This window comes from Temnothorax longispinosus, unplaced genomic scaffold (assembly GCF_030848805.1).
Source record: "Temnothorax longispinosus isolate EJ_2023e unplaced genomic scaffold, Tlon_JGU_v1 HiC_scaffold_25, whole genome shotgun sequence".
In the NCBI taxonomy this organism is placed as follows: Eukaryota; Metazoa; Arthropoda; class Insecta; order Hymenoptera; family Formicidae; genus Temnothorax; species Temnothorax longispinosus.
This window is the reverse complement of record NW_027270069.1, coordinates 45817-334174: the sequence shown is the minus strand read 5'-3', so window position 1 is coordinate 334174 and position 288358 is coordinate 45817. Positions and strand designations below refer to the sequence as shown.

The 288358-nt window shown below is 35.5% G+C and overlaps 14 protein-coding genes, 4 long non-coding RNA genes and 2 pseudogenes across 35 annotated transcripts; 8 read left to right on the top strand and 12 right to left on the bottom strand.

Annotated features, from left to right (window-relative positions):
- Positions 1-25058: 25058 nt before the first annotated feature.
- On the top strand, positions 25059-27172 carry LOC139824053 (cytochrome P450 9e2-like). Its single transcript, XM_071796541.1, has one exon. The coding sequence runs from the start codon at positions 25335-25337 to the stop codon at positions 26820-26822; it is 1488 nt and encodes a 495-aa protein (XP_071652642.1). The 5' UTR covers positions 25059-25334; the 3' UTR covers positions 26823-27172.
- A 9320-nt stretch (positions 27173-36492) lies between these two features.
- On the top strand, positions 36493-52729 carry LOC139824063 (anaphase-promoting complex subunit 1-like; annotated as a pseudogene).
- Positions 52730-53706: 977 nt separating this feature from the next.
- On the top strand, positions 53707-58237 carry LOC139824057 (elongation factor Tu, mitochondrial). Of its 2 annotated transcripts, XM_071796543.1 has the most exons (7): positions 53707-53745; positions 55460-55597; positions 55814-55866; positions 56215-56380; positions 56470-56777; positions 56858-57519; positions 57607-58237. In XM_071796543.1, the coding sequence occupies exons 2-7, from the start codon at positions 55561-55563 to the stop codon at positions 57797-57799; spliced, it is 1419 nt and encodes a 472-aa protein (XP_071652644.1). In that variant the 5' UTR covers positions 53707-53745; positions 55460-55560; the 3' UTR covers positions 57800-58237. The 2 variants fall into 2 exon arrangements, with proteins under 2 accessions (XP_071652644.1, XP_071652643.1); XM_071796542.1 differs by lacking the exons at positions 53707-53745; positions 55460-55597 and adding an exon at positions 55623-55755.
- On the bottom strand, positions 54267-55309 carry LOC139824061 (uncharacterized). Of its 3 annotated transcripts, none has more exons than XR_011734992.1 (3): positions 55112-55309; positions 54577-54722; positions 54267-54463 (listed from the first exon to the last, which is right to left on the bottom strand). It is a non-coding gene; the product is annotated as an uncharacterized lncRNA (long non-coding RNA). The 3 variants fall into 3 exon arrangements; XR_011734991.1 differs by lacking the exon at positions 55112-55309 and adding an exon at positions 54805-55004; XR_011734990.1 differs by lacking the exon at positions 55112-55309 and adding an exon at positions 54800-55002.
- Positions 58238-58284: 47 nt separating the features above from the next.
- Positions 58285-61597, bottom strand: Ran (RAN, member RAS oncogene family). Of its 3 annotated transcripts, none has more exons than XM_071796547.1 (3): positions 61457-61597; positions 60326-60807; positions 58285-60098 (listed from the first exon to the last, which is right to left on the bottom strand). In XM_071796547.1, exons 2-3 carry the CDS (start codon positions 60755-60757, stop codon positions 59883-59885), a joined length of 648 nt encoding a protein of 215 aa, XP_071652648.1. In that variant the 5' UTR covers positions 60758-60807; positions 61457-61597; the 3' UTR covers positions 58285-59882. The 3 variants fall into 3 exon arrangements, with proteins under 3 accessions (XP_071652648.1, XP_071652647.1, XP_071652649.1); XM_071796546.1 differs by having other exon boundaries at positions 61384-61514; XM_071796548.1 differs by lacking the exon at positions 61457-61597 and adding an exon at positions 60953-61232.
- A 2894-nt stretch (positions 61598-64491) lies between these two features.
- LOC139824060 (syntaxin 1A) lies at positions 64492-148424 on the top strand. Of its 6 annotated transcripts, XR_011734987.1 has the most exons (11): positions 64492-64743; positions 74576-74659; positions 84559-84658; positions 129776-129850; positions 129979-130161; positions 130673-130746; positions 130850-130987; positions 133213-133323; positions 138806-141639; positions 142286-142700; positions 143661-148424. XR_011734987.1 is itself a non-coding variant. In XM_071796550.1 (10 exons), exons 1-9 carry the CDS (start codon positions 64711-64713, stop codon positions 142685-142687), a joined length of 879 nt encoding a protein of 292 aa, XP_071652651.1. In that variant the 5' UTR covers positions 64492-64710; the 3' UTR covers positions 142688-142700; positions 143661-148424. The 6 variants fall into 6 exon arrangements, 2 of the variants coding, with proteins under 2 accessions (XP_071652651.1, XP_071652650.1); XR_011734988.1 differs by lacking the exon at positions 133213-133323 and adding an exon at positions 134301-134411 and having other exon boundaries at positions 138806-142700; XR_011734986.1 differs by having other exon boundaries at positions 138806-142700.
- A 4994-nt stretch (positions 148425-153418) lies between these two features.
- LOC139824058 (uncharacterized) lies at positions 153419-156506 on the bottom strand. Its single transcript, XM_071796545.1, has 7 exons — positions 156329-156506; positions 155424-155926; positions 155201-155320; positions 155068-155123; positions 154921-154999; positions 154711-154839; positions 153419-153723 (listed from the first exon to the last, which is right to left on the bottom strand). The coding sequence occupies exons 1-7, from the start codon at positions 156402-156404 to the stop codon at positions 153526-153528; spliced, it is 1161 nt and encodes a 386-aa protein (XP_071652646.1). The 5' UTR covers positions 156405-156506; the 3' UTR covers positions 153419-153525.
- A 992-nt stretch (positions 156507-157498) lies between these two features.
- LOC139824052 (probable ATP-dependent RNA helicase DHX37) lies at positions 157499-159357 on the bottom strand. 5 transcript variants are annotated; one of them, XR_011734983.1, is made up of 6 exons: positions 159135-159357; positions 158950-159071; positions 158671-158878; positions 158360-158560; positions 158183-158280; positions 157499-157617 (listed from the first exon to the last, which is right to left on the bottom strand). XR_011734983.1 is itself a non-coding variant. In XM_071796538.1 (6 exons), the coding sequence occupies exons 4-6, from the start codon at positions 158509-158511 to the stop codon at positions 157553-157555; spliced, it is 315 nt and encodes a 104-aa protein (XP_071652639.1). In that variant the 5' UTR covers positions 158512-158560; positions 158671-158878; positions 158955-159071; positions 159135-159356; the 3' UTR covers positions 157499-157552. The 5 variants fall into 5 exon arrangements, 3 of the variants coding, with proteins under 3 accessions (XP_071652639.1, XP_071652640.1, XP_071652641.1); XR_011734982.1 differs by having other exon boundaries at positions 158960-159071; positions 159135-159356; XM_071796538.1 differs by having other exon boundaries at positions 158955-159071; positions 159135-159356.
- An 11649-nt stretch (positions 159358-171006) lies between these two features.
- LOC139824037 (prothoracicotropic hormone-like) lies at positions 171007-174812 on the bottom strand. The gene is made up of 4 exons (XM_071796526.1): positions 174686-174812; positions 173815-174051; positions 172655-172798; positions 171007-171365 (listed from the first exon to the last, which is right to left on the bottom strand). Exons 1-4 carry the CDS (start codon positions 174764-174766, stop codon positions 171207-171209), a joined length of 621 nt encoding a protein of 206 aa, XP_071652627.1. The 5' UTR covers positions 174767-174812; the 3' UTR covers positions 171007-171206.
- LOC139824040 (uncharacterized) lies at positions 173921-178465 on the top strand. The gene is made up of 3 exons (XR_011734977.1): positions 173921-174059; positions 174653-174824; positions 178127-178465. It is a non-coding gene; the product is annotated as an uncharacterized lncRNA (long non-coding RNA).
- A 1639-nt stretch (positions 178466-180104) lies between these two features.
- LOC139824036 (uncharacterized) lies at positions 180105-197727 on the top strand. 3 transcript variants are annotated; one of them, XM_071796524.1, is made up of 4 exons: positions 180121-180334; positions 188099-188174; positions 193446-193566; positions 196129-197727. In XM_071796524.1, exons 1-4 carry the CDS (start codon positions 180260-180262, stop codon positions 196334-196336), a joined length of 480 nt encoding a protein of 159 aa, XP_071652625.1. In that variant the 5' UTR covers positions 180121-180259; the 3' UTR covers positions 196337-197727. The 3 variants fall into 3 exon arrangements, with proteins under 3 accessions (XP_071652626.1, XP_071652625.1, XP_071652624.1); XM_071796525.1 differs by lacking the exons at positions 193446-193566; positions 196129-197727 and adding an exon at positions 191692-192727 and having other exon boundaries at positions 180105-180334; XM_071796523.1 differs by lacking the exons at positions 180121-180334; positions 188099-188174; positions 193446-193566; positions 196129-197727 and adding exons at positions 188674-190944; positions 191692-192727.
- Positions 197455-201962, bottom strand: LOC139824039 (uncharacterized). The gene is made up of 5 exons (XM_071796527.1): positions 199673-201962; positions 199424-199486; positions 199267-199329; positions 199068-199181; positions 197455-198627 (listed from the first exon to the last, which is right to left on the bottom strand). The coding sequence occupies exons 1-5, from the start codon at positions 199796-199798 to the stop codon at positions 198235-198237; spliced, it is 759 nt and encodes a 252-aa protein (XP_071652628.1). The 5' UTR covers positions 199799-201962; the 3' UTR covers positions 197455-198234.
- A 1895-nt stretch (positions 201963-203857) lies between these two features.
- On the bottom strand, positions 203858-208091 carry LOC139824051 (L-threonine ammonia-lyase-like). The gene is made up of 6 exons (XM_071796537.1): positions 207179-208091; positions 206791-206919; positions 205987-206342; positions 204935-205103; positions 204514-204782; positions 203858-204302 (listed from the first exon to the last, which is right to left on the bottom strand). Exons 1-6 carry the CDS (start codon positions 207269-207271, stop codon positions 204194-204196), a joined length of 1125 nt encoding a protein of 374 aa, XP_071652638.1. The 5' UTR covers positions 207272-208091; the 3' UTR covers positions 203858-204193.
- An 8319-nt stretch (positions 208092-216410) lies between these two features.
- On the top strand, positions 216411-219468 carry Cdk5 (cyclin-dependent kinase 5). The gene is made up of 7 exons (XM_071796530.1): positions 216411-216597; positions 216835-216923; positions 217212-217405; positions 217489-217576; positions 217962-218133; positions 218347-218558; positions 219081-219468. Exons 1-7 carry the CDS (start codon positions 216561-216563, stop codon positions 219186-219188), a joined length of 900 nt encoding a protein of 299 aa, XP_071652631.1. The 5' UTR covers positions 216411-216560; the 3' UTR covers positions 219189-219468.
- Positions 218554-222663, bottom strand: LOC139824041 (T-cell immunomodulatory protein). 2 transcript variants are annotated; one of them, XM_071796528.1, is made up of 3 exons: positions 222515-222663; positions 220192-221746; positions 218554-219935 (listed from the first exon to the last, which is right to left on the bottom strand). In XM_071796528.1, the coding sequence occupies exons 2-3, from the start codon at positions 221725-221727 to the stop codon at positions 219672-219674; spliced, it is 1800 nt and encodes a 599-aa protein (XP_071652629.1). In that variant the 5' UTR covers positions 221728-221746; positions 222515-222663; the 3' UTR covers positions 218554-219671. The 2 variants fall into 2 exon arrangements, with proteins under 2 accessions (XP_071652629.1, XP_071652630.1); XM_071796529.1 differs by having other exon boundaries at positions 222528-222637.
- A 949-nt stretch (positions 222664-223612) lies between these two features.
- Positions 223613-278944, top strand: LOC139824047 (uncharacterized). The gene is made up of 6 exons (XR_011734980.1): positions 223613-224185; positions 224445-224525; positions 226769-227449; positions 227735-227786; positions 278572-278653; positions 278719-278944. It is a non-coding gene; the product is annotated as an uncharacterized lncRNA (long non-coding RNA).
- LOC139824043 (uncharacterized) lies at positions 231165-242299 on the bottom strand. The gene has a single exon (XM_071796531.1). The coding sequence runs from the start codon at positions 242156-242158 to the stop codon at positions 238313-238315; it is 3846 nt and encodes a 1281-aa protein (XP_071652632.1). The 5' UTR covers positions 242159-242299; the 3' UTR covers positions 231165-238312.
- On the bottom strand, positions 244037-245928 carry LOC139824044 (uncharacterized). Its single transcript, XM_071796532.1, has one exon. It carries the CDS (start codon positions 245308-245310, stop codon positions 244186-244188), a length of 1125 nt encoding a protein of 374 aa, XP_071652633.1. The 5' UTR covers positions 245311-245928; the 3' UTR covers positions 244037-244185.
- Positions 255015-259688, bottom strand: LOC139824048 (uncharacterized). Its single transcript, XR_011734981.1, has 2 exons — positions 259558-259688; positions 255015-255128 (listed from the first exon to the last, which is right to left on the bottom strand). It is a non-coding gene; the product is annotated as an uncharacterized lncRNA (long non-coding RNA).
- LOC139824046 (uncharacterized) lies at positions 265429-278131 on the bottom strand (annotated as a pseudogene).
- Positions 278945-288358: the final 9414 nt, after the last annotated feature.

Sequence of the window (288358 nt, the reverse complement as noted above, 5' to 3'; positions counted from 1 at the left end):
CACCTGACCTGATTTCACTTGACGTTAACGACAGAATCGTTTTGCCTGGTTCACTGGAGAAAATGTTAGAGGGCTATAAGCAGTTCTGCGAAGTGACTTTGGAAGGTGGTCATAGGAAAACGGCTCAATATTACTTCAAATACATTCAGTTCATCAACCTATTCCTCCGATTTTCGAGAAGCATTCGTTGCAGTAATTTCGAGCTGTACTTGGACTCCATTTTCGAAATGTGCGATTTGTTCTTCGCATTAAATCAGCCGAATTATGCCAGATGATCTGCCATATATTTGAACAACTTGGTCAATTTAAAGATTGAAGATTCACCTCTAGTTTTGGAATTTCGTCGAAGAGCGTTCGGTGTTAAGCGTACGAAGGCAAGTTTGGCTAGGTTACCAGTGGACTTGACGCTATATAGAGCAGACCATCAATGCCGACACCGGTAACACCTTAACTGGTGTTAGTCACTTTACGAACTCCATATCTGCGCGACAAAGATGGGCCTTTAGTCACAGTATGAGGACTAAAATTTTGTCAGCAATAAAAGAGGACATCGGTTTATCGCACACTTCTCACTCCTTGCAGAAGAATCGAATTGACAAAGACAACAACAAAAATCTGAACAGTATCATTGAAACAATAAAGAACACAGTCAATTCTTTCGATGCAAATATAGATAAAAATGTATTGTTCAACATTTCGACCGGCAAAGCAGCGACTTCAGACGTAGCTGATTTTCTGCTTAACATTGGGTCGTTAGGTAGTGAGCAAAAACTGCGTTCTATTTCGGAATGTGTTGATATCCCTGGAAGATTTGAGAAACCAATAAAACAAAACAAACTCCTGAATTTTGCATCTCAGTGTTTCAAAAAAGCCCAAAAAAGTAAAGACGGGAGCAAGCGGGCCCTTCTCAAAATGGAACAAGACGTATTTGGACGGCTGTTGGCAATCGCTGTCAAAAAAGAAGTTAAGGTAGTTGGGCTAGTACCATATGAGTAAATATAAGGCCTCAATTTTATTTTAAGAAAAACCATTTTTATGGATATATTCTAGACACTTGTACAATTACTGGTTTTATAATGTAACTTTTCATTCGATTATGTATCAATTTATCTACTGATAAATGTAAACAGTTCAAGATTTGACTTCGGTTGACATTCGTACAAGAGAAATGTCGCGACATTGGATTTCTTCGCTGTAGGCGGCTATCATGCCAGTGCCATGTGTTTGAGTGAGGTTATGTATTGTGTTTATGTTGAAAAATAATGGAAGGTAACAAACAATTTCGATAACGAAAGATTTGCTTGCAAAAGAATAGTGCTGTGGAAAGAAAACACTACACGGCGCGGCGTTGCCACATGTTCACGTCGCGTACAGCTGATCGAAAGGCCGACAAGAAACGCGACGATTCATCAACTTTTGATTGAATTTTTGGCCTTTATTACACGTCAACGTCGTTTTTTTTTATACTCAACAAGTGCTAGAAGAATCAAATAATGTTATTTTCAGTTTTTTGAACTTGTTTCTTTACAGACAGTGAGTGAAATTCTCGAAAAATATATGTATGTTTCCGGTACAATTTCCCATAAAACCTATGTTAAAAATACCAACTTTGAGATTTAATATCTCAAAAACTAGACGTCAGATCTTCTCAAAAATGCAAATTTAAGCGTATTTAGGTTTTCTTTATAACATATTTTTAAATTCGGATTTTTTTCTTTGACATGCTTTGATGGCTCAACCACCTTAATATTGAGCACTGCTTGACGTATCTTCTTGCACCCGTGCCTCCTGCTCTTTTCCAGTGTTCAGGTGAAGTGTTCAAGACGGATAAGTCTACTTATTTAGCCAAACAGTTGAAGTCAAACATTAAACTAGCTGATCCTGCACAAGTTGACATCGAAGTAATTGATGGTTTCTACTTTTTGTATCTCGTAGGATCGTCCATGCCCCAAACATTTGGAAAGGTAGCTTAGTCGATTTTGATAAAACTTTGCTCAACAAATGCCCGTGAGGTACATATAATATTTGACAGGCATTTAACGCCTTTTATCAAAGATTGCGAACGTCAGAGTCGACAAGAATTTGATAATCCGTACACGATTCACAGCCCTCTCCAGCTCAGACCCAGCGATTTTTTGGGAGGTCTGAAAAATTACCGTTTCAAAGAAGCTCTGGTAAAATTCTTGGCTGATCACTGGCAGGACAAATCTATTGTTTCAATATTGCACGATAAGAAGGTTTTCATTACAGTCGGGAAGCAGTGCTTTTCGTATCGTTCAGTCGGAAACCGCGTTGTAAAAGCCGAAGAAATAGATTTGGAATGTCAGCATGAATTAAGAAGCTGATACGCGAATAATGTTTCACATAAGCAAAGCGCGTCCAAACTAAAAAATTTTGGTGAAAGCTACCGACACTGACCTAATAATTTTGCTGGGCAATATGCACAAAGTTTCTGAGTTACGGTTGGCTGGTACCACGTCGAAAAGGGGTGATAAAAAAGATCAAAATTGCATAAATTGTACGGAATTGGCGTCGAAATTGGGTCCCACTTTATGCCTCGCTCTGCCGGAATTTCACGCGTTCACAGGTTGTGATTATACAGCCGCATTTTACAACAAAGGAAAAGTCAGACCCTTTAAAATCTTTTTGAAGAACCTGACCTTTCAGAAGGTTTTCGCATCATTAACCGATGTGACAGACGTTTTTGACGAGACAAAAAATTGCTGCTGTCCAAAAGTTTACCGCTCTTATGTATGGCGTCAGAAATTGTAAAAGCGTAAATGGCGCCAGATATGAAATATTCGAGAAAATGTATGCGACGACGAAAAACAACAAACTATTTTTGAAAAAAGTGAAAGGCTTTGACTTGAGCCAGATGCCACCGTGCTGGAAATCGTTGAAGCAGAAAATGTTGCGAACAATTTTTGTAAATTCGATGTGGCAAAATGCTACAGATCCGTGTTGTATTAAATTACGTGCTGAAGATTGCGGTTGGTTATTGGATGGTTTTTGAAACGTGGTTCGTTGGGGACCCAACGCCGTTGAAAGTCGAAAATGTATTGCGCGTGTCGATGAATAAAAGTTCTGAAAACGCGAATAATAATTCTGATGATTTGAAGTATGATGTTGCGAGTTCAGACAAGTCAGAAGACGAATGAGCGGCGGAATTTATTTATAAAGGAATTTTAGAAAACTTGTTTAGAAACTAATATTAAAGAAATTCAAGGAAATTGCTGTGATTATTCCATTGTAACACATTGTAAGATTGAAGAGCTCGCGCAGGCGAGAGCGGGTCATTCAAATGCTGGCAACCACCAGTTGCGGCAGCTTTTACGCAGGCAACTATATTTCATCGTGTAGAAGAAAAATTTAGTTTCAATTTGTGTAAAAATTGTCTCGATACACGATGAACGTTGATAATAATTAACGAAAAAAAACCTTTTTGCATCTGGCTGCCAGGAGGTTGCGGCAGACTGAGAGATGGCAACCTAATTTTTTCAAGTTCTTTAGATTACTCTCTTTCAGATGACGCTTCATTTACTTCGCAAACAAATGAACAAAGTTGTCTAAAAAAATTTAATTAAAACAGCTCTAATTGAGGGTACTTGCGGCAAGATTTTGCTAGGCACACCGGCCGCGATGTATGACCTGATATGTAATCTTCCATTAAAATTACATTTCGATAAAATAACAGATAAATGTATAAATTACGCGGCCGGATCCCGTACAAAAGAAAAATAACAAGTACGATGCGCGTACCAACTTTCTTTTATTACTACTACTGCTATATGCTATTTACATTTATTTTTTATTTACATTTATTTTTATTCAAAAGCTACCATATGCTACTTACATTTATTTTGTTTATTTTTTATTTTTTTTTCTTCAAAAGCGCAGATTACTTATTCTCTTATCTCTATTAAATTGGATACATGTGCGTAATCGGCGAGACCGAGTCGGATCTATCTTAATAGACCTGCCATTTCGTTCATTGAATTTAAAAGTTAAAATTTTATTACATTTTACATCAGGTTTACATTTTACAGGCATTACATTTAATTTCGCAAGGCGGAGCCTGCGTCGTTCGTCCATAGCTATCGTTTCCCATGCTTCAGACACCGTTGAAGCCGACCGGAGAGACCGATTGTCCAACATGCCAAAAATCATGTTGGATATTTCAAAAGGCAGCTGTTTAATGATATCTAATTTCTTTTGTACAAATACATCAAAATATAAAATAATTCTCCTAAAGGCTTCCATTGCTCCTGATCTGTGACCTGTAGCCTTCGAGAGCCTAAAGGATAATGATAGCTCCGCAGTCGATGCTGCTATTTATACTCCTTTCCCTATCCGTCACCTGGCTACCCCAAAAATGGCGCGTTCTAATTGGCTGCCCTCCCCCCACCCTACTCCCCACTCCCCCACCCATGTACATGTGCTGTGTCGTTCATTGAATTTGAACGTTAGAATTTTATTACATTTTACAGGTTTACATTTTATTACATTTTCATTACATTTAATTTCGCGAGACGAAGCCTGCGTCTCCGTTCATCCATAGATATCGTTTCCCATGCTTCAGACACCGTTGAAACCGTCCGGAGAGATCGATTGCCCAACATGCCAAAAATCATGTTAGATATTTCAAAAGGCAGCTGTTTGATGACGTCCAATCTCTTTTGTATAAATATATCAAAATATGAAACAATTCTCCTAAACGCTTCCATTGCTCGTGATCTGTGACCTATAGCCTTCAAGAACCTAAAAGATAATAAATAGCTCCGCCGTCGATACTGCTATTTATACTCCATTCCCTCTCCGTCACGTGACTACCTCGAAAATGGCGCGTTCTGATTAGTTGCCCTCCCCCAACTTTAATGTAAGCTGCCCTCAAATTTTAATAGTAAGTACGTTCTATGAGCAGAGAAAAATAAGAAAAAAATGTTATATAAAAATAGGTCTCAAAATGCTTTATTGGAAAGTTATAGAAAAAGTTCGAATATTGAAAAAATAATAACGGTTTTGCTATAGGTATGTGACACGCCGCGCCGTTCGATTATGTTTATCTTATCTGTTTCTTCTAGTCTGCATGCTTACTATTTGAAATGATTAAAAGTGATCATAAAAACTTGTATGAATATTAGTAACGAGAGCAGTATCTTGTAGAACATTATCCCAAAATGCCGCGAGTTTTTACAAACAAAGAATACACGGATATTTATTTTGTGTATGGTTTATGTGCAGGGAATCCGAGGGCTTCCGTTTATAAATGATTCTCTAACAGAAGAGTACAGTTGAATCAACAATCTTTATCAATGTTTATTTGCAATTACACTTGATGGATTCAAATTCCTAAAATTCAATATTAAATTCAATATTACATAGATGGATGTATAGGTTGTATTGAAATAGGCAATTTGAAATGCAAACTTAAGTGAAATTGTTTCTTATACATTTCGTATTTTTGTTATAAACTAATAAAGCATTTTGGGACCAATATTTATATAACATTTTTTTTTATTTCTGCTCATAGAACATATAATCCGGGAGTCAGGGCTATTAAAAAATGAGAATATTGAAGTTCACGGCGCAAAGCTGGAATTTTTTTTAATCGATTCTTATGATATCCCGTAACAAGCGTGTAAAGTCTCTAGAATCAACTCGGCCCGCTTCGCCTTTTTTTATTGCAAAATATATTTAAAAACGCGTTTCTGTATAGTTTTCTTTAAATAACTCCTTCTGTGTTGGTCAAACGACAAAACTTGAAGAGAGGAAAATTGTTCGGAAGGAAATTTCCTATAAGAATAAGCCTTAAAAAATTTAAAAAATTTTTTTAATTGCAAAATTGCAAAAAATACGCGAAAAAAAGGGCCATTTTTACAGGTTCCCGAAAACTGGGTTAAAAATTATCATATTTAAGCGGACATTCACTCAATGATACCTTTCAGTATGCTGAACAAGTGTGCACAAGGCTCGCCTCCAATTTTTATATGGCTGCCTATTAACAAATTATTTATGCAAATCGGACGCTTGGCTCTCACGTCTGAACGGGTGAACTTATTTTGATGCACTTTATCGGAAATGAAAGGTAACGATGTCTACTTTATGAATTTAAAATAAAAAAAATTTTTTTTTTTAAATTTGACTATTATTTTAAACAATTTAAATTTCGCATATTAAATATCAGCGTTATTTATTGGCGTACAGTAATGCAAATAGCACCATTGGTTTGCGCTTAAAAAATTATGAATTTCAAAAAAAAAAAACGTCCCGATACGACCAATAGAAGCCGAGATAATTGACTTTTACATAATTAATGATTACAGCTAAATTATTTCATATTTTTACTTGAAATTTGGTGTGAAGGTACTGGAGTGAGTGCTTTAACGGTGGAATTTTTTTTGCTGCAATTCGACTGCCAGGTTCGGCGAAAAAAAATGTCGAATACAGCGGTTTTAGAGCGAGAGCGCCGGAGCGGACGCAGCGGCGGGTCGACTGCGTGGCGCGCAGGCGCGCGAGCCGCCGCGGCGCCGCTGCGTCCGCCAAGCTCGCTTAATTAACAATTACTTTTCTCTGCAACAAAAGCACGTATCCAAACGATTTTTTTTTTTAATTTGCTTGAAATTTTCCGAATTTTATGATTATCACATTATAAATGTCATATTCTCAGTATTAACGGAGATAAACAAGATATATTAGGAAAAATACGTATTAATTATTAACAAATTATTTTTGTGATATTTTATACTGTATTGTATATTATATATTGTCAATACAGATAGAAAATAGGTTGTCTATACACTTATTTTATTTCATTTTCGTGAATTTTCCTGATCTTTATGATTATTTCATTAAAAAGAGGATATACTTTCGTAACTAATAGTGATAAACTATTATATATTAAAGAAAAGTCGTTTGAATCTTTCAAAGATTCAAGAAGTTCACCATGCGTTATTCTGTTTTATTTGCAACTAGAAAAACAAATTAAATTATTTTAAGCAAAAAAAGACTCGGAAAAATTCACGTAAAATAAAGTAAAATAAGTGTGTAGAAAACCTATTTTCTATCTGTATTGACAATATATAATATACAATACAGTATAAAATATCACAAAAATAATTTGTTAATAATTAATACGTATTTTTCCTAATATATCTTGTTTATCTCCGTTAATACTGAGAATATGACATTTATAATGTGATAATCATAAAATTCGGAAAATTTCAAGCAAATTAAAAAAAAACGTTTGGATACGTGCTTTTGTTGCAGAGAAAAGTAATTGTTAATTAAGCGAGCTTGGCGGACGCAGCGGCGCCGCGGCGGCTCGCGCGCCTGCGCGCCACGCAGTCGACCCGCCGCTGCGTCCGCTCCGGCGCTCTCGCTCTAAAACCGCTGTATTCGACATTTTTTTTTCGCCGAACCTGGCAGTCGAATTGCAGCAAAAAAAATTCCACCGTTAAAGCACTCACTCCAGTACCTTCACACCAAATTTCAAGTAAAAATATGAAATAATTTAGCTGTAATCATTAATTATGTAAAAGTCAATTATCTCGGCTTCTATTGGTCGTATCGGGACGTTTTTTTTTTTTGAAATTCATAATTTTTTAAGCGCAAACCAATGGTGCTATTTGCATTACTGTACGCCAATAAATAACGCTGATATTTAATATGCGAAATTTAAATTGTTTAAAATAATAGTCAAATTTAAAAAAAAAAAATTTTTTATTTTAAATTCATAAAGTAGACATCGTTACCTTTCATTTCCGATAAAGTGCATCAAAATAAGTTCACCCGTTCAGACGTGAGAGCCAAGCGTCCGATTTGCATAAATAATTTGTTAATAGGCAGCCATATAAAAATTGGAGGCGAGCCTTGTGCACACTTGTTCAGCATACTGAAAGGTATCATTGAGTGAATGTCCGCTTAAATATGATAATTTTTAACCCAGTTTTCGGGAACCTGTAAAAATGGCCCTTTTTTCGCGCTTTTTTTTGCAATTTTGCAATTAAAAAAATTTTTTTAATTTTTTTTAAGGCTTATTCTTATAGGACATTTCCTTCCGAACAATTTTCCTCTTTTTCAAGTTTTGTCGTTTGACCAACACAAAAAGAGTTATTTGAAGAAAACTATACAGAAACGCGTTTTTTAATATATTTTGCAATAAAAAAAGGCGAAGCGGGCCGAGTTGATTCTAGAGACTTTACACGCTTGTTACGGGATATCATACGAATCGATTTTTCGAGAAAAAAAATTTTAGCTTTGCGCCGTGAACTTCAATATCTAATCCCCTGTCTCCCGGATTAATAGGGGAGACCGCTATTCGTGACACATTTTTGTTACAAATTTTTTTCTCGCGTCGTATAAATCTACTCATGCATTATGCTTAGTAAAGTCGAGTGACTGAATACAACTTACCGTTTCGGATCTCTTATTATTTTATTCGGCGAGAAAACAAAAATTTTTGGGATTTGAAAAAATTTACTTTGAGCACTTGAAATCAAACTTTCTGTCACTGAGAGAGAAAAATGGTTGACACGCAAATGCCATTCCGTCGGTACCTAGAGGACACTAAGAAACATCTGTGATTGATATTACAGGTTTCTAGCAGCAAGCATTTTAAAGTTAGGCCCTCGACAAAATTTCAGCAGTGTCACGAATAGCTCCGGTCCCCCTACTGCTAGTACAGAAAAACCTGGAACACTCTGTATATTGCAGAGAGTGTAAAGAAAAGAGAGCAATAATAATTAATCGTGACACTTTATTAGACACTCCTGAGATGAAACGATCGACGTGCGTACTACGGCGCGGGCGCACTTCCACACCGAGCTGACCGAGCTGTTTTCTCCGTTGAACGCAGACAACTTCATACCGACGCCGCGCGGATACCTACAACGCGAGTCGAATCAACGGCCAAATTGAAACGAGTAAAACGTTTAAAAATATACGAGTCAGGCTTGCGATACAGCTCGAGCGCGTAAAATTCCGCGAGATGCGAATGCAATTAAACGGTCGACACATATGTATATCATGCATCACTATTGTATATCGCTTTCTCTTTCTCTCTTATATCTTTTTCTCTTTCTGTTTCACGTACTTTTGCCAAAAATGCGAACCAATCAAAAGTTGCTGCTACGTGTGTCGACTACTCCTACTCCTACGCCTACGCCGCCGCGCCGCGCCGCGCCGTATCGTCTCTTCGACATAGATGCGCACGGTGTCCATCTGTTTGTGTGCGGAACGTAACATTCTACTGTATTTAAGCAGGAATCGTTATCTCCTCCTCCGGCTCTTCCTACGGCATACAATCTAAAACATCATAAAAAATTTAATATCAAAGGGCATAGGGGGATAAGCATGTAAAAATTGCCCCCGCAAGTATGAAGTTGATATTGGCGTCGTAAGTTAGTACCAATGTGACCTTGAACTCCTGCAAATATTGACCTTGAAATTATATTTTTGAAGGAGTTATGGAGGAAGAAAGAAAAAAAAAAAAAAAAATTTCTTTCTCGAAAACGGCTCGGCCAACGGCTCGGCCGATGTTGCTTCGTCAAATGAATATTATAGAAATGTAAATGAAATCATTGTATATATTCAACAGAAGAATACCCATTATTGAATAAACATATTTAAAACATATATAAAATAATTAAAAAATTGTAATTAAAGCCTTAAAAAAATGTAATAAACAAGTAATAAATAATAAGCCAAAGCTTTTCTAACAAAATATGCCATTCAATAACAAAGCGCCTTTATGCCTTGACCGGCGCTACAAGGCGTTACTTTGAGCATCAGGTGACACGATCATGATTTTCATTTTTTTACTTCAAAACTATATTTTTTAAAAATCTAGGAAAATTATATGTTAAAATAGATACTAGTACAATGTTTTTGTAAGAAAAATTAAAGGTGTCACTCTAAAGAAACAAAAGAAGAAAAAAAAATTGTTTGAAAAATTCAAAAATTTTTTTCAGCTCTATTATGTGTTCAAAAATTACAAAATATTTTCTTTTAAACACCATTATTGATACCTACAACATATATTTTTTTCATAAAAATTGGTCGAGCCGTTTTCGAGAAAGAAATTTTTTTTTTTTTCCTCCATAACTCCTTCAAAAATATAATTTCAAGGTCAATATTTGCGGGAGTTCAAGGTCACATGGGTACTAACTTACGACGCCAATATCAACTTCATGCTTGCGGGGGCATTTTTTACATGCTTATCCCCCTATGCCCTTTATTTTAAAAAATTTAATATTTAATAAGATTTAAGGTTAATAAAATAATATTTATACGAAGACACGTACTAAAAAGAAAATTAAAATAATTGAAAACAGATATGACATATATATAAATTTAATAATTTATCTGTAAAAACTTACTTATAAAAATTTTGAAAATACGCACTATTATATCGGATTCGTATAGAGCATCGAATTTTCCATCAAAATTACTTACCGGTAGATTCGTAAGAGTAAAGCTCGATGAAAGAGTAGAAATTTTCGAGAGATCAGAAAAATTACTTTTCACCATTAAAAACGCTTATGTCGCGCTAAAACTCATACCATAACTCAGAATGTCACCAAATTCCGTTGATAATATACTGGCACATAAAGACGCATTTACAGTAGGAAAGGCAAGTTTCTACGATAGATTTAAATTGACAAAAAGCCTAGTGTCAAGTATCCCCGATCTCCCCTATGATTTTAGGTTTTACCGGAGCTAAAAGTATACACTAATCAAATTCACGAATTTTACAACAGCAGCAAAGCAGCTTTCTCTGCTGAACGCAACCATTTTCAATTTCCTTCGATTTTGTACATACATATAATGTTTAAATTATAGCATGCGTTGTTATACCAGAATATTTCGTTTTTATTTAGACATTAACTTTTTTTACACAATCTAATTTAAGCACCAGACAATTTTTACAAAGTAAATTCGTAAGCATAAAAATATAAAAAGTTAACATGAGTTAGAATTTAAGTAAATTAATATGTCCTAAAATAGTAGTAATAAAAAACTATTTGAATTATTAGTAAAAACTATCAAATATTATGAGAATGTATAGACGGATACATGCGGATATCTTTTTTTTCATTGCTTAACTAAGCGATCACTATAATATATTATTACAGTATAAGACTCTTGCAGTTTTGGACATTGTTCTAAAATAACGGAATATTTATCAGGTGTATGAATTTCCGAATTAAAAATATATAACTTTTTCAAGTTTTTAAACTGCGCCAGTAATTTGTGATTACTGAGGATCAGTATAAGACAAACAAAACTTCTTGCAAGTTTTGATAGGAGAAAAGTAATCTAAATAACCTGTCATCAGTATCTGGGTATTCGTGTCTATAACAAAAATCATATAATTAGTACAATATTTTAATAACAAAGAGAAAGTTCATGTAATTTTTTCCAGATGCTTGCAAGAGAAGCAAACACACAAATTTCAATACAATAATATGTATATTATTGTACAATATTAAAGAATACAATACTATAATATGTATTTTAAAAGAAAATGCTGTATACACACTCACAGAAAAAGTTTTACTTTTCGTAAATTTTTACAGTCAACGAGGACATTAATACCCCGAGGTGTAAGCAAACGACGACGTTGTGGCGGTAAATCTATTACTTCCAAGTCACGACACGAATTTCCCAACTCTATTAGGATTGCGTCTAGGTTTATTAAGTCCTGGAAATACGTTTCCAAATGTAACTCACGCATTCGTTGATTTTTTTGCAGTATTTTGCAAAGACGTTGCGTTTCTATATGTGTATCGTGAAGATTTAAATACTCCAAACCATTTAGCCTCTCGAGATACGAAAATTCTTCGTCGTTTACGCGACAATGACTTAAAGCTAATTCTGAGAAAAATATGTATTTTAGTTATATGCAATTTATTCATAACCTTGACAATCATATATACTATATGTACACTCTTAAGCATGTACCGCGTAGTATCTCCAAATTCGAGGTACTAATTTCTAAATGGAAATGACATTTGGAGTTACATGCTGCTAGGAGATACTTTTCCCGGTACAGTAGCACGAGGTACGGAATACACGAGGTACTGATAAAGAAGGAGGTACCGATTGGAGGTACCGCACTTATAAATTCACGGTACAATTTTTTAGGAGATACAGTTTTAGGAGGTACAGTTTTTTAGGGGGCTTCCCGTATGTACCCCGTACATACGTACCTCGTACGTACATATGTACCTCGTACAAATGTGTACCTCCTACATATGTACCTCGTACAAAAGACATTCGCGAAGCACTCGACGCGGACGCGTGCACGGACGTGTCATAGGAGGTACAGTTTTTTAGGGGGCTTTCCGTATATACCTCCTACATACGTACCTCGTATACGTAGCCAACCATGGCATGATCGCGACATTTGTTGAACGAAAGACATTCGCGAATAGCAGCGGGCAATATTATATCATATATCCAATTCGAAACTTTATTACTTTTTTTAAACTGAATTTGTTTCTTAAGATAATTTTTGAAAAATTATATATTTGCGCTGGTATGACATATGTAGACTATATATAACGTTTACTTCAAATTAAGAAGTAGTCGACCACGTAAGGCAGTTGGGCTCACGATGCAGAGGTCCCCCGAGTTCAAATCCCACCAAGGTAAGTGTGTTTTTCAAATACAAAAAAAATATTTATAATCATAGACTGCATCTTAAGAAACAGATTTAGTTAAAAAATAATAATAAAATTTCGAAATAAATAATTTTTTTTGTCGGGTGAATATTCGTTGCCCATAACGTACTTCCTAACTTCGAGGTACCATGTACCTCCAATTTTTGGCGACACATGCTTAAGAGTGACTTATGTCCCTCGTAATTACGTAGGGACAAAATTTTAACATGTACCTCCAATTTTTGGCGACACATGCTTAAGAGTGTATATATGTGCGTATACATACCTTTCAAATTTGTGCATACCCGAGAAAAAATATTCATATCTGATCATATATGATCATATATGAATGGCCATATATGGTCAGATATGGAAATTGGCCAGATCTGAGGATATATGATCAGTTATGATCAGATATTAACATATACAATATATATCTTCAGATCTGGCCAATTTCCATATCTGACCATATCTGGCCATTCATATATGATCATAAGGCCGCAGGGGGAAGTGATCCGCGCAGTTCCTTGGGCTTAACGTACCTACGGCAATACCGAGTTCCCAACACCGCGGACATACACGAACAAATACACAGACATTCATACACTTACACATTTTCGAGTTCGGGTTCGGGATTACACGAGTTCACGAGTTTCATTACGCAGTTAACTTCTGTTTGGGTCGCTTTTATTGAGGCGGCCATGTTAGATTAGTCGAAGTGTCTTGTTTTGATGTGATACAATTTAGATTTCGGTTTTGCTATATGACCACATGGGTACCCCCACGGTCTTTTCTTTATATTGAAAAAAAAAAAAAAAAAAATATATATATATATTGATCATATATGAATATTTTTTCTCGGGATATTTTCAAAAGTTATTTTTTAAGAGTGTGTCACTATTATAAAAGTAGACTCCACGATAATAACTAATACAAAAATTGTGCCGCTCTATAGTGCGAGACAGTGTCGTGTCTTTTGATACCGTTCTTATAACACTGTTTGTCAAATTTTAAATACGAGAAGCAGATCCCATCGAATGCCATCTATCGAATACTTTTTGAGATGCAATATCTGATCTGATCATATATAATCTTATATGACTATATATGTAGGTTCATATATGATTATATATGCTCTATATATGGGTATATAAAACTTATATCTGGTGTTCATATCTTATTTATATACTAGATTTTTCGCCCGCGCTTCGCGCGGGCTCAAAATCTATTTTCCTCTCCCTAAACTCACTCATTACGTAGGAGCACCAATAGAACCCCATAAAACCCAATTTTTAATCCCATAGTAGCCATCTCCATAAAATTAGTAATCTTTTGGTACCAATTTCATCAAAATCATCAACAAAAAATTAGAAAAATTTTGACACCGGTTTCAAGAAAATTGATCCATTAATAAAAAATTAAACTTATCCTCCAAAAATTTAAAAATTTTAGCATTGGTTTCAAAAAAATCGGTCACGTAATACTTATCATTTCTCAAAATTTTAATAATTTCCAAACCGGTTTCTAAAACGTGGTAACAAAAAATTATCCATAAAATTCCATTAAAAAATTATCCATAAAAAAATTCAGCTTGATATCTCAAAGTTTGCGGAAATTGGTGCAATCACGTATATTTTTTTTTTACAGAACGTGTAAACCACTTTACTATTAGCACGTTTTCTAATTCTATTACATTCTTTAGTTTTTTCTACCCCTATCTATATATATAAGTACCTGACGTCTGTATGTTTGTCTGTCTGACGCAAACTACTTGTTATTTTTCGAGAACGTGGAAAAATTTCGTGGTTTCCAAAAACCGGTCTTACGCGCTCGCGACAGTCACGAATTGAAGTAACTGGTTAATTCCCAAAAAATTTAAAAAATTTTTTATATCGGCTTCCAAAAAGATCGGTAACAAAAAATTATACACTTTATAGCACTCCCCGGAAAATTCTACCCCTGTTTCATATATAACTCTTTGAAATTTGGTCAATTATTTCCCGAAAAATTGGAAAAACCGGTTTCTAGAAAATCGGTAACAATTCTACATACAACATATTTCATTTAAAACTAATTGACCTATGAACGATTTAATTCCCAAAAATTATAAAAAAAAAGATTTATTTTTTTTTGCCTTTGCAGCTTCTTCCATTTCATAATTTAGTGCTGCTCTTAGCAATAGATCATCCTGACCGTCTTCTAATGTACATTTTTTTTTTAAAATCACGCAGATTTTTTTAAACAAAAATCGGAAACGTTTCAAGAAAATCAGTACATTAATGAAAAATTAAACTCGCGGTTTCAAAAAAATCAGCATATACTCGTCTTTGAGATTCGGTCAATTAATTCCCGAAAAGTTGGTAAAATTTTGTAACCTGTTTCCAAAAAGATCGGTAACGAAAACGTGTACACTTTATGGCACTCTCTGGGACATATTCTACCCTTACTTCATATACACGTCTTTGAGATTTGGTCAATTAATTCTCGTAAAATTTAAAAAAATTTTGGAACCGGTTTCTAAAAAGATTGGTAACGAAAAATTAACCACATTATTGCATTCCCGGAAAATTCTACCCCTATTTCATATACTTTTGGTAAAAATTTGGTCCACTAACAAATGAGTCCGGTTTCCAAAAAGATTGGTAACGAAAACGTGTACACTTTATGGCACTCTCTGGGACATTCTACCCTTACTTCATATACACGTTTTTAAGATTTGGTCAATTAATTCTCGTAAAATTTGAAAAAATTTCGGAACCAATTTCCAAAAAGATCGGTAACAAAAAAAAAGCCGCGTCATTTTTATCCCCGGAAAATTCTACCCCTATTTCATATACTTTTGGTAAAAATTTGGTCCACTAACGAATGAGTAGTTCGCGTACAGACAAACAGACAGACAGACAGACGTTCCAAAGATCGGCTTCCAAAAAGATCGGTAACGAAAAATTATACACTTTATAGCATTCCCCGGAAAATTCTACCCCTGTTTCATATATAATTCTTTTAAATTCGGTCAATTATTTCCCGAAAAATTAGAAAAATCGGTTTCTAGAAAATCGGTAGCAAAAAATTGGCCGCGACATTTTCATCCCCGGGAAATTCTACCCCTGTTTCATATACTTTTGGTAAAAATTCGGTCCACTAACGAATGAGTAGTTTGCGTACATACAGACAGACAGACAGACAGACAGACAGACAGACGTGACTTATTTATATAGATGTTTATATACTGTCAGATATAAATATTTTTTCCGCGGACATTTTATTCGCCTAAAAGTCCGGGAAAATATTCATATTTAACAGTATATGAACATATATAAATGAGATATGAACAGATATAAGTTTTACATACTCATATATATAGAGCATATATAATCATATATGGTTATCTATCGCCATATATGATCAGATCTTGTGTCATGTATATAATAATGTACGATGTGATCATATATGGCGATAGATAACCATATATGATTATATATGCTCTATACATGGGCATGTAAAACTTATATCTGTTCATATCTCATTTATATATGTTCATATATATATCATATATGTTTATACATATATGTTCATATACTGTCAGATATGAATATTTTTTTTCGGGTATCTCTGAAATTTTAAGTAGAGCATGACTGTCATCAATTAATTTGCACCTACTTAATCTTAAATGCGTTAAATGCCTGCCGCAATTATCAATAAACTTTACGAAATTCTTAACATCAAAGTTGCTTGCAGTAAGATCTAACTGTCGCAAATATTTACATCTAGGTGTAAAATAACAAAATATATCGCGTATATATTTGTCAGGTACAATACGTATGTTGAAAAGTGTATAGAGTCGAGGGTCTCGTATCAAATCATTAAAGCGTCTATTTACATAATTCAAGCGACATAACGTCATTAAATCCAAGTTTTTTAATATTATTAGTAGTATTTTATCCTGTAAAAATAAAATATAAAACTTTAATATACGAGATGACATTGCAATAAATACTATTACAAAAAATATATTTTTTAGGATATTTTACAGGAAGCTCAGACAAACTGCGTGATAGCTCCTTGGATTCATCCGAACAAAGTTTCATACTCTTTACACAATTCAAATGACTTTTTAATCAAATATGAGGTGAGTTTTTCTCTCTATGAGGTTGCTCACAACCAGGAATTACTTCCTGAGATACTTCTTTGTGTTTCAAATTATTCTTATAAGAAGTCTTCCTTTTTATATCACTGCAAATAACATCCAAACAAATTAATTTTTATTATTAAAAAATAAAAAAAATATTGATTATTACTTAATATATCAATGATTATAACACCTTTTACAAATAACGCAATATTCGGGAAAATTCTGTTGCAGATGACTATATCCAAGCAGAGATCTCTTTCTCTCTGATCCAAGTGTGCACTTTTTAAATCTACTGTTAAATTATAAACTTCCTCATGGTGTGAAGAGTACATGCAGTTAATTCTTTTTAACACATTAGTTAAACTCTCGTTAGCACACACAGAAACAGATAGATTCCTGCATATCTGAATTACAGTAGTTTCTCTGTGGGGCCTTGAAAAAGGCCACCAAGGTACTTAACTTTAACTTAAATTTTTACCTAAATCATATAACGTCAGACCCAATAGTCGCTTCAAAAATTGATAAGCTCATTAAACTTCAAAATTATTTCCGAAGGAAATTCCAACATTCTGGATCTGATAAACATAAATATTATCGCAATACTCTTAACAAATCTTATCCAAAGTAAATTAAGTGAAGCAAAGAACAAAAAATGGTCTGAGCGTCTAAAAAAGGCTAAAAATAGCGATAACAGCATGTGGGGGCTGTGGAGGTCCCTACAGAGAAAAAACTCCTGCGCCGCCGTTTGATGTTGGCAATAACACATTTGCTTATAATCCTAAAGATAAGATTGAGTTATTGGGACAAAATTTCCAAAAAATTTACCAGGAAGCAGATAGTCTTGTGTCTCCGCATTTGAACGTGGTAGATAAATTCGTTGAAAGATTAGATAAACCAACTCCGCAATGCGAATTTATCACTCCTCGATTGATCTTTGACATCATCAAATCCTTTCCGAATAACAAAACCCCTGGCTCAGATAAGATAACTACAACAATGCTTAAAAACTCTTCGTATAGAGTCGTGATTCAGATCTACTATATAATCTTAAATTCATTTCGGTTATATTACTTTCCTTCATGTTGGAAGACGGCCAAAGTACTTGCCTTTCCAAAGCCGGGCAAGCCGCATTCTTCACCTGCGAATTATAGACCTATATAAGTCTTTTAAGTCTTTTAAGCTCATTAAGTAAAATATTCGAGAGGGTTATACTTACGCGGATTGATGCCTTTTTGACAGCAAATAATACCATAATTAACGAGCAGTTTGGATTTAGATCACGCCATTCTACTATTCAACAATTAGTGAAAGTCACCGAATCTTTTGCAATGGAGATTAATAAAAAACGTAGTTCAGCCATGGTGTTATTAGATTTATAAAAAGCTTTTGATTCTGTCTGGCACGGGGCTTTACTGTATAAATTAAAATCTCTTGACATGTCTGAGTATATAATCAAAATATTACGTTCATATTTAAAAGATCGCAAGTTTATTGTTAACTTTGAGGGCGAATCCTCATCTATCTGTGAGGCTATTTCTGGAGTTCCTCAGGGCTCAATACTCGGACCAATTCTTTTCAATATATTTATTAACGATATACCAAGAGACTCTAAAACGGAGCTCGCAGTCTATGCTGACGACACTGCCGTATACACATTCTCCTGGAGTCCGGCATTGCTTGTGCATAGACTGCAAAGACATGTTGATGTCATCGTGCAATTCTTCCGGGATTAGACGATGACAATCAACAGTGATAAAACCGAGGCAATTATATCATCACACGCAAAAAATTTCCAAAACCTCCAAACATAATAATGTCAAATTTTAGAGTCCCTTGGGCTAGCAAAGTCAAATATCTTGGCGTAAAAATAGACGCTAGTCTAAAATGGAAGCCTGCAATTGAAGACAGAATTAACAAGTCTCGGGGCGCCCTTAGGAAACTGTATCCTCTTATAAATGATAAAAGCGATCTAAAATTAGACTACAAGATCCTACTGTATAAGACTTGTGCCAGAACGGTATTACTATACGCGGCTCAGGTCTGGGCAGCGGCACACGAATCTCACATCAAGCGCATACAAACTATGCAAAATAAATTCCGCATTATTCTCAACCTTCCAAAAGTGCGCACCACAGAATTACATATCCAAGCACAGATGGAATATATAAACAAGGTCATACATAATATATGATTCTCAAAGTCTATAACCCAGAACATAAAAATCCGCTTAAATAAGCAACACTGGAAATTATAATACGGTGGAGATTCCCATGGCCATCAGATGTAAATTGCCAAAGCATTTTTTAGATTTGGTGTAGAAACACATATCTTCCTTACCCTCTTTCCACCCCCCCCTTTTATAATTAGTTAGTTAGCTTATTTATGTATCATGGGTTTTTTGAAAATTTTTCCCCAATGATTGTACTCGGAAACAAAACCGCTTTTTCCAAAACTTATACATATGTACAATTACTAATTTTTTATGTTTTATGCAGGTTACCTGGGCACTGCAGACAAATATAAAGGATATCAACAAAAAAAACCGTTTAACGCTGGATCCGAACGGCAAGGTAGAGGGAGTTTCTAGGCAAGGTATACTCCTGACGGGCTGTCACTCCGTCGAGGAAGAGAGACAAGCGATACAATTTTATTTATTTTGGTTCTATCAGAACTGGATTCGAACCTAAGATCTTTGGTTTAACAGACCAGTGTGCTGTCTGCTACGCTACGCTTGCTCTCATGATCCCTACTAATTGTGGATATTTCTTATTTCTATTTTATTCAATCGGTAGTTAATTCTTCCACGGAAGTAATGTGCAAGTTTCTAATTTGCACACTTTTAAATTATTTTTTCTAATTCTGTATCGCGTTGTATTTTGGCATTTAAGTAAGGTAATACAATCCTTTTATTTACTCTTATTTTGATAAAAATTTATACATTTTTGTTTTATTTTAAGGAAGTTTTAATTTTTTCACAGTATAAATGCCTGTGAGTTTTCTAATTTCCACAAATTTTGAGATATTGGGCCATTTTTTTTTTGTTAGAAGTGGAAATATATATATATATATATATAGAATAAATTTTATTTCTGTCTGCCAATTGACAAAGCTTTAATTATATTTTAAATCTTAGTATTAATTGAATTTATATAAATGCATGCAATTTTTTACGATACAAATATTTTAAGAATATTGAAAATATTAAAAAATAAATTATTTATTCGTTAATACGTTAATATCTTTATTAAGTAACGATTGAGAGGCCGTGCTAGATTGCGTGATAAAGCAAATATATAAACTTAAAATAATTTATGCTAATTAAAAATTAATTAAAAATGCGGAAAGGAAACTTTATCATGAATGTACTAAAGGTCAATATTTAAAAGATTTTGGTAATAACACAATGACAGAGAGTACAGAGACGGGTGATGCAGAAGCGATTGAAAGTATTTAACGTAGGGGAAACCGGGGCTAAACCGCCAACGGGGTTGAACCGCCAAATCAAATATCTCGGAACCTGTATATTGTGCGAACTCGCTATTAACATTGTAAACGCTGCTTATGGTACCCATGTGACCAACGGAGTTTCGGCAGGTTGCCGTGTTATGATTTTTACGAGGTCAAACGTGTTTTCGTGGTGAAAAGTAAAATTTTCTGCGCGTGGAAATTTTGTAATATCTGCAATAATATTTGCTCTCCAAATCTCGAGGTACGTGATTATAAATGCATGCTGATTATAAAGAGTAATGCATGCTGAACACGAATCCAGTGTAGATGTCTAATATTTCATGGGCGATCAAACCTGAAACTGCATTTATCCCGGGGGGGGGGGTGGCGGTTCAACTCCGGCATTTTTGAGATTTCAATTTTTCCACCGTTGTCGTTTTTGCTCTATACCGGTTAAACAAAGCAACATAGATAAAAATTTCCTATATTTTTGTAGCTAAAGGTTCACTCTTTACAGTGGTATACCACATTTAACTAAAATTATTTATTTTGTCGTTAAAAATCGGCACCGAAAAAAAACTGGCGGTTTAGCCCCGGTCTCCCCTAATCAAAAGCTATATATATACTTTAACATTTAATCTATTAATATCATAAATTATCTTTTTACAATTTTTTAACGGTAATATAATTGGAATTCTAAATATAGTCAATGTTATATATAATGAAAATGCCATAGAAGAATTGAATTATTAAGATACTGACGATGCTTCGTTGTAGTATGAAAAAACGGCTTGCAATGTTGGATTTTCTAATAGTGAGGCATTTCAAGAGAGTCTTTTGACTGATTTAGATGTCATGTATAAACTTATACCTATACTTGTGATTCCCGGGGGCTCCCCAAAAAGCGCCGTGAGGGACATTCGAGGGGCTTTTAGTGGGTTAAAGTCCCACATAACCGCCCTCCCCACCCTGGAGGAGGGGGTATCCATGTGGATTTTCCCCCGTTATAAAAAAAGGTCACCCTTCTGAGTGACCTTCAGAAGATTTTAGCTGGCGGTCATTGTTTATTAAAAAGTTATTAACAAAAAAAGTTTAGAAAATATAGCAGCTATTTTGAGTATTGGAAGGCATAAATAACTAATATACATATATATATATATATATATGTCAAAATAGTTCACGCATACACTTTCCACGCGAAACGAGGTGCCACATGGGTTCGTGACGCGCTTTACAAGCTTGTTTATATATATGATTTTTAAAATATTTGAAAATTACGTACAAAACTTATTTGACTTATATATGTAATTTTTTATTATGTAGTACACTTCTATATACTTATGTAATATACGCAAATGTATTAAGATATATAATATTTAAATAATTTAACGCGAACATCTTGTTGCGGGTCTGTGCCCTTTCGTTATATATATTTGATTTCTAATCAATTTGAGCTTATCACGATTATTAATATTTAAATAATTATCTTTTTCTTGAAATATATTTTTTAAATTAATAAATAATAAAACATTGTAATACTCGATTGAAAAAGAGAAGAAGAAAAAAAGAAAAAGAAGGTGAAAGTAAAAAAGAGAATGTATGTAAGAGAAAATTAAGATTAAAACGATTATAATGTTATATGTACAGAAGTATATTAATATATACATGACATCATTAAATTAATATATTCTAGGACAGTAGAATGTTACAAATTATCATTAAAATAACGATAAAATTGATTAATTAAAAATAGTGATAAAATTAATTAATTAAAATTGCTTTTTTTCTGGCCAAAAAAAAAGAATTTTTGTAAACAACTACACTCTCGTTAAAGTACAAATAAAGTATTTATCAGCGATCCTCTTTTCATTGCATAGATATTTTAATTGTTTTTATTATTTATTACTTTGCACATAAAATTTATTTTGAGATATAATAGAGAAGCATGCAATAGGAATAGTATGTGATAACTGATAATACAAGCATGCGATAATACAATATGACAGTTATTATGCAATATTCTGCATTACTATGCAATACTATGTACCATTATGTAATATTATACGATACAATATGTATCTTATTTTCTTAATTTTATTTCATTACTATTCATACAATTTTTTCGTGTCAATAAATTTTCTAATCCTACCTTTAATTCTAACGTTTCATACATCAAACAAATAGTATGTATTACAATATAAAAGTATAAAATTAGATATATGTTGTTTACAATATAACATAATACAATACAAATTTAAAATGCTATTCAAAGTACACATAACAAATGACATTATTAATAACATAATCCAAAAATTTTAATAATGTGATTATATGCAATCGTCCAAAATACGCATTCTAACACGAATTTTACTAGACCTAGCTGTTGCTCATATACTTATAAATTACGATAAATTAAATCATATTTTTAATTGTTAATTTGCTGTTCAATTTGCAATTTATCAAGTTCTATCCTATGGAAGCAAACATGACCAAAATAGTTAATAAATTTATTTATTATGTTTCTTAATCGTTCAAGTATTGGAGAATTCTATAAAGTTTTCTGCAAAAATGTGCAATGCACGATAAGAAGCTAAGCTTTATATAAGATAAGTCAATAATGAAATTAATAAGATAAACCGCGATAAAAACTGGCCAAAAGAACAAATCGATTGATGATATTCGCAATACTAATTCTCGAAAAAGATGTGAAAAGAGAGTTAACCGTTTTAGAATAGCTATCAGCGAGAAAAGCGGAGCTCTCACACATCTCGAGAAATGTCATTATGTTATTAACAACGCTATGTGTTTTTTAATATAAAAAAGCATATGCTTCTCAGCTTCTTCTAATAAATTCACCAATAAAAAGTTTCAATGAATGTTGTTGCATAATAGTGGTTGACAAAAAAGATAAAGCGTTAAACTCCGATGCACGATTATTTTTCATTTATATATAACGTTTTCGATTTGTTGACTCGGCCCGATTCGGGTCAACTTGGGTCAGATTAAAAGTTCTGAAAAATGATAATGAAATATGATAATATGCCACGATAATGCGAATCAGGTCGAGTCAACAAATTAACGCTATTAGTTAAGTCATATTTGTTAAAGTGACAAATACATGATCAATTTGAACAACTTTATTTGTATTCTCAGATATTAATTTACATATTTGTAATAAGTTGACAATAATGGTAAATTAAACTATTTATGAGAAAAAAAATATATTTTTTAAGTATATATTTTGACACAATTGCTATCAATAAAAACTGATACAAAAATAGAATTGTATAATTATAAAAGTAAGACTATATGTTTATATATAATAATGCCATATTATAAAAAAAAAACATTGACTTATATTATTGCTGTATTTTGACTATATTTTTAGACCTATATATTTGATATATTAATTTTAAGGAACGTTATTATTATTATTATAAGAAATTGTATGGTTGAAAATAAAGAAATCAATTTATAATTTGTAATAAAAATAACAACAACTGCTAATAATCTTATTTGTGCTTGTTAAATTATACTGCTTTTTTGTTTATTAGTCACAATAAATTAAAAAATATACCTACAAAACATAAAGTTATAAAAAAGATATAAAGAACAAAATAAGAAAAATAAAAATAAACTTATAGATCTTTTATCATTTATCTTAAAGCTAAATCTTAAAAAAAAATTAAGCCCATCCTCCAAAAATTAGAATTTTGGAGTCGGATCTCAGCGTTTTAGAACATTCTGAACACATTGTGATATCAAGAAAATCGGTATAAAAAAGAATACATGTATAACTTATACTCTATTTAGGCATAAATTTATTAACAAAACAAGTAGCTTCCTTCGCCAGTAAATAAATTCAAAACAGAAGTCGTTTTTGTTCGACCAGTTGGGTCTTTTGGAGACTTTAAAGATTATTACTCTACGATTATTAGTTTCAAAGATATAAACGTTCTAAGTGTGACATGTTTGTTAAGATAGAAATCGGTAACCCCTTTTTGAGACTCTAGAGACTTTAGAGAAAAAATGGGACTCTATAAGCTATCGAATGGCACCTTATTTATTACTCTACGATTATAATTATTAGTTTCGGAGATATAACAAAAATCGGTAACCTCTTTTGGAGACTTTAGAAACTTTAGAGAGAAAATGGGACTGTATAAGCTATCGAATGACACCTTATTTATTACTCTACGATTATTAGTTTCAGATATAACAAAAATTAGAGCATTTATGGAGATTTGTTAAGATAAAAATCGGTAACCCCTTTTGGAGACTTTATAGACTTTAGAGAGAAAATGGGACTATATATAAGCTATCGAGTGACACCTTATTTGTTACTCTACAATTATTAGTTTCGATCGAAAATATAAACGTTCAAAGTGTGACATGTTTTCGTTGCCTAACAAAAATTAGAGCAATCATGGAGCTTTGCACTGTATCAAAAAGGTAAAAAATGGAAGGTTCGGACTTATTTTATCATAAATGGGACTTCTTAAGCTTTAAAATGAGATGTTAATCATTATTATACGATTAATAGTTTCGAAGATATAAACGTTCAAAGTGTGATATGTTTTCGTTGCATCGTGCACCCGATATTACCCCCTACCCAACGCGGAGAAAGACGTAGTTCTACGTCAAAAGGCTTTAAGTTTATTTAAAAAAGCGACATATTGTGCAAGCTTCGCTATATTGATAAAAAATACGTTTGCGAAGAAGTGCGGTTTTATTTCAAGGAAATAGTCAATGTGACATTATATCTTTCATATCTGCACACTTAGAGTGTTATCAATGTTATATAATTTATCATGGCGTATGTGTGAGAGTCAGTCATAAAATCTCACGCGTAGTGCGTGCATCTCTTCGCCAGATCTATCAAGTTAACCATTTCCAATTAGACAGAAGTTCTAACGACAATTAAGAAAGTTAGTACGATAATATAACTTGCGCTTCTTCTTCTCGTGTCATCAACATTAACGATCAAGTGTGGAAACCGTTTCATCGATCCAAAACGGAAACTGTCGAAAACCAAAACTTAATCATCAAAAACGTCTTTTTATTGTGCAACTAATCTGGAGATTTTTGTCGCAATGGAGTCATCTACCTTGCTTCTGACTACTCTGACAGCGAGTATTTGCTTATATTATTTTGTTCTAAGAAAGCTATCTTACTTCGAGCGACTGAAGATCCCGCATGTAAAACCAATTCCAATATTAGGCAACATGGCACTTTTTCTTTTTCAACGTACATCCCACATGGAGCTGCTACAAAGATTCTACAATCTCTTCTCGAACGCAAAATACTTCGGCCTCTACCATTTTATAATACCGACCTTCGTTATCCGTGATCCAGAACTGATTTCTACGATTACCATCAAACAGTTTGACAACTTTTGTAATCGCAATACCTTCGTGAACGAAAATCTTGATCCGATAGCCGGTAAAAATCTGTCTGACCTGAAAGGGGATCACTGGCGCGAGATGCGAAAGCTTCTTAGTCCTAGTTTCACATCCAGCAAGATGAAGATGATGTTCGAACTTATAAGTCAGTGCGCCGAGAACTTCGTCGATTTTGTGTCAACGCAATCCGGAAAAACCGGCAAAACGTATAATATGAAAGACATACTGAGCAGATACGCCACCGACACAGTGGCCACGTGTGCCTTTGGCATCAGCGTGGATTCTTTTAAGCATCCGAACAACGAGTTCTTCTTGCTTGTCAAGAAAGCACTGGCTTTTGACAAGTGGATGGTCTTCAAGTTCTTCATGCATAGAAACTTCTCGCTACTTGCAAAACTCCTCAATCTCAAAATGTTTGGCCCAGAGATAGAGAAATTTTTCAAAAATATCGTTTTCAATACAGTAAAGGTCAGGGATGAGCAGGGAATTGTTCGTCCGGACATGATTCAGTTGATGATGGAGACTAGAAACAAAGATAGCGGACTTGAGTTCGACATTGACGAAATGACCGCTCAGGCATTCGTTTTCTTTCTCGCTGGATACGAAACTACATCAACAGCCATGTGTTTTATGACGCACGTACTCGCTGTCAATCCCGATATTCAGAGCAAGTTAAGAGAAGAAATTGATGATGTTTTCAGACAGACCAACGGTAAACCTACCTATGAGGCCATCAATCACATGAAGTACTTAGACGCCGTGGTAAACGAAGCTCTCAGATTATATCCGCCAGTATCTTTCTTCGACAGAAAATGTGTCAAGGAGACCGAATTGCCAGCAGCGACTTCAGATGGCGAACCGATTACGATAAAGCCTGGAGACAACATAGGGATCCCCATTTTCTCTCTGCATTGCGATCCAAAGTATTATCCGCAGCCAGAAAAATTCGATCCAGAAAGATTCCTTAAGGGTGATGTGGATAATTTGGTCTTTATCCCATTTGGTATCGGACGAAGAATGTGCATTGGTAATAGATTCGACGTTAAAACCAGAATTCCTATGGTGTTGGCAAAATCAGCTGTCATGATGCCGGACAATGGCTTCTGGTTGAAATTGCGAGCAAGAGAATCGAAAACTCCAGTTACACAATCGAGCGGACAGAGAGTTGAAGGACAGTGATAATGTATATGTACAATTCATCAATCATGGAATTATGTACAAAGTTGCTATTTTAAATAATAGCGGAAGACCAATCTTTCCCTCAATTATGCGTATATGAGAATATAAATTTCAGAAATTTACAAATATCCAGATAATTGTGTCATGTTTTTCTTTTAAATAATCCATATGTAATACTTATAGGTATTGATTTTATGGTAGATTTGCAAATATATAAGCTTTAAATACTTAATTCGCAAAGTCATTATAAGCATTACATTTACTCAAAACAATATTCTGATTTTCAAAGACTTGTGTCAAGATATTTGAAAACTATTGGTAAAAAAATTTTTTTATCGTAAGAAAACTTACTTAAAATAAATAAAATAAAATAAGTAAGTGCTTTCCTTGGCTATAGAATGATTATTTTTATATGTGTACTTTGTATTATATGAATATTAATCTCAATTACTTCCCGCGAAAAATTAAAATTTATAATGTGGATGAAACTAAAAAATTAATGACAAAAAATTTTTTAATATAAAAACCGACCGCGAAAATATGAAGATGCGTAATTGTGCATGTTGTTCATGCGGTACGCATCTTGAAAATGTATCAAATAAGATATACAGAATAAATGACGTGAGATTCAAAAAAAGAAATTTCCCGCAGAATTGGTATTATAATTAATGAATAATCGCGTTGTTATAATTAAATAATATATGCAAATCTTTATAAACTTTTATATCGATATAAATATATCTTGTCATATTTTTCATTTTCTACCAAAATTATTTTTGATATATTCATATATATTACTGCAAAATTGAATATATAATTGTATTATATTGTATCAACTCTAAAATAATTTAAAAAATTTCAGCGTTACTCGACAGAATATTTAGAATCTCACGTCATATATTACTTGACTTTGGTATAAAAACAATTTCTCAATTAAAAATAGATGGATAGGCTACAAAAAATTAGGGTAAAATCGGTGCTTTGTTAAAATAAATTTTAGTAATTAATAACTAATAACTATTATATCGCGTTTTCTATAAAATAAATTGCATAATAAAACCAAAATATTTCTTATCCTTTTTACATACATATATATCTATATATTGCTTCCTTGGATCGATTTTATAATATTTAATCTTGGCTAAGTATATGCAAAGGAATAGAAGGGTATAGATAACACATATCCTAACTAATTCATAATTTTTCCCTATTTACAGAAATTTTTATTTTTTTATTTTATTTTTAAACAATATCTTACACTTTTCTCTTTTGTTAAAAAAAATAATACAAAAATAATTTTATAAAAAATCTAAATAAAAATTTTATATTTTTGAAATCATTACTTTAATTGTGATAGTATTACTTTACTTCTTATTTCTTTGTGTTTTTCAAAAATTTATTACTCTAATTGTAAGTAGAATTGATTTACGTAAAAAATTGTCGAAAATTTAACTTACTGTGTAATTTACTAACTTAAATTCGCGAAATAAAATTCTGATTTGATATAATATTTTATTTGGAATTTAAATTTTATTAAAAAATTTATTATTTATATAGAACGCGAAGATTTGTCAACGTAATTCAACGATAATGAGCTCTTTGCGAGCTCTATGTGCGCGAAGTGTGCGAATATTTCCTTAAGCACAATCGCACAATACATCAATAAACAAGTAACCAAGATGAAATATTTGCCATAATTATATAGTTTTAGCCCATCCATTTTAAAGCAACGTATCTACGAGATGTAATAAGGAGAGGTGTCAATAAGGCCGTTTTTTGGACCACGTCAAAATCGCTCCAAACTGTGGTATTTTCTTCCTACCGATGTAGCTCACAACCTCCTAGAACCGTTTGCTGTCCGAGCAATTAGAGCCTGAGAACGGGCAACTTGAAATCTCAAAAATCAATGGAATTTTTCACATGGTGGTCGTGCTGGTCTCATTTCAGCATGTCGTTGTTGGTAGGGAAGGAGGAAGGGAGGGTGGGGGAGGGAAAGAGGAAGAGCGGGAGATAGAGGGGGAGGAAAGGAGGGAAGGGGGAGGTAGAGGAGAAAGAGGGAGGCAAAAATCGCTCCAAACTGTGGTATTTTCTTCCTACCGATGTAGCTCACAACCTCCTAGAACCGTTTGCTGTCCGAGCAATTAGAGGCTAAGAACGGGCAACTTGAAATCGCAAAAATCAATGGAGTTTTCATATAGTGGTAGTGCCGGTCTCATTTCAGCATGTTATTGTTGGGAGGGAGGGAGAAAAGGAGGGTGGGGGAGGGAAGGGAAGAAAAGAAGAGTGGGGAAGGGAGGGGGGAGAAAAGAAGGGAGGGAGGGAAGGAGGGAGGGAGGGAGGGAGGGAGAGGGAGAAAGAGAGAGAGAGAGAGAGAGAGAGAGAGAGAGATAGAGAGAGAGAGATAGAGGAAAAAGAGAGATAGAGAAAGGGAAGGAAGGGAGGGGAGAGGGAGGCAAAAAGAGATAGAGAAAGGGAGGGAAGGGAGGGAGAGGGAGGCAAAGAGAGATAGAGAAAGGGAGGGAAGGGAGGGAGAGGGAGGCAAAGAGTGGCAGAGGGAGGGAGAGGAAGGCAGACCTGCTCCCTCCCGTCCTGGTTCCCGTCATCTCGCTCTCTCTCTCTCTCTCTCTCTCTCTCTCTCTCTCTCTCTCTCTCTCTCTCTCTCTCTCTCTCTCTCTCTCTCTCTCTCTCTCTCTCTCTCTCTCTCTCTCTCTCTCCTCTCTCTCTCTCTCTCTCTCCCTCTCACTCTCCCATCTCTCTCTCTCTCCTCCTCTCTCCCTTTCCCTCCCCCTTTCCTTTCTCTCTCTGCCCCCCTCTGCCTCCCTCTGCCTCCCTCTGCCCCCTCTGCCTCCCTCTTCCTTTTTCTCTCCTCCCATCCTTCTTCTGTCTCTCTCCCCCTCTACTTCCCTCCCCCCTCTACCTCCCCCCTCCCTCCCTCCCTCTCACCCCCCTCTACCTCCCACCTTCCCTCCCTCCTTCTCTACCAACAATTACATGCTGAAATGAGACCGGCACTACCACCATATGAAAAACTCCATTGATTTTTGAGATTTCAAGTTGCCCGTTCTCAACCTCTAATTGCTCGGACAGCAAACGGTTCTAGGAGTTTGTGAGCTACATCGGTAGGAAGAAAATACCACAGTTTGGAGCGATTTTTGCCTCCTTCTCTCTCCTCTACCTCCCCCCTCCCTCCTTTCCTCCCCCCTCTATCTCCCGCTCTCCCTTTTTCCCTCCCCCACCCTCCCTTCCTCCTTCCCTACCAACAATGACATGCTGAAATGAGACCGGCACTACCACCATGTGAAAAACTCCATTGATTTTTGAGATTTCAAGTTGCCCGTTCTCAGCCTCTAATTGCTCGGACAGCAAACGGTTCTAGGAGATTGTGAGCTACATCGGTAGGAAGAAAATACCACAGTTTGGAGCGATTCTGACGTGGTCCAAAAAACGGCCTTATTGACACCCCTCCTTTATACTATATAATTTATTGTCATAATTTGTCATGCACCGAGATATATTTGCTCTATATTTGATTATAATCGTAGATTCGTTACCTCAGTAAAAAAAAAATTTTTTTGACTCACCAATTAACCCGATGCGCAACAGGCGGAGTTATTCACGTAGTTACGACGACTGTAACATACAAACATAAAATTCAAATTAAAGAAGCGTTCAAATAAATGATCAATATTTCAAAAAATAATTCTTACGCGCCTCTAATTCGTCTTTCAATAAAATACTTAGCAATACTATTATCTATTTACCGAAAAAAATCTTTTACAAGAATAAAATTTTAGATAATTTCTCTTTTTCTAATTATTTTTAACTTATTGAAATAAAACAATCTAAATAAATGGAAAATAATTATTATGCAGATAATATTCACCTCAAGGTTGCTCCGCCGGGGCCCGATGTCTCTCCCAGACCTCCTCCTCCTCTCAGGACGTCAAGCTTCCTCCTCTCACCGCACAGGACACTCGCGAGAAACACTCGCGGATAATAAAGTACAATCGCGCGCGGACTAAATTTCAGTAAAAGTCTTTCTCGCGCGATACTGTACGCCACTCCCGTTCAAAAAAGTCCTTTAGTCCGATTACTTGAATGGCACTCCCGAAGCAAATGCGACGAACCGGCTGCGGTTCGTTCATTCAATTAAATCGGCGGACGAGGGTACGTTATATAGCTTCCCCGTCTTTGGATTTTTATCCAAGTAGAACAAGAGTTTTGCTTGGGTAAAATCCTCCTACTGGGTACTGGGCCTTCCCACCTCGCCAAGGTCGTACCCATGGGAAGTACTTTACTCTGCAGTAATATATATAAAAGCAGGTAACATAGATTTTTCGTGCAAATTTGAAGAAGTCGCGACGGCGCGCGGCGATTGCCCCGATTCGTTCCGCGTTTCATCACTGCGCTGCAGTCGCGTTAATGGCGATGAAATGTTCAAAGATCTTGACGCGAGATACTACGCAAATCACACTGTAAAAAATTTAATGTCAATGAAAGTCCACTCTAAATTTTGTGTTAAAATAACTCATTAATCGTGTTATTTTTTACATTTAGAAATGTTATATCGACTAAAAAATGTCGATATAACATTTCTAAATGTAAAAAATAACACGATGAATGAGTTATTTTAACACAAAATTTAGAGTGGACTTTTATTGACATTAAATTTTTTACTGCAAGTGGACGGTTAGTAAAGACACAGTTGATTAAACAAAACCACAATTAAGATTAAATATCGTACGCACATTACGGTATCGAGCACGTAAAACTCGCGAATGTACTATAATTAACGCATGCTTTGCACAACGAGGAGTCGCGATTACGCGGCACAAAGTACACGAAAATAAGAAATATTCATGAATAACGAGCGTTGTATGTTGTATCACAGCGTGCTATTACTTATAGCGAATTTGGACGCTTGCACTAGTGCATCCCCTCCAAATCGGAGGGTAGGACAAAAAAAACGAAGCAGACGCTTAAGCGACAAGCAGACGAAGAGCTTACTGTCATATTTTTAGATGTGCATTTAGATTAGACGTAATCTAGCTCTCTCCGACGTCGGTTAGACGTCGAATCGACGTCAGCGTTCCGGCTAGGATACTGATGTAAATTTGACGTCATCCGATGACGTCACTTATGCTGTGACAAATAGCCGTCAATATAAGGTCATTTAGACGTCATACTGACCGTCAGTTTGACGTACGTTCTAGCGAATGCGTACGTAAAAAAGACGTCTAATTGACGACGTTGTGCTACCTGGGACATTTTTATATATTGCTATCTTAGCGAGTGCATTATCAAAAAGGTAACTCACAAAGAAATATAAGAATTCTATATTTTTTTATTTAATAATAAAACGTGATTTTATGTGGCGGCCAACAAAGAGCGAAAACATTGGAACGATAGCGCATAATCTGGAGTGGCAACGTTTCCCACGGGATTCTAATCTGCCTATTATAGTAGCACGCGCAAGGCGATACCTTGCAAACTTACCGCAGAAAGGTTCTTTACCTTGTCTTTTCCTTTCTACACTACGGTAAGTACTCATCGTCATCTCGTGACATCTTCCGAATAAATTCTTCAAATCACCCGGATACTAATCCATGTTTTTCGGTTGTTTTCAGATCCTGACGACGACGATCTCATACATATCCGTGCTCGCGGCATTAAATAAAACGAATTTTCATAAATAGAGATGATTTACGAAGTATATTTCAGTTAGTTTTATGTTCGCGACAGTAGCAATATACGACAGTCGTAGTCCTCGATCTGACAAATCAGGATACGCCAAAGCTTGTGCATTACTTTTACGTCCACGTATAGCGGGGAACACAGACTTTTGCATAACGCATAATACGTAAACATAAGAAAACTGATTCGTCTATTTCCTTATGCACATATGTGTATGGACCAATCAATTTTCTTATGCTTACGCAATATGCATTGTGCAGAAGTGTGTGCTCCCCGCTTACAAATGCGAATCACAAACACAAGACTGACAGATAACAGTAAGGCAACTACTCGAGATTGACGAGGGTGCCTAAATGCATAATATCTGTGCAGTGTTTAAAATAATTATTATAATCACTAAATAGATCTTTTTGGTAAAATATATTTGTGTATTTATTGTACTTTTGATAATTCTACAGAATAGGGCCTTTTCCGAATATTTATTTCTTGCGGTTTTCTTGGTAAAAACCTTTGTTGTAACTCCGACAGTGATAATCAATCGGGGAAGCCCGAAAAATATGCACCCTACCTATTTTTTTTACCTATTTTTACTTTATTTTTGATAAATGTCTAGATTAAGGGCGACCTCACCAATTTCAATGACTTTGATATGTTGTCAAGATCATGACCCCGAGTGACCTTCAGAAGGTTTTAGCCGTCGCTCGTTATTCGTTAAAAAGTTATTAACGTATGTAGAATTACCATACTTTTATTTAAAAAAATTGTAAATCTTAAATTTTAATAATTTCAATTTATGTTTTAAGGGGATCCTGCAGTGACTGGCGAACTTCCTCGATGTCGATAATGTCAACCTTTCTAATTTTGTTTTCCCTATATCTGTCTTTGTCTAACGAAATGACATCTGTCCTTTTTTCGATTGCTCGCCATCTTACGCAAGATCCGGCAACTACTGTTGCTGCTCTTCTTGTCATCCTGCATCCGTATTTTCATTACTAAAATAATTATTAGATGGATCTTTTTTTCTTTTTGATCTTGAATCTTACTTCTACTTACACGATATTATTCCTACATGTTTTCCCAAGGATGGATGATAAACATTATGTACGTATAAACTGTAGAATTTTTTTTGTTTTAAGCAAATATTGTCGTCAGGTGACAGCTGTGTATGTGCCCCAATAAGTAATATTTTTAATTTTTTGGTGCTTTTGATATAAAATCGCGTTTTCCACCCTAGATTTTTGTGCAGACTTTATCTAGACTAAAAACTTGCAATTCTGTAGCCAATTAAAAGATCCATCGATTAACGATAATGTCGGTAAATCATACGGCTGCAGGATCCTCTTAACAACCATTTGTATTTTAATATCAAGATATTACTAACGATGTTATTGTAAGTTTTTCTAGTATTTTGCTGAACAATTATTTCAAACAAAGAAATAACACCATTGCCCAAAATATTCAAATTATGAAAAAGAAAAGAAAGATAAAACGGTTCGAAAATAACAAAACTATAAATAAATGTGAATATTTCGTTTTTATTAAACATTAACGTTTAAACCTAATTTATCAGATAATTTTTACAAAGTAAATTTGTAAGTAAACATAAAATGTAAATTGATTTGTCCTAAACTATCAAACAAAAACTATTTCAATTATTTGCAAAATGTATAGACGGACACGTGCGGATATCTTTCCTTCCATTGATTAACAAATTGATGAACCAATTGATTTATATTACAGAAAATGAAAGAAATCTCCTGCAGTTTAGGACATTGTTTCAAAATAACGGAACAATTATCAGGTATATCAAGTTCCACGTTAAAAAGTTGTAACTTTTTTAAGTTTTTGCACTGCGCTAGTAATTCCAACTGGTGATCAGTGAGGACACCACCGAACAAAAGAACTTCTTGCAAGTTTTGATAAGAGGAAAGTAATCTAAATAAGCTCTCATTATCAGCTGGGTATCCGTATCTGTAACAAAAATGATGTAATTAGTACAGTACTTTAATTAATTGCAAAGAAAAAATTCATGTAACTTTTTCAAGATGCTCGCAAAAGAAGCAAACAAATTTCAATAAAGAATACAATAATGTGTGTTTTAAAAGAAAATATAGCACACACTTACAGATCAAATTCCACTTTTTGTAAATTCTTACAGTTAGCGAGAGCATATAGCTCACGAGGAAGAGTCTAAGCGAGGAGAAAAATGTTCAAACTCTAAAGCGCTTGAATAAAACATAAAAAATATCCTCTGCATGTGGATGAGACAGACATATGTTTTCCAAAAAAGTGCCTAGTTCAGAACATGAAGGACTTTTATAAAGACTTTTGAGAATATTCAGACTTACTCGGAGATGTTCAATAATAATGTCTTGGCAGCTAAACAGTCAGAACATCTGACGCGCCCCTTGACGCTGTTTTATGCTATGCAATTATTAAACGATGTCCCAAAAAGCAACGATTTAGTCGTTCATGTTAGGTGCGAATATCGTCGAAGAAACAACGTTGACGGGTTTGTTTCCCTCTTTGTTCACATGCGTAATTTAAGCGACTGATACAAACTAATGCTGTGTTTTATGCCGAAGAAAACGTATCGCGCGCGAAATAACACACACGAACTTAACGTTTAATAGACATGTAACTTCAGACAGGAACGCAAAGAAAATTATTCTAATCGCGACGTGTCTTTACGAAACAAACTCCAAAAGACTGATTAACCAACAATGTCTGCTTATTTTATAATAATTCAAAAATCTAATTGTATATAGAGTCGATAATTGTCCTTACATTTAGTCGAGCATAATGGATTATAAAATTCTGCAAATTCAAGATAACCGAAGCTCCTCTTACACATCTGTTGCTGTTTTACGTCGTTTAACACGGTTGAACATATTAAATAACTTTTAATTTAATTTAACGTGTTTATTTAAAACGCAACAAAATATGTAAAACAACACATCTACTTGTAGAGTCGATTATCTTGCATCGAGCATAGTGGATTTAGGATTGTATTGCGCGCCTCTTCCTCGAGATCATATGGTAGTAGCCCCTACTATGTACCGATGTACCACAGTTTTAAAGTTCTAAAACTTTCCGCTAGGGTTAGCTTCCCGTTCCGTTGGTCATTCTTTTACTTTGTGCCGATTAAGCCACACGCGTGTTTACGAGATTCCGAAGAAAATAGAAGTAAGGAAAGTTAGAGACAGTTCCTCGAGTTCGGAAGACGGCGAGGAGGTACAGAAAGGAAACTATAGCGACGGTGAGGTAGCGTTCGTCGTTCTCATATGTGTACGGTGTCACTTACATATGTCACATATGTGTACGGTGCGAGGTTATGTGCCGAGTGACGACGAACGACGGCTACACGAAACCGGACCGTTGTCGTCGTGACAATGGTTGACGCTGCACTTCCACAGCGTTTCCGTACGTTCGTGGGGAACAGGTGAAGTGAAGGGAAGCGCGTCGTTGTTGCGAGTAATCGCGAGCACCGCGCGCGAGGCATCCTCTCGTCGTCGCCGTCGCCGCTGTGTCGTGATCATCACGACCATTACGGTCGTGCTCGTGGCTCACCGTCGTCATCCTCGGTGCCAAGGAGGCACCTGACGGTTAGACGAAAGTAACCGAGCGAGACGCAGCAGCAAGATATAAAGGTGTCTATATCGACTATATGTCAACGCAGTAATGCGTAAAGGAAGGTTTCAGGTGTTTTGGTCCAACCAATTCACCTTGAGAATGCAAATTGAGAAAACTTCAATTGTGCATAACCTTATTGCGGAATGTCCTACGATAGCCTAACCATCGGGCGGTAGTGACTTCAAAAAGGTAAGACGCATAGGCGAGATTCAGGTGTCTTGGTCCAACCAATTCGCCTTGAGAATGCAAATTGAAAAATTTCAATTGTGCACATAATCTCGCCGCGTAACGTCCTCCCAGCTAGCAAGTTGGGTCGGGGCGGTAGTGATCTTAAAATGGTAAGATGCATAGGCGAGATTCAGGTGTTTTGGTCCAACCAATTCGCCTTGAGAATGCAAATTAAAAATTTTAATTGTGCACATAACCTTGCCACGTAACGTCCTTTCAACCATCAAGCCCGTTCGGAGCGACTTTAAAAATGGGGTAAGATGCATAGGCGAGATTCAGGCGTCTTGGTCCAACCAATTCGACTTGAGAATACAAATTGAATTTTAATTGTGCACAAAACCTCACCGCGTAACGTCCTCTCAGCTATCAAGCCTGTTCGGGACTGTACTGACTGTAGCGACTTTAAAAAAGGGATTTAGTCTTGGTCTAACCAATTCGACTTGAAAAGACAAATTGAGGAACTTCAATTGTGCACATATAATACGCATATGCAAAGCCAGGTGTTTTGGTCCAACCAGTTCACCTTGGAAATGTGTGATTGATAAAATTCAATTGCATACATAACCTTTACTCATAACATCTTGTTTCAGAATATCATCAGAAAGGTAAATAATTTCGACCAGACTGCCAATCGACAACTATTGACTAAGGATGGTATCTAAAATTTTTTAGAAATTATTGCGGAAAATATTATCCGTAAATATATTGGTTCAACCAATATATTAAAAAACAATCCGAGTACAACTCGCCTTGAAACTATTAGAAAGACTATTTTTCCTCGAATACGAATATCCTTACAGGCGATATTATGATGCCAATAGGAAAAGTTGTAGTCGTTATTATTTGGAAGGTCTTTCTTACGACAAGGATTTCTTAAGAACTAGTGCGTATCTGTTTCTTAGTACGTTTAGCAGCGATCCTTAAGATGAGGTTTAAAAAGACGCTTGTAAATCTGCTTAGCGTCGAGACGACGGTAAGAGTCGTGATACGAGGAGTCGCTCTCCTGTTTGATCGTAGATATGTTCAGAGATTGCATTTTGCCTGATAGAATCCTAAAACCAGCGGGTTACAAAGATCTTGTAGTCAGGCGGGAAGACGTCTTTGTAAAAGATCTTCCCTTGGAGGAGCGAAAGGTCCTGCTGAAAAAGTTATTCAGGTGTCTTGGTCCAACTAATTCGCCTTGAAAATGCAAATTAAAAAATTCCTCCGGAAAACTTATGCGGTAATAAATCCACTAAATATAAATTTGGAGGTTAAATCTGTTTTAGACAGCACTATTGTAAGAGGACGAGCGTATGGTTCAAAAACCAAAATTGTGCGGCAATCAATGAAGCACAGAACGACTGCTGCCATTGCTGGAATTGCAAGGGCCTCGAGTTCTAGAAACTCGCGAGGCTGTCTCGCCGAAATCGACAGAGGCCATACGGTCAATCGAAGGCGAGCGAGCAGAGGCAGATGTACAGTCAATAACAGAACTTGTCCTCTCAAAATCACATTACCGGTACGTTACCGGTTGGAAGCCGGAACAAGCGCCTACGAAAAGAAATTAGTTGTAAGTAAGGTTGCCAATAGACTGGCACAGCCTAAATGTCAATGAGACAACTCATATATACGAAAAAACCGCAATAGCCGAGCAGGTAAAGATACAGATTCGTAACAAATAATACAGCTATCGAGAAAGCAGGCCATTCCGAAGTATCAGCCAGTTTCAAATTAATTATTTCAAGAATTATCTTATTCCCAAACCTAATAAATTTTTTACAGGTTAATCCTTAATCTGAAAAAGCTTTATAAGTTATAGCTTAATAAATAAGTTACCAATATGTTGAGCATCTTAAATAAAAGACAGAAAAAAGGTCAAACAAATTCTGGCTAAAGGATAATTCCTGGCGTCGATTGATTTGAAGGACGCATATTAATTAATTCACATTGCTGATTCAAACAATATAAGTACTTGAGAATTTTGTTGAAGGTGCTCTTTATGAGCTAAAGTACCCGTTTTTGTGCAAAACACGGCTTCGTACACTAAAAAAAAAAAAAAAAACTATGAAGCCAATCTCTTACCTAAGAGAATTGGGCTACTTATCCGTTAATTAATTAATTGGATGGCTTTCTTCTTCTAGATGAGACATATACGGTATGTTCGAGAAACATACAAGAAACATGCAGTTTCTGGAATCACTATGATTCATAATGAGTGAGAAAAGAAGAAAAATGAAGCTGGCGACCAGAGATATGGTTCTTGGTTTGATTAGGATACGAGTACCTAAAATTAGTGAACAGCTTATAAATCCGAGGCAATTACACGATATTCCATTCGAGATTTTTGCCAGGTTCATAGGAACCTTAGGTTTATGTTGTGTAGCCTTAAAATTTGGTTGGATACACATGAAGTATTCTGAATAAGAAAAATTGATTGTGTTTCAAAGAAACACGAATTAAAAGAGGTTTTTGACTGGTGTTTCATTAAAAGTTTTTTCTTTTCAAATTTGCCTTAGAAATACATTTGGATGCGTTACCCTCCGGTTGAGGTGTTTTTTACCAAGCTCAGCGGATTCACGGATATCGGAATGCCATATCAACTATCTTGAGTTCTTATCAATGTTTTTGGTCTTAAGTAACTCGCAAAAATTCAGAGGACTGAGGGGGATGCAAAGAGAAGGATCTTTGGATCTTTACATTGTATATACGATTCAAGAAGAGCGTCGAGACATCTTGAACCGGAAACGAAGTTTGTGTTATCAAATACGGGTTCTTTTCGACGATAGTACAGAGGTTTTGTAAACCGAACATCAACTTATTTGCATCTCGAACCAATTCCAAATGTTTGCGTCATATCTCGTGGATAAGCGATTGAGAAGCGTTAGTTATTAACGCGTTTACTTATTTCTGGAAACAATTTCAATTTTTACGCAACTTCTCCGTTCGCGACTATACTAAAAAAAAAAAAAAAAAAAAAAAAGTGAAATTGGAAGGTTTGAGAAATATTGAAGTGGCCCCTAAGTGGCCGGTTCGGGCATGAGGCCCAGTGTACTTAATAATCTTGGATTCTGATTCGTTTTATTTAGAACCGAGTAAATATTTTCTGTGGTTCCTTGACAGGAAGTCATATCCTCTCTGGAAGAGGATTATCCTGATTGTCGGGACGCTGCCAAAGAAGCGTCCGAGCTAAGAGACGACAGACATCATGTTTTCTTTACAGATGGAGCTCTTGATTAAAAGGTTTCAAGAAAGTAAAGCCTCTTATGGACGTGTCTGATAGGACGTGTCTGATAGTTGTACATAATAATCTTGGATAAGTCTTATTATTATAAAATCCAGAGATGGTGGTGATCATAGCACAGAAAGATGTGCGCTGCTCTAATGAGCCAAAGATCTGAGTTCAAGTTTGACCAGAAATCATCGACCTTTATTCGCCACCTCTCAGAAGAACTTATTTAGTGAACAGGTTGCATATATATATAGGTACACCAACAAACGCCTTGGGGGTTAATCTCAAGTTCTGGTCTAAGGTCTATTGCACACAAGATGCGAGAATGAAGATAAGTTAGAAAGCTGCATCCTAGCATGCCACTGGCCAAAATATGATTCTGAGGATCCCAGGATTGTATTGTATTGAATCATGGCGCTGGGGTGATATTAAGTCATAACGGTTGAAAAACTATCTTAATAGTAGTAACGCTGTTTGACAACGTAAGTAGAATTGACACAGATGTGACCAGTGCATATAGCACCCGCCATGCCTCAATTTCGACCGATAAGCGAAGTGACGTCACCATAGACGTTGTTAGAAAGGCGGCAAAGTGGTCGAGAATGTTTTGCAAAGCTTAAAAAAAAAAAAAAAAAAAAAAAACCAATTAGAACCGGGCGCAGTAAATGGTGCGCAGGATAATTTTAATAATAATTGAAATATATATTATATATAATTAAAATATATAAATATATCGCTAAATCTATCCTTAGTTATACAAATTAAGGATTTAATTGTCCTTGTGTTTAAATCCTTTGGTTAAGTGGATATACGCTAAATGCGATTAAAAATTGTAAATGTATAAAATTTTGTTGTCCCTTTCACGGAATCTCAGGCATAATCTATCTGCCGTAATAACTTTAAACAGCTACCATATGATCTCGAGGAAGAGGCGCGCAATACATTATATGATTAAACGAACTTACCTGTAAGTGAAGTTCTATCATAATTGTATGAAGCGCCTCTTCCGAAGAGATCGGTCCCACCCAGTATATACCCAATTCTAATATTATTAGAACCCTAGATATTACGGCAGCACTTTAAATAAATGACCAACGGAACGGGAAGCTAACCCTAGCGGAAAGTTTTAGAACTTTAAAACTGTGGTACATCGGTACATAGTAGGGGCTACTACCATATGATCTCTTCGGAAGAGGCGCTTCATACAATTATGATAGAACTTCACTTACAGGTAAGTTCGTTTAATCATATAATTATAGGTATAACAGGACACATAATATGGATGTAAAATGACCATGCAGAGGTCGAAAATAACAGTTATTTTAAAAATTTTTTGTAAAAAAGTCATTGAGTAAAAATTAATTTTTATTTAAATGGAAGCAAGTTATAATTAAATTTCAAAGAAATTTCTCAAAAAATAAAATGTAAAAAAAATTTAATTTTTAATTGTTCTGACTACGAATAATCATTATGAATGATTAAAATTGTATTTTGGTTACGAATAACAATTATCGATGACGGCAATTGAATTTTGGTTATCAGTAACCAATATAAATGACCGAAATTTAATTTTGGTTATCAGTAACCATTATCGATGACCTGAATTTTATTTTGGTTACCGATAACCATAATCGACAACAAAAAATTTTTTTTGTTACCGATAACCAATATCGACGGCAAAAATTCTTTCTGGTTACATTCAAATTTTCAATTGTTAATTATTAACATTACTAATAATTAGTATTCATTGACGACATAAAGAAAATTAATTAAACTTATACATTATAAAGAAAATTAATAAAACTTATACATTTTATTTTAAGCAAACAAACGGGATGAAAATATATGAAACAAAGAATAGAAAAGAAATATTAGTACAATATTTCTATTAACACTTGTACATATTATACATATATTAATATTTAATATTGAAATTCTGCATTTAATTTTACAAACATAAGTTTTTGCAAATTTTGTGCAGATAATTTGCATCGTCTGTCGTCTAGCATCACTTTAAGAGCTGAAAATGCTCTTTCTACGCTAACTTGCGTGGCAGGTACCGCATGAACAATTGTAGCTAATTTTGCTACATGTGGTATCGCATACTTTTTCTTCTTCCAGTAGATCATTAATTCGGTGTCGATGCCGATACGCTTTTCCTTGTAATTTTCGATTTCATTGTACACCGATTGGAATTCACGAGAATTATCTTCTGATTCATTATTGGAAGAAGAATCTTCTTCCATTTCTCTTATTGATTTTTCTAAGAGAGATAAAGAAGTACTACTTGTGCTTGGAATTGCTATATTATCAGTACAAGTAGCATCCACCTTTATTTCGTTAAAAGGAGAAACTCGATCATTATTTATATTTTTTAGATAATGAGGAAATTTTATTTATTTATTTTTTCTTTTTTAGAGATTCTAGCTGATCTTGCATCTAAGGTTTTTTTAACATCAGACCTTCTTGGACAGAATTACTTGGGCTATTTGATTCCGAATCGTTCGCAACTGTCTTTAGTAAGATTGGAAAAGACTAACAAACAACAACAGATCATTTTCGGGATGGTAACGAACATTGTGGCTAAAAATGCTATCATCAGTTTATCGGTTAGTACATATTGATGCACATACATTACAATTATTACAAAAAAAACATTATATAATTTAGCATATTTCTTATTTATTTTATTTAAAATACAAAAGAAAGCATGAAATTATTTAAAACATAAGATATGTATATGATAATTGAAATAACTTAATAACTTACGTAAAGAATTATTGGCTTCTTCCAGAATTTGCACATGATAGCGATTGTGGATTTGTCAACGTAATAGCGTTATTCACGGGAGTTACATGCGTGGGCAAATTGCACATTCTGGCATGCTTTCGAATTTTTCGGGCAACAATTACTTTTTGTCAAATAGTAATCCTAAGCTTGGATCTCCATTTCCGAGACGAAGTTTCTTGATTTCTCAGAGCTGCACAGCCTCGCACGAAATTAAATTCGAAGAAGCTTTTACATCTACTGAGTCCCGTAGGTGGTAATTGTGCTCGTCCGCCGATACTGTTGGAAAATAATTACTGCGGACACAAACTTTCTCGGTTTTAAAGAAACTGTAGGCAATGAGGTAACCGTAGAATGCGGAAAGAAGCAATATTTCCGTATAACGTTACCTGTTTCCAGTACATCGCCTTTAGGTAAGTACATGAAATCTGAAAAAGATTTTATTGATATATAAGTATAACTAATAAGTTTATTACAAGAATTGCAAATAATTTAAATTAGTTATTTGTACACACGTATTATAATTAGTTTAGATAACATTTTTTTTTACAGTCACTAAATGTTTTACATACGTTACGAAGCGTTCTTCAAAAGATTTAGCAATGCAATTGCTAATTAAATGGTACGGCGCTAGAAATGCTCCAGGCCCACAAGATCACTTTTCGCCGACGCAAGAATGGGATCTCTTTCTAATAGTTCTGTTCACATTATTGGGATATGATGTAGAAAAATTACGTCTGATGCGAAACAACGAAAAGGATCAGTGTACAGAACGTAACAGCCCTATGGTGCTACCCAAAAAGCAAAAGACTAGCAATTGTGGATCTACGGATGATTGGTTGTACATATTAAATTCGAACGAATATAAAAATTCTCGAACTTTTGCCTTGAATGTGCTGAAGGGTCAGAAGATATCAAACTTTCTCCGCACGACGTCTCAAAATGCAGAATCGAGTAACGTGTTGGAAAAATAAATGTATGTACAAGCCGTCCTGTTTCCACATTTTCCACTAATTTTATTTTCTTTTCATCTCTTGTACGAAGAATTGAAATTAAACAGCGTTATATCTCTCTCGGAAAGTCTGCCGTTGCTCAGGTAGTTATTGTATCAATTAAGCATATATATCTGAAATTCGAGATGTACGCTCATCATTACTTCCTTGATTCACCCTCGTTGTCGTATCTAAAAGTCCATGAAGTCTCAAATCAACGATTCAGACCTGCAGAAAATAGCAATACCAAGTTACATACCTCGGAAACCACCAGGCATATTTGAAACGTTAAATATCATGTTAGATGGAGCAGATGTAACTGCATTCCCGTATTTAAGCCATGTTAATCCAAGAACGAGAAATATATAGTGTATCTAATCGCGCTTATAGCAAATGAAAATCGTGTTGATGTAATTGAAATGGAGAAATATATCAAATTAATTGTACCTGCTGGAAATCGTATTGATCTTCAAGAAAGCGGAAACAAAACTGCATGACAAAGAGATACTGAAGAAATTGGAGAAACCCACAACGGATAGGATAATATTATATCACGAGATGGGTATGATCACGCTGCAGCAAGTTATCGAGTATTATGGAAATTATCCCTTTCCCAAAGATATAAAACAATATTTTAATCCTAGGTATGAGAAAAGAAGACCTCGAGACATTGCCACCTGCGGTATCCTTGATGATAAAAGACATTATGCACAGATGTAGAGAAAGTCTACCGTCGAATTGGCCTATCCAGCTAGGTGTACGAACTCATAGATCGCCAAGACCTAGCCGTGTTAGATAGGCATTTAAAACCATCATCGATATTGCAATCTGATGGCGAAACAAGGTATTACGCGATAAAGGATGAACAAGACGACGGCATGGAATTTGATGATATGGTATATCTCATGCATATAATGCTCTGCAATATTATTTGTAATCTATGTTAGACATAGGTACATATACTTTTTACAATGCTTATAACTCGCGCTCTGTTTCATTCGATAGATATTAAAGTTACGATTTAGTACCCTGGTAACACAGTCTGATAGTTCAGATACGTCCCGAAGAAGTGCGTAAGAAAACAGTCAAAAATTGCGACAGAAGTGCATAATATCTGTGTTTAACGAGTGCTTACTGTACTATTGCAGTAGTCTGCTGCAAGAAGCTACTGTGAAATTTTATACTATTTGTTAAAAGTAAACATGCAGCAGAAATGTGAAAACAATATGGAAGTATCTGCCCAACAGAAAAATAACAGCAAATCGCGTTAGACTCTTCACGCACACTTGACTGCTTTTTGCAGCAGAGTTTTGAGTACAGATCCGACCGGCAGAAACGTGAAAAGAACGTGCAAGCATCTGCCCGTGAGAAAAAGAGCAGTCGAGTGTGCTAGACGCTTGAAACATATTTGCAGCAAAATTTCACAAGTGTATGTCACTTAAATTTTTGTTTTTGCCGTACAGATCCGAGTGACAGAAATGCGAAAAAAGCGTGCAAGCATCTGCCCGTCAGAAAAAGAACAGCCGAGCGCGCTAAACTCCCAAACAGCACAAAATATTTATAAAATATTTATAAATATTTATAAAAAGATTTAAATATTTGAAAATATATACGTTGAATATTTTGTAAATATTATAATGTCCGGAAAATAAAGTATCTAAAAGATTATAATAAATATTTTGAAATAAAGTGTAAATAATTATCATCAATATTATTAAAGTTGTTTTTAATATATGTTATATATAATATTTATAGAAATAATTACTGTAAGTTAACTGGAGATTGTGAAACTGTTATAGTTTCGTGCTGTAAGATGTAGGCTATACGCCTATACGGTCCATTTTGGCGTAACGAATTTCGAAAAATGTTTGATTGATAAATCAGATGTACGGTATATATTCTGCCAAAATCATTTGTATTTCTGCTGCTCTACTTCTTACGCAAGCATCTGTCGTAATTCTTGTTGAATTCTGCTGTATGTGCTAGTTTGCAACGATGCCGCTAGGCGGCGCATAATGGTAAAACTAACTCGTAAGTAAATTTCAGTTGGGATCTAATATAAGCAGAAGCAGGCCTCCGGCGAAGCAAAATCATGACATTCGCGACAATATCTTCGCCAGCAATGCAACGTAAGGCTTACCCAACACCACTGCGGTGCTATAAATATAAAAAATATTTTTGTAAATTATTTTAATCTTACTAAAAATATTTTAAAAATAGTTTTTGCTGTATGGGTAGCAGTAGGCGATACTACAAATCTGGCGCGATTATGTTGCACTGCGATTTGCGCAAGCATCTGCCGCATTTCTTGCACTATTCTGTTATATGTAAATACATACACATATCTTCCACAATTCTGTTGCACTACGACGAGCGCAAGTTTCTGCCAACAGAAAAATAGTCAAAGTTGGAAATAGAAAACCCATGATCTGCCCGAAAGTTAATGCACCACTTTTCGTGCAGTCTTACAGCAGAATTGCAATGGAAATGTTACCAGGGTAAGGATCATAAATTGCTGAGGTGCGAAGGTTGCTTAATTCCTCGAAACCAATGAGGATAGCGATAGTTCAAAGATCGAACGTAAGCGATCACGAGTTTATAGAGGAGCAGGAAAGGCACTTGCTCATGTTATGCACGAGAACAATGGCCTGTGGCTATAGAGGCACGTTTACATTGAGAACTTCCACCCCGATGATAATGGAGCAATTACCCATTCCACGATTGTGTTTAACTGGTATGATTACGTATCACGGTTTGAATTAATTTTTTAAATTGTATAATTGTTTTAATCGTTTTCATTAGGCAAAGCACCGCCCCGTGGAACGACCGTTGAGTTAACTCACATAGACGTTCCGCCAAACATGAATCTGTGGCCGCTGTTTCATAACGGCATAGCTGCGGGCCTGTGTATTCATCCGGATTCTGCGAACATGATACTCGACATGGATAGTGTACAATAAACAGCAACAGGATGAATACGGGGTAGAACACTCAGGATTTCTGATGGCTCTCGGTTTAAACGGACATCTGAAGAACTTTAGCTCCTTTAAGTACATACGAGTATCTAGCCGATTGTCACGAAGCTACTAGCGTTGGACTTTTGCTGGGCTTATCAGCGACGCATCGTGGCATGATGAACGTATCTATGACTAAATTATTATCGTTACACGTGGAAACGCTCCTACCACCAACGAGTATCGAATTAAATGTACAACAGAATGTCCATCAAGTAGCGGCGCTAATGGGAGTTAGCCTTGTGTATCAAGGAACTGCGCACAGACATATCTCGCATATGCTTTATTATCTGAGATTGGTAATTGTCTATCGATACACAAGATAAGTATGTATGTGAAGTTAGCCCCGCACTTTTTGAATTTTTAGTTTTTTTTTATTGTGCCGTATTGTGCTACGTTTGTGCTGTATTGTGCCGCAAACCGCAACTCCGTAACTCAAAGCGTATTCGAGAAAATTAAAAAAACAAAATTTTTGATAGCCCCGCACTTTTCGAATTTTCAGTTTTTTTTTATTGTGCCGTATTGTGCTGGATTTGTGCTGACTTGTGCCGCAAACGAGAGATTGATAACTTCGATAACAATTAAGAAAAAAAAATAAAAACAAAATTATACTAGCCCCGCACTTTTATCGAAATAAACCCATTTTTTTTTGGTTGATAGATAATAATTTGTGCCACGTTGTGCCGTTGGAACTAACTCGATATCTCTTTTCGTTGGGCAGATAAAAAATATTAATTTTTAAACAAAATAACAATTAATTACTTTTAAAACGCATTTATCAAACTTCTGTAAACTGTGCTGAATTTCGCTAGATGAGTACAACAAAGAAATGGCCAAAAATGCATAGAAAGTTGCAGGGGTTGAAAATAATGGGCTAAGGGAGGGGGAGAAATAGGGGTGAGAAAAAAAATTTTACAATTTAAAATTTTTTAAAATTGTGCCGGGTTGTGCTCGAAGAGTACAATAACTTTTCTTAATGACAAAATGTCCGCAAGTCGTTAGTTTTCGCAGCACAACCATCTAGAGAAAGCAGTTTTTAGGAATTCCAATTTTTAAATCGCTATAACTTTTGAACCGTGACAGGAAATGAAATTTTGCGAATTGTGCTGAGTTGTGCTGGACGGACACAACAAGAAAACGGCTAAAAAAGAATCGAAAATAGCAGGGGTTGAAAATAATGAGCCAAAGGGCATGGAGGTGAGAAGAAAAATTCGCAATTTCAAATTTTTCTTCTCACCCCCATGCCCTTTGGCTCATTATTTTCAACCCCTGCTATTTTCGATTCTTTTTTAGCCGTTTTCTTGTTGTGCCCGTCCAGCACAACTCAGCACAATTCGCAAAATTTCATTTCCTGTCACGGTTCAAAAGTTACAGCAATTTAAAAATTGGAATTCCTAAAAACTGCTTTCTCTAGATGGTTGTGCTGCGAAAACTAACGACTTGCGGACATTTTGTCATTAAGAAAAGTTATTGTACTCTTCGAGCACAACCCGGCACAATTTTAAAAATTTGAAAATGCGAATTTTTCTTCTCATCCCTATCCCCTTTGGCTCATTATTTTCAACCCCTGCTATTTTCGATTCTTTTTTAGCCGTTTTCTTGTTGTGCCCGTCCAGCACAACTCAGCACAATTCGCAAAATTTCATTTCCTGTCACGGTTCAAAAGTTACAGCAATTTAAAAATTGGAATTCCTAAAAACAGCTATCTCTAGATGGTTGTGCTGCGAAAACTAACGACTTGCGGACATTTTGTCATTAACGGAAGTTATTGTACTCGCCTAGCACAATCCGGCACAATTTTAAAAATTTGAAAATGCGAATTTTTCTTCTCACCCCCATGCCCTTTGGCTCATTATTTTCAACCCCTGCTATTTTCGATTCTTTTTTAGCCGTTTTCTTGTTGTGCCCGTCCAGCATAACTCAGCACAATTCGCAAAATTTCATTTCCTGTCACGGTCAAAAGTTATAGCGATTTAAAAATTGGAATTCCTAAAAACTGCTTTATCTAGATGGTTGTGCTGCGAAAACTAACGACTTGCGGACATTTTGTCATTAACGAAAGTTATTGTACTCGCCTAGCACAATCCGGCACAATTTTAAAAAATTTGAAAATGCGAATTTTTCTTTTCACCCCCATGCCCTTTGGCTCATTATTTTCAACCCCTGCTATTTTCGATTCTTTTTTAGCCGTTTTCTTGTTGTGCCCGTCCAGCACAACTCAGCACAATTCGCAAAATTTCATTTCCTGTCACGGTTCAAAAGTTACAGCAATTTAAAAATTGGAATTCCTAAAAACTGCTTTCTCTAGATGGTTGTGCTGCGAAAACTAACGACTTGCGGACATTTTGTCATTAAGAAAAGTTATTGTACTCTTCGAGCACAACCCGGCACAATTTTAAAAAATTTGAAAATGCGAATTTTTCTTCTCATCCCTATCCCCTTTGGCTCATTATTTTCAACCCCTGCTATTTTTGATTCTTTCTTAGCCGTTTTCTTGTTGTGCCCGTCCAGCACAACTCAGCACAATTCGCAAAATTTCATTTCCTGTCACGCTTCAAAAGTTATAGCGATTTAAAAATTGGAATTCCTAAAAACTGCTTTATCTAGATGGTTGTGCTGCGAAAACTAACGACTTGCGGACATTTTGTCATTAACGAAAGTTATTGTACTCGCCTAGCACAATCCGGCACAATTTTAAAAAATTTGAAAATGCGAATTTTTCTTCTCACCCCTATTCCCTTTGGCTCATTATTTTCAACCCCTGCTATTTTCGATTCTTTTTTAGCCGTTTTCTTGTTGTGCCCGTCCAGCACAACTCAGCACAAGTCGCAAAATTTCATTCCCTGTCACGGTTCAAAAGTTATAGCGATTTAAAATTGGAATTCCTAAAAACTGCTTTATCTAGATGGTTGTGCTGCGAAAACTAACGACTTGCGGACATTTTGTCATTAACGAAAGTTATTGTACTCGCCTAGCACAATCCGGCACAATTTTAAAAAATTTGAAAATGCGAATTTTTCTTCTCACCCCCATGCCCTTTGGCTCATTATTTTCAACCCCTGCTATTTTCGATTCTTTTTTAGCCGTTTTCTTGTTGTGCCCGTCCAGCACAACTCAGCACAATTCGCAAAATTTCATTTCCTGTCACGGTTCAAAAGTTACAGCAATTTAAAATTGGAATTCCTAAAAACTGCTTTCTCTAGATGGTTGTGCTGCGAAAACTAACGACTTGCGGACATTTTGTCATTAAGAAAAGTTATTGTACTCTTCGAGCACAACCCGGCACAATTTTAAAAATTTGAAAATGCGAATTTTTCTTCTCATCCCTATCCCCTTTGGCTCATTATTTTCAACCCCTGCTATTTTCGATTCTTTTTTAGCCGTTTTCCTTGTTGTGCCCGTCCAGCACAACTCAGCACAATTCGCAAAATTTCATTTCCTGTCACGGTTCAAAAGTTATAGCGATTTAAAAATTGGAATTCCTAAAAACGCTTTATCTAGATGGTTGTGCTGCGAAAACTAACGACTTGCGGACATTTTGTCATTAACGAAAGTTATTGTACTCGCCTAGCACAATCTGGCACAATTTTAAAAAATTTGAAAATGCGAATTTTTCTTCTCACCCCCATGCCCTTTGGCTCATTATTTTCAACCCCTGCTATTTTCGATTCTTTTTTAGCCGTTTTCTTGTTGTGCCCGTCCAGCACAACTCAGCACAATTCGCAAAATTTCATTTCCTGTCACGGTTCAAAAGTTATAGCGATTTAAAAATTGGAATTCCTAAAAACTGCTTTCTCTAGATGGTTGTGCTGCGAAAACTAACGACTTGCGGACATTTTGTCATTAAGAAAAGTTATTGTACTCTTCGAGCACAACCCGACACAATTTTAAAAAATTTGAAAATGCGAATTTTTCTTCTCACCCCTATTCCCTTTGGCTTATTATTTTCAACCCCTGCTATTTTCGATTCTTTTTTAGCCGTTTTCTTGTTGTGCCCGTCCAGCACAACTCAGCACAATTCGCAAAATTTCATTTCCTGTCACGGTTCAAAAGTTATAGCTATTTAAAAATTGGAATTCCTAAAAACTGCTTTCTCTAGATGGTTGTGCTGCGAAAACTAACGACTTGCGGACATTTTGTCATTAAGAAAAGTTATTGTACTCTTCGAGCACAACCCGACACAATTTTGAAAAATTTGAAAATGCGAATTTTTCTTCTCACCCCTATTCCCTTTGGCTCATTATTTTCAACCCCTGCTATTTTCGATTCTTTTTTAGCCGTTTTCTTGTTGTGCCCGTCCAGCACAACTCAGCACAAGTCGCAAATTTCATTCCCTGTCACGGTTCAAAAGTTATAGCGATTTGAAAATTAGAATTCCTAAAAACAGCTTTCTCTAGATGGTTGTGCTGCGAAAACTAACGACTTGCGGACATTTTGTCATTAACGAAAGTTATTGTACTCGCCTAGCACAATCCGGCACAATTTTAAAAAATTTGAAAATGCGAATTTTTCTTCTCCCCCCATGCCCTTTGGCTCATTATTTTCAACCCCTGCTATTTTCGATTCTTTTTTAGCCGTTTTCTTGTTGTGCCCGTCCAGCATAACTCAGCACAATTCGCAAAATTTCATTTCCTGTCACCGTTCAAAAGTTATAGCGATTTAAAAATTGGAATTCCTAAAAACTGCTTTATCTAGATGGTTGTGCTGCGAAAACTAACGACTTGCGGACATTTTGTCATTAACGAAAGTTATTGTACTCGCCTAGCACAATCCGGCACAATTTTAAAAAATTTGAAAATGCAAATTTTTCTTCTCACCCCTATCCCCTTTGGCTCATTATTTTCAACCCCTGCTACTTTCGATTTTTTTTTGCCGTTTTCTTGTTGTGCCCGTCCAGCACAACTCAGCACAAGTCGCAAAATTTAATTCCCTGTCACGGTTCAAAAGTTATAGCGATTTGAAAATTGGAATTCCTAAAAACTGCTTTATCTAGATGGTTGTGCTGCGAAAACTAACGACTTGCGGACATTTTGTCATTAAGAAAAGTTATTGTAATCGCCTAGCACAATCCGGCACAATTTTAAAAAATTTTAAATTGTAAAATTTTTTTTCTCATCCCCATTTCTCTCCCTCCCTTAGCCCATTATTTTCAACCCCTGCAACTTTCTATGCATTTTTGGCCATTTCTTTGTTGTACTCATCTAGCGAAACTCAGCACAGTTTACAGAAGTTTGATAAATGCGTTTTAAAAGTAATTAATTGTTATTTTGTTTAAAAATTTAATATTTTTTATCTGCCCAACGAAAAGAGATATCGAGTTAGTTCCAACGGCACAACGTGGCACAAATTATTATCTATCAACCAAAAAAAATGGGTTTATTTCGATAAAAGTGCGGGGCTAGTCTAATTTTGTTTTTATTTTTTTTCTTAATTGTTATCGAAGTTATCAATCTCTCGTTTGCGGCACAAGTCAGCACAAATCCAGCACAATACGGCACAATAAAAAAAACTGAAAATTCGAAAAGTGCGGGGTTATCAAAAATTTTGTTTTTTTTAATTTTCTCGAATACGCTTTGAGTTACGGAGTTGCGGTTTGCGGCACAATACAGCACAAACGTAGCACAATACGGCACAATAAAAAAAAACTAAAAATTCAAAAAGTGCGGGGCTAACTTCACATACATAAGATAAGTTTCATTAATATATGTATGCTGACATATGAATTTATTTATAGGCAGGCCGCCAGGACCTGAAATGAAAAACTGTGTGGACCGCGAGTCATATATTCCTTGGCAGCGAGATTAGCATTAGGTCTAGTAGTACTTGGCTCTGGTGGTGGAGCGGATGTACCGCCTGCAAGCATACCTGATACTTTGCACTATTACATGGTCGGTGGGCACATAAGACCTTTTTCTGGAACACCAGAAAGATAAATACAAGTCTCCCAGGTACACTGAATTTATATATAATAAATAAAAAATTAAAAATTAAAAACATTCTAATTCGAAGAAAATTGTTTCGGAAGATCTAAAATTAAAACCTTTTCTGCAAAAAATATTTGCAATTTTTTTTTCTGCACGTTAAAATAGAATCAGTAATATAGGAAAGTTTTCCTCGCGAACAATTTATAAATCCGTATCTTTGCCCGATACACAGTATCTATTAGAATTTGTGAGGCCAGATTTCCTACTGTTAAGAGTGCTCGCCAAGTCGCTGATCTTGTAGGACGATATCGAGCCAACCAAGCTGTGGGTTTCTAGTCATGTGCCGATGAATATCGTTTATAAATACAGATTGCAAAAGCCTACGTCGGAAGTCACGCAGAACGTGCATGGATTTGGAAACTAGCAAGTAATAATAAGCGATCGTATCTTCTTGAAAAAGCATCTGTGTAGGTATCTCTTACCATAATCTGCATGATGTGGAAATTTATGTAATCGTATGATACAATTTGTAGCCAGGGTATTATTTAATATAAAAATATATATACTATATATATATATATATATATATATATATATATATATATATATATATAATAAAAACGTTGAAAATGGTTGAACAAGATCTTATTATTTTTTGTTTTCGTCAAAGCCATCGTAATCTTTTTATTTATTATAGTTGCAAACTAAGAACATTATTATTGCACATCAATATCTAGCTATGTGAAATAATTTATAATTTTTGCATTGAATATATTTGATAACATTTACATGATAATTAAAGAATAAAAATCTTACGAATAAAGCAATTAAAAAAGACAAATTATTGATAAATAACACATGTACATATAGCATATGTCAATACTTCAGGGATTGAATTTAGGGTCAAAATAAGAAAAAAGAATACATCAATATAGGCTTTATTTTAAATAAACTGTAGGCCATTGCACGTAATAAAGTTTTAGTCATAATCGTAAGGCCGTAAGAAAATAGACCAATCACACTCTATTATTCTTCGAGCTCAAGGAGAATAATCGACTGTGATTGGTCTATTTTCTTACGGCCTTACAATAATGACTAAACTTTGTTACGTGCAATGGCCTTAACAAATTCAAAATAATCATAATATATCTGTATAAAATATTTGTACTTGTACATTAATATATCTATGTATTCATTAATATATCTAATATATGTTATATATTATTATCAATAGATTAAAACTTTGTTACGTGCAATGGCCTTTAGATCGGTTAACGACAAATGACGCGACGTGTTACGCGCACAGTGGAAACTCAGCCTAAGTACATATATATGTGGCGTCGTCCCTTCGGCTTTTGGCTTTCTACGTTTTTTTAGTTCTCGTCTCGTCTCGTCTCTCGTCTCTCGTCATATACCGTAAATTTACGCCACGGTGTCCGGTAGGGATCCTCTAGAGAGGGATCGGACTAACCGTCGCCATTTGTTTCAAAACCGGAAGTGGTATATGCAGCGGCAAAACTCAAACGTGTTTCAATGCAAATGTGTATATTTTATATAATTAGACATGACAGACACGCGCTACGCGCGTGTTATTTAGCTTTAATTATACAATTCCTATTACATTATACTATTAACGAATTAATACACAAACTGTCAAATAAGTAATGATAGATGTTTACGAAAAAAGCAATCAGCATCGCGGAAAAATGTCAACAATGAAACCTTACATGACTTTTTATGAGTGAATTATTCTTATACAATGAGAAAATAAAATATTTCATATTTAAATACCGAAAATGTTGTACAGTAATTCTTACAGTTATAGTTTATTTACAAATAATAAAATATAAACAAATTCTTTCAGTGGTAATTGGTGCGCAAGAGTTCCTTTCGTAAAAAATATTTAATGATTCGTAAAAAATATATATTGATGACAAATTGTAATTTTACATGTATACAAGTTGTAATTTTTTATTCCGTTTATTGGCTGCAATAAGACTCTTTTTCAAAGCTATCCTAGATTTTTCCAATTTGTCATATAATTTTTGTAATCTATTAAATCGTTGTTCAAGTGTTTCTTCGAAAGGCGTTTTTTCCTTCAGTTCTTCAATACTTCCTTCAGTTTCCTGAATTTCTTCTGAATTGTTGTGAACATCACCTGCACATAAATTTTTGAAATAGAAAACTGACACTTGGTCGCAGAAGAAAAATTAAATACTGGTTTCAAAAGAAGTCTTATTAGTCAAATAAATATATTATGTTTGTACTTACTGAACACAATGTCGAACTCACTCCAGGAACCCAGTCTGCACAATACTTTTCTTCTTTTCTCTTCTCGTGGGAATCTACACATTTGGAAGCCTTTGCTCGATCAGTTCGTACAGTAATCTGCACTGCAACCCGTCATATTTCTTTTTCTGTAAATAAAATTTACGTATTTATAAATAATTATATATGTTATGTGGAAAATGACAGGCAGCTTTCTAAATCGTACACCACCGTTCTTTCGTCAGGCGCGTAGATGAGAATAACCTAATAGTCCTTCAGAAACAGAGCAACGTTTCACGTGAAATAATGGGTGCGTTCAGCCGATACTCCGCTAGCCTAGCAATCGTGAGCAGTCGCTCGTTTTCACTCGTTTCCTCTCCTTTGACCCAATGGATTAAAAGGAGAGGAAACGAGCGACTGCTCACGATTGCTAGGCTAGCGGAGTATCGGCTGAACGCAGCCACTCATAGACGAGGCAAGGGCACCGTAAAGTTCCTTAACTAATTTTAACTAATTATCGTTTCGCTGGCGTACTAACCTATACGACTAACTTGTCCTCGTCCTTCTCCGATCGTTGACGCCAAAGGAGAACGCTGCGTCGTAGGTTGACGACGACGACGACGACGACGACGATAACGATGACGACGACGACGACGGCGACGACGACAGGGTATACCGTGACGACGCGGTTTTCTGTTTACTCGCTCTCCTCTCCTCGTTTCGTTGCGATTTACGGTCACGCGCACGCGTGTGTGTATGGCTCTATCTCTCTTACTCGCTCGCTCTTTCTCTCTCTGTTTCCGGTTTTGAAACTAATGGTCGCCGACCAATAGAAAAACGATACCCGCTTAGTCCGATCCCTCTCTTGAGGATCCCTAGTGTCCGGCGACTGCCGGCGACCCCCCGGCGGCTACTTCAGCAGGTTCCAACGTTTTTAGGATCGCTCCGATCGCTCATAAACTTCTGTGGAATCGCTACACGAGAAACATGGCGCTTATTTCCACAAGGGCGATTTTTAGTCCCGGTAAGAACAAAATACCAAACACGAGGACGTGTCCACGCTGACGATAGCGACAGAATTTTAAAGCGAATCTTCGCCGATCGTTCTGTGCATGGCCCTGCTGTCGAAACCTCTCCGACCGATTGTCGAACGTGATCGTGTCGCAGGGAAAATAGGGTTAGGTGCGGATATTTGCAAAGTGCTTCGTTTTCGTCACGCAAATTTATCTTTTTGTTTCAGTGTTGAGGCAGACTCTCAAGCAGATTATCTTCGCGAAGCAACTGACGAAATGCGTAAGCAAACGGTTGTCAACGATCTATTAATCGCCCCCGGAGTTGTGCCGATAACGACTCTGGATCACGATAGTTGCATGAAAAACATTTAAATTGTCAAATATGAAAACTTGCTCGTAAATGCGCGTCGCTTTGATCTTTTAATAAAAGTTGTGATATTTATATTACATGATATTTACACGTGGTTTTACTGATTTTTAAAATTTATATTTTTATTAATTTACTATTTTTAATTAACATTATCATTTTTTTTAATTTTTAAAACTTTAAAAACATTTTTAATTAATATTGTTATATTGTCGCTATTGCAAATATTACTTTAATTATATATGATGATTTTTTTTTTAGCAACGTTGTCAATTGAACAGTCAGCTGTTTCTTCCGACTGTTACCAGTCAAAGATTCTATGCGACAGAGAAGAAGGTGTTCAGCCGTGATAAGCCGCATTGCAACATAGGAACTATTGGGCATGTGGATCATGGCAAAACTACTCTGACAGCAGCTATTACCAAAGGTATTTGTTTACAAGATGATTGACTGCCTTGTAAATAAAAGAGAGCTGATTGATTACTTTGAACTAACGAAAAATCTTATTGTAAACAGTATTGTCTGAGAAGCAATTAGCGAAAGCTAAGGGATACAGTGAGATTGACAATGCTCCTGAGGAGAAGGCTCGTGGCATTACTATTAATGTCGCGCACATTGAATATCAGACGGAAGGTCGTCATTATGGACACACAGATTGCCCGGGTCATGCCGATTACATCAAAAACATGATCACAGGAACAGCTCAGATGGATGGCGCCATACTGGTTGTCGCCGCCACGGATGGCACAATGCCACAGACTAGAGAACACTTGCTTCTTGCTAAACAGATTGGTATTAAGCACATCGTTGTATTTATTAATAAGGTATCTATTAATATGATACGAGCGAAAGACACTGAGAGAATAATAAACGTGGTATTAAAATTGTATGCAATATTTTTAAGGTCGATGCTGCTGATTCAGAAATGGTAGATTTGGTAGAGATGGAAGTACGAGAGTTGCTTTCCGAGATGGGTTATGACGGCGATAATGTTCCAATAGCGAAAGGCAGTGCACTCTGTGCGCTCGAAGGAAAGGAGCCCGAAATTGGTGCACAGGCTGTCCTGCAGTTATTGGATTTGGTAGATAAACATATTCCAACTCCCGTGAGAGAACTGGATAAACCCTTTTTACTTCCAGTAGAAAACGTATATTCTATCCCTGGTAGAGGTACCGTGGTTACCGGTAGGCTAGAGCGCGGAAGACTGAAGAAGGGAACAGAATGCGAGTTTATTGGCTACAATAAAGTTTTTAAAAGCACGGTCACGGGTATAGAGATGTTCCATCAAATATTGGAGGAGGCCCAAGCCGGCGATCAACTCGGTGCTCTAGTGAGAGGCTTAAAGAGAGACGAATTAAGAAGAGGCCTGATAATGTGCAAACCTGGCTCTATCAAGGCACACGATCATGTAGAAGCCCAAGTGTACATGTTGACCAAGGAAGAAGGTGGCAGAAAAAAACCGATTGCAAATATGACACAATTACAAATGTTCTGTAGAACGTGGGATGTTGCAGCGCAGTGTACGATAGTGGGAAAGGATTTGGCCATGCCGGGAGAAGACAGCACGTAAGACATTTGATTTGTTTTTCAAGATTTTTATTCATTTTTTTAAATATTTGTTTTTGTACACTCACTGCATTTTTTTTACTGCAGATTAATATTAAAGTTGATAAGACCAATGGTATTGGAAAAGGGACAACGTTTTACATTGCGAGACGGAACGGTAACTCTAGGAACCGGCGTAGTCACTAACACCCTGAAACCGCTTACGGATAATGAGCGACACGAGCTTCTCGAGGGCAAGAAGGCGCTACTGAAGAAGCAAAAAAAAGTACAGCAAAATTAGTAGACTCGATATAAACATTTGTTATGGAATGAAGCAGAATTGTGCTATGTAATAAAGAAAATATAAGTTAGCCCAGACAGTCGGATCTCAGTCAAAACTTTCAAATGAATGTTTATCCGAAATATCCGACATTCCTTTGAAACGAAAACTTGATAGGTGCGCAAGATACGACACTGGCATAGATTATATAACGATGAATACATAATTTGAATATGTATTGAAAAAGCGCATTTTTATCATTATATTACATATGCATTATATTACAAAATTGTGAATCATGATTTGATTCATTAACAAAAAACAACGATGATTGTGTCGACCCAGATATTGATGTTATCAAGTATTGCTTTCATTCCTTCCTCAATTCTCACGTATCTAAGTACATTAAGGTATATGTATTGTACGAGTAAAATTTAAATAAACAATACGTTAATAAAACGGTATTATACGGTGATTAACGCGAAGGCATTGAGCATGTGAGTGCATTGTAGCTTTAAAAACAGTTTGATAATTTATTAAAGTTCATACATCAGCTGATACAATCTGTTTCAAGCAGAACAATGAAACACTATAGAGGTATACAAGAATTAAATGTACATGTTGCAGTGTGTCATTCCTAGTTCCTTTCTATGTTAGATATTCAGCGGTGTAATTTACACGTGACGTACTTTTCTCTATTGGATTTCTCAAGTTAATAGGAACGAGGATTTCAAAGGGAAAGATTAACAGTTTCGCATACTTCTAACAGAACGGATTTTCTTGCGTAGAAAAAAAACCACTGTTCATATAATTTAAGTTGAACAAATCATACATTCATCTTTTTTGCTTATAAAAATAGCAAACAGTCCTCGTCGAAACGGACAGACGCAACAGGCTACGAATCTGTTTCACTTCAATCTCGAATCATTCTTTTCATTAAAATATAGAAGACTACACCACGGGAGACGCTTATACTCACGAAAGATGGTCGCTCTCTCATCATTCGTACTTTTCAATTCACACACTAGTAAGTTTCTTAAGCAGTTTTATCAAGAAAGTGTATATATGGCATAAGTTAGTTTTTTTTTAATGATACTTCAGTCCAGTTTTACTCCGCTGTTCATACTTAAGTATGTAAACAGTAACTTCTAATATTAAATTTTGTATGTATCGTAAGATTCTTTCTTGTAAATTAATCCATTGCATGTTGATCTACTGTATACACCTGTGTTCAATCGAGAGCAAACATGTTATCCTGTTCTGTTGTAACAAGATTGAAGTGACTTGCACCGAGCGTCTCGTTTCTAGCGGTTGATTGAACGGCCAATCGCTAATATGTACTGTGACTTATGAAGAGAACGACTTGGATTTGGTGCCAGTGCAGTTCTACTCGTCTGAACCTGATAGCAGTTTTGCTGTACCTTTTTCAGAATTGGCAGTTTTTACTCTATTTGTGTTAGGAAGTACGAAAATAAAATGAAAATAAAAAAAAGGGATAATGCTACTTTTGATACGCCTTAAAGTGGGTTAGCGCGATTGTGTTTAACATACAGCACGCCTTACACAATTCCATTTCTTATGTATATATGTACATACACACGCACGCACGCACGCACGCACATCTATACAAACGAGCGAATCAGAAAATGCAGTGAATTTCTCTCGGTTGTTTTGTATTAGCGTCGTATCAGCTTCAGCAGGCTGTGTTCCATGAACTCGTATCACAAGTCGTTTCCTCAGTTTCGCCATTACTTTATTCCGTTTCTAGTTCACAAATTTACGTGATAATATATCACCATCATTATATAAGAATTTTACAAAATCTAGGCATTCAAGTGCAAATCACATATACACAATCACACACATGTTGTGCATACCGCATTGCAACGCATTCAAGCGACCCATCTTTAAGGCTATACATGCAAGTTCACAGAAGTTATGTGTCCAGCATAAAAGCATCCAACTAAATATTGCGGGTAAGGTATTTTTTTTTCTCAAAGAAAGAATCTTCGATTTCTATGATGTACGAGTGCGCGATACAACCAAGGAGCACCCGCGTAATAGGCCTTACTCTCTGTAAAGGCCATTCCCAGTGTTAAATAAACTAAAGATCTTCGTCGTCCTCTGGTAAAGCTGTTTCTTGAGCCTCCTTGAGATCTTTCTCGATTTGTTGCTGCCATTGTGGATCCATAGTGACCTCCGGCGGCAGCAGCGCAGGCATAGCGACGAATTCCAGGTTTGGATCTCCAATCAACTTGCGTGCCAACCACAGGAAGGGCTTCTCAAAGTTGTAATTACTCTTCGCGCTAATATCATAGTACTGCAACAAAAAAAAAAGATTAATTGTAAATTATTGTAAATTATATACAATATCAATAATAGGAAGTACTTTCAGATTAGAGGGACAGTGTAATGTCTTCACTTTATACAGATCACTGAATCATCATTAAGAAATTGTAAAAAAAAAGAAAGAAAGAATAAAAAGACAGATTTGAAAGATACATATAGTTAATAATATTATCTCAATATTATAGCATATAAAAATACCTGTAGATTCTTCTTTCTATGGAACACGATGCTCTTGGCCTTAACTTTTCTGTCCTTGATGTCAACTTTGTTACCGCAAAGAACAATCGGGATGTTTTCGCAGACGCGGACCAGATCTCTGTGCCAGTTGGGTACATTTTTGTATGTCACCCTGGATGTAACGTCAAACATGATAACGGCGCATTGTCCCTGAATGTAGTAGCCGTCGCGAAGGCCGCCGAACTTCTCCTGACCAGCCGTGTCCCAGACGTTGAAGCGGATCGGTCCGCGATTGGTGTGGAAGATCAGCGGGTGGACCTCGACACCCAGAGTGGCGACGTACTTCTTCTCGAATTCGCCGGTCAAGTGCCGTTTGACGAAGGTGGTCTTGCCAGTACCGCCGTCGCCGACCAGCACACACTTGAAGGTGGGCATATCAGGCTCGTTTGCCATTTTAATCGTTGGTTCTTCCCAGTCACGGTCGAGGTCGGGGACACACGGTTCTGCAAAGGGAGAAAACGACATTAGATACCTGGGCATGTTGGCCACGCGGCTTACACGAGCGAAGCAACGTGCGCGCGGCACGGGGGGGGGTTGCGTTTCAGACGCGGGGGATGCCTCGTGGAGCACCTCCGCGGGCACACTCACGCGGGAACGCCCGGGGGGGATCGATCGCGGCTGTCAGGACGGCGAGGGACGCGGTCCAAGAGGGAGACCGACCCGGGGACGTCGTCGATCGAACTTGCTGGAAAACGCGCGATCACGCGTTCGAAACGTGACCGTGAAAGAATTCGGTCGCGCGGCCGGGGGAGGGCCGCCGGCGCGGCGACGATGATAGGTACGCTCGACGAGCGGCTCGCGCTGGCGGTCGGTGGCCGTGAGAATCGGAGGGAAAAGCGAGTCGCGATATCGAGGACCGGTGCGTCCACCGGCGGGGAATGGCGCCCGTTGTGCTGCTGCCCGCGAAGCCGGGATTTCTCGCTCCGATCCGCTTCGGCGGCCGGCGGCTGCTAGCGGCGCGATTTTTCCGCGCGCGTGACAATCGCGGTCGTCCGGCGATCGTCGCCGCACTCACGTACCTGCTCGGACGGCGCGTGTACGAAATTTCCCGGGTACGCGGTGACGCACGTGAAAATGAACGTTAACACTCACCGTGCCGTACAGTCGGTATGGTTCACAATGGCGTTCCTCTGGGCGGTCGAATGGAGGCGATGCCACCTCGCCGATTCGCCGAGTCGAAGGGGCGCGGGGACGCGCGTCCGCGGGATCGAGATCGACGGGAAAAAATCGAATTCGATTTTTCGCGTGTGTCTTTTTTTCCAGCGGGATGCGACTGCGTGCGACGACGAGTGGCGACGAGACGCTCGGTTGACGCGGACTCGGGACGGGCCACCGGAAATGCGCGCCGTCAGCGACATCTGCACTCGGCGCGCCATGCGGCTGCTTTCCCCCTCCCCCACCCATGCAGGCGAACGTGCAGGAATAGTGCAGTTGCGCGAAAAACGCGGTGCACGCAGAGTAGCGATTCTCCGGATTCTCGGGCTCTCGTCTCGTGGCGGCAAACGTTCAAAGGAACTCGCTCGGTCGAGGAGTAACCGATTTTCATTGAAAATAATTGATCATTTTAAGCGTGAAATGTGAGGAGAGAAAGGAATTGTTTTGTCGGGTAAAGCCGACAAGTTTCGTGAGAAAACTTTGGACGCTAGATTTCTATGTCCTGCTCTTTCGCTTTTTTTGTTTTTATATTTGATCTGTTTGTATAGGACAGTTACTACGTTTACGCGAGCGTTACTTCTGTAGTAACTTACTATAATTCACTCGTTTACGCGGAGTAAATTGTCGTAATTAAGTTACTACAAAATCCCGTTTACGCGAAGGAAAATCCCGTTTACGCGAAGAAATTATCGTAAGTTACTACAGAAGTAATAACGCTCGCGTAAACGTAGTAGTAGTAAGTGTAAGTTGAGAACGAGCTAATTAATCATGGTTAACTTTTTTATTTCTAAATTATTTACAGCTACGAAAAAGATATTTATGTTTGTGTGCATATTACATGAATAAGCGATTTATACAAACATTTTGAAAGTATTTTTAAGAATTTTTTTCATTCGTAATTGTTTGGCAACGTTGGAATTGGGTGATAAAATCTTAATACAGTTACATAAGATTTCAGATTTAATTAAATTTCGAGACTGATGAGCTGTGGAACATAGATAAAATATTTGTTGAATTAATAAAATATAATTTATTTTAATATTTACATTACATATATATAAATATTATATTGGCTGCGTTTGCTTTCGACGCTTTCGTGCGGAAAGTATCATTAATTCTATCTTTCTTCAACATATAATGAGCAATAAAGATAGAATGACGTTTTTTCAGCACGAAAGCGCGTCCAAAGTAAACGCAGCCGTTATACATTAATTAAATATTGGAATTAAAATGGTAAAATAGCGACAGAGGACAAATCACTATAAAATGCGCGCCATCAGTTTCCACAGCTACACACTTAAAAAAATGAAATTGATTTTGAATTTTTATTTTATCTATTACAATTATGTGCATCTCTTCTATAGATATATGTACAATTTTATGAATCCAGTTTTGCTTTTTTTCGATCATAAAGATAAGAAATACGTTGCATAATCTTATTATTAATTATTCGTCTCAATATACATGTTTAACTTGGAAGACCTCATAATTTAAGTGCAAATGCGTTTTTATGCTTATATAACTTTTAATACTATTTTTTTCATAAATTACACTGAAGATGATCTGAACACAGATCGAAACATTTGTGATGTGAATAATAATTTGTATTAAATACATCGACACGGACACCCAGTAGTTGTGGCTTTGATGCCTTTTTATTTTATTTCATTGAGTCATGATATTTAAAGTCTGCTATTATCTAAAATCTAAAGTAAACGTTTCGATGGATACTTTATGTATTGTACGTTGTAATAATACCATATTTTTTTATAGCATTTATTTTATATTATAAAAAATACTATACATAACTATAAAAAAGTATTGATACAGTAAAATACAATTCCGGTAAATAATTTTTTCATATATAATTATACATATATAAGATATAAAACAGTAGATCCCCGTATAACGCGTATATATTAATATAACACAGATTCGTATGACACAACGGAAAAATTTTAATAACTGTTTGCTTTAAAGTGAAATAAAAAATATTATACGTTTATATCTTTAATATTTATTTTATACTTTTTACGATAAACTTTTACATCTTTTATAAATATTTATTTCTATATTTATACATAATCCAAATATGTATAATCTATCTAAATATGTGACTCGTATAACATAGATTCATATAATATGGAACGTATCTGTTATACGCGGGTCTACTGTGTATGTTTCCTTTTCCTTATGTATAATTTTTGTTCATATATACAAGAAAATTAATCAAAACAAAAACTTAAAAAAAATGTAAAGATAATTTTTTACAGAATAATAAATTTCTTTCGCCAGTATATAGAATAACAATTAACAATTAAAGTAATTTTTCAATGTTCATATCGAAAAGACGTTATATATTGCCAGTCACGGTCGATTTAAATTACTTTAATTAATATTTTTTACATTGTTATTTTACAAAAAAATTAAGTTTCAGGAAATGAGAAAACATTGTCTAATTATATATGTATAAAATGTAATATTTGTACATAAAATATAAATATATGATTATATACGGAATATTGTATAATCTAATATAATCGCAATTTCATTTAAAAAAAAAACAATGTAAAAGTTATTTTCCTAATTATTTTTCGATTATTCTTCTTAACATTTTTTTTTATATAGGTATATGAACAGAGATTATACACATCATTCTTTATGTATAATTATATATGAAAAATTTTTTCCCGGAATGTTATAAAGTTCATTAATACTTATTTTAGATAATGACAAACTAATTTAAATACGATAGCAACATGTATATTATATTATAGAATGCAAAAAGGATTGGCGCTTATCGCCGAACGTAACGAGTATAAATATGACGTAAGGGCCCAGAAATTCTAGTCGTGTCCCTGTCCTCTCGTGTTCCTCGCCGCACGCGAGGTGTCGGGTGGGATGACGGTGCGCGGGGCGCCGCGTCGCGCGGCGTCCGCACCTGCGAGACGAAGTTGACGTCATCGGCGCGTGCGCGCCGCGTCGGGACGGCACTGCAGAAGCAGGCGAGTTCGCGAGTGTATCGATTTTACGATCGTGCCTCTCTCGCGGTGCCAGTGCGTTCGTCGTTTCCTTTAGTTTTTTAGTGGACGTGCACGTCGTACATGGATAAAACCGTGAATGGGATTACCCGCTAGACACGCCGCTCCGTACACCGCTTGCTGACTCGCAACTCCTCGTCACCCTTCATCATGACCAAGGATAGATTAGCGGCCCTCGTCGCGGTGAGTGAATCCGGTCGAGACTACTCTACTCTTGCTAGTTCGTCGCTCTCTATCTCTTTCTCTCTCTTTCTCTCCCTCTCTCCGTGTACATGTACACGATGCCTCTGGTGCACCAGATAACCGGAGCTGCACCGTCGACATACGCGTCACGCGTGTCGTCCTCGTCGTCGCCGTTATCGCCGCCGTCGATGCACGCGTAACTCACGCCCTAGCGCGTGTGACTTTTACGGGTGCGTGTCACTCGGCGGCGGCACTGGGCACGGTGCTCCGGTCTTCCGTCGCGGTCGCGCGGCCAAGAGAGTAGCTAGGAACACGGCTCCGTCGGCTAGAAGGCGTAACCGCGAGACGGAAAGCCGGCGGATGACAGGCGGTTCATCCGCTCGCCTCGGTCCGCCTCGGCGTCCGAGCTGACAGGTGTTCGCGAGGCACGCACTCTCGCCGAAAGAGCCCCCCCGATCTCGTCGTCGCCGTCGGTCGTATCCCGCGGTACTTAATGTACACGGTGGCCGTTTTCGTCGTCGTTGTCGTCGTCGAGCCGGTGCGTCGCGCCCGGGTCCATGGCGACCATAGCCGACCTTGTCACTTATTGGCGACGCGCCGATGAATGGAGAACGTATTCTCACCGGCCGTGCCGCCGCCGGGACCGGGATCGGCGTCTAGCCTCGCCGTAGGTCGCCCCGGATGTTGTAGACGCGCGAGGATGACGTCTATACGTTCATTCACGGCCGCCGCGTTACGATCGGCGTGGCGTACACGAGCGTGGCATCCTCCCGGGAGCCAACTGGACCGCGGCCGACGATTTTTGTTGTTGTAATTTTCGTGATTTTACCGGAGCACGCGATCGCTTTGTAACCGCGTCGATCTTTTCTTTTTCTCGTATTTCGTGGAATTGATCGTCGGTTTGATTTTCAAGAGGCTCGTACGTTTGCAGTGCATTCGAAAGTCGAATTCATTGAATCCGCACATCCACACGGTCGGTTTAAATCCCCGGCTGGCAATCGCGCGTCTATTGAAGAGCTCTCCCATGATGTTTCAATGAAAACCGCGTTATCTCGACTCGCTGCAGCGTGTTTCGAAATGACGAGCCTCGTGTCGAAATATTCGCGACGGCACCTTCGACGGTGATTATTTTACAATAATATATTTCGTGGAAGAAGAATGTCGAAAGTGTACGGGGAGAAAAATTCGCGCGTTCCATTATTCCGTCAGTCGACGGCCTCAATGGATTAACGCGGCGGGCATCGTTCCAAGCTGAAACGAACATCGCGTCCGTATGAAAAGATTAATCGTGGCCACGGTGCCGTTGGTACAATGCAACGAAATTCGTCACATAAATGCGGCGCGATTGCAGATTGCACTTGTCGCGAATATTCGGGCGCATTGTCACGGGTACAACTGTGGCATTGTGCCCCGGAGGCCGGCTTCGAAATTCGCGCAAGATTCGCGCTTTAATTGATAACGGTAACGCTCTATCGTTGTGCCACGACCTGTCAATGGTATATCGTTGACGACACCGAATATATACGCGAAGCGCTCCTGTTACTCCTCCGTGTTCTTCCTGAAAGCAGGAAACGTATCGATTGAATCAAAATATGACTGCCCGATATCGGACAAAGATATTCGCGAAACGTTATTAACATCACTGATGAATGAACGGAAATGGACAGTGACGTAAAATGTTGCGATATCTTGACTCGAAGACCTTGAGAGAGTTGTTCTCGTCGAATTTTTTTAGTTTGTCGTGTCACTCGTGTCGTCGGGTCATTTGAAATGTTGTCAAATAATGCAAAACAAAATTGAATATTCTCATTATCATTGTAATTTATCTTATAAGACTTTCAGTTGAATCAGTTGTATCCCTGGACAAATTTGTGTCCACAATATAGTACATATAATATTATTATTCCTAAAGAAACGGTAGAATGTTTTAAGCCAACAGCTTTATTCGTTATAGTTTACATTTTACATCGTATGCAGTAAGCAACAATGGTAAAATAACGAGGGAGAGAGAGAGAACGCGGAAATTATTCGACCGACTTTTCTTTTTGTTCTTTATTCTCAATTAATGCCGTCTGGTTCTCTGACTCGCGAAGGATGCATGACACGCATCGAGTATCATGCTAGCTGATACCCGATGATGACTCATTAGTCGGTGGCATTCGTGGAAAGCACGTATGGGCGTAAAATCTGACCGACCGACGTTACCATCCAGCGGATTTCCTCGTTTCTGTCATCATTAGCTATTGTTAACTCCCGTTGTCATCACAGCAACCATTGGTTATTATTACCGAATGTTTTTTGAATCTTTATCCTCACAGTGTAATCTAAAATTGATATCCATATATACATCAGTCTATACTTCGAAATTTAAAGTTGTAATCACTTTTAAAATGAGCAGTTTCTTCTGTAGTAGAATATGTGATGGACTACAATGCGTTCAAAATTTTTAATCCTGATGCTTTTTTTACATCGCTCGATTTTTTTTATAGAAGATGCTCGACGTGTAGTATACATGCGTTTAGGGTTTATTTAATTTAAAAAGAATTAAAGTAATTGTAATGTAGCGTACCACGAAATACGATGAAACGAGTCTCAAAGGCAAATAATAAGGAATATCAAAATTTTTAAACGTACAGAGAAGAAAAGGAATATTCTTGATTTGAAAATATCTGTAGTTTCAACGTGGAAATCTTGAAATAAGATTATTGTGTTAAACGAAGAAAATTTGTTTGAATGAAATCATTTTACATAGTTCAATCGAGAAAAAGAAGTTGAAAAAGTTGAAATTTTTATAAGAAGATTATAAATCATAGATTATTAAAATATTAGACTCGTTTTATGCAAAGCAATATGAGAGAATATTAGGGCCAACGATACGAGCTTAATACAAGATATCGTACTAATTATATACCTAACTTTATTTATAATTAGAATCGATATAAAGTAGACGACTTTACTAACGATAACTCTTCTTTAGTACTAAATTAAAATTTGCGAAAATAACAATTATTCGTAACTGAAGATTGTTGCGTATACATGAGTACATGTATAAGTTTTAATTCAAAGTTTTAAACTTCTTTTTTTTCTGATGTGTACTCTTCAAATTGAGAATAACCAGAACGACATGTCCGTTCTCATTTGTAGATTGTAGATCGCACTCTTGGTCCTCGCCCTACCATCCGCTTTTGGCTCGTATATTTATTTATTTCTCTCATTTTCAATAATTGATTAAATTTTCAATATAGTCTCCGAGTTATATTCCAGCGTAAGATATGAATTGTATTTTGAAATGGAAAAAATTTAAATTTGCATCCCACTCACAGCGCGCGGCTATTATCGTCGGCGACGTCTCGACGCCGCCGCTCCGCATAAGAAATGTAAAAAATGCGAGCATCTTTTATAAATAACCGAGATTCCTTTACGAGGAGATAGGGCGAGAGCACGTATCTCGCGAAGACATTTTTCCGCGCGCGGTATGAGATAATTCTTTCTCGAAAATGATCGTGAGTTATTTTATTACAATTGTGATTCGTGTGTCACGTCGTCGTCGATATCTATGTCGCGACCTTTTATGTTTGCTATCAAGACTTCTGACACATTGCCGGTTGCAACACGACTCTCACCTACGAAATTCTCTTCTTTCTTTCGAAATATATCGTTTCGTATTTGACATCTATCCGTATCTTTATATAGACTTAAGATTATATAAAATGTTCGAAAAATTTATCTTTTATTGTAATATTTTTACGTAAAAATTTTAAATTTGTTTCTAATTTACTCTTGATCTTTAAACCATTCTTTCGCATTCTTTTCTCAACTGTTGAAATTAACAAATAGTAGGACACGCTATGTATGATCCAGGCTAGAGTCCCTCTAATCATCAAAGTTCGGCCAACTTGCAGTTCTGGCAAAATTCTGCGAGAGAGAAGGATATACAATCACTATTGTTTTCTCTTTCTTTCTATCTCTTTCTTTGTCTCTTTTCTATCTCTTTCTCTTTCTGTTTCTCTTGTTTTTGTCAAGAAATGGCGAACCAATCAAAAGTTGCTACCGTATGGCCGGATTCTGATTAGAGGGACTGGCCAATCCTAATTGTGTTAAATACTATTATAGACCTTTTTAGATGCAATTAATAATGAACTTGGGAAATTTTACGACGCCTTTTTTAAAAGAGTCAGCAGCAGGTACTATGTGCGTGACGTTTTTTTTTTTAGCGCGGTAATCGCATTTTCCGCGTCGCGAGACACGTTTCGTCCTTTCGGCAAGGACAATTCATTCTTCAGCTTCTTCCTTGACCCGATAGCGCGCATTTACTCTCTAGCTAGACGATTTCACTCGTACGTGAAGGTTATCCCTACTACAGGCTTACAGTTTACATAACGATTCTGGTGCTAATCACTTCAAATCACTTCACGCCTTCGGCTATACATTCTTTACGTTCAAAAACAAACGCGGTGAATTGTTCGCTTAAAAATCGACACTCTCGGAGAAAAAGCTCAATTTTATCAAATGATTCATGAATAGTCTTCCCCCTGAGACATTGTCGTACATAAACATCCCAGTAATGGTATGTTTATGTAGAACATAATGACATTGTGTTACATAAACATACCTGCAGTAGGTTAAATAATGTGTTAAAGATCCGATTGTAATTTTGATAAAATTTTCGAACGGCTTTCAATGCAAATATATATGGAAATATTTCACTCTCTCTGGAAATAATTTACGTTTCTCTCCATTATCGCGAATGAACTTTAACATAGAGTCACCAATCGCGTATTTTTCACACCGAAATCTGAATTCACGTCGAAATTGTGTGGGTTTTAATTTTTGATTAAGTTTATTATTATCGCATAAAATGTATGATACTAAAATGCGAGTATTTAAACAGTTAAATTGTTAAATTATTTTGTTATAATGGAAATGTATTTTACATAGATGTGTATGTTTATATAACACTTATATAAATATGTTAGTCGTATTTCTAGTTGAATACGTAATTATTTTACCAATTTAGAGCAAAACCGATTTCATGAACCACTCATGTATTGCAATTTGGAGTAAATATAAACTGCAGGATCGCATGAGTTATATAAATCCCACTGCAGCAAATGCTGATTAGTTAATTTAGTTCAACATGATTGTCTTGATCTGTCTGTATCATAGCACTGTAATCCAGAAAGGGACAGCGTATCGCTAAACCAGGGTAGTTAACCCGGACTCTGTTGGTGCAATTCAACCTTAGCACGGCGCAAGTTGAAACGGGAACGCTGATCGATCGCGCGAAAATTACGTTGGACGTGTGATAGCATCTATATAAATGTATACAATTCAAGACATACGTAACTACAAAAAAGATTGCAATGAAACGTTGAAATTATATCAATTTTATAGCGAGCGTTCGCAGGAAATGCAAGCCGTGCACGGAATTCTAAATTGTTAATAAAATGTATCCTGAATTATCGGGGGATGCTACATATATAAAGTTTTATATATTTCGGTTGTTGAAAAACGTATATTTGTAATTAAATACTTCATGTAATTACACCTATACGTGACTCGAAAGGTTTTGTCGTGCCAATGAATGTGAAAATACTATACAGATACGGGCATGTGTGCCGCTTTATATGAATTTTCGCGTTTCCGTTGTTGAATAAACATTTATATTCGCGTTTATGTTTGTAGCAATCTCACCATCGATTCTCACCAGAATTTATATCGGCTCCAATCGTGGCTGGCGTATGTCGTAGAAACAGAAACGCATAGTGTTTCGCGTTCGATCGTCGCGCCAAACTTTGTTTGGATAACGTTATTTTGTCCGATGTTGGCGTACCCTTGTTATCGGGCCGTCGAATTCTCTGCTCGGCGAAAGAAATTCGTCGTGAAAATCTAGCCGGCGTGGAAACGCGATATCGATCGGGAGAACGACACACGAATGACGATACGCTTTCGGCCCTCTTGTCGCACCGCGTTATCGCGCGCGCGGTGTCTATAATCGTTTCTTAATTGTATGCAAATACCGTATCGATTAAGCGCACGTAGAACGCTCGAACGACAACTAGGGCGATCGAGAAACGAGCGCGGTCGCGAATTTGACAGGCGCACGGCGTGCGTTTGTGCCGTGAGAAAAATTATGTATTAATTGTCGGTATAAGAGAGGTCTATCGTATATATATGACATAAGAGATAGAGAGAAAAAGTATATGACGTACAGGTTATTTAGTGCATATATTTGATTTTTCATTACAAAAACATGCATTTAATTTCATTTTTGTACAATACATGTTTATGGTTTGCATTTTATGCATATTGCCGTGATATAAACGCGGATTATACAAACTGCTACACATCAATCATTTTTATAGCTTCCTGTAAAATAAAAAACGTTTGCTTATTTATTCTCTATCCTGTTTTGTATTCCGTCCTTCGTGTCTAATGAATAGCATCATGTAAAAATAATGATAAAATAAAATATAACTTGTCGAATGGAAGAATGACAAATTGATATAAAAACCACTTCCGTGGTATAATTACTTTAGCGTGATATAGGATTAACATTTTTTTTCTTTACGTATCACTTTTGTTTCTTAAAGTATTCGAAAGTATAAAAATGCAACTTTTGTATTAGTATTGTAGCAACAGTTTAAAAAATTCATAATATTATGTAATAATCTCCAACTTTGATTAATATTTATTTTAAAATCTTCCGCGAGAAACAGGAACAGTGTAATGACATTCTGTAGATACTTTGTTCTGCGGAATTTCCATTTTCATATAACAGCATTAAACTTATAATGAAAGAAAGCTCAGTAGTCTACTGTGGCTGACGGTAATGAAAGAAATTTTCCCGCGAGCGATCAGCCGATTGCACCTTCTATGCTGTAACATTTGCTACAGGAAGGTTATATATATTCATCAATAATGTTGATGAAATAATCCTTTTATTTATTTATAAATGCGGATTTTTATAACGTGACGTGAAATAAATCGATTGGATCTAAAATTTATTACTTATATACATCTTTTTTTTACGACTGTTATATAAACTTTAAACAAATATAATGACAGATACATTTTATATTATTTGATATATAGTCAGCTAAATTATAATATTATAATTTAGATAATTATATTAAATTATATTAAAGTATGTAAATACTTGAAATCGAAATTTTTTGATTGTATGACATATTTACATATAGTGGCCTTTTATAGTAAATTAAAAAATCTGAAAGATTAGTTTTATATGCATAACGTGAAACAGCAATAAGTCATTGATTTAGTTGCTGAATTAATTAATCTTTAACAATTTGAATTGAATAATTTAGTAGTCAACAAAGTAGCTGATGATTTTTTTAAGACAATTAATACAATTGATAATAATCTAATAACCTACGTAAAAAACAGACGGTAAGATAAGATAATGCAGAAGATAAGACAAAATGAGACGAAAATGTGTAGTGATTTATTTTACTGGTATTTAAAACGTTTTAATTACAAATATAACATTTCGATGTTGCATAACTTTGTTGTAAATTATTATGAATCTTGCATGTGAAATCTGTTGTCACAATTTTGTCAGTAATTCATAAAAATTGCTGTTTAATTAATTAAGACAAATAAGCACAAGCGAGATTTCGTAAAATAAAGTAATATTTTTCAAATTTAGATTTGTATGTTACAACAATAATTTGTTTATTATAACGCACAAGATTATTCTATCGAAGGCAAGATTATTATTGCTCGAATGGAAGCGATTATATCATGTTATGTGAGAGGAAGTCATTCTTATCAGGATAAGAGATTGTGTACGCACAATACATATGCATCAGTGCAATCGTCGACGAAACCAATTAATCGTACATATATATACTTTTATGCTTTTACAAAATAAGAATAAATCACGTCTGCTTTAGTCTTAATTAATAAAGCAGACTCTTTACGTAATATCCGAAAATAATCTCTAAACAATCAGTCTTCGTTTGATTCCAATCAGGATATTGCGAACACGATTATTTAATACTATGATATTTTTCCTCGTCAGATACGAATTAAATAATTTCTTTAGTCAACGGTTGACAGCCGGACGAACCAGCTGTTATTTAAAACCGGATCTGTTTGTTTATTGTATCAGTGCTTGGTGTGTTATATCTGACCACTGCACAGTAAAAAATAAAATGTTAATCGTAACATTTTTCAAATGTCCCAGAAAGTCCACTCTAAATTTTGAGTTAAAATAAAATAACTCGTTCATCGTGTGTTACTTGTTGACAAATTAGAAATGTTAATTTATTGACACTATATTTTACATTTATATTTGTTCTTTTAACTTTAAGTATAATGTAAAAATAACTTGTAAAAAATGTCGATATAACATATTTGAATAAACGATAGTTATTTCAACTTAAGAGAAATGTTGTTTTGAACATTTGATTGTATAGTAAATTTGATTATTTTGTATGTCAAAGTTTACGATTATTTGAAGGTTTACTTTAACTTTTGTTTATGTTAAAATAACTTTAAGGCGTGTTGATTTTTTGAAGTAATTATGTTAAAAGAACTTAAAATAATATTCAATTTCTAAATGACATACATAAAGTGTTAAGTTATCACGTTGACATTAATATAACACATAAAAATGTTACGAAAATAATAACATAGCTGTTGTATGTTAATTTTACATTGAAATAATAGTCAAATCTTGGTAACACAAGAAAATTTTAACATTTGGACGCACGATTTTTTACTGTGTGCCGCTTACAAATCATCTCAGTCAGTTTTCGATGTCTTTCCTAAAGACTCAGTTTGTTAATTTCACGTGTTCCGGACTTGGTTCGGTGAATGGATTTCACTTCTCTTTGTCGGTTAGTCCCAATTTTCATTTTTAGTCTGAATATTTTGCAGACTATCAATGTTAGCACAATTTTTTCTGGCATTTTCTTTTGAAAATTACACTATCTTTGTTACATTCAATGTTTTAAATATTCATCTTGTGCTTGTAAAGTTTAACATTATTTTAATTTATCTATCACCGCGTCGCTGAAGATGGCTCAAAGCAAAGCCGAAACGTATACGATTTATAATTTGTATTAAATATTAAATTATTAATTAAATGTTACATAACAATTCACCGCACAATTAACCGCATTTGACTCTCAAAGGAAAAACCTGTTTTTGTTTATTACTCGTTAATTTTAATGCCGGGAATTTCTATATAGTTATAATTAATCATTTATTTAAAAATTCTCGCATTTATGTCATTACTATATATTGTATGAACATTTTTAACCACCCGAGAACAGGCGTCTCATTTTTTTTTGCATAAACGGCCTGGGGCTATTTTTACACCCCAGTAAAAATTTATTGTTATTAATTACATATTGCATATTTTGGATTGTTCTATAATTTGTCAGTATTTGAGGACAATATGTATACAGATTTACTCAACATTTTCCGAAAAAAGTAAGGAAAAACCAAATAAAAATATTTAAAAAATGAAAGAAGCACATTAAAATTACTACATGAGTTTTATTTTTTCGACACTATATAGGGTATTTAAGTAGCCCAGGTGCCCGTTGGCGTTGTCGAGTTATGTATAAACAAATATAGATGTAATAAGCTAGACTTGCTATAAGAGATATGGAATTAGGTTAATATTTAATTAACCAAACTTAAATTAAACTTAAATATATAATTTAGTAGAATTGAAAAAGTTTTTTTATTGTTCAGCTTGTTATCGTTGTATTAGTTATAAAATAAGAAGCATTTTTAAGACTGAAAATATAGTTTGCTGTAATACTTTGTTTCTAATAAATGATTGTATTTCTTGCAGACCCAGTCGGACGACGACGATGTGACGGACGATGTGTCCGTCAACGTCGGGGCGGATGACTTCATGACGGAATTTTTCGCGGAGGTGAGTGACAAACTAATTTGTTGCCGCGGCAATTTTTTATATCCGATGCCGTGGCGCGATCGAAAGTATGAAAGAGTGTGCCGTCAATCAAAAGTAGGTTAAACCAGTATCAGCAAGATTATATCGGTCTTAACGAGGACAATGCACAGTTTCTCCTCTCGCTTCTTTTCATACATGCAATGGGTACACGATTATCGCAGGATAACACAAAAGGAACGTTCGTATATAAAATTCAATAACTCGGGCGAAACAGCATTTCGTAAAAATTCCGCGTCGGAATCTTTGCACAAGGCTTTCGTATTTTATCGATCGCGTCTCGCAAGCTTTTCCTCGTGCTACGAGTAAAATGTTTTTACTCGTGCGAGCGCACCTGCTCGGGGAAGCAAGATGCAACTTTCTTGTGGACATAATCACGCGCGCATCTTTTTCCAAGCGTGAATTTTGCAGTTTCGGGCCGCCCGATCGTAATTCACATGTGATTTACCGAAGCGAAATCTCTAACGAACACCGATACGCCCATATATATGCATCGCGCATCAATCGTATCGTTTAATCAGCTTATGCGGGAATTACGGTGGATTCGTATACCATACGCTTTGTGTCGCAAAATGACGCACGTTTTACCGTTACGTAACATTTTCGAATAATTATTAATTATAAATGATTATATACGAATTATATACATATTTCGAGGACCGTATCGAATAATCGTCGCGCGGAAAATTGATCAAGTTTTGCATCGTTTTTGTGTTAATTTAAACAGGTACCCATTTACTTTCAGAATAAATACGTTCGCAAAAATATAAAGTTGCATCCGTTAATTTAAGTTTTAATAGTGAAGCGAGCACGTGATTTTCTCTTGCGTATACATAAGCTTTGTCACGCAAGCGGTAATAAGCCGCTCTCCTCCCCTTCTCTCGAATGCAAAAAAGTTCCTTTATCTGATACGCCGTTTTTCTCGCGAGCTAGTGATTTGTTGTCATAGATAAGAGATGTCACTCTCGGAATACAGGATAACCTGTATCGCGTAATGAGAACCATTTCATTCCTCGGCGAATTAAAAAAAAAAAAGATTGGAAAACGATAAAGGTGTTATTTAATCGTTAGGTTTTAATTAATCGTGCATTTTTATCAAATGTGGTTTGAAAGAGAACAAAATAAAAATATATTTTATATATTGTATAAATATTTTCTAAAATATATAAAACATATTTTATTTTTTACATACATTTTATATATTTGCATTTTGCTGACTGTAATCTGTTAGTAATATTAATACCAGAACAAATGCGAACATAAATTAAAGAGAGGAGTCCGGTTAAAGGAAAGATTATTCGCATCATAAGGAAGATTAATCACTCGTAGGATATTTACTTTTCTTCTTCAAAAACTACTTCGTGTTTTTGAAACGGATTGGTTCTACTAATGGCATCCGCTTCATTTATATTCATACGACCCGTTTACGGATAAATGTTGGAAAATGTATAGTAAGAGATTATTTTCTGCGAAATATAAGACACGTTTTTGCTTTGCGTTCTTCCGCAAATGCTTCTGCATCCACTTTTAAGAGCATTCGCTTCTTATCCGTGCAGTAATCCGTCGAATCATTATGCTCGTCCACAGTTTTCCGAGTAATTTTGCAACGGGGATGTTAGTTAATTAAAAGTTACCTCGATATCTGTCTAAACGAATTTCCCGCGTTAACACCAGTTTACCGTCGATTAAAGACGAAGGGAGGCATCGAAGCGCGCCAAGATAACGCACGGCTATAATTATCGCATACAATTTCGTTCATTGCCGGCGCTGGGTAATAATTATCGCGAACAGTGCGCCATTTCTCACGCGGTCGTTTCGTCGACATTCGCGGTTGCGTGCGTTTGACGTTTACGAGGGTCCCAATTCTAACGATGGAAAACACAACGCTCGCGGAATCCACCGCTCCGGACGGGGCGAGGCAGGGAAGGGAGAGGGAATCGGGTGCCGCGGACGTCGGATTTGAACGCGGTCGAATACGTACCCGACGCGATCGTCGGGGCGCAGGCAATTCAAATGCAGATGTGGACTCGCGGCGCGAGAACCAAAGCGACATTAGGTATACCAATTGTTTTTGTTGATAAGCGCTACATGCTGGCATTGGTATCGTCGCTTCGCTTCGCATTACGTAACCGCGGATTGTAGTCTCAAATCGCGGACTCAAATTGGATGTATGTACATACATGATTGTACGACTAGCGATACACGAGCAGATGATTCGATAAGTATCGAAGATGAATTCTGATCTGCGTTGATACAACATTCTTTAAATCAACTTCAAATTAACTAGAAAATTAACTCTATAAGTACCGTAGTCGCTGACAAAGTATTTATGTGTATACAAAGTATATATATACAATTCAAAATATTTTTTTTTTTTTACTAATCTGGATAAATGTATTATTATAGTTCCGTTAAATACGAGATACGTGGACTGATCCAAATTAGTAAAATATCAAAAGCGATGGAAGATCCCCGAGAACATTTGCAATAAAAACTTCTACGCTAACAAAGATTGAATTCAGCTTAATCACGGAACTGCAAAAATAAATCGGTTCGCGATGTAAATTATTCGCGTTTATTGTATTAAATATCATCATTATACTTTTAAATTCTTCACAACAATTGCATTGTCGTCACTTGTTGTTTTAGCTTGATACTGCTTTGTTAGAAACACGTATAGGTAAAACGTTACTTATTTAATTCTCTAACAAAGCCCGTGTGCTCACAATGAAATTCTTACTCGTACGTGTTCTTAGGTACCTATCTGCTGCCGAGATTTATTGCACTAGTTTCTATACCTACACAGGTCCTGGATTTTGCTTATACATCCGGCATACGGCGCTAACAAAATTTATTATATCAATTTGCGCTGTATACGAGAGAAACTATTACAGCTGTCCCCCGAATTGAAAAATTTGTGGACTTATCTGCTTATCTTTTTGCCTACGTACCTTTTAAAGGAGAAAAAAAATATGCAAAAGAGCTGACCATTGATCGTTAAATATGCATAACACGTGCTTGTCGTCCGTGCGAAATTTGCGACAAATCGTCCAAACGATCGTTACGCGTCGATAAATAATTCGTGTTCCGCTCGGCACGTATAACAGTCGCCGCGTATTTATATTGCTAATAAAACCACAACGATGCGGCCATGGTCCGGTGGTAAAATTTCATCGTCGATTGCTGCCGACACATATACGAGCGTCACCAGAATTTCCGCTTGATCCTGTCGCGATATTTTCCAACAGGTCGAAGGAATTTTTGCGATGGGACGCCGCTCGCGTTCCCATGTAAATGGATAGTCGTAAAAGCGCACGCGGAAAGTTTGCGCGCGCCAAGTTAGATTGATTTTCACCGCGTTCCGTCGCCATTCCGCTTGCATCGCGTACCCCGTTTCATTTCGCATCTTTATTCCCCGCTGTTTTTTTACGCGCTCCATCACCTGGGATTTCCGTGTTATTTTTCTGTTATATAGCGTTGAGATCTGCGGTATGACGTTAATTTTTTTACTATTATGCCGGGATTACGATGAATTTAACGTAACGGGACGCGACGGGACGCGAAGTAACTTAAAACCTAAACACATTGTTTTTATATGCGTTACGTAAAGTCGATCGTAATCAGCCGCTTACTGACAATCAGCTGAACGTTAAGTTCATCGTAATTCCGGCATTACTGTTCTCGTTGCCGTTGCTCTTAATTTTTCTGCAATGCTCGTTTTATATTTCGGGCGAGAAGCTAATCGCATGTACAATAACTTTGCTCAGAATTGTAACGGAATCATTACGCATCTTTTTTCTCTCTTTCCCTCTCTCCTTCCCTTTCTTCCCTTTCTCTCTCATTTCATCTCATCTTGATATAAAAGGGTTTAAACCATTTCACTTACAACGTGTAAAGCCCAAAGTAATATTACTTTCCTTCTTCTTTACAGTAATTTCTTTACAGAGAGAATTTTCTCTTAGAATTTACCCTGAAAATCATGATAGTTGTGGGACAACATGTACTATGAAGAATTTTATGCGAGCTGCTATTCTGATTAATATCTACCATAATACAAAATATTAATATCTATTATTACAATAAAATATATAATATGTTTGATTAATTTTACTAAAATATATAGTAAAATTTCAATAATTTTTCAAAAATTACCAATCTGCTTGGTAATTTTTATTACGTTTGTAAAATATCTTTTGTATATTTCAAAATTTTCTTGGTTGTCAAGTTGTCCCAAGTTTGTAGTGAATTTAACGGTAAAATTTAACGAAAAATTCTCTCCGTGTTCACAAACTCGAATCAATATTTCTTGTTAAATAATATCTTAAATTTGTTTAGCAAATAATTTATTGATACGAATTTCATTTTTGAGAACCGTTCTAATTGTGACGTGCGTGGATAAATTTTCTTTTGCACCAGGTAAACTTTATCGTCTCAAACGATCGATATAAAAGACTTTAATATATATATTTTTTAATATCTTTGCGTCAATGTTTATCACGGTCGGTCTCGCTCCGCGTGTATACTTGGCGCGAGACACTACCGTGCCTCTTGATAACTTGATATAGTAACCAAGATTACATCCAACGCATTCGGAGCTCAATGTATTCTAATCATTATTGTAAAAGTTTCTTTGCTCTTTGCATTTTGTGCAATTATTCCTATATACGTACCTCTAAATCTGAACTTTCATCGTTAAATCTGTATTTTCGCCCTCTTAGTAAAATCGATTAGGGCTTCTACAGTAGCGATGCGGTATAAGAGGAGCGAAACGTGCTTGAACGCAAAGTGTTGTAACTCCGACGACGCAAAATTCCTTCGCGCGTGTAATCGCGCGCAAGCTTATTATCGTCATCCTTGCGAGCGTTTAATATTACCGTTTATTTTCGCGAACTTTGCGAGCGTACTGCGACCGGGAGCGGAACTTACGCACCAGGCGTGGGATCGCGAAATAAACTTCCGGAATCTTCCCTCTGTAGACAGAACCCGGAGGATAAATATCTTCCTCGCAGTAAGTTCCGACCGTAACTGTACGCCTGGAAATTCTAATCTCGAAATATGCGAAATATGTGTTTGAGATATACTAAATATGTAATTCCGTTTTTGCACATCCCTTATCCAGCCATATTTGGAATCGTCGATTTTTTCATCAATGTTTATATCTAGGTCTTCAAATCTTTTGATATTATGAATAATTGTTTTTTTTTTTTACTGAATTTGGTATTAAATGTTTGTTAATAATACTGTTCAACAAAAAAGTGTACAAGAATATGAATAATCGTTTCCTGTAGTTGCGGAGCCAAGATGGCGGATATTAAAATTAAAAATTTGACCATTTTTAATTTTCCATGTTAGAGCTCCGCCATTTTAAATTTATTAACTTTGACATCGGATTAGTATTCAGCCATCTGAAAAACCCTTAGGGGGTTTGAATAACTTAGTTAAAAAACTTTATAGATGAGAGTATAGATGCTTAATAGTCTATATGTAAATTGCAACTTTGACGCAATAGACTCTATTTTAATGTTTAATATCTTTTTAACCATGTTGACACAACAAATTCCTTTTAAGACCTGAAAGTCCTATAACAACATACTTAATTTTGATTGCAATAAAACTTTTCTAAAACATCACATATTCTAGTCATAATATGCCAAAATATACTATTGTAAAATAGCCCTTTTTCGCAACTTTAACTGCAAATTTCTCAGAATTGTGACGTGATAGAGCAATTTGGTATTTGGTATAACGGGATCGTCCAAAATTCCATATTCAGCGTCTAAAAAACTATAGGAAATGATTGTTCTCCTTCTTGTGTTAAGAAAAATAATTTTTCGTTGAACAGTGTAATAGAACTTGTGATAATAGGAGCCTGAAATTTATGATACAATATATAGTTTAAATAACGCTTTATGAAGCATACAATAAGCACCGAGTACACAATAAATGGAGAATAATAATAAATACCGATGCATTGATGTTACTCGAGAAAACATACGGTATAATACTCGTATTTCATAATTATTCAATGAAATTGTGTTCTACGGTCTACAATTAATAATACTTGTACATTAATTGTTTACGAATAATGTAAAAATAATAATACGACGAAATACACGCAAATATTTTGGAATACGCGAAAGTATTTCAATCTTTCTTTTCGTTTCGACATTCTCCGGAAGACGGTAAGATCGAGAGTTACATCGAGGGAATTCCATTCTAACGGCGGCGCGCAAAAAATATCGGTCTTGAGGGGGTTAACGCGAAATCGATACGTAGACGTGCCGCCGCGATATATCGCGCGCGTTTCGGGTATGCCGAAATGTGTCGTCGTAGCAGCCATTAGGCCGTCCGTTCTACGAAGCTCGCACTTGTGTCCCGGCCCCTGTGTATGTAAACGCGATGCAGTCTATGCACTATGCAATCGCGAGGAAGTAACGGGGGAAGCGCCCGAATAGGCGAGCCACGGCACGGGCGTGCAATCGAGCGGGTTGAAAACGGCACGCTTGCGAGAATGCGCCGCGAATGATGCAGGATGGCACTAACGAGACACGTTCCTATACGGAGCAACGCTTTGTGTGTCGACAAGAGTGTACCAGCTACGACGAAAGAGCTCTTGACAGGAGCTCGCACTTTCTTCGGTATCGAACACCTATCTTGTTACCGTTACCGTTATCCTTTCACGAAAACCGAGCGATCGAGCTTCTTTGACTTCGACGAAACACGAGTAGAGTCTCGAGACACGATGGTCTCAAGACTCCTTTGGCAAACCTACAATTCTATTGCCAAAAATGAGTGTTCTCATTGAATTTAATCTCACTAATTCTCATACACTTTTTGCGGTTGACCTCAACTTTATTTACAACGGCTATTAATCCTACATTACTCGCATGGAATGTAAAATACGCCCAAACTTTAGAATTCTATTAAATTCACAGAGTAAAACTTTTTTTATCGATCGAATGCCGCACAAATTGTTTCACAATTAGAGAAGAAAAGCATTTATTTTTATCTAGAAGATGTATAGAATGTTATCAATCTTTATTTAATCGTAAATCGTCGAAAGAGATCGAACAATAAAAATTGATAGGATGATGTTGGCTGGTAAAATACACCCTTATATGTGAGTAATTATGTTAAAAAAGAAACTACGTGAGTAATGTAGACTTTAGAAGTATGGCAATATAAGTAATATGCTTCAGTGTAGGGCTTCTAGGATTAACTTAATCGTTAAAATTATGTCACGCTTTACTCTATCCATCGATTATCTCTCATCATCATGCGCGCCTGCTATTAAAGAGATTAAAGTCGAGCGGATCTGGACCGAAGTAGGTAGTTAACGTTTTTACGGATTAACGTTACGAATTGTTCTTCGAGATAGTTATATCCGTACGTGACGGACTTTTTCGAGTTCCCGTCGGCGAATTTCTCTGGCGAAATTCCAGATTGCCGTTGTCGTCCTCGATGACGACAACGCTGGCTAGTGTCTGACATTGTTTCATCTGTCTTACGACGAAGCAATGGAAAAATCCCGATGAGTCAGACGAAATCGCATCAAATTGTGTGAGAAAAGGAGTGGAGGAGTGAGGAAGCGCATCCTTCTTTCCAGGAAGCAAATCGATGAGATTTCGTCTGGTTTTACGACGTTACGTATATAGGTGCACCATTAGAGGAGACCGGGGCTCGTTGGCACTGTTTTTACATTTTCGGCATTTGAATTTTTAAACAACTAATTATCATGATTAAATAGTACTAATATGATAGAGAGAATCTTTCTCTTCATTTTCATGCCAGGAACGCTCCCTGTATACTGTATAGTTTCTTTGTAATAAGTGAAATACGAACATGCTGCATTGTAACCAACTTGCCCCGATAGTAGGGTAAGTTGGCTATGCGACAAAAGTCCATGTTAAATTAATGAAAACGTAATAGAAACACAAAACGGGTAACAGATATGTACTTCTTGATAAAGATTGTATCATTTAAAGTTATTTTGTAATGATCGAATAGCAAAATACTGTTGCAGAATAACAATTGTAAACTATTCTAAATGTAGCTTTCTTCAACATAAAAATATTAATATAAATATATATCTAGCTTCTATCAGCATTGTAGGTAGCAAATCACATACACAGGTCTCACGCGCGCGGCAACAACAAGTCAAGCTAAGCGTGCCTTGATATGAGCCAATATACCCCGTCCTTATATACGTTTGATTTCAGTCATTTTATTATAATAAATTACTGTTGTTCCTCAAAATAACATGTCGTATAATAACAAAAACGTTTCTTTTTACTAATTATAAATCACTTTGATTTACTTCTCAAGCTGAAGAACATTAATACGATATCTTGAAACGCTCGAAAATTTACTTGCCATCTCTTAAATCAGAGTTTTCTCTTTTTCTATTGTAATACTTATTTAGTATAAATAAAACTTTGGGAAAAATACCTATGTCATAAAAGAGATATTTTGTGATAACTTTTCCATTGTTTTTTTCGCTATAAATACATAAACGGAACGCATTGCCAACTTGCCTCTTGTGCCAATGAGCCCTAGTCTCCCCTATACTGCCCCAGGATCGGCTCTTCGTCTCTCATTGGCTGAATTTTATCAACCATTTTCCTTCCTCTCGCTAATTAGATCACGCCAAGAATATGCGAACAAGAGCTTTTGAAATTTATCGCGGCCTAGTCCTCCTCGCTATAAGAACTCCTCTTGAAGCCGTGCGAAGAGCGAAGAGCTCTCCGCGGCTCGGAAGCTTGCAGCGAACTTTGTCGAAACAATTTTTGAACTTCCTACATTATTCCATTTATGACGTCACATATCGAATAAAATTAACATGTGATTAGGCGAGCATATTTGTTATATTTTTTTGTGTTGATAAACGGAACGACATTTTTTAGCGCTACATATATGTATAGTCGTTCTACTTTATTGTAACACTTTTATATACCTAAATATCTTAATTTAATCGATGTCAAAATAATTACGCATGAAAATTAGTGTATGTCGATATTTTTGACTGATTCATAATCATGCACGATTAAGGAGTAAATTATAAGTATTAGTATATTTATAAGTATTAGTATATAAGTATATTTTAAAATATTTAGGTAGAAATATTCTAAATTTATTGTAAGTTTTTACACATATTCGTATTATTTTTTAAAGTTTTTAAAGTTTTAGAAAACATACGTGACCTCGCGAGCAACTATACGTGATCGTGTGACAAAACGCGGTTTGTACTACTTGCGGCGAGCGCCACTCGTAATTACGGCTATACTACTTAAATAGAGTAGTGTCCGATGTAATATGTATATGTATCGACCCCGACTACTTAAATTGGATACTTTTATCAGCAATGTGATCGAGCGTTTATTTTCTCATTACTCTTTTAATTTTTTTTTTTTATTAAAGACTATATTTGAATACTATTGACTTGATGAAATATTAATTTCGAAAATATGCTTTCGTGTGATGGTTTTTTAATATTTTTTATTGTTTTATTATGTGCTCTATATGCGATAGTCAAAGATATTAGCAGCCGATAGTAAATTGCTTTTTAAGGATTGCAACATTAAAAAATCTTAAAGAGATATGTAAATCTTATTTTATTATTATATTATTATATCATATTTTTTATTTTACTTTTATTATAATATTATTTTATTATTATATCATTATGCAAATTTAAGCAAGCTCAGTTTTGAGAGATATAACTTTTGAAGTAAAATGTCAATTTAGACGTAGTGTCAACCGCGTCGAAATTTTTAAACTTGGATTTACATCACTCTCGTTTGAATATGCGAAAGTTCGTTTAGTTTAAGCCAACTGCTGACTCTGACGTGTGTGTTTTTCCACAGGTGGAGGAGATCCGCGAAATGATAGATAGGATCCAGACGAATGTGGAAGATGTGAAGAAAAAGCACAGCGCCATCCTCTCCGCGCCGCAGACCGATGAGAGTGAGTTTAATTTATCATCTTTTACTTATCCCCATTTCTTACGCGAAGTACGTGCATATATCTTCGCGGCTGCTACCGCGGGTGGAGCTCGATTACGTTCCGCGGGGGCAAAAAGCGAGATCGTGTTCAACGTGAAAATCTCTGTTTCCGGAAATTTCCGGTCATATGAAACGATCGGTCTGAGGATTAAATTAAACGATAACTGGCTTGATCAAATATTAGCGCATTGTGTGCCAACGCCGACGCATCTGTTTGCTCTACTCCTGTGATCATTTATGTGATCATTTATTCAAACCGATTTCGACATTTTTGATTGCGAACCTCGTTAATGCCAGATAAAAATAATTCCTACGTTTATTGATTAAATATATAAATAGGGGCGAGACAGTCGTTGTAGAGAATGCTTTTTTTGTATTTATATAGCACGTCGAGAATCAAATTCGTCATTATATTAAGATCTAATCGCTGGTTATTTTTATATTTAGTAATTATAATTATAGAAATTATATTTATATTGCTAAATATAAATAACACACTGACAATTATTCTCTCGAATACCGATCGCCAGAAGCGAGAAGAGAATGTTCAGGTGGGCGAATCAACGCTTTGTTCCCGGTTAACCGCTTATCCTCCGCGAATTCCTCCGTCGGCTTGCTAAGAGTCAAATTCAAATTTGCTCTCTGTACATAATTCAAGAACTTATCCGTCTTTCTGGGGTCGATTTACTCGACACTGGCAGGCTTTCAAGCCGGTCGGTTGCCCCCGTTCCATCGGCAGGATACATCCCCGCTCATCTTCGAACGTCGATGCTGAATATTTCATTCGGCTGAACGCATGCCGTTGCTTGCCAAAAAACTCTCGCTGAGCATATCGCGTCGAAATCCGATATTTCAGAGCGACGTTTTATTATTGGAAAGAGCACGATATACAACGGACTTTCGCGAACTTTAATACATTGAACTTTGCGCGCACGCAGAAAAATTCAGGGTCTACCAAATTTTTAATATATATACATATGTAATATTTTGAATTTCTGACATCGTTAAAGGACAACCTTGATCATATTGATGGGATTAGTAATTTAAGCGCAACTAACGAAGCTTGTAAACTCTAGCGCGAGTGTAAAGTGTAACTCGATCGAGAGAAAGAACTGATGGAAGCTTGAACAGCCGTTAATTGAAAAGACTTGAGCGAAATAGTTTCTTCTAGAGGATATTCCGTGTAATTCTCTCGCTCATTGCGAGAAACGACCGGGAAATCATTCGACGTATCAGCTTTCGTAATTTCGCGCGAAGATAATCGAGCCTCGATATTACAATAAGCGCGGCGCCCGCGCCGTCAAATTCAATAGAAATGCAATGCAGGAGACTGGTTAAATTTGAAAAGTGGCTGCTGGAGAGAAGAGGTAAAAGAGGTGGTGGAATGGCCAGGATGCTCGCGAAAGAGGGTGGGAGACATAAGAGGCACGATAGAGAGAGAGAGGGATGGGACACTAGTGGTAATCGTCCTTGCCCTGGTTGCCATTGTAGCTGCTGGTAGCCGGGGTTGGATTGTCATCCCTTACACCTTCATCCCCCGGCATGAGCAGGCGCGCGCGCGCGTGTTTGCGACGGCTGCGGCTCCTAACCCTTTGTTTATGTGAATCGAACGCCGACGTCCGCTGCAGATTTAATTATATTATTAATGGTACTTCCACCGATTATGCTTTATTTTCTAGGAAAAGCCGTAGAACATAGATTATTGAAACATCGATTAATAACATTCCGGAATGCTTCCGGGGAGTGAGATGTATGCTGCTCTAATGAGACCTGGCTCTAAGATCCGAGTTCAAATTTAACAAAAAAATTGATTTTTATTTTTGATCGCCACTTTTCCGAAGAAGATACTCACTGATAGTATTTTGCCCTGAGAGAATCCCTTTATAAATACAGACAGAGATGGGCAAAATTTTATTGGAATGATAGATAATAAATAAAAGGCAAAGCATAATTTATTCGTAAATAAATTCTTATTCGATTAAAAATTTATTCGATTAAACGATAATTTAAATAAATTTTTATCTAAATAATTATCATTTTGTATTAGAAATATGTTTTATTTATATTAAAATATTAACAAAAAAGCAAATAAGCAAATTCAGTATAATCAAACAGAAAATTAAGTTACATATAATCAGAAAGAAATTAAATTACATATTAATGTTTATATAGAATATACATATATAGCAATTTAAATCTTTCCTTGCGATTAACACGAATAACGTAAATAGTGCATAATACAGTTAATATAGATAACAAATAATATAAGCAATAAATAATACAAATCACGGGTGAAATTGTAATTAAATAACGATCTAGATAAAATTTTATTTGAATAATGCCATCTCTGAATACATACTGTCCTCCAGAGGTTGGAGATTGTGTAGGTAAGGCTGATAACCTTAGTATGGAAAAACTCATTGTTGCAAAGAATTTAACAAAAAGAAGCCGGACAGCTTACACGGGTGAATAGAAAAAAAATTGTTAGACTAAAATTCATCTTGGATCGTATTGATCGTAATGCCAGAAGAAGGCACTTTTGTGGGGGGGGGGGAGATTTTTAGTGAATTGTAAGATTAGAAGAGTTTGATTTTAAGGAATTATTTTGTGGATATAAATAGAAAAATTTTAAATCCATACTGATCCATACTGATCGCGTTACATGCGAATATTAAGATAGCTGTTACACTAATATACTGCATATGTAATAATATTATAAAGTTTAATATTTTACAAAATAATCAAGATTTTAAAGCTACGTCTTAATGTAAATATAGTTTGATAATATAGTTTGCGTTATTACATGATTTTTAAGAGCAGTCAAGTCGTGCATATATATTGATAACGCGAAATCGCCAAGTTTTAACATTAAACGAAAAAGTAATATTGATAATGAGAAATGATAGAGAAGAGGAAAATTACGTTACGCTAATTGTAAGTTACGCTGTGTGACTTCAACGCTAATCTGTTTAGAAATCTGGATAAATGTCGCGCAAACATGCAGTACGTTCCTACGTAGCTTGTCGATAATTTCGAGCAAGTAGATTAACCTCCCGCAACTGAGGGATTAAGTAATATCCCGTACGAGAAGAGAGATAGAGAGAGAGAGAGAGAAGAGAGAGAGAGAGAGAGAGAGAGAGAGAAAGAGAGAGAGCAGTGCCTGCTAATTACTATTAATACCTCGACCTTGTGCATCGAAATTCCGTGATAATTTACCCGTGGCTTAAATTATCCGATATATTATGCATTATAATCTTTACTCTTTGACCTCCTCAACCGGTACGTCTATACATCGTATCGGCCTATATTGTTCGAGCAGGATGCGAGTGTATTTCCATATAGCTATCTGTCGCTCGGTCTCTTTCAGCTTCGCTCTTCTGTCTACCTGAGAAGTTTTGACGGCAAGGCGGCTAAGCCCTAGATACGTCAAAAAGATTTCTCCGTCTGTCCGTGTGTATATAAACATGCACGTACCTTCGAACACTTACGTTTATTGCAACTTTTTGCAACGTAACCGTCGCCGTAGCCGTCGGAGCTTGAACGAAACTGTAGCAAAAAAATAAAAAAATGAGAACATATGCGTTTAAGACGTGTATCCTATTTGGCGAAATTGCGTTTAACTCGCGATGGCGTACTATCGTCGCTTTCGCGATACACAATTACGCGAAATGTACCAATTTGTTTAAACAGTCGCTTTTGCGTAGATTGCACGAGTTCTTTTCGCGAGCGAGCAGAGATTACGATGGGAGATCTTGTAGAAACTAGTAGACGTGATTCGAAACGTATTCTCGCAAAGAAGAGAGAGAAAAACTTTATTTTTTATTTTTATTTTCACGCTTTTTTTGTCTTTTACCATTAAATTGTTTAGATTGCTTGCTTCAAAATGATAATGCATTTTTTATTTATCTCTTTCTAGTTATTGATGAAGACATGTTTAACATATGTGTATATGTGTATGCAAATGTAATTTAAACGACAAGCCGAAATAAAACTGCGTTAGTTGTAACGACGGAGAGATGATAATTTTTTGTATAATAAGGATGATATAAACAACGCTTTTCTTAAAACGTTGTGTAGCTCTAAAGTAAGCTGTTGGTTTCTAAAATAAAAACTAAACAGAATAAAATTAATGACAACTTGTACATCCGATGACTTGTACATCCGATACGTTTTTGGGTCGTTCGATTTCAAACAGCTGCGAGAAATACATATACCGTCGAGATATACGCGAGACTATTCACAACGCGGATACGAGCGTACGTATACGTGAACGAGATGAAGATAATCGGGCCTCGTGCACGTCGATATTGTTGTCACTCGCGGCGATCCGGTGGAAACGGGTTAAACGGTTTTAGAAACTGTGTCGGTGCGCCGAATGCTTCGTTAGAGGGGCACGCGCGCGGATTACGGGCGATAACGACGACGCCGGGACACCCCGCGGGATCGGCGCGGCGTTTACGCATTTGTTGCGGCGAACGGCTCGATAATCGATCGTTCCCACGTCACTTACGCGCTCGAGGCCGCGAAACAATCGTCGTTGTTCTCCCTGCGCGCTCGCTTGCTCGCTCGTTCCGCTCATAGGCCGGAACCCTATAATATGCAGGAATTATTCACACGTTTGAATCGCCGCTACGTATTTCCGCAAGCTAATGACGATATTCGTTAAATATACAACGCGCAATCTCGCGCATTATCCTCGATGAACAACCGCTTTAATTAGTAACCCATTTCCTCCGTATTTTCACCCTCCTGTCCGTTGATTAACCTCTGGAGGCCTCCGGAGCTTGTTATTTTTTATCGGAAGTACAGCGAAAATTTCACAATGTAAATTCCGCCTCGTTTGCAATATTGATTTTTCTACCTGCGGCACGTGTAATATGTGCATATGTGTGTACCACGTGCGCATTAAGCGCCACTGATGTTTTTAAAATTAATAATGTTTAAACGCACGGTACACATGTTCCCGGTCATGAAGATCAGATGAAAGCGATGTTTACTGTGGACTGTTCAATTATTAATGATTTATTAGCACTGCCGAAGAATGTAAACAAGTAATAGCGTGAAAAGTGCAAATCTCTTGATATAATCGTTGCGTAAGATAAGTCACCTATTACATGTAAAGATAAAATGATATTGAAGGTATCATGTATGATACCTGCAAATAAGTGAAGAGATTAAATCATTCCCGCGCAATCGTCATCTCGTGCGTAATTATTCTGTAGAGAACGGGAAGCCTTATTTTAGGTTTTACAGGAGTCGCTTATTTTTCGTGGTATAACACTTTAACACATATCTGGAAGTTATAAATAAATATCATAAAGAGCCATGAAAAAACTTGCCCGTCCTTTAAAGGTTAATGGATTCTCTTCGCGACATGCAATTATAAAAAGTCATCTTGAACGCGCGTTCGTGTTCACATCGTGATTATGTAAATATATGAAAAAAAAAATCTCAAACGCGTAACACGAGTCCGCGTGTGCTACGCGCTGTTACAGCATCGATGTGGACGCGCACCACCTGCCGACGCTGCTAAATAGTATCACGAGAATAGTCCTGCGCTAAAAATAGCTTGAAAAGTCAGTGCGATGGAGAGGCGGCACTCGAGTTACGCGACGCCGTTCATCGATCCGATCTACCGCCAACTGCCGCGTATCAGCAAGAACGCGGATGGGAGCGTTTTTAAATCGGCAGCCGCGAAAAAAAACGGACCTTTACGCTGAGGTTCCATTTAAATGGAACGATTCTCGACGCGAAGGCTTTGGTTGAGATATTCTCGGTGGAACCATCGTCGTGTGCCCGATCAGTTTTAAATATCGAAATAAATTTCATTACGTGCACGCGTTCATCGACTCTAAACATCAATTACACGATATATTAGCACGCAGGGGGTCAAGTAGTAATTTCACGTAAATTATCATTAAAAGGATCCCGCTCGTGTGTCTCAAACCAACAAAGGGAAAACAAGGGCCAATAATCGAGCAAATAGGAAATTGGAAATAAACTTTTAAATTTGACTATCTACTGTTTGCTCGATTATTGGCCCTTGTTGGGCCTTTTCCTTTGTTGGTCACGTAAATTATATTTAATATTTACACAGTTCTATGCCGAGATCTGATTCTAGTAATTTAAAAAAGGAAAAGAATTTAGTTTCATCGATCATCTCCTCAGTAACTCAACATGAGTAGTTCAGCGAAAATTCTTTAAGCAGAGAATCCGTGTTCTTATTCGCACGTTTATTGCCAGATGCACTTGTTTAATCTTCATTTCCAGTTTGACATTGAACTAAACCGATTAAAACCGCCAACCGACTTTCCTCCGAGTAAAGTAGGTTTTAGTCGGCTAGGGATAACGTAACTTGCAACAGGTTGACGTTGATGGATAGCAGGGCCTAGCCGTTATATATATTTTTTTACAAGTTTTTTGCACTACTTGTTTCTCATTTTTTACCATTGAAAACTCTAACTGCCGAAAAGAACGAGATATACGACCTGTTCGCACCTGCAAACATAAAATAATTTCCACGAGTATTGCTACAGCGTGTAATTGTTGAAAGAATTCAATTAAGCAAATTCATACACTGAGAAAAAAATTGTTAATCCGAAAAAATTTTTAGTCCGATACGTTCAACTAAACATTTTAGTTAATTAACTAAACATTAGTTGTTTCAACAATTTATTTAGTTTCTTTAATCAAGAATTAATTAATTCAACTAATGTTTAGTTAACTAACTAAAATGTTTAGTTGAACGTATTGGACTGAATATTTTTTGGGATTAACAAATTTTTTTCTCAGTGTATCATTGTAATCGGTTTTCTTTCAGCCCCAATCAGTAGTCACAGATGTTGCACGTTTATTCATTTCACAAAATATTGAGAACAAATATTCAGTAAATTAGTACCGCAGTGTCATAACAGTAGCTCTTTTGTAATCGTTTATACTGCACATCAAGCATAATTCATCAAAATTGATGTATAATATGTCAGTATTTTGACTTCTGATACGCTTCTGATACGATACGTCAAATATATGTAGCCAAATATGTATAATACATATTATCATATTCAAATGTATCTCTAGGGAACGAAGCAGAATGAACAGGTGTCGAAATTCATCAAGCGTCGACATAGAGATCGGATATACTCCCCGTATATGTTTGGCTAGAAATAGATTTTAACGTTGATGTGCGCCGCTTGAATAGAGCGGCTATCATCTTGCAGTGAACATTTACGCAAATATAAACTGTTGACCATCGCTGTCTGTCAACGTGGCAGATGCAGGCGCGACAGTCGTATGCTACAAGTCGCTCCGTGCCAAGCTCAGACGGCGGATAATTCATGCTCGACGTCACCGGGTTGATCCTGGCGCGACGTCCTAGAGGACTCCGTCCAATCTTATATACGAGAATTGCACGTTGTCCCGACGTGTACGTGAAGGAATTTACGGGAATTCTTTTGCTTGGAAAAAGCATAAACCTGCTTGATCCGAGCTTTTCCCTTGAATTATTGTAAAACGATGATTGATTTACCTCGCGTTTGCGGTACGAGAAATTATTTGGGGCATGTTTGTTAGCTGCGCAATGTATAATAGTTATGACTAATTATATAAATCGTATATATAAGGTGTAAAATAAGTTATACATATTTACACTGTTAAATATTAATTAAGGATGAAATTTAAATACCTTGAGTTAAATAATATTTTGTTATTTTTAACTACAATATGTCAAATTATTTTTAACACAAAACAGTATTATTTTAACTATTGGTTTAGTTGAATTAACATTGTTCTAGTTAAATGACATATTGAGGAGGAGCAGTGACGACCTACGATTTAAAATGACTCAATTTAAGTATAATTTGACACTATAAATTTAACATTGCATAGTTACAATTAGAATATATATTTATTAGTTTCAATTTAGTACACGGAGAGAATTTTTTGATATATTTTACCGTTAAATTCACTACAAACTTGGGACAACTTGGCAACCAAGGAATTTAAAATATACAAAAGACATTTTACAAACAACGTGATAAAAATTAGCAAGCAGATTGGTAAATTTTGAAAAATTATTGAAATTTTCTAGATATATTTTAGTAAAATTAATCCAACATATTTTATATTTTTATGTAATAGATATCTATTAATATTTTTTATTATGGTGAATATTAATCAGAATAGCGGGCATAAAATTCTTGGTGGTACATGTTGTCCCACAACTACCATGATTTCAGGGTAAAGGACCCCGCAACGGTCATGGGGGGTTTTGGCTCCCAGTCAAATTTGACAATAATGTAGGATAATGTAGTTCATAACATGCTGATAAAAAGTGTCCATAGGCACCAAGCCCAAAAATGGACAGTTTCCGAGATATAAGGCATTAAAGAGTGGAAAAATGAGGGTTTCAGGTTTCAGCTAATGGCAGTTTGCAACAGGCTGAATGCCATGCTTTCACTAAAACATTTACTTGATTGCTGGATGAATTATACTTATGCACAGTATGCGTGTTCACATAGTCAAGTCAATGATCAAACCATACGTAATATGTCATTGCATCGAATGACATGTATGCAACATATATAGCAAGCAAGAATCATTTACTTATTAATGTTAATTTTTGCAATGTATGAAAAGTACAATATAATACTACTAAACCGACTTGAATTACAGTTATTTTACTTAAAATTCTCTCCGTGTAGAGTTACGATTTTGATTTTTAATATTTGAGAGGTGTATAGTTATTTTGATTATAATAAATGATATTTTTACAGTTACATATTACGTGAAAAAAAGATCTCCCCGTCATAAGCTATTTTAAAACGTGTGTTATATGTTACTTTTTTTTTGGCAGGTATAACTAAATGTGTAAAAAATTGTAAGCCGACGCAAGACACGTGCGAGATACCGTTGGGAAAAACTGCATATATTTCCCCTTTTCATTTTGCAGTATACATGTTCTCTTTTTTATTTTCACGACGTTACACACACAAGAACAACAGGACGAAGTGTCCGTCTGCATCTGTTCTGGAATGTAAATTTTCCGTTTACGTTTTATTAGCACGACAGATTGCAATCGAATACATCTCGCATGCATATTCGAGAAGATCGAGTCGAAACACACGGTGAGTTATATCGTGTCGCTATAAATTAAAACGTAGAAATTTATCTTTCGTTGCACATGTTCTCGACGAGGGCACAAGAGTTCAGAAGAAAAAAAGGAAACTAAGACAAATGCATACAGCAGTAGAACTTTTCCGACTAAGGAAAGAAGTTCCGTGTTCCTTCCTTATAATTAAATGTATAAAGAAGTATTGTTACAGCGTGTGATTGTTGAGAGAATCTAATTAATCAAATTCAATCCTCAGAAAATATCCTTATACGTCATAAGATGTACTTTAGCAGATGTGACAGCGGATACGATATATTCTCTCTACTTTAGGGAAAAGTTTGCCCGAGCTCCTTCGCAGGCATGTATAGACCGAAGCCAATTTATTATTATTTCCTAACTGCAGCACGTGAACTTCTTCTCGCGCATAGAAAATTAAGTTTACCAGGACTGAAGTACGGGGCGCCGTTGACGAAAACCTGTTTTGTAGAGGCACGTGACACGGATGAGCAACTTGTAATTTTTTTTATTGTTTTTACGTCGTATACCTAGATGCGTGTGCACACACACAAACACACACACACACACGTGCATCGCATCGACGTCGTTTGTGCGACACGAAAATTTCATTTTCTGGTAAATGTCGTTCCGTGACGGAGACGAATAGAAATTCCTTCCTTGATAGACGAACAGGAATTCCGTCTTTGATAGAAATCTTTGAGAGACCCCCGTAATTAGGCTTTTATACACCGACAAAACGGGACGTTGCGCGGACAAGTAGAGTGCTGACAACGTAATTAATCTTTAACCCTTTTGTTACTCAAGGAAGTTACGGCATTGCCACGGACCGGTTCCCCTTCATCGTATTTAAATCTCACGTAAATAATTCTCATTGTTATATTGTACGCTGGAATATGAGGATATTAATAGGAGATAATAATTAAAATAACTTTTTTTAAAAATTAAAATTTTATGATAAATTTGCTGATTTTTTCCGCCGAAGATTTAATTGAGCGTCATTTCTTTTAACTCTCGAGATTAAACTTAGCATTTAAATTATAAATAAATTATAAAATATTCTGTTCGCTTTACTTGAAGTTAAATCAAACATAAACATTTGTCATCTATTTGCATGGCTAGAACTTAATTTACTGGAAGCCTTTTCTTTGCCGATAATTCGAATTTTTTGCTATATTTCGGTACCTCCACATTTTTCATCGAAGAAAAATTGTCGCGGAGATGAATTTTCTAGACGTTCGAGATAGTTAATATAAAATTCTCTGGCGAATGCAATCCATAACGGATGGTGTTTCGCGACTGCAATGTGGTCGTTTGAAAATCCGTACAATGGAAGTCGCAGGAGAAAACCGCGTAAACTGCGAGACAGATTTGTCAGCGGCTGTCACGGTAACGAGCAAATCGATACGTCCAAAATCGAACGAGCACCATATACCGCGTTTCTCAGCAAAAGCGTTCCGCTGGTCCCATGATAGGTGGCCATTTGTATTGCCGTAGGGCACTAAAATATATCCTACTCGCGTAAAATATGGAGATATATTTCTCTTTTTGAGTTATTTCTGTTGCAAACGCGAGATGATTTCTTTCTCTCTCATGATATTCGACGGCGATGAATCGATTTCCGTCTTTAGTGTTTGATTAGAGACGGCTACAGAGGGTTGCTTGTTTAAGTTCTTTTTTACCGCCATTTCCGACAAGAAATTGACTTTTGCCATTGGTATCTGCTACACCGATCGAAACCGATCATCTCTCGATCGACGACGGAATCGACGTGGAATTACCCGCAAGATGTATAAGTTGCCTTTGCTCCCACATTTCAGTCGCTCTCACGGAAATAAGGAAAAAGAAGGAAGATGACTCGCGTTCAGTAAATATCTCGACGTATCAAAGAAAATGATAAAAGAGAAATCGAGAGCAACAGTTGCGGAGACGCTCTTCCGTGAAAATCTCTCCGTCGCGCAAAAGAAAAATTACGGGAGATTAAACGGTTTAATTAAGCGTCGTTAATCGACGCAATGAGTCGCGAAGCGAACATCTTGCGTGTTCGTTTTTCGCTCTTGAGATCTCTCTCTCTCTTTCGTTTTGCATATCCCAAACGCGACGTTTCGCAGTTTCATGAAACGCGCGATGTTAATTAAATGTTACACTTTTCATTATCAAGTTTATCGGTCCACGTAACATCGGTGGTTTCCGCTGACGTGGATGTAATTCGCTATGTAAATGAAAGGCGCCTTCCGCGCGCGGATGTGTACACCTGTACATTTGCTACGACAATAAGTGTCATGTTCGTTTCGCGGTCGTGGAATTCAGCCAAGGTTGTGACGAGCGACGAGCGGCGCGGCGTGTCTGGCTAATTCGCGCGGAGTAAAGTTTACTTTTGCGGAACAATTAGGTCGTCCTCTCCCCGTTAGAGGCAACGTGCGCAAAGTTCGGCGTGGCGTTGCGTGGCACACGTGTGAATTAAGGCTGTCGGCGGTGCTCGCGTCATCGTCACAGGATAGTTGGAAATGCTGTTATCAATATGTGTTCCAACGGTCCTACGCAATTTGAAGACGTGGGAGGACGGTTAGTGGTGATACGAGAGAGCTAAAAATATATACCGACCGTGTATCTCCCTCTCCGCGTATATACCGAAAAATATATCGCCCGCGAAAAATACCGGCCGTGACATTTAATCCCTCTGACGCGCGCGATCCAATTTCCACCGGGTGGCTGATCAATTACGCTACGATGTGATTGAGAAATTCGGCATGACGATAAGGCGAGTCCGTAATTTGTGAGATATCTATATCCATCTGAAATACGACGCTGTGACTGAAACATGTGGCGGAAAAATCAAAACACTCTTATTATATAATTCAAACTCAAGATATTGATTGGGTCTACTTAGAACTTGATCGGTTGAGCGGTTATTGAGATCTCAAAATCTCGGGTACTCGCAACTCGTGCGTTCGCGTAAAAGAGTCACGGTGCGGTCTCGCTTCGCGTGTACTTGGCGCGGGACACTACCGTGTTTCTTGATGACGTTTACAAATTACGGGCTTGTCTCGTTCAATTTAAGATATAGCGCCTAAATTTTTTTCCTACTTGCGAAACGTAATTTCTGACAAATATGACAATTGCGTCAGCAAATCAATATCGCTTGGCGCATAAAGTTATTATGATTGGCGGTTGAACATTGGCTTTATTTAATAAAAGTAATTTTAACGTCAATGGAAAAGGAAAAGAGATAATAAAATCGCAACGATTCGCAGGAATGAAATTGATTACTTGGTTGAGAGGATTCCTATAAATAAGTATCAAACGCCTTGGGTTTTGGGAGCTGAAGAAACAGTGCGGTGTAGCTATCGCAATTTCGCGTGGCTGCAATTTCGGTCTGATGGGAGGAAATATAATCAGGTGGAGGGACTCACGGGATTGCTTAACGCCGTCGTAGACGTACATCTCTCCCGATCGTCTCTCCCCCGAAAAAGATTTCTCCAGACCGGCGAGGGTGTCCGTTCGCGATAGAGTCGTTTTTTCGCCGGTTATCGCAACCTTACAGGAGGTACATTCGCGTTAGGAAAAGCCTAAACGACATCGTGGAATCACCCGAGAGGGAGATGTCACACGTTGATCCCAAGCCGCCGCGCTGGCGAATAATAGCGTTTCTACCTAGGAAAAACATTTATATTTTATTATTCTCCGTGAATTGTCTCTCTCATGAAAGAGTAATGGTTTCAATTTCTATCAATATATAGCACACACAGACCCAATTTACTGATTTTGGGGATAAGGGCTTGATTACGATAGCTGAAAAAAGTAAGATTTTTTATAGATATCAATTTTTGTGCTTATTTTGATGACATTATATAACATTTTAGATTTAGCTAAAAAAAGATTCGCATCGCAGTTCTGTTCAGTGACCTATTAAATGTCAAAATTTTATCGTGGATTTTAACGTGGGGCATTCGAATGAATCGAGGGAGTTTATAGGATTAATTGCGGAAAAGAAGATTAATTTCGGTAATTATTGGAGAGCGACAGTTATTTCGTATTTTATAATCTTTTTTGGAAGTCCGATTGTGACCGCGCTGACAATATTTTTGGAATTCGTTAAAGCATGCATAAAGTTTATAAGTCGAATTTACTTCGATTATTATACATATACGCGCAATACTGGCATGCTTGATATGTTCGACACTTTTTGCAAGAACGTCAATTTGTCAGTGAACGTAAGAGACTTAGATCGCGAATTTATGGCCTGCTCGACTTCTCGCTTTCTCTCTTTCTCTTTCTTTCAGGTCAATCGCCAATATGACAGGCGAGATATGAACGAAAAATATCGGGCTGTCTCGATAGAAATGGCACAATCTCGGGTCCATTACGTGCCATTTCGTTCTGCGACGTTATATAACTCGGCGGGAAGATCCGGAAAATGTTTCGCTAGCCTGTTCGCTTCAAATGTATCGTGACGCGTTGGTGCCTGCGGCGAGGCTCGCGCGCGATGCGATAATAATATTATCTAACGATTTGACGAATCTTTTGTCTTGCTCACGTCGACCCGGCAAATTTCCACTTGATAATATCCCTTGCAATACCGATCCAAAAATGTCTGCTATTGATCATTTACATAATTGGGTCCGTCGGTGCATTCGTTTCGTAAGCATTTAAATAATCGATCGCGTCTGCGTCCGTACTGCTTGATGCATTCCAAATGAATGTTATAATATTAATAATATGCGAGATTGAGTGGTAATTAGGACTATCTGTCAATTAAATTTGACATTCAATTTCTCTCAATAATAATCAACAAAGAGTCGAGGGTTATCATTTGACACGTCCTCGTTGATACCGTTATTTCATATTATGAGGTAAAAGTTGCATGATCAAGTATTAACTTTGCACTATTAAGCGTTACAATAGGCATAATATACATAATATTACAATATTACATAGGCATAAATTTGATCTTAATTTCGGGTTATAATTTTTCGATATTTTGCTTTAAAGTACTATTATAGACAACATTTTTCACAATGCATCTTTCGACGATTTTAATCCATTTTACACTCTGTTTTGTTTTAACTTAGTTAGACATAGCCATAATAATTGAAGATAAATTATTTCCTTCGATTCTTCGTCTCGCCGACGCAAATGTCATTTCCTCGTGTGTGTGAAGCTAGCGTCTCATTTTGCGGAAACTCACAAATTATTGAGAGTTCTGACTTCCTTTTCAATAGTTCTAGAGTTCCTGCTAGTTTAAACAAATAGTTCTAGCTTTTAAAGCCAAAAAACGCGTCAGTACAAACTGAGACGCTAGGTTCACGCAGCGTCTCACTTTGTCCTACACAAGTTCCACTACTGTATCTCATCAGATTTTGCGAGATCTATAGTTCTATAACAGTTCTATAAAGAGTTCTGCCATATAAAAGCAAAAAAATTAATTATAAAGTACTAAAAAAAATTACAATGTAACGAGTATACCGAGTTGAGACGCCAGTTGAAATCTCGGAGTTCCGATTTATGTAAAATATTTTTCGAGTAGTTCTGAGCATATTGAAGCATTTCTTAAAGAGTTCCGAGCGTTAGAATATTTGTGTTATATTTTAAAAAATTAATATTAACCGAAAAGTAATCATGACGGAAAACGATGAAACGCTAAGCGAAATCTCGGAGTTCCGGTTTATATAAAATATTTTTCGAGTAGTTCTGAACATATAGAAGCATTTTCCAAAAAGTTCCGGGCATTGGCATTGTTGTATAATTTGTAAATAAATTAATAACACTCGAAAGTCAGGAATTCATCGAAAATAGGTGAGACGCTGGCCGTATTTCGACAGTTCTGCGAGTTTTATTATAATTTTCGTACAGTTCTGAACGTGTTCTAACGTTTTCTAAAGAGTTCTGGCGATAAACATTATTTAATCATTTTTTAAATAATTTTTATCGCCCGAGAAAGACGCATTTACGGGTATATGAGTGAGACGCTGTAGGAAATCTCGGAGTTCTGGCTTATATAAAATATTTTTCGTATAGTTCTGAACATATAAAAGCAATTTTTAAAGAGTTCCGGGCGTTGGCAATGTTGTAAAACTTTTAAATAAATTAATAACGCTTGAAAGTCAGGAATTCATCGAAAATAGGTGAGACGCTGGCCGTATGTCGACAGTTCTGCGAATTTTATTATAATTTTCGTACAGTTCTGAACGTGTTCTAACGTTTTCTAAAGAGTTCTGGCGATAAACATTATTTAATCATTTTTTAAATAATTTTTATCGCTCGGGAAAGACGCATTTACGTGTATATGGGTGAGACGCTGTAGGAAATCTCGGAGTTCTGGCTTATACATATAAAATATTTTTCGAATAGTTCTGAACATATAAAAGCAATTTCTGAAGAGTTCCGGGCGTTGGCAATGTTGTAAAATTTTTAAATAAATTAATAACGCTCGAAAGTCAGGAATTTATCGAAAATAGGTGAGACGCTGTAAGAAATCTCGGAGTTCTGGCTTATATAAAATATTTTTCGTATAGTTCTGAACATATAAAAGCAATTTCTAAAGAGTTCCAGGCGTTGGCAATGTTGTAAAATTTTTAAATAAATTAATAACGCTTGAAAGTCAGGAATTCATCGAAAATAGGTGAGACGCTGGCCGTATTTCGACAGTTCTGCGAATTATATTATTATTTTCGTACAGTTCTGAACGTGTTCTAACGTTTTCTAAAGAGTTCTGGCGATAAACATTATTTAATCATTTTTTAAATAATTTTTATCGCCCGAGAAAGACGCATTTACGTGTATATGGGTGAGACGCTGTAGGAAATCTCGGAGTTCTGGCTTATATAAAATATTTTTCGTATAGTTCTGAACATATAGAATGATTAAATAATGTTTATCGCCAGAACTCTTTAGAAAACGTTAGAACACGTTCAGAACTGTACAAAAATTATAATAAAACTCGCAGAACTGTCGAAATACGGCCAGCGTCTCACCTATTTTCGATAAATTCCTGACTTTTGAGCGTTATTAATTTATTTAAAAATTTTACAACATTGCCAACGCCCGGAACTCTTTAGAAATTGCTTTTATATGTTCAGAACTATACGAAAAATATTTTAGATAAGCCAGAACTCCGAGATTTCCTACAGCGTCTCACCCATATACCCGTAAATGCGTCTTTCTCGGGCGATAAAAATTATTTAAAAAATGATTAAATAATGTTTATCGCCAGAACTCTTTAGAAAACGTTAGAACACGTTCAGAACTGTACAAAAATTATAATAAAACTCGCAGAACTGTCGAAATACGGCCAGCGTCTCACCTATTTTCGATAAATTCCTGACTTTTGAGCGTTATTAATTTATTTAAAAATTTTACAACATTGCCAACGCCCGGAACTCTTTAGAAATTGCTTTTATATGTTCAGAACTATACGAAAAATATTTTATATAAGCCAGAACTCCGAGATTTCCTACAGCGTCTCACTCATATACCCGTAAATGCGTCTTTCTCGGGCGATAAAAATTATTAAAAAAATGATTAAATAATGTTTATCGCCAGAACTCTTTAGAAAACGTTAGAACACGTTCAGAACTGTACGAAAATTATAATAAAACTCGCAGAATTGTCGAAATACGGCCAGCGTCTCACCTATTTTCGATAAATTCCTGACTTTCGAGTGTTATTAATTTATTTACAAATTATACAACAATGCCAATGCCCGGAACTCTTTGGAAAATGCTTCTATATGTTCAGAACTACTCGAAAAATATTTTATATAAACCGGAACTCCGAGATTTCGCTTAGCGTTTCATCGTTTTCCGTCATTACTTTTCGGTTAATATTAATTTTTTAAAATATAACACAAATATTCTAACGCTCGGAACTCTTTAAGAAATGCTTCAATATGCTCAGAACTACTCGAAACATATTTTACATAAATCGGAACTCCGAGATTTCAACTGGCGTCTCAACTCGGTATACTCGTTACATTGTAATTTTTTTTGTACTTTATAATTACTTTTTTTGCTTTTATATGGCAGAACTCTTTATAGAACTATTATAGAACTATAGATCTCGCAAAATCTGATGAGATACAGTAGTGGAACTTGTGTAGGACAAAGTGAGACGCTGCGTGAACCTAGCGTCTCAGTTTGTACTGACGCGTTTTTTGGCTTTAAAAGCCAAAACTATTTGTTTAAACTAGCAGGAACTCTAGAACTATTGAAAAGGAAGTCAGAACTCTCAATAATTTGTGAGTTTCCGCAAAATGAGACGCTAGCTTCACACACACCATTTCCTCGCATGCCGTCGTGAATGTTTTCCTTTCTCTCGTTCGTTATCACATTGAATGGAAAACCATCAGAACAGATTTGATACCGGCTTGCATTTACCAGGGAAAATATCATAGGGGTGAAGAGCAGGAAGTTCAAGCAAAGTGTCCGATACTTGCGAGGATCAAGATGAGATTCAATCGCACCTCCGTAGGTGGATGCGTGGGTGCGCGCGGAAGCGTGTGCATGGGGAGAGGTTACGAGGAAAAAGCTCGAGGGCAGAAAGTACGATGCCGTGGAATCGAGCGGAGGAGTCCTTTACGAGTATGGGAGTACGGCGGCGGGAGATGAGGGTGGGCGAAAGTTTGCGTATCGATCTACGCGAATGCGTGTGCTGGCTGGATTACGAGCTCGCGTATCGGATCACGTGGCAAATTTGTCCGCGTACAGACTGCGCCGGTCGGTGCGTGTTTCCCGGATAAAAAAATAATTCACCTGGTCTGGCGAAAAAAAGTGCTTTGCAATTAAAAAGAGCAAACGCGTGGAAGGTCGCGAGATTAACAAAGTAAAAAATATTCACATAAAAAATAGAAATGATATAAATTAGTTTGGATGGAGAGTTTATTCTTTTTGAAGAATACGCTAAATGGGCGAGAAATCGATTTCCTTTGTTGAGTCAAGAAGCGTGATTTTGAAATTGTTTTTGTTACCTGGAATGGGTTGGAATGGGTACGCTGAGTGCTTGAACTTTAAAAAGGGCTTGAAACAAAACTTTGTGAAATCCAAGCTAACAAACATAAGTGTGTACAAATGGTGCAATTGGAACGTACGTTACACGTTTATTTCGCTATATATATATTTGATGTTTATAACTTTCTTTTTCTATTTCGATATAGTTTTGTCTAAAAAAGAATTAGAATTGTTTTTTTCACAAAACCTATAGCAGTAACTTCTACTTTCTAAACTGATTCTTTGGAGTTAAAGTGAGTAGAAATTGAACATGAATTTATATATATAATTTATAATTATATAATTTACAAGAGTTTTACGTATACAGAGAGAATAATAATTGGAATAGAAAGAAATATTACAACATTTTAATCTTAAATTTAGCCTTTTAAGTGGTAAACATTTTATTTAAATTTTTTAAGGATACTGTCGCTTTTAATACATTATACAAAAATAAATTTTTGTATAATGTATTTTATACATTTTTTTTATTACGTGCACATGCGTACACATATTTATCAGCCTTTTACGCGATATCTGTGTTGTTTACAAGCAATGAATTACTAATATCTTTTTAAATACCTTATGAAATATTTTGAAAATAATTATAATTTTATGTTTTTTTTTTTAAATATGTGGCTTTCAGTATTTTCCGTATTTTATTTATGCGTTTTATAATATTGTAGTTTATATTAGTCTTTTATATTCACACCAGTGTTTTACAAATTTTAACTGATATACATACATGTTTTCTTTATGATCTTTTTAAAGATCTCTTTAATTTCTTGTATATTCTTTATTCTCTCCTTCTCGATTTATGGGGAGAAAAGATTGCTTCTCGACATTCCATATCTATGCAGGAAATGAAAGTATCGTTTTGTATTTTACGAATCCTGACTCGCGGTGATAAATCTGTCTGAGTTTCGTCATCCGTCTGTCTGCTCTTAAACCGTTATACCGGCGAATTTTCTTCCGTATTTTCGAGAGAGAAGGCGGCCTATTGTAATAGCACGGGAAAGGAAGGGCATTGATCGTGCAAGAGTTTTCTGAAGGCGGAAAACGTATTTCTCTACTTTTTCCCCGTCTCTCGGTATGGAGACGACAAGACAACATCGTTGCCGTCTTTTCCGAACACAGTTTCCAGAAAAAAGGTAAAAATCACTTCGCTAGTTTTCATTTAGCTTAGTAGCATCTTTTGGAGCTGTGGAAGAGGTAAAAAAAAAACAAGTTGTCGGCATACACAAGTATTTTCTATTAAACCATCTATATAATTTCAATCAAACAAATTTTTTTGAACAGTTTGCTCTTGACTTGCTTTCAACTGAAATATCAAAGCAATTCAAACTTTCAACTTACAAATGATTGGAGATGAAGAGCTTTTTACGAAAAACTTTAGTAATAGCAAACTAGTATTTTTCAGTAAATATATCTATATATAAAAAATGGGCAATAAATTAACAAAATTTTTATTTTATTTTTTATTACATTTGTAATTACAGTTATTTGCACTGAAAGATTCGTATAGTAAATTTTTTTGTAATTAACAAGGCGACACGGTGATCTATAAAATTGCGAGATCGCTATTGCATTAATATATTTAACAGTGACAACTGATGTTCTTTTTTCGCGATTTAAACACAAGGGATAATGGCAAACCACTTTTGATCTCTCCGATTTGCCCCTTGGCCTTGACACTTGTTGCCGCCTAGTAACCCTCCGGGCTTTTTTTCGCCGTGTTGTACGAATTTGTTCGCGCGACGAACAAAATAAAAAAAAGAAGAACTAGAGGGAGATTTCGAGAGGCCGGTCTTTTCAGTCGGACAGCTCGTATTACCACGAATTAGCTGTCGGCCAACTGTTGCTGATTCGATGTCCTCGTCCTGCGAGCTGGCTCCTCCAATTAAGCTCTACCTACCCCTCGTCGATCTCGTCGCCGACACCAGCTCCGGAAACTCCTGGGAAATAGTCAAGGGAAGCGCCCGGGAAAATCGGGCGTGGGAGATGCGACGGGGAAAAAGAGGGGGGGAGAGAGAGAGAGAGAGAGAGAGAGAGAGAGAGAGAGAGAGAGAGAGAGAGAGAGAGAGAGAGAGAGAGAGAGAGAGAGAGAGGAAGACGGAGAGAGTCGGATATGCGGAAGGTCGGAGGTCGTGGATTCAGAAGGTCGAGCACGTAAATCCCACACTGAACCTCCCGCAACCTCCTCTCCGTCTGATCCATTCTAATCACAAAGCGTGCAAAAAATGACGGACGTTGACGGGCGAGCATTATCGAACGATCGGATGTCGTCGACAAATTTGACTCGCTTTAACGTAGGTGTTAAGCTGGGCATAATAGGCGACAGGACGACCCCGTCTCCATTTAATCCTCTTCGTGTTATTCGCGTAAACGGTCGGCTGGAAAATAGACAGAAAATTGTGAATTAACCAAAGTTGCTAGTTCAATACCGCGTTGTTCTTTAAAGTGATTGCGATCGGATTGAAACTATGTCACAATTGACGCTATATGATAGGGTAAAGTGCCCATTTCGGAACAGATCCTAATTCGGATCAACAAATTTGAAATGCCTCTCTAGCCGACTGTATGTGGATTTTTTTCACTACCGTCTATATAGTTATAGACGGTAATGAAAAAAATCCACATATGATAGGTAGAGAGGAACTTCAAATTTGTTGATCCGAATTAGGATCTGATCCGAAATAGGCACCTTATGTCGTTAACCTTTAGAGGATGGGTAGGTTTTTTCATGACTTTTTATGAGGTTTTGATTTATAACTTTCATATATGTATTAAAGTGTTATACTGCGGAAAATAAGCGACCCCCGTGGAGCCTAAAAATAGGCTTCTCGTCCGGTAGGTTGACAAAAATGAAAAAATTGTATGAAACATTTATATGATTCTAAATTTCAGAAAAGTTATTATTTATATTAAGTTTTGAATGAGAAATATGGATATTATGGAAATACTTTTCGCAAAATCTTGTTATAAAAATATACTTGAAATTCAGAGCTAAAAAGTGCAAACAAATTCATAAGGACTTAAATTTGTGAGAAAAATTTTTAGTTACGTTTATACATACGTTTAGTAATGTTGTTTTGTATGTGATATATTCACGACACATAAACTTTGGTCTTCGACGAATACCTTTCTTTGAATATACTACTCATTGGCCATTCTCATTTATTTCCCATATATAGATTCCCGGAACTACGGAACTCAGCGACTCAAAAAACCCTTATATATGATATTTTAGCGCATAAATAGTTCAAAGCTTAAAAATAGGCTTCTCGTCCTCTAAGAGTCTATCCAGACAAACTTGCATAGGTGTATAAGCATATGTAAGAAAATGGATTGGTCTATTTCCTTATGCACATGTATATGGACTAATCAATTTTCTTATGCTTATGTTTATGCGCCATACAAGTTTGTCTGGATAGACCCTACAAAGGTTAATAATATTTTTTCTTCTTGTGATGAGATTATGGATACCCTATGAAGTCTTAACTTCCATCTACTATTTTTTGACAATAATTTCGATTATTGATTCGATTTTGACATACTCTATATAATTACACTTCGATCACATGTTATATGACATAATTCAATTGTTAGAAAGTGAGAGTTAGAATACTCCTTCAAAATATCCTGATGGATAGTGTATAAAATCATTTTACGCACACGTACCTTTATTGTAAAGCTTGATATACACATCGAGGTCTCGACGGGCGTCGTCATATCTTTCCAATTTCAATCGACATCTCAAATGCACCTCATTTTCGTCTATGTCAAAAGGTCGCATGCCAGACGGTCTTTGCGGTTAACGTAGGTGTCATCACGCTCGTAGCGGTATCGGTGATAGTGGTTACAGGTTACAGATCGTACGCGATATGTATCAAATCGCGTGGGTGATGGCCTTGACTGAGGCGACTGAAGGGGATGATTGGTTAAACGATCAGTCTGCCGTGGCTCGCTTGTAAAAACGAATTACAACATACATCACAGAGAATGTCCTCTTGTCTCCGCAAAATTGAGATTTATTCCCTGTAGTCCCTCGCTTTGATAATACCTATTTGTCAATGCGCGTTTATCATCGATTTATTTCAAGCACGAATATTAAAGGTGCATTTATTTCAGGCATGAATATTAAAAACACGCTTGTATTTGACGAACGAATAAATTCGCTGAATGATTCGTTGTGTATGATAAGTATAGCGTATCAAATTACCAAATTAGGCAATCGTTAAAGGAAGTTCTGCTCCTTGCTATTTGCAACTGTGTGTGTATTTAGGAGCGAGCAAATATATATCTAAGTAAATCTAAATATCAAATTCTACAATTTCAAATGCGTATAAAATTAATGATATCTATAATCTATAAAATCAGAAAAGACGATAAGCATCTGTAACTGTTTTACATAAATCCCCTTCTATTTTTATATCAGAAAACCTCTTACGTTTTTTCCATTTTTAAATCGTGATTATTCTGTTATTTTTGTACGTAATTTTCTTGGAAAGTCGAAAAAAAGACAAAACGTTTATAGAGTGCTTAAATACGAATTACTATGTTATCTAAATTAATTAGTTAATTAATTAATTAGTTAATTAATTAATTAGTTAATTAATTTAGATAACATCTGTTAGTTTCTCTAATATATCTTTCAATTCTGGAATAAGCCTTGGAGATGCATCTCATGTTATAAACGTATCTTAAAATATTTATTGAATTCATCAAAGAATCTTCATTGGAACATTCGTTGATAGAGACTAATCCCAGTAGCTTCCAGTGCAGATTTTCAATGAACCCGTCAATCTGCGGTATATCTTTTTGGAAAGGAAATTTTTCTATTCTTATTTCTTCTTCCCTTCTCCTTCTTCCTCACATATTCGTGTGCGAAATATAAAATTTCGCTTGACGAGGTCGTTTCGTTGGTTGTTAGCCAATAAAACTGACTGATTGGCCAGTCGCGTCTTATCGTATCACTGTCTTGCGGTAGCGAGAGTCAAAGATCGTGGATAATGCGCATTGAATTTCGTGATCCTGCGTATCGTCAGTTTGGGACGGCATAGGGTGACTGTCTCCCTGGTGTCTACTTTTGTGAGCACCGGCAGACTGGTCGGCGGAATATCTCTCTGTCGCACTATTGATTCCGCTTGCTCTCCGCGACGAGCTGCCTGTCATCTCTCGCTTCGAGAAGCAAGCACCCTCCTTCCATGCCATTCCCGCGAGGTGAACTTAACGCTTCCTACACTGATGTATCGTTTCTTGTGCATTTCTAATTTGCATTTCTAAGTTTGCGTCTTCTCTCGTCCATAGATAAACACATCTGTTTATGTTGGAACAAACTTTCCTCCTGAGAAGTACAATTTGATCAGAATTGTTTACGACTATAGGCGATGTATTCACATTATGAATGCAAATACAAAACGTACTACTTCAAAGTTGTATAGAAGTTATTTTCATTTCGATAAGAAATTCTTTTGCCAGTTTAAGACCGATTTTTCTTGTATGTTAAATTAATGAATTATTGAAAATGTTTGAAATGATTAAATGATAGCAAATAGAGGATTTTCCGAGCGTTAACTTTCTGATTGCAAAATTATTTTTACATATTACAGCACTTCAAATGCTGTTAAATATATTGGATTACATATTATTATTAAACGTTAATATTTAAATTAAAATGTTAATATTAATATTATTAAATATAAATACATTTTTGGAATTAATATCAATGATGTATGTAAATAACAATCATTTACAATTCTTAGCTGCGTCATGTATACAAAATTTCAAAAAACTATCTTTTCAACAATGCAATGTCAGCAATCTCGATCATGGATTCTTTTTACGAGATTTGCGTATTCTCCGTACTCAGAGTTCAAAGGGAATATCTCGGCCGGTCAATGTGTAGGACGGCGTATGAATTTTTCGCTCTCGTAACGGCCGGAAAATCGTGTGTCGGCAAATAGGAGCGGAAGAATCATCCACGTTGAGAAGGGCGCGCGTTTTGCCTCGCTTCCCTTCTTTCCTTTCTCTACATCTCTTTCCGAGAGGGCAGAAAGCGGGAGTATTCGCAAAGTCCGCCCCCCCCTCTCTCTCTGTTATCTATACTGCCCTCGCCACTTTTCCCGAAGTAATCCCGCCATGTAAGCATAAAGCATAAAAGACTTCGTTGTCGTGGCGGACGACAAAAGCTCGGCTGGGTCATCCGTGAGTGAGCGAGCGGGGCGCAAACTTCTCCCGCCTTTAACTAATTCCCTTTCTTCCTTCGATATCTCTTTCTCTCTCTCTCTCTCTTTTCGAGAGCGGATCCTCTTCACCTACATTCGACAATTAGGAGAAGATTTACGTCTCTCTTTCTACCATTCTGTGAACAAAGTATGCGGAAGCCTCTATATCAGCTGTCTTTACGTTCTTATCCAGCGCGTTTCAGCATCGATCGTTTCAAAATACAGTTAGATATTTATGCTCTCGCGTAAAGCGAATTCGCAAGGATGTACGTTTTGATTCGAGAGCATTGGATTATTATAATCTTTATTTACTACCCTAATGGTTGCGGATTTTTGTTTTTTCTCGAGTGCAGATTTAAGGAAGGATTGGAAAATACAATTTTATTCTTATCATAACACTCTTTTAATCGGAAGAGATATGTTTACTTTGTAAAGACTGTATTTTATTACAGTTATACCGATAAATTTTCTTTTTTATGTTCGCGCTTTGGATTATTTTTGCAGAAAACTTCCTAGTTTCTCTTCCTCGTACATTCTCTCAAGAAGGCAAGAGGACACATTGTCCCTCAACTTGACACTATTCCTCAGCGGCGCGCAAGCAAGCCTCTCGCAAAGATTGAGTTATTTCAGAGATCGGCCGACATTACTCTACTTCTTTCGCTCACACCAAATCACATCATCCTGTTTTTCTTCCCTTTCTCGACGAAAATACTCGTGAGACTCTTCTGTTCCTTATTTATACCGATAGATAGCGGCGGCGCCTCCATCCCTTCATACGCTGATCCTGTGGGATTGAAATTCGCCGCCGGCAGGACGTGCCGCGCGGAAGCAAGCGCACCCCTCGAGGGAGGAAAACGAGGGAACGGTATATGTTATGTTCTTGAAGGGGAGAGGGGAAGTATAGGACGAGATTTGTACCACGAAGTCAGAAATTGGTGCTGGGATATCGAGAGCGAGGGAAATGAAAGGTGCGCGAGAGAGAAGCGAGATGACGGCAGATGGCACATGGGAGAAAGAGCGTGGGGAACGAGGAAGAGGTACGGCCGGCAGCTAATATGCACTTACCAGCATCCTCCAAGGAACCTCGGTTCAATTATTGACGCTAATGTATAACGTACCCCTCTATCCCCTCCACCGCATCGATTCTGCCGCAACGCCGTTCCTATTTAGACGATCGCCCACGTACCCCGTGGATTCGTTCGGATGCGCGCTTAAATCCGCGGGATTTATTGTAAAGCCGGGAAATTATTAAGGCCAGAAAAATGTGATTCTCTCGGAACGAGAGAGAAATTCACGATTTCGTGAATCGACTTTTAGAAACTTACCGTCGTGGAATGTCAACTCGAAGTGGAGTTTCGTATAAATTCACGCCTCGAGGAGCCGAAAGAAAGTCCCATTTCTATGATACGTTGTTGGGCATGTTTTATTGAATTTGTTTACAATTAAACATTCGAGGAAGAAAATGTCGGCAAAAACATTCAGAGAAAGGAAGCAGATATATTGCTGTACTGCGGTATTTATATATCTCTCAACAGAACGAGAGAGATCTAAAACTTTATTATGTATTTTGATAAAATGCTTTTGCACAGGAATTGATATATAAAGAATACAATTATATAATATTAATATCTATACATGTAAAACACATTAATAAAAATGTGATCTTATTAATTACTATCTGCGCCGCCATGGCGTTTAGTGAGTTTCTTTCATAATGATTTTTACAACCAAAACATCGTTCATATTTTTTGTATAATTTTCAATTTACTAATATATTTCAAGCGCCACGTTCTCTTAATAATTTCACTTTTACTCACAATTAGCCATGCTGACTATTTTATATTGAACTCGAAGTAGAGATTATATGATATCGCCGTTTGCGCTGATACCCAATGACTAATGTATCGTTTTTATTTGTTCCATCGTAGGTATGAATGAACGTCGATTCCCTATTAACCGCAACGTTTTATTGATTAAAGTAGAATACGAGGCACGAAGCGCGCGCGGTTTTGTTGCTTCTGTCATTGATTGCCGCGCTACGAGCGCAACAACGCGTTCAACCGCGCCAGCTCGCGATCTCGCGCCTAGATCGATAGCGATTGCGCTGTTGCGGGAAACAAATGAAGATAATCTCTGCTCGGATACACACCGGTTTAACCGGCAAAAATTCACGCGCGGCAACGGCAACACGTCTCTCGCCGCGCGATCACGGGATAAATCCACCCCCGCGACGAATCCAACGAATTCGATCTCCCTCTCCCGTTGCTCCGGGGGTCTCCCGTTACTCACCATTGTCTCGCGCAGGACTATTGTCCTTGCTTGTTGTGTTTCCAGCCCGGCACGCGACTCGTGTAATCTTGCTTCTCAGTCCGGACAACCAGAAATTATATTGTGTCGCACGAATAATGGTCGCGACTTACCGCACGATACGCTTGTTGTGCGCTGATGCGCGACAAAGCGACGTTGTCGCAAATGGACTTGATTATATAATATACATATATATCTGTATAACGAGCTTTCACGTGAAACATAGTTTCTCCGCTTTTCCGTCCGCCGTTTAAGCATTTTCGATGCAACAGGCACAACGCGCGCAACAATATACCTTCGTTAAAAAACGTCGTTTCCGTTAACGACATAGCGATGCTAACTATAATATTAACGATACATTGATCTATCGAAATCCTCAAAAAAACGATAGAGTCATTGTATTTTATATGTATAATGAAAGCGGTTTGATAAAAATATGTATCTCATGAAACGGAACGAAATATATTCTGGAAGGATTTCTGTGCGGTTAAAGATTCGACATAAAATAAGATAATTGAACTTATAACAATAGTTAAAGTGTAACAGGCACATTTATAATGTTCAAAATTAATATAAAAATAATTATCTATATGTTTTGATTACATGGATAAATTATATCAGAGAAGTTGTTCGAGCATTTTTGTTTTTCGCAGTTTTTTTTATACTAATATAAGTCTTTGACTTGTAGTGAGGGCTGTATGTTTTAAAAAGCTGTTCCGGAATTCATTCAAGTCATTGATCGTTGTTACGGTCTTCCACGCATATTATACCCGCGTAATACTGTGTTCCGCAGAGTGCTTTATCGCGAAATAAATTAACTCACGAGATTAATACATTTGATTAATTAAATTCTGCCTCGTCGTTAAGCGTTTCATTAAAATGTCGGCTTTCCTAAACGTTGAAAAATATACGGCGGCGCTTTATAACTGTCAGACCGCGCGTCGGGAGAAATTGTCAACGCGCTGTGGCCTTTAATATATTTAAGGCACGTCTCCCCTACCGAGTTTAATAGGGTGGACGGGGACGGTAAACCACATAATATAGGGTAGTCGATGGAATGCGACGGGGATTGGAGGCACAGCGGAAGCTGATCTGGGGCGGATTAAGTGGGTCATGGTACAGGAGGAGGATCCGACCATGGATGGCGGCGTGGTGCGGCGCGGCGCGGCGCGGCACGGCACGTTTGCCCCTGGGATTTTGTTGAAATATTCCGTGCAAGCGGGGACAACGATCATCCCGTGAAGCGTAAGCCATTTCCGCGTGCATCGAGTTCAATCTGCCACGCCGCTTGCGTTGTGCATTTTTCTTTTTATCTTTTGAAAATATCTTATGCATAGAAAATCAAACGTTGCAAAGTAATCGTCGATTGTAAAATCATCTTATTCTTCTTATTACTATGTACTATATTGTATCATTATTAGAATTATATTTGTGCGGTTCGAGAGGTCGATTTCGTTATAATGTCTTTTGTGTTAACTCCAGCTTTTGATGATAATTTCCAGTTCGTGAATGATCACCGGGGCGAAATTAGCTGGAGAGTCGACCGTGCCGCCGTCGTGTCATTAATATTACAGATCCGGCAGAATCTAGGTCGGATCTTCGGGAAACTGGCGGAAAGTTTTCGCGCGCGTGAACGATTTATCTTTCGCGACAAGCTTTCGCGCCACTGACGTGAGAAAGCGCGGTGTACGGCGACAGTTTTGCTTGCTTCGCGCTGATTACCCCGCGCGAGTTCTTTTGCTCGTCGACAAAAGTTGCCCGTCCATCGTTTTTTTTTTTTTGCTTTCGTAATTAGAGAGGGTAATCCGCGAATCCGAGAGTTTAATAAAGCATAATGAACATAAAATCGAGATGCAAACAGAATCTGTGAATACACGTAATCCTTTTCTCCTGTGAATTCCTTGTCATATCCCGCTTTACGTTATATCCTTTAGAACGTTACCTCGCTATAACGTAATTGGTTTTATCTTGAGTAATATGTACGCGGGAATAGAATTTGCGGAATTTAAATTCTAAATTCGCGCCTCTGCTCTGGAACCCAGTCTTATACTCTTTCCATGTTAAGTTGTATCCGGTTTAAGGTTGATTCACTTAAAGTAACGGCTTTGCGGGACGCATATCTAACGTTAAGCGAGGTATGACTGTATTTTATACACAGAATGTTTCAGAAATAGATGACTAAACTTCCAAAATATATATTCTACTCAACATAAGGATGAAAGAAAGTCATATAAACATGGATTTAGAAACGCTTTCTTTATAATACTTTTAAATACTTTATATAAATACTTTTGCTGATAAAATAAAAAATATTTATAATTATAAATACTTTCTGTATTTACGGCAGGATTTCTTAATAGTAATTATACCAATTGATCGCGATTGGTAAATGAGGATCATGCAATTGCATGCCCTGCACGCTCTCTCAATTTAAATTCTTTATATTTTTATTTATAGGGACATTTCTCTCAAGACTCTCGTTCTCATAATACTGCTGCTACAGTGGAAATTCTCCGAAATTGTTATGCGTATAATTGTTACACTTGTGACAAAATTCGAAAGACTCTAGGAATTATTAAACGTCTTCGATATATAGTTCATGAGATGTCGAAGTGTATCTTATCTCGGGAGAAAATAATTTCTAGCAATTTTTTAACAAAATGTTTCCGTCAACTTTCTGTTGTAAACAAAGCGTGCTTTATAAAGGCCGTGGCACATAGAAAAAGTTAAGCAGTAAAACTTAAGTAGTAAGGATATCAACGGTATGGATTCGCTACTTCTTAGGACCGTGCCTTAAGTTCTTGACTGTGATTGGCTGATTTGCTTACTGCTTAAGTTTTTCTATGTGCCACGGCCTTAACTCGGAAAGGAAGCGCTTCTGAACCCATGTTTATATTATTTTTTTTCATCCGTGAATAGAATAGGCTCCTAAATTTTGGCCCTTTATTTTTGAAACACCTTGTATACATATAGTGAATAAATCAAACTGCGTGATAGAAATGAATGTACAAGGTATATCGTGAAATATCGCGCGTGGTGAAGCGTAACTGGCGATTTATCGCCTAGATATCGTATCTCGTTCACGAAATCTGTATTCAAGTTTGAAAAACCGGTGCCGCGATTGCCGTCCGCGAGGAATTTCAATTTTTGGTCCCGCGTTGTTTTCGAAATAACCGTTTTCGAAACACCGCCTCGATTGTTTCCTGTTTGTCGCGCGCGGCAACGCGGCGGAGGCTGATGGAAATTATTCACCGCCCACCACGATAATCCGATTTGTTCTTGTCGCGTCCCGTTCCATCTCTCGCTTTTACTTGTCCAGCGTCGTTTTGCGACACCGCCGTGTCAGGAGCGTTTTCCATTCGATCGATCTGCATTGCGTTCGGGCGACAAGCAGTTTACGATCGCGGAGAAACAATTGCATTTCAGTCGACGAATTCGCGCATCGTCGGGCTTTCAATGCAAATGAAATATCTGCTTAACAGAAAGGCGCGCCTTGTCACTACGTTTATTTCTTGAACTTGCAATGCAGCGTTTGTAAAAGTATGGCTCTAATGATCTAAATCTAAAGGAACCGGGATTTAATGATAAAAACGTTCTCGACAGTAACTTCCGTATTCTCCTTATTTATTTCTATCTTTTAATTTATATAGTTTAACATATAATTTTTCTACTTAATTCAATTTGTTCAACATGTTATTTAACATTTAAACATTATTGCCTTTTTAAACATTATTATGCTTAAATATACATATATAAGCATAATATGTAGCTAACCTACTACATATATTTTTGTGGACTAAACGCTTATGACATTTGATGGGATTCCAGAATGGATGTGAATAAATCAAAGTACGCGACGAGAATTGTTTGAGGAAAGACGCCGGTGAGCGTAAAAAGATTTTTTTTTTAATATGCTTGAATAATTAAATGTAATTAAAAAGAAAATGTTAAGGGTTATTGGAAATGCTTTCAGAAGACTATCATGAAAAAGTAATTAAACGCAATTACAGCGCGAATAAAAGCGACAATTTTAAACAAAGTTTATCTAAAATGTATTGGATTCAGTTTTGGGTTCGTATATATTCTTAAGTAATATTACATTTTATATACTTTAGCTTTTGATCTTTATTTAATCTTTATTTCATCTTTGATCTTTCGTAATTTATGTTCTTCTGCAAAATCGCAAAGAGATTTCCTGAAAAGTTAAAGACGTTACGTGTTATCGGGTTACATCCGGAAATAGCAAAACATCGACGATTAGCTCTATATGAGCGGAGCGGATCGATGTTCGTTGCAGGTGTTCTAATTCAGCGCAGCATTCGTCTCCGCAGTTTTTAGGCCAACGACTGACCGCGCATAAATCAGATGTGATACACGAACTCCATCGAGACAGTAAATTTATTCCATTTACCTTATTCGCGTCGTCAATTTATCGTCGTGACAAAAAAAAAGTAATTCACGCAATTTTACATTCATGCGCTTGTTCTTTAAAAACATGTGCTTGAAACAAGAATTTGTTATTTATCACATAACGTTATTCACACGTTATGAATACCAAATTATGCTAGGCTCCTTGAACAATAATTTGCGAAATGCGTTCATGTAACACTGATTTATTATTAATCATTTCTTCCGACTAGAAATGGGAATTAATATTTAAACGTTTCCCACTTGAAATATCGTTTTAAGAACCAACTTTCTGTAACTTTATTGCGAACCGTATAAACATAAAGCGTTTATTATGTGAAGATTGTCCCGGTTGGAAAACTGTTGCCTCGGTAATTTAATAACGCGGCGCAGATTTACTTACTTTCAATTTATATTAGCGCTGTCGGAACTCCGCATGAATGGCGGTGACGTGATCAATATGCGGGGGTAACAATTTTGAGGGTGTAAAGTGTGTTGTGGCATTCGCGGCGAATGTAAATGCGCGCGCGGTGAATTACGCTATTCCGAAGCGACGAGGAGTTGCAATTTTTCTTAACGAGGCCGTCCTACGACAAAATTGAAATCGTGTCGAGCTTTCGTTCGACAACAAGGAGGAAGAAGTGGACCCTCCTTCTCTTTTGTGCATCTTTCTCTCTCTCTCGTTCACAGTTGGGCTTTCTTCCGCCGCGGAATACAAATTGATCGTGCCCCTAAGTCGCGTAGGCGACCTCGCCACTTTTATTGCGGTCACGTGCCGCTTTTCCAGCCACTTTTACTATTTTTCCGCGTAAGAGAGATGCGCACCCGATATTTTCCCGCCGACACTTCTCTTTCGACCCTTTTACATACACCGTGCCCCGGAAGGAAAGGTCAATACTTCGAGAGGCGGTAGCGCCGATTATAGTAGATGAGAAGTTTCCCCGCATAAATATACTTTACAAAGTTGCGAGGCATTTACAAAGCTTATATGTCATTAAACTTAAATCACCGTAATCGCCTCAATTTCAAGAAGACTGCATAGCTGTTGGGCTGCCATAAGTAAAGGGAAAAGAAAGGATTTTCTACCTGTTCATAAATATAAACATATATAAATCGCTCGTTCGCGCACAGAAGGTTTGTAATATTCAATATCGTTACTTACCGAGAACTATGACCTTTCTTCCACGACACCGTGTACACCAGGCGAGCTTCCTAGGACTTCAAAGGAGAGTCGATGTTGCTTTCTTTTTTTTTCTCATCGCTGCCAAGTAAAGCCCTGGATGCATTTAATTTTCCATGCGGTTCACATCTCTTTGCGATTTTTTGTGCAACTTTGTGCAGACACTCTTTCTCATACAATCCAATTAACTTGTGTGGCATGAGAATTAAATAGAGAGGACAAATAAATTTTAAAAATATTGTTTCGCATTTATTGACAGGTAAATACACAAAAATATGTGAAATTATTCTATGACAAATCTATTAAGACTTTTGTTATTCGCGAATAAGATACGAACTGATTAATTAAGGAATAATAGTTGAATAATACAACTTTTATTAACATTGCGCTGACACCGTGCTTTTGGAGCACTCACCTTGGGACTTTTAAGTTCAAAGGGTTTTTGAAAGTTTTTCTGTGTTACAAAAAAATCTATAAAAATTCATGTATCATCTTCAATGTTTCAAAAAGTGATCTCTATATTTACATAGGCCAGAACTGTTGCAATTTTTTTAACTGTTAAAACGTCAAGAGGAAACTGTAAAATACGAAAAATCGATTGTGCCTTAAAAGGCCTACGGTGTTCAATTTTCGTGCAGTGTTAAATTTATTGAAACAAATATTGCGTAACTAATTTCTGTCACGATCGAATCTTTCAAGAATAAAGTGAAATTCATGAAAAAGTTTATTACATAAATATGATTCTTGCACGTTAATCAAGATAATTGGACTAAACAGTTATAAATCTAAATTCCCTGATGAACTTGTCGTTCGATCTTTCCATACGATCAAAATTTTGTTTCGTGCCGTCCGTCGGCATTAAACCTTGAAACGCGAAATCATGGGACTATATACACGCATGATCTTATGGCTGGATTACCGGACGTAGCCTCTTGTCGATCGTGATACCGTAAAACTTTACGTCCCGCGTTTTACGGCAAACGAAGTTTGTTCCCGTTCTAGGGAAATAAATATCGTCTTGCTCTCGGCGCAACCGTCGTTATAAGCGCGATGATACGACGCTTTTACGTGATTAAAAGCGATAAAAAAAAGGAACATACTTTATCCGGCGTTATCCTCTCAAAGGTCCTTTTAACAAGGACACGAATAATAAAAAATAATAAAAAATTCATGATGACCGTGGAAATTAAGCTCTGCAAAGAACTGTTCTGTAATTCCGTGTATCGATTCTCTTGTATCTGCAACGGAACGGCTCACTTCCATTTCCCGGTACGTTGACACGAAAAACACGAGCGGACGGCAAGTCAATGCACGCACCCCCGCGCGCTCTCTTTCGCCATCTCTGTTTCCCCTCTCCGTCTCTCCACGTCAAAGCCAGTTAACGGAGGTCAAAGGTATCGCTCGGTTCAATTTATGCCCATACACAGACACTCCGTCATTCTGCCCTGGCTACGTGTATACGATACATATTCATGAGCACCTGGCTTTGCACCGAAGGACGGACGCGCCATGGGCCTGCCTCCTCCCTTTGATAGATCGAAAGTATCCGTGTTGGTTTACCATCGCGTCGATCGTGTTTGCCGTGCGACCAGGCCAGCTGTTCCGTCAGTGCATGACCGCCCCGCGATTGAGAACGCTGATAATTTAATAGACCTTACTATAACAATATACGGCTGTCCTCGGTTTACGGGAACGGTGGGAAAAGTTAATCTGGCTGATCGAAAGAGTATCAAGAAACCTTTATTGGCTTGTGCATTTTACCGCAGATTCGCATCCACAAATTTTAACTACTTTTATTCTGATATGATTGACCGGCGCGAGAATACCTGTGATTTGGTTTCGACTGTTAGGTATTTAAAAAACGTTAATTGTTAAAATGATTTTATTAAAATAAATCTGTAAGAGCGCAAGTGAATATTTTGTCATCTAACTTTAAATAAAATTCAGTTTAATGGAAGTTTAATTTCTCTTTCTTTTAGAAACATGGAATTTTGTTATAGAATTTTGTTTAATATTCTATATTTTTTTTTCAAATTTCATAAGTATTGTATTTAATAGTATATAGCCCTTTTTAATGTGTTGTACATTGACGACGCTTTGACACTTCCTTTCAACATTATGTACGTAAGAACTTGAATTATTAGCGAACTGGTGCACATAAGAAGGATTTACAAGCTGAACAAAAAGCGAGAACGATCGAAAGTTCGCCGGGGCGTCGCAAAATCACCATCGCCGTCGGTGCTTTCCGACAACATCGCGCTACTTCCGAGTTCGTTAAAGTTCGACATCCTATTCCGGTCCTGGTCGATCGGTCGATCGGTTGGTCGGTCGGTCGGTCGGTCGGTGGAATAACCGGAAGTAGGTCTGGCACGTTTCCACGTGATATTAACCCAATTTACACGTTCGTAATTGTAACGCGCAAGCGTCCGCAAACGAACGAACGAACGGACGAACGAATGAGTTCCATTGTCTGCGACAGATTTAGTAAATCTGGAGCTGTCGATAACCGACCATTCACCCCGATTAAATACGGAACGTACGGTCGGGCGGCTCGCTGTAAAAAGGCGTGTCCCGCTGTTCTCTTCTGCAATCGTCTCGAGAGGGTATCTCTCCGGCGGAAAGGTGAAAAGAATCGGAAGTGACTGGAGCGTCACGTCGTGCTGGCCATGTCGACTCTTTCGATCAGTCGATTGCGGACGTGGACGGTAGAATTGGATCGACTGACTGGAGAGGTGAACGCGGGGGGAACGAGGGCAAGACAGATCGCGATATCGTCGAGGTCAGGAATGGCGAGGTCAGCCGAAGTCGATAACACGTCGAGATACCCATCCAGGAAGAGGTCCGAGGCACCTGAAAGTGTCGCGAAATACCTCGAGTTTCTCTGGGAATAGTCTCACTCGTCTCTCTCTCTCTCTCTCTTTTTTCTTCCTGACTTCCCTCTCTCTTTCTCTCTCATTCTCCGTCCTTTTTTCTTTTTCTCTTATCTATTTCGTTTTCTCCATTTTCCCGCGGCTTCCGGTTTCCTCCAGGATGAGCATGGAAGAGAAAAAGAAAACGTTCTCTCGTACTCGACTGAATTTAATCGGAATTTCGATATCTTGCGCCGGAGATCGGCTTGTAAGCAAAGTAGCCAAGCATACTCTTGAAGATTTGTTAAAAGATCCGCTTTTACAAAGCAGAAATGACGTTATAACCGTTTTGATGCAGCGAACGAAGTTTTGATTTAATCTGTAAAATAATAAAATGAAGCTATTTTATTCGTAGATTGTAGATTAAAAATGGCACTATTACGGGAGTTTTTTTCATAATTTGATATCTTTCATATTTTCATATTTTATTTTATGATGCGCGAAAAAGTTTTCATACAATTATACACAATTATATTTTGGACTTTTTCCGGCTTATTTAAACATACCCGTTCCAAAAGTAACTAACCACTCATGTCGTTTTGCATTTCAATTTATAACTCCTATATAATTTTATTACCTCCCGCTGTGGAATGTGATGTAGTCCGGCTCCCATGTGATGTAACTGGGCTATGCGGAGGGTACTTTGATTTGCAAAATTACTCGTTGACAACAATAGCGAAGCGGTTACGCGAACGGGGCGGAATATTTGCCGCATTTCTGCGGAAAGCGATTTTGATCATATTGCTTTTATCCCGGCGCGGCGCCGCGGCGGGATAAAGGCCAAAGGAAATGTTAATCGCCGTTATTTAATGCCCGCAATTTCGGCCACTTTGCTTTGAGTCCGCTAATAATACGCGACGTGGGCTTTATTACCTGCGTTCCGCGCGTAATACGCGCTAATTGATACATAATGCATTTACGACCGATGACCGACGATCAAACGTTTGGACGTTAGCGCTGAAAAACGCCGATCCCATCGAGGTGTTGCCGGACAAACGATTGACACTTAACGTATCGATACGGCCGCTGACCCGTCACAAACTACCGTTGCCCGCAAAAAAGTTGTATCCGTCGCGCGCGAGTATTAATACTTCCTGTCACCCGGTATTTTACGTCGCGCATGTTTTATGCGTTTTTGCTTTGGCGTTTTGTGGAATAGGCTTTAGAGGTAAACGAGTTTGCGGGTCGTAATTGCGTGTGACTCGGGACTGTAAAATTGCAAAGCCGCCGATTGCCTCAAGGTACGTACGCTTGTCGATGAGAAAAATTCAGCGAGGGAATATTGTGAATTACGAAGAGAAATTGTGTGTGTGTGTGTGTGTGTGTGTGTGTGTGTGTACAAATCTTGAAGGAAAATTGCGAGTTGTGCACACATCTGTGCGTACAACATTCGCTTTAAACCGTAGTTTTTCAACCTCGATGTTACGAGTACCGCCAATTAAGTTTCAAATGAAATTTTTCTTAGCGTAAAGTCCACTTGGCGTTATGCGAGAAATAACAACATCTCGAGGCGGGTTTACGTTTTCAGAGCTTAATTAAAAACTCAAGGTAAACTCACTTGAATGTTAAATAACTCGTTAACGACATCGTGAATTAAACACGCGTCGGGAAAGAAGTGGAATATTAATCGTTCGACGTCTTCGCGGGTTCTTTAATTAAATTAAATTTTTCTCTCTCATCCGACTCGCGGTTTTCTCGCGGCAGTCTATATCCGTTCCGTTCCTTTCGCGAGCGCTATTCACACATATTATACTCGCGATAATCCTATATAACGAGGATATAGAAAGGAAGAAAGAAAGAAAAGAAAAATTCCCACTGGTTGGGGTTTCTTGATTAAGTCGCGTGAGCGAAGTTAATTCGGTTCTTTGGTAGAATCGATGAGGTAGTTCGACCGTCGCGAAGTCGATTCGAAGGCGAAATCGGGGTGAGTCGCGAAGGGATAACCGATACCTTTAAATATACTGAATGACATTAATCGCTTGTATCCTTCCGCTCGAGAAATTTCTCTCGGGGACGACGGGTAGACGCTATTTTTCGTTCTTAGAAGATCCACGGAGTCCGGGGGAGCATCGAGGGCAATTAAAGGGAGTTTCCTAATTGCTAATTGCTCCGCCTGCGCCGTGCTCGCGATGGTGTTCCATCCTGCTCGCGACGTCCCCGACGTCTAAATTATACACGACAGATTTGCATACGAAGATCCTCTCGCGAAAGAAGCGTATACCGAACGAGATTGCGAACTGACATTTCTCTTTCCCAACGAATCGCGCGCGCTAATTAAAACTTAACGAGAGATTCGGCCTACTTTAGCAAGTGCGATTCGCGACAATTACGAAACGAACACATAACTTCTTGCACTTCAAGTTTCAGTTTATACGTTAAATTATGTTCTAATTGTTTTTGTAGCGTCACATAAATAATTAAAGAAATTTTTAAATCGCATTTTACAATTAGATTTACTTTTTAAGAATATGGGCTTAAGAATGTCTCTCAATAATGTCATTGCGAAGATAAACATATCAACTATATATGCGACATTTGACGCAAAAATTAAATAAGCGTTTTGTTTTATTATTAGATTATATATTATAGATTCTAATTTTTTTGTTTATTTTATACACGTGCGCGCGCGCCGTGTATATGCGCGCATTTAAACATAACCGCGTGTTAAAGCGTCTAATATCACAAGGTCGCAACTTTATTACACCTCAAATACGTGCTTTCCCGCTACTTTACGCTTCAAAATTTTATCCCTTATCACAGTGTCGTGGCGCGATAAAAGGGTAACGACATCTCTTTCTCTCGCATAATTTACTTGGCCGGCGGCCAAACTCTCCCATACATCTTTTTACTATATTTACGTTCTCCCCCGTCCTCCTCCGGAATTTCTTCATTTCTATAATCTTCCGTATCTGCCTGCCATCGGCCACGGCAAGAGAAAAACTTTCCAGCAAGTGATTTTCGGAACCGTTGAAATTATCGCGACTGCGATCGCCGACGGGGGAAACTAGTTTCGTGCCGTGGCACGTGCAAGAGAATAGAATCTTGGCGTGAGCTGAAACGAAGGAGGGAAAAAGCCGAGATAGATCGGATTATCCTCTCCATATATACGTATAGACTGTATAGAGCCCCTTAAGCCAAACCTGTTAAACCAAACGCGGGCGGAATCGCACGCGACGCATATCGGTCGGCCGGTTTCACCGATTAACTTTCAAGATAAATATAAAATTAAGTTATGGCTCAGTCACAATGAGAGAAATAAGGAATAAGATAAAGGAATTAGGAATAAGGCATGTTGCATCTCACTTTAATGTACGTGTACTGAAGTGAGATGCGACATTCCCTTATTCCTTATTCCTTTATCTTATTCCTTATTCCTCTCATTGTGACTGAGCCCTTATGCTTATCAAAAATGGTATCCGTAGCTGAATCTCACATTATTCTTAATCTTTTATGTACATGCGTGTATGTGCGTGCGCGTATTTACATATCGTGTTTATCAATATTATTGTATATAAATTTACTGCGTATCAGATTCATGAATTTATGTTTTGCAAATTGTTGTTTGGGAGCACTTAGCGTTGTTTATAATATTTGTAATAACCAAAATTTTATTTAACGCTTGAACTTTTAATCTATGGATTCTATAATTATTATGAATAATTTAGTTATTTTTAGTGCTATAAGTAAAAAGTTTTGCGCGAATAGAATCTGCCGAAGTTCGCGATGAAAAAGACTCGCCGACAGAAAGGTTTTATACCCGAAGAGCTGCGAGCTCTCTCGATTTATGGGGTTGGAAAAAACGCTCGAAAGACGCTTTTGTGGGCGTTAACATAGGGGAATGTTAAGTATATATATATATATCTTTGCCGTCGAATTACAAACACACTGGCCGCGGTTCAGTATATATAATAGTACAATATACGTATAATGCCGCAGAGCATTCATTCGGGGGCGCGCGTCTATTCACGGACATTACCACTGCGCTCCTCTTTATCATATCGATGGAAACATCCTGGCGAGAAGTTCTTTTGCACGAAAACATTGTTGTCAAGGCCGAGGAAGAGAGCTCGATATTGCAGATTAAAGAAAGAAAAGTTGTTACGAGTGGCCGTTTGGCGGAAGAGAAAATTAGAAAAAGTTGCGCTCGCGACAACAAGAAAGGAAGGATTTAAAAACATATTAGCTCGGTATACGTCAAGATATTAGAGTCACAGTTCACAAAAATAGATAATTACATATAAATATCCTTCGCATTTTATTGCGAGAGCCATTTATTTCAAATGTTATGATATATGTCTTACGTTTAACTCCGGGCTGTGCTCCAAGTTTCTTCTACCATATTCTGTTATACAGCAATATTAAAATATTTGTCAATAATGTAAACGTAATAATCACTGTAAGTTGTCAAAATATTTTTATTATCTATGTTTGATGCTAATAATATATATTTATAACACACATAATGAAATTGTAAAAAAAAAACATTTACACTAATTATATAATTAAAAAAGATATCATATTATTATTCTTATCGTAATATTGGAATTATTTAATTGATATTTTTTTCATTTATAAAAATTAACTTTGTGTTGAATCTCTTGGCTGAGAGCCAAGATACTAAACAAAGAGATACGTTTCGGTATTGAATCACATTGTGAAGCTCGACCGGAAATTCAGGCGGCCTTTATTACAGCCGGAGCTTTATACGTTGTAAATTCGTTATGAGCATTACTTCAACCGCAAGGACGAGTTCACGTATTCCAGGTCGTTGCATTCGGATGCGGTTAAACTTGGTAGCTCTCTCCCATAGTCGAACTTTACGCTAGCGCCTATGTAAACGACCCTGATTGTTGCTTTCTTCCGCATATACCTGGGTACCGCAGCAAGAAAATTTTGTTTTATCTTAGCTTCCAATCTTGAGCGAAAATTGGCGTGATTATTGGCGCAAAATCAGAATTCAGTATTTCCTTCAGGAAGTAATTTTTCCCGCAAGTAGTTATCTTCTTATTATTTGATTAAAATAAAAAATTAATAAAAAATTGGGGAAGCACGTAAAAAGGATATTTGAGTTAATTAAATAATTTATATTAAATATTGTTGCAAGGCCATACATTGAAAAATTGTTAAATTATATTTATTAAAGTAATCAATTATGCTAATTAAATTTTAGAGTAATTGCAGCTTGCATTGTTAATTAAAATCATCTTATAAGTATTAAATTTTGATTAGAAATGACAATTTTGGAATCATTTAGGGCGAACGATATATTTAAGAAAAAATCAATTTCCCATAAAAGTACAGACCAAACAAGCATAGGGCGCGATGGCGAGCGGAACTGTTCCCTTGTCTTCTTTATACATCATCAATCAAACTAAACAACCCCTATCTTTTCGTTTCTTCCTTTTGCGCCGTCTTATCTGATGCAATAAAGATGCCCTTTGCACGCGTCTGATAACAGCCGTTAAATCGCGCGGCGACTAAGTGTCCGATCGTGACTGGAAAGGTGCGCGTGAAGATGGAATTTTTCAAGCACCTTCATTCTTATTCAGTCTTCTTCGATCTTCAGCTGCGGCCCGCTCAGGCTCGCCGCTGCGATGGTGTTAGTGAAAATAGATGCGATAGATGTGACCGATAGAAGCGCAAAGAACACACTCAAGGCGAATTTGCATTTTAAGCAAAGCCAAGAAATTTCGCCGAAACTTTCTCGGGGAATATTCAACGCGTTGCACGTGAGGTAACAGCGAATTACGGGGTTATAGTTGTAAGTTAACCAGCTAAATTTTAATCAATTTTCCAAGAGCCCCTGTCACAACAGATTTTGGTTAAAAATTGTTTACTGCCTAAATGCAAATTAATATAGCGCTTTTCATTAAACTGCACCTAAGCCTTAATTCTTTTATGACGGCGTCTAAAAGTGACCTCACTCGCGAAAGAGAGCTTAGCATTAATTATAATTATATAACTATTATATAATAAAGACACTTTTAACGTATACATAATTTAATATACATATATTTTTACTATAAAGAAGTGTAATATTGTAAATTTTTTATATAAATTATTTTACATTTATATGACGATATATCCATATATTCTTTGATTTCAGTGCTTTTACACGTCGTATAAAGATATTTGCTAAAAATGCTCTAAATTGTGGTGACGCCACTCATATCGTTCACGCGAACAATAAAGATGAACGTATTTCGGGGAAACGTCTTATTGCTCAGCATTTTCGGGAGTTCCCTAGGGAGACGCAGCAGCGTCGTTCCGACGGCGGCCACGCTAAATCTCATGGCAACTGGATTTGAGGTGCTCGAGGGTGTCTTGGCAGACTCGGTGGCTCCGACGTAGTCGGGAAATATGTGGCGTGACACGTAGGTAGATATAATGCAAACCTCACGTTCTACGTTGAGGGATCTCCGTTTAAAAATTATTTGCGATTCGAATAGTATAGCGTCACGCATGCAGTATATTCAAACATTGCGCTATTTCTTTCACCGAAAGAGGTTTCTATTAATCTTCTTCCGTTGTGCAATCTCATTCATTTCGAATAGCTCGATATTTAAGAAATAGTCGATCTCGAAGAAAGGGATTCTCTCTGACCTTCTCTCTCTCTTCCTCATTATCTTCATAAACCGTAAAATACATCTCGTCTTATACGGAAGATACGAAAGCGTATGTATGTTCATAATGCCCGCCTATCGAAAGGGAGGGTGGTTTTAACAGAGATCGCTCAGACTCGTTCGAGACGTAGGCGAGATTAGTTGCGTGGGACACGGTTTAACGCGTATATGCGTGGGACGTCTTCACGGAATATTGAAACCTGATATTACGAGAAGGATCATGACCTCTCTTCTATACTTGCCCATAATTAGATCGGAGATCCGTGTCGGGATCAGCCGGCACGCTAATTGGTTACAAGTTTTATAGACACAATCGAGAATTGTGTCTACGGAAATTACGAAGGCTGCATTAAAAAGAGATATACAAGCTCCGAACTAAAAAAGATCTTTTTGTAAACGAAAACAAATATTCATTTTGAAACAATATTCTCATAATTATTTTTAAACGTGGACTTGAGCGAATTAAATAATAAATGTATTAGTCGCATCGTGTGCAATAGGTACATTGATTCAACGTAATCGAGTTCCATGGTATTTGCACGGTTCGTTAAAGGTGCCTCGCAATTATTTCGGTGCTGTGAGTATAAATCACTGGCCTCGAATGCAAAATATAGTCGGAATAAGTCGCAAATTGTAATTTGATGATCGCAATAACTTCGAGGGTAGGAGTAGCGATAGGATGAAGTACCTTACAAGTAAATTTGAATCCGTTGGCGTAATTTTAAACCCCCCTTTATGATTATTTCGAAAAATGAAAGTTGTACGTTCAAATAGACTCGAATCTGAACGAAATGGATTCGAACCGGTTCGAATCTTTTATGAGTACATATTTCGAAAGACAAGAGCATTAGATACTTCCAAGTGGACTCTAATCTGGTTCAAATATGTGTGTATTTTTTGTGAGTACTTTACTAGAAATTTTACCCTTTGAATCAAAACGTTTTTATGATATAAGTTATATTTTAAAATTAAAATGGATTTGAACCGGTTCAAACCTTTTATGAATATTTCGAAAGACAAGAACTTTAGGTACTTCCAAGTGGACTCTAATATGGTTCAAATATGTGTATATCTTTTGTGAGTACTTTACTAGAAATTTTATCCTTTGAATCAAAACGTTTGTATAAAGTGACAGTTATTTTAATATATTATTTTTTGATAATTATAAATATTAAATTATCAACAAATTAATAAACGGCGATACGAGTCAAGCGCGGTACGTGGTGCGCAAGTAAAGAAATTAATAGTTACAGAAGTAACGAATTACAATGTATATAATATACATATACGTATATTCCAACTTAATAAACTACGCGCCAATTATTTGTCAGACTTGAAACACAGTATACATTGTAATTCGTTACTTCTGTAACTATTAATTTCTTTACTTGCGCATCACATACCGCGCTTGACTCGTATCGCCGTCTATTAAATTGTTGACATTTTCACGAGTCTAATGACATAATTAAATTATCAGTCGTTGAAATTGAATTTGATAAAAATACGAATAAAAATACAACAAAATAAAAGTTACTTAAAACCTTTACACATTTATACATTCTTTAAACTAACAACTTCTCAGAGTTCGAGTACTACTTGTGAAAGATTCGATTTCTTTACGATAGAGAAACTATTTATAAGTATATTCGAATATACTTATATAAGTTTATTTCGAATTCTACAGACAGGGGAGACCGGGTTTGGTGGGCCATAGAGGCAGATAGACTAACCGTTAATAACTTTGCAGTTTTTACACGAATGTGTGGCCGATCGCACCAAAATTTATTGTAGAAATAAACATTCCTCTCCCTTCAATTGCGTTAGACGTGGCGTCACGGTCATATGTTGTTACAGAATGACAGGTGTTTATTGAAAAATTGGACTACAAAAGTCAATATTTTTCTCAGAGATTTTTTGTTTTTACACTTTATGTAGCTACAAAAGAATGTCGTAGCACACAGTTTAGTGTTTACTTTATTAGACAAGTAATTGGAACCAGTTTTAGATCCATAAATATTTAAATATAATATATTACTATATATTCAAAAAGATTATTTTTTTATTATAAACGCAAATTTATCTTTTATTTGTTAAAGAATTTGTTTAATTTATTCACATTTAATTTTAAAATATAACTTATATCATAAAAAATAATTAATAGTTTATAAGAAGATAGCTTTTCTACTGGGCTATTTTGTTACCGCTGGGTTAAGCTGCAAATAACATTTTTTCGACTAATTACACCTATAGTCAACTTTCCCCATACTGTTAGTCAACCAACACCGACCATGGGGTTGGTTGACCAGCGTGGAAGAGGGGTATAAGGAAAATATTCAATTATATTAATTATCATCAAATTAAGTTAACTTTAAAAATTTAATTTAATAACCAAATATACGTCTTACCATAATATAAGCATGGTAACGTGACAATGATATTTCTTTTATGTATTTTATTAAAAATCAAAAACTGAAAAACTGGCCTACCCCAGTCCCGGTTTTTCCTATTTATTCTAAAATTCAAAACTAACTAATCAGGATCGATTACTTCACAAGTATAATGTATAAAATATTATTTTTTATGAATATTACTCGAATCTTAAAAAATGAAAGTTGATTATTGGATTTGACTCTGATTTTTGAGTACATATTGGACTTCATCTCATCGCTAATAGTATCGAAAGCAGGAAAAGATTACAGAGAGGCTAGGTATATGGATGAAATAAGAATCGCCGCGGAGACAGAGAAGCAGATCGGATTGTAAATTTACTGCGAAAGACGACAGATAACCGCGACTGGCACAGTCTTGTGGGAATTCGAAAGTTTGCGCGTGTAGTGGTGATTATGACAAGCTGTGCACGGACCGTTCCTCGATCAATATAATGTTGCACAATGCTGCTTTACGAATGTATGATCTTGCTAGAACTGTAACATTTGAAGCAATAATGTTATAAGCGTGATTTGGTGAGCTGGATTTTTAAAAAGTGTATAACATTTCATTGACGATATGGTTGAGTTTTCGTAATCGATACTAGCTAATTTATATTTAAATAAATTAATATATACTTTATATTATCTTGAATTACATGTACTTACATATAAATTTTATATTATTGTCTAAAAGTTATTTGTTCAATAAAGAATGCGTTGTAACACAGTTTTGAGTCGACTATCCTACAAATCTTGGAGATGACATTTGCGACCTGTGTGTTCCAGATACTAAATAAAACTTCTATCTTCTTTGGCATATTAGAAAATAATGGATCTCTGAACTCGAGACCCATGGCACGTAAATAACTTTTTGATTTCTTGATTTCAGAGGTGAAACTGGAACTGGAAGACCTGATGTCTGACATCAAGAAAACCGCTAACAAAGTGAGGGCTAAATTAAAGGGTAAGCTCTTGCAGTTCGGATGATCGTGACGTGGGTGACATGTATTATAAATTGATCGATCCCTCTGCGATCGTCGGAGAGTACGTTTCGCATTACGACAGCCGAGCCTTGTTTCCTGTGTGTTTTAGTGATAGAGCAGAACATCGAGCAGGAGGAGCACACGAACAAATCGTCAGCGGATCTGAGGATACGCAAAACCCAGCACTCGACGTTGTCCAGGAAGTTCGTTGAGGTGATGACGGAGTACAATCGGACACAGACCGATTACAGGGAGCGGTGTAAGGGGAGAATACAACGACAGCTCGAGATCAGTGAGTATACGGATGTCGTGATTGGCCGCATTGCAACCTGAATGCCTGTTCGAGTGGAACAACCCTGTCCAATCTGGCGTCATATCGAATCCGTCTCGGAATATCCGCGCTCATCAATCTGATGCTCGTGTTCGTCTCTATTCGAAGAAAAGCCCGGAGGAGGACACTGAACGATTGTTGTCAACAACAGTTTTCTTTCAAACAACTCTAATTGAATTTTCTTACTATTATTACATCGCGAGTTTTCTTAGCTTATTATATTTATAATTTTTTTAATACTATAATGTGAACGCGATAACCATCAGGATGAGGTGCAATAAGCTTACAATGTAAATAGTAATTATGACAATGGGATCAAGTATTTGTATAATATCGATATTTATGATCCATGCAAATCGCTTCGTTCGTTGAATAAATAATAGCGGAAACGGCTTTGAACGGAAAATTGATTGCATCCGCATTTGAGTCGCGTCTGTTTGCGAGACGAAGAAATCTCTCTGTTTCTTTTCAGCGGGGAGAACGACCACCAACGAGGAACTCGAGGAGATGCTGGAGCAAGGAAATCCAGCCGTCTTCACGCAAGGGGTACATCTTTAATGATCCTTGTCTCCTTTTCTCGCCTAATAGCTACATGAGAAGCATTAATAACCGCCTTTCCTACCCCGATTAATCTTACCCCTTGTCGCAGATCATCATGGAAACGCAACAAGCAAAACAGACTCTTGCGGACATCGAGGCGCGTCACGCTGACATCATTAAACTTGAAAACTCCATCAGGGAGCTGCACGACATGTTCATGGACATGGCCATGTTGGTGGAGAGCCAGGTAAGGTCGAGCAGCTTCATGCAAATTTATTGCGGAAACTTTACCCGTTTAAACAAATGATAATTACACCATTTTTATCTTTTTTTTCCCCCTGGCATAAGAGGTTTACATCTCCACGAGATGTAACGAGATCGATATTGCATGCAAAAAATTTTATATATTTTTTTTTATTATTATTTTGAGATAACAGCTTTTTATCTTGATTTTTTATACATATGGAAGAACAATATTCTGCCGCAAGATACATAACTTACATGCAAATTGCATATGTTCATGTATCACAAATCGCGTGCGTATAATACAGCAGAGATATTCGTCATGAATATTGATGTGCTATTACAGAATTGCATATACAGATTCTAAAAGCCTAAATGTAATAGTAATTAAACGTACATTGTTAGTAGAGTCGGATCAAATTCTGAAAAATATGATTACAATCATTTTTGCAAACATGAATTTTCCAGTAATTCGCAAAGCAGTTAATAGATATGACTTTTTAAAATAATTTGGCAGTAGATAATAAGTTCATTGATACGTGCATTTGAGGCAAAATTAACCCTCGAAAGTCACACTGGGGTCTCAGGGACCCCAATGAAATTTTGGAAATACGCTTGTAACTATCATTTATATTTTTAATGCGTATTTTTGGTAATAATTTTTTTGACAAATTCTGAAATTACCATCATAATTCTCAGAAAATTTACGATTAATTGGTAAAAGAAACAATATTACAATACGTTGATTTTTTCGGAACTTATGAACGAAAAATGGCTGGGGTCGTTCAGACCCCATTGTGGCTTACACGTATGCAAAAAATAAGTGTGGCTTGCGAGGGTTAATAAAGAGAAGGAATTCAGTTTAATTAAAATAATTTTAGAATAGATTCGAGAGGAAGGCCCTCTGAGTTTCGATTAAAAACTTGAATCTCTTTATGATAAAATAAAGATCAAAATATTGTCGACAATATTTTCAACAATAACGCATTTAATGTGTAACTTTGGTTTGCTTTAAATCTATTAAACAAATAAAATGTTTGTTTTTTATTTACCGCGTTTTATTTATTTCAGAAAATTTGTTTTACGTGATTTTGAATTTTGTTCTCAAGCAAAAAAAGGAAAACTTTTTCGATTGCTCTGTCAGATGCACGTTTCAATTTATTTTTCAACCCAAACTATCGATTTAATTAACAAATGAGATGCTTTATTGCGAGATGCTTGAGCGGCATCGTTCCTCGCGATTGATCGTACAACAGGCTACACTTGCAAGTAGTTTGTTTTCCCGAATTTAATTGACATTATAATTTGAAGAGTATTTTCGTCTCAATTATGTTATTTTTATTTTCCATTACTGTATATCTTATATTAGTTGCTCGCGATTACTTCAGTACGACAATGATTTATAAGCAATTAGGAGCGTAGCGCGACGCAGTGTAACAATCCTCTTCTCTTCAGTAATGTTTCTTAGTCGCTTTAGTTTCGAGCCGCATTATGTGACGCGTTTACTATCTGCTGTTTCAAGGGAAATTTCTTCAACGTACTAAAATCTCAAGTTTTCCCGGATTTCCTGGAAATTTAATTATTTATGATACGTATCCATTCTGTTATTAATTGACTGTTCGTGACCTTCTCTTCGATATCTACTTGAAACTTTTCCGCGAAAGACTCGAGATTTTAGTTCATCGCTTTCTTCCTCTGCATGCTAGTAATAATTAATTAATTAATAATAATAACAATAATAATATTATTAAGCTTTACTTGTCATGGTACAGTTTGTCCAAGTTCAAAGATCTTTTTTTCATACAATGAGACAAAGTAATTACCGCAGTATATAACTCTTACGTCGATAATTTACAATTATTATTAATTTTATTTACATAAAGAAAAACAGCTTCTGATATCAATTGAGAATGTCACAAATCACAACCCTGAAATTATCATTTCAAGGAAGTTTACGATCTACTTGTTACTATTGTGATTTTTCCTATATAATCATTATTCGTAATTTTTTTAAATAAATCAGGCGTAATTATAAACGCCATCGATACTTGGCGATAATTACTTTTCTCGATGCCGGTGATGCGAGCTGATGCATGATAATAAGAAAAAGAAAAAAAAATTTGGCGAACAGTTTAATCACTGGCCTTTGCCTTACTCTTGAAAACTAACACTCTCTCTTCCCCTGTGTTACGCTGTGTGGATTCGCGCCGCGCCTCCTACCCACATTAGGGCGAGATGATAGATCGCATAGAGTACCACGTGGAACATGCGGTGGACTACGTGCAGACGGCCACGCAGGACACCAAAAAAGCACTCAAGTATCAAAGCAAAGCCCGACGGGTGAGTCCTCCCCAGATATCATCGCGCCGAAGCTATTTCGTTCGCGTCTAATTGGTCACTTCTTGTGTTTTTTTTCCCTCCCTATTGTTCCCGCATTCCCTACCCTCGACCCCGTTGTCGACTCGGTGTCTCTCGAATCCCCGTTTTGATTTTCATCCCGTTCCCCCTCGTCCCCCTTTCCGTTGAGTCCGCTCTACTTACGTTATCCGCTTCCGTTTAATTATTACGCTTCTGTTGATACATAACTCGCTACAATCTGTATTAATCGGTGTACCATTCCCCCCACACTTATCCGTCCCTCTGCGACGCGTAAGCAATTAACGACGGCGCTTTGTGGATTTCTTTCTGTTTATTTGCGTTTCACTTTACTCTGCCGTTCGTTGGTATTCGTGTGTCAATTCGCGCTCGATCGTAAATGATATTTTATAAATGTATATATTTATATTATACTATATACATATATACTGTTGTATGTGTGCGTGTTTATATACTCTTACTCTCTCTTTTTTTTCCTCCCCCTTATACCTGTACATTGCTCTCTGTATACTCTGTCGAAACATGGGTGTGCTAATTGTGTGCCTCTGTCCATCAACTGCTCTGTTTACTACTATTACTCATACTACTAACCTTGCGTATTAATCTCTATGCTGTCGATACTAATATACGGATTCGTGTGTGACTGTGTGTCGATGTGAAAACACGACGGCGTGTGGTACGTGCCTGCGCATATGTACACACGCGTAATAACACTCTGGGAATCTGGCATTCTCCCACCTGCCGCGGGGATGCTGCTTCTTTTTCTCTTCATACTCGCCGATTATATGTACATAAATGTAACCCCTGGGCGCACCCGTTCCCCGAGGTTGTTCCCCTCGACGAGCAAACCTGGTCCCACCTGGATATCTCCCTCCGCCACCCCCGCTTCCATCCCGATCTCCCGAGTCCTTCGTCCTTCGTTCCCACGTGCGGTACGGCAGGGTGAGATGGTGGACAGCATTGAGTACTGCGTGAATCAGACCGGCGACCACGTGGGCCAGGCCCGGGGCGAGCTGATCAAAGCCGAAGAGTATCGAAGCAAGGCTCGTAAGGTAAAGAACATCAGACACCAAACACAGGCACGCGGCCGGGACTCGGGCCGAAACTGGGCAACTTTGTTTCTCGCGTAATATTGAGGCTCGGCCTCCCGAGGCGAGCAACAGATTTCGCCGAGTTTCGGATCAGCTCGGCCGACATGAACGCTGCTAACTCGTGAATTAAATTTATAGAGAAGTAATAGCGTTGGTCAATCGCGCACATTTATTTGAAATATAAAGGAAACTAATGTGAGCGGTTTTAGCACTTCGCGAACTTTTCTTTTTAAACGCAGCAAGGCAGTCCTTCGCTGACTCAATCGTCCTTTGCTAATTGCTCCTAAAATTTTGATTCGAGCCCGCATAACACGCCAGGTGGTACTGTATCACTTATTCATGCACACAACGCACGCATACACATATACATGTATGTATATTTATATCCATGTCTATATAATATACATACAATACAGTATACAATATACACAGATTTTCCGGGGTTTACAGAAGTTTGTTGATCCTTCATCCAAAAGTGCCATCGAGAAACACTCTCTTTTTTTTAATTTTTTTCTTTTGCTCGTTGGCATCGCGAAAAAATTTTGCATTGTGAAATAATAATTACTTTGGAATTCATTGAAGAGCGGTCTTTTCCCGTGAGTGTGTTGACTCAGAGGATTTACCGTACGCCTCTGAAGTACGGTACTGCGATAAGGGACCGTTACGCTTGGCGGCGTTCATCAAAAGACGTCAACGCGAGTGAATGAAACCCGGCAAAAAGGAGCAAAAAGGAATAAGTGCCCATTCAACGGGCATCGGCTCGAGAGAGAGAGATTTGTTTCGAGTTTTACCAAGTGCAACGGCGAACTTCAAAACATTATCGCGGAATAACATTCTTCTCTTGCATTGTTATCATTCTCGCCTCTTCGCGCCGCGCGGTCTTCGCGTAGAATTTTGACCTCTCTAACTCCCCCATTGTGATCTTCAAAGCGAACATTTTCACTTGGATACGTTTCAGTTGGAACTCGTCTGGCCTGCCGCAGAGAATCGATGTTAAAAATAGCAGGAGAGCTTATCGGATCGCGCGATTTAAGAATGTCCATCCGAGAAAACATGAATTTTTGCATGTACGAAGAACGAGAGCTTTTATAAAAATTTTTTATCTGAAATTGTAGTGCATAGAATGTGAGAGAATCGATATTTTAACGTCAATCTTGCGTAATGTAAATATAAAAGTTACCGACACGACAAATTTGTACAACAAATTCTTTTTTGCTCCTGGAATAATTTCCTTCGTCTCTGATACTACCCTACGATCAGGCACCTCGCATCGAGTGGGATTCGAACCTTGTTTCTTGTGATTGACCTTTAATCTCTTGTGTCTAATGTATAGCGTACACAATTGCACTCGTGCTAATCATGTTATTCTTCTTTGTGTTACGTTACGCGATCGAAGTCCATCGTGGGATCGCGGTAAAAGAGATGAAGTGTAATCGATGTCGAGTAGACTGTACTAGTACGACGAATAGATGAATGCGCTGTTCTCTAGATTTGCACAGAGACGATGTAATGAAGTAGGACATGTTATAGCGGACAAACGAGTCTTTATAGTATCGGGTAGAAGTGGTAGATACGGTTTGGTGTTTGTAAACTAATTAGTTTGTGAACGCACCCGCATCATTAGTTGTATGAGGAATGCGCTTGATTATGTTTGACACCCAACTCACCTCCCACTTCCCTAAAAGTTATTGTCCATAATACTACATACATTAACATTGACTGCTTTTAACTAACATTTTATTCTCTATTTTACGAATAATGCGGTAAAAAGTTACTCAAAAGTATTTGTTTCTTTTAATCCTAAAGAAAGCAGTGGAGCCTCCATTTCAAAAATTCGTAACATTTCATTAATATACTTTTTTTACTTGTAGATATTGAACAATTGAGCTTTCTCTGGATATTTCCATGACAATTGCGTCTATTTTATTAAAATGTTAGACATTGTTGTGTCACAAGTTAATTAAACCATTAATCAAACGCTTACAGTTCTTTTTTCCTTGTCGAACTTCCTTGCAAATATGTTTAATTTCGCGTCACAGTGAAGTTATTATCGTCACTTCACTCTAATTTTATTTGCATTTTATTTTTTACACTGATTGCAATTCTTTTCTTTCGCGTTTTAACCGTTTTATTTGCGAACTAACGTTAACTAATGCGGCAAGTAAATATATTTGATAAAGCGTTTCTAGCAAAACAGAAATTACAGGCGCATCGAAGAGAAACAAGATTTTTCTTTTTTCTTCTCTTCCTTTTGGTCACGAAATCAAAATGCATCACTTGTATGCGGTAATGCAAGTCAGCATGAGCGAACACGTGAATCACACACTCGCTTCTGACACGCTTTTTCCCACCGTTTCTTCTCCCGCAAGTTTTGAGTTTTGATTTCCGATCCACTGCACTCGTACAATTTTGTAAGGTTTTTTCTTCTTTCTCTCTCGTTCTCTCTTATTTCATCTTTTCGCCGTCACACCGTCAAATATTTTTCTCTTTCTCTTTTTACTTTCCCGATTTCTCTCGAAGGTACGTATTTACGTGTTTCGGCTTTCTTACAATTTTTCTCCCGAGGCACGCCGCGTAACGTTCGATATACACCCTCATCATCTTTTTCTCTCTTTTTCGATTTTTTCGATTCTTCGCCGATATGAGACACATATATACACGCGTATACCTTATACGTGGCCTTCTCTGCTTTTCTGTCCACAGAAAATGATCTTCATCACAATCTGCGTTCTAATATCGGCGGTCATACTAGTCGCCATAATAGTAGCGCTCATTCCGGGACATTAAACGGCCGAGGGGGGTGTTTTCTTTTTTTGTGGGAGAAGGAAAGTTAGGCGAACAAGAGGGGGCGTTTAAAAGTTTCCAAGGAGAAGGCAGAGAGAGAAAGGGAAAACGACTGCGACGCGACAGCGAAAATGTCATAATAATAATATTAATAGTAGTAATAATGACATAATAATAGCAAAATAACAATAATAATGCAGAAAAATTTAGTTGCGGTCAACTTGGGGAGGGGGGGAAAGGGGGGAAACGCGCGTGAGATCGGATGTGCAGTGTGATCAGAAGTTCCGTGGGGGAGGGAACGGACGATGGAGCAATTATGGTGGTGGTCGCCTATGAGAGCTGTGAACGTATATCCTTAAAAGTCACACGTGCGCTAACAAGCCGAAAAAAAAAGACAAAGGGAAATAGAAATGCAGTTAACAAAAAACGGATGTCCCGCGCCGATCCTGAATAACACACGTCTCTCTCCGTAATCTTACGACGATAATCCTCCGACTAATCTCTGTAACGAACGACTAATTAACGTAATAATCCCGCGCACTCATCGCATTCGCTCGTTTCGTTAACTGTAAGTACACTTCATTACCGCTCGACGTGTTCCTCCGGATCGCGAATGTCTCGAAACGATCTCCGCCCGAGAGACGCGCGGTAATCTCGATTTCAGGGTTACCCCCGTCTTATCAGTTTTATTTGTGCAAATAATCGATAACTGTGCTTGTGATTAACCGCAGGAAACTGTAAAGACGTGGAGATGTGGAAATGGCCCAGTTTCCGGAGGAAACTCGAGATCATCGTCAAAAATTGTTTCTCATTTAATCGATACACACATTCGTCATTTGCCATTTGTTTGACAAATTAAAGTAACGAAAATTTCGTTCCGTACTTCGAGATATACGAAATTAATTGGCGAAGAATAAAATGTATTTAGCAGCGCATTGATTCGAATCGTTTCTATCTGTCGTATATATTTATGTATGTGTAGTACATATGTACTTTTATTGTTACTTATCAAAATTCGTCCATGAGGACGCGTACGCGCGCGAATGTGTTAGATGTTTGCTCCAAGTTTGCTGCATTTCACCTATAAATTCTGTGAGCAACCCGGATGTCAACGTAATTCCAAAATTCTGCAATTTATTCGTAGCAATATGTAATAAAAATTGAAAAAAGAAACCCAATAAAATTTGCGTTCTGGAAAATCTCGGTTCCATATTGCTCAAGGAGAGCGAAAGACGGCGAAGAGAGAAATATGGAACGTTTCTGTATGACGAATATCCGTTAGTCATTGAATTAAAGCAATAAGAAACGAAGATACCGGAAGAATATTGTCAATACAGAGATTTGGAAGGCAAATGTTGCTATAGTAGCGTTTATAGACACTTTCGATCGAAGTATCTAACAATATAATCGAACGCTCGAAGTCGGAACCGTCATTTCATCTCGAACCAGAACCATCGCGATTTCAGTTCAATCGCAAAGCTGTCATTCCATTTCTCTTCTTCTTCTTTTTTCTTTCTTTTCTTTTTTTATTTTGTTTTTCCAAACGGTCACGGAATTATTTTATTTTGCAGAAATTGTTCCTGATATTGACCTGCGTGACGATAGCAGTCATCATTCTGATTATCATTCTGGTAGTTAGTTTAAGTTAGCTTAAGTGCGCGCGCGCGCGCGCGCGACATTGGCGACAAAAAAAGAAAGAGATAAACACATTCGCGAAGCAAGTTTAACGGAAGAAAAGAAAAAAGATGGAACAAATCGGGAAGGAACGGGTATTTGTGGATCTGCCAAATATTACCCGTCGTCCCTCGCTCTTGTCCCGTTCCATCAATGAGCCAGGATCGTAACGGAAGATTAACGCCGATCGCGTCGATCTTGAATCTTCGTCTGAAATCGGGGGGGGACACGCGCCGCCGATTTCCGGCTCCCGAAAATATCGCCGATATATCCCGCACCAAACCGTTACGTTTATTTATTATTGATTCTTAATAAATATGTGTTTATACGTTTATTTATTGTCAGTCGTAACGAATTATTGATTTCTTTTTTTTTTGCGGTGCTCACGCTCGCGTCACTCGACCCGCGGATTAACCCGATCGTGTACCCGATTGTGATGGTATAATCAGGATCGATCGTGCGGATGTAACTTTCCGGAGAACGCCTCGTAGACATCGCGAACGTCGTAACGCCAGTTGGGAGGCTGTGGGAACGGTGACGACACACACGTTGCGGGGTCTCGGTTACACAAAGTAAACCGTCGTGTTATTAGCGGAGACTCGCAACGAAGTTCCTTCATGCGCCTCGATACGTCGGAGAGCGCGCAAAATTGCGATGTCAAGTTTCAAGTTAATCTCCTTTCCGAGGAAACCGTCTTTCTCGCTGAGAAGAAATCGATACGACAATTTCTGTGAACCTGCGGAGCGGACGGTTCTTGAAATCAAGAAAAATTATGACGCTCGTACGAATTAAGCACTTACGTTTACTTAAAATGTTTGTTAAACGCGCTGCGAGTTTGCGTTAAATCGTAGAAAATGGAGGTGAGAAACGCCGAGAGAAAAATTACCGAGGTCGGTGTTTTCTTCGGTATGCGACCGGGGAAATCGATACCCCATTTTACCGATAGCTTCTCCTCGCATTCAGGCGCACCTTCGCACTGCCTTTTGTTATTTTTCTTTTTCACTTTTGTTATTTCGGCCACTTCATCGTTCCCTAGTCGAAGTTGCGACGTGAGCGATTAACGAAGACGGCGATTGCGAGAATCTATAGAATCACGCGCGACTCATCACGAGATCTCGAACGCACGCGCGCCTTTTTCCTCAAATCGTCTTCAGGCGAAGCTCGCCGCCGATTTGACGAAAAGCCCTCGGTTATACGAAGTGCGGCGACAGCAAACCGAACTGTTCGTAACTTTTTACATTTCATTTTTCTTCCTATATTTGTCACCGCGAACATCGATTTCGACTGGAGAAGAAATTGTCAGCGATCTTTCACGCGGAAGCGACCAAAATCACTAAAATAAGACAACATATTTTGTGCCCGCGGAATTCTTACCCTCACTCGCACTTTAAAGAAAAAGATTAGTGCAACGGTTTGAATCGAGGAAGGTTTAAACATGAGGGCAAAAATTCATATTAAGTTTAATTTAAGAAATATTTGTCTTAATACATATCACGCAGTCTATTTGTTAAATTTTTCCCGAAATCAGGTTGATAATTGGCTAAGAAAATATAAGTTATAAAGCTCGAGAGCGCGTCTTCGAGGACGACGATTCTCGAAATGCAGCGAACGACGAGCGTGAAGATATTCGACTCCGCATTATCAATCTTCGTTCTTGTCGAAAATCGATGTCTATCCCCGCGGATCGTTTGTTTGTCGCCGCAGATTCGCTCGGTGTCGCGAAATCGGCGATCTCTCTACTCTCCGGAGTCTAGATAACGGCGGAAGGCAATCTGAGCCGGCGTGCAGCGCGCGAGTTGTTGATGGAGCTCGCGGGAACGCTTCCGGATTTGTCCCAGAACTGATCGATCGTCTCTGCGCGAAATGCGACGGAGACGGTCGCCACCTTCCTCGTGCCGCGTGCTTCAGTCACCGTCTTGGCTGACGCGAGGGTTTCCGCTCGGTCGGGACGGTTAATCCGCGCGCGATGACGACGTATCTTCGCGATACGTCTACAACACGCTCCGATGAACAGATATCGATCGCTCGAACTCTAATAATCGCCGTCGTCGCAATGCAGACCGCGCGACACGTGGTACGGCGCCCCGCATTGTACATGTAAATAATCGCAATTTGTATAGAGCAGATAATAATAATAATAATGACGAGATAACGAGAGAAAAAAGGAGTAACACAATATTAATCATTAATGCCGATAGCGTAGTAGGAATTTTCTTCTCTTCGGGTGTATTCAGCGTTAAAAAAAAATAATGAAAAAAAGAAACTGTTAGATAGGAGAACGGCGGCATCGTTCATGGCACGCCGCCTTTTTTTCTCTGTCGTCTTTATTATACCTTACCGCCTCGCGGAGAAAGAAAACTGAAAAGGAAAAATTGTAACGCTAGTAACAGCTAGGCGCGAGTAAAATGAGATGATAATAATAATAACCAGCGCCGATCGCACGAGATGATAATAGAGTCGCGAAGATAATAGAATTCGCGTCGCGTTTTATACAAGAGAAAAGCAATGGCAGCGCGTCCGATCGCTCGTGAGGATCGGCTCAGACACCAGTTGTAAATTTCCTTGGCGGGAGTACCTACTCTACGTTTGCTGCGAAGAAAGAGAGAGAGAAAGAGAGGGACGCGGGATAAGACGAATTAGGAACGAGCTGAATTGGGAATACGTCGTTGAAGCTGCACAAGAGGAAGGAAGCTCCGAAGAAAATGGACGTTAACAGTGTCGATCAATGAAGGTCTGTATTCTCTTCTTTTTTTTCGACTAATGCCGATCTCTTTGATCGCCTCATTGATTCCTATTTTATTCTATTAGAAGTAAGGCTTACACGATTTTTCGTTATTGATACTGTCGCGAGAAATGTTTCTACATTTTTAATACAAAATTAACTCTATGATCGATCACATTTATTTCTCTTGTGTGCAAGACGTTCCAGATTTTTCGTACTTTTTATCATCTCTGAATTTTTCAACCAAATTGAAGCTGAAGATCTTGGTGCGATTTTTTCTCAGCTGTACATCATTTCTTTCAAAATTTTCTCTGAAGTTTGTACTTGAAGAATATTTTCAATTCTCAAAGTTGACAATCTAAATTTTCTCTCTCTCGGGAATATGTAAATTAAAATTAGTTAAAAACTTTTAGACGATGGGCGAGATAAAATATTTGGGACGTCCTGTATACATTGAAGATAAGATTATTCAAATTAAAAATGTATAGCAAGTCAAAGTTACTTATTTATTAGAATCACATCATATCCTGACGCAATTCAACTTTAAAATTGCATGGAAGTCTACGTCTCGTGAGAATTCAGCTTCTGTTCAGTTGCAATTTCTGCTTCGAATGTACATCACAGTTACATACTCATGTATCATTTTTTTACGCAGGCCACTGCAACGTGCGCAGCTCACGCCGGCAACGAGCAAGATTCCAATTTCTTTTAGGTGCTCTACGACACGGTAGATCGATAAGTAAACAATTGTAATGTGTAGCGTAATAATAATGGACAGAGGTATCGAGAGCACACAAGCAGGGTATCGAGTTTGAGAGACAGAACGGGAGGTAGAGGGAGGGAGGGAGAAAGAGAAAGAGAGGGAAATATGAGGATAGAGAGATTTAGGGGAGAGAGTCAGGAGTGAGAGAGAGAGAGGAAGCTTTGTAATAGATTATATTAAACCTTTATCGATCTCTGTTAATGCCGAGTGCAGAAGAAGATTATGATCATGATTTGCCTCGCCATATTGGGCGTTGTCGTCGCCACCACCATCGGTGGATACTTCGGACTGTGAACGCCAAAACCAGGTACGTGGCCGGCAGGACGCGTGACATTTGACATTCTGTCGTATCGGGAATATCCGGATAACGATAAGAACGTATCGCACGTGAATAGTCGATTTATTGACGTCTAACGCTGTAATCGTAATTGGATTGCTCGCTGCTACGTCGGAGTAACGTGCAATGATGTGTCAATTTTCAACTCGAGAGTTTTTCAATTTAAAATTCACCTTTTATCGCGTTTCACTATTTCAAGTGACAAATTTACTCGCTGAAGCTTAACAATAGCACTAGGTGATACATTGCCATTCTTATTACAGAGTTGGGAAGTAACGCGTTACTTGTAACGCCGTTACCGTTTCCGTTACTTTTTTCGCCAACAATCGTTATTTTTTTGTCTGTAACGGTAACGGTAACGTCGTTACATTTTTACAGTAGGTAACGAATTCAACCGTTTTATTTTTATTGTTACTTTAGTTATCTCTATTTAATAGATCGCACTGAAAGCGTGTATTAAGTATTCTTGATTGGATAGAATTATTTCCTTCTAACATCTTTTCCCGCATCACGCGGTTAACAAATCAGTTGAGCCCAGTGCATATGTAACATAAACTATAGATTTTTAATACTAGCAGTTTAGTACTATTAAAATGCACAACATTAATAACGATATTACAATCTATATAACGATAAAACAATAGTAACTTTTGATAAAATTTGCGTTTTTAAATTACGATTTAGTTTCCTATAAAGATAAATATTAATACAAAAAATTAGAAAAATTAAAGTCAAATATTTTATTTTAGTATTACAAAATAGTAATGCAAAAGTAACGAATCGTTACTTTCTTAGTAACGATAACGATAACGCGGTTTACTTTTCTGAAGTAACGTTCCCAACTCTGCCATTCTAGCGTTAAACCGATAAGATTTTTATGTCTGCCATTGTTCTGCCATTGTACGCCACTTGGACGATCTTTTTGTTCAGAAAAGTCCAAAGACATCAGCAGCATCGTGTACCTAATTCCGAACCGCCGGCAGCGCCAGCATTCACTCATATCACTTCGATACGTGAAGCTGATCGCCATCGGACGAAAGGAGATCGTCATTGTCGAAGGCGTCATCATCGGCGCACTTCTATCGTAACACCCATCATCGCTAGAGCTAGAGCCTTCAGTCTATTACACGCGTTCTCCAGCTCGACACGAAGAAAACCAAAGAGATAAAGGAACATCGGTGTCGCCGTCGACGTCATCATCATCGCCATCCTCATCATTGTTCGTCATCATCGTCATCATTGCGTTTGCGTCATCTTCGTCTTAAAAGTCTCCTCTGATAGCTAGTGCGCTAGTCGCGTTTGGTCGAAAAGAAAAATACGAAGAGAGGAGAAGAGAGAGGAAGAAACAATTATCCCTCGTTTTTCTATTCAAATATTAATTCGATAATTTCCCGACAAATTTCCGCCTTTAGCAGTCAGTCCCCAGGTCGGTACTCTCCCCTGCCCTTTGCTCGCCCCGCTCGTCACGACGAAGCTCAAGAGCCTAAGCTCTTTTTGTGCGTGCGTCCTCATCGGTCTTCTTCCCTCCCCTTCCCGCGTCCCCCCCCCCCCTGCCCATTCTCCTCTCACGGATTACGCGGCAAAGATAATAGACGACGGGAGGCCTCGCGAATGGAACGGGCCGAGAAAACGCTCTCGTCCCTCTAGAACGTGACTAGAGCTATCGATCGGAGATACGTACGCACCGTCGGTCAAGCGACAGATCCCCGATCGACGCTCTGACACAACGTCGTCCTATCGTCGACAGGACGACCATTGACACGAGGACACTGCCGGTGTTTCCCTTCCCCTTTCCCTTCCTTCTCCCTTCGCCTTTGCCCTATTCTTCTTCGCGCGCGCACGAATGTCCCCGTCGAATGTGACGAGGCGTCATAACTATAACACGCGTCGCGCATCGTCGCCGAAAACGGCGGTTCGCGCGATGCGACCTTCCGAAAGTCACCACCTTCGTGGTGTCCGCCTCGTCGCGACCCCAGCCCGACACCCAATGGTGCTTCCAAACGCGAAGACGATGAATGGCTCGCGGCTACTTTCCTCTTCGTCGCAAGGCTAATGCACGCATGTATGTACGCACGATGCCGTGCTACCGAAGAGCTTCTACGTTCTTTGACTGTGATCTGCATATCGAAAATAGTCGGACGAGTCACATTCTGAAAACGCGTTCTCCACTCGTTGTTACGACCTGTGTCCGCTTATATACGCGAGAGATAAACTGCTGAACTAAAAATTTGTACGCCAAATTTGCATTGTCCAGAGATAGCTCGTAACTCCCGCTAATAAATCCTCTCACGGCGGTACGTTACTAGATAAATAGCGCTAATTGGTATTTAGTAATTATTCACGTTGTGATATTCTTCAGATGATTTCTAGCGATTTCTACGGTACCCTTTGCGCGAAGGCTGTTCCGAGCCTCGAACGAGGTTTCGCGAACTTTTCTTCGCCGACGATCTCGAAGAGTCAAAGTATTTAGCGGCTAAATTGTGTTTACCGAAAAATTCGGCGGATATTACTTAAGCGGAGAAGTTAATGGCGATCAAGGGCCAGTTTCACCAACGTCGATTAACTGTAACCTTCGATTAAACTCACTCTTCATCTCTTTCCAACTGTTCCCCTTAGAAAGAGACGAAGAGTGAGTTTAATCGAAGGTTACAGTTAATCGATGTTGGTGAAACTGGCCCTAAGTGATACTCGCAAAGTTCTACTACCTCGACCAGCGGTTTAACCCTCGGCTATACATATCACGCCAGCTCTGAGTAACGTTTTTGACATCTCTACACTACACCTCCTTGTATCCGGACGATCACGAAGAATCAGTTAGGTGATGTTTTTTCTTCGTGGATAACGGCGTGTCAAGTACGAATCGTGAGGTCAAACTTGAGGAGAAGCGTATAACTTGGGGTAGATTGTGCATCAGCGTCGACTAACCACGGTTCGTCAAGTCCCCTTTTCACGCGCGTAAAAAAAAACAGCAAGGCATTTAATACAGTTAGTGTACAGTTAGATCAGAGAACCTAGCTTTACCCATTAAGCGCTTTTCTATCCTTTTAAATCCTTGTAACTTGGGTCCTAATCAAAATTTTTAGTCCGCAATTGGTATTTAGGAGTTACCGACGGCGACCATGGGATGGGATATCTGGGAAAAAAAGAGAAACAATAGTTGAAAGTAGAGATAAAAATGTAATCTCTGCTCTTTTACTGACAAATATTCAATTAATAAATGATTTTATCTATTTTTTTGAGTAGAATTTTTGTTATGGATTTGTTATGAAATCATTTATTGGTTGAATATTTGTCAAGAAAAAGGCAGAGCTTACTTACTTTTTTACTTCCACTGTCAATCATTATCATTTCTTTCAGATATCCCATCCCGTTGCATTGCCGATAAGATTTTCAAAAGAGCAACTCTTTTTACCCCTAAATGCCAATTATGGTTTAAAAATTTTAATTAGTATTCGAATTATAAGAATTTAAAACAGAAAATCGCGTAAGAGTCTCCCAAGACTTAATGGATTAATTAAGCATTCCTCCTTACACTTCGTATTACTCGCAACCAAATACTGTTGGCACAATCAACCCTCGGAGTACTCGTTTAGCTTAACGGTGATAAGGGCAATGACGTGAGCAATGTGATTTTTATAACGGGTATTTTAATGAGTGAAAGGTGTTTGCGCACTCTCACTGTGTCTCGTTTGTTCAAACGATATAGCTCACTCGAGATGTTTCGGCCAATAGGTGTTCACTGAGAGAAACAATCAATTCTTCCAATATTTCTATTATATTTAGCTGTAATTAGCGCGATTATCAATCGCGATATAGCGAGGTGTAGACGAAGCGATCCTGTCTTTCTGTAGGCGTTCTGTACGCGATGTTTCAGAATGTGACCGGCAGAAGAGACGACGAATGTTCAGACACGTTAGCATAGACTCAACCTAGTGAACACAGTGTCTCAAATCGAGACATAAGATGTCTCAGAGACATCATATCATAAGACGTCTTGAAGATGTCTTAATGACGTCTTTTATAACAATATTTAATTCGTCTACACGACGGTTTTTTTTTTATGACATCATATGTCCCGATTTGGGACACGAGGAGTCAGGAAATTGTGCGATATACGCGAAATACGTAAAAAAATCCGTGTTCTCTTCTAGACGGTTAATTTGGCCGATGATTTTTTTTCTCACCGAGTCGACGGGTTTGCGGTCTTCGATTTCGTGTTGCGCGGTACGCACCATTAGGTGTTGGGTACGACGACTATCGACGTCAATCGCGATTCTCGCCTTGGACGATGGTCGTCGTTTCGCGTCTTCTGTAATCTCGGCGGACCCTCGACAAAAGTAATCCCCTGCGTTACCTTTCCCCCTGCGCACTATCGCTCGACAAGTGTAACTTCCTTGTATCTCGCTATAGTCTTGAAAATACGCCGCACGTATTTGTCCATTGCGCTCGAACGATCGAATTTGATTTTGAGTTGTATCTGCAATTGGTAGAAATTGGTAGTCTCGCACGTTACTTTTATTTTTCTTTGCAGTTTAGCGCGTGGATCCTGTAGTGCGATTCTGTAACTCGTTATGCTGTCGTTATGTGTTTATAACGACAGTTGCGCAGGTATACTATATAAGAAAAAAGCTGCGCAACTGTCGTTATGAGCACATAACGACGCATAACGAGTTACAGAATCGCACTACTGAAGCCGTTGACGCGCCCCCTTAAATAACGCGGGCCGTCTTTCGTCGTTTTTTCGAGATTACCGCGGAGCGCGTGCATGTGAAACGATTGCACCACAACTCAAATTATAAAATTTTTCTGCGCACGATATTTTCTCAAATTCCTCTTATTAAATTACACGTGGGTTCTTGAAGTCGCGACCACATGAAAAAGGTGTATCATCTTTGAAACGATTAACCCCAACAGCGGACGAAGTAACGGAGGGCATGATGAGTGAGCGGGAAGCAAGAGGCATTGCGTGAGAATGAGAGAACGTGCGAGTGCGTGTACGTGTGTGTGCGCATACGTGAGAAGCAGAGAGAAGGAGCCATAAGCTGCAGCAATAATATAATTATAGGTGTTATGGAAAACAAAAAATTAAGGAATAATTCCATCGGCGGAATGAGAAAGAATGAGCGATTACTGTATGACACGGATATGTATACATATACATATTTAAAAAAACATATATATATATATATATATATATATATAAAAATAGATAGATAGATAGGTAGATAGAGAGAAGTGTCACGAGGAGAAAGAAAATTACTATTAATATTGACAATTATATATTATTATTGGCAGCGCCTATATATTGCTCCTCGACAGATTTAATGTATCAGGCGGAGTGCTGACGACGTTAATGTTAATGTTTTGTTGAGTATATTATAATTATTACGAACGTTGAGGTGCATACATTCTACAGAGAAGATTATGGGTTAATGTTTAAACGGAAGGAGGAGAAAGAGAGAGAGAGAGAGAGAAAAAGAAAGGAAAATGATATAACGGTGAATACAATTACGATTTTGTGCACCGCGCGTTTAAGTGCGCGTTGCTGTAATAATTAACATTAAATAATAATAATAACGATGATTAAGAAGATATTAAGATCACACCTTGCATTGTACAGAAAGCATAATAATTGTTAGTTTAGGTAGAACAAACATTACGATCTACTATCTAATTATAATCCAATACGATTAAGATGATCTAAGATTTAATCGCGTAATCCCTCTGTCACGAGTTACTGCGGTCGTTGATAGGTATACCGCTCTCTGATATTTATTATCTGGCTGATAAATGGATTTCGTTCGAGGAGAGGATGCTTTGTTCGTGCCGTCGAGAAGCTTCGCGTTACTTAAAAGAGAAGGAGGAGAGATCCTTTCGGTCACCGAAGAAGGTAAAGAGAAATAAAGGAGTCACGCGGGCGCGAAAGCCTCCTTCTCTTTTTAAACTATACGTTTTCATCTTTCGGCCCCATATTCGTATGTTCTAATCTCCCCGTGCTCCATCGAGTCGCCTAACTGAACGTGTCGCGTGACGCCCCGTAAGGCGAATGCAAACGTTTTTTTCTTCTTCTCATTGTTTAAATCCACATCGATCTTTCGCGCAGTCTTGTTCACGTGCGATCGCCTTATTTCTCGGATCAATTGGATTTCCGTAACGGATCGTCGTGACGAGTCTGTCCGGACCATTCGATGTATCCGCGCTCTCGCAGAAATCCACAACCTCAGATCTCGTAATTTTAGCTTTATAGCGAACTCCTCGTGGTAGGAATTTTGAGAGAGAGAGAGAAAACACCTATCGTCGTCAATTTCTTATTGCTAGATAAAGAGAGAGCGCGCGAGAGAGAGAGAGAGAGAGAGAAAGAGAGTGAGATTCTATAAGAATAACATTATCGACGCACGACAGTTAACTGTACGTTAAACGAATCTGGCCTAAAGATTTAAGGTATGTCGCATTTCCTCGTTACTATCAATTGATCGATCATCCCGACGTTCATCCTCGTCTCATCCAGGACCGTCCCAGTCCCCCGGGACTAAGGAATCGGCCGTACGGATGTCTATAATTAATCTCGTTGTCCTTAATCTGTACGATTTTTATCGCTTTCGATTCTGCTCGTTTCAACGCTCGAAATCCTTTTCACGTTCGCGATTTCGTCATATCACTATCGTCAGTTAAGACGCAAGAAAGCATTTCCTTGTTTTTTTTTTTTTTTAATCTGACAACTTAAAGAGCAGCGAACTGGAGCAACGCGTTCAGAGTCGGCTCTCTGTCGCTAATTAGGATCGCGGAATCGGTGAACGTTGTTTCCTCGCGAGCGTCTCATTAGGTAGCTAGTTGCGGAAGCTGGCACGTCGTCCTTGAGAAGCTTCATTCTTTTTTGTCCCGAGCGCGCATGCAGAACATTGCCCCGCGGTTTAAAGCGCAGCAAAACGTGTCGAGAGGGATGAACTATGAAGAAACATAACAAAACGACAAACCTAGTGACACAATTTCCGTGTTCTCGAATTATATTTATTCATCGCGATTATAGCCGGAGTTACGTACTGCGGGAGATCGAATAGAAAGAGAGTGAGAGAGAGAGAAAGGAGGAACATCGGTTTAATCATTATAAATACGCTATTTCATTGCATTTGTACGTAGAATAGGATAGAAAAGAAAGATTGTGCGGCGGATTGATCTACGTAGAGATCTTCGGACGCGCGATCCATGACATTTCCGGACATAAAGACAAACACGCGGAAGAGAAAGAAGAGAGAGGAAAAGAAGAATAATGAACGCAGGCGGAGGGATCCTCTGGTGTCCGTGAACATGTGGGTCGATGTCATGTCGGTGCAATTATTAAATACGAGAGGCTACTTCAATAATCTTATGAGTGTCAATTCCAATTTCAAGTGTAAATTGTAATTTTGTGAGAGTCCTAAGAGAAAAGAACGAAAAAAAGGAGGGGAGAAGAGAGAGATGATGCGGCGTCAAACGACAGGAGAGAAGAATCTTAAACGGTTTAAAATAAAAAAATATAAGAGTCGCACGCGCGTATCACGGCGTGGCAAAGTGAGATTATTAATAAACTTAATTTATTGAAACCGATAAGAAATATTAGGAGCGAAAGGGAGCGTGTTTGTGTGTAAGAGAGAAAGAAAAGAAATGTGTGCGCGAGAGAGAACGAATGAGAAAGAGCGAGAGAAGAAAGAGAAAATGTTAAATTAAAAAAATAAAAAACTAAAAAAAGACAAACTAAATCTTAGCACGTGCAGGAGTAACAGAGATAATGGATACTTTTTATTGTAGGTATTTCATATAGATGAGATTCGTAAAAGTAATAAAAAGGAGCATACTGTATTAAACAGGAATACTTACCGAAAGAGGAACTCTAAGGTCAACGGTGTTTTTTCTGCCTATACGTATATCCGACATCTCGCGAGCGCGCTGTGTAATTTCTCTCCGCGTATAAGAAACTTTAAATGCTGAAACGAAAAAGCCGCAAAAAGGGCATTAAAAAAAGAAATCGACAGCAGACGCGTCAATATAAAAATCTGGCATTTTACGTTCTTATCTCTGACTATAAATGATAACTGTTTACTATTACTATTATTATCACCGGTCATCATCGTCATCATTGACACTGTACAAAGTCGGCAATAATTTTAAGAAACCCGCCCCTGAGACTCGTCTTATGTAACCGTTCGGGGACGAGCGAGGTAAAAACACATCTCGCCTCGTCGGCTCCGAGGGAGCCTTCACTTCCGATTTCACACAGGAGGAACCACTGAATCTTACAAGTTGGAAGTTGGAGAGAGAGAGAGAGAGAGTGAGGCCAACATTCAGACAATGAAACTATCCAAGAAATATCCGAGAGAGACTAGAAACGTTTGATCCGCGGGTGATAATCGTCTGTTTTACATAGTGATTACACAATTACCGCGAAAATGGAAAATGGAAATACAACTTGGAAAAATTAAAGAAAATAACAATTAGAACGAATTAAAGAAACACAGTAAAAACAAAATTTTTAAATGCTAATTAAGGAGAGAATTGTGTAAATTGAAACTTTGATTAAAAGTTTTCTGAGAAATATATTAAGCTGCAAAAAGAAAGTAGTTTATGTTTCAAACTTTATTTAATCAATTAATCAAAATTGCAATTAGTTTCGTTACGTACGAAGTTACCAATTATTGATCCTCGCATATAACTTTTTGATACAAATTATCGCGGTTTATCTTATAAATAATATTTACCTTAATTTTCAATATTTGATAATTTGATAGAATATGTAAATGAGTATATATATTTTCACTAATATCATATATTTATTGCATTTTCTATTTATTTAAAGTAAATATTTTTTCTTAATACGATCACTCGCAAATCAAATGTGTATGACATTCTCAATCTGCAAACAACGTTGGTTGATTTCGATCGTATCTTAAGCAATTATCTGTCTGTTTCTAGCATTAGTTCTAAGAAAAGGCAATAATCGATTAGATATTACATCTACAATCAACCGATATTGGCGAAAACAAGCAACAAGCAAGATATTTCTCGGACTTTTGTTGTTCGGATGTAATGACGCGATTAATTCTGCAATAGAGATATAATACGATGATCAAGTGAATGTGCCCTTTCGTCGTGTAATCAAGCACAAAGGAAAAAATCCCTTTTACGAGCGTACGTAGCAGTAGGCCTCTAGTCGAGTGCGTCCGGCAAAGAAATCTAGCTGCCTTCGAGAACATCGCTGCAAAACTGTAATCTCGTCTCGCTGGCCGCACCGAAAAAAAATGCTTATGGCTTTTGCAGTACAATTTTCGCTATATGGAAACCGATACTATTATCGTTAGAGCTCTCATCATTTCGGAATCTGTGTATATCACTCTCTGGCAACTGTCAGACGCGGCTGGCGAAAAAAAATTTATCGCGAAATCCAGTGTGTCGAATGCAGTTAGAAATCACCGGATTGCGCCACGAAAAGTAAAAAGATATAAAATAAAAACTCGTTTATTCTCTCGACCAACGAGACTCGAAGCAGCGGCTCGTGTCAGGAAGGGCAGCTTTCGGCCTCGAGATCGCGGCTTTATAATATGATCGCGGTGGCACGCGAGCTCGGAAGATACCTAAGAGATATCTGAACATCTAAAAACTTTGACTGCCTAAAGAAAAAAAAATACGGCAAGTCTGAAGAATTGGGACATTAAAAAAAATAATAATAAGACGTCTGAAAGATTGAAATATTCAAGAAATTTAAACGTCTAAAAAAATTACGATGTAGGATATATCTAAAATAAGAATATCTGAAAAATAATTTAATATCTGAATTATTAGGCCATTCCGAATACGAGGACATCATCTGAAAAATTACGGTATCTCGTGTCAAGTACTTTTCTAGACCATTTAGGCTGTCTGGTACGATCGATTCCTCCTGAGAAAAAATAAGTCCCAATTCGGCAAGACGCGACCTCCGCTCCTTCCGGCGCGAATCGCCAGTTTCCGCTCGTGCCGCACTCAAGAAACATCAACGATGTAAGAATAACGACTCTCGATACTCACACACTCATCCGCAAAAGCGAAAAAAAAGAAGAAGAAAGAGAGAGGAGGAAAGTCAAGCGTTCACTGTACAATTATATTCTTTTACGTTACTCAACTCTTACAATTAAGTAGTCGGGTAGAATATTTTGCATTACCGATAACAACAGTAGCGTATCACGATCGTCTTAACCCCTAATTTTATATATCATTGGAGATAAGTAATCCGCAAAAATAAAGATTATAACCAGCACTGCAGTGAAGTTACTATACATCTGTAGATAAGCGGTTCGCAAGGAGAATTCAAAAAACCGACACGATGTTCAATGTATTTAATGATCTTCTTCGAAGGGTGAAGAATATATGAATATATGGGGAATAAAAGAAAAAGAGGGAGCGGCTTGGTTTCTTGGGTTCCTCTCAGCATCTCCTCCAATCCTTCTCTGTAAATGCAAGATGCCGATCGTGACTGGCGAAAATGACGTAGTCATAAAAAATGAATCTTTATCTGTATTTCTCTGCATATGGATTTATTGTAGATAATATTTTGTAAGATCTAATTTACAAGCTATGTAGGAAACAGGCTCGCTTATTACTGAATAGCTTTGAAATCGCAAATAAATAAAATTTCACGCTGACTAAACGTTACACATAATAAAAAAAAAATAGACGAGAACTCTAGACGCGTTTAATAAATAATATGTACAAAATATGAATGTAAATTACGAGTTTTGTAAATGCTAGGAGATATCACGCTACTTGTATTATTATGTACATTCGTTTATATATTAGGACAAAGAACGGAATCGACTTCGTCTGTCACTATGCTTGATCGACTCAGCAGTCCGTCCTCGAATTGACCATCGTCAGCATTCTTTTCCGGACCGCGAAGGGCCCTTGTCTGTATAAAACGCCTCACCACTGTGGGATTCACGTAAGACATGGTCAATCTGCATCCCCAAGATAGAAGCGCCAAGGGCTATGTAAACAGGACAACAATTATCAAAGGTACTTGAGAGTAGCTTCTATTTAAATTTTTAAGAATAGTAAGTGTAATAAAAGTTCTGAGAGATAATAATGCAAATTGTAGTTACAGGGTGTTCCTGAACTTAGTGCTAAAATTGGCATAGCGGCTTTAGCACGTGAAAAAAGTCGAAAATGTCTAATAAACATATGTCCGAATTCCAACGGTTTCGGGGTTATAGGGTATAGGTGAAGTTGCTTTCGTAAAAAAACATAAATTGAAGTAAATGTTGTTTAATGTATTCTTTACTGTTTAAAGCTTTAAAAGATGCTTAAAAATTCAGAACAATTATGACAATTCTGAACACTTAATGCTATTGATGTCATTCGCGAAACTCCAAACATTTTTCAAAAAGCAAAACAATTTTAAATTCGTGCTAGAAAGTGTGTTGAGGTCGATGGAGAAATTTTTGAGCACCTTTTATAAGACTTTAAACAGTGTAAGGAATATTAAACAACATTTACTTCAATTTATATTTTTTTACGAAAGCAACTTTATAGGCCTTTGCACAATGCCAAGCAACAGGCAATAGGAACAGAATTTCCGGTGCGTTGTATTTATATTCTCTATTGCCTGTACCTGAACAATCACTAAAAGCGGTCAATCAAATAATAAATAAAATCAAATCACTGTTATTGGTCAGGTCAGGTCGAATACAGGCAAGAGAGAATAGAAATACAACGCATCGGAAATTCTGTTCCTATTCCCTGTTTCTATTGCCTGTTACTCAGCATTGTGCGAGGGCTCTATAACTTCGAAACCGTTCGGGGATTCGGACATATGTTTATTAGATATTCTCAACTTGTTTTCACGTGTTAAAGCAGCTGCACCAGTGGCACTGAGTTCAGGGACACCCTGTATATATAGATAAGTTGGAATATCAGAAAACTTGGGGGAAAAAAAAATGTATTTCAAATAAACTCTTAATACTCCTATACTCACTCGTTCTTCATCCAGATAACTGTATGGCGTGATGACGTGTCGCCAAAGACATTTGCTGACGAGATTTTTTAAACGTTCTACTTCTAGCGGATTTGCGCACGGGTGATACAACATGACGATCGCACCATGCTGTTAACAATAGGATAATAAATGTAAAAGATTTTCATAATAAATTTTGTAGATAATACGCTGTGTCGCTGTTACGATTACCTCGAGACTATGCAGCCACCTCTGTTTGGGCACGTACTTGTATTCTCCGTAAACTGGCCACAAAGGTCTATGCGGACCACTGCAAATATTAATACCGCATAAATATTGTTAGGGATTATTTATGACAAAAGAACATTATATACTTACTAAAAAGGAATATCGACGTCGTATTCAATTCGTTGGTTCATACATTTATGCGCAGCCTGTAAAATACTTCGATAAAAATTTGTACTAGTAAATAATGGCAGTATTTCATGACAACGATATATGATGTTTTTACCTTATATGCCCTCGGGATGTTCTCACAATAGATCCTTGGTGCAATCTTACTCGGCATGATATCATGACCGTAACACGTGTATTCTGATGGGGTATGATCCCAATCAATAGTCAAGTTGGTCTGAAATTTCATTATCATCAAAATATATGCTATATTCTTTGTAGGGAATATTTAAGCGTTCTTTTCAATTAAGACAATCTATGTGAATGGCAACTACAGCAACCTTAGCATCGTCGCATTCTGGTGACACATGACCCATGTGCATCTCAAGAGGAAAGTCTACTATAGTCTCGTATTCATATCGTTGCTGATTCTTCGGAAACACTTTGGGCGGCGGTTTCGGATCGTCCGGTCTGTCAGGCATCCAACGTCCAGGCCAAAGCGTCTCCTGAGATGACTCTGTTACAGATTCGTGTTCGTATTGTTGGCGATTCTTTGGCAACACCTTGGGCGGTGGTTTCGGATCGCCTGGCCTGTCAGGCATCCAACGTCCAGGCCAATACATCTCGTGAGGTGGCTCCGTTACAGATTTGTATTCATATTGTTGCTGATTCTTTGGCAACACCTTGGGCGATGGATCGTCTGGCCTGTCAGGCATCCAATGCTTGTGCCAATTCTCAAGTTCATCTTCAATGTTTCTGCGTTTCTCCTTGTTATATTCATTAACATCTAGTATATGCAGCAATTTTTGCATATCATTTTCGTCCCGTTGCGGTACGGCATAATCTGAAAGACAAAGTTTTCGCAATAAAGAAATTAATTCAGCTTATTGCTTAAAAGATAAATAAAAGTTAATATAATTTTTCGAGAAAAATATAATTTTTTGAGAAAGTAAAAAGCTATATAGCTTAAAATTCTTTTATTTAAGTATAGAGATTAAAATATTTTTTAGCATCGAATGTGTATTGTTTTTGTTGAAAAAGATCTACATCTTAAACAAGTCTCTAATTAAAAGTTATTAATAACTGATTACATTTTTGCCACGAAAATTTATTTTTGAAATAAGATTCGCGTAAGGATGTACACCATGATAGAAAAGTTGTGATTGATAGAAAAATATTGAGCTGTCATTACTTCTAGGTTAGAAACGTAAAAGCATGAAATCGTGAGAAAAATGTTCTGTAATACCATTGTATCTGTACGTGTCCACGAAGCTCGCTGTCACGAAAGCGCAAATCAGGAAGTCGAGGACCAGCCGGGTCATCGCGTTCGGCCACTGCGAACGTAGTAAAGACACCAAATGCAAATGTTTTAATCGCACCGAATAACCTTACGTCACTCGACGTCATTTGACGTATTACTGCTACTGCGTATTACCAGTATTGCCAATTGCCATGCGCGAAGGAAGGTGCACAATAGCACTCTTTTTGCACTCTCCGTCTTTTTTGTTTTTCTTTCAAACGTGCAAATATGCAATTATTTCATTTCAAATGTAACAAGTATTAATAAGTTCATATCAGACAATACATTCAATTCATTTAAAAATAGAGAATTGCAAACTGAGGATTAGAATTAGACCAATCAGATAAATTTAATTTTAGTCTGTCTTTGCTCTGATTGGCTGAATTTGAATCTCCAATTCGAATCTTTCAATCTTTAATCTTCAATCTGACCGTCTGTGTTTTTTTTTCCGAAGAATTTTCTGAGCTGGTGCACACTAGTGCAATAACCCTAAGAGCAAAAAGTCGACTTTAAGTCGACTTGAAGTCGACTTCTACCGATACTGACTTGGCAGAAAGTCGACTTTTTTAAGGACGAAAGTCGACTTGAAGTCGACTTGAAGTCGGCGAATGTCTCAAAAAACGCCGACTAAAAGTCGACTTTCCGTCATGACGGGAAGTCGACTTTTCGTCATGACGGGAAGTCGACTTCTTGTCATGACGGAAAGTCGACTTTTAGTCGGCGTTTTTTGAGACATTCGCCGACTTCAAGTCGACTTTCGTCCTTAAAAAAGTCGACTTCTCTGCCAAGTCAGTTTCGGTAGAAGTCGACTTCAAGTCGACTTCCCGTCATGACGGAAAGTCGACTTCCCGCCAACTTTAAAGTCGATAAAAAACCGCCGCCGCGTACGTCTGGAGGTCGGTTGTATATCTTGAAATGAGGTAAAAATGACAAAAGTTAACAGATTTTATTAGATTCTGATAAATAAAATCGTAGATACGCTAATGAATTTTCTCACTTTTGTAATTTTACCTCATTATTTCAAGATACACAATCGACTCTTTGCTGGAAGGCTAAAACTGATGCATTTCGATTTTTTTTTATATATAAAATAATTTAATTATCTAAAAAACTGTATAATTACAATCCTAATGTTTTATTCTTAATTACAAAGGCGGCCACTGTGTGCCGTCATATCTGTGCCACTTCTGCGTGCGCGGATTCCGGCAGCCACTTCTTGTAAGCTGACAACAGAACTAAAATTATAAATATATAATATCCACAGACTTTTATACTAGACCATTAACATCTATGGACGCACTGCCGAAAAGCTGATGCGAATGCGAGGTGCAAGTGTTAATGAAAGGTGCGGCCATATTGAATTAACAATAAGTCACTATCGGGTGTTCAGTTGCTCATGATGTGCGTGTATCTGCATTCGTTATTACAGTACATAACGAAGCAGGCGAATGTTTTTGTATTAAATGGTACATGTTAATTGGTACATGGTTAATTGGTACATGTTATCAATAAGTTTGTAAGTCATGCCTTTAACGTGTAGCTACTTGAATGCCGAAATCGAACCACTACTCCTATAGTATTAAACCCTTTCTTTTGCACATTCTGTATATGCCAGACTATTGTATAGAAATCTTGTATAAAACCACTTGTATAGAATCTGTAGTATAAGTATAGCATATCTTGACTAAAATCAACATGGCGGCAAGCATCACGGCCGAGATGCCTGTCAACGGTCTAGTATTGTATAGAAGTCTACTCGATGATAATATCTAAATATTATTTTATAAATTAAAATCTCACATTTTTCATCCAAACCCCAGATTTCTAGCAGTTTGTATTTGGACACGACTCCCTGCGACTGCAACGTTTGTACTATTGCTTGAGTGCGTGGTATCAACCTGAAAAAATCGTATTGAATTGATGTAATTTATTCGATGAATCAACGTGAAATCGAAAGGAGATAGAATAACGATTTACCTGGCCCATGACTTGGTGATGCTCCCAGGTGTCGTCAGCAACGACGGAACAAATCGTTTCAGCTTAGGGTACACTTGACCCTCCAAGAAGAAATACGCGAACCACTTTACACCGTCCACAGATGCTCTATATCCATCGATGGTAGTCCCCATCCGGCCTTTCCAAATGTACCAGACACGCGGCAAATGATCTTCCCGGTTCCTTGATTATATCCATAAATGAGAATAATATTCGATCATAATGAAGATTAATATCTTTATAAATAAATAAATAGGAAAAACATTATAAAGCAACAATTGTGATAAAAATACCTTGGCGGTGGATCAACCAATGATTCACTAAGATGGCATAGCGTGGAAGCGAATTTCGGCAATCATTTGGGTTCTATCGCCGTGACACCTTCGCATATACATCTTATTCGTTTCGTACACCTCTTTATAAACCACCTATTCCGGACTGATTTTCCGTAGAACGCACGAAGAATGCATGAACACAGGTTCCTCCATTTCTGATGGTGTTCTGAAAGATGGTTCAGAATAGAGAGTTCGCATTCAATAGGTCTTAATTATCGATGATAATTAATAACACACCATACCTAACCTCTAAAGCATATTTCCACTTGGCCTTATCCTGATCCTCTTTTAGATCCGCCATACCTGCAAGAACTATCTGGCGCAGCAATTTCGCTTCCATGTCGGTTGGTAACGGCATTCTGTAACAATTCTTGTTGTAGACAATGTAGACAACCGTCTCAAACATATTGCAACATACATACAGTCAAATTCCAGTATTCTGATCTAATCGAGGAAGTCAACGGGAAGACAATGATGACGACGACGACGACGTTTCGTGGCGGTGGTTGATAGCGCGGCGCTTTTCGACGTCTTATCGTGTCCTGTCTCGCGGCATGTATTCCTTGCACTCGCGTAAACATTAATTTTCTCCTCCAGCCTCCTCGAGATTCGCCGCCATATTGATGACGCGCCGCTTGACTGCTTTCCGTCTTTTTATAGTCGACTATTTAGAAGTCGACTTTTAGTCGACTTTCCGCCATTTTTAGAAGTCGACTAGAAGTCGACTTATAAAAGTCGACGGAAAATTGACTTTTATAAGTCGACTATTTAGAAGTCGATTTTTAGTCGACATTCCGCCATTTTTAGAAGTCGACTTTTAGTCGACTTTTCGCCATTTTTAGAAGTCGACTAAAAGTCGACTTTCCGCCATTTTTAGAAGTCGACTAGAAGTCGACTTATAAAAGTCAACTTTTCGTTGACTTTTATAAGTCGACTATTTAGAAGTCGACTTTTAGTCGACTTTCCGCCATTTTTAGAAGTCGCCTATTTAGAAGTCGACTTTTAGTCGACTTTCTGCCATTTTTAGAAGCCGACTAGAAGTCGACTTATAAAAGTCGACTTACCGTCGACTTTCCGTCAACTGTGCTCTTAGGGAAGTTAGGTGCATGTATATTTTTAACGTTCTTGACTGGCCCGGGTTGAAAATAACGCTATTTAGTTCACTCTAACTTATTGCACCAACGTGCACCTGTTCAGGGAGTTCTTCGAAAAAGAACAAAATAAGGCATTTACTACGTTTACGCGAGCGTTACTTCTGTAGTAATTTACGATAATTCACTCGTTTACGCGGAGTAAATTATCGTAAGTTACTACAAAATCCCGTTTACGCGAACGAATTATCGTAAGTTACTACAGAAGTAACGCTCGCGTAAACGTAGGGTGCGTTCTGTTTCTCATATGATGCGCGCATAAACATAAACATTACGTATACTATAGATAAATGCACGCATATGCGCGTTACGGAATGTGGCCGTAGTAATTGTGATACAGGCTTTAGGTCTGTTCTTTGTAGTCGCACTCTACGTTAATCTTTTAAAGTTAATTTTATTTAAGTTAATTAAAAAAGATTATACAAGAGAAAAAAACACATGCACATATTTTATATGTAATTATATATAGATGTATTAATAATATCGGTAACATTATTATATGGAGCAAACAAAATAATTAGCAGTAATATGATAGCAGTTTGCGAGCAGATTGAGTATATTAGCGTCGATTAGTATTAATTATATATCCGCATCAAACGTTTAGTTTGTTGATGTAATTTGCGAACGTAACATGACGACGCAGTAGTAGAAATGGAAGTCTGTTGTTTGAAAATAATTTAAATTATATTATTATTTAGTAATTATAAAAATAATAGTTAATAATACAATGAAATGGCAGTGTTAATGGACGGCAGTGTGGTCACTGTGATTTAGTGGTAGAGCGCCAGACTCGTAATCTGATGGAGAACCAGGTTCGAGTCCATGCAATTAGAGCCATGGAAAGTTTTTTCCAAAAGCTGCGCTCTCCGTGCAAGATAGACCCTTGTGCGGAACAAACTGGGCTCCGTCTTTCGGAAAGGGACGTTAAGCTGTTGGTCCAAAAAGCAGAAAGCCTGCTTCAAATGAAAGGTAAATTGCATTTAGTAAAAACAATGTTATAGAAACATGCTTTTACCTTTTTGAAAATTATTTTATTATTTAAATTGCGTTACATAATTTCAAATTTTGTTTAATTATAATATTATCTAAATTGTAAGGATAAACAAAGAACAAAAACAATTGTTGCTGGCTTTATATTTTTATAATGAATAATGCGATTAATATAAATAGCAAGAATATGTGAATATTTCTTTTAACTGGAGAAAAACTTGAAAATTCGTGGTAATTGAAAAATGTTCTAAATAATGTTAAATATCAAATTTTTCAATAAAATATATTTGAGCATTTGTATAACAACATATATATAATGTATGAATTATATATCTGGAGAACGAATGTTATATATAACGAAAAGAAAAGCAGAAAATAAAAAAAAGAAAAATAATAAAAATATTCTACAAATTATCCAAAGCTGTTCGTTCGTAAAATAATTTTAGTTGATGCTGCACTTAAGAATAAAAATTACAGACATTTTGCAATAAGTACACATGGGAGCGATATTCGCAGAAAAGCGTATTTAGTCCACAATTTTACCCACGTGAATGCCCGATGGCGGATGCTTCGAACGATATAATGCTTTGTCTCGTCATTAGCGTAGTGCGTGTATTGTAATTTCATTAATTACTTCAGTGCAACGGCACGAGTTCACCGTTTGTTAGTTGCATCGACCGGTTCTCTAACAGTTCCCTCTAATCATGATTCATTTAGGCCGGAGAGCATGGTGGTTACGTTTAACTGGTGTTTATAATCTAATTAAACGATGAAGCGATCTCTTCATCAAGCTTACTTACCCATTCTATCATTTAATTCCTTCTTATACATATATTAGTTATATAGGTATAGAATGTGTGTGTGTCGGTATCGACATTTTTAATTTAATTATATTAAATTGTTACATATGCGATTATATTTATATCAAATATATAACGAACGATTTCAATTGTTTAACGTAATTACAATCTAATTGCTCTTTCGTTAATATTTTCATAATCTTTAGAGAAACATATTACATTTTAGGAAACATACCCTAACAGCACATGTAAGGTATGAGTTCGGAGAATATGTTCGTAAAAGTAGAGAATATTAGTAGAGAATAAGGATGTTCTCAGTAAATTAGGTTCTCTATACATTGTCTGTACCTTCATGATATCATGTTATTAGGGTATAATGATATTCTTTATCGATGAATTATAATTGAGGCACCTCAACTTTAATCATTATTTTTGGGGTTGATTTATTTTTTCTACTTTATATAAACAAATTTATATAAAATTATTATATTTATATACATACAGTTTTATTTTTACTAAAGGAAAAATTACGTATAGGCTTGTACGAAGAAATCACTTTGAGAAAGAAAATCAAATTTCCATCTTATCAAAAGCACGGTAGATTTGCTTCGATAATTAGAGTACTAAATCATTAAACGCATATATATTTCATGTCACAATACTCATAATTGATGCGAAAATTGCGCTGGAATTATTATCGTGGGTGTGCAGAATCACTTAATATTCATGTTCAGGCGCTGGAATAGAACGGGAAAACATTTGTTAATGTAGCTTAGAACATTACGAGCTGTACGCGCGACCTCTCGTATAACGCGCCACCGTGCATCTATAAACGTCGTTCGTTATTAATCGCCGGAGCTGCATAATAGCGTTATCGCTGCACGCACGAGACCTCATTTTCGAAATCCGAATGCCCGTGAGAGAATGGGATCCGCGACACCCACGACGCGCGGCGACGCGACGCGCAGTTTCGCTGTAGCTGAAATCGCGCGGAACGACCCGCGACCTTCGCGAGAGCGAGGTCGCAAAATGTATTTACGCAACAGCGAATTTTATTTACGCGCAATAAACAGAAGCATGGTAATTTTGCAAGTGAAAACAGGTAAAACAAATATAAACGGTCTATGAATAAGTAAAGAAAGAGCGCGTACAGTAAAAGTTATCTGAGAGACATATTATACCGATCGATTAGCAGCAGATATATCCTACAGAATCAATTTTCTTTCAATTAGGTATTAATAATTTGCAAAAAGACATTAATATGTTTTGATAAGGAAATAATTGAGCAGTTATCTTTTTGATATTTTTATTTCCATAAAAAGTAAGATAATGAAACTACACTTCAACAAAATTAAAAGATTATTTAAAATCAGCGCTGAAAAGGACCGAACTCAAAGTCACGTATCTTTGCGAAAAATAACCGCAGAACGATTTTAAAACGTGTTTTAAAGCTTAAACGTTTTAAAGCTTAAAGTTTCAGCTTTTAAGCATTCGAAAGTTGAACCTTTAAGCTTTAAAACGCGTTTTTAAGCATTATTCTGCGATTATTTTTTGCAAAGATACGTGACTTTGAATTCGCTCCTTTTTAGAGTTGATTTTAAGCGATCCTTTAATTTTGTTGAGAAGTGTATTTAATCGAGAAAGGGGAGAGGTACAGAGAAAACTTAATTATTATGAAAATTTTATTATTTTATTTTATCTAAAATTCTATCGATTTTCTGCAACCACGAGTTAATGGTCGTGTCGAGGATAGAGGAAGAGTTTAATTAGTCCTCGTAGAGACATGTATCCCGAACGTGATACCGAGTGCAGGGGTGACGAAAAAGAAACAAAAAAATACTCGGTTAGACGATAGCACTCGTCGGACGGAGTTATCAAGTCGGTACTTGACTCGAAGTACTTCTGATGTGCCACCCAGGAGCTATTACACGAGCCGTGCTCTTTCTCTTCGGTCTTACAGCGTAACCATCGGAGGAGGGTTGACGAACCTGCTGGGCAGTCACGTCTATACATATATATTCGATGCAGACAATGCCGTGACAAATAATTTTTGGCGAATGGTAACGTTCTCTATACATAAAAATCGCGAAAAGAACGTCGTAAAATGTGCAAATAAAACGTATAAATAAAGTGACTATAAACGTGAAAATAATTTAGAGAATTTGAAGATTCACATGAAAATAACTATTTTCAAGATTTACAATATAAAATAAATAGTTTATCAAAATATATGATGTTACTTATTGTTAGAATATCTTGGGACTCATACAATTTAATTAGAAACAAAGATGTTTAATATCGATTATCTAAAAATTACCAAAATACCAAATATTGACCAAATATTTTTAAAACCTCCATGAAACCTCTTTGAAATAAGATCAACTTTACATTTTTTAATTTAATTGTTTTTTAAGTTTCGCGTCTTTGCGGATATATATTCTAATAATCAAATAATACACAAAATATATCTTCCGTTACCTTCGTATTGTGATTATTTAACTATCCTGTATAATACCGGGATTGCCCTCTTTTTGATACAGAACCTTATCAAGCCTTTATCGAGTAGTTCAAGAGGAAAATATTACGTGGAACATATAAATTTTCATCGACTTTTCCAAGAAAACGTCTGATTTTCAAACTAATTTTTTTTATTTATAGAAACTTGTAATTACAGGAACTTTTATTTACAGGAAAATTTATTCTTTCACTTCCATTTTTCTTTCGATTTCTCAAATTCCTCCTTTTTAAGATTTCGATATATATAGATATATGTAATTCGTATAGAATTATATTTTATGCTTGAATAATTTCTAGCGATTTTTCTTGTGTTACTGTGAAATTTATGTTGACAGTGCCTTAACATTCTCTATTGAAAAAGTAAGAATGATTTTGATATATAAATATTTTATGCATTATTTCACAGTAATTTTAAAATTATATTTCAAATTGCTTAAATCGCTTTATTTATTAAAAGTGATGCACATTTCGGAATCAATTATAGTTCAATATAGTTTATCATACGCGAAATCGAGTCATCATACACTGATGATTTCGATCAATCTTTCCAATATTGCATGTAATACCAATTTCGAATCAATAATACCAAAATCGCTGAATAAGTTTTATTACCTTCTATTAGACATTGTAATTTCTTCCGTTTAAATTCATCGACATTTGAACACATTTAAATTATATATAGTGTTGATAAAATTAATCCTTCATCATAACTATTGTTTAAATTTTCGATCAAGTTCGCGAAAATCACATATAATTTTTTAATCGCAATATTGGCTGCGTTTTATAAGTAAAATAATAAAATGCAAACACGTGTTTACATTACAGGTACAATAATTCATAATATTGAACGCGTCGACTAATTAACTTTGTGTTTCTCGTCAGAATTAATTTCATATACTTTTCGTTTCTGATTTATTCTATTCGGTTAACTATAAGTACAACGTGTCTGGAGCGTTGATTATCATATCGATCAGCGAGCGAGTGCGCAATTCGATCCGCCGCGCCGGCCGCGCCGGTCGCGACGCGCGTCACCGTCGCTTTTATCGGGGTGATACGATACGGCGCGATAGATAGATAGTGGAAGCGAAGTACGGCTAAGCCGCCGGCAACACGCCCACCTGCAGGGTAAATGAAAGATCAGCCGGATCGCAAACAGTGGCTCGAGTGGCTATATCCGCGCTCGAGGGCCGGAATGTTAGCCCGAGGCCGACGATATCCCCGTGTGCGTGCGTGAGCGCCGGATGAGGGCCAGAAAAAACAAGAGCGGACGGTCAATCGCGACCATGCGCGATGCGCGTATTCATTTTGAGACACCGTCACGTAAATACACCACCGCCACCGCCACCATAGTGCCAGAAATAAAAATCCTAGAACAGCTCGGTACCTTTTCAATAATATTGCTCTTCCTACGAAGAGATATCCGGAAGAGATATCCGAGCTCTCTCTTCGTCTTATTATTCGACAAAAATCATACAATCGATACGTATAGTACCGTTTTGACAAACGGCAAACTGGTATTCTCCACGGCATGTTTGACCTTGACACACGAATAAACTCTTCGAAGAAGGAACAATTTTCCGGATATCCGTCGCTCACCGTACCTTTCATGTCAGTTAACCATTTACAGGGGTGGTTAATATTTGAATACATATCTGTATGTGAATTTCTCGGTTCTCCTTAGGATATCAAACGTGTAGTTTCTGTTCGGCTTATATATAACCACCGTGATATTCCCAGACCACGTTGCTATTGGCATCATGGTTCAAACTACGTATCTAGAATGCGCTCTTGTAATCTGTAATGGGATGTAAACGTATGCGTTGCGTAAATATTTGTATACGTTGATTTACTGGTTGCCCATGCGAGTTGGCCGCAAATATTTCGCACGTGTTACATGCCGTCAAGGAATTTTATGCCCCATTGAATTTTAGATTCGCAAAATTTTGTTAGAGTCGGATAAAATCGCAAAAGAAAATTATTCACTATTTATAATGAAAAAGACCTCTTTTTTATAATCTGTCCTTTACTATAGAATATTTCTAATAACCTTGTTATTAATTTTAGATGCGGTACCTATATTTATCAATTTTTATGTGTTTTTAATTGTATTATTATTTCAATTTGAGATTATTTTGCGCGTGTGTATCAGTTCTTTCTTGTACAATTTAATTCTAATAATGGTACAACAAATAATTTCTCTTGTTTTCGGTAAAAGGAAAGTTTGTAATACCCAATGTAAAATCCAACTTTTTCATTACATCAGTTTTTTATGGTTTGGTGCGATCCCGGAATTATGCACGAGAAGTAATAACTACCAGACTTTTGTTTTAACTAACGTCATTTCGGTTAACTATTCTGGTATTCAGAACAGGCACTTCTGACTTTTTTTAACACTAGACATTTCAAAGATTGAGCCTATACCGAAGAGAAAAAAGATTCTTCGTCCAAATTGAACCGAACGTAACTTGACTATTCGTTGACATAATTTTGGGTAATACACGTTGTAATCGTCCGCCTTCCTCCCATATCCGTTTATGCGTAATCTCATGCGGTTGGAGAGCAGAGTAAAGACGCATGCAGAGCACCGAGCCGACATCGAGCGGTGGTGACGGGCGGCCAATATTGTCAAGGCAAAGAGGGCAAACAGCGTTTGAGTGTTTGCTCGTGGAAACCGTTAACGCTCTTGAAGTGGGGTTTTAACCATGCTCGATCGACCGACGAATGCACGCGTAATTTATGCGGCGTGACGAACAGGCCGTTCGGCACAGTCAGCCGGAATAAATTCCCCGTATAAAGTTTGAAAAACTGCGTCGCGCGGACACGATATTGCGAAAGACTTGTGTGAAGGATGCTCGCTACGAGCGGATCACACGTGGCATTTGATTTTTTTTTTTTTTCATTTTTGCAAACTCTTTTGTGCGAGAAAAAAATTATTTGACATCACGCGATACGTTGCGCGTAAATCTGCCGAAATAAATTTGCATTTTAAATTTTTGGAGATAGAAATTTATGAAAAATATTCGCGCAATAAAATTGCCAATGAACGATAAGTAGACGCTCGCGACTAAAAAAATTGAAGTTTTAATATTTTATCGAATAAATTTTGTGTAATTGTTCTATACAAAATTCATTTTGTTATTTTTAATCAATTTTATTTATTATTTTAAAATCTTTATTAAAATCACCTTTCAAAATTTTATCTTTTCATGAAAATTAAATGAAAATTTAATTGTTTGTTGCGACACAAAGTATAAAATCCTCCTTTAAAACTTTCGATATAATTAAATTGAAAATAAGATCATACTTGTCCACTCATAACAGTCCGTTTTTTGAGAAGTTCAATTTTTAATAGCATACGTCTCCACAAGTACGGGTAACGATTTGTCAATATTTTTTAATCCCTATCTTACGGTTTTGGATTCTCATCGTATAATATAATGTTTTACATTGTTCTTTTTTACATAGTTCTTTTTACATTTACAGCTTACATTACTTTACTTTTTTATATTTATATATTTACAGTTACAATTATTCATACATTTACTGTCTGTCTGTTTGTTTCTCTCTCTCTCTCTCTCTCCCCTCTCCCTCTCACCCTCTTCCTCTCTCTCTCTCTCTTTCCCTCTCTCTCTCTCTCTCTCTCTCTCTCTCTGTATCTTTTACATTATATAGTATCCTTTATTTTTTAAGTATTTTACTAATTATCTTATATTTATATGTGTAAATTTGAAACAATTTGGCCAATGATTAGCTTTTTCTGATGACGATCGGTAGTTTATCGAAACTTGTACCTCGAGGATGTTGCTCTAGTACGTGAGGTTCATTGTTAAGTGGTACATCTAACCGGTGTAACGATGCACATGTACGTACCTAATGAGATTAGGAGCGCATTCGGGCTCGCTGGCTTTCAAGACTGTGCTTTGACCGACTTGCTCGAGTGCTTGCAGTATTGGCTTTTCGTGTATGCGAGGTACGGTGCGTAACGTGCCGTGGACACCCGCAGGCTCGGCAGCTTGTCGATTTTATGGATATAGCTTGTACTTCTTGCGAGTTCATAGGCGCGTAATACAGCGGACTTCTGGAAAGCATACAAACTAGAACGCTTGAACGAAGTTTGACGTCCTGATAGAATAGGATCAACACGGCCAACCTGCATGAAAAGAGTTAAAGTAGGTTGCTCTTTATTAAAAAACCCCGTAAAATGTTTGAAAATTAAAAGAAAACAGCGAGAGAAGTGCATGTGCGGAGGACGTATGTTTGAGGCGCCTTGAGGCACGTTGCATTCGAAGTTGTTTCATTTTTCAGTTTATTATTTTAATACGAAACATAAATAATAAATTGATAAATGATATACTTTTCCCTTTGCAAGATATTATATTTTAAATGAAATTTGAATTTAATTTTACTATTTTCACATGCCATTTTGTAAATTATATTATGCTGCATTATTATTAAATGATAATACTCTGTTAAAGTTTATATTGTTAAAAGAGGGATATAATTTTTTTTTAATGTTCCAGTTTGTATATGTGATTCGTCTATTAATGATTGAGATGGCTTCAGAAAGCTGACAAGTGTAATTTATTTCGTTCGAATATTTCGTTAAAGGGAAATTGTTCATCCAAGGAATTCGTTAAACACGTGAAACATGCAATATGCCGTGTAATTCGAATACCTTTAATCTTTAAGGGTAGATCAAGTGCTCCTTTATAGTAAGAAATGTTTGTTACTAAAGTAAATACCCGAGATCTAGAAGGAGAAACTTCCTCTTGCACTTGTACGAGCTCCTAGAAATACTCCATGTAGATGACGATATATGCACGTGAAAATTGCCATACTTGCGCAACTCACTCAAAGGACAATCACTCGCGAGAACGATCTTATCGAAATTTAAAATGTAGTCGACTTTGTTTCATTAAATTGTAGGGTATAATTTGTCCTTAAATATTAAACGTGTCTTATACAAGCCAGGTTTAATCTATTTTTCATTATTTACTACTTCTGTATTTTATTTATTATTTCTTTTATAACTATCTTTTATCTTGATATGAAATTAATAACATTAATGTATATAATAGCATTATTACATTAAATAATAATATTGATCGGATCTGAGTTAGTATACAAATATTAGTAATGCATAAACGAGATAATTATTATTTCACTTTATTAATTTTCAAAATTTCTGTTTGTATTAATATTTTTACGTGACATTTATATATATATATTATAATACTCGCAGGGAATTTTATTAATATGAATTATATTTATATATAACAGTATATTATATAAAATAAGCAATGCTGTTCAAAATTAATGTCATGTATATAATATGTCGTATGTCGTGTACGTAAATGTAAACTTATATAAAATAGTTAATAAAAAATGTGAGTTATATAATAAATGATTTTATGATACACATTATAGAAACCGTTTCTTCACCGATAGCACGCACTCGTATCAGAATTATGAATGTGTAATTTTAGGACACTTCCTATAAACGCAAGGGAGTCAAACGTATACGAAATGCGAAAAAGAAAACGTGCCGTGAAGCTACAGTATCGTATAGCTGAAAATTAAATCGGGCGGTAAAGGCAGAGGTTGTCGTTAAACGGCCTTCCCTCTGTCTTCTCTTTTAATCGGATACTTTATAGTGCAATTAATTGCGCGAAATTGGACCTCTATGTTGCAGATTTCATTGCGCGCAGTTTTATTAGCGGCGCTGATTGCTCCGGTAATCCTAGAACGACCGGAAACGGAGCTTTCATTACACCCTTTGGCGCGAGGCGCGAGCAATCGATATTGCCCCACTTAAATTATTTTACGTGCCGAATGTGACTTGTTGCGCGAGGTCAGAGTTGCATGTGCATATGCGTTCGATATGTCAGAAGCGTGAAAATTATAGGTGTTTTTTGTAAAGTGATGTCTGATGGCAAAATAGCGATTAGGAAGGTCAAATTTTCAGTTGCAGTTTGATACAAGTATTTAAGTCTTCTCCTTTTTCACCCATTGAATTAAACTCGAACAATTTTATTTAATGCTAATAGTTTTAGAAAGAAATACAAAAAAAAGAAGATAAATGGAATTAGATTAATTTTTATTATTTATTATTAAGGTAAACAGAACAATTATTTTTATAGCGATGAGTAATAGATTGATATGTTGGACAATTACGACATTTACAATCATTATTGTAGCAAATTTGTAAAGAAAATTGCAATATTAACGTTTTAAATTGATTTTAGTCGTGCTTATCTCCTTGACGCCGAAACCATAAATTACTTCATGAAATTGCTTCATAAAACTTTGTTCGTTTTTCGCAGGTGGATAGTGTTCAGCGTCTTTTTACGTAGTATAAAACTGCGAGCTATTCTCCGTGGTTGAAAATGTGCGTATTAATAAATTATGAGAATCAAATTGCTTTTTTTTCTCTCAGAGGTACGATATAGATGATGTTAATACGAACTTCATTAGTTTAATGATATTTCATTATAAATTCTCATTTTGTAGAAACAAAGAAAAGTGCATTGAATCAATAGCAATTTAAACTGTACTTTTATTGCTGTTTGCGACCGGAAGTGGTACTGCTTGCGTTCACGCGATTGGCTGCTTGCGACTAATGTAGAACGATCCTTAAATTCACATTTGACGCGAAAAGAAAAATTTTAAATTAGTCTCTGATCTTTTAAATTAAATCATGCTTAATTGCTTTCTTGATGAATTTATTTTAGCCAGCTTACTTGTGTCAGTGGAGATATTGCAAATTCGCTGAACACAGATTAACGTTTTAAGATTGATGAAGGGTGAAAATTATACAATCAAAATTCCTAATCCAATTATTTGTTAACCACTTTTATTTTTTTTTCACATTTTGGCGTGTACGTATCGCAAGCAGAAGCGTAAAATTCAATATGCCGCGCACATATCTACATATTCGCCGAATATTTATTGACCTTTTAACGATGGAGGCCGCTATAGATTCTATCTCCTCGATCGCGTTTGACACTGGTCCAAGCTGGTCGTACATAATTTTCTTCTATCTTGTCTCCGGCACACACGCAACCGGGATTTTCAACCGCTTCAGTTGCCACTTATGACGGAGTGCTTCTGGAAGCGGTGTTTCCGGAAGTCCGCTATCGTCCGAATAACGGTCGTTGCTTAACTCGTCCAAATCGCGTTGGCTTAACACGTGAACCTACGTGAGAACAACCTGATTATCGCTTGATTTATTACATGTCTGATAAAAACTACGTTCCACATATGTATGTATATACACTTCATATTAGCCTTTAATTCCTAAGCGTTTATTGAAATTTGACGTGTATAATCTGATGATTTACGTGTCAAATGAAATTTTTTGGAATATCATAAATAGGTTTTTATTTAGAATTTTATTGCGCAAGTATTCAGCCAATACTGCGCAATACGTTGTAATTTTAAGATTCATCTCTGAGAAATAATTAATGATACTGAGGACAGGTTGCTATAAGTTGTTATAATGTACTATATTGATGTAATTTACTGCTCTACAAGTTTCTCGGATGAATAATCACGTAAATTAATACTATTAATTAGAATTGGCCGGCAGGTGAATTCTTATTATAAACGAATATAACAAGGTGTCAACTACAGGTTAATTAATCTTCGATATTAACGGTTTGCATTCCTTGTGAATAATACAATTACGAACGCGTAACGTATTGCTGCATGCGTACGAGTAATTCTCTAACCACGCTGTTAAATGTTGTTACACATCCTTGTTTAACATTCTCCCCTATCTCTGATGGATAAAAATAGACGGTGCAGAAAATAATAAGTGTTGTGTATTTTTATGTTTTTTCTGCGTTGGAAACTACATTCTCCATGTTTTTTTTATTTATAAAAACCGACAGAACCATATCCTGTTGTGTTTTTTTTCCATTTTAATCTTAATGTATATTTTTTCAAACTAAGAGTTATGTATAGTACATTAGCAAGCATAGTTTTTTGCGAAGAAATGTCAATGCGTGGTAACGTAACAATTAAAGACACGTTATACAATGACATAACATTATTAAAAAGCAACAGAGCGACAGCAGAGCAATGCCGGTATTTTATACCGCCATTCTGGCGAAACGGAGATAGGAGTCAGACGTATAGCTATAGTATATTCAACACAACATTACATAATCAAAGCGTATCAAATCGAACGCGCAAAGCGTAATTAAACGTACGTCTATTGCATAACTGAGGCGTGCAGATTTGTTCGATATCGCGGCGCGGCGCGCGACTTATTACAGTTACTACCGCGGTGGACGGCGATGTTTATCCGGATGACGATGGGACGCCCGGTGATCAATAAGCTGAGAGTTAGCGCGGTCGGCGCTAATTAAAGTTGTGTATACTTGCACAATACTCGACAACCACTTGGGCGCACCTCTAATAGCGGGCGGCGAGCGATCCGCTACTTCGCGCTACGGATTATGGATTGTCACGCAATCTTACCGTGTAGTACAGCAGTCGGCAGGAATTGAACTTGCCGCTCAGGCAGGCTTTCGGCTTGCAGCTCGACGCGGTCAGATATCTCGGATAATGCCCCTCGTCCAGGTCCCTTATTTCGTACTGCGTTTCGCAGGTGCACGGCAGAGACTGCGAACAAACGTGCCTTCGTGTCAAGCACTAATCGAGGCATTAATTAATAGCGCGGAAATTACACGTTGAAAAGTCGAGTTGTACTAGCTTGTTGTCGAGTTAAATTATATTTTTCATCGTGAGACTGTAAACAGCGTCTTTTTTACGTCGCACGTGCGTAAACACTGGGACGTTGCAGGGAAAAAAAAATCAAGATAACAGAGTTCTTCGTGATGAAATTAATTAATTAAATACATGAAGCGATGCTACACACAATATTTACCGTGCATTGCCGGATAGCTTTTTGTTACGAGTTAATTTTCGACTTTCCAACGAGATAAATTTCCATACGACACGCAATATATGTATACATCTGTCGAGTATTGTACTTCTCCGTGGTTGACAGTTGTTTCATCACTGCGCAAAGTGATTTACGAAGCTGAAGCGAAATAATTGAATAACGTGGCAAAAAAGGAACAACGCTCTTTTTGAAATTTGGATTGCCACGCGTTTAATCGCTCGTTATCCCGTTACCGCAAAACGTAATTGCAATTTTCCATTTTAGCATAAAAAATCATTATTCGCTGTCGCAGTTGTCATGTCTGAATAAATCTGGGTGACCTTTGACATTATAATATCGGCGACGCGCGTGCAGAAACCTTCGCGTTTCAACATAATAATTTAGAAAATAATTACGAAAATAATTACCGCGCGTGTTTAATAAGCTTTACACACGAAAGCGCCCGATACCAGGAGGGATCGAATACATTTACACCCGCGGGTAGCTTTTTCCACGAGGAAAAAGGTATCTTTAAGTACGTCACTGTTATCCTCTCCATGAATTATTTAAACAAAGAAACCACTTCGGTTGACAGTCAAGCGTCAAGTGCAGGCGAAGCACTCAACTTCGTTGTGTACACGATGAATTCGTAATTTAAACTTGGCTGAAACGCGCGACAGCGTCATGTAACGAAGACACTTGTTCGCAGAAAAAGTTTACGGAAGGGAAATTCTTAGGAAATATGCAAACGCACTCTCGTTACGAGACGCGGTTGCAGACCGACGTCCTCGGCGCCGGTGACACGCTTGACCTCGCCAAGGCCCTCGGGACGGAAGTTACGCTTGTCCTCGTAGAGGAACGCGTTCCGGTTGCCCTCGGACACATCCTCGCGATCCTCCAGCAAGAACTCCGGCGCGATAATCTGCTCTTTCCACCGGCCGATCGACAAGACTTCCCCCGTGCCCTCCGCCGACAAACCGTGGACCATTACCTGATTTCGTAAGTCATTTAAACGTGTAATTGAAGTAATCAATACGTGAGATCCGTTTATATTGTCGCGTATATAGAATGGAATTCTTCTATCGAAATTTTATAGGTATTAATTTCAATGACAACAGCCACGGATCATTTCTCTTCTATATATAGGAATAATTTTAATTTTACTGACAGAATTTTTGCAAAATTAAACCCGATTTTTTCTTAATTGAAATATAAAAGAAATATTTGAATTATAAATTATCAAAATGACACAATAAGAAAATCTGGCCGGATTTATTTAAAAGAAAATATAAGCATGATGTGAATTACCTTAGCTTAATTGTTAAGACATAATGTTAAATATTAAATACCTGCAATACATAATGACTACCATCAAAATTTTTCTCAGTGAAATAAAAACGACCAAAGTTGACTGAATTCATCAAAATCTGTCATATAAAATAAGGACCGCCAATTTTGTGATATTTCCAAGATGAATTTTTCATCTAATTTTTCCGCCTAACGCTTCACGCGGCGCTTTAAATTAACGCTAAGTAATACATTAAGTATTGTGTTTACACAAACGCAAGCACAGTACATATAATAAATTGCAGGAGGGTCGCAACACAGTCGTATCTGATGCTTACGCAAAGAACAAGGAACTTCATCCTTCCCGGGACACGTCTCGTACAAGCCATCGCCCTACACTGAGGACTTGTCTCCAACATCCGTTCCTTATATACGAAATTATGAAAATAATAGCGGCCCTATATTCCGCGGCGACAGGTAAGATCCCATTACATCGTCGCTAAGATGCCATTAATGCCACTCGATATCCGTCCGAAGGGGGATGCGTGGATTTCAGGCAGTCTTTGTTCGGGCTCAGTACGCAGTATCTATGTCTTTTGTCTCTCTCGTGTCTATTCACCATCCATAAATAACTGTACTCTTTTTCTTCGGACGAGAGGTCTTCCCAAAACTTCGGCCCCTACCCCACGGAGACGGGGTCGCGGAATATAAGGGCGTCCACCAATTCCATTCGAAACATTTGCTCTAACGCCGCCGCCGGTGTAACGTTGCAACGCGCGGCTATAACGTCGACACCTATAAAACTCCAATTTCACGATACCTGTCCGCCGTTTACTACCGTGACGCAAAACAATGTGCAACGCTAAATTGACAAATGCGTTTGGGACACAGACAGCGCGGGATGGCTTTCGAAATAAAGCTTACCTACAGTTTTCAAGCGAGCCACATACGGTACGAACGCCCGCTCGCAAAGCTCGGAAATTTCACGTGTATCATCTCTGTTTTGATGTAGCACGTATGACGGTACGTGTAACGTGTATTAAACCATAATATGTATCATAAATGTTTGTTAAAATTTACATCGTTACATTATTTTCGTAACATAATGATACACGGAGAGAATTTTTTGTTATATTTTATACCGTTAAATTCATTACAAACTTGGGACAACTTTGGCAACCAAGGAATTTTTGAAATATACAAAAGACATTTTACAAACAGCGTGATAAAAATTACCAAGCAGATTGGTAATTTTTGAAAAATTATTGCCCAGATATATTTTAGTAAAATTAATTAAACATATTTTATATTTTAATGTAATAGATATTAATATTTTTTATTATGGTGGATATTAATCAGAATAGCTCGCATAAAATTCTTCGTAGTACCTACATGTTGTCCCACGACTACCATGATTTACAGGGTAAATTTTAAGAAAAAATTTTCTCCGTGAGAGGAACTGATACAAATTATGGCATACAAATTACATTGTTTAATGACTATTTTATATTGCTTGCAAGCGATTGACAGATTGCTTTAAAGTTTAAAAGATGGACTTTATTTCCTACTTTCAAATATCCTTTTTTAGATATTACCACAGAAGCGATCTTAATCATCCAAACTTCTTCTTTCGATTATCTATGTTGATCGTAACAGTTTTGTCTTTATTCCCCAGCTTGTAATAGAGCAATATTAACAAAAACGATCTGTTATATCTTCTCCTTTCCTTAAGTATACGTCTAAGAAGTTTTAACTGATGCAATTTTTCACGCCAGGAAATCACGACGAAAACTTCCGCGAAAGATTTATGGCGTTCTGTTCTCAATTGTTATTGACGAGCGAAATCACGTTCGGATGAGCAATCGATGGAAAGTTATATTACAGGTGCATCGAAGGTATCGAAGATCGGAGCTCGGCGTTTAACGAGCTCGTCATAAGTTTTAACGACGAGCTATTGGGATTCGCGCGAGGATCGTTCTCTCCCGGGCGACATTAGTACGAGTTAACCGAGCGGGCGATACGCGAAAATGTCATTACTACCCCGCGGTAATATACACACACGTAGAGGGATAATGAAAACACACGGCCCACCCCTCATTACCGTGCCGCGCCGTGAGATTCGCGCGCGACGAAATTACGTAACGCGTTTCGGAGCGTGGTGCAGGCCGAATCGCGACGTGCGTCAGATTGCGTAACCCCGAGCAGGAATGCTTTCCAATGTTCTCCGTTAATGTTTCTCCGTTGCGCGCGATTGTATCAAATTGCAAAAGACCTGTGAAAGGATCTCTAATAGACAGCGTCTCGTCGCTAGTTGCAATAACAATAGCGCACGCGACAGACGAGAGTTACATATCGCAGTGATTCAAGCTAATATATGAAATGATCGAGCCAAATTGATCACGTTAAGGCGATATTGAGAGACATTCTTTAGAGAATAATGTTACCTATGTTTGTGAATATCCAGAGCCACCACCGCAAAACGTAATATCTTGTTATCTTGTATATTCCACGAGTCATTCTCATTTCGCGTGATTAAAGATCATATTCGATATCAACTTACACTGTTAAATTCATAAGCCCGTATTCGGAACGCACTTTTACCGATAAATGCGCGCATTTATTTCTGAGATCCTATAAGATGTGTAACATGAACTGTAACATCTTATCGATAAATGTGTGTTCGGAATACGGGCCGTAGTGTCAAATTATACTCAATTTGAGTCAATTTTAACCATTCTTATAGGTCGCCACTGCTTCTACTCCGTATGTCGTTAATTTAATTAAAAAAAAAAATGTAATTTTAAACAATAAAGTAAGTGAAAATACGCAACTGTACATAATACACAATCAAATCAAGAGAAAAGTCGTTAAACGGTCAGGACTGGATCTTAGTTGCCTAATAATATTATGTGAGTGAATTTTACACACAATTCTTCGTTTCAGTAAACCACACGCCGTTACTTTCGGACATAACGCAGTCGTAACCAAAGCTAGACGGTACAATCACATAATTAAATTGATTGTCAATTTAATCATACTATAACATGCACAAGGAAATTAGAAATAAATGATATGAGAAATACAGGATATATATATGTATATATAGGATAGGATACGTGGAATATAAAGAATATGTTGTTAAAAATAATACCCCAGCCAGGATTCAAATCTGGATCTCCCTGACGATTATGTGACGGGCGTCTCAACTAATTCGATCACTGAGGCATGTAATTTGTACGCAAAATTCACTCAAATAATATTATTAGGCAATCAAGATTTAGTCCTTGCCGTTTCAACGGCGTTTCCCACGATTTGAATGTTATTTGAACTAAATCAATGCAGTTAAAATAATACTGTTTTGCGTTAAAATCATCAACACCCGCACATGGTAGTTAAAAATAACAAAATGTTATTTATTTTAAAGTATTAGTTTAAATTTCATCCTTTAATATTTATAACAGTGTATATGTCATATTTTAATCCGTGCAGATATGTGTATTTAAGTAATTAAAAGCGATATAATTTACCTTAAAATTTGTCTATACCAAAAACCTAAAATAATTTGAAATTTGAATTAAATACTTCTAAGTAACAGAGGAGAAAATACGAGTTCTTATTCTTACTTTGTAATATGCCATTTTTGAGCCGGCACTCGACTTTTATACTTCAATTTCGTTTCGTATTTCCTCGTTTGCGTTTGCCGTTGCGTCATTTCCGCATTACTTACGCGCGACAAATATAAACGATAAACGGTGCATACAGACACGTGCGATTTTCAGGGCCAAGAATTATTTTCTGCACCAGATACGCGAGCGTGATCGATCGCGGACAGTCGCCTCCCCTCATCCCATGCAGTTCGTGGTTTTCGCATTTATGTGCGTGCGCGGGATCAGCCCGATTAAGTTAACCGTACTCTAGTGGCAAATCATCACGAAAGTAAGTGTTACAATCTCTTTTCCAAAATTGTCATACGCGATAATGTCATTCTCTTTGACAAAAAAGTGGCAAGAAATCTTCTACTTTTAATGCACGATGCACGGTTCTCAATCAAACGTTGTCTATACGAGAATGTTAGAATTATTTTAATCAATTATGCATTTTTAATTTAATTACTGATAAAATCACAAAAGCCGCAGGATAAAAAGCGATGTAAAAAAATACATGTCATCTAAGATTGTTAATAAAGACTTTTGGCAAATTAAGCTTTAAAGATGAAAATCGATTAGAAAATACTCGTTCTTCAATTTTAATCAACTTTTATTTTTTTATTCAAAGCGCAAACAGTATCTGAGATTTATCTATGATTAAAAATTTATACACGCGTTTCATAGATGTTTTAAAATTATTTATTTTTATACAGAAAAGAAGAAGAGAGCAAAGAATCCATGTTATCTCGTTGTATCATTATGTCATACATCAAGCAGAATTATGCGCTGCAAATAATATTAAAAACTTTTTTTATCATCAATTCAAAGAATTCCAGAGAATTGTTAGAGAATCCAGCTAATTTCTTGTCGAAGTTTTACAACATTCCGTGTCTGCGTGAAGCAATTAATTACAATTCAGAAGTTAAATGAACCGCTGGGCAGCAAGGACGATCCTCTCGAGACGTAAACTTGCAGTTGATTTCACGACAGGCGGTCTATTGAAAGAAATACTTTGAAATTCCGCTTGAGTGTTATTAAAAATCTTATCCTAGTCCTTGAAGCGGAGAGTATAGAGCGGCAGATCTCGGCTGTTTCGAACGCACCTGAGCGTCTCGCTTTTTAAGTGATATTACTTTAAGTGATATTAACCTGTATATATATCTTGCGCTTATCTCTCGATATTAATCTCTCTTCTCTAATTCTCGCAATTCCATTTCAATGCAACGTCGGAGTTTGACGTTAATTGATGTGCTATCGAAAAATACTTACTCCTTTATTTGACAAAAATCGCTAATGGTCAGAAGACATGTCCTATTTGATGGATGAAACGTTTATTATCCATTTATCCCGTCTGGACCGTAAAAACCGTGTGGCATTAAGATTATCGGGACAGCGGATGAAAAATATACTCGTTCGTTCAAATTGACAAGTTCATTGAAGTATTATTATATCGTTGATGATAAAATAGCAAACTCGCTATTTTACCAAAATTACCGTCATTTAATCTTTGTATTCTTAGAAGCCAATAGGAGAGATATGACAAAAATTTATTAAATGTAATTGTTAGAGCGTTAAAAAAGCATTGTATAATTTATTTCACACACGGAAAAAACGGGTTTGCTTAAGTATCTAAAAATTTAGCTGGATCTGAAAATAATTTTGTTGCACCATCAAAATAATTATGTAGAACACTCAAACTAATTGTTAAAATTTTTTACAGCATTATCATCATACTTTTAGCGACTATAATTATTTTGATGGTGCAACAAAATTATTTTCAGATCTAGCTAAATTTTTAGATACTTCAGTAAAACCGTTCTTTCCGTGCATAATCGAATTTAAATTGACGAGGAAAATCTTGTCTCATCGTCTCTCAGCTATCGCGATTTCATCATTACGAACAAACGTAAAAATTGATCTTGGTGCATGCATCTCGCATAAATCTGAACTCTCATTTACTTATTTGTTTGATCGACGTTGTAGGTTCAGTTTTCGCTTTCGACGTATGCGTCGGATTTCGCATGTCTAATCGCTGATGAAGACCTGCGACGCGCCGCGTCTGCGTGATGTTTGCACCCCCTTCCTAAACAGGGGAGAGCGCAGCCCCTATATATTTCATGGGAGCACGAGACTCGGGGCACTCCACGCGTTTTTCACGACGTGTGCATCACGAGTCTGAAGGAATCGGCCGCTCAATTTTCCCCCTGAAGGACGAGTCCAGCATCCGTTGGTACCCAGGCACAGTGTATCAGACGCCGTGACGCAATGGCGCTTTCCGGTTCATCGATCGTGATCGTTTTCATCGGCGTGGCCGCTTACGCGGCTGCCGGACCCGTTCAGGTAAACCACATCCTCAGATGTCACCTGCTTGTTTTACCATAAAGTAATTCTTTAATTGACCGTGAATGCATCAGCATTTAATATTATGTATGTGAAAGTTGTAAATGTACTGAAATCTGTGTGCATTTAGTTTTGTAATTGCTAAAGAAAAAGATTTTCGTTTCTTTAAGAATGATTTTATTAATTAACCTTTTTCGCTAAATATTCGAAAGAGATTTTTCTTCAGTTTCACTTAGAGCCGATTGCACCAACATCATTTATAACATTTTAGCTTAACTCACCTTTAGCTTAAGCACTTTAGTTTAACTCACTCTTCGACTCTTTCTAAAAAGTTAGAAAGTTAGAAAGAGATGAAGAGCCTTTACAAAAATTTAATACTGTGATTATTTGGCTAGTGATTAATTACTTATTTTGAGTTAATACTCTACTTTTTAGTTGCTACTAGTAACTAAAGCACTGTTTTTAATGCTTTGAATACTCAAAGTAAGTAATAATTACTAGCCAAATAATCACTTACAGTATAAAATTTTTGTAAGGGAGTGAGTTAAACTAAGGTTAAATGTGTTATGTGACGTTGGTACAACCGGGTCTTAGGGTTAAAATCATTGTGTTGTCGCATTCAAAATCTTCAATTTTTTTTTTCCAAAGTTGTTACGTTCTTGATAGATATATGTATGTATTAATTTTTGCAGTATTTTTTGACAATAAACAGATGTCTCAGGCTTATCATGACACCCGTTAATTGCAGAATTTTGAAATCATTTTGAAATGAAAATTCTAATACCAAAATGTGAGGCTTAATAGTTTTTAAATGAGAAGTGGTTAAAGTTTACTAATTGTCCGAAATTTGTACGTTCAGTTATACGGAGTTACATCAATTTCGAGAATAGGATTGATGTTTGAAAATACCTTCATTACTGGTGCGACGTGCTGTCTGAGCGCGCCCAAATTTTGGACAATTTAATCACTTTTCATGTAAAAACTATTACAACCTCGGTAGTTTGATATTAGAATTTTTGCTCAAAATTTTACCTCAAAATAGTCTTAAGAATCTGTCTCAAGAATTAACAGGTGTCACGATAAGTTTGAAATATCTTGTACTATAGGATAAAAAAAAATTTTTTGGCTATTGTTGCACATGCCGGATTATTGATATATTATTTGCGTCTTTCTCTGTTACTAGCATTTTGTATTTCCACTCCACAATCAGTTATATTAAAAGAATAAAGTGCGCAGTTGAAAATCTTAAATGTAATCGGTATTTTAGTTCTTTTTGTTATATATAAAAATATGACAAAAGAAATAAAGTTCTTTTTGTTATATGAAATTATAGATCATGTAAGAATAATATTTGTTTCAACGCACACAATTTAAGTGTGAAATATTGGTCACATTTTGGGTGTACGTGTCGACGGATTTTCAAATCTGTGCAGCATTTTTCTATTTCGTGCGACAAAAATTCGATGAATGCATGCATGCATGTATAACAAAGGGATCGAGGGATAACATCAAAATACGAATTTTTGCTTTTCTCGCGAGCAACAATGTGCGATATTGCAAAGTGAAAAGCTAAATACAGAGATTGGTATAGTAACAACCTTCAGGTTAAATAATATTATTCCGTATAAGCCATTTTCGTGTAAATATCGCAAATAGAGCTTTTTTACTTGCCATGTAGCCAAATGTAAATAATTTGTTGAATGAAAAACATGTTAATAATTTGGAACATGATGAAAGTAAATCATCCATAATAAATAAACGTGTCCAATTTTTCCAATTATGCGACTAGAAATTTTTTACTGCGTCACGTTAAAGGTTAATTGTTAAGCTTGGTAATTAAATTGAAAATTGCGCAACGTTCGCCTGTATGCTGTAATTTTGCAGTAAGCGTGCGCGACAGGCGCGCATATTCGCCCTACCGATCATTATAATTCCAAATAACAAGGTGAACGAGCACTACGTCGGGCATGACAGACTGTTTATTTGTCAATTTCGACAATTCCCCATTATACGTTTAGAGATTGAATTTCAATCGGCTTTACACGCGCCATCGGTATGTAATTAATTTCGTCGAAACATGTCCATTACGTTAAAACGAACGTAATTGAGTGATAAAACACAGACTGCTCTCTACTTTAGTATGATATTAAGTCAGCTGCCAAATTTGTTATTTATTAGAACGCTAGCGCGCGTCATTTATTCTCGAGTGTTATGTATCTTTAATATATACCTAACATGTATCAAATTTAATCTTCACATTTATTTAACAAGATAACTGAAATTAATCATGATAATCTGTCATTTGTGAATTGTGAAAAATACGATTCTCGCGCTGACAGTTATTCTCGCAGCATGCGAGCCAAGCGGGAGAGCCATTCAGAATCGCGGAAAAGGAGCACCAATGAATTTGATTTAACTTAACACGGCTTTTAAAAAAATAAAATTAATGTAATTGTTTTTTAAGATTATAAATTTGTAATCAGTTTCCAACAATTTAATAAAGGTAAATCAATTTTGTATATTATTCAGCATTAAATCGTGATTACACACGGTTGACGTTATTTATTAAACTATTAAACTAATTATTAAACTATTAAATTAACTGATTATATAGCTACGAAAGATTGAAATAATTTTCATAAAATATATAAACGCTATTTATTCTCAAGACATTTTTTCTCAGTGGTGCAATTTATATTAATAAAGCTCGGTTAAGCACTAAATAGGAGCCCTTAATTTCCGGCGGAGAGTAGCGGCTGCGCGATCAAACTTGAAAACTACCAAGAAAAGTCGGAACTTTTTGCGAAAAAGTCTTTTGTGGAGGAGCGCGACAAAAGGAACGTTTTACCTGTGGTATAATTACAGCCTTCGCTTCGCAAATCTATTCGAGAATGATCTCACTTTATATTAATCCCCCTGTTAAGCTTCCAAGGACTTTCGTCAGTTGTTTGTCGTGCGGTTTACTCGATAATCCATCGTGAGAAGGGAGGAGAGAGCGCGCGCGATGCGGCTCGTTGCATTCGCAACTTGTTGCGTCGGGTCGCGCGACGTTCCTCCGGAGTGAGCGTCGCGCGGGGCCAAACAGTCTCCTTGCTCGCTATTCTCGTGTCTTGACCTTTCCGCTCTTATCGAGACATTATCTCGACACAGAGATTGCTCGATGGCTCTCGCTGTTCCATAGCTTTCCGCCGGATGAGCCGTGAAGTCGCGTTACGCCGGCGGTTACGCGACGTATCGGAGTGGACACCACTTTGCCATGTCACTTTGCACTTCCTTAGATTGAAGTGAAGATCGACCATAGTGGCGTCTTTCGATAAAGTGTCCTTGCTGGCCGGAGATTGTTAACCTTTAGGGGACGGGAAGCCTATTTTTAGGCCTCAAACTGTTTATACGCTAAAATATCATATATAAGTGTTTTTTGGGTTATTGAGTTCCGGGAATCTAAAGACCGTATATCAGACTATGGATTGAGATTGAGATTGGATTGAAATTTGACCGAATCAGAGCAAAGTTCGCTAAACTTGAGATCAGTTTTCTTTATTCTGATTGATTAAATTTTAATCCAATCTCAATTCCAATCCGTAATCTGATACGGGCTTAAGGGAAACAAGTGAGAATGGTTAATTCCGAATATTGATGCGATTACTCTTATCTTCTTAGAACTCTTGTGAAATCTTTAGATAATATGTTCCCTCTTTCTTTACTATTTTCCTATTCTACTTTTACTCGTAAATGAAAATTTTTTTCTCACAAAGTCCTTCTTATGCATTTGTTTGCATTTCTTATTGTTAGATCTGAATTTTAATTTTAATTTTTTTTTAATTTACAATTATATAAATATTTTATGCAATTTTTCCATTTTTGTTAACGTACCAGACGGGAAGCCTATTTTTAGGCTGCACGAGGGTCGCTTATTTTTCGTAGTATGACACTTTAACACATATATGAAAGTTATAAATAAAAATCATAAAAAATCATGAAAAAACCTGCTTGTCCTCTAAAGGTTAAATGTAATTGTTACATTTTTACATGTATTTTTACATTTTTTACACGCCGCACGATGAAATTAATAAAGATGTGTCGTAAAGAAAAAACGTGTAATAAACATTCAAAACTACCTTCTTGTTATACGTTTCTTCTATAAAAGAAAAGATTTGCTCTTTATACAAAGAAGCGTACGACGAAGAAAGAAGGAAAATCTAAAGTGATATAAATATTATACCTAAATAATTATACATTTCGTGTTGCATTGGTATATATATGTATTATTACCCCAGAGTTCCAAGTGAAATAGTAGTAAAATTGATTTTAATGCAGAGTCCGTTCCTTCTGTCCTTCTCTCTCTGAGCTTTTAACTTTGCGTGTTATTTCATTTGAAATCTTGTAATAAAAATCCCCTTCTTTATTTCCATGATATTCATCTTGGAACAGAGTGAGGGAGAGAAAGAGAGAGGGAGAGTTGGATCCAACCGGCGAGGATTCTTGCGGAATGAGAGAATAACGTACTTCTCATGATACGTTTTCTCCTACATATTTCACATTCGATGATACCATCGGCTGTCTGTTATGTAAAAACTTAAAGCAAGTGAGTGGGGCATACACGCGAGGTTGTAATTTACAAGGACATTCGCGATAGCCGCGGCTTTCAGACGGCGAAGAGATGTTATAGAAGAGAGGGTATAGCTCGACGATAGCCGAACGGGTTAAACCTCGGACGACGTATATGCGGGAACGTACGAAAAGTTTTCCTATGCATACCAAATGAATACCTGTGAGGCAGCTGCGTAATACACATCCCAGGATGACACAGTTGGAACACCGCGTTGTACAGAACAATGGTTTGCGTATATGCACGAGGATATCGGTGTCCTCTAATTCCCAGCGTTCATCGTGCATCTCATCGAACGATCTCGCGGAGCGCGCGTTACGCTTGATATTAAACTGACATATCGAAACGTTTATCTATCTCTCTAATTTCATCTGTCATGTTGAATGGGGATAAAAATGAGTTTTCGTTTTGAACTCTTATGACTAACGTTGAGCGTAGATCATACACGCGCAAGTTTTTATTTATTTTAGAAAAACTCATTGGTTTTAGGATGTATTATTAGTTTTTTCATTAAGAAAATAGGCAAGAAATTAGACAAAAATATAGATTTTATAATAATTGTTATAATAGATAAATATTTTGATACTGAGACTTAGTAATTCTTTACTTTAATCTGCAGAATAACTGAAATTATATTATGTAAAAGAATTATATAATTCAATTATGACGGTGATCTTTATGTGATATTGAGAAATCGATTTTTTCGAAAATTAATTTTATTACTATTTGTCCTCTCTAGATCATATATTTTTTTTTGTCTGAAACATTTTTGCCTGTCTCAGTTTTCGAAATATTTTGGTATTTTGTTTTAGGTGTCTCATCTTGTATCTTCCTATATACATATAAATATAATATATGATGATATTACGTCTTATATAAAATTTGCAATTGTAGTCTTAGAATGGATTTTTCATTTTTGTCAATGTTTACTTTCGCAATTTTCGCAAATAACATAAACGCTATTTCGGAAAAACAATTACTTCCTCGTTGATTTGATCGCCAATTGTTTGTTTAAAAATCGATCGAAACTTTATTAACTTCGTCAACTTAACTATTAACCGTGACGCACTCGCCAGTTATTACAGCTCGCGTCGTTACAGTTAAGTAATGGCGCACTGATGAGAAACGCGATTTCATCAAGGCACGATCGAAGCTGTCGTCGACCGTCGACGTCGGCGGTGTTTGGTTTTAAGAGCGAGATTAAATTTGTAAAATTCTCCGTCCTTCGGCGTTTTGTAAATGTAGGTACGCAGAATTTCATTTCTCTTCTCTTTGCTTACTATCCCGGTACGTTACGGAAAATTGCTGCTGCTCCGAAAGGCCTCGAAGCGAAAAACCTTGCGTCGTAAAATTCGATTAAATCACTAAAACGCGTTATTTCACCGAAGAAGAGAGCAAAATATATGAAGTTGAGAGCAAAATATATAGCGCGTAGCTTCCGGTTTTGTCGAGTAACGCTTTTCGTCCCGGGATGGAAAAAGCGATTCGTCGAGTAAAATGCGGGATCTCCGTTATGTCGGCCTTAACCCTTATAATTAGTCATGCAAGTCAGGTAAATGATATAATGACGAGCTGTAGTAACTGTAATATATCGATCTGTAGTTCGCGGATGGTGCCTTCAAGGTCAACCACGACCGCGGCGGCTCAAGGGGTTGTTTCTCACCAAGTCCTTACAAAGGACGGTAATTAATATTAAACGAAGCAATTATAAGCGGGAAGGTTATGACTCTTGTAGAAATAACAGTTAAGATCTTCACAAACCTACAGTTAAGTAACAATTTAACTGATAAATTAATTTTTTACGCGGTTTTAAAGAGAGGAGCTCTGACGAGTCCATCAGACATTATATTTATTAACGCAATTACAGTTTTTTTCCTACTATCTAGAAAGCGTGGTAGATTCGCGATAAAACGCAAAAAATAAACATTTTGCGTATTGCTCGTTACAAGAGCGGGAAAATAATGTGGAAGCCAAGCAGTTGGCATTCGTTGAATGGGACCGCGCGACCGTCATAATGCATTTTTCAATTCGTCCGAAGCTACGGAATGACTGTGCCGGGAATTTATAATGTGCGCCTGACGGGCGAAGGAGAAAAAACGTCGGGCGGTAAATTCGATCCGTAATGTAAGGTCGAGCACCGAGCCACCGTACGGCGAACGAAGTTTTAATTAGCATAATGCAGCCTCGCAACCTCCTCGTGGCAGGCGGGATAAGGACGACGAGCACGTGCCGTCGTCACGCCGAGAACGGGCTTAACATGTGGCTCTTATATGTACGTGATCTTAACATTTGCATTACACGTATTCGAAAGGTGATTTTTATATTTTCTTCCTCTTGCCTCAAGTCACATATTATACAATGTGCGTCCGATCGTACTGACGTTGCATAGATGAAGCCGAAATGAATAATTAAACTTCCTCTGGGAATAAATAGTCTATTGTGTTAGATTCAGATCTGTATGTCAAGCTTGTTCTGTTTAAAGATAAAACGCAAACTCACAACGTTTAAACAGAACATAGAACTAAGTCACGCGATGCGTTAATTCTGCAAATTTAATTAGAAAGACAAATAAATAAAAGTCTTTTACGCTTATCTTAAAGAACAGTTCATGCATTTTTATTAAAATTATGATTAAGAAAACTGGAGGTTTTGTGTTTTGGGGTAATTTAATTAATAATAATTAAATATTAAAGACAATTATCGAACCAAAAATTTAATTATAGATTATAGAAAAATATAAGATAAACTTATGTAATTTGTATAATTATTAAATATCACTTATAATTGTTACATATATTAATTATTAATATTAAATGTAATAAATAAATTTTATTTTACTGCTTGATTTAATAATTTTGAAAATTTTTAATCGATATCAGATTTCTATTTTATGTGATACTTTTATTTAATATAATGAAATTTCTATTTAACTTTTTTAAAAATGTCAACGATAAAGTTGATATGTCGTGACTCTACCATCACTCGTTAATATTTTATAAACGCTGACGCAAATGATGTGAAATACAGTAATTAGCAAATGACATAGTCGTTAATAATGAAAACAAGCCTGTGGCTGCAACTTTGTTAGAATGACAATAGGTAAGCTGTGTATAAAAAGCCTGTGGCTACAATTAAAAAGTTTCTTTTGTTTACAGGCTGGACCGAACACGGTACAACAGAATGAATATGGGGTATTGCCGGATTTCTTTACAAGATACTGGGAAGATCGAAGTAAGTATTCGCCAAAAAAAGGATAACTTATTTATGCTTATTATATTAAAAATTATATCGAATTATATTGAAAAACGAGAAACTATCTAAGAAAAAAAAACGACAGCAAATATCAATTTTCAATATGTAAACGCTAATTATAATAACTTAACTTGATAAATTATTACAAACAAGTTTGAAACAAGATATATTACAGAATATGTATATTATCATATATAATCATATATACAATTATTACATTTATGTATGATTATTACAGGTACTTTTTTCTCATTTTCTTAAACTTATAAAACTTTTTAATAAAAAGAACGTAAAGATTATCTTTTGCATTATTTTTTATTCTTCCTTTTATTATTTTTCTTGTACAATCAAAGATTATACAAGAGAAAAATGTCATATGTAAGAGAAAGAAATATATTTAAACATAATTTTATATATTTGAAAAATGTTTTCCAGAAATTTCTTTGATCCTTTTCTCATCTGTTTTATATATATTTTTTTAACAAAGATGATAAAGACAGATGGTATTTATTAATAAAATTGATTATATAGAATTAAAATAAGAATGAAGATATCTGTAAACATTTGCGTTTTTAATGCATTGTTAACTAATATCTAACTTATACTAGTAATAGCGGCAAACAGAAATGATGTGAATAAAGACTCAAATAGATTATGTTTAATTGCGTTTTATCACACGACGAAGATCAGTAGACACGAGTAAAAAAAAAACGCACACTTCTAGTGTGCAGCACACACCAGATCGTTCCAGTTTATAGATCATTTGTCGCTGAGAATTTTTTGCAATTACGCGACGCATTAAACAATTCGCCACTTTAACTTCTATCTTAAACTTATACTAACGCGTTTGCATCTAATTATAGTAGATCGCGTATTGTCGCAGATAAGAAAACGATTCGTGATCGATACCGCCTCGAGACTACTATGCATATACCATAATCCTTTGCCCTTTGATGTATTACTTCTATGCTGTTCCGATCTATCATCGGAATTGCATGTCAAGAGGTTAGATATACGAATACACTCTTGCAGTATTTTTATTATACACTTCAATTAATTACTTGTAGGAGTGTCAATCGATTATATTAACGTGTCTGAAGTTGTTTGATATCGCGAAATTAAAATTAACTAAAATTAATTGTGCGGATTGTGCCATTAAGTAATGTCAAGAGAAGATATTAAGTACATACGTTGTTGCAAAAAGAAAATAAATTGAAAGAGATAAAACTTCTCAAAAGTGAAGAAGAAGTTTCGCCATGCAGGATATTTTATTTTGTTACAGCTAAAATACTATCTGGATATCTCTTGACCATTGCGTGTTTTTAAACCATGTGCAACATTTTCCAAGAAAAAGAAGAAAAATATCTTTCTCCATTTACAAGAAGGTTAAAAAATAGGACAATATCATAAAGTTAAAGTATATAAAGCATATTTTTCTAAAATTTTTAAAATTAACAATAATTAATTTGACAACCGCAATTGTGAAAAGAATTAGTATTTTTCACGATTTAAGAATTAAAATTTTCTTTCTTATGAGTAATGTTATTTATTAATAAAATAAAAATTAGATATTATTTCATAGTCGATAAAACACTCGGTCATAAAATACAACCGTTTTGCAAAACTAAGCTATTAAAATTAAATAAGAGAATGGAACGTGTATAGAACAGTTCTGAATGCACATATACGCAAGAAATATTATTTTGATAGATAAAAAGCTTATAGAAGCTTGGTTTACGACGCTTATTATGGTGCATTCTTTTGACTGCGTTTTACGGCTCGATTAAGGCATTACGATCGGCGATTCAAAGGCCATAAACTCGTATAGAACGCCCACACTTATCTGGAAAATGTAACAGTTAATTCGGCCGTTTGCAACAATTTGATTAGCCGTCAACTTCAATCAACTTCAAAAATGTATAAACAAGAAACACGGCGCGCGCTGAATTTTAATAAAATAATCACGTGCAAAATCCACATCATTAATTTCGATATGAACACTGGCAAACGAATGGAAATTTTTTTAAATAGAAAAAACGGTTTATATATACAAGCTTTTTTAAAATAATTTTACTTTAGAGGTGGGGAATAAAATATGTAGAACATCGATTTGTATAGATTGCTTTTTAAGAGTTTGATTTTAATTATAATTTTTCAGGATTATCGCGTTGTGACATTTTATATATAATGTTCTAATATATATATTCTAATATTATCCGATTGGAGGCACGTGTGAATCTAAATAATAAATTGACGTGAACAATAGAGTTGCGTTTTTTAACGGACAATATCTAGAAATGTTATTAGTATTTTGTATACGTATAATCGAGTTCGACGGAGCAATAAAACATTTATACGGTACGGTTACAAACTTAATAATTCACAAACACGCATCATTTATTCACATTGTTATTTCGACCCTTTCAGCTGCTATCTTTCTTGTACTTGCGTACACGCGTTTATCATTCATTGTGTATTTCCATATTAAATTGTGCCGTTAATCATTTATTTGGAGCGCGCGTGTGTCCGGCGATTCCAGAATAATCGTGGTGCCACAAATCAAAAGTTCGCGTAGTTGGTCATAAACAATACACCTGGGAAATTTGCGCTCTGCTCTCGCCCTCGTAATTTTCGCGCGAAGAAAACGAGTGCGGAAAATTCTCTTGGAAAATTTTCGCGCGAAAAATGTTTAAGCACAATGCCGCGCGCGCGGATTGTCCATAAAATCGCGCGGCCGACGTTGACGGAGGTAAGCGTGATATAACAGTTTAGGTGTGAAAATTCGCTAATGTCACGCATGGCAGCGTTTTGCATGGTTTTATTGCACCCGTGGGCGCAAATCCCCCTGCGACTTTTATTCCAATTGTTCCGGCTGCACGATAAAGTTGGCCTCACGCAATTCTTCAATAATTTTTTTGACTATTTTCGGTAGCACGCATGAATTTTATATGCACGTATTATATATATCTCATAATGTATGATTTAAAAATTGTAGAAATTATTAAATATTTTTAAAATAAATAGTAAAAAACTGTCGCCAGATGATTGTTATCCGACACATTTTTACTCTTCTTCAGTTATATAGATAAATAATTTTTGTTAACACTTCTAATAAAAAAAGAGAAGTTGAAATAAGGTAAAAATATAATTAAAATGAATTGACGAGATTGAACATCAGTTTTCGAAGCAATAGTTCATATAACGCATGACACAGATGACCACATAAATCACGTCCATCGCGAATAAACGTAAAAACGAAGATTGAAACCACTGATGCATGTATCGTAATTTCAATGAATTTAGATTTTGATACGAAATTAATTCCTCCATATTTATTGTACCCCGCATGTTTACCATTAATTTATTCAGTCCAATGCAAATGCGATATGAATATTTCGATTGTAATTAACAGCGTAATAAATATTCACGGAAATAATATTAGTTTCGTCCTCCGATGAGAAAGCCATAGTAATTTCTCTCTCTTTCATCATTGTAGGGATGAACCAGAACGCGAAGCGAAATTTGGATCAGATTGGCGGGGGACACCTCGTGAGGGATACCGACAAGCAATTCAAGGGTTTATTAAACGGAGAAGAAAGTCGCTTAGCTCAATATTTAAATGCTGCCAGTGACAAGCAAATACTCGACACAATCCGTCGAGGGGGACATTTTGCTGATCGATTTGGCAATGGAAATCTCATTAATTCTTCACTCAACTCCGTAGCGTACGCAGATATGATAAGTCATCCATACAGCTCCAATTTAAATACCGGTCAAATAAACGACCAGTTATTTATGAATCAACTTATTGATCGCGATATTTCGAACAACGCGCTAGAGGGTGATAGACAAATCGTTAAAAATCTGGATAGGTTTGGCGGCGAGCATCTCGTAAGAAATCTGGACCAGATCGGTGGCGGGCATCTCGTAAGAAATCTAGATCAGATCGGTGGCGGGCATCTCGTGAGAAATCTAGATCAGATCGGTGGTGGACATTTAGTGAGAAATCTGGATCAGATCGGCGGCGGGAATTTAGTCAGAAATCTCGACCAGATTGGCGGAGGGCATTTAGTGAGAAATCTGGATCAGATCGGCGGAGGGAATTTAGTGAGAAATCTAGACCAGATCGGTGGTGGACATTTAGTGAGAAATCTGGATCAGATCGGCGGCGGAAATCTGGTTAGAAACTTGGATCAGATCGGAGGCGGAAATCTTGTAAGAAACTTGGATCAGATTGGAGACGGAAATCTTGTGCGAAACTTGGATCAGATCGGCGGTGGAAATCTCGTGAGAAGCTTGAATTGATGTTGCACCGATGCCTGATCATGGTGGATCAGTACAGAATACGAAAAGAGATGTAGAACGGCTTATTAGAAGTGATTGTATTAATGAGAAAGGCTTCTATATTGATTTTTAATTTTGCAACAGATGCGATTTTTTTTTATTATAATTATCTGATGTGTTGTGCATATTCTATGTAAGAAATCACAATCAAACAATTGTATTTAATAAACATGCAACTACGACACGCAGTTTTGATTTAATTAAAATTAAATCCATCGCATATGATAAATGGAAGAATTTAGCTGGAAAAAGAGCATATATGGAGAATACATAAATAATTAATATACATGTACAAAATTGTATATTTATTTACAATTTAATTACACATCCGTTTTTTACCATTTAACTTTATCAGAAAAATTATTTTTCCCACATATATATATGACGCATTCCTATATATAATTTATAATAAAATATATTAACAATACGCAGGTTAACATGACTTATAAAGTTCACAATATCGTATAGTAGCAGATGTGTATAATTTAAATTAAAGTGAAAAGATTCAAATATCTTTTAATTTTTATATTTGTTAAAATTCTTTTTAAAATATGTTACTCGTAAATAAAAAAATGTATTCTCTTATTTAAAAAAAAACTTTTTAATTTTAAATATACTTGCGATACATTCTATCTACTAAATTAGATCATTTACTCGTCCGAAAATCATCATCCAATCATCTCACAGGACAGCGGTAATTCGAACCTTGCAATTATATTGCTTTTTTTGTCATCGTGTTTTTTGTTCTATTAAGTGGAAAGGTAATAAAATTTTATCTGTAATAAAATATATCTGTTCTTTCCAAACCGACATTTGTTTTTTTTATCGTCTTGAATTTTCCATAATATTGTAACCTCCCATTAGAATTAATACATAGACATAGTGGAACTTTCTGAAATTTTCAAGGTATGGGCAACCGCAATATAAATGGTGTCGGCGGAGGCCATCTGTTGCGACAGGGACGTCGAGGGCTGGATTCGTTATCTGGAGCAACCTTTGGTGAGAGCAAGAGGTTTATACCTTTCAGGTAAATTGTTATCAATGCGCGTGTTTCGACCTGTGATAATAAAATATGAGCCTACTTAAGCGAAGAGCTCTCGTATATTCCATTAAGTAAATTTTTTATCGAAATATTCTCCATTAAGTATCGGAATATATCAAATAATTCACAGATTACATTAAACAGCAGATATAAATATTTATTGCTAGTTAGATCTACAACGCGTAATTTTATTATGACTTCTTAAAAAGTTTATTAATAGGCTAATACATATATATCTTTTTAAATGTGGTTTATATTAATTTCTTGATTTAGAAGTTAATCTTTTATTCTCTCTTTCTCACAAAAGCAATAATTAAAATATCCTATTATCCAGAAACTTAGTTTTAAAAATTGGTTCGACACCCACACGGATTGAGGGACCTGCTTGGCTAAGGTAATATTTTTCGCAATAAATTTTTTACACAGAGATTTTAAATAGAGAGAGAATGCTTATATCTATAAACAACAAAATTACATCATTTTAGAAAGACTAAAACCTATCGAAATGTCTTGACGATTAATTTGACCAAAATCGATGATCGTATTGTCATGACGATTATAATGATAGTCAGTTAGGTCGATTAAAAAGGTTTACTGTTAATTAGGTTAATTTTAAAAACAGCCAAAGGGAGACAAAAAAATTGGCGCGATATAACATCAGATAATATATTTTGTCCAGAAAATTGAGTTAATAATTCGGAAAGAAATTATTTAATCAGAAAATAATGTAAATTTGAATAAAATTTATGCAGTAAATTAATCAGTATTTTATTTTTAATTTAATTAGGCTTTATATTGCAAATATACATTTAGTGTGTTGATTAAATTTATACACTTCAATTAGTTTTAAAATATTGAATTGCGTATGCATATAAAACATTTTATTCGCTTTTAGAGACGTGCAATTTTTTTCGTGTATACTTAATGAAGTGAAGCACTTTCGAAATTACTTCTTGAGTTTGAATGGAAAATATTTCGATTCTTTTTTTCATTTTACTCGCGATGCAATTTCTCCACGCTCGAGATAATTCTCGTTATGATACAAAGAAAAAAAATCATTGCATTGCCAATTATTTGTTATACATATACAAAATATACATACAGCTCGTCGAGTTATTGTTTAATTCCCCACAGTCTCATCACTTTTATCCGTATTTTTCTATCTGTATATTGACGATAAAATCACCACGTGCAGTTTATTCAACTGTCGCGCATACAAGAGGATTGATTTCCTTACCAAATTCAATATATTGCTTTTTTGATCGTGTTACCATTGGCAGCTCTACCATAAACACGACCTCGATCGTTGCCATTCAACCTTTCACATATGTCAGACTCGACAAATATCCATAATAGATATACATATATAATACCCGGTATCACATGCGATCTTTTCTCACGGCTGATTACCGCCGTCAATATATCTCTTTTCTCGTTTATCTGACCATATCCAGATGCGATTACTTTTGTTGTATATTAGTAAAACTATTTACGAGCGACATTTTAGGAAAAGTAATAAATTTTGTAAAACCGAAAATGTTGAAAGATGAATATGAATGGGAACAAAACGCTCCCGATACAGAATAAAATGCCCCCGATATTTTGAACACTGTTATTCCACACGGTGGTCCGATGAAGCGCATTTTCTGTGCGTCTATCATCTTTTTTGCTTCAACGCTACGGTTTTTTTTATAAATGCCGGATGTTAGATATCGCTGCGGATATTGAGTTGTGTTCATCGCTGAAAAAAAATAGAAAAAAAGGAAGTCATGTCTATTGCGATCGAACCTAGCTTCCTGCTAGTCTGACTATAAACATCCATATTCCCTTCATTGCGTATGACCAGTTTTATCGATAACCCCTTCTTTCCGACAATTTTCGTCTGGAAGCATTTATATTGTATTTATTGTAGTATTATTTACTAGTACAACATATTAACATACCTTCAAAGGGAGAAAACGCCGTAATCGGTCAGGACTGGATCTTGTTTGTCCGAATAATATATTAATTCTTGAGTGACTTTTTTACGTACAATTCTTATGCCCTGGCAGACCACGCGCCGTTACTTTCGGACATAACGCAGTCTCAACCAAAGCCAGAACGATACAATCACAAGAAGAATTGTACGTAAAAAAGTCACTCAAGAATTAATATATTATTCGGACAAGCAAGATCCGGTCCTGACCGATTACGGCGTTTTCTCCCTTTGATTGTATATCTTACACGGTCGTATAATCTCATACTTATTAACATACTTTCTTATAAAAACAATCAATTTTATGTTTAATAACACCATAGTTTAAAGAAACTATAAAAAAACTGATATTTTTCTAATTTGAAAAGTAAATTTAAATGCGAAGAATATAAAATTCCATTTAAATTCTATATTTTTCCTTCGGTTGTTCAATATATACCTATCTCCGAGATATTATTGCGTTTTTAAAATAAATTCCATTTATTATTTTACATAACATTCCATTTTGAAGTAAAACAACCGAGAACGTGGTTCTCTTACAGATTCGTTACAGTGTGTCCATTATATTGCAGGCGGCTCAGTGTGATGAACGTACATCCTGGCAATTTTGACGAGATTGACCGATCGGGGTTTGATCGCTTCTCAAAGAGGAACATCGACGAGATCGATACCGCGTTCGACAGCTTCTTCAAGCGAAACTTCGATGAGATTGATCGAGGTAGTTGGAGCGGATTCGTCAAGAGGCTCAATAATTATCTGGCGGACAGGCAGCGACGTTAATCGGCGCAGGACAGGTGGAGAGGATAGCGAGATGAAGGGCACAGAAAGGGCGAAGGGCAAAGAGAAGAGCAGCGAGAAACATCGGAACGAATTGTACACACACTCACTCTATTAAAAGAAAAAAAAACTCGTTTAATCTACGTGAAATTTCGAAAAAAAATATTCGACGCAAATTAAAATCAATCCCTTTGCCATTGCTGTTCTCTAATGGCTGCGAATTTAAAACCGGATATATTACATCGAAACTTATTACATGGCAAAACGCAAAACGTGAGATTATTTTTTGAACAAAATCGAGAGGCATTTTTTTGGATGATAACATTGCTTGACATAATTTTTTCTCTTCTCGATCGATATGCTGAAAACCACTAAATGTACTTTCAAATCCAAATTCTAGAGGATAAACTAAGAAAAGTGATAGTGGGTCTCACTTTCGAGATATTGATAATTATGCAAATATTTGATATTAATAACTTATAAAATTTTGATGAATTATAAATTCCAGAGATAAAAATGGATAAACTATATCGCACGATTCAATTAAATTTAAAGTAGGTTTCTTTTTATAAAAATTATTTTTAGCTGTAATATATTTTTAAAGTATTTAATAGCAAAAGTTAAACACTTGCAATCAATAAAGGTCTATTTAAAAACTTTTGTACAATAAAAATAGAATCGGTGACTATGACAAAACATTCGTTAGTTCATTCTCTATGAATTAAGCAAAAGAAAAAATATATACAAAGAGATTATTTTACTCAATTGAATCCACGAAAGAATCTGCATGAGAGCAAATTAATTATCATTTATCTCGAAAAATAGCTTAAGTGAAAGTAATTGGATTTATTTCAAAGAAGCTCTTACTCTCGCTATATCTTCAACGACTTTTTCGAAACACGCTGCATCGTAAAAATGATATTAACTTTCATCTAAATATGAACGGCGTGTATATATCGTTAATGTGTAATTAATTGTATATATTAACTCAGCTCAGTGTGTGAATCTCAGAATTATATACATATATGGTGAATACAAAATCGAATACTCAACGCGATTAAATCTTAGGAAAGAAGCGGCAGGAGATACAAACATTATGGTGTGTCGTTCCTCTTAAAAAAAAAGGAAACTCGTTTGAAAGAGTTTCCATTGAAAAATACTAAAAATACTCGAATATCTGTATGTCCAAAGGCATGACCTGGCAAAGAAATTTCTTCTCTCTTTGTAATTTAGAAATGATTTAAAACTATTTCGTCGCTTTGACGAAATTTAACCGATTGGAGATCGGATAAAATATATCACGTGGTTTGTCCTCTTTACTCGTATGCAAATTCTGTCATTCTGCAAAAGTGTACTATCTAAAAAGAACAATAATAAATTTCTGGCTAATTAGAGAGATAACATAGAAAGGTTACAAATGTCACACAAGTATGAAAATGTTAAAAAGTACCATTTCTTTAAGTGACAATACTTGAAAAAAAAAATAAAGAATATAATCTTTTCTTAGATATAACTTTTTATATCATAAATAATACTTATATATTTGTAGTATTATATATCTTACTTTAATAAACAATTATTTCCTGAAGATATAACATTTGCAACCTTTTTATATCGTCTTCAATCATTATTACTTCATATCATATTCTTACACTCTCTATACATTTACATGCATGTACAAATTTTGAAATATTTAAAAGAATTAATTTTTTTATATAATTGCAATATTCTTTACTATACATATATCTTTGTTATATAGAAATACGTGTTCAAACACAGAAAATATTGTATCCATTTATCTTGTTCTACAGTCACAATTTTTCCTGCGTTTTTACAAAAAAGATAATTATCAAAAGAAGGGACTGAAAGAAATACAAAAACAAATTTGTCCGACGGTCATCTTAAGTCTCGCACTTCCAGGATGGTCGAAAGCCAATGGGTTTTGCATCAGTCGCCGGTCTCAGATCGTTCAACAGCTGGACTTCCGGATATGCGGGCGTACGGGGTCTTTCTTGTCTCTCAAGCGTCGTTACATTTGATAGATCGGTATCGTATGACTGCGACGTAAGGAATCTCGAATTTGCGATGGAATTATGCGGCTGAGGATCTTTCACTGCCGCCGAAGCGTTTGTCGATATTCGCAATTTTCTCGGCGTTCGCGGACGGTCTGACTGCTGCTGCTGCGGCTGCGATTGCCTTTTTCTTACCGCCGCGAGGATGCATTTAACTTCCTCGTTAATGTCAGGCGGTGTCTCAATCTGCACGCTCTTTGTATTGTGATTCATTCTTACTAGCTGTAAAGAAAGCAAGGCTTTTAATTATATCTCACAAGCAAATTTAAGTATATGGTTTTCTCAAGTAGATAAAGAATCTTTTTATTAATGTCTTGCTTCGAAGACCTTGTTATAATAAAAATCAACGCATTTAATGGCAATATGTTTCACACATTATATTTGAGTTAAATTATAATAATAGGAAAATTTTTTTTTATTTTTTTTAAAGAAATATTTGAATTTGTCTAATAATACACTGCATTACATATTCCATTTGATAATATTATAATATGTTTATATAACAAGCGGCATTTGGAGTGCATCTCTCTCTATTTTGTATTATTTTATCATGGGATACTGAATTATTTCAAGTTTATTCAATTATATTAAAGTTTTCTTTATTTTTTAAATTAAATTTAAACGCTTAGTCATTTATTACTTTATCATTTAGACATTTGTACCTCGATCAATCCTTCCTCCAATTCGGAATAACGTTGCAGCAATAGACCTACTTTCGAACTAAGCTTCGTTAAGTGGTCGGTAATGAACAATTCTTTGGCAATGTCCTCCTTCATCTGTACAAGTAATTTTATTAAAAATAACTTAAAATTAAAAGCGTCATACCGTTCTTTAACTGTGAAGGTAATTTAATTAAAGTACTTGATCCATTCCTTTGGATACCTTCGAGCTGATATAATTGAGGCTTGCCCGTGACTCGGAAATCTATTGAGTAGCAATATATTACTTAAATTATATTACTGATCGTAATTTAAGAAAACTTAATGTATGTTTGCTTTTGCATAAAATATACGCTTACAATTGAATTAAATCTTTCAGATTCGGCCATAATCTGATAATGCGCTCTCATCACTCGGAAGAACTGAAATGTTAGAACATTATGTATATGCGTAACCAAATATTTGCTAAGTAAGTAATAATTAAACTGTTATATAAAATATATATGCTATTTATCTTCGATATTTGCACATAATGGCTATTGCTTTTTAATAAAAAGACGAGTATAACATTCTCATGTATACAATACATAAAAATAGTTGTAACTCACACGTTGACACATATACAACACAATAGTCGCATTTATCATCGCAAAGATTACGCTAGTAAAGAAGCGATATACCAGATACATGATTATCTTTGCGAATATCCTAAACAAGCAATTTCGGGCAAACATTCAACACATAAATATTATAATCGTATTTTGACAAAGTCAAGAGAAATAGCGGATTAAAAAATTTTTTTTCTCCATATAATAACCTAATAACCAAAAATTCTAGATTCAACTGAAGTTTGACGAAGATAATCAAGAGCGAGTTGTTGAGATAATTAATCACGTATTGTATATATTTATAAATAATGTCGGTAACAAAAAAATTTTCGGAAATATTAAAAAAGAATTGACATAAATATAACATGGTCAATTTTGTCACCAATCCGTTATTGAATTATGTTCGACATTCTATTTTTACTGATTATGTGAATAAGAAATCTATATTTTTTAGGGTGATTTCGATTAAAATCTCGATTAAAATCGGCGATTCATATAATATTTATCAAGTAATTTGCAATATTTCTTTCTTGAATTCTGCTTGAAGAAGTTAATATGCACTAGAAAACGATTTATATTATAAATAAAACTTTAATTTTCTGCATTATGTATGTTTGCAACAATGCATACAGTAAAAATACTTTTGATGGAAAAGTTCAAATATTTGAGACAAAAACGTGTAATTTTTTATTACGCAACTGTAAGTATGTTTATCACTTTGTCACGATACGATACAATAATATCTTTTTTAACATATTGCATAGTTAGCATAATAATACTTATGCTAATAACACTTATGTGAAACATTAATGTTTACAATTAGAAAAGAAACGTCCAATATAAGCAAGAGCAGGAAATGAGACATTTCAAAACAAAAAATAAAAAATAAAAAACCTTTAATAATATTTTAATATTAATAAAATTTTTACAAAATATGTTTATAATCGTATATTGTTTATTTTGACTATTTTATTTAGAATTTAATCTGCAATTCGAGAGGTTTTTCTACTCCAATTTTCTTATACAATTATTAAAATATCAGTAGGTAGAATATTTTGCTACGTACCCAAAAGCTTTATTGTAAATGATTATTGCATTGATTAATTTGTATAATATATTTTATGTTTTTCCAAGACAGAGACTTGCATTTTTCAATTGAATGCATGTCTTATATTCATATATAAGCTACAACACAGTAAATTTAGTACGCATGTTAATCCTAGCTCGCCACACTCCGGTCAAATAAACGGCTGAAAGTTTTTCGATTTTCTAGTTTTTATATTTAAATATCTATAGCCGTTTGGAATCGGCGTTAAACTGTAGGTCCCATATACAATGTGTATAATCAACGTGCGCAACACATTCGGAAACGAGTAATAGAATGAGGAGGAGAGTTTTCATATAATAACATAATTTATTTTCTAGTTCCTCATAATAAGCCCAGTTTAAATTCAAATCATTTTGTTAACTTGATTATCATAAACATCTTATTCAAAGTTTATATTACCGATTTCTACAGTACAAGCTTAAAAATATTAATTAAAATGAAAATAACAGTGTGACAAAGTCGAGCGGTCTCACCGGTGGATAAGCGCGAAAACGCGAGACTTTCGCCGGTACTTTCTCGTAATCAAAAATCGTCACGCGCTAGTATATAAAAGGCGAGCTGAGCTCAAGCAACTTATTACTTTCTTTCTGTCAACATTTACAAGAACTTTATTTGTTCAAACTAATCTCACAACTGATCGCAATTTGGAATCACTATCAAAATTAAAAAACTTTTGAAACTATATTACACAATTAAGGTTCATATTCATGAACAAGGATGGTAATACTTATAGTTTCAAGCTTTTTAATTTTGCTAATAATTATAAATAAAGCGATCAGTAATGAGAACAGTAAAGAACAAATAAAGTTCTTCCAAATGTTGATAGCAAGAAAGTAATAAACTCAAGCTATTATCAGCGATTGGGCCGAGTCTGTAATAAAAATCATATAATTATTACAGTACTTCAATCGCAAAGAAAAAATTAATGCAACTTTTTCAAGATGCTTGAGATGCAAAAGAAGCAAACGCATAAATTTCGTTTATAAAGGATACGGTAACATGTATTTTAAAAGAAAATTAAAAAGCACACGCACTTACAGGTTAATAACATATACATTTTTTGTAAATTTTCACAGTCAGCGAGGGCGTTAAAATCCTGCGATGTAAGATTATATATGTCCAGTAAAATTACTTTCAAGTCGTGACACGAATTTCTCAACTCTATTGCAACTACATGTCTAGGTTTATTGCAGGGGTATACAGCAGGTGCTAAACTCATCACGCATCCGTTGATTTTTTGCAGTATTTTGCAAAGACGTTGAACTTCTATATGTGTATAATAAAGGTTCTAAATGTTCTAAACTATTTACCTTCTCGAGATACGAAAATCCTTCGTCATTTATATGTATGTGTGTGATGACAATTATATAGATCCAATTCTTAAAAAAATGTGTATTAGTTGTATGCAATTTACCTATAATCTTGAAAATCATGTCGTGAAGAAACCGGAAGCGAGTCGGATTTTTATATGGAAACGATTCAACGTGGCCGGGCAGGTAGGACAGGTAAAACGGGTGGGGCTTTCGCTGTGAGAGATCCGTCGAGATCGATCGCATCGATCATACGACGTACAGCGGCAAGAAACATCTCGATAACTGGACGGAGTTATCTCTGGTGACGCGAGCATCGGCTCCTTGTTCGTTCTTCTGATGTCCGTTGACCAACGCTGCCCTTCTTGTTTCCTGATCGGATGGAATCGTTACCAGCAACCTGTCATTTGTAATTCAATTAAGAAAGCGCGAACTGTGCGCATGACGTAACCGCTTTCGTTACGTAAACGCGCGTCTTCATTTCCGCGCGTCTGGTAAGCGCGCAGGATCCGTGATAGAGAGAGGGAAAGATAACGGAATCGAACTCGTTATATCTTTTAATACGTTTCGCGATATCAAGAGAGTGATATGTAAGTCTTCTGTTACATGTGCGGGTTGGTTACTTTCGTCAATTGCGAGATCGTTTCTGTGCTATACGATCTGTGTAACGCGCCGCGCAACACGTAATCGGAAAATCGCGACTATTATATATGGTAGTCTGTTTTACTTGGATTTCTATTATATATGTATATTTTTACTTGACCTGGAATATAAAGAACTTTAGTAATGTCTGTACATTTTTCTAATTAATGCATGAGCTGCAACGCGATTTATTATACGTTACTAAATTATATGACTAAGGACCACTTTGACCAAACTCCGATTAACTTAATCGTTGATTAGTCCATTGGAAATGACCAACCGCATTTACTCATAAACAGATTGACAAATGCGATGGTCATTTCCAGTGGACTAATCAACGATTAAGTTAATCAAAGTTTGATCGAAGTGGCCCTAATCAATAATATCAGGCGTACTAAAACGCTCAATTTCTATAAAGAATCGGCAAGATCTCTATCTCGAAGTTTTTCGTATCCTGAGGAAAAGATTCGATATCGCGTAACGGCTTCCTCCAACCAGATATCACTTCCTCGTTCTCTATAAAGATCTCGTGTATATAAATACACCCCTGCACGCAGAATATATACACAGAAAATAGTTTTTTAAATTTTACATTTTTATTCTTAAAATGCAGTACACCACGTACGTAGCAACGTGCTCGCCGATTTTTCCTGGAGACGAACGCTGAGGAAGAAAAACTAATAAAATTATTTTCTCATTAATATCTTTTTTAATTCTTTGATATATGTATCATATGCTTAAGAAATACATATATACCCCATTATCAATAGCATAATTATGTAAAGCAAAATGCCTAGCTATTAATAAAATTTTAAACTAAGCAAGCCTAATTAATTTTAAAACAATTTGTGACATTGAAATTTATCGTAAAATCAATCATTAAATGATAAAATCAGTATTTGACAGTCGACGGGTAATCGACTTGCGTGAAACATCTTGCATGCAAGTTATTTACGATAAGAGAATAAACACAGGTACCTATTATATTATATTTGATACGCTAATATCCAATTGTCGACTTTAATCTTTTGATATCGAAATAGCACAAAAAATGCAAGGAGAGGCGTAGATGAAAAAGTAGTTCAAAAATAGATGTAAAATAACCGATGAAACCGTTGAAAGTATTTAAAAAAGTTATCTTACATGTAGGTATATATTTGTTTATTATTATGACATCATTTAAATTTATACTACTCCATTTTTATAAAAATACAAATATTTGTTGTACAGATAGAGAAATGTTAATGAAATTCTTTCAGTATTGTATGTGTGGCTAAAAAACATCGTCTTTGAAGCACCTTTCTTATCATCCTTTTCGTAACTTTATTCACTGCGCGTTTCTTGAGTTGTGCGATTAGTTCTGTGTTCCAGATGTTTTAGATTATTTAAACCTTGAATATATGCGAGTTTTCTTAACATTCCTCTATGTCAATCTATTTAAAAATGAAAATATGACTCTATTCAAGCGTTTGAGGGGCCAGCACAAGGTTCTGAACTTGGATTATCATCCGTTTTATTGTTTTTAACATTAGACAAGCGATCCATCTTGCCGAATACAGGTATTAATATCCTAACGCACACAAAAAAATTATGTTATTAAATAATATTATTATTATATTATAATATATTACAATAGTAAATTACAACTGTATTAAATACAAAACAGGAAAGTGAGCACTAACTGATCACAAAACATATAAAACGCGCCTTTATATACGCGGAATTAATCAATTTTAAAGAAAGCTATTAAAAAACTATTAAATTTATATGACAGAGCTCACCTTTTTCCCTTTAGCTCGTTAAGTTTGTCTGATACAATTGCAGCTAAACCAATTGCTGCACTTAAGTCGTCGATATTTTCTTCTTCTAGTAGAATTCTGGCCGCAGTTTTAACAGACGTAGCATTTACTTCAACAATCACGTCAAACAAATTATTCTCAATTCCTCTACTATTACAATGCCAAATATAATCTTGTTTTAAATTATGATCACGTATCGTTTTTTCTCTAATAGATTTGGTTAAAGGATCATGTAGTGCAGAGTGGACCATCTAAAGATAGAGATTACATGTAAAGTTTTCACAAATTTTTTTTTTTATCCAGAATGCATTCTTCTTCTTAAGATAAATTATGAATTTACGGCATTATAAAATAACATTTTACAATTTGCAGTTATAAAAAAATATCATTGTTGTTTACTTACAATAATCTTTATATTTGGATTTCGTCCTTTGATAGCCATCGCAATACCCGTGATAAGTCCGCAACCATTAATTGACGTGGGTAATATGACTGCTTCGGCATTTATCTTCTCTTCCATCATTTCTATACCCAATGTGGCTTGGCCAATGATCATACTTGGATGATCGTTTCTACCCGAAAAATATAATTGAGTAATTGATTATATATATATATATATATATATATATGTAGGTCTAGAGGTATGTTCCGGGACTGTTTACGTTTTTTGAAATGTACAGTCCTGGAATATAACGCATATATATGTAATCAGATTCAAAAAATTGTCCCGAAACGTGCCGTAGGACATGAATTTTTTCCAGGACAGTCCTGGAAACTGCCAAATGTCCTGGAATATACCGATGTAAAAAAATAAAAGTCCCGGAACATACTTCCGGACCTACATATATATATATATATATATTTATATCAAATTCCGTATCTTATTGTCTCTTTACCCGAGGATTCCATGATATATTCTATTTATGATTTTATTTATACCATTAAAATTCATATATAATATCAGCATTTTATATCAATATTAAGAAAAGTGTAACAAAAAAAGTAGGGGAGATCTTGGCAAGTTGGCATTGCGTTTCGTCTTACAAAATATTTCTTTTATGACATAAATACTTTTCCCAAAGTTTTACTTAAACCAAACAAGTATCACAATAAAAAAAAAAAAAAAAGGAAACTGATTCAAGAGATGGCAAGTTTCAAGCGTCCCAAAATATTGTATTAATGTTCTTCAGCTTGAGAAGTAAATTAAAGTGACGTATTATTAGTTGAAAAGAAAGTTTCTATTGCTATACGACATGCTATTTTGAGTAACAACAGTAGTTTATTGTAATAATAAAAAAATAAAATGCCGAAATTGTGAAAACTGTGCCAACGAGCCCCAGTCTCCCCTAATTACTTCTTAGATATTGAGTAAACAATATAATAATAAAAAGTTTCTTTTACAAAATATCTTTTCTACCCTAATTTCAACCTAATTAATTGATAAAAAAGGAGTACCCGTCAATGTAAACTAAGCCATTCTTCTGGGCGGTACGCACAGCTTCTTTATGTGCTTCTACAATATTATAACTGGCGATGGACACGAATGCTCCGAGAGCTAGACACGTATCGATTGTTTTTGCAACGGCTTCTGATAGCGGTATCATAACAGTTACCGGTATTCCAAACTTTTTCCCAAAATAGCAGAGGGTATGTGCGAAACTGCCCGTTGAAGCTGTTATCACGCCCTTGCATTGCTTGTTCGATAACTGTAGTAGAGAATAAACTGCGCCGCGTGCTTTGACGCTGCCCGTTATCTGGTGTAATTCTTTCTTTAGAAAAATTTCAAAACCATGTCCGCGAAGAAGTTGACTCTGCAATCATATTACATTCATTTAAAGATCGGCTTTAAGCTAGTTTTCACGAATATTTTGTCTTACAGTGTGTTAATCAAAGATATATATTTATGTCTAATATTGCGAAGAACACAGTCAAATCGTTGTTTAAAATAATCTCTCAATTTATATTACTTTATTGCATGTAATCTATTTCAGTTTACAGTGAAATTTATTTCAAGTCACTTTTAATACATACGCAAAATACTTAGATGTTACATTTTTACGTTTATATTTTTGTTTATTTTTATTACTTAAATTCTGAGATCTACAAATGTTAAGATTTTTAGAGTTACAAGAATTTGATATTGAAGTATTTGTAGACTTTAGGTCATCTGCTTTTTACATATTTGTTAAATATGCGCTGATAAAAGTGCGAAGGTAAAATAGTTACATCATAAGGAGATCTTATTATGGTATTTATTACCTCGTCACATGGTGTCATCTGAATGGTCTTGTCTTTTATTCTCATTAGTGACAGTGCGGATTGGATTTTATCATACGAGATTTTTAATCTTTCCTCTGGTTTTGATTTCTCTCCCTTTTCAGTTACGTACTGTAAAATAAAAAACAAAATTACGTTTTCTTACTTCACCAAATATACGTGTTCCATTATCGCGAAGATTATTTCTAATATACATTATTTTAATAACATTCTAGTGATTGAGGAATATTTTTATTCCTGCATATATCTTAGAGAAATATTTTTGAAATACGAAAATATAGTTACGAAAATATAGATACGCATTGGTGCCTATTCTGCGTGAGTATATTGAGCTTTAAAATAAAACTACGATTAATCAAATCAGACGTACCCAAAAGTTTCGTAAAGCTTTGTTTCTACTCAGTGGGTGGACCACACTATAAGAAAATGTCGAATTATCCTCTTTTCTTGCTTCCATTTCCATTTCCAAGAAATACAGATAGAATGAAATACTACTTATTTGATGGAAATCACTTGATCTGCAAATGCAGGTAATCGGTGACGAAGATTAGTGTCGAATGATGGTTTTCTATTGGAAATTAGCCTCTTACTCGCCGAAAACAGAACCGTTACTTTTCATTAGCAGTTAACCTGTTGTCCTATCCTGAAGTTTCTGTTTGTTTCTGCTGTGTGTGCTGGTAAATGTTTTTATAATTCCGTAACCGAAGCAACCTTGATAAATAAATACTCGATAAGTAAATAACTAATAATGACTTTATAAACATTAACTAGAAGGACATATAGAAATAAATCTGCTATATGATGAAATAAGTATTATATTGCGCAGTTATTTATTTCTGCATTTGTCCTGCATTCTACATAATTTTTATTTTAGAGATTTTTAAACTTTTATTTTGTTTTCTTATTATTCAATGTATTAATGAAGAGGACCCCGCATAAACAATTTTTGTAAAGATGTAAGCGGCTGATGCAAGTCCAAAAGGCAGTAGGGCTCTTAATTGGAAAAGTTGACCCTGAAAACGGAAACGTAAGAATTTTCTCTCCTCCTGATGGATTGATAGAAGCAGGTACGCGTCCTGCAAATCGATAAAAGCAAGAAAATCGTTCGGAGGCGTTCGTGAGCGAATGATGCCACTTCCTGGACTTATGTGATGATTTTTCCATCTTAAAATTCCTAAATTAAAAAATATCTAACAAATAATAGAAAAACTACTGAGGAATCGCACAACAGGAAAACAATGAAGTGTCGTGGAGTTATACTAAACAAATGAAAATAGAAGCTTTAAGTTTTCAATGCTTTTAAACAATTTTAATCCAATTTTTATTAATATTTTTTTTAGATAAGGATTAGATATGGAATATTCTAATCCAAAAATTACATTTTTCTAAAACAAGATTTTTTTTTGCAGTGTAATACAAATATTTTATATATAAATAAATTAAAAAATTATAAATACTAATAAGAATAAAGAATTAATATATAAAAATATATAAAGAAAGAAAATTGCTCGTTAAAGTTAACGGGGATAATGGAGGGCTTTTACAGGATATTTTTGCTATAACTATCTTTGAAATTGTAAATAAAAATGTCTAAATTTATGTATTTAGAACTTCTACATGGCATAGCAAGGTACATTCTTTTCTAAATATCAATTATTAGCCGAAAGGATTGTTAATAATTTAAAAATATGTTTTATTTTTATAATTACAGATATATAAGTATAAAAATAGAATGTTTATACTGACACTATATAGTAACAAAATCACAGTATCAGTCACAAAATAATTAGATTATCAGAGCAAAGAACATTACACAAACTATCATATATAATTAGTATAAGTGACTTGAAAGTTGTAAAAACATTAATATTTTTAATATTAATCACAGAGTACAATCTTTAATATTAATATAATAACCGATATATAGATCTAAGATTATTTAATATTAATATTACAAAGAAACTGTTAATAATATAAATAATAATAATAATAATAACAATAATAATAATAATAATAATAATGTAAGTATACTAAACTAATTAAAAATAAGTAAAAATAATGTCAAAAATTAAAATTTTTCGAGCAAAGAACATTACACAAATTATTCTAAGACTCACTAATTATATGCTATATTTGATTTAATTATGCTACCGACATACTGGTTACATTACTGCACTTTTAAACCAGTATGACAATTTTTCGTAAAATTTCATATACTTTATATTAAAAAATACGTATAATATATTATTTCAAAAAATGTCTCAGAATAATATTTAGAAATTCCCTTTACACAGAATATTTATTAAAACAAACAGGAGCATTGTATGAAATATTGTCTGTAATAAAAGTACCTATATATAAATATATGTCACTGTTACAATCAATTATTTCAGCATAAGATTCTGAAAATAATGCAGCTGACTCATGATTTCCGACACAACCGTGCATTTATTTAACGTTCTACCAGTTGTATTGGTAGAACGTTATTGGTGTCATCAATATGACACTTCAATTTTTTAATAGTTTCATTTACCTAAAACAAATTATTCTAATATTCACCAGTAATAAATGTTGCAGTAATGATGAATTATGGAGACTACTAAGATCTAATGAAATACAATTTTATTATATAGAGATAGGCAGTTGCTCTCACACGCAAGTTCGGATTTGTAACGCGCGACAGTCAATTTATTCTAAGATGATTATTATTATCCCGTGGTTCCTATACCCCCGTTCTGCCCTATCATATCAGGATTAATGATAAAATTTACCTTGTCGAGTTGATGCTGAGACTGCAGATGATTAATAATACTAATTATTAATACCACACGCATACTAACTTCTCTATTAAATCATAACAATAAGGTTTTTATTAGATATAATAAATACTTACAATATTTAAACAAACATAACATGGTCTACAAAAAAAACATTAATGTTACCTTGGCTTTCTTTTCATTAAATTTTGTAATACATATGCTAAGACTTCGCCCCTTTGGATGTTTTGTAACAATGAGAAGAAAACTTTTTACACAATCATTAGGCTGCATTATTACATTCTTGCAGTTTGGTATTTGTAAACCATAGAGTTCCGATTTATTGACCATTCTGGTTAAGTATTTGCGCGTACGATACTATACTATAGAAGATGCAGAGCAAGATAGATATTCTAAAAGTTTGTTATCTGATTTGTTTGACCCTGTACAGAATGCTTTTCACCAAATAGTATCATTATTCATTAAAGCATTACAATATGTCCATTTCTTCCATTCTGGCAAAAGTCTGCACAATACCGAGAAAAAATAATAAAATGTAGAAAACTTGTATATTGTGGTTTTCTAATTCGATCAAATGTATTACCAAATTGTATCATTATCAGAAATATACGAAAAAATGATTATAATATTATTCAAAATATAATACGTTTCATTATCATCCAAATGTCGCCACAATTTTAAAGTGGCAATATGTTTGCACTCCACGTCACCGAGAACACATGCCCATTTCGCAGCTTCATGTCTTAAGTGTTTAATAAAGTCATGAGGTCTCTCATCAGATTTTTCGGTATATGTTATATTTTCAAGAAGTTTATGTAAGATGTCTCGCATTTGTACCTAGAAATAATTAATTATAATCACAGGCCCACAAAAGAAAATTATGATCAAGTAACTGTAATCAGAGTAGGTATATCTTATAAATTTTCGTTCACGAAAAACAATGCGCTGTTCAGTTTGCTCTATTACGTCAGGTTTTAAAGTTATTTTGAATTTTAAGATGAGAAATCAGCGATTTTTTGAAAAAAGATGTATAATAAATTATTAACTGTCAATAAAATAATAAAAATAGACGAATGTTTGATTTACACATTGATTCCTTATTAACAAAGGATAATAAATTGTCTCACAAATAGCACAAATGTTTGTTTGTTAAGGATATAGTGCGTAGAAAAACGGGCACATTTTTCACGTTTGACAAGATTAGTGAGAACGAATAGTCGGATTTTAATGTTTATTGGATACCGTTCTTTTCGTAATAAAATCTCTTAGTAATTTTATTAAAAATGTGTGATAAAGATACAATTAAAAAAAAAAGTTCTTTTTTAATTTTTGTTCTAATAGGTTACATTACAATTTTGCAGATTTTAATAGCAAAAAATGTGTTTAGCTGATAAGTATCCTGTGATGGATTATTTTAAATCATTTCTTAGTTGTATTAAAAAAATGTACAGTTAAATGACTGCTTCTCACATTGTGCTAAAAACAGCGCGTTAATTTCGTGTTAAAGTGGATCTAGCGTTACCCATCTTGAATCACGTGAAAGTATCATTTCTTTTCAAGACTAACTGATTCGAATCAGTGGCATACTTTACACTGATATCAGTGACTGTTCACTGATTCAGTTTTAGAGAGTATATATACTTAATTCTTGATAAAATTTTATGTAAATTATTTATAAAATTACTTTTTATTTGTAATACATAGAAACGTATAGTGTAATGCTTTCAAGTTTATATTTATAATATTTGTTCCTACGTACCTTTAGGTATGCACTTTCTTTGAATAAAAAAAAACTAGACATATATTATTCAAGAGCTTTGAACAATCTCTCGTTGTAGATATTTCGCTAGTTTTATAATACAAAAGTGGGCAAGGTAAGTTGATCATTTACCAGAAAGTAAAATGCATCACCGATAATTTGGGCATGATTAATCACATGTATCTTTGTATATTCGTCAGACGTCTTTAAATAATGGATAATCCATCCCCAATATATAGCATCGTAATTAACACGATAATATCCTACCATACGTTAAATAAATTTTGATTATTAATTATATTTAACGCAATTTAATAAGAAATGTTTACAGATGTTAATATCTTTAATGTTCAAAGTGTATATAAATATAATATTGCATGGAAGAATTTGCTCATATTTTAATTAGAAATGCAAATATTGTAAATTATTAACTAAAACGCTATGTTACTATCTGTCATTATTTTCTGAGACAATGTTGATTTAAATTCAAGAATTTAAGCTTAATTTATGCTTCTACAAGAAAATAATCCGAGAAAAATTTGAAAAAATAATTTAATTGTCATATTTACCTGCTTGTTGTATGTTGGTTATCACCCAACCATTTGGACTCGAAGGAATAGAAATGTTATGAGTATTTAATCATAACGAAATTACCGTATAATCCTTATAATAAGGAGATGTGTTATTAAAATTGCAATAATCTTGTATAGTAAATGTAACAGGTATTCCCACGTTCTAATTCAACGCGTTCAATAGAAACTTACGCAGTGAAAGAATTGTGCGACACCTTTAACACAGGATAATGCTTTAGTTGTGTCCATAAAAATAAATTTAAAGTTTGAATTATAAGGGTATGTTTCTTGTTATTTTTATAGTAAAATTAATTTATCAGAATGCAGAGACAAATTCCTGTATAACTGATTACGCCAAATTCTACTTAATTTCTGCAGTTAATCTGATATTATATTTTGTTGAAAAATTATGTTATATTTTTGTGAACATTTTATCGACAAAATTTGTAGCAGACACTTTCAAAATTCATTCTTGACAAATATGGCTATCTGAATTCTTTTCTCATTCTTCTATGTAAATTATTTTTAAGAATTTATAGACAATTGTATAAATACATTTGCAAAGTTGTACCTTTAATGTAACGGGAAAGGGGTAATTGTGAATTAATTTCAGTAGTGCTGGCTTCCGATATAAGAGACTTCATTATGGAATAAGTATCCAAACAAAAAGATTCTTGTTGGATCTGGATTACGAATAGATCCTATATCCGGAATTCTGAAAAAATCTAAAAACAAAAGTATTGAGTATTAATTTTGATGGATGGATATTTAAGCGCAGAAGGTATTTGCCTTGTAAATTTCAAATGAAAGAAGAAGCCTCTAGTTTTACAAAGATTTATTTAATTACTTAATATTCAATTATTTTCTACAATATTATCGCAAGCACAAAATTGCTTTTTCTTTAATATTAATTCCTTACAATTTTTTCGCTAGATAAGTAAAACATAACTGAAACTAGCAACATTGAAATTATTGCTTTAATTGTTTTTTTTTTATATATTATTCTAAATGCGAATAACTATGTGTGAGAAAGTAATTTTTTATACTGTGTGTGTGTGTAAACGTTTTAACATTTTGAAAAAGATGAACAATAAGCGTTCAAGTTTTATAGCATACATAAACGCTTGTAATTTTTTAAGGAATAGTTTTGGGAATAAACGTTTTATAGATAAAAAAATTTCTTATTTTTCAGTTTATTTTTTAGGAAGAAATAAGTGGAAATTAATCTTTACATAGAATTAAAGGATCTTAAAATCTATGGAAATTAAAACGATAAAAAGTGATAATTTAAATTTAATTATTCATTTATCATTTCATCATTTCGAAGTTATATTACAACATCACTTTATGCATGTTATCATGATTATTTATTGTTCTGCATGGCGTGTTAAGCCTTACGTGGGTCACCCTGTTATATAATGTTAAGCAGTAACAATAAAAACAATTATGTAAGTAAAACGGTACAGTATCAAAACTTAAGAAATTTACCTTGTTGATGACATCTGCTGCATATTTCCACCTTCAACCACAAGTAAGACAACGAGGAAGAACTGATCAAATAATCAAAGCATTGATGAGCTACTGCACGTCCTATTAATCGGGCCAAATCTACTTTGTGTATAACAGGATCTAATTTTTCATCATAGATTATAGTTGCTTCTCTATACGTCTAAAAATCATGAATATAATCGTAAAAACACTTTATAAAGATGTACGTTAGGAACGTAAAAAGCATTTAAAAGTGCATATATACATCCTTAAATATAAGGAATTAACTGATAGATATAAAGATAGATATAAAATAAATTTAGTTAGCCTTGTATTACTAATAAATTTAAAACTATTAAAAAAAAAAACTATTTTGAAGATACTACATACATATGTCTAATTAATAGAATTTTATTTTTCTGCGACTGTATTGCAATTCCACACAAATTCTAATAAGTAAACCTCGGCAAACATTAGATGCCGATTTTTCTCAAAATTTTTACAGTTGTTTCTCATGTCAAAGTATAAAAAAGTCTGTCATTACTTTTAGCTCAAATTGAGTTTCTTTATTGTTTTTAAATTTTTTAAATTTTACACAAGTACGAGACTTTACGTATTTAAAACAGTATTTTTTAAGAATAAAAATGTATCTGAATTTTTGTAACCTGGCACATATATAGAACACTAAAAATAATAGTTTAACTGTTTTTTTTCCTTTCTCTGCTTCCATACAAGCGGTTTTATAAAGAAAACTCAAAGAAAAAAATATATATGATGTGCAGGTTTTAGAGTCTCAATTATAAATCAGAAATTTATTTTTCAAAATTTAGGACTTGTGTAAAATTTAAAAAAATTTTTTTAATAAAAAAATAAATTTAAGCTAAAAGTAATGACAGATTTTTTTATACTTCGTAAAAGTATGAAGTTTTATACATAATTGTTGGAAAATTGTTATTTCCTAGTTTTTTTTTTAACAGTACGACGTTCAGCTACATTTGCGCAATGCATGCGCGTCAATCACTCCTCGATATTTTTGTTTATCATTATTTATTTATTGTTAAATATTAATAATAAATATATAATATTTGAAGAAGGATAAATGTGTAATTTAACAATTAAATTATTTATAAGGTTTAATATATTGAAAATAAAGAGAGTAAATTGGAGTTAGTAAACAATTTTATGCTGATTTACATATTGTTATTTAAATAAATGTCAATAATGTAATGTCAAACGTTTCGCTGAACTCATTATAGGTCAAAAACGTTTGGCATTGCATTATTCATTTAGATGACAAATTGCATTTAGCAGAAACAACTTGTTTGGTTTACTAGTCCAAACATCTTATTTTGTTATGTTATAGAAATAATATCTTCTGTTCTGGATTAAGTCTTATAATCCACGGGGAAAGTATTTATTTCTCTAATTATATATATGTATATATTACCTATAAAGAACAAGACCCAAATGATTCATGTCTGTCACATTTAAAGATATGCCTTAGATAATCAATTATTGTCGGCATAAGTTAACATGTTATGAACCATATCTGTAAAAACATTATTTTCGTAATAAAAAAAAAAAATAAAAATAAAAAAAAACAAAGTACTATACAATACATTATAGTGTAGAGATCCTTTTATACCATTTTATGATTAACTGAATGATCGGAATCAGATGCAATTAACTTTCAGCTCGGTTTTCGTGTCGACGAAAACTAATATAGCCTCCTTTCCGCTTGTGTTGACGAGCCAAAAGACGCGCATAACTAATTGTAAGATGAGCGACGTTCCGATGCCGACCTTATATTTACTCAAGTATTTACTATACAAAAGAGGAACAACACACACGATACGAGAAGAACAATATACACGATGCAAGAAAATACAGATACAGTTATAACAATTTAAAAACAAGTTAAAAAACATTTAGAAAATTTTTCATAACTTTCATCATTATACAACGTTATGTAACACAATATTCTTATTAATAACACATTGCAATGCCGCGTATATAAGCCACTGATGCTGTACTTTCCGTTCAGGCCGTTTCATGTCCTGGCTATGAGAAGTGACATAATCATATTTTATTATATCAATATTTTCTAATATCATGTGTGAATATGTAATTATGATATACGGTACAATATTGATATTGTAGCTATCAACGGTGATCCATGCAGCGTTGCAATTATTTTTTTCAATTTGACATATCGAATCATCATTACAAACTTAAATTTCTTACCGTGTAAAGACTAACGATTAATTATAAAATAATTATTGATTGAATAATTATTAATAAATGTTTATATAAAATGTCAATTTTATTAAATAATTTTACTAATAAAGAAATAATCAATCGCTCTGCAGTAATAGCAGACAAGTTCGATGTTGTAGCATGGGTATAACATTAAATTGTTTATTTCGATTTTCAATATTTATTTTACTCTCTTTTGTACTGTTTGTTTAAATAAATTGTTTTTACATTAATTTAATATTCCTCTTTCTTGAGCTGACTTGGTCATCTACGCATATAATTTTACTAATGTTAATTTTATTAAATAAATATATTTAATCAAAATATTTCTGTTTTGTTCCGCATTGTATTTCGTGTGAAGCTTAATTTAAAAAAAGGAAACTGCAGTTGATCTCGATAATTTTGAAGAGTATAATATTGACTAAACATAAATATATTCGTCATGGTCGTTCTTTGAAATCATGTTTTAAATTTAAATATATTTAAATTCTGTTTAATCGAGACACATATAAAATTATGTTGGGATTAACAGCAATTCTTCCATAGCAATTAACTATGGTTAGTTAATTTAAAGTATGGAGTTTTTGAGACATTTTTCCATCAGGGGAAGAAATCTAAAAAATGCAAGCAGAGGCGTGGATGAAAAAATGGTTCAAAAATAGATATAAAATAACCGATGAAACGCGGTGACTTCCGTGACGCGTTGGTAGCGCCTGGCGGCTCCAGGTTGGCGGCACTGCGCCAGTCCCGCCGAGTACTCCGGATAGTCCGGATCCGGAGTGCATTCGAGTGTCCGTACGGAGTGTCCCTGTCCGTCGTGCCGCGAGCGCGCAGTGGTGAGACACTGTGCGCGACAGTGCGTGCGTGCGTGCGCGTTCCGCCCGTGGTATCAGCAAAAATATGCAAAAATATGAGAAGCTCGAGAAAATAGGAGAAGGTGAGCTCTTCGTGGCTGGAGTCGTCGGGCGACGCGATTCGTCGTCGTCGTCGTCGCCGTCGCCGTCGTTGTCGACGTCGCCCGCGTCGTCCGGCGACGCGCCGCGGCTCCTCCCCCTCCCCCTCCTCGATGGTCCCCCTCACTCTTTCTGTCAACACAACAATAAGTTCTGTGTGCTGTTTACTCGTACGTTGTACGCTACTAATTCTCCTCGACTCGGCTTTTCTTATTTTCCAGGCACTTATGGCACCGTGTTCAAAGCCAAGAATCGCGAGACACACGAAATCGTCGCTCTGAAGCGGGTGCGACTGGACGATGACGATGAAGTAGGTAGTGCTTGTGATCTGTCCTTCTCTCTCTTTCCCCGTATTCTTTTTTTTCTTCTTCCCTCTCGCCCCCCTCTCCTCCCCCCTCGTCCGCAATCCCCACCTGCTGTTTTGCCGCGACACCGGCGTTCCGATTAATCTAATTAATCGATCGCTCGCGCGCTTTATTTATAACGCGACGCTCGCCTCGTGTCGCGTCGAAAATAATCCCCACGACGAAGGCCGGCACGGTGGTCTCCTTGATATCAAAACGTCTTATCGCTCGTGTGCTCTTTTACATTACCCAAGGGTGTACCGTCGTCAGCACTACGGGAGATCTGTCTTCTGAAGGAACTCAAGCATAAGAATATAGTTCGTCTCTATGACGTGCTGCACAGCGACAAGAAGCTCACCTTGGTGTTCGAGCACTGCGATCAGGATCTCAAGAAATACTTCGACAGTCTAAATGGGGAGATTGACCTGGACGTCGTCAAGTCATTCCTGTAAGTCCGCTTTGCTTTCCGAGATATCCGAATTTATCCCGCCGCGGGCGAGACTGACGCAAAAAAAATTCACGCTCTTTCAGATATCAGTTGTTGAGAGGATTAGCGTTCTGCCATAGCAGAAATGTTCTGCACAGAGACCTCAAACCGCAGAACTTACTCATCAACAAGGTAAATACGCAGCTATCGAGATTTTTACGTTTATGTTTAATGTGTATTTCATAGAGCGTTTTCTACTGTGTGCAAACTAGTGCCAACTGAGCAATTTTATTGTTTCAATGTGAAAATCAGTTCTACTGTATTTAATTTGACAAATTTTTGTCAGTAGAAAATTAAGCACTGAAAATATGTGAATTGATTTTCACATTGGAACAATAAAATTGCACTTGCAGTGTGCACCAGTGTTGCACTAGTTTTCCTAGTAAAAAAAACGCTATTCAAGATATTCTTTTATATATTTACACAAATATTTCCGATCATACAGAGAAAATTGTTTGTCTTACAACTGTATGTATCTTACGTTTGTGTATTGAATTAAATAGAGAATTATTTGCAGAACGGGGAGCTGAAGCTCGCTGATTTTGGACTAGCAAGGGCATTTGGTATTCCTGTAAAATGTTACTCGGCGGAGGTTGTTACGTTGTGGTACCGTCCCCCGGATGTTCTTTTCGGAGCGAAATTATATACAACGTCCATTGACATGTGGAGCGCGGGATGCATATTCGCCGGTAATTGTCCCGTGATTTTTTTTCCCCTAAAGGATTTAAGTCTTGTCAATCGTTGACAAGACTTTTTACAATTAGTATAACGCACAAATATTTAAAAATTTATTTAATTAAATTTAAGCTTTCGTTTTTCAAAACAAGCCCTTAATTTTTTACAGTTTATTGTTGGGAGATATAAATTAAAATATCGATATCTCTTGTCTCAATATGTTACAGAATTAGCGAACGCCGGCAGACCGCTCTTTCCTGGATCAGATGTAGATGATCAATTGAAAAGAATATTCAAAATGCTGGGCACACCGACTGAGGAGACGTGGCCAGATTTAACGACGCTTCCTGACTATAAACCATTCCCACAGTATCATCCCACGCAAGGACTGGCACAGGTTACACCCAAGCTCCCTTCAAGAGGCAAAGACTTACTCCAGGTAAATCGTCGTTTATTTTAAATCATTGAAACATAAATGCAGTTACTTAGCATTTCTGACGTATATAAAATATATTATCAACAATATGCGTAATCAAACTTTATGAAATTAATAAATCTATAATAATGTAACGACTTAACTTAAAAGAATACGAAATGAAAAAAATATGGGACTAGAGTGCAGATGATTTAAAATAGCATCATAGTTTAAATATAATAAATGATAAAGAAAAAATAATTTAAATCGTGTATACACACGCGCGCGTGCGCATGTGTATGTATATGTGTATGTGTATAATATGTATACAAGAGAAATAAAACCTCAATGTTGCGATTCAAGCCGTGATTTAAAAATATCGTGCACATAAAAATCTGAAAGGTAGAAAATCGTTTCTCTAATTTTTTTGAAAATAGAATGTCGAAAAATTACATAATAAAAAAAATCTTCTAAGACTATAGACATTAACAAGCTCTTTTATCTCAAATTCCGTTATCGATTATATAATGTTCTCTGATTTCATAGAGATTATTAGTGTGTAATCCGGCTCTACGGCTGTCGGCGGAGGAGGCGATGGCACATCCGTACTTCAACGACTTGAACCCTGCCATAAAGAACGACCGATGCCAATAGCGAGTCATCCCTTTTAGCATAAACCGACCGAGAGCATATTACGGCGCGTTCGATGCGCAGCGACCAAAAAGTCGAAAGGAAAACGCTCTGGCAATGATCGTTTGTTAATATATATATTATGCGTTCGGACGAGGCAATCGCCTCCCGCGACGAGAAGAAGACACCGACAAGTCTTGTCATTTTGAAAAGTGATAATAATGACAAGAATCGATAAATTGTTAATTTCACTCTCTGGCGGCAACTTATTCGTATCAAAAGTAAAAAAAAAAAAAAAAAAAAACTACGGTTGATGGAAAGAAAAGACGCATTTCGTACGCTGTCGAAGTCGTGACTGATGAGTATGAGGATTTTACGCGAGTTTGAATAGGATATTAAGCGCGATTTATTTATTATTAAATTATTATATCAATAAATCGATATCTTAAATAAGCTTTAATTATTATTATCTTATCCCCCCTTTTCCCCCCTATTATATTCACTTCTCTACATCGCGTCGAAGTGAAATCTGTGCGCTTCCTGGAGCCTCTCGATTTTGTCCTCTCTTCTCTCCTTCCAATACAAACCGAGAATCAGAGATGTGATCAAAGCGCAGGTGCCAGATAAGGCGGCCGCGCTCAGTAAGATTAACTTGCTGGGCGTGACGAATAGTTGGGCCTTCCATCTCGATGGTTCGGCAATCGGATTCGGTATCACGACCATCTGGGAATTCGGAATAATCTGCGGCCATTCTCGCGACTTGCCGCCAACCTGAAAAAGAAAATATATATTTTTAAATTATTCTTTAACGTCATTCGAAATTTCATTGAAGTCAAGTTACACCAGTAATCAGAAGCAATTAATGTTGTATTAGTAATTAACTGTTATGTATGTGTATCATCTTAAATTATAATTCTACTTATAAAAGAAAAACGGAGCGTTTTTAATCTCATATCAATCTTAATTCATATTGGTGTAATTAACGGCAGTTTTAAAAGAAAGCGTTTTTACAGTTTTTCACACGTACCCCTATCGTGAGAGCATCCACAAAATTGGGCGTTCTTCCCAGACCGAAGGTGGTGTACGGTAAGTTAAGAGAGAAATGTGCGCTCTGGGGTAACTGCGCAGCGATCGCGTTGCGAGGACTACCATCCTGCGTGGTGGTTCTGTACGCGATCGACGGTCCCGGCAGATTGGTCCCGTAGGTTCTTTTCTTCTTGCCGAGCGAACCCGGTGAGATGGGATACATGCTGTTGGTGCGTCCAGTGAGCACCATCACCTTGACAAAATTAGCGTCGTAGTCCAAACTGTTCTTGAACGCCGCGGTGCGATAGGCGTTGTTCGTCTTATCGAATTCAACCAGGATCACGTCCAGGATGCCATCCTGATAGAAGTCGTAAAATACTGCCATCGCGGTCTCGTTGTAGAACGGATTCAACGCCTGCCACTTAACGTCGAAGGTGCGATTGAAGCCGGCGCAGTTATCGCACGCCACATTCTGCAATAAAAACGATTGAGCTTGTTTCGCAGACTGCAGAGTCGCTAGTAAATCCGGATAGCCATCCATGTTGAAGTCGCCGCCGCGCAGAGTGATAGTCTCCGTGTAACGATGACCATTGGGCTTCACGAAACCCCACAAGACATTGTTGGGGTCACGGAAGTTTACACGCAAATTGTGCCAGCCGTTCAAATACATCATTATCGTACAATTGGTACAATCCTGATCGAAGCACAGTGGCAGAAGGAGAGCCATCTTACCGGTCAGTTCGACGTCCAGATAGAGAGTCTGCCCGAATTCTCCTTTAAAATTTCTATCGACCGATATATTATATGGAAAGTCGATCTCATCGGAAAACTCGAATCCATGTTCTGTGCCCAACCATATCTCGAAGGACTTTTTCGTGGTTACCACGAGATCCGACAGAAAGTCGCTGTTCAAATCCAGGAAAGCGTTCGAGTGCGGATTTCTCACGGGCTCCAGCGGCATCAAATTATCCTTGAGCATTTCTACGGCCCGTGGAGTTGTTCTATTCTCATTAAATATCCAGAACATCCTTCTGCCGTGCTTGTCCACCCCAAAGAGGTCAATTATCATGTCTTGATTGTAGTCCACCGCTAATGGCTGATCGTGCATCTCTATGAGGGGATTCCACTCATCGCTGCAGTTCAGATGGCCGTTCCCGCCCCACAGTATGTGCACATACGTGAGCTTTTGATCGGGATTGAACGTCGTCACCAGGATGTCCATGAAGACGTCGCCATCGAAGTCACCAGGTACCACACTGGTCACGTGGTCCTTGAACGGGCAACTCAGATCCGGCTTAGGTCGCAGCAGAGGTTCTTGCTCAGCCGCTAAGAATATCTCCACCGTCTGGCCACCGTTGCGCAGCATGAACACATCTGTCAATTCGTCGGAATTGAAATCGCCGAACGCCGCCGGCATGCCGTCCAACACGCTCCCGAACACGGCGGGTGTTATGTCGCTGCATCTCGCCGCCGAGACAAGCGCGACAAGGTAAACAAACGTTCGAATCCGCAGCATCGTTCGAATCCGCAGCATCATTCACATCCCAACGAATGATCTGCAATAATTATGTATCTTAAGAATACATAGTAACAGAACGGAATGTTACTTTGATGCAGCATTAAGGCATTTCTAACAATGCAATGGTGCAATTTTAAATGCATAAGTAATTCAAAAAATAGATGATTGGATTCAAATAATTGGACAAAAAAAAACCAGAAAGATAAACTGGTCATATATCGAAATTGCTGATATCAAGATCCATAAGTGGAACAGTTATTCAAAATATTTGTACATATTTTTAAAACATATGATTGGTGCCTTTGCATCAAGGTTTCTAGCATAGCTTTCTATATTGTAACAGTATTATTAGTTTCGTCTTCGAAAAAAAGATATTTAATGATATTAAATTAATGATGGCAGCGATGTAAGAAGTGTCGTTAACTCGATTATGACAAATCAATGCTGTGGAAAATTACTATTATTGGAAAGCATAGCGCTCTCATTGTCAGTCCTCTCGAAATCAGGTTTTACGAGATCAGTAAAATATAATACATTTACTTTATAATGACCGTTTCGGGCGTACAATCAACGTGAATTTCTAAAAATAATATTTTGCCTGTAGTTTTGTAATTTCGATGAGTAATAACACCAATAACACCAAGTAAATGACATCACTATCATTTATCTGTGTACTTAACCTAGAAAATAATAATGGGGAACTGCGAATGAGCGCGGGTGACGGAATAAGACGGTAGCCTTCTGCGATATTCGTTCACAAATTATGATAACCGAAGAATATGACGGGCTTGACAAATAAATATACCTGAGGAACGTACTACGCTACTGTGCAACGTATTAGCTCACTGCGTATCACTGTGTTCGACATATTTGACAGCCACAAAGCCACAGGCCGCCCACAGCCACAAATGCATATCCGCACTCCGCACTCCGCAGCGCATATGGGATGGAAGATTGGAGTCCTGTACACTACCGCCAGTACATCCATTTTTGAAATTGGTACTACGTAGCCACGTTCATTTTCCGACACTGCCGATAAAATATCATTCTGGTGCGCGTCCATCCGCGCTACATTTGTAGATGTGAAACTTGTATATAATAGCTGCTTTCCATTTACATCAAAACTCAGATAATTCTCTTGTGACGTCATAACTCAGTTGAATCTGTTGAATGCACGTTTTTTTTGCATGCTGGCAAGTGAGCTGAGTTTTTATCCACAATCGAGACCACATGTGCTTTAATGAATCTAAATAGACTCACATTAAAAGTGAGGCTATGAATCTGTATTATTATGCGATAGCTTCGTCACCAAAATAAGCAGATAAATACAAAATGACATATCTTACCTGAGTATAAAATACTCACATAACTAAGTGACTTTTACAGATCACTTATATTGAGTGTAAATGGAAAGCAACTTCAACATTAGTGAATTATTGCTCGCGTAGTGTCACATATGATACCGGACCGAAGATGCATCTTCGAATATTTCGTCGTTATTAACGGAACGTAGGGGAGGGTAGTGGGGTAATTGAGAACGGCAGCGGGTAATACGTAATTGGGAACAGGCTAGATAATTAAGTAATACATGCAGGCTGCATGCAGCCGTTGAATAGGTTCGGGACGGTGTAGTGCGGGGGGATGTATTACTTATCTAGCCTGTTCCCAATTACCCGCCGTTCTCAATTACCCCACCCTCCCCTACGTGATAGACACGGGATGGATTGATTTCGGGACGACTAGCGTCACAATAATAACTCATTTAATTAGTAAGCAAAATTTGCATCAACCCTGTATTTATTCTTTATTATAACAACATTTAATCATCGCGTAGATTCGGCATTAGCACATTGACGATTTATAAATTAAAACACATATTTTGCAAGATTTATTCGGCTGAAAATGTATTGGGCGAATATTCAAGTAAATGATTACATTTATCAATATTCAAGTATTGCGGATATCAACCTACAATTTAAACATTTATATAATTTGCATCATATAAGGCCGGTTCTACATCAATCAGTCGTATGTCGTAGTCAGATGTCGGAACGCATCAGCCGATGCGCGATGGTCCAATGAGAGAATTTCTTTTTCGAAAACGAATTTTCCTCATTGGACCATCTCGGTTCCGACATATATAAAACTGATTGTAGAACCGGCCTAATGCGAAAGAGCAATCGCTACATAAGGCAAGGGTATAAGAGTATAGCATTTATTGCTAGAATAAGAAAAATGCATGAACGCGAATATAAGAATGGAACGCGTAGTGATGCCGAACGTGATGCTAGCTCTTATCGAACGTGAAGTTGACCGCGCGGGAAACGATTCGAAGTGCCTCCGCTATAGTGATGACGTTCTCCTGCGTTCATTTCAATCATTTCAATCATTTCCAGAACACGGCGGACTGGCGGACGCCACGGACGGTACGGATCGGTTCCGGGACAAGTGGCGTGTCGCGATTCATTTAATTAAGGTAAGAGTAACTTTCATTAATCTTGCATGCATTAATTATATTTATTGCGGTATCTATCGCGTAGAATCAGTTCAGCGCTCGGGTAGTGATAATTTGTAAAAATACGTATTTCGCGATTCGTGTTCGGTCGAAGACGATCGTATTTTCTAATGTCGCGAATATCGTGGATATATCTATTAAAATTAGTATTTGATTTTCGAATTCGGAAAATTTATGATCGCGAAAAGTTGAGGGCGCGACGTTTTCCTTCTCTTTTCAGAACGCGACGGCGCGGCGGACGGACACGATACGGATCGGCCCCGGGACGAGTGGCGTCGCGACTTATCAATTCAGCGCTCGGGTAGGTATAAGTAATAATTTGTAAAAATACGTATTTCGCGATACTTGTTCGGTGAATAACATCTTAATAAAAATGCTTCTTTATTTAGATATCTATTTGCATAAAATTTGATAAGAAAAAATCTAACCCTGATATAATTTAAACTGTTATAAATTTTAATTATTTAGAAATATTTTATATACAGGGATAATACCTATTTTATATAAGAAAATATTGTCCCATATATTTTAATCAATTACCCCTAAAAACTGTTTTATTTGTAATTCTAGAAAGAAATGCTTCAGACGAAAGTTGTTTGGCTTGAAAGGGGAAACATGATTCTTGCATAAGTTATGTCGTAGAGGTGTCATCGTTTTCAAAAAATTTTAAAGACGACTAATTTCTTAAATAGAATTTGATTTTTTCCTTAATATAAAAGTTATAGAACTCGTCAAGACGTTTTCAAAACACTATAATAAAACTCTCTTTCGTTAAAGATTTCCTGAGATATTTTAAATTTTATCATGATATTTTTTAATATAAAATATGAAATATCTCGTAAAGTATTTACTTTTCGATTACCTTACCTGGATACTTTTGTACATAAAATAATGAAAGAAAGCGAACAATAAAATTAATTTTTACATTTGCAATTTTACACAATTAAATGCTTTTACAAAATGCAATCAAACTTTTAAAATAATTTTTTCTGTCTTTTTTTACAACAATCGATTCCTTTTATTATTCTACGTATAAAAGTATCAAGGTCATCGAAAAGTGAATTAATACTTTACGAGATATTACATATTTTATATCTATTAAAAATATAACAAAATTTAAAATATCTCAGGAAATTCTTAACAAAAGAGAGTTTTATTATTATGGTGTTTTAAAAACGTCTCGACGAGATCTACAACTTTTATCTCAAGAAAAAAATCAAGTCCTATTTAAGAAATTAGTCTCCTTTAAAATTTCTCGAATAACATGTATGGCACGACTCACATTGGAATCGTACGACTCCCTTCAAACCAAACAACTTTTATCTGAAGCATTTCTTTCTAGAATCACAAATAAAAGAGTTTTTTTGGGAGTGATCGATTAAAATAGGACACCCTGTATACTTGTTAATATTAATTATGTCATAAATAATTTATTAAATGTTTAAAAAAATCTCAAAATATATAATCTAAAAAATATTTTATTTATTAGACAACGTATTAAACATTCAATGCACTATTACATTATACAGTGATCTGAAAACGATATACTACTGCGCAAATAAGTAATTATTTCCATCAGTAACAATTAATAAAATAGATTATGAAATGCTCACCTCGCAATCGGTTACATCTAGCCGCTTTTGCGGGTTCGACTCTTCTCTTCTTTCCGCATTGCTATATATTTCTTTATGGCACACACACATTCACATTTGTTTCCTAAAATAAATAAACTTTGCGATTACAATTAAACGTGATTACAAGTAATCACTAGAATATAATGGCTGCATCCAGAAGCACGATCGCTCATTGAGTGCTCATTGAGCGCTCACAGGTAGCCGCTCAGTGAGCATTTTTGATGTGCTGGATATATGCTCACAACAGTTCACTATACGCATTTATATGACGTATAAGTTATAGATATTTATTTGCACTTATAATAAACATCTACGTCTCTAAAGATCTGCGTAAATATTAATTTCTATCTTTACTATCTGCCACCTGTAAAAATATACAAATGCTTTATCTAAATAATGTTTAACTACTTAATATGTTAATTTTTTGATTATTTGCAAAAAAGAATAACTTAACTTTCCAACTAAAAGATGAAAATTAACAACGGCACAAGAATTATTTTAGTTACTAACCTTTAGGGATATTAAATTGGTGCGAAGATTGGAGAGAGAGCGTAAAGTAAGCGGAGTGAGCGATAGAAAACCACGCTCACGAAAGTGGCGAGCGCTCACCGTGAGCAGCTCACAGAGCGTTTGTATCCATGCAGTAGATAGATCTAGGGGATATACTGAGCGCTCAATGAGCGCTCAGTGAGCGGTCGTGCTTCTGGATGCACCCAATGATCGCGCGACTTTGTCATACCTTGCACGATACTCTCGAAATTAATCACACGCGACGCGTACTTCATCCGCTTTCTATAACCCTTTCAACTGTAGCATTATTCTCGCATATTTCTATTCTCGCGTACTTGTATCTCTATCTATCTCAAATTAGAGTATCGACCTAAACGTACGCGTAATCTTATTTTTACAGGCGATTCCGCTTTTACCGAACAACAGGGCAACTAAACACAATCGCCGCCGATTGTATGAACGGTTCGTTGCGTCGCATTTTCGGGAGTGCCGCTCGCGAAATCGTTGCATTTTTTAATATGCCAATTAAAATCGTCGCATTTTCGGGAGTGCCGCTTGAAGTTGTCGGATTATCCGGAACTCCGTCGCGCGATTTTAATAATTTTAGCCAATTTCCACTTTCTCAGACGTGACGCCTGTCTCGTGCGTGTCTGCCCAAGTAATTTGACCTAACTGTGCGTGGAGGGGCTGCATGCAACCTGACGTACCGGTGGCGAGGGGAGGTGATCCTCATTGTAGAAAGCTCGCTTTCTACTTTTCGAGGATCTCTCTTCTTTCTATCGAACACTTCATACTGAGCACGCGGAGATAAGTCCAAATTGAGTCAGCTGTCCGGCTCTGAACGCGTCGAGATAACGTAGTTATCGCGAACAATTTTTCGATCGACAAAATCGGGTGTTACTTCACGTTTTCGGGAGTAATGTATTAATTATCGTGCGATTATTGTTATCCGCGTTTACGCGTGGTGCCGGTGGAGTTGTGTCGGACATCGAGGGAGCTTCCGGACAACCCGAGAAGAAGACAACCTGAGAGGAGGAGGAGGCCTGAGAGAGGCATCGGGCGCCAGCGGAACAACTTTGCGGTAAATATTATTTTTTTCCTTTTGTATAAAAATAATTTTTTTGTTTATTTTTGAGTCGTTTTATTTTCCCGTGATTTAGAAATAATAAATAATTAGAAGGAAAGAAGTAATTTAACATATTATAGAAATTTATCTTTGTAAAGATCTTTTTCTTAAAATATTTAATTATTTAAATTATTATCTAATTAAATAATAAAAAGTTCGATGCGCAATAGGAATTATGTTTTAAGACATTGGGTTTTTTGAACAGTATTTTAATATGAATTTTATATTTGTCTGTTACAGATTCAACGTAGCTACGTGGCAGTTATAATTCCGCTGTTGCGAATCATAATCGGTGAGTGATGAATTATTAACATATTTATTAAGGTAACAGATGCGTGGCAAATTATTAAATATACTTACCATATATTTAGATAATTGTATGCAATTTGATGACAATACAAAGGTACTACACATAAAAATATAGCATTCTATACATCCGTTGCCTTAAAATGAATCAGTTAGAACAGATTAGGATAAGTTTAATCCTGGACGTCTCTTTATTATTATACTTATTGTGTATTTATTAGTTAATTTAATGTACATGCGAGAATATACTCATTGTCAGTCAAATAATAATGTATCCAGGATTAAACTTTATATAAGTCAATGCAAAAAACCAATATATAATATATATTGTTTTCTAAGACATTCTTTTAATTTGGATCATGATCATATACGTACATATTATAATAATAGAAATATTTTAGTATCGGGTAGTATATACAATTCGTACAATTCGTACAATTTATAGATATATACAATTCATACAATTCGTACAATTTATAGATCTTTTTCATAAAAAATAAGCTAACAATTATTAGATACTTATTTTAACGCATTGACTTTAACCTAAACCGTTATAGCTCATTCATATGTAGGGTGATTGATAACTAGATTTTATACCAGTTAAGGTAGTAATTCCGATACAAATTTTTTATATAAAAACATCTAAATATATATAATCATATAATATTATATAAAATATTATTATATAATTATATAACATATGTCCATATATTATGTCCATACTATGTTTTTTTTCTCTTGTTTAATCTCTGTTCGTATGTACATACAAGAAAAATATTAAAAAAAAAGAATTAGAAAATGATTAAAAGAATAATTTTTGCATTGTTTTTTTACAAAAAAAAAAAAAGTGTGCAAATGTGAAAAATTTGCTCACATTATAATCATATTTTATATACGTTATTACATTTATATATGATTATATATGATTATATATAGGCAAATAAATGAACAATGCAAAAACAATAAAAAAAATTATTCTATTAATTATTTTCTAATTCTTTTTTTATTATTTTTCTTGTACATACGAACAGAGATTATACAAGAGAAAAAAACATATGGACATATTTTATATAATATTATATGATTATATATATTTAGATGTTTTTATATAAAAAAAAATTTTACCGAGATATGACGTGAGATCCACTATATATTTTGTTATAAAATAGATGATTTTTTGTAGTAATTATTTTAATTATTAGAATTGATAAATATATTTTACATTATTTAAAAATAATTTTGAATTAATATATTATATGAAAAATAATTTTAATAATTTGCAAAACACAAAGAGAGATTTGTTACCAATCCTAATTGAGTGGGAAATTTATTATCTCTTTCGGATCTTACGTCATTCATCTGAATTTCTCATCTCTGCACGTTTTTGAGATGAGATTCAGCAACGAACGAACCGTTCGAATCGATAAAAATACGCATGGGCCTTAGATTCTGTTGGATGGAACGTTTATTAATTTTTATTTATTTTCAAGTTAAAGTTCCATTGTTTATATGATAAAATTTATATTTAATGTAAATTTCATAACCGTGATCGAATCTCTTCGAATTAAAATGCAAGACATAGAGATTTATTTCAAATTTAGATTTGTTTCCAATTTGATACTTATTTTAATTATAGAATATATATTTCAATTGCTACGATTAAACGCGCATAAAGAATAAATGCGCAATTAATTCGCGTACTAATGGAATTATTATCGTTAATTATTGTTATTGATAATTGTTGAATTTGTATTTAATTAATTTAATTAATGTGGCCTTTTCGCGACGCGTTCGTGTTTCGTGCATCATTAAAAAGCGTACAATCTTACGCTTATTGCCGGCGATGATTAGTCGGCAGCAGTAGGAGTATTTCTCCTTGCTGTCGATTTGTGGCTACATAAAGCCAGGATACGGCCAGGTAATATAAAAGGTGAGTTTAATCTGACCAGAAGAAAGAAGACGAAGAGGATCAAGGTAGGTTGGTGTATCACACCAATCAACGTATAAAAAATACAGGTAAAAGTAAGCCTGTAAGCTTATCTTGTACTACATAAAGTAAACTCATAATAAAACGGTCTCGATTTAAAGCCAAATTTGCGCACGCTTTTCTGATTTTGATAATCGCGATCGTAACTATAGGTATATTAGATAAAGGCACGGGTAGGTAGGAATATTATGCATATAGGTAGGTAGGTATAAATAAAAACTGAATAAAAATTGGGTAGGTAGGAATACGGATAGGTAGGGATAAGGGAGGGATGAGTCAACGATTTCAGAAAATAACGACGTGGGAAGTGACGCATTGAGGGAATTCCAACTAACAACCCGAGAGGACAGCCTGAGAGGAGGAGGAGGCCTAGCAGAGGCATCGGGTGCGGTGAAACAACTTTGCGGTAAATGTTATTTTTTGTAATCTTTTTTCCGTTTATTTTTGAGTCGTTTTATTTCACCATGATTTATATATTTTAGATATGTAATAATTAAAAAAAAAAAAAGTAACTTACAATTTTATAAAAATTTGTTCTTGTGAAGATCTTTTTCAGATATGTATAATTATTTAAATAAATATTTAATTAAATGATAAATTAGAAGTTTGATGCATATTAGAATTATTTAATGTCGAATCATTTATTTATATGCTTCAGGAGATAACGACGCGGAAAGTGTCACATCGAGGCAGCTGACAACCCGAGAGGACAGCTTGACAGGAGGAGAAGGCTAGGGAGAGGCATCGGACGCCAGCGGAACAACTTTGTGGTAAATATTATATTATTTTTTATTTTGTAAGAATAATTTTTTCTGTTTATTCTTGAGCTTTTTTATTTTACTATTTGATTTGAAAATAATAGAAAAAAGGAGTAATTTAGTCTTATAAAGAGTAATTTAATAAAAAGTTATTATATGTATAACTTAATACTATATGTATTCATGTCTCATTATCGCACTGTATGCGTGCACTTATTTATATATTATCTAACTTTTTGTGTCTAAAATTTTGTATTACCAGGCGCGAATATTCGCACCACCGTACGATATCTTTTTTTTTTTTTTAACGCGGGGAAATCTTTGACTACTGGGATCTCAGGCCGAAGCTCGATTTGCCCAGTAGCCCTTTCAGGAAGAAGGGGAAGACCCCCCCGCCTCCGAGGGGAGACGAGGGGAGTGCCGGATTTCTACCGGCTAAAAACCCCGCGGGAGTCCCTCTCGGCGCGTTTAGGTGAGGGGGCAGCGGGTAACGCATAATTCGTCCGCCGCCCACCGTACGATACCTTAGCACAATCAACTTAACGCAATACCTCAGGGTGTAGTTCCTTTTTCTGGATATTTGGAGAGGTGGCGTGGCGCAATTAATCATACACAAATAAATAAAATAAGGATAATATATTTAAAACTATCATAGATATTAGAAAAGATATAAGGAAAAATATGAAAACGAGTACAAGAGCGGCGAATCGCCTTCCGCTCGAACACGAATCACAAAAGACTCAAAATACCGAATAACACGCAACGAGCCTACCACGCACTTATACCGAATAACACAACGAGCATACCACGCAATTATACTCACGCACTCACGAATCTATCACACGACGCACAAGCAAACCCACCCAACGCAACAACGCAACGATACTCGCGAATACTCAAATCGCAACCAAATTCAACTGCAGGCGATCTCGCCGTGCCAACCCTGCCGACAGACGATTGTCCTCGCAAACAATACCTAACTTTCGGCGGACGATCTCGGATATCCCCAAACGCAAGATGATCCGGCGGACGATTCCGCGGCTTGCCACGCGAATCTCGAGATTTTCCGCGAAACCTGGTGATTCCAGCACGGCACCGCGCCAATTCCGACGACTCTACGGACTTACCTAACGCAAGATGCAATATTTACATTTACACCAACGGATTAATCACGAAACCGAGTGCCATCCGACATAATACATTGTCATTCGCGAAACGCAATCTTACTAACATAAATTACCGAATACCATACAATGCTACATTTACCACAGAATACCGAATAACGCAATGTGACTGTCGCATGTCGACCGTGACGGTGTTCCCCGGGGAAGGCGTACGTGATCTCTACTTAAGGAGGATTCGTTCTCGGCGGGGCCCCTTCGTGAGCTCCAATTCACACTTCTCGACAATTAGGGAGAGCGCAAGGTACCAGTGGGCGCTCATTTTTCAGATAACAGGTAATAGAGATAATCCAAGGTACCCTACAACGCGATATGACCTCGAACGAACCCTCACTTACGCGGAGACGCCAGAGTGGTGACCTTACAAGAATTGATGTCGTCCGCAGGATGTCCGGATCAGCAGCTCAAAGGTGTTCGCCTCGCTCGGTCGGGCACGACAGATGGCCATCACTTCTATCGGTGGCCCCTCGGGGTGGCGGCCAGAGGGTTGTGCACGTTCCCTGGGCCGTGACGTCGCACCCTGTTTCACTTCGTCAGGGCGTCCTCCAAGGTTTCTCGGTTTCCTCTGCGGCGGCCGAGCTCAGGGTCGTCTATCGTACGGTGGGCTCCGATATTGCTCTTGCGAGGAAGTCCGGGCGAGACCCGACCGATGGCCATGTTCCTCAGCCGTTTCCTTGAGTGCGTCCTCTGTCTCTTCCCTCGTGGCGACTCAAGGTCGTTACAATGTGGTTCGGTCACCAAACCGGCAATCCTCTTAAATGTTCGTTACTAATTCCGCCGAAGCAGCGCAATTACCCTTCCCCGCTCCGAGCGAGGAAGCACCCCTGAACTTCCCCTCGGCCGAGCCCGTCCGGGTGGCGGTCGCGACTTGTCATGTTACAATATATATTTGAAATTTAAATCGTGGTATGAAATTTATTTCCAATCAAAAGTACTAATAAAAACATAAAAAAATGTGCATGTAAATTAATTTAACAATAAAATAATTTATAACTTTAATCAAATAATACCATATTTTATAAAATAGAATACAAATTTGCTGTTGCGCGTGAAAAAAATTATTTAGTGCCATATTTAATATTCATATTTACCTCCGCAACATCTTTCTTTTTTAACATAAATTTCAATTTTTTTTATCTTTCTTTCAAATTACTTTAATTTCTTTCGAATTTGACATTTCCTTATTGACGTTAATAATGTCAACGATATTTGAACGTTTATATGTATTTTTCTTTCTTCTAGATATTGATGTATGTTACTGTATTTTGCAATTATAACATTTTATAAGTAGCAAACGCTATTTCTATAAGATGTTTATATATATTATACATGTATAAACATACTTCAAGAATTATTTATTTCTTTATTTAGTAATTATAGTCTTCCAAGAAAATTATATTATTTGTATTGGTATTTGTTGATGCTTTTGTATGTATTATATTATTTAGTAAATTTATAATATTCAAATAACTATTATAAAATAATAAAAATAATACTTAAGAAAATTTTAGAATAATTAATATACAGGGTGTTCAAAAAAAGTACCAAATTTTAGGAGCATGTAGTATTCGTCAAAACAAATTAAGAAGTCTTAATTTTTCCTGGGGTTTTCCCTGGGCCTTGTGCACGAGACAGTTCTGGCATTGCCACACGTATACTGTGCAATGTCGCGAAACATGCCGGGTTAAGTAGAATTATATACTGCAATTCGCGCAATTGTTTTAGCTGTTACCAGATATCCAAATATCTGGCGGTGGATGCATGATAGCGGTTCGAGATCCGTTGTTCCTTGGGAATGCACTCTTTCCACTGTCCCTCCGCCGGCGTTTCTTTAAAGTCAAAGCTGTGCAGCACATGCTTGAACAGTCAGTCACATTTTATCTTGAAGTCCGGTACTTTCTGGGGTGCAGTTTTCGCGGAGTGCTACGTGCATTGGTATCATGGGCACTTTATGGTTTAGTAACGGCGTGGATCTCAAGTTGACGTGACAGGCCATCTTGTTGAGTGACCAAGAGTGACTATTTCAATTTGAAATTGTATTACTGGATTTTAAAAATTAATTATCGGTGATAATAGTGAAATGGTATCTCTCTAGCCACGTATCCACTTTATGCGCCAGACGACGGCGACGGCCAGATACTTCAGTCCAGATAATTACGTTCGGACTTATTGAGTGTGCGGTTTGCGATCAGCCGCTCTCCTTCCGGAATGTATTGTGTCAAGACGGCCATCAATTAATCCCGTTGGGCATCTGTCTGTAGAATGAACTGCCGCCTGAAGCTGGGACACACCAGCATCGGTCAGGGTTTGCTTCGAAGTTGATTGAACGCAATTTATTCGGCGGTTTCCCAGATTCACTTGCGGCTTGTTGTTGTGTAAGTGCGATAAGTGGGGCGGCGATGATGGCAAATCTTTTAATAAATCATAGCAATACCAAGGTACCACTCCGCCCAGAAACTGTCATATTTACCATACATTTTGTAGGACGGGACAGTTGGTGATGGCACTGATCTTCTCAAGTCGATCCGGATGTTCTTTCTCGCAGTAAATAAGGTGTCCGAGATAGTTAATGCGATTGACACAGAAGCGGCACTTGTCGGGTTTGAGTCGGAGGCGCGCTTTTCGGAGACAGTGGAATATTTCTTGTAATACGTAGAGATATTTGTCGAAGGTTTGGCTAACAATGATACCTAGGCAGACAAACACGTTGAGCTCCAGCTCTGGTCCGAGTACGGTATTCAATTGGAACGTTGCAGGGACAGAGTGCAGTCCGAACGTGAATTGCATCAGGCTTTTGCTGAGCATGATAAACGCTGTAATTTTTCTGCTTTTTGGAGATAAAGGCACTTAATTGCCAATATCCGTTTTTCAGGTTCAGCATTGAAAGACACGAAGTTTCCCGCAACTTATCGAGTTTTGCGAAGATCCGTAACGAGAGATATGCGTCTATTTTTGTGACTTCATTGACTCGTCGAAAGTCGATAAAAAATCGAGACTTTCCATTCTTCTTTTCGTCCTAACGATAACTATTTGCATTGACTTTATTCAATAATTACTGCTTTATTAAAAACATTATAGAAAAAAAATAGCTCAAGACTTTTCGACTCAATTTTTGATAAGGAATATCGCTGTGTAGTAAGTAGTAAGCGCGAATCAAGTGACACCCTGTATATTATTATGAGTAAAAGTTTTGAACATGTTACATATATCCGTATGACACTGTTACAAAAAGCACAAAAATTAGAGTTTGTAATAAATTATAATAAAATAAATGTATAATATATAATGTAATAAATATATAACATAATAATTATTACAGAGCACTTGATCAACTGTGCCTATAACATCGCTCTTGTTCCTAATTCTGCACCCTATAATATTGAGACTATTACGTGTTACATTCGCTTATAGGCATTGTCTATGTGTGTTTAAAGAAACTAATTCTTTAATGGAATTTTATTGATTCATACAATCATTCGACACTAAAATAACTTAAAAAACGAAAATGCTATTAAATTAAGGGGAGAAAACTAAGTAGAAGTACGAAAATAAGCGATTTTTTGAACAATTTTTTTAGAGGTAATAAAATAATCGCATCAATTTCAACTTTTGGCATACTTTAATTATAGGTGTCAAGCACTAAAATAAAATTTTTTACAAAAGAAAATGGCGGCGTTACAGGCTTCACAATTTGGCGTCTTTTGCGCGAGGTGGAAAAAGGCTGCCATCGTCACGTTTTTTGTAGCGGTCTAAAACAAAAAATCAAAAAATTTTTCGATTACTTATGAGTTTAGGCGAAGGATATACCTATAAGATTATAAAAAAGTGCAAAATTAAAAATTTGGTAGGCATTTTAATCAAAAATTCAAATTTTGCAAATTTGAATTTTTGATTAAAATGCCTACCAAATTTTTAATTTTGCACTTTTTTATAATCTTATAGGTATATCCTTCGCCTAAACTCATAAGTAATCGAAAAATTTTTTGATTTTTTGTTTTAGACCGCTACAAAAAACGTGACGATGGCAGCCTTTTTCCACCTCGCGCAAAAGACGCCAAATTGTGAAGCCTGTAATGCCGCCATTTTCTTTTGTAAAAAAAATTTTTTTTAGTGCTTGACACCTATAATTAAAGTATGCCAAAAGTTGAAATTGATGCGATTATTTTATTACCTCTAAAAAAATTGTTCAAAAAATCGCTTATTTTCGTGCTTCTACTTAGTTTTCTCCCCTTAAGGGGTGCACTTCTGAGATATTAACAAAAAATATCATTTTTCATTGTTTTTGGAATATCTCGAAAACGACGCAAAATACGAAAAATGTACAAAAGAACTTTTTTGTAGGAAATAAAATTTTGCATCAAATGTGTATATAAAAAAATTTTAGGCGATATCAGAAACCCAAGAAATAAGATTAAAACGGAATTAAAAAATAGCGAAAATTTGGAAAAAAAGATTTTTTTTACATTTTTGCATACAACTTTTGTTCTAGCAGTCTAGTGCTAGAAGTGATTTTTTTGTTCTGAGATAAAAGAAAGTAGACATTCTAACGAAAAAATGTGGGGTCGAAAACATTTTTACGACCAATAGTGACTGAGATATCGTTTACGCAAGTTGAATGGTTTTAGTCGGTTTTTCAGTGTTTTGCTTTTATTTCAATTTAATGTTATTTAAACTAGTTTTTTTACAATTATCAACGAAAACAAATATATTTCTTAAGAAAAGTCTTTTTCAGGCATAAACAATTTTCAATAGATTGGTAACGAAAAATTCGATAAAATAAAGCTTTCGTTTCTAAGATATTTAAAATTTTGTCATGATATTCGTTTTTCGAGGATTTTGCCTTGATATTTTTCTACATAGAATAAAAAGAATCGATTTTGTTGAAAAAAGGCAAAAATTATTTTTAAAAACTTGATTGCATTTCGTACATGCATTCAATTTTGCAAAATTGTAAATGTTAAAAATAATATTATTATTTGCTTCATTTTGCAAAATTGTAAATGTCAAAAATATTATTATTATTTGCTTCATTTCGTTATTCTATGTATACAAGTATGAAGGTACAGTCATCGAAAAGTGAATATTCTACGAGACATTACATTTTTTATAAAAAATATGACAAAATTTAAGATATCTCAGAACATTCTAACGAAAGAGAGCTTTATTACAGTGTTTCGAAAATGTCTCGACGAGATGTACAACTTTCATGTGAAGGAAAAAATCAAGTTCCATAAGAAATTAGTCCCTTATTTTTTGAAAATGACACAACGCAATCCTGTGTCCCTCTTCAAAGCAAACAACTTTTGTTTAAAACATATTTCTCTGCAAATAAGTTGTGAGGATAAAAATTTGTTACGCTTTATTTTGTCCATCTTATACGTACTGTTTATATATTTATATAATCAAGTGACAAATACATAAACAGCACATTTTTTTTCAAATGTACAAAAAGGATCTAAATTATGTGATTTTGATTATTGATACTATAGAATGGGCCACTTCAACGCCCATTCCCGTGAGAACGCACCCAATATATTTATGTTCGTCTCTCCGATTTTAATTTTGAAATGATACATTTCTAATAATCAGTACCGTCATAACAGACGCTTCTGACATTTTACTTTGTCAGTACCGTCAGAACAGACGCATCTGATTTTTATTATAATCAGTACCATCCGAATAAACGTTTGTAGCATTTTATTTTGCCAGTAGCGTCAGAATAGACGCATCTGATTTTTATTATAATCAGTACCGTCCGAATAAACGTTTGTGGCATTTTATTTTGCCAGTAGCGTCAGAACAGACGCTCTGACATTTAGTTTTGCAATACCGAAAAAATATTTTATTCATTGAGACATGTTTTATCTAAACGATATATTTATACATATCGTAACTTTGTAAATAGTACTACGGACGTGTTGGAAATAACGACAGATGTTCCTCTTCTATAATTTTTATAAAGTGTCGTCTCATGTCTTCTACTTCATAGGAATATTTTACATTACAAGGATTGCCCTTATTTACTATTGTTGTGGCAAAAGCTGCGGCGTAAATTCCGCAACTTGTACCGTCTGGTTGTGCATCGACTTTCTCAAAAATAATATCACTTTGCCTTATTTTTGGATATCGACGCTTTATATATTCTTTTTCCTTGAGCACCAATTTGTCGTATGTACAGCCAGATATACTGTCATATACGAACAGTTTGGTGCCATCACAAAATATACATCGCCAGTGTTCAATTCCCTCTGCAGAGCATTGATTTTTTCCTCCAATTATTTGTAAGCTTTTGTCGCTCTTACTAGCGTCAATATCATTAGGCAATTCTTGATAGTGTACACTTTGCGTTTCAAAAAGAGTACTTTGTCTCACAATGCGTAAAAATTCATCTATTGATTCGTCCGTTAGTTCGTTGCCAGACAAGACATTCTGTCTCACAATGGAAATAGGTATAATAACTTCATTTAAATTTATTATTTGTCTTGCCTTATCCTTTTTGGTTATATCTCGCTTGTAGCTTGTACCAATATATGTACAATCTTGAGCAATCATAGCAGTGGTAATTGCTGTTTTCATCGGTGAAATGTCACATTTTAACGTTATTTTCATTTTCGTTATTTTCATTAATGACATTGAATGTTGTAATGTCCTTCTGCAGATACAGTAGAATATCTCGCGGCTCGATGCCTGTAAACTTAAATATATAATTAATATATTTTATCTTGTTTAAAATATCCAAAACAGTGGGATGACTTGGTCCAAAAGCAGCGTTAATTTGTTCAAAACATTCTGTATAGGCTCTAAGTGCATCAATCAATTTAAATTCAGAAAGAAGTACATTTGCAATACAGTATTGAGTATTCAAGGTTTCACGGTGATTTTCTCCCAAAACTTTTTTCCTTTCATCTAAAACTTTTTGAAAAGTCGTCAGGGCTTCATAATAATTTTTTTGTTTGTCGTGTATTACAGCAATGTTACGTAACGTCTCCAAAGTTCTCACATGATCAATACCTAAAACCACTTTCTTCCTCTCGTAAACATCTTTATAAATTGTCAATGCCTTTTCAAGCTCACCCTGGTTAGCCAGTACCACCGCTATATTTTCTTGAATACACAAAACTGTTGGGTCATCTGCACTTAATATTTTTTTACTTTTTTCAAAAACTGTTCTATTGATATTTAACGCTTCTTCGTATTTTCCTTGTGCATCTAATACTAATGCCATGCGAAATTGACTATCTAAAGTATCTAAATGATTTGGACCTAATATTTCTTTTTGCTTTGGACAAATTTCTTGACAAATATTAAAAGCTTCTTTATACCTTCCCAGCGTATACAACGTAAAAGCAATTGTACTCCCTGTACTTAAAGTATTCTTGTCATTTAAACCCAGTATTTCTTTCTGTTTCTGGAAAATTTCTTCAAATGTATTTAAAGCTTCTTGGTAAGCCTTTTGTGCGTATAATACATTACCTATGTATGTCTGAATATCTAAAGTGCCAGGATTATCTGAACCTATTATTTTTTTTCTTTTTTCAAATACGCTTTCGAAAATACATAAAGCCCTTTTATAATCGCCTCGATTATAAAACATTAAACCTTCATTAATCTGAACGGATACATCATCTTGTAATACCTCTTTTAACTGTTCGACTTCTGAAAAGTTATTATGCACTGCAGAAACTACTAGAGTTTTGTTCTCTTCATTACGAGCATTCATTATTGATTTTACTGTATCAATATCCTTTATCTTGTTAAGATCATTAATAACTCGAGAATCATTATTTTTAATATTTTTAAATGAGTCACGCAGTAATTGAAATAAGCGAATAATACTTTCATCTACAGTAAAGTCTGATGGTGTTTTACCATCAGAAACTGCATTATATACTGCACCATTAGATAATAGGAGTTTTACAACTTTTAAGCGACAGAACTTAGCAGCATAATGTAGAGGGGTAAATCCCTTCTTATCAACTGGATTAGGATCAGCTTCATTTTGTAACAGAATATTGATAATCCTATCATAGCCTTTCCACGCAGCATAATGCAATAATGATGTTCCATTAACATTTTTGGCGTTAACGACCGCCCCTGCTTTAATGTAATTCTCAACATCTGAAGAGCCATTACGTTTTACAGCCTCGAACAATTTCTCAGTTGATTCTAATAAATTGATAACGTTTTCGTCATTAGACATTTTTAGTGGTTTTTTACAAGTATGGTCAACAGCGTTATAAACTGCTCCATTTTTTAATAAAACTTCAATAACGTCTTTATAACTAAAATTAGCAGCAATATGCATAGGAGTTAAGCCATTATGATCTTTAGCATTAACGTCAGCGCCTTGTGTTATCAAATACTTTGCAACTTCCAAGTGACCTTTCGATGTTGCATAGTGTAATAATGTCCAATTATCTGCATCAAGTTCATTAATACTTAACCCTTTACTAAGGAACTCTACAGTATCTTTACAACCTTCTCTCGCTGCAATGTGTATAGGTTTTGAACCAAAGGCATTTATAGCATTAACATTAGATCCCTTATCATCTACTAGATATTTTACCATCCCTAAATTATTTTCTTGCACTGAAGCATAATGCAATATCGTCCAATCATCGTTACCTTTAGCATTTATATCTATTTTTTCGTAGTCCTGCAGTAGTAACATTTTAACCACTTCTAAATGACCATGTGCCACTGCTAATTCTAGAGGAGTTCTATTCTCATTATCCTTAACATTAATATTTGCTTTATTATCAAGTAAAACTTTTACAACATTACCATGACCATGGGTTGCAGCTATATGTAATGGTGTAAGATTTTTGTAAAATTTAAAATTAAAGTTAGCTCCATGTGCTATTAAAATCTCAACAATTTCTTCATACCCCTCCTGTGCTGCAAAATATAATGGTGTTAAATTATTAATAGTTATGACATCAACTACAGCTCCTTTTGTTAACAGAACTTTTACTACATTCTTATGACCTTTAGTAGCAGCCAAGTGTAGTGGTGCAACATTTTCAGAATCTTTTATATTAACATCGACTTTGTGGTCTAGCAAAATTTCTACAATATCTGTGTATCCAGCAAGAACGGCTATATGTAACGGTGTATTACCGTCATTAGTTATTGCATCAACTTTAGCTTTATTTTTTATTAGAAGATCAACAATGTCTTTGTGACCTTTCGTAGCAGCTAGATGTAACGGTGTATCACCGTCATTAGTTTTTGCATTAACCTTAGCTTTTTTACTTTTTATTAGAAGATCAACAATGTCTTTGTGGCCTTTCGCAGCAGCTAGATGCAACGGTGTATTACCGTTATTAGTTTTTGCATCAACCTTAGCTTTTTTACTTTTTATTAGAAGATTAACAATGTCTTTGTGGCCTTTCATAGCAGCTGTATGTAATGGTGTAATACGGTCTTTATTTATTGCATCAACCTTAGCTTTATTTTTTATTAGAAGATCAACAATGTCTTTGTGACCTTCGAGAGCAGCTAGATGCAACGGTGTATTACCGTCATTAGTTATTGCATTAACCTTAGCTTGATTTTTTATTAGAAGATCAACAATGTCTTTGTGACCTTTTAGAGCAGCTAGATGCAATGGTGTACTACCGTCATTAGTTATTGCATCAACCTTAGCTCCTTTTGTTATTAGAAGATCAACAATGTCTTTGTGGCCGTTAAAAGCAGCTAGATGCAACGGTGTACTACCGTCATCAGTTTTTACATTAACCTCAGCTTCTTTGTCTATTAGAAGATCAATAATGTTTTTGTGGCCTTCCAGAGCAGCTGTATGTAGTGGTGTTACATTATTATTAGTTTTAGCATTAATTTCTGCTCCTCTTTCTATTAAAAGTTCAGAAATTTCTTTATGACCACCTTCTACTGAGCAGTGTAGTGGTGTAGCGTTATGTCCATCTTTAGCATGAATGTCAACACCATGGTTAAGTAGAGCATCAACTATTCCTAGATGACCATTCTGGGCAGCAAAATGCAATGGAGTCACACTTGCAACAGTGGCAATATTAGCGTCGGTTTTTCTTTTTAGTAGAGTTTTAACTATTTCCTCGTGCCCATCTCTTGCTGCATAGTGCAAAGATGTACTATTATCGGGTTTGTCAACAGCATTAACATTAGCTCCATTCTCCAATAGAAAATTAACTATCTTCTCATGACCTTTTTCTACTGCACAGTGTAATGGTGTAAAACCTGCACTTATGCCGCTGGCGTTAACATCAGCTCTGTTTTCGATTAAAACACGTACTACGTGGCCATTTAATGCGGCTAAATGTAATGGTGTCAAATCTTCATTTATAACGTTAACGTTTGCCTTATTTGCAAGCAAGACTTTAACTAACTCTAGATAACCTCTCTGTGCAGCTGCGTGCAACGGGGTTAAGTTACCTATAATTTCATTAAGCATTTTATAAGCATTTTATGAGCAGTTTTTTCCAATAAAATCTTAGTAACATCTATATGATTATTCATTATTGCATAGTGTAAAGGTGAAAGACCAATTTTATCTCGGGCAATAGTATGTGCTTTATTATTATTTAATAAAACTACAACAGTATCCTTGTGACCTTTTTGAGCAGCGACATGTAGTGGCGTTTTGCGACTATTATCTAAATCATCAATATATAAACCTTTCTTTATAAAAAATTCTACAATATTATTCCTTCCATGCTCAGCAGCAATATGTAATGGGCTTTGACCATTAATATCTTTCACATTAACGCTTAAACTTTGATCAAGAATAAGTTTTATAACTTTAGGACTGGATCCCATAGCAGCAAAATGTAACGTGGTCCATGAATTAATACTTCTAGCATTAATATCTGCACCTTTTTCGAGACAATCCTTGAAGTTGTTTGGCTTTCCTTCTTTTAAAGCAGCAAACATTCTTTCCTGATTAGTAATGGTATCTAAGTCTTGAGAGTATTTCTCTCTCAAATTGAAAGAATTATCGCTTACTAACTCACCAACTTTTTCTTTGCTTTTTATATCCTCCTCGTCAATTTGTTCTTTGCTTTTATTATTTTCTTCAATAAGTTTTTTAGCGTTCAAAACAACTGCTATTAAAGGATCAAATAACAATACATTAACTAAGGCATTATCATGAGCTAAGTGATTACGCAAACATTTTCCAATTAATAAAGGAGTGTTAGCATCTAAAAAGAGTAGATTATTTTGCTTTATTAAGTTATGCTTTAAGCTATCTAAAATTGACATTATATCCAGAACAAGCATTTCTACTACTGCTTGCAATTTTTTATTACTTTTATAGAAAGGTAATTTTTCAATAAATTGATCATTCAATGCGTTTTTGCTTAAAATATTTTCCAGTTCAGATAGTTTTAGTTCAAGCTGGTTATTATATTCTTCTTTTGTTATATTGTAAGTCTTTCCTGGTATAGAAGTAAACGAAACTTTTTTATTTAACTTTTCCCATAATTTCTTAATCCATTTTATGTCACTTATTTCAAATTCAAAAATATAAAAAAAAATTTCGTAAATTAATTTATCAAGATTGTTATGTTGAATTCTTGGCTCAATACTACGATAAATTTTTGTGAACAACTTAGCAATTTCTTTAAGGCTATTAAGCTTTGTTTTTATAGTCATATTTTCTAATATTCTGTTAGCAAAAAATTTAATTCCACTAATAACGTTGTTTTCAATCTTAAATTTTTCACTCAAATTGATTAAGCCTTCCATTATTTTATATCCTGTGATATAATCAGTTCTGATATTTTCTGATTGAGGTTCTACACAATGGATTATGTCATTAATTTCATTAAATAATTTCTTTTCATAATCCGTCTTGTCAGTTATATTATCGCTTAATTCTTTAATGAGTTTTTCAAGTTTCTCGTATTCCATTATTTTAAAATTTTCAGGTATCATTTTATCCAATTCAGCATTACTAAATATTTCAGAAATTTTTTTTATCTCACTGCTTGAGGTTTTACTATCAGCAATTCTTTTGAAAAGCATCCTAAGCGTTTTAATTTTTTTACTATAAAAGAATATCAGTAATTACAATATCGATTTTTTTAATATCATTTTGAACACCAGTAAAAAAACTAACATTTGTATTTTCCTCAATTTTTATTCTCTTGGAGAGTGAATCAGCATGCGATAGTGAATCACGTAAATCTCTCATTATTTTTCTTGTATCTTCTGGTAACGATAATAGCAAAAGCTCACTTGTAGTATTAGATAACTTAGGGGATTCTAAAGTGTTTTTTAAATGCTCACCGATAACCTGTAAAACCCTTGTAATAATTAACTGTCCTTCCTTCTCTTTAGAATCAGCCGATAACGCCAACTTTATATATTCACTTATTTTCATTAAAGAATAAATATCCTTAATTTGTTGATAATCGTTATACAATTCTTTAAATTGAGGATCTCTACTAATAATCCTTGCAACAACATCCTCGCGTGTTAATTTTTCATCTTTAAGTTTCTCTGCAACAACTTTTTCGCGATTTTTTTGACGTTTTTTTTGCACGTTTTTTTGGACGTTGTTTTTGGACGTTTTTTAATGTTTTTTAAATTTGGAAGTTTATTAATGTCCACACTTTTTTCTTCTTTTTCAAGTTTCTCTGCAAAGTTTTCTAAGTGATGTTTTAAATTTGGAAGTTTATTAATGTCCACACTTTTTTCTTCTTTTTCAAGTTTTTCTGCAAAGTTTTCTAAGTAATTTAATATTTTGCTTTTATTCAATGTAGCATTATAAAATAGATTAATTTCTTCTTGTTTTGTGTGAGAGAAAACAAAACTGATTAAACAAAATTCCATTTCTTCCCAAGGTAATCTATCATAGGTTGATTTCAACTGCCGCTTTAATATATGAATATTTTGTGCGATAAATTTTGCTACAAATAAAAATTTTTTATCTACTTTTTTTGTGTTTGAGTAATCTTTCTTTAGCATGTTAATGTTTTGAAGTGTTAATTCAATTCGATCTTTGATGTTATTAAGACAACTCTTCAAATTCTGATCTTCACATTCTGGTCGAGAAGTATTGGAGAAGAAACGGAGGTTTATTAACTTATTTTGAACAAAAATTTCCATTTCGTCTGACAATGGTACATCTTTTAACTTTAATTCTTCATAAGCTCTTGAAAGGATTTTATCCAATTCTTCTAAATTATCAGCAAAATAATTATCTGGCCATTTACTAATGAGTGTATCAAGAAGCTCAACATTGCATGAACGTATAGCATAATAAAACGCATTATGACGTGTTTCATCTTCATCATATGGTAATATAGTGTTTCTTCCAATAACAACAGACAGATTATTTAGAATTCTACTATTACTATCAAATAGATACTTTAAAATTTTTACTTTATTATGTTTACAAGCTAAGATAACTAAATTAGTGCTTCTAACAGGATTGCTGGCATTATCATAATAATTTCTCAAAGTTATTTGATCTTCTACATTACTTATATTGTCAATTAAATTGCTTAGTTTTTTTAAGCTATCAATATTATTCTCTGATACTACCTTTTCGAGTCCAGTTAGAACTTGTAGACAAAATTTTCTTGCTCGTTTCTTCATAGTTTTTGTATTCTGTTATAAATTCCTGTTTAAATCAAGAAGCAGGTGGTAAGAGTTTTGGCTGGTAAAAATCAGTTTGTTTTTTGTGTGCGTCTCTTTCTCTATGTGAACTTCTCTAACAATAAGATGCAGTTATTCTAGTAGTAGGATGATAAAATTTATTTAATATGGCAAGAATAAAGAAATATTTTCTTTCTATATGTCTAAATAAGCTAAAAACAATAAAAGTTAATATAACAGGTTTTTAAATAATGGAAGCGATATAGAGAAAGGTCAACCATATAGGCACAAAAATAGATTTGCCAGTAATGTTCTATTAACCTGTAATATGATAAGAGATGTAAATTTGTTTTATATTTTTCGGAATGGAAAATTTAAATTATTTCAGTTTGGATTTTTCTAAGCTAATGTTGTGACCGAATCACATTATAAATAATAATTATTGATTATAAATAATAAACACTCGTTATATGGTTGCCACTTGATTTCATCGCCAAGAAGGATTCCTCTGATTGATAATCTTTTCTTCTTTTGTTACAGGTATCGACGTCACGGGAACCGAGTGGGTAATCGTCCACCAGGATCTAATCTCGAACGAGTATCGACTGTTCTCAGTAATAGGTAAGTATTATCCCACAGTAGATATTTCCTCACAATAGAGAACTGTTAATAATTTACACTTTCAGATATTAACACGACACTCGCAATAGCAGTGCGGTGCGAAAGGAGGAGAAGTTCGGACGACTTGTACTCTTGTACACCGTATTCACTTAAAAAAGAGTATTGTGAGTTATCTTTCACTTGCTCGTACAGTCACCACACTCGCATGCGCACACTCAAACGTTTCGTATGACTCACTATAATACTAATCGGAAGTGTTTCACAATGTCGCATAATATCGTAAGGTCAATGCAATATTGTAACGAACACCCGTGATTAATTCGATATAAGTCGGTAATGATGATTACATGTTGTGTAAGAAATCTCGCACCTCGGTACTAATTGTTTTTCCCGGCAAGTGACCTTTATTTGTTCTTAATCACAATCTCTATTGCATGTTCTTATAGTAACTCATACGTGTCACGCGCCTACAGATTTAAGTGTCAGAACGTTAAAAAAAACGTTTTGCAATCTATCCGTTACGACGCGACGCGACGTTCTCCCGGCAATAGACCTATATTGAATTTAATTAATTCGCTTTCCAATTAAGACGTAATAGCGTCTTAGCACTAGGGGCTGTTACGCGCTGTCACAAGACACTGCATATATCAATAAAAGACTTACGTCCGCTTGCTGTGACTGCTCCCGGGCAAATAACTTTTATTATTTAATTGCTTATTCACAATTACTTTTACATTTTACTAACTCACATACTTAATACGCGCGGTTGCGCGTTATGACTCGTCCGCACGCTACGACGTTGTATCAGCAAGTGATAAGAATTTCACGAGCACACACATCAAAGCAAAGTCGACTAACATCCGTTATATGCTTGACACTTGATTCGACAGACTTTGAGAAGTGGAGAAGGACAGACATATGATCTGCAGTCTCCTTCTCTCTCGAGCTATAGAGGTGTGTGATTTCGAATCTCGAGAATCTCAAGTCTCGAGTTGATAAAAGTTAACGAGTCACGACGTTATTTATTTTTAATTTATTAATTCTCTTTCTACCAGAGTTTGATATATTTTCAAGTATGCTGTTATAAAATTGAAATTTATAAATATAAAAGCTATAAATATAATTAAATAAATATTTATAAATATAAAAATTGAAATTTAAAAATGTATAATGTATAAAAATCCACTCTTGGCCAATACGCTTAAAAAAAAACACACACATTAACCTGTAGAGGACAGGAAGGTTATTTTTAGGCTCTACGGGGGTCGCTTTTTTTGTAGTATAACACTTCAACACATATATAGAAGTTATAAATAAAAATAATAAAAAGTCATGAATAAACTTGCCTATCCTGTAAAGATTAAACAAATTAATTTTAGCATATTTAAATTTGCATAATAATAATAAATATTAACCGTTGAGGAAAAATTATAGTTTTCAGTTTTTTTAACTCTTATTTAATTTATTTTATATTTATGTATTATAGTATAACTTACATGTATCGTTGCTCAACAGAATTGTAGAAAAGTGATGGTCGATACCGATAACACGCTCCAATCGCTATGTATTCCCCGCCGCGACATATCGTCTGATATTTGACTTCAGATGTAAAAACTGTGAAGAGAGAATCTTTATTTGATATTGATACATTTTTCAGTAGGCCGACCGGCCGAAGGTAGCAGTTTAGCAGTGTCTTGGATCTTTGGAATAACCATCATTCGCAAATTTTTAATTGTACGAGCGCGCTTTATTTGAATAATAAAAACTGCTTGATAATTATTATTGTATAATTATTATTGTTTAAATACGTGTGCCAAAGGCCTTGCCAATGCTAAATAGACTTGCCATTTATAGTTCTATTATATATACTTTATTTCATATCGAATATTATGATATCATAATATTCAATATGAAATAAAGTGTAGGTATATAATAGAACTATAAATGGTACGTTTATTTAAGCTTTGGTATTAATATTATTATAAATAAAATTATAAGAAATATTATATTAATTAAATATTTGAAGCAAAAATATTCAATTCAACACATATGTACATAAGAAAAGAAAACACAAATTTTATTTATTTTAAAATATAAAAATACATTAATATATAATCGATAAATTACACATCGATAAAGTAATATATTTACATTTACAAATGCAAATACAATATTGAGTAGTAATATTAATTTCGATGATGCTGTACTCGTTAAAGAAAAACAATGATTAAAAATAAATATGATTTTTTATACTACCTACTACCAGTTAAAATGTACTAATTACGTGGATTTTTATAGTTAATACTTAAAGTACATACGTTTTTTCGGTACCTTCTAAGTGCATACGTGAGTCTGTCACGTTCAACACTATTTTTCCCTATTTTAAAGTATTTCAAAAAATCTAAAAAAATTTATAAAACATTTGTCTACATTGTAATTGATGATTTTATAGTCATTTTAATAAACATTGTTTATTTAATATTTTCTGACAGGCTTGCAAGTTTTAAAGTTACGAGCAAATATCACTTTGGCTCGGACGCCGTAGATCCACGTATGCACCTTAAGGGTTAACTATATAGGTACATACATAGTTGGTAAACATGAACATTTTTTATTTAATTATGTAGTTTTAATTGTTGAAAAAATGTTTGTAATATTTTGCACCATGTTAGGTTGCTTAATAATAATTAATAAATAAAGTTTCAAATAATTTTGTATACATTTCTTTCTATACAGTAGAAATAGAGAACTTGGCCAAATGCATTTTCTGTTAATACAGAAATTACCATATTATTTAAAGTGTTTAAATCACTATACTTTCTCTAAAAGTACAATAATTTACACATTTCACATATATATGCTTTACAAGACAGTGTTTTAATAAATATCTACAAATATACGTAAATGCATTTTCTTCAGTTATATTGACACATTACAATATTCGTAAATATCTATTTCCATGTTAACGGAAATATTTGTTATCAATAGATGTCTGAATTTCAAGCATATCCGTTTCGTGTTTCAAATATGTACACTCTTAAGCATGTGTCGCCAAAAATTGGAGGTACATGTTAAAATTTTGTCCCTACGTAATTACGAGGGACATAAGTCACTCTTAAGCATGTGTCGCCAAAAATTGGAGGTACATGGTACCTCGAAGTTAGGAAGTACGTTATGGGCAACGAATATTCACCCGACAAAAAAAATTATTTATTTCGAAATTTTATTATTATTTTTTAACTAAATTTGTTTCTTAAGATGCAGTCTATGATTATAAATATTTTTTTGTATTTGAAAAACACACTTACCTTGGTGGGATTTGAACTCGGGACCTCTGCATCGTGAGCCAACTGCCTTACGTGGTCGACTACTTCTTAATTTAAAGTAAACGTTATATATAGTCTACATATGTCATACCAGCGCAAATATATAATTTTTCAAAAATTATCTTAAGAAACAAATTCAGTTTAAAAAGAGTAATAAAGTTTCGAATTGGATATATGATATAATATTGCCCGCTGCTATTCGCGAATGTCTTTCGTTCAACAAATGTCGCGATCATGCCATGGTTGGCTACGTATACGAGGTACGTATGTAGGAGGTATATACGGAAAGCCCCCTAAAAAACTGTACCTTCTATGACACGTCCGTGCACGCGTCCGCGTCGAGTGCTTCGCGAATGTCTTTTGTACGAGGTACATATGTAGGAGGTACACATTTATACGAGGTACATATGTACAGGGTGTATCAAGACGATACAGAGCGGTACGGCAGGTTGCCCATTCGAGCAGGCGCGCATGGTCGTTCACAATTGCGTTGACTTCGGTGCATCACCTATAATCACTCGCATATCTTTTTACAATAAAATGGACTTTGTAGCGCCCGAAGTTGCAATACAATTGTGACGGATTTCCGTAGCAGTAACGTTAAAACAGAAGTCGAGATGACAATATAGGTTATGAAATAAATTTTGTTAAGAAAACGAAAGACATTTTCTGTCTTACGAAAAAAGCTCGTACCATAGTCCATCATAATCATTATATATTATAATTTTATTACTTAAATTATTTTTTGCACACAATGTTTATGCACAGGACAAAAGTCAGCAATTAGTATATGTGTGCAAATTTAAATTATAAGTCGGCGAATAAATTTCATTCAATGTAAGTTTAAATAATGGCAGAAATCACCATTAACAAATCTTACAATATTCATTTTGTTTAATTAATAAATAATTTATCATTAAATTGATAATCAATTTAATATATCAATAATAATGAGCATTATATAATTTTTTATATAAATGATGCTGCTGCATCTTAAAAATCTTAATCTTAATCTCATAAACAAGAGGTTATTAGTATAAAATATGATACATTTTAAATATGATGCTAATAAATAGTTTATATAAGCAAATTATCATAATATTTAATGAATACTTTTTAGTAATAAATTCCTTGTAGATTTAAATGAGATTCAGTAGCATTATTTACATAAAGATGCTTATTAGCATCAGTATATTAAATTAATTATTAATGTTAATGATGAAATATTAATAATCTGAAATAAATGTTGTTAGACATAAGATCCGCTGATAATCGTTTTTATCGTTATAAATAACGATGGAAACGGTTATCAACGGATCTCGTGCCTAATAACACTTATTTCAGATTATTAATATATAGATATAATATATATATATATTGTCACGTCTTTTTCACTCCCGGAGCGGTCCGGGCCGTGTGACGGATCAAAAGGAGAAGGAGAGAAGGATGATAGGCCTCTCCGGCAGTTCTCTCGCACCCCCGACACTCCACTAACCGAATTTTATTGTTGGGCGCCTGACGCGTGAATTCGCGTCCGCGAAATCGCGAGAAACTAAAGAGAGAGACGCAAGGCGAAATAAGTCGGTGTGCGAGGAATCGGCTAGCTCGACCTAATAGCAGAACGCGCTCTCAGAAAAGATTTTTAATAACGAGACAAAAAATATTCTTGACATGTTTAATCTTATCACAACCTGAAGTAGTATAAAAATAAAATAATATTGAGATTAAATCAATAATTCCTATTCTCTTCTCTCAAATAAAATAAGATTGACTTAATATCTTGAGACAAGAATATATAAATTTAAGCTTATACATTCTTGCGTTTAGACTAATCTTCACGCGACGTTATAAGTTATAATGTCGCGGAATAAAACGGCTTCCTATCAAATACGTTTTGTATGATCATAAGTCTAAAATCATAAATCATAAAAATAATCGAAAATCATACGTTTTGTATAAAAACGTAATAATAAAATGTTACAAAATAATAGCTGTTTTTGTTCATAAATACCTTTATTTTGTTCTATCACAAAAAGGATCTTGAAAAAATAATATAATAGATTCCTAACAATCTACAAATTCTCTTTTTGCAAGAATAGAATAAGATTTTTTTTTCAGATTCGTCTATTATTGAATCAAGAATATTATAGGATTGTCACACAGTTCTATCTGCATCTTTCTGAGAAAGTTAGATATAATATATATTAATATATATTATATTAATTAGTTAGTAATAAATATTTAGTATTGAAACAACAATATTTTAATCTTAAATAGAAAATTTCTTAAGTTTAGAATAAAATATTCGTGATACTATCTCTCTAACTTTCTCAGAAAGATGCAGATAGAACTTTGTGACAATCCTATAATATTCTTGATTCAATAATAGACGAATCTGAAAAAAAAATCTTATTCTATTCTTGCAAAAAGAGAATTTGTAGATTGTTAGGAATCTATTATATTATTTTTTCAAAATCCTTTTTGTGATAGAACAAAATAAAGGTATTTATGAACAAAAACAGCTATTATTTTGTAACATTTTATTATTACGTTTTTATACAAAACGTATGATTTTCGATTATTTTTATGATTTATGATTTTAGACTTATGATCATACAAAACGTATTTGATAGGAAGCCGTTTTATTCCGCGACATTATAACTTATAACGTCGCGTGAAGATTAGTCTAAACGCAAGAATGTATAAGCTTAAATTTATATATTCTTGTCTCAAGATATTAAGTCAATCTTATTTTATTTGAGAGAAGAGAATAGGAATTATTGATTTAATCTCAATATTATTTTATTTTTATACTACTTCAGGTTGTGATAAGATTAAACATGTCAAGAATATTTTTTGTCTCGTTATTAAAAATCTTTTCTGAGAGCGCGTTCTGCTATTAGGTCGAGCTAGCCGATTCCTCGCACACCGACTTATTTCGCCTTGCGTCTCTCTCTTTAGTTTCTCGCGATTTCGCGGACGCGAATTCACGCGTCAGGCGCCCAACAATAAAATTCGGTTAGTGGAGTGTCGGGGGTGCGAGAGAACTGCCGGAGAGGCCTATCATCCTTCTCTCCTTCTCCTTTTGATCCGTCACACGGCCCGGACCGCTCCGGGAGTGAAAAAGACGTGACAATATATATATATATATTATATCTATATATTAATAATCTGAAATAAGTGTTATTAGGCACGAGATCCGTTGATAACCGTTTCCATCGTTATTTATAACGATAAAAACGATTATCAGCGGATCTTATGTCTAACAACATTTATTTCAGATTATTAATATTTCATCATTAACATTAATAATTAATTTAATATACTGATGCTAATAAGCATCTTTATGTAAATAATGCTACTGAATCTCATTTAAATCTACAAGGAATTTATTACTAAAAAGTATTCATTAAATATTATGATAATTTGCTTATATAAACTATTTATTAGCATCATATTTAAAATGTATCATATTTTATACTAATAAACCTCTTGTTTATGAGATTAAGATTAAGATTTTTAAGATGCAGCAGCATCATTTATATAAAAAATTATATAATGCTCATTATTATTGATATATTAAATTGATTATCAATTTAATGATAAATTATTTATTAATTAAACAAAATAAATATTGTAAGATTTGTTAATGGTGATTTCTGCCATTATTTAAACTTTTACATTGAATGAAATTTATTCGCCGACTTATAATTTAAATTTGCACACATATACTAATTGCTGACTTTTGTCCTGTGCATAAACATTGTGTGCAAAAAATAATTTAAGTAATAAAATTATAATATATAATGATTATGATGGACTATGGTACGAGCTTTTTTCGTAAGAGAGAAAATGTCTTTCGTTTTCTTAATAAAATTTATTTCATAACCTATATTGTCATCTCGACTTCTGTTTTAACGTTACTGCTACGGAAATCCGTCACAATTGTATTGCAACTTCGGGCGCTACAAAGTCCATTTTATTGTAAAAAAGATATGCGAGTGATTATAGGTGATGCACCGAAGTCAACGCAATTGTGAACGACCATGCGCGCCTGCTCGAATGGGCAACCTGCCGTACCGCTCTGTATCGTCTTGATACACCCTGTACGTACGAGGTACGGGGTACATACGGGAAGCCCCCTAAAAAACTGTACCTCCTAAAACTGTATCTCCTAAAAAATTGTACCGTGAATTTATAAGTGCGGTACCTCCAATCGGTACCTCCTTCTTTATCAGTACCTCGTGTATTCCGTACCTCGTGCTACTGTACCGGGAAAAGTATCTCCTAGCAGCATGTAACTCCAAATGTCATTTCCATTTAGAAATTAGTACCTCGAATTTGGAGATACTACGCGGTACATGCTTAAGAGTGTAATGATGCATTAATAAATATATAAAAAATTGAAATAAAAAGAGCCAATAACTGAGCAACGAAAGATGTTAAATAATTACTTACTTAACATCTTTAATAAGTAATTATTTAACACCTTTTGTTGCTCGGTTATTGGCCCTTTTTATTTCAATTTTTTATACATACAAGCGGATTCATTTTTTTATATAAAATATTTTTTATTATTATTTTCAAAGTACTACCAGAGAGAAACCTGAGAGCGGCCACCGGGATCATTCCGTTCCAGCGGACGTATACTGACGCGCCGCCTGAGAAAGTGGACGTCAACTACGTCGTTACGCTCGGTAACGGTACACGCATGGTTCGTGTCCGTGCTATGGTTCGTGTCCGAACTACTCAGATGGAAGGGATATGCCAGTCGGCTGACTCGATACTCGGCAAGCTTCGAGCGGGGAGAGAAGGGCAGACATACGATCTGCTGTCTCCTTCTCGCTTGAGCTGTGACGTAGCTGCTTAGCACGCGCCGGCTATGCCACGATGCCATGCATTTCGGGTATCGCTCCTCGCGTCTCGCCGAATGCCGAGTCTCGCGTTGGCAAATCGACGATGCGCTATACCCGCTATATACGTTACATTTGCTTGTATATATTTGAAATTTATAAATATAAAGATTGCAATTATAATTAATTAAAAAAATATTTATAAACATAAAAATTCGTAAATGTAATGTATAGAAATCCCCGTTCTGGCAAATTTGCTCTTATATAAAAAAAAAGTCTTACATTAAAAACCTTTACTTTAGCATAATAGTATTTAAATTTAATATTGAAATGCATAACAATAATTACATATTAACTATATGAAAAAAGTAGTTCATAATGTTCTTTTTACTCTTATTAAATTTATATTAGCTATTAATGTTTATAAGCGGCCTCGAGCAACAACAGAGAGATATTGAATTACAATAAAAACAATTTCTTAAATAAACAATACACATGCTTAACGTTTCGACTGTACTTAGTCTTCTTCGGAACGGATTACTACGATAGAAGAAGATAAATATAAAAAAACATGATAATTAATGTTCAAGTTTACATACTAAAACATTAAACATTAGTCTAGACGAAAACATTAAACAATTATCTAATAATATAAACAAAGTAAACAATAATCTAATTAAATCACAAATATAAAAACGCCGGAATAATCGAATAAAACCATAACAAGATAAATTTATATTTATATTGAGAAGTGGTAAAATCTCTTCTGTCAGGAAGAGAATGTAAAGAATTATTAACGGAGGTATTCTGATTTAAAAGATCTTTAAAATATATATTTTTCAGGAACTTTTTATAGGGAAACGAAGAAAGTGAATAACGTTAAACTTTGCATGTTCTCTTCACCTTATTTTAAAAATTTATTTTTATTTTTTAAGTAACAAAAATGCTCTTCTTTTCTGTTATATCCTGGTCACCATAAATGACAGACGGTGTAAATAATTCTAGCTGTTCTAGGTATCTGAAACGCAAAAAGCTAAAATTTTCTTATTCAGAAGAAGTATATGTGGCTATAGTCTGAACTAAAATTAAACCAATATTTCCATTCTAGGTTCTAGGCGGCTTTTTTATCAAAAATATTATTAATTAATATTAAATAAACCATTTACGATCTGAGCTTAGATTTTATAGTAGCCTAATAATATTTTTTATATACTATATTTACATATTTTTCCAACTTTAATCAACTATAATACGCGCCAATTAACTTGTCAGACTTACAACACAGCTCCTATTGGATTAATAAAATCCCCTCACACCCCTCTAATTAAATCGATTTAAATAATAGTAAAGAATTTACTACTCTAACAGGAGCTGTGTTGTAAGTCTGACAAGTTAGTCAGCGCGCAATTTATTAAGATTGGAAAAAATATACGTGTAATTATACATAAAAAATATTATTTAGGCTATTAAGATCCAAGCTCGGATCGTACACGGCTTATTTAATATTGATTGATTGTATAACGGTCACATAAAACGGTCTTATTTCTCTTATATTATTAAAAATCAGAATAATAAATTTATTTTGCCAGTGAATAGAATAACAGTTAAAGCAGCTTAAATCGACAGTAACTGGCAATATATAACGTCTTTACCGATATAAACATTGAAAAAACCGTGAGCCAACTCGCTTTGTCGGATTCACACAGCACACTTTTTCGGATCAATCATCGAGACATTATTAATTTCGACCAACGCTTTTGGTCAGAAGATGTAATTTCTAAATTAATAGTTTTAAATTTTATTTAAAATATTATTAAAAATATTATAACTTTTTTCAAAATTTTGTTAATAGAATGAGAATGTGAGCAATACCTTAACGAATTAATAATGCAAGGACATACAGACGTTATTACAACCATTCGAGAAAACTGTTCAACATTTTATGTGTTGCTGCAGAAGAAATTAGTAATGTCGGCGGACAAATTATACGCTAGTGGCTAGTGCTGCTAGAAAAGATCGTAGTATTTTAAGGATACATGCTGTAGATGATATTGCTTGTCCCTCGCTTGCAGTTTGAAAATGTTTGATTATTAAAAACATTTGATTATTAAAATCTTACATTCAAAATAACGCTTATAGCAGATAAACAAAAATCTTGTCTGTATTTGACATCACACTTGTAAAAATTAAGCGTGTAAAAAATCTGCAAAAGAAATGTAAACGTGCAAAGAAACTATTGTCAATAACATCACACATACACACACAGAAGAAAATGTAAATAATTGATTTCTTTATTATTACAATAATTTAAATATTGAAATTATTTTGTACCATATGCTTTCTCACACTTATATGTATGTGATTAATAATAAAATATGTTAATGACAAATAATAAATTACAAAAGCGTATTCTGGTTTGAAAGATCTTAAGGACGTTCTCCGGAAAATCGATTTTCTCTAAATTTTCTTGAAACTGTGAATATACATTAATTTACAGGTGTGCTTTATGTGTAGTATAAATTTTAGTACCTTTTGCGGTATTAAAAATCGAGATATTGAGCTTCAAAGTTTTAACTTTTAACACGGAATTCCTATTCCGAGGTATTGTGAAACAGACATTTTAATAAATTGTGAAAAAAGTTTTTTCTAAATCTTTTTGAAAGACTAGTATATGATGCTTTATATATAAAAATAGAAATTAATAATATGCGATAAGTTTCAATACCCTTGCGGTACTCGTTTTCGAGAAATACTTGTGTAAAGTACGCGATTTGAAGTTAACTTCTTATTTTTTAGTTGTTATATGTAATATTTAGTAAATTAACTTTAGTAAAATAAATTTTTCTTTTTAAGCATGAATACAAGTTGAGTATGACTGGAGCCGGAGAAGGTCTTTAAAAATAGGTATTTTTCAGGAATTTTTTATAGGGGAACGAAGAAAGCGTATAACGTTAAACTTTGCATGTTCTTTTAATCTTATTTTAAAAATCTATTTTTATTTTTTAAGTAAGAAAAATATTCTTTTTTGTTACTTTTATATTATATCTTGATCACTAAAAGACGTAAAGTATGAGAGACGAAGTAAATGATTCTAGCTGTTCTAGGTATCAGAAACGTAAAAACCAAAAATTTTCTTATTCAGAATAAGTGATATGGGCTATCGTCTGAACTAGAATAAACATTTTCTTTTAATAAAACACTAATAAAATTTTGAAAAAAGTTATAATATTTTAAATAAAAAAGCCGCTCAGAATGGAAATATTGATTTAGTTCTAGTTCAGACGATAGCCACACTTCTTCTGCAGAATAAGAAAATTTTAGCTTTTTGCGTTTCAGATACCTAAAACAGCTAGAATTATTTACATCGTCTGTCATTTATAGTGACCAGGATATAACAGAAAAAAGAGCATTTTTGTTACTCAAAAAATAAAAATAAATTTTTAAAATAAAGTGAAGAAAACATGCAAAGTTTAACGTTATTCACTTTCTTCGTTTCTCTATAAAACATTCCTGAAAAATATATATTTTAATTATCTTTTAAATTAAAATATTTCCGTTAATAATTCTTTATACATTCTCTTCCTAACGTGTGTGTGAAGCTATCGTCTCATTTTGCAGAAACTCACAAATTATTGAGAGTTCTGGCTTCTTTCAAAAAACGCGTCAGTACAAACTGAGACGCTATGTTCACGCAGCGTCTCATTTTGTCCTACACAAGTTTCACCACTGTATCTCATCAGATTTTGCAAGATCTATAGTTTTATAACAGTTCTATAAAGAGTTTTGCCATATAAAAGCAAAAAAATTAATTATAAGGTACTAAAAAAAAATTACAATGCAACGAGTATACTGGTTGAGACGCCAGTTGAAATCTCGGAGTTCCGGTTTATGTAAAATATTTTTTGAGTAGTTTTGAGCATATTGAAACATTTTCTAAAGAGTTCCGAGCGTTAGAATCTTTGTGTTATATTTAAAAAAATTAATATTAACCGAAAAGTAATCATGACAGAAGAAGATGAGACGCTGTGCGAAATCTCGGAGTTTTGGCTTATATAAAATATTTTTCGTATAGTTCTGAGCATACTAAAGCATTTTCTAAAGAGTTCCCGCCACTAGCTACGTTGCATATATATGTTTATTAACTTTAGCAAACACTAGCTACGTTGTATAATTTTTAAATAAATTAATACCGCTCGAAAATCAGAAATTTATCGAAAATAAGGTGAGAAGCTGGCCGTATTTCGGCAGTTCTGTGAGTTCTGCTATAATTCTCGTGTAGTTCTGAACGTGTTCTAACGTTGTCCCATTTTATTCTGGCAATAAGCATTATTTATTCATTTTTTAAATAATTCTTATTGCTCGAGAAAGACCCTATTCTCGATAAATTCCTGATTTTCGTGCGTTATTAATTTATTTAAAAATTATACAACATTGCTAATGCCCGGAACTCTTTAGAAATTGTCTTAGTATGCTTAGAACTGTACGAAAAATATTTTATATAAGCCAGAACTCCGAGATTTTCTACAGCGTCTCACCCACATACCCGTAAATGCGTCTTTCTTGGTCGATAAAAATTATTTAAAATATGAATAAATAATGCTTATCGTCAGAACTCTTTAGAAATAAACGTTAGAACACGTTCAGAACTATACGAGAATTATAATAGAACTCACTGTTACCCATGTGTATTGTTTATTTAAGAAAGTGTTTTTATTTTTATCCAATTATCCTTCTGTTGTTGCTCGTAATTTGGCCGCTTGAACATGCATAGGTAAAATAAATTTAATAAGAGTGCAAGAAACATTATAAACTACCATTTTTTTCTCAATATAGTTAATAATATAATTATTGGTATGCATTTAAATATTAAATTTAAAATTTATTATGCAAAGTAAAGGTTTTTAATGTAAGACTTTTTTAGATAGAAAAGCATAGAACGGTGATTTCTATACATTACATTTACGAATTTTAGTTTTTATGTTTACAAATATTTATTTAATTAATTATATTTGCAATCTTTATATATTTATAAATTTCAAATATATATACATACATATATATATATATATATATATATATATATATATATTTATTTATTTATTTATTTATTTAATTATAAATATAAAAATTAAAATTTGTATACAAGCAAATGTAACGTATATAGCGGGTATAGCGTATCGTCGATTTGTCAACTCGGGACTCGGCACTTGGCGAGACACGAGACGCGATACCCGAAATGCGTGGCATCGTGGTATAGCCGGCAAGCCGGCCCGTGCAAAGCGGCAACGTCACAGCTCAAGAGAAACAGCAGATCGTATGTCTGCCCTTCTCTCCCCGCTCGAAGCTTGCCGAGGGCCTAGCGTACACGGACAGAGGAAAGGCTTGCGCGACCAGCATATCCCCTCCATCTGAGTAGTTCGGACACGAACCATAGCATGGATACGAACCCATGTATCGTTACCCGAGTCCTCTCTGATTGTTACCGAGCGTAACGCCGTAGTTGACGTCCACTTTCTCAGAGGGCAGATTAGGACAGACGTCCCCCGAAGCCGGATGGCCGCTCTCAGGTTTCTCTCTGGTACTACTTTCCAATACTGATATGTAATAATTCAAACAGTTTTACACAAAATTGGAATTTATATTTGAGGTAACACATAAACTTTTATACCAATATTTCTTAAGCCTATTATAGTTTCATGTAAAATATTAAATCAACAAGAACTATCAAACTATCAAACGTAATATATATATATATATATATATATATATATATATATATATATATATATATATTATACGTGTATATACATACTTGAAGAATTATTATTTCTTTATCTAGTAATTAGTCTTCCAATGAAATCATAATATTTGCATTTGCATTTGCCGATGTTTCTGTATGTATTATATTATTTAGTAAATCAATAATATTCAAACTTATAATATTCAACAAACTATGAAATAATAAAAATACTATAAAAATTATAATAATATACAGGGTATTCAAACAAGTCCAAATTTTAGGAGCATGTAGTACCTACTCGTCAAAATAAACTAAAAAGTCTTAATTTCTGCTGGGGCTTCTCCTGGACGGTCTGTGCACGAGACAGTTCTGGCATTGCCACACATATACCGTGCAATGTCGCGAAACATCTCGGGTAAGTAATTCACGCAATCGTTTCGGCTATCCCCAGATATCCAAATATCTGGCGGTGGGTGCATGATAGCGGTTCGAAATCCGTTGTCCCTTGGGGATGCATTCCTTCTACTGTCCTTCCGTCGGCGTATTTTTTAAGTTAAAGTTGTGACAGCACATGCTTGAACAGTCGGCCGCACTTTATCTTGAAGTCCGGTACGTCCTGGGGTGCAGTCTTCGCGGAGTGCTACGTGCATTAGTATCATGGGCACTTTATGGTTTGGTAACGGCGTGGATCACAGGTTGACGTGACAGGCCATCTTGTTTAGTGTCCTTCCGGCATTTCAATTCGAAATTGTATTACTGGATTTTGAAGGATCAACCATCCGGTCAGGAATTCTAGCATTTGGAGCCACCGTAAAAATTAATTATCGGTGATAATAGTGAAATGGTATCTCTCTAGGTAGCCACGCATCTACTTTATGCCCCAAACGACGGCCAGATACTCCAGTCCAGATAATTACGTTCGGCCTTATTGAGGGTGCGACTTGCGTATGCGATCATCCGCTCTTTTTCCGGGATGTATTGTGTCAAGACGGCCACCAATCCTGTTGGAAATCTGTCTGTATAAGAATGAACTGCCGCGTGAAGTCGAGACATATTAGCACCAGTAGTTACAGGGTTTAGTTGATCGAACGTTGTTCGGCGATTTCCTAGGTTCATTTAGCCTTTTTACGTGTAAGTCCGATCAGCAAGACGGAGATGATGGCGAATCTTTCGGTAAATTGGCAATACCAAGATGCCACTCGCAAAAACTGTCGTATGTTTTGCCGTACGTTCTGTGGGACGGACCAATTTGTGATGGCACTGATCTTCTCAGGTCGATCTGGATGTCCTCGCAGTAAATAAAGTGTCCGAGATAGTTAATGCGATTGACACAGAAGCGGCACTTGTCGGGATTGAGTTGGAAGCGCGCTTTTCGGAGACAGTGGAATATTTCTTGTAATACGCAGAGGTATTCGTTGAAGATTCGTTTAACGATGATATCTAGGCAGACAAACACGTTGAGTTCCAGCTCTGATCCGAGTACGGACAGTACGGTGTCCAATAGACGTTGGAACATTGCGGGAGCGAAGTGCAGTCCAAACGGCATGACCGTGAATTGCATCAGGCTTTTGCTTGCATGATAAACGCGGTAATCTTTCTGCTTTTCGGAGATAAAGGCACTTGCCAATATCCGTTTTCAGGTCCAGCATTGAAAGACACCAAGTTCCCCGCAACTTATTGAGTGTTGCGAAGATCCGTAACGAGGGATACGCGTCTATTTCTGTGACTTTATTGACCCTTCGGAAGTCGACAAAGAATCGAGACTTTTCATCCTTGTTTTCGTCTTAACGATAACTACTTGCATTGATTTTACTCAATAGTTACTACTTTATTAAACATTATAGAAAAAAATAGATCAAGACTTTTTGACTCAATTTTTTATAAGGAATATCGCTGTATAAGTAGTAAGCGCGAATCAAGTAACACCCTGTATATTATTATAAGTAAAAGTTTTGAACATGTTACATACATCTGTATTACACTGTTTTCAAAAGCACAAAAATTAGAGTTTGTAATAAATTATAATAAAATATATATATAATACATAATGTAATAAATATGTAATATAATAATTATTACAGATTACTTGATTGTTAGGGAAACTGTACCTACAATATCGCCCTTGTTCCTAATTCTGCGCCCTACAATATTGGCTGTTACGTGTTACATTCTGTCAGTGAGCAGTGGAAGCTGTTGAACAACGCTGCTTTGAACGATTTTTTGTTTTATTTCAGTTAACTGTTGATATAAAAAGTGGCGTGTACAGAAAGCGTCATTAATGCCTTTCTAGCTGTGTTCTTAGGATTTCTATAGTGCACGTTACATGTACTATGCTTCAGGTGAAAGGCATTAATGACGCCTACTATACATATTATAGTTTCAACGAAGTTTCGAAATTTCGTAAGAGATGTTTTTTGTCATTAATAATACACGAAAAAAGAGGGTGGAATTCCGAAAACGGCCCCCCTCCGATTTCGATGAAACTTTGTGAAAAGCTTCGTCTTGGGTTAAAATGAAAGCCCTTAAAAGGAATTTTGGTGACTCCTATAATAAAGCCATTTTTTAAGATAAAATGGTAAAAAATATAGGGCTGTTCTTCCGAAAATGTCCGCGCTCCGATTTAGGTGAAACTTTGTGAATAGGTTTTTTTTAGACAAAAAAGACATGGTAAATGTCTAGATTAAGGGCCCCCATCGTGTGAGTAAACCTACGAGTGTGGGGGGGGGGGCTTAAGTTCACGCTTAAAGCGAAATACATTTCCGATCCGGACACGCCGAAGGAGTATGGGGGAGGGTGCGGGGGAGGGGCTTTGCTCCCCCCGCCCACACTCGTAGGTTTACTCACACAATGGGGGGTGTGGGGGGAGGAGCAAAGCCCCCCTTGCCCAACCCACACCGCCAGGTGCACGGGTTGGCTCTGCCCCCCCGCCCACACTCGTAAGTTTACTCACACAATGGGGGCCCTTAATCTAGACATTTACCATGTCTTTTTTATCTAAAAGGAACCTATTCACAAAGTTTTACCTAAATCGGAGCACGGATGTTTTTGGAAGAACAGCCCTATATTTTTTATCATTTTATCTTAAAAAATGGATTTATCATAGAAGTCGCCAAAATACCTTTTAAGGGCTTTCATTTTAACCCAAGACGAAGCTTTTCACAAAGTTTCATCGAAATCGGAGGGGGGCCGTTTTCGGAACTTTATCCCTGTAGTTTTTTATGAAATTTCATAAATCACCGATTTTAAAAATTCTAATGGATTTTGAAAGACATAGACAACCTTTAAGGGCATGTAAGCGATTTTTCGTTTCTTAAAAAAAAAAACACATTTCTTTGAACGTCTGAAGTAGAGGAAATTACGAAAAACTCTTATGGGAAAAATCGCAAGAAATGGAAAGTAAAACAGATTCTGTCAATTATTATTTATTTGAAAGGTAGTCAAAAGTTATAAAAGTATATGAAAACAGTAAAATTAACGCCACAAAAACTTTACAAAGTTTTAATCAGTTGCTGTGCAAGAACAGCACAGGGTCATTTTCTGTAAAAAATTCAATTTATGTACTGCTGTACATACGCACAGTCCATCCATCCAGTTGTACAATGTAACAATTTGTATAATACGCCAAAACGAGTTATTTTCTCAAAAAATCTGAAATATACTTACTGTGGTAAATATCGAGCGTAAACGGCTGAGTGGGGTAATACGTTACCCTGCTCTTTAGAGGCATATGGGGTAATACGTTACCCCAAACAATTTTCTTTTTTGGTCACAGCTGCTGCACGGATCTAACGCACTCGCTGAAAGACGGAGGTCGACTGCCGGATGACTAAACTGAGTTATGGTTAGGGTCTCGGTATGAAAACTAAAACCTTCCTAATTTCGCGTGGGGTAACGTATTACCCCACATATGCTCTCTAAAGTTAATATTATTATAAATCATAAGAAATATTATATTAATTAAATATTCAAAGAAAAAATATTCAATTCAACACATATGGACATAAGTAAAAAAATACAAATTTTATTTATTTTAAAATATAAAAATACATTGATATGTAATCGATAAATTACACATCGATAAAGTAATATATTTACATTTACAAATGCAAATACAATATTGAGTAGTAATATTAATTTCGATGATGCTGTACTCGTTAAAGAAAAACAATGATTAAAAATAAATATGATTTTTTATACTACCTACTACCAGTTAAAATGTACCAGTTACGTGGATATTTATAGCTAACTCTTAAAGTGCATGCGTTTTTTTGGTATTTTTTAAGTGCATACGTGAGTCTGTCACGTTTAACACTATTTTTCCCTATTTTAAAGTATTTCAAAAAATCTAAAAAAATTTATAAAACATTTGTCTACATTGTAATTGATGATTTTATAGTCATTTTAATAAACATTGTTTATTTAATATCTTCTGACAGGCTTGCAAGTTTACAGTTACGAGCAAATCTGACTTTAGCTCGGACATATAGGTATACATACATAATTGGTAAACATGAACATTTTTTATTTAATTATGGTAGTTCCAATTTTTGAAATAATGTTTGTAATATTTTGCATTATGTTAGGTTGCTTAATAATAAATAAAGTTTCAAACAATTTTGTATACATTTTTTTTCTATACAGTGGAAATAGAGAAGTTGGAATATGCACTTGGCCAAATATATTTCTGTTAATACAGAAATTACCATTCTATATTAACGGAAATATTTGTTATCAATAGATGTCTGAATTTCAAGCATATCCGTTTCGTGTTTCAAATATGTAATGATGCTCTAATAAATATATAAAATATTGAAATAAAAACTGAGCAACGAAAGATGTTAAATAATTACTTACTTAACATCTTTAATAAGTAATTATTTAACATCTTTCTTGCTCGGTTATTGGCCCTTTTTATTTCAATTTTTTATACATACAAGCGGATTTATTTTTTTATAAAAAATATTTTTTATTATTATTTTCAAAGTACTACTTTCCAATACTGATATGTAAAAATTCAAACGGCTTTACAAAATTGGAATTTATATTTAAGGTATAAACACATAAACTTTTATAAACCAATATTTCTTAAGCCTATTATAGTCTTATGTAAAGTATTTAATAAACAAGAACTATCAAACGTAGAATATAAAAAAATATACCAATGGCATATCTTTTCTAAAAATGGCGTATAGCTCTATAGCATTATAACCACATAGCATGCAAGTATATATAAATGTTGTTTAATATACATGTTATCTAACCCCATATTTTGAAAATCTACAACTCTATCGCTTGTCGAATCACAAAGTAAATGTGTTTTTAAAAACATTTTGTCTAAACATAAAATACATAATACAATATTTATCAATTTCTCTCAGTGTTCTAGTTTTAATTTTAATATTTTAAATGCTATATTTTGAATGCCTGGAGTTAGATAAAAGGTGTAAGTCGTTCTTATGTTTTAAGATTAGACAGGCAAAATAGTTTAAAAGCGCTAAATTTTTATAAGCTCTAAGAATAGAAAAATATAAAGGCAATGTTGTTTGAAAATAGTACTATCTGCCTTTGGCATTTACTTAAAACAGACGTACTTGCGCTTTAAAAAAATTTGCTGTTGTTCGTGGAAAAATTTATCTACTGCCTTTATCTAATATTCATATTTACTTCCGCATCATATATCTTTCAGTTTTAACATGAATTCTAATTTTTTTATCTTTTCTTTCATTTTACTTTAATTTCTTTCGAATTTGACATTTCCTTAGTGACGTTAATAATATCAACGATATTTGAACGCTTATGTATTTTTCTTTCTTCTATAGATATTGATGTATGGTAATGTATTTTGCAATTATAACATTTTATAAGTAGCAAATGCTATTTCTATAAGACGTTTATATAGTATATTATACGTGTATACATACTTGACAGAATTATTATTTCCTTATTTAGTAATTAGTCTTCCAAGGAAATCATAATATTTGCATATTTGTATTTGTCGATGTTTCTGTATGTATTGTATTATTTAGTAAATCTATAATATTCAACAAACTATAAAATAATACTATAAAAATTACAATAATATACAGGGTGTTTAAAAAAGTATCAAATTTTAGGAGCATGTAATACTCGTCAAAATAAACTAAAAAGTCTTAATTTCTGCTGGGGCTTCTCCTTGACGGTCTGTGCACGAGACAGTTCTGGCATTGCCGCACATATACTGTGCAATGTCGCGAAACATCTCGGGCAAGTAGAATTATACTGCAATTCGCGCAATCGTTTCGGCTATCTCCAGATATCCAAATATTTGGCGGTGGATGCATGATAGCGGTTCGAAATCTGTTGTTCCTTAAGGATGTACTTCTTCCACTGTCCTTCCGTCGGCGTTTTCTTAAAGTCAAAGTTGTGCTAGCACATGCTTGAACAGTCGGCCGCACTTTATCTTGAAGTCCGGTACGTCCTGGGGTGCAGTCTTCGCGGAGTGCTATACATACATTAGTATCATGCGCTTCATAGTTTGATAACGGCGTGGATCCCAGGTTGACGTGACAGGCCATCTTCTTGAGTGTCCTTCCGGCATTTTAATTCGAAATCATATTGCTGGAGTTCGAAAGACCAGCACCCCAACGAAGGACTTCAGCATTTGGAGTCATCGTAAGAATTGATTATCGGTGATAATAGTAAAATGGTATCCCTTTAGGAAGCCACGCATCTACATTATGCCCCAGACGACGCGCGACGGCCAGATACTCCAGTCCAGATAATTATGTTTGGCCTTATTGAGGGTGCGATTTGCATATGCGATTATCCGCTCTCCTTCCGGGATGTATTGTGTCAAGACGGCCACCAATCTTGTTGGATATCTGTCTGTATAAGAATGAACTGCCGCGTGAAGTCGGGTCATATTAGCACCGGTGGTCACAGGGTTTAGTTGATCGAACGCGATCTGTTCGGCGATTTCCTAGATTCATTTGGACTGTTTACGTGTAAGTGCGATCAGCGGGACGAAGATGATGGCGAATCTTTCGGTAAATTGGCAATACCAAGATCCCACTCGCAGGAACTGTCGTATGTTTTGCCGTACGTTCTGTGGGACGGACCAATTTGTGATGGCACTGATCTTCTCAGGTCGATCCGGATGTCCTCCTCGCAGTAAATGAGGTGTCCGAGATAGTTAATGCGATTAACACAGAAGCGGCACTTGTCGGGATTGAGTCGGAGGCGCGCTTTTCGGAGACAGTTCTAGTAATACGCAGAGATATTCGTCGAAGATTCGTCTAACGATGATATCCAGGCAGACAAACACGTTGAGTTCCAGCTCTGATCCGAGTACGGTGTCCAATAGGCGTTGGAACATTGCGGGTGCGAAGTGCAGTCTGAAACGGCCTGACCGTGAATTGCATCAGGCTTTTGCTCGCATGATAAACACGGTAATATTTCTGTTTTTCGAAGATAAAGGCGCTTATCCGTTTTTCAGGTCCAGCATTGAAAGACACCAAGTTCCCGCAACTTATTGAGTGTTGCGAAGATCCGTAACGAGGAATTACGCGTCTATTTCTGTGACTTCATTGACTCGTTGGAAGTCGATAAAGAATTGAGACTTCCCATCCTTCTTTCCGTCTTAACGATAACTACTTGCATTGACTTTACTCAATAATTGCTACTTTATTAAACATTATAGAAAAAGATAGATCAAGACTTTTTGACTCAATTTTTCATAAGAAATATTGCTGTGTAAATAGTAAGCACGAATTAAGTGACACCCTGTATATTATTATGAGTAAAAGTTTTGAACATGTTACATACATTTGTATTATACTGTTTTCAAAAGCACAAAAATTAGAGTTTGTAATAAATTATAATAAAATAAATATATAATACATAATGTAATAAATATGTATATAATAATTATTACAGATTACTTGATCGTTAGGGAAACTGTACCTATAATATCGCCCTTGTTCCTAATTCCGCGCCCTACAATATTGGCTGTTACGTGTTACATTCTGTCAGTGAGCAGTGAAAGCTGTTGAACAACGCTTTGAACGATCTTTTGTTTTATTTCAGTCAATTGTGATATAAAAAGTGGCGTGTACATATTATAGTTTCAACGAAGTTTCGGAATTTCGCAAGAGATGTCTTTTTGTCATTAATAATACAGCAAAAAAAATATGTATAATATAAAAAAACGAATTTCTGTTATAAAAACATGTGATATTGTGTCTAATTTCATTCTTAAATTAGAGATATTTGTTGCTAACCATTATTGCGATGCTTTAATCGGTTATATTCCTTCCTTGTGATATTCCTAATTTTAACCTTTGGGAATGTTTATTATACTACCCATTTTTCCTAACAGGTCTGCCTCTAGAATACCTCTGACGCTCCCTCAGCCTCCTGTCCAATGAGTAAAAAAGATCTTTTTCCGGAAGTAAATCGGCCGGGCAGGATGCTGATCACTTCACCCCACTCTATATATAGTCCGTGAAACCTCTTATGGGGTTTCTTAATTGTTAAGGGGATCCTAAAGTTGTCTGTAATACCGACATTTGTTTTGGCGTCAACTTGTCAAAAAACATTTGCTTTATATAAAAATTCTACAATGTATTGTTACAAAAAAATGTGACGTGGACAGCGGATTACATCCAAAAATACGATACCGTTGTCAGAATTAGGTTTAGACTCTAAAGAAAAAAGTTATCTGTGAAAAAGGATTATTGCAAACGTGCACTAGCACTACTAGCCCCGCGTGATATGCGGGAATTAATTTGCAATAATGCTTTTTTTACAGGTAACTTTTTTGTCGCCACAGTCTTTTTGTAACAATATATTGTAGAATTGTTATATAAAGCGAATGTTTTGGCAAGTTGACGCCAAAACAAATGTCGGTATTACAGACAACTTTAGGATCCCCTTAAAAGAGGATATCTTTACCAACCTTATGTGTGTTCTATTTTGAGTTGTTTCTATTTTCAGCATAAATTGTGTGTCATAATTGTATTTTTTACAAAAATATGTAAGGGTGCGATATTAGGAACACTTTTTTTTGATGTTATCAAATGCTACTTTTTTATTTTTCTTCAGAAAAGATAGTTAAAGTAAATTTTGAACACATCATTTATGACATGGAGATCATATTACGATAATCCTAGAATAAAATGATGCGGTTTAGTTATATTCTTATAGGAGTTTTTAGTCAAAATTTCAGTTTTTAAAAATGGAGTACGATATTATTATTATCTTTATTGCACACAAGCAAAGGGTAAGGCACCAACAAATTGTTGCTATGAAGCCTACCCGTACAACTGTAGAAATATGCACATTGTTTATAACACTCAAGCAGTCACTCAACACATACACACTCACACAGAAACATAACCATACACACACACCCACTCACGCATGCACGCACGCACATTTTATGCATATTAGGCACATAGTTTTCCTAATATGCATAAAAAATACGAAAAAATTATTTTTTTACAAAATTAATAAGCTGATCCGCATTATCCGACATGTACATCTACATTACCACTCTGAAATTTATCCTAAAAAAATTAATATAACATTAAACTTATTATAAATAAACAAAATTTGATAGGAATACCTTATCACAAACATTTAGCATTACAACTCAGTGAAAACTGAGTTCAGTTATCTTTAATAATTAATTTTTGATAGTCAAATTATCTTAAAAAAAGGCTTAGGGTATCCCACACAATACCTATACTTCCTCTATAGTGTTTTAACAACAGATGGTGATTTAAGACTGCACAAACGCGAAAGAAAGAATCGTCAATTCTTTTTATCGTGGCCGCAATTAAAATAATCGTGTTTACAACAGATGTTGCACCTCGTGATTTTGATATTTCCTACATCCTACACGTTATCAGTTACCTTCAATCGCAAGCTGATCTATGACTATATCCATCGCATAGGCAGGACTGCACACATTGGAGCTGAAAGACATGTATTATTTTTTATTACATCTCAAAATAAGAAAAGACTTGTACTTTCAGACAAAACATAAGAGCAAAATTTTGATTATAATGCGCATTTAAAAAACGCATTAGTAAAAAGATTATTAAGCGGCCAAGTGGACTGGAAACTAAATATAAAAAAAAACAATACTTTTAAAGAGAGAAAAGCAGAATGCTAACAAAAGATATTTATAACACTTTTATTTTTAAAAAAATTCTAAATGACGTGTAAAAAAGTGGATGTACTAGACACAACTTAATTTAATAGCACATAAAGAATCAATAGGTTTTATAAGTTAATTAATGAGAAAAATATTATTATACCTAAAAATTTTTGTTTCTTGGACGTATATCATAGCATCTCCAATGGTTTTTGTATAAAAAAATTCTTGCATAACTTTAGGGTTTAGGTCTTAATGCAACTATATTACAAAATAAACAGTGGTGCTTTGTAGCCTTTCTCATAATATAGTCAAAACAATTAAAGGAAAGCATAACAATAGGAGTCAATAGCATGACGATAAGACGTAGATATTTTCTCTAACTCTATTTTTGATAACAAACCACCGATGCTCAATTTCATTAAAATAATTAACTTAGGTTACATATAAATAATTTAACAGCATTAATTAAAGTTTTAAGATTTTAATATTTCTCTCAGTATTATTGACATCTTGTTAATTTTCATCTCACTTTTTTAAGCATTTCTGACAATTTACTCGCAACATTCTTGTGTCCATTAGCTATATAGCAACGTATTGCAATAACGTATTTTCTTGATTATTACGAGCATTTGTTACAACTATATACTTATCCAGTTTTATCACTTTTAATTTGCTGATCATTTCAACATTACCATTTTTTTGCATCTTTAAGCAATTTTTTAACTAGTTTCAGTAAGTCATTAACATTTTGGTCCTTAGAAATATCAAGAGTGTTTTACCTTCATTATTTTTAATGTTATAAATTGCACCACGCTTCAATTAGGACTTGGTAATATCCAAAAAATCATTCTTGACTGCGACGTACGAAACAATGTAGCGCTGCTAGCAGCGGTTTTAGCATTGATAAAATTGTTTAATTTATCATGACTTACATGTTGTAATAAAACTTCAACAATTTCTTTGTAACCTTTAGAAGTAGCAGTGTGTAATGGTGTATCACTTTTATTAATTAGTAACTTGAGTAACATCTGCTCCATTTTTTAGTAAGATGTTCACAACACTTGCCTGTTCTTACTAACAGCGTAGTGTAACGTTGTTCTTCCATCAATGTCTTTATCATTTGGCATAAGCTCCATCTTTTAATAAGCGCTGAACAGCGCTTGTATATCACCATAACTAGCAGCAATGTTAATATCTTTCTGCAGATGTAGAATATCTTGCGGTTCGTAGCCTGTAGACTTTAATATATATTTAATATCTTTTACCTTGTTTAAAATATCCAAAACAATGGGATGATTTGGTCCAAAAGCAGTATTAATTTGATCAAAACATTCTCCATAGGCTTTAAGTGCACTAATCCCTTTACCTTGGAAAAAAAGTACATTTGCAATGTTGTATTGAGTAAGCAGAGTATCAGGGTTATTTGTTCCTAAAACATTTTTCTGGATATTCCAAATCTCTTGAAAGGTTTTCATGGCTTCATAAAATTTTTTTTGCTTGACGAATATTTCAGCAATGTTATGTAACGTCTCCAAAGTACCCATACGCTCAGTACCTAAAACCACTTTCTTCTTCTCGAAAACCTCTTCATAAATTTTCAATGCCTCTTCATACTTACCCTGGTGAGCCAGTACCTCCGCTATATTACTTTGAGCAAGCAAAACTGTTGGGTTATTTACACCTAATATTTTTTTGTTTTTTTTCAAAAACTGTTCTACAAATATTTAACGCTTTTTCGTGTTTACCTTGTTTATCTAATAATAGTGCCATGCAAAAGTAAGTGGCTAAATTATCTAAATCATTTAGTTCTAATATTTCTTCTTGCTTTGGACAAATTTCTTGACAAATATTAAAAACTTCTTTATACCTTCCCAGCGTATACAACGTAAAAGCAATTGTACTCCCTGTACTTAAAGTATTCTTGTCATTTAAACCCAGTATTTCTTTCTGTTTCTGAAAAATTTCTTTAAATGTATTTAAAGCTTCTTGATAAGCCCCTTGTGCATATGATACACTACCTATGTATGTCTGAATATCTAAAGTGCCAGGATTATTTAATCCTAGTATTTCTTTTCTTTTTTCAAATACGCTTTCGAAAATACATAAAGCCCTACGATAATCGCCTCGATTATAAAACATTAAACCTACATTAATCTGAGCGGATACACCATCTTGTGATACCTCTTTCAACTGTTTGACTTCTGAAAAGTTATTATGCACTGCAGCAACTATTAGCGTTTTGTTTTCTCTATCACAAGCATTCATTATTGCTTTTACTGTATTAATATTCTTTATCTTGTTAAGATCATTAATAACTTGAGTATTATCATTTTTAATATTTTCAAATAAGTCACTCAGTAGTATAAATAAGCTAGTAATACTTTTATGTACAGTAAAATCTGATGGTGTTTTACCATCATCAGAAACTGCATTATATACTGCACTATTAGATAATAGGAGCTTTACAACTTTTAAGCGACAGAACTTAGCAGCATAATGTAGAGGGGTAAATCCCTTCTTATCAACTGGATTAGGATCAGCTTCATTTTGTAACAGAATATTGATAATCCTATCATAGCCTTTCCACGCAGCATAATGCAATAATGATGCTCCTTTAGCATTTTTGCCGTTAACGATCGCTCCTTTTTTAATGTAATGCTCAACTTTTGAAGAACCATTACGGTTTACAGCCTTAAACAAATTCTTAGTGAATGTTAATAGATTGATAACGTTTTCGTCATTAGACATTTCTAGTGGTTTTCTATAAGAATGGTCAACAGCGTTATAAACTGCTCCATTTTTTAATAAAATTTGAATAAAGTCTTTATAACCGAGTTTAGCAGCAATATGCATAGGAGTTAAGCCATCAGTATTTTTAGCATTAATGTCAGCGCCTTGTGTTATCAAATACTTTGCAACTTCTAATTGACCATTTTCTGCAGCATAGTGTAGTAATGTCTTATTAGCTGCATCAAGTTCATTAATACTTAACCCCTTACTAAGGAAAAACTCTACAGTATCTTTACAACCTTCTCTCGCTGCAATGTGTATAGGTTTTGAACCAAAGGCATTTATAGCATTAACATTAGATCCTATATCATCTACTAGATATTTTACCATCTCTAAGTTATTTCTTTGTGAAGCAATATGCAATATCGTCCAATCATCGTTACCTTTAGCATTTATATCTATTTTTTCGTAGTCCTGCAGTAGTAACATTTTAACCACTTCTAAATGACCATGTGCCACTGCTAATTCTAGAGGAGTTCTATTCTCATTATTCTTAACATTAATATTTGCTTTTTTATGTAGTAAAACTTTTACAACATTACCATGACCATGGGTTGCAGCTATATGTAATGGTGTAACATATTCGTCAGATTTTACATTAACGTTAGCTCCATGTGCTAATAAAATCTTAACAATTTCCTGATAACCTCCCTGTGTTGCAAAATGTAATGGTGTTAGATTATTAAAAGTTGCATCAACATCAACTACTTTTGTTATCAGAGCATTCACTATATCCTTATGACCTTTAGTAGCAGCCAAGTGTAATGGTGCAACATTTTCAGATTCTTTTATATTAACATCGACTTTGTGGTCTAGCAAAATTTCTACAATATCTGTGTATCCAGAAAGAACTGCTGGTGACAAAAGTTCAATGGCTTCTTCATTAACTTTAACTCCATTTGATATAAGAACTTTAACGATTTCTTTGTGATTATATTTTATAGCAGAAAGCAATGGTGTCATGTTGTTTTTACATCTGACATTAACATTGGCTCTATTTGTTACCAGAATCTCAACGATTTCTTCATGACCTGCTTTTACGGCTGTATGTAATGGTGTACTATCTGCATTATTTCTTACATCAATGTGGGTTTTATATTTTATTAGAAGATTAACAATGTCTTTGTGGCCTTCTGCAACAGCAATGTGTAACGGTGTAAAACCTTTAATAGTTCTAGTATTTACTTCAGCTTTATTTTTTATTAGAAAAACAATGGCATCTCCGTGAGCGTTTAGAGCAACTAGATGCAATGGTGTAATACCGTCATAAGTTTTAGCCTCTATTTCAGCTTTATTTTTTATTAGAGAAACAATGGCATCTTCTTGACCGTTTAGAGCAGCTAAATGCAATGGTGTAGTACTATCATAAGTTTTAGCTTCTACCTCAGCTTTATTTTTTATTAGAAGATCAATAACATCTTTGTGGCTTTTCAGAGCAGCTAGATGCAATGGTGTGCTACCTTTATCAGTTTTTGCATTAACTTCAGCTTTATTTTTTATTAGAAGGTTAATAATGTCTTCGTGGCCTTTTAGAGCAGCTACATGTAGTGGTGTTCTATTATTATTAGTTTTTGCATTAGTATCTGCATTATTTTCTATTAAAAGTTCAGAAATTTTCTTATGACCACTTTTTGCTGCACAATATAATGGTGTAATGTTATTTTGATCTTTAGCACAAATGTCAACACTATGTTTAAGTAGAGCAACAACTTCCATCAGAAATTTTCTTATGACCATTTTTTGCTGCACAATATAATGGTGTAACGTTATTTTGAGCTTTAGCATGAATGTCAATATCATGGTCAAGTAGAGCAACAACTATTCCTAGATGACCATTCTGGGCAGCAAAATGCAATGGAGTCACACTTGCAACAGTGGCAATATTAGCGTCGGCTTTACTTTCCAGTAGAGTCTTAACTATTTCCTCGTGCCCATCTTTTGCTGCATAGTGCAAAGGTGTATTATTATCGATTTTGTCAACAGCATTAACATTAGCTCCATGCTCCAATAGAATATTAACTATCTTCTCATGACCGTAATCTACTGCACAGTGTAATGGTGTAATACCACTTATGCTTCTAGCGTTAACATTAGCTCCGTTTAGGATTAAGGCACTTACTATTTCCAAATGGTTTCTTGCTGCTCCGTGTAACGGTGTCCAATCTTCATCATCTCTAGTGTTTACATCTGCATTATTTTGAAGCAAGAAATTAACTAACTCTAGATGACCTGTGCTTGCAGCTGCGTGCAACGGGGTAAGGTACCAACCCATAGTTTCATTAATATCAACATTTGCATATATTTTCAATAAAATCTTAGCAACATCAATATGATTATTCACTATTGCATGGTGTAAAGGTGAAAAACCAATTTCATCTTGAGCAATAATTTTAGCTTTATTTTTTAATAAAATTTCAACAATATCCTTGTGACCTTTTTGAGCAGCGACATGTAGTGGCGTTTTGCGACTATTATCTAAATCATCAATACATGAACCTTCCTTTATAAAAAATTCTACAACATTTTCCCTTCCATGCTCAGCAGCAATATGTAATGGGCTTTGACCATTAATATCTTTCACATTAACGTTTAAATTTTGATCAAGAATAAATTCTATAACTTCAGGACTGGATCCCTTAGCAGCAAAATGTAACGTGGTCCATGAATTAATACTTCTAGCATTAATATCTGCACCTTTTTTGAGACAATCCTTTAAGTTTTCTAGATTTCCTTCTTCCAAAGCAGCAATCATTTTTTCCTGATTAGTAATGGTCTCTAAGTCTTGAGAGTATTTCTCTCCCAAATTGAAAGAATTTTGGTTACTAACTCGCCAATGTTTTCTTTGCTTTTAATATCTTCCTCATCAATTACTTCTTTGCTTTTTATATTTTCTTCAGTAAGCTTTTTAGCGTTCAAAATAACTGCTACGGAAGGATCAGTTAACAGTACATTAACTAAGGGATTATCATGTGCTAATTGATTACGTAAATTTTCCAATTAATAAAGGAGCGTTACCGTCTAAAAAAAGTAGATTATTTTCCAATGCTTTAAGCTACCTAAAATTGACATTATATCCAGAACAAGCATTTCTACTACTGCTTGCAATTTTTTATCACTTTTATAGAAAGGTAATTTTTTAATTAATTGATCACTCAATGCGTTTTTGCTTAAAATATTTTTCAGTTTAGATATCTTTAGTGCAAACTGGTTATTATATGTTTCTACATTTTCTACATTTTCTACATTGGATGTCTTTCTTTGTTTATGTGTAGGAATAAACGAACCTTTTTCATTCAACATTTCTTTTTATTTCTTAATCCATTTAATGTCATTTGTTCCAAATTCAGAAATATTAAAAAGAATTTCGCAAATTAATGCGTATAATTTATCAAGATTGTCATGTTGTATTCTTGATTTAACACTATCAAAGATTTTCATTGATAACTCAGCAATTTCTTTATGGCTATGAGGCTTTATTCTTATTGCCATATTTTCTAATGCTTTATTAGCAATAAGTTTTATTTCATTAATAACGTTGTGGTCATTCTTATATGTGTCAGTCAGGCTAATTAAGCGTCTTAACAATAAAGATTCTCTGATATAATCAGTTTTAATATTCTCTGATTGAGTTCCTGCACAATTGATTATTTTATTAATTTTATTAAACATCTTTTTTTCATAATCCGTTTTGTCAGTTATATTATCGCTTAATTCTTTAATGAGTTTTTCAAGTTTTTCGTATTCCATCATTTTAAAATCTGCCAATATCATTTCATCCAATTTAACATTACTAAATATTTTAGCAATTTCTTTCATCTCACCTAAGCTTTTACTATTAGCAATTCTTTTTAGCAGCAATCTAATTGTTTCAATTTTTTTATTGAAAAGAATATTAGTAATTACATGATCAATTTTTCTAATATCCTTTTGAATACCAGTAAAAAAACTAACATCAGTATTTTCCTCAATTTCTGTTCTTGTGGAGAGTGAATGAGCATGTGATAGTGAATTACGTAAACTTATAACTATTTCTCTTGTATCTTCTGGTAACGATAATAGCAAAAGCTTACTTGTAATATTAGATAACTTAGGAGAATCTAAAGTGTTTTTTAAATGCTCACCGATAACCTCTAAAACCCTTGTAATAATTAATTGTCCTTCCCTCTCTTTAGGATCAGCCGATAACGCCAACTTTATATAATCACTTATTTTCATTAAAGAATGGATATCCCTAATTTGTTGGTAATCATTATACAACTCTTTAAATTGAGGATCTGTGCTAATATCTGCAACAACTTCCTCGCGTTTTAAATTTGGAAGTTTATTAATGTTCACACTTTCTTTTTCATCTTTAAGTTTTTCTGCAAAGTTTTCTAAGTGATTTAATATTTTGCTTTTATTCAATGTAGCATTATAAAATAGATTAATTTCTTCTCGTTTTGTGTGAGAAAAAACAAAACTGACTAAACAAAATTCCATTTCTTCCCAAGGTAATCTATCATAGGTTGATTTCAACTGCCGCTTTAATATATGAATAATTTGCGATAAATTTTGCTACAAATAGAAATCTTTTATCTACTTTTTCCGTGTTTGAGTAATCTTTCTTTAGCAAGCTAATGTTTTGAAGTGTTAATTCAATGCGATCTCTGATGTTATCATCATCAAGACAACTCTTTACATTCTGATCTTGTCGAAAAATATTAGAGAAAAAACGAAGGTTTACTAACTTATTTTGAACAAAAATTTCTATTTCGTCTGACAGTGGTACATCTTTTAACTTTAATTCTTCATAAGCTCTTGAAAGGATTATATCCAATTCTCCTAAATGAACAGAAAAATAATTACCTGGCCATTTATTAATAAGTGTATCAAGAAGATCAACATTGCATGAACGTAAAGCATAATAAAACGCATTATGGCATGTTTCATCTTCATCATCTGGTAATATAGTGTTTCTTCCAATAACAACAGACAGATTATTTAGAATTTTACTATCACTATCAAATAGATACTCTAAAATTTTCACTTTATTATGTTTACAAGCTAAGATAACTAAATTAGTGCTTCTAACAGGGTTGCTGGCATTATCATAATAATTTTTCAAAGTTATTTTATCTTCTGCATTACTTACATTGTCAATTAAATTGCTTAGTTCTTTTAACCTATCAATATTATCCTCTGATACTACCTTTTCGAGTTCAGTTAGAACTTGGGGATAAAGTTCTAACTCTCTTGGTTGTTTCATCATATTTTTTGTTTTCTTTTATAAGTTTGTCTTTTAATTTTTCTATAAAGTAGATGATAGTTGGAAAAAATTAGTTTATTGTGTGTGTGTGTGTGTGTGTGTGTGTGTGTGTGTGTGTGTGTGTGTGTGTACACGTACTTCGCTAACAATAAAATACAGTTATTCTAGTAGTAGAATGATAAAATTTAGTTAATATGGCAAAAATAAAGAAATATTTTTTTTATGTCTAAATAAGTTAAAAACAATAAAAGCTAATATAACAGATAATGGAAACGATATAGAGAAAGTTCAACCATTCAAGAATAGATTTGCCAGTAATGTTCTATTGACCTGCAATATGATGAGAGATGTAAATTTGTATTTTATATTTTTCGGAATGGAAAATTTAAATTATTAAGTGTGTTTTTCTAAGCTAATGTTGTGACCGAATCACATTATAAATAATTACTGATTATAAATAATAAACACTCGTTATATGGTTGCCACTTGATTTCACCGCCAAGAAGGATTCCTCTGATTGATAATCATTTCTTCTTTTGTTGCAGGTACCGACGTCACGGGAACCAAGTGGGTACTCGCTCCACCAGGATCTAATCCCGAACGAGTATCGATTGTTCTTAATAATAGGTAAGTATTTTCCACAGTAGGTAGTTATTCCTCACAATAAAGAACTGTTATTAATTCACTTTCAGATATCAACGACACTTGCAATAGCAGTGCGATGCGAAAGGAGGAAAGGTTCGAACGACTTCTACTCTTATACACCGTATTCACTCAAAAAAGTATTGTGAATTATCTCTCTCTCGCTCGTACAGTCACGACACTCGCACGCGCACAGTCAACCTTTGTATGACTCGCGTAATACTAATCGGAAGTATTTCACAATGTCGCGTATCAGCGCAATATCGTTACGAACCCCCCCCCTCCCGTAATTAATTCGATATAAGTCAGTATAATGATAATTACACGTTGTGTAAAAAATCTCGCAACTCGGTACTAATTGTTTTTCCCGGTAAGTGAGCTTTATTTGTTCTCAATCACGATCTCTATCGCGTGTTTTTATAGTTACTCATACGTGTCATACGCCTACAGATTAAGTGTCAGAACGTTAAAAGAAAAACGTTTTGCAATCTATCCGTTACGACGCGACGCGACGTTCTCCCGGCAATAGACTTAATATATTGAATTTAATTACAAAGTTAATTCGCTTTCTAATTAACGTATTAAGACGTAATAGCGTCACTCGGGGCTGTTTCAGTGTTACGCGCTGTCGCAAGACACTGCATCCATCAATAAGACTTACGTCCGCTTGCTGTGACTGTTCCCGGACAAACAACTTTTATTATTTAATTGCTTATTCACAATTACTTTTATACCTTACGAATTCACATACGTAATACGTGTGCATGGTTGCTGGTAAAGTGCCAGAATAGTTTTATACGAACAAACCTCCTTATGACTCGTCCGACGTTGTAGCAGCTGCGATCATTGTCCACGTATCTATCTTTAAGAATGCGATAACGATAAGAAATCCTAGATATAAACTTTTATAACTATCTTATCTTAAGAAAATATGATAACTTTTGAAAAATTATTTTCTCGATGTCACGATGTCGTAATCAGCGATTAATCATTCCGAGGACGCAATGACTTATTCTGGAAAGCTTTCGGAAAACCGATACGACCCTTTTTGGGCCCTGTAAAAATGAAAGCCTCGGACTGCAAGCTCAGATCTTTGCAGTTCTTCGACACGATCAAAACCTCGTCATACTGTATCTTTAAAGCGTAGAGTAAAATTAAGTATATTGTGTGATGTATAGTTGACTGAATAAATCATTCTTTTATTGTAAGTAATTTCACAATTTTTACAATTGGTGGCAGCTGTGCGGAATAATTAGGGCAAATAAAATCCGAGCACTTTTATTTTGGGGATAATATACTAGCGCTAGCACTAATCGTGTTAGTTACTTCTGAGGTGGAGACCCGGAGATTATCCCGTTTTACCTCCCGAACCAACTGAATCATATTGGCGTGAACAAATTACAAAACGGTACGGAAAATCATTACTTTCGATACCTCAACAGAATCGAGTATGGATACGAACATATTTTAGAATCAGGAATCTTCATAACCGCTCCAATGTCGCGCGCACAGAAACTTTGTTGCGATCAAACGCTCACTTTGGGCGTACTATAGCAGAAAAAGTATTTTCCATAACAGACGTGATACAAGCTAGATATAAAAAACCAAATGAAAAGCCTACGTGTAGGCCAATTACCAAGAGAACAATATCAAGAAACAACAACGTCAGAAACTTTCGTACCAAAAAATAAAATACTCATAAAATCGTATGATAAAGCACTGCATTTAATCCCGAAGTTAGACGGACTTAACGTCCTTTATTGGTCACGTTCAATTAGCAGTGAAGCGACTGGCGGCCGATCAACACGATTTACTATCCTTGTCCAGCATCATAGCACAAAAACTCACGGGAAGAGCGAAAGGCACAATTAGAATCGATGTCGTTCTGATTTTTTCACAAGTTTATAAAAAAAAATTATGGGTTTTTTACGGAAAATCGCGCGAAACCTCTCAGTACTAGAAGTCCAAAGGGACACGTGCATAACTACTCTATGAGATTTAGAGAATAGCGACGCGTTTGTGTGTATTTCATAATTATAAAAAACACGTACCAAAACCGGTTTCAATAAGGTGGTCCTTTCGTGAGAACAAGTATTAGATAGGTACCTAAATTTGATATATGTTAAATATACAGTAATAAGGGGCATGTGTACGAAAAATCAAGTAAGGTTACCGACACTTTACAAGAAATAAGTCATTCTAAATGTGCGTTCGCGGAGCGTGCCATTGTCATTCTATCCTTGTTTACATCTAATGAACGAGAAAGATAGAATGATGCAAATCGCCACGTCCGAGGTTTTCAACGAATAATACATGTACTTAGCGATCAGATGAATACATTATTCATGTCTTAAAATATTCCCTGAAGTTTCCGGATTTCGTACATACCTTGAAAATAAGGGCTTGCCGAATGTTTTGCTCTGATATATGAGGTTAAATAAGTAGTAGTCCAATCGCATATTGCTTTACTCGTTGTCATGCCTGACCTAACTTAAATCGACCTAACTTAAATAATTAAATACGATTAAATCGTGCGTGTGTAAAATCATATTATATTATTATAATTATTGGGATGTTGTGTAATGTTTGTCAATATGTTTGTTTTCAATTACCTCATGACGGACTGTTACTTGACTAGCTGGGTCCGCGAAAGGACCACCTTAATAACGTTATGATTCTTTCTGTGCACGCCAGGGTCGTAATACCTCTCTTCGGCAGAATTGACTCGATTAAAAATTTCGCGAGAAATAGACGAAGGTTGTAAAAAATTCGTGTTGGCCTTTCACCGTTACATAAATAGACATCTTTATATTTTTGGATAGATTGCTGACAATAAGCTAAATCATAAAGGAAATTGTGTTTGTCTATCCAGCATATCCAGGTAAAATTAGGAATACAAAACAAATCGCATAACTCGAGAAAGAGTTCGATCAAAGTTACGAAAAAAAATAGTTACAATGACGATTATTTCCAATCAGGAACTTAAGGGCATCCTATATATAGTGGCAGTTGTTACCGACATTTGCAGATTCGAAAAATTCTTTGAATTGGCTTTACAGAATTGCAATGTTCTGGTCTAGAATTGAAGTACGCACAAAAATCTATTTCCCGATACACGGTTTCATATCAGAAACAAAAAAAATTAAAAATTTGGGCACATAGAGCTGTCACCTGACGACAATATTTGCTTAAACAAAAAAACTGCAGTTTATATGTACAAAATGATACACAAGGGAAATAGAGACAACATTTAGGAACAATTTCGTGTAAATAAAACTAAGATTCAAAGCCTAGAAAAAAAGATTTTTACTAAAAAACGCAGCTTTATTAAGCAAAAGCACATTCAGGTTGATAGGATAAGCAGTATTGCGTGTAGCGAGAGATGGCGCAGCAATCGAACAAAGACAGATGCTTCTCGTTAGACAAGGACAGATATAGATATATAACATTGAAAACAGGATTAGAAATGTTGACATTACCGACGTCGAGGAAGTTCGGCCTTCGCTATATAGGATCCCCTTAATACCAAAATAATTTTATTGAAAATTTTATATTTAATACAATGAGAAAAAAATTGTTAACTTGGCTAAATGCGTTCAACTAATAATTATTTTTTTAAATATTTAAGTATTTAAGTCAATTTGTGTTATGTTAGATTTAATATGTCGTATATAACATGAATACTTAAATATTTTAATTGAAAACTGGTAATCAGTTAAATGCAATTAATTAAGTTAACAACTTTTTTTTCTCTATGAAGATATACGGTACCTGTGTATATTTTATAAAAACGCAACGCAATCACGTCTGTTATTGAGAGTACTTTTTCTGCTAGTACGTCCAAAGTGAGCGTTTGATCGTGAAAAATCTTCAATTATATCATTGACGGTCGTGATATAAAATGCCATATCATAAACAAAACGTATTATAAACAAACGTTCAAAATCTGACCTGTACATGATTTTTTGGCATTACAAGTACCCGAAAAAAAGTGGGTTTAATATGTATCAGATGTAAAAATACATTATTAGATATTAAAAGATCTAAATAACATGTAATTTAATATAATTATATATAATTATATCCGAAATTTGGCACGATATAATCTCATCTTTATATAATCATATTCGACTTGACCTTAATTATTATATATATGACAACAGATCTAGTTGAATATGATTATATATAACAACAAATCTGATTAAATATGATTATATATGTTTGAAAAGTATTACATCCAAACCCATTCAGGTTTACTAGAAAGCAATGAAAAGACTAGCTAGAGGGTGGGAGTATGGAAGGACGCAAGCATATAGAGTGTTTTCTACTGGGAAATCTACCCCGACAGCATAACACTATAAGATAACGAAAAAGATGTCTTTCTTAAATTATATTTTTGACAAAGCAAAAAGATGTGTGAAAGACACCTTTTGATCATATTGAAAAAGTCATTATAAAAAAGATAACTTTTCGTTATCTTTTTATCTTTTTTATGAAGTTTTTCAATAAAGACAAAAAGACGTGTTAAAAATATATTTCCGGCCAATCAAAAATAGTTATTATTTTACAATATTATTTTATATTATTATTATATATTCATATTAAACAAAACTCAATATGTAGATCGGAAAAGTAAAAACTGTTTTACTCAGTTTTATTGTGCTTGCGAGATAATCCGCTTGTAGCTTCGTTAGTAGTCACTGGCTGCGTTCAGCAGAGGAAACTGCTCTGCAATAGTTGTAAAATTTAGGAATTTGATTGATGTACACTTTTAATTTTTACCGAAGCTAAAAGTATACACTAATCAAATTCACGAATTTTACAGCAACTGCAAAGCAGCTTTCCCTGCTGAACGCAACCATTTTTAATTCCCTTCGATTTTGTATATACATATAAAATGTTTTTGAAAGATTAATATTTATCCAGATAGCAATGTGTAGTCTGCATTGTTACTGGCATGTTGTCGGCAAATTATAGCACGCGTTGTTACCAGAATATTATGTTACTCAGAATGTATAGATGGACACATGCGGATATCTTTTCTTCCATTGATTAACTAAGCGATCACTAATATTATAGAGATAAGCCTCTTGCAGTTTTAGACATTGTTCTAAAATAACGGAACATTTATCAGGTGTATGAAGATTCAGCTGGTACAAAGGAGGTGTACAAATATATAACTTTTTCAAGTTTTTACACTTCGCCAGTAATTCCAAATTGTGATCACTGAGGACAGTACAAAACAAACAAACTTCTTGCAAGTTTTGATAGGAGGAAAGTAATCTAAAGAAGCTGTCATCAGTTTCTGGGTATTTGTGCCTGTAACAAAAATCATATAATTAGTACAATATTTTAATTGCAAAGAGAAAATTCATATAATTTTTTCAAGATGCTTGCAAGAGAAGCGAACACACATTTCAATAAAGAATACAATATAACGTATTTTAAAAGAAAATGTAATATACACACACTCACAGAAAAAGTTTCACTTCTCGTAAATTCTTACAGTTAGCGAAGGCATTAATATCCCGAGATGTAAGCGAATAACGTAATTGCATAGAATCTATTACTTCCAAGTCACGACACGAATTTCCCAACTCTATTAAGACTTCGCCTAGGTTTATTAAATCATTTTTAGAATACATTTTCAAACGTAATTCACGCATTCGTTGATTTTTTTGCAGTATTTTGCAAAGACGTTGCGTTTCAATATGTGTATTGTGAAGGTTTAGATACTCCAAACCATTTAGCCTCTCGAGGTACGAAAATTCTTCGTCGTCTACGCAACAATGACTTAAAGCTAATTCTGAAAAAATAGGTATTAGTTATATGCAATTTATCCATAATCTTGACAATTATATATATGTATTATATATACGCATACCTTTCAAATTTTTGCATATCTCTGAAATAAGTAGAGCTTGACTGTCATCAATTAATTTGCACCAACAATCTTAAGTGCGTTAAATGCCTGCCGCAATTATCAATAAACTTTACGAAATCCTTAACATCAAAGTTTTTTGCGTTAAGATCTAACTGTCGCAAATATTTACATCTGGGTGTAAAATAACAAAATATATTGTGTATATATTTGTCAGGTACAATACGTATGTTCAAACGTACATAGAGTCGAGGGTCTCGTATCAAATCCTTGAAGCGTTTATTTACATAATTCAAGCGACATAGCGTCATCAAATCTAAGTTCTTTAATATTATTAGTAGTATTTCATCCTGCAAAAATAAAATATAAAACTTTAATACACGAGCTGACATTGCAATAAATACTATTATGAGAAATAGATTTTTTAGGATACTTTACAGGAAGCTCAGACAAACTGCGTGATAGCTTCTTGGATTCATCCGAAGAGAGTTTCATACTCTTTACACAATTCGAATGACTTTTTAATAAAATATGAGGTGATGAGTTTTTCTCTTCTTCTCTATGAGGTTGCTCATAAGCAGGAATTACTTCCTGAGATTCTTCTTTGCGTTCCAAATTATTCTTATAAAAAGTCTTCCTTTTTATATCGCTGCAAATAACATTCAAACAAATTAATTTTTATTATTAAAAAAAATAAAAAAATATTGATTATTACTTAATATCAACGATTATAATACCTTTTACAAATAACGCAATATTCGGCAAAATTCTGTTGCAATTGAATTATATCCATGTGTACACTTTTTAAATCTGCTGTTAAATTATAAACTTCCTCATGGTGTGGAGAGTACATGCAGTTAATTCTTTTTAACAGATTAGTTAAACTCTCGTTAGCATTTCTAGGAAAGATCAATTCTGATGTACCAATAAGCATAACAGCGTCCAGCTTTGTGTGAGATTTAGGTGGACTGTTTCTAAATACTAGTCTGAGCATTTTGGTTTTAAAGTTACACGGGTGCGATAGGGGTGGGGAAAATAATCTTGATGTCGGCGGCACAATCTGAGACGATTCATCCCACAACTTATCCCACTGATTATTAGAATCTTGAGCCAAAATTTGAATTACGCTTCCAGGATTGTATATTTCGTATATAGAGACTCTGATTGGATATACAGCTTCGTGAAACTCGATATCTTCAAAATAGAAAATATAATTATACTCTTTTCTCAACAAAAACATATCTTCTTTAACAACATCTTATTTATCAATTCAAGTTTTACATACCTATATACGTATTTTCGTTATTCAGATTGGATCCAAATGCATGAATATGTCGTCTAATAATATCGTCTTTTCTTTGCCACGGAGATAGTGAGATATCGATCTTTTTCGTCTATATTAAAAAATCGAAGTGTGTCAAATAGTCGAAAATCTTGTAGCACAAAAGATTGCGATCACATTGTAAAGGAAAATAACAGATAATATTAAGAAATACACATACTTCGACACTGCTTCCTCTAATAAAACATGGTAGATGAAATAGTTCTCCATAGTTTGGAAATTTGGGTGGCCCAATTATGTCAGGGGCATTATAAAATGTGCTAAGACTCCGATTGTCTTTAGAAACAAATCTTTTCTTTGCAAATTGATAGATGAAGTCAACATGTTCCTCCTCTCTTACGGATACTCTGCCCACATAGGGATATCGACTACAACTCTCTCAATATAAAGGTTGACAATGAGATGTCATATTTTCTTTCTAAAAGAAGACAAAAATATGGAGAATAATAATCCTTTTTTTTATAGCATATGCTAAAATGCATTATAGTGCAGGAGACCTGGGCTAGAAGTCACACGGGTAAGTTGTCACAGGACTTAATTATATCTTATTTTAATATATTAAGTGGCATATTTTTCTCTATAGTGTAGGTTGCTTCTATTGTGTTAGTCGGGTGTACGAAGTAGCTTGTTTCAAAAACATTGCACGTAATAATTACGAGCACTTCTTAAAAATTGGACGTGGTGACTAATTTTTTCTTACTTTTATTTTTATTGTTAATTTTATCTGTTAATTTTTGAAATTGCTAGTTGTAATTTCTCTTTAGTCATAAGAAATATTATAGTTTTAAATAGTTTTTCCTGTATTTATGTTGACCGTCATTGCAACGAAGTTTATAAATATAATCTTCTTCTTTCAAAATGACCGTGCGGGATAAGTTGTCTCAAAATGAGATGGGATTCAAAAGTTTATGATAATTATATTATTATTCTTTTATGTATTCAAAGTTTATGAATGTATTACAAAGTTTACGAGAATTTTTGTTTTTTTATTTACTCTAAAATTTATGAGAATTATATTATAAAGTTTATGAAAATTATTAATTTTTTATTTAATTCATGCTGCAATATATTATTAAGTCAACTCTACAAAAAACTGCCACTGATTTTAATAAAATATTAAAACAAAAACTATTTGTCGTATGTTTCCTCTATTTTTAGCCCAGTAAAATGACAAAATTTGGAGGAAATAATACTGACTGGGCTGAAACTTTGTAAACAGGCTTGTTTTAGGGTACTATTTAACATATTAAAAGTCCCCATGTGTAGACGCTACGTTGCGGGCAGGGGAGGGTCCAAAAGGTCCAAAAAATTAGTTTTTCGCAAATAACTCGGAAAATATCAACTTTACGGAAATTTATGTAGATATTAAAATTGTAGCTTACAAAATTCCGCACAATTTCGTTTTTTATTCAAGTCTGTACGACCAAATGGAGCAGAGATAGAATTTTTTTAAACATCGGTAGTTTTGCAAACGCAACAAAAACGCGTACGCGCGTCGCGCATTTTTCGCTAATATCTCGAAAATGGACTCTTAAATCGAAAAATGTTTTAAATAAAAGTAGTAGAGAATCTAATTACGAACAATTTCGTTTTTTATTCATTTTTGTACGGTCCAAATTCGCCGAGTTATTAATTAAACGACAATTTTATTTTATGTTGATAATGGATGTTTTGCATGTAAAAATCAGTATTAACTCTGAAAGTATAGGTCGTACACATATAGTATGTATAATAAAAGTTAAAGAGAATAAAATTTTGAACATGTTGATGTATGCATGAATCCATTTTGGTAAAGATAGCTTGAAGTTAAGAGCAAAAAACATGAAAAAATGTTATTTTTTAGTGCATTTTGGAAAATAACTTTTTCTAATTAGTTGGAGGCAGTAATGTTATGTATTTTTCTTGAAGATATTTTAATTATCTTTAAAATGAGACGTCATAGACCTTTTTTCATTGAAACGTTGATGAATTACAGGTGTTTAAATATTGAAGAAAAAAAATCAATTTTTGTTAAATTAACATTTTAGTCCAAAAATATATGGATAATAATTTTTCAAAAATTTATTTTACCTTGTTTTCATTACTTCATATATATATGAACGTGCTGGAGTAGTATAAGTCCTTCGCAAAGTATGTTTTATTTAAAAAAAAAGTTCATGAATATTGCTGTATTTTTGATAAATTGTGGAAAAATTGCATTATCATTCCTTTTTTTGTAAATATCTCCGTTTCTATTAACTTTACGAAAAAACTTCAAGAGACCGAAATTAAAGCTGACAAAATTTCCTATAAAATAGAGTTTATGACATGTAATTTTGAATGCATTGTGATGGGAAACTGGCGTTTCAAAAGACAGGTAAGTTTACGTATGTAGCAGATCATCACTATAAGTCGCCTGAAATGATGAAAAAACGTGTCCTTAACATTTTTCTGTACCTATTGAAGTGTCGGAAGTTATTCTTGGGGT

Excerpts from the sequence above, each read along its gene's own strand:
- Cdk5 (XM_071796530.1), top strand. The coding sequence starts at position 216,561 with ATGCAAAAATATGAGAAGCTCGAGAAAATAGGAGAAG. Across the intron at positions 217,577-217,961 it reads AGAACTTACTCATCAACAAG|AACGGGGAGCTGAAGCTCGC; the intron begins GTAAATACGCAG and ends AATTATTTGCAG. Across the intron at positions 218,134-218,346 it reads CGCGGGATGCATATTCGCCG|AATTAGCGAACGCCGGCAGA; the intron begins GTAATTGTCCCG and ends AATATGTTACAG.
- LOC139824044 (XM_071796532.1), bottom strand. The coding sequence starts at position 245,310 with ATGAAGAAACGAGCAAGAAAATTTTGTCTACAAGTTCTAACTGGACTC.
- LOC139824060 (XM_071796549.1), top strand. The coding sequence starts at position 64,711 with ATGACCAAGGATAGATTAGCGGCCCTCGTCGCG. Across the intron at positions 74,660-84,558 it reads TGACGGAATTTTTCGCGGAG|GTGGAGGAGATCCGCGAAAT; the intron begins GTGAGTGACAAA and ends GTTTTTCCACAG. Across the intron at positions 133,324-137,153 it reads ATCAAAGCAAAGCCCGACGG|AAAATGATCTTCATCACAAT; the intron begins GTGAGTCCTCCC and ends TTCTGTCCACAG.
- LOC139824057 (XM_071796542.1), top strand. The coding sequence starts at position 55,686 with ATGGCCCTGCTGTCGAAACCTCTCCGACCGATTGTCGAACGTGATCGT. Across the intron at positions 55,756-55,813 it reads CGCAGGGAAAATAGGGTTAG|TGTTGAGGCAGACTCTCAAG; the intron begins GTGCGGATATTT and ends TTTTTGTTTCAG. Across the intron at positions 55,867-56,214 it reads CGAAGCAACTGACGAAATGC|CAACGTTGTCAATTGAACAG; the intron begins GTAAGCAAACGG and ends TTTTTTTTTTAG.
- LOC139824052 (XM_071796538.1), bottom strand. The coding sequence starts at position 158,511 with ATGGGGACTACCATCGATGGATATAGAGCATCTGTGGACGGTGTAAAG. Across the intron at positions 158,281-158,359 it reads ATCACCAAGTCATGGGCCAG|GTTGATACCACGCACTCAAG; the intron begins GTAAATCGTTAT and ends CGATTTTTTCAG. Across the intron at positions 157,618-158,182 it reads CTGGGGTTTGGATGAAAAAT|TTCTGTTGTCAGCTTACAAG; the intron begins GTGAGATTTTAA and ends TTATAATTTTAG.
- LOC139824051 (XM_071796537.1), bottom strand. The coding sequence starts at position 207,271 with ATGGAAATGGAAGCAAGAAAAGAGGATAATTCGACATTTTCTTATAGT. Across the intron at positions 204,783-204,934 it reads ATCCAAATATAAAGATTATT|ATGGTCCACTCTGCACTACA; the intron begins GTAAGTAAACAA and ends CTCTATCTTTAG. Across the intron at positions 204,303-204,513 it reads AACGAGCTAAAGGGAAAAAG|GATATTAATACCTGTATTCG; the intron begins GTGAGCTCTGTC and ends TGTGTGCGTTAG.
- LOC139824041 (XM_071796528.1), bottom strand. The coding sequence starts at position 221,727 with ATGATGCTGCGGATTCGAACGATGCTGCGGATTCGAACGTTTGTTTAC. Across the intron at positions 219,936-220,191 it reads TGGATGCTCTCACGATAGGG|GTTGGCGGCAAGTCGCGAGA; the intron begins GTACGTGTGAAA and ends TTTCTTTTTCAG.
- Ran (XM_071796547.1), bottom strand. The coding sequence starts at position 60,757 with ATGGCAAACGAGCCTGATATGCCCACCTTCAAGTGTGTGCTGGTCGGC. Across the intron at positions 60,099-60,325 it reads ATAGAAAGAAGAATCTACAG|TACTATGATATTAGCGCGAA; the intron begins GTATTTTTATAT and ends TTTTTGTTGCAG.
- LOC139824053 (XM_071796541.1), top strand. The coding sequence starts at position 25,335 with ATGGAGTCATCTACCTTGCTTCTGACTACTCTGACAGCGAGTATTTGC.
- LOC139824058 (XM_071796545.1), bottom strand. The coding sequence starts at position 156,404 with ATGACCCGGCTGGTCCTCGACTTCCTGATTTGCGCTTTCGTGACAGCG. Across the intron at positions 155,321-155,423 it reads CAGAATGCGACGATGCTAAG|ACCAACTTGACTATTGATTG; the intron begins GTTGCTGTAGTT and ends ATGAAATTTCAG. Across the intron at positions 154,840-154,920 it reads GGTGGCTGCATAGTCTCGAG|CATGGTGCGATCGTCATGTT; the intron begins GTAATCGTAACA and ends TATTGTTAACAG.
- LOC139824039 (XM_071796527.1), bottom strand. The coding sequence starts at position 199,798 with ATGTTTGCCCGAAATTGCTTGTTTAGGATATTCGCAAAGATAATCATG. Across the intron at positions 199,330-199,423 it reads CTGAAAGATTTAATTCAATT|ATTTCCGAGTCACGGGCAAG; the intron begins GTAAGCGTATAT and ends GCTACTCAATAG. Across the intron at positions 199,182-199,266 it reads TATCCAAAGGAATGGATCAA|ATGAAGGAGGACATTGCCAA; the intron begins GTACTTTAATTA and ends TTACTTGTACAG.
- LOC139824036 (XM_071796525.1), top strand. The coding sequence starts at position 180,260 with ATGGCGCTTTCCGGTTCATCGATCGTGATCGTTTTCATCGGCGTGGCC. Across the intron at positions 180,335-188,098 it reads CGGCTGCCGGACCCGTTCAG|GCTGGACCGAACACGGTACA; the intron begins GTAAACCACATC and ends TTTTGTTTACAG. Across the intron at positions 188,175-191,691 it reads AAGATACTGGGAAGATCGAA|GGATGAACCAGAACGCGAAG; the intron begins GTAAGTATTCGC and ends TCATCATTGTAG.
- LOC139824043 (XM_071796531.1), bottom strand. The coding sequence starts at position 242,158 with ATGCTTAATGAAATTATAGGTAACTTAACCCCGTTGCACGCAGCTGCA.
- LOC139824037 (XM_071796526.1), bottom strand. The coding sequence starts at position 174,766 with ATGTTGGAGACAAGTCCTCAGTGTAGGGCGATGGCTTGTACGAGACGT. Across the intron at positions 174,052-174,685 it reads TGAAGTTCCTTGTTCTTTGC|GTAATGGTCCACGGTTTGTC; the intron begins GTAAGCATCAGA and ends TTACGAAATCAG. Across the intron at positions 171,366-172,654 it reads GCCGACTGCTGTACTACACG|GTTCACGTGTTAAGCCAACG; the intron begins GTAAGATTGCGT and ends GTTCTCACGTAG.